At 42.5% G+C, this 243,793-nt stretch overlaps 2 protein-coding genes and 1 long non-coding RNA gene across 5 annotated transcripts; 2 read left to right on the top strand and 1 right to left on the bottom strand.

The window, feature by feature from the left end:
- The first annotated feature begins 5,994 nt into the window (after positions 1–5,994).
- Positions 5,995–46,814, top strand: MRPS31 (mitochondrial ribosomal protein S31). Of its 3 annotated transcripts, none has more exons than XM_074982590.1 (7): positions 5,995–6,165; positions 10,812–11,087; positions 12,396–12,554; positions 25,385–25,531; positions 30,649–30,725; positions 39,199–39,342; positions 46,419–46,814. In XM_074982590.1, the coding sequence occupies exons 1-7, from the start codon at positions 6,053–6,055 to the stop codon at positions 46,682–46,684; spliced, it is 1,182 nt and encodes a 393-aa protein (XP_074838691.1). In that variant the 5' UTR covers positions 5,995–6,052; the 3' UTR covers positions 46,685–46,814. The 3 variants fall into 3 exon arrangements, with proteins under 3 accessions (XP_074838691.1, XP_074838684.1, XP_074838676.1); XM_074982583.1 differs by lacking the exon at positions 5,995–6,165 and adding an exon at positions 6,278–6,593 and having other exon boundaries at positions 12,399–12,554; XM_074982575.1 differs by lacking the exon at positions 5,995–6,165 and adding an exon at positions 6,280–6,593.
- Positions 46,815–63,905: 17,091 nt separating this feature from the next.
- Positions 63,906–83,221, bottom strand: LOC142009278 (uncharacterized). Its single transcript, XR_012644409.1, has 3 exons — positions 83,105–83,221; positions 66,812–66,956; positions 63,906–64,545 (listed from the first exon to the last, which is right to left on the bottom strand). It is a non-coding gene; the product is annotated as an uncharacterized LOC142009278 (long non-coding RNA).
- A 128-nt stretch (positions 83,222–83,349) lies between these two features.
- On the top strand, positions 83,350–188,580 carry FOXO1 (forkhead box O1). Its single transcript, XM_074987070.1, has 3 exons — positions 83,350–84,226; positions 182,727–184,083; positions 184,704–188,580. The coding sequence occupies exons 1-2, from the start codon at positions 83,615–83,617 to the stop codon at positions 184,068–184,070; spliced, it is 1,956 nt and encodes a 651-aa protein (XP_074843171.1). The 5' UTR covers positions 83,350–83,614; the 3' UTR covers positions 184,071–184,083; positions 184,704–188,580.
- The last annotated feature ends 55,213 nt before the right edge of the window (positions 188,581–243,793 follow it).

Raw genomic sequence — 243,793 nt, 5'->3', positions numbered from 1 at the left:
TAGCACGGCAGAGAGAAAAATCAATCTCTTGCTATACTGGACAATTACTATGTCATCCTATGGTAAGATCATTTGTTCAAATGATTCACAGGTTACCTATAAATGTATTTACAGGTTACCTTTAAACTTATTAAGCAGGATTAAAGCAAATTTATAAACTGCAATCCAAATATCAGTGAGATGTAGTTTTAATTCATAGACGTATTAGTCAGAAAAGTACATATCCTTTGATAATAAATGACAATATGTACTTACAAATGGATCAAAACAGAACCTTAATGGCCTGATACTTCAATTATAACTATAGGAAGACGTGCTGAAATCAGTGGAACTGTGTGCAGACAACCACATGTGCTGATACAGTTGCACGATGGAGTTTAGAACCAAACACTTACCTTCATAACTTAATGGCAGTGAGGGATAGCTCAGTGGCTTGAGCATTGGCCTGATAAACCCAGCATTGTGAATTTAATCCTCGAGGGGGCCATATCGGGGTCTGGGGCAAATAGATTTAAAAAAATGCTGCTTGATCCTGCCAAGAGTGCAGGGAACTAGACACAATAATCCTCCCCACCAGGTCTTTTCCAGTTCTATGAGATGTATATCTCCATATATATTATTATAATATTTAACATAATCTCCTATGTGTCACTTTATGCAACCTAAGAAGGGAAAAATGGGTTTATGCCCATTTTTGCATATATAGGAGGCATCAAAAGGGCTGAAAGGTCTTTGACAAACAAAAATAATTTTTCTGCCTTTTAAAGTAAAAAATTGTCACTCTTGTTTTCCCAGTTTTTAATTAAATCCACCTTCAGATGACCAAATTATGTGGATTAAGAGCTGTTTTATACATCAGCTAGAGAGGCAAGGACATTGAATAAAATCTGATGCTTCTCCTTTGTTTACTAGACTTTGTGATGAATAACCAAATGTCAGATTAGGAAAAATAATGGATGTTACTTTCCCAAGCTCTGTCCACAACTCTAGTTCTATCAATAACCTATGGTGCACTCGCTCTTGACAACACTGAGATAGGAAAATCAGATGTCACTCTGGAGATTGTGCAAAAATTCATGATGTGATTCTTCTAATTACAAGTGAAATAATGAACATGTTTATACTGACACAATTAGGCTTCAGAATGAGTTTCACATGCTGATATACTATATACCTCGTAGAAAGATGGAAGAGTATCAGGTCAATGCTTGTGGGAGAAGCCATGTACCTGAAGCCTTTCCTAACCTGCCTATGTGTGTGCCCAAAAATAAAACTGATCCATGTTAATTTTGTTACCTAAGCTTTCTGAAGTGTAACAAGAAATAAGTATAATAAATGCCAGAAAGAAAAGTAGACATTTGACCTTCTGTATTAATCTATTCAAGAGCTTGCATAACATAGTTATAAATTAGATTGTTACCTTAACATTCCTTGAAAATAATTGTGAATAGTCCTCTAAATATCAATACTGTTAATGGAAAACAGAACAGAATATAAACAGTTCCATCAACACTTAAATGATTGAGCGATTTTAGTCTATGAACTGAAAATATTTTGCTGAGACAATGTTAAAATCTGGTTTCAGAGAGCTGCTAATTGTTCCAAAGTAGGAGTTAGTTTTCAGTCAGAAAGGCTGTGTCTACACTAGCCCCTTTCTTCGAAGGGAATATGGTAATTAGCCTAAGCAGAGAATATTAATGAAGTACTGTGATGAATATGCAGCACCTCATTAAGCTAACTCTCCCTGTGGCAACTTCAGAGTTGCAATTTTTGGGACTAAGGGCAGTCTGAAGTTGCGTGGGTACTTCAAAGTGCCTGCAGCTAATCAGCACACCAGCGCTTCAAAGTTTGCAACTTGAAGTTGCTGCAGGGAGAATTAGTCTAATGAGGTGCTGCATATTAATTGCAGCACTTCTTTAGTATTCTCCGCTCAGTCTGATTACCATGCCCCCTTCAAAGAAGGGGGCTAGTGTAGACATAGCCAAACTGCTTTCGACTGTTTCTGAGTTGCTGTAGGCTGGTGGTGCTGTTGGAAAAATAAATTGATTGGAAATTATCTAGTCTCTGATGCAAATGAACCTTGTGACTTAGAATTAAACTACAGACTATTGTCAACATGTATCTTGTGTCAAACATTAACACTATGCACTGATTACTGCAGGATAGACAAGGTGTGCTCTACAGACTCTTGGACTGTGGACAAAAAAAATTAGAAATCAAATACACTGTCCTTGAAACAGAATTGTTTGCTGTTAATATATTTGTGTAGTGCAATATTGTAACGTCAGTGCTGCTACTGTGTAGCTATTGACGTTACCTGCTTTCTCCTCCCTGCAATGGAAATCATGTATGTTAAAGGCAACCTGGAAGCTTTAAACAATCTGGAGTTTATGCCCTTTTAAAAAGAACGTAGGAATGCCTGAAATGTTTAGACCAGGGCTCAGCACCCAAAATAGCAAAATTGGTAAAAACTCAATAATTCCAGAGCTGCAATCATAGAATTCTTGGGCTGGAAAGGACCTCAGGAAGTCATTGAGCCCAGCCCCCTGCCTAAAGCAGGATTAATCCCAACTAAATCATCCCAGCCATGACTATGTCATGCTGGGACGTAAAAATTTCTAGGGATGGAGATTCAACCACCTGTCTCGGTGAATATGAGACAGTCCTTAATAAATAATGTCAAACCATACTTTTTGTAACCTCTATTTTAAGAATAGCGCACACAATGATTTGTAATGTGATGCATTTTTACTGCAGTACCTTCACAATTTTTTTACGTGTTCTATTTTCTCACACTTTACATGTTTGTTTGTACCACTGTTTTCACTCCTGAACCTACTTTAATTATGCTAATTTACCTCATGTTTAATTTCAGTTTTCTTTCTCAAACTGTGTGTTGCCCTTCACAGCACGAATGCTGCGAGCTTTCTTTTCCAAATCAAGATTTTCTTAGTAATGTAATCAAAACACAGACACAGTATCATATCCCACTGTGCACGGCGCGTATTAAAAGGGGAGTTATCCAACATTTCAAGATCACATACCATTTGCTATTTAGATATGGGTTGTTCATTGTTGGGCTTCTAGATGTTCACTGTTTATTGAAAATAATCAGGAAGGTTTTTTTTTTTAACTTTGCAATTACAGTGTCGAGCTACAAAGTCGCTAAAGAGCTGCATGTGTTTCTGGAGCTGCAGACTGCAGACTCCGGGTTTAGACAAAAGGTGTGGGATTCTACTTTTTTTGAAAAATATCAACTCAGTCTTCATTGGAAGTCTCCCTGAAAGGGTTCAGAGAAGTGAACAACCTCAGCCTTTAATTGAAAATGATCAATCTTTAACGAAGACAGATTTTTTTTCCAATTATTTGTAAGATGTTTGTAGTTTTTCTTAGCACATATTTAACTCAGGACAGGTCTACACTATAGGATTAAGTATCAGAGAGGTAGCTGTGTTAGTCTGTAGCTTCAAGAACAGAAAGAAGTCTTGTGGCACCTTATAGACTAACAGATATTTGGAGCATTTTGGATTAAGTGGATACAGGATTAAGTGGACCTAAATTACACAACCCCAGGTACGTGAATAACATAGCTGAAATTGATGTAGGTTAGGTTGACTTATTATGGCATCTGCACTGCACTGGGTCAACTTCCTCACCAATTTACATTAAGCTTGTTCCGCTGGAGCATTGGGCAAAGCTTATGCTACGTGAAAAAAAACAGTTTAAGACATGCAACTCCAGCTATATGAATTGTGTAGTTGGAGTCAGTGTAACCTAAACTGATTTTTCCTGCCATCCCCACAGTGGGAGGTTAATGGGAAAAACTCTCGGGTCGACTTCTCTTTACTCTTCACAACAGTGACGAGTAATGGGGTTGATTGTGGAGCCCTGATGGTTGAATTTAGTGTGACCCCATTAGGTGTGCTAAATCAAACCCTTCACAACTGATTGCCACCACATCAATCTTCCAGTAAGTGTAGATGTACTCCTGGAATAGGAGAGCAATTGGTAGTCAAGAGGCCTTCACTAGACCTGATAAATTGACTCCCAGTGGATCCATCACTTCAGCATTCGTCCATAGTAAATAGTAGACAAGTTCTCAGAGTGAAAAATATTTTGAACAAAAATATGCTTCCCCTCTTATGTTTCACGTTTTTGGTATCTGTGATACAAACTTGGTAGATCTCTAGTTCATGGAGCCTTCCAGCAAAACCAGGATAGACCGTCACGAATGGGTGGATAGTCTCTGTGTGCTCCCTTTACAACACTGGAGCTGTATCCCACCTTAGTTTCCCCAAGTGGGACAGCAATAGATTTCCATTCAACTGCCCTGGGACAAGAAGAATATGACACATACTAACAAAAATATAATTTACTTTTAATTAGTTTTCAGCAATCCTGCCAAAAAGGAGTGCTCTACTCCAATTTCTCTTCCTTTTTACATGGTCGAGACTTCAGATGGAGTGAGGCCCCCTTGATTATCCTCAGGCTTTAGGCTCCAGCCTGTCCCTTAAAAGAGACATCTTAGAATCTAGAACCATAGGGCTAGAAAAGACCACATTAGTCATCTAATCTAGCACTGTAATGCAAGATTTGTTGTGTCTAAACCACCTAAAACCAGCCTGTTTTTGCAACCTTCAGTGAAGAAGATTCCATAACTTCCAAGGCAGTCTGTTCCATTGTTCTACTGGTCATATGTTTAGGAAGGTTTTCCTGAAATTTAATTACATCTGCTGTAACTGAACCCATTCCTGCTTCTCCGGCTCTTTGTGCCACAGGAATATTTTTTCTCTGTCTTTCTAATGGCAATGTTTGAAGTATTTGGAGATTGCTAAAATGTTCCTCTGAAGTCCCTCTTTTCCACACTTAGTATACCCTGTTCTTTCAGCCTTTATCTATATGGTTTGCATTCCATCTCTTTGGTCATTTTATCATCCATCCTTGGGTCCCTTCCAGTTTCTTTACATTCTTTCCATACAGCAATACCCAACATTTCAGACAGCACTCCATCTGAGACCTAGTGCTGAGTACGGCAGTACCATCATGTCCCGTGACATGCATGCTATGCTTCTGTTAATGCAACCCAAACTGCATTTGCTTTTTCTTGCAACAGCAAGGCAGCATCCTTTCCCCATACATTTTTCTCGCAGAAGTTCTTAATTTATAGTGTAAAAATAGGGTCGGTCAATCTTTTGAGGAACACAAAATATACAACTCAAACCTTCCAATGCTTCTTTTTAGTAATTTAAAGCTGCCTGTCTCTGGATCAGCGCTGCACAGAAAGGTAACATTGCAAATACTTCATTTCTATCCCAGGATGGATCACGAGAAAGAACAATTGTACACTCATACACCACAAGGATTAAATGGAGTCCATAGAGGTTCTGGTGCATCAATATATTTCCATGTACATAGTTTGCACCCAGGATATGATACAGTTCTGTGAGTTTGTCTATGTTAAGTAACATTCATTAATACTATACTCCAGAATGCTGCTTTTCTCACATACACGTGCATGGGATGTGGCAAAGAGGTCAAAAATACGGATAAACCAAAATCTCTAACCACCACCTTCCCTCCCCTGCAAAAACCATCATGATTTTTGATCTCTTGAGGGTGCCACTACTGGGTAGAATGGCACGTCATCTGTACACTGGTACTTACATCATTGTTGTCTTTTACCAGTTGGCCAGCTAGATATGAACAAAGTGACTTGCCTAAGGCCACATAGGTCATGGAAGTGCTGACAATGGAAGCCAGGTCTCCCAAATCTCTGGCTATGGGACTATCCACCCGCTTCTTACATTAGGGAAGCTTCTGGCCAACAGTCCAAAACTCCGGGGGTGGGTATTTAAATACACACACCTGTAAATATGTCTGCTTCACTCTACCGCTGCAGACCCTGATACTCTCCCCTCGGGGGAATCAATCTCGGAACTAGTGTTCTTGGCTTCTGTTTCCAGACGGAGCGCTGAAGCCGGACGGACCTACGTGAAGAGGGGGGACGGTTGCAGCACTGCACAAGCTCGTTGCCGCTCTCTGGGCTGCTGGGATGTGGAGCCGCGTCTCTGCCTGGGGAGGCCGCAGCCGGCTGCTCTGCTTGCCCCAGGGCGCCCAGGAATGGGCTGCGGCGGCTGAGCGGCATCAGCAGCCGGGATCTGGCGGGTGAGGCGCGGGGTGGGCCCTGGGGCGTGCGGCGGCCAGGCCTCTCCGGTACCGAGGCGTCCCCCAGCCCTCACCGCTGGGGAGGGTGACCGGATGGGCGGTGATTTGTGGCTGCTGGCGGGACACCCCCGCCTGGCAACCGGGCCCGCTGCTTTGAACCGGACCACGGCGGAATTGTCCTGTTCTGCCCCCCGGGAACCGTGTCCCGTTTGCTCCGTGCAGGCCGCTCAGGGCGGGCGGGTCCTCATGCCCACGGCCACTCCCCTGTGGACTTGTGTGGCGCTCTGGGCAGAGCCGGCTCGCCAGGGTGGGGGCTTCGTGTGGCGCTGTCGCAGAGGGAGAGAAGCACGAACCAACACAAGGTGGTGTGACTGTAGAAACATGGAAGTGGAGGAGGCTCGGGGCAGGTGTGCTTTCTGCGACTACTTGTAAGGCATTTTTCTGGTCTGGATTTCAGATTAATAGAAAGTCTAATAATGGTCTCTGCCTATATTCCCCACGCTCTTCAATTTTATTAATTTACTTCTATATTGAGCGCAATATGTTGTGTGTGGCCAAAGCATTGCTTTGTGTGTGTCTTGAGGATCACAGAACCATAGGGCTTGAAGGGACCTCACAACGTCATCTAGTCCAGCCCCCTGCTTCAAGCAGGATCAACCCAACTAAGTTATCCTAACCAGGACCTTGTCAAGCTGGGACTTAAAAAACCTAAAGGGATGGAGAATCCACCCCCTCTCTAGGCAACGTATTCCAATGCTTCATCACCCTCCAGGTGAAGTAGTTTTTCCTAATGTCTAACCTACACCTCTCCCTCTGTAACTTCAGACCATCCCTCCTTGTTCTTCCATCTGACACCACTGAAGACAGTTTCTCACCCACCTCTTTGGAGCTCCCCTTCAGAAAGTTGAAGGCTGCTATTAAATCACCCCTAAGTCTTGTCTTCTATAAACTAAACAAGCCCAAATCCCTTAGCCTATCCTCATAGGTCTTGTGCTCCAGACCCTTAATCATTTTTGTTGCCCTCTGCTGAACCTGCTCCAGCACGTCCACATCCTTTTTATGCTGAGGAGCCCAAAACTGGATACAGTATTCCAGATGCAGCCTCACCAGTGCCAAATAGAGGGGAACAACTGCTTCTGTAGATTTGCTCAAAATGTTCCTCCTAATGCTTCCTAGTACGCCGTTAGCCTTCTTGGCTACAAGGGTACACTCTTTACTCATATCCAGCCTATAATCCATCATAACCCCTCGGTCCCTTTCCATTGCACTGCTGCTGAGCCGTTCGGTCCCCAGCCTATAACAGTGCTTGGGATTCTTCTGTTCCGGGTGCAGGACTCTAAACTTCTCCGTGTTGAACTGCATCAGATTTCTTTTGGCCCAGTCTTCCAATTTATCCAGGTCACTCTAGATTCTCTTTCTATCCTCCAGCGTATCTACCTCTTCCCCCTAGTTCTGTGTCATCCACAAACTTGCGGAGGGTGCAATCCAGTCCCTCATTTAGGTCATTAATAAAGATGTTGAACAACACCTGCCCCAGAACCGAGCCTTGTGGCACTCTGCTTGAAACTGACCGCCATCCAGATATCCAGCCACTGACCACTACCAGTTGGGCCTGACCGTCAAGCCAGCTTCCTCGTATAGTATAGTATAGTATAGTCCAAGGATCCAATCCATATTTCCTTAAGTTATGGAAAAGAATGTTGTGGGAGACCGTATCAAAAGCTGTGCTGAAGTCAAGGTGTGTCACTTCTACTGACTTCCCCATGTCCACAGAGCCTGTTAACCTCATCATAGAAGCTAATCAGATTGGTCAGGCAGGACTTGCCCCGGTGACTCCATGTTGGCTACTTTTCATCATTTTCCCCTCTTCAAGTGCTCCAAAATGGATTCCTTGAGGATTCCCTCCATTATTTTCCCAGGGATTGAAGTAGGGCTGAATGGTCTATAGTTGCCTGGATTGTCCTTCTTTCCATTTTTAAAGATGGGCATTATGTTTGCCTTTTCCCAGTCATCCAGGATCTCCCCCAATCTCCAAGAGTCTTTAAAGATAATGGCCAAAGATTCAGCAATTACATCTGCCAATTCCCTCATTACCCTAGGATACATTAAATCCAGATCCATGGATTAGTGCACATCTGATAGCTCAGAACTGGTTCCTTCCCCACAGATGGCTGCCCTCCACCTTCCGATACTGCATTGTCTAGGACTGTTGTGTGGGAATTGACTTTGTGAAGACTGAGGCAAAAAAAAGCATTGAGTACTTCAGCTTTTCTTACATCATCTCATAGGTTACCTCTCTCATCCGGTAACAGCCCCACATCATCTCTGATCACCCTTTTACTGTTAACATGCCTGTAGAAACCCTTCTTGTTACTCTTCACATCCCTTGTCAGCTGCAGTTCCAGTTGGGCTTTTGCTTTCCTGATTGCTGCCCGGCATTCTCCACCTGTATGTTTATACTCCTCCTTGGTCAGCTGTCCACATTTCCATTTCTTGTGTGCATCCTTTTTGAGTTTAAGGTGACTAAGGATTTTCCCGTTAAGCCAAGCTGGTTGCCTACCGTGTTTGCATTTCTCACTATGCAGCGGGATGGTTTGTTCCTGTGCCTTTAGTAAGACTTCTTTAAAATACTGCCAATTCTCTTGAACTCTTTTCCCCTTCATTTTCCTTTCCCAAGGGATCCTGCTTATCAGCTCTCTCGGGGAGTCGAAGTCTGCCCTTCTGAAATCAAGGGTCTGTATATTACTGCTCACCCTTCTTCCTTTTGTCTGGATCCTGAAATCTACTATCTCATGGTTGCTGCAGCCCAGGTTTCCACCCACTTCTATTTCTCCTACTAGTTCTTTCCTGTTTGTGAGCCGCAAGTCAAGTTGTGCATGGACCCTGATTGGTTCCTTCAGCACTTGTACCAAGAAGTTATTCCCAACATTCTCCAAAAATTTCCTGGATTGTCTGTGTACTGCTGTGTTGGTCTCCTAGCAAATGTCGGGATGATCTGTCCCAGAAAGGCATCCAGCCTTAGTTTTTGGAGACACCAGGAGATAAGTCACTTGTGTTGGTATTTTGTTGCAGTGGTCATTCATCCTCTATATTTTGTGTGTGCTTTATTTTCATTTTGAGTTTTATTATGCCTTTCTTCACTTAGTTTTTTTGAAGCCACTATTCTTCCCCTGTGAAGGTGCTTATGCATTCTAATGAAATCACTTCGCAATCTCCTCCTCTTTTTTTTTTTTTTTTAAGGTGAATAAACTGAACTCTATCTCACTGAAAGTCATGTAACTCACTTTTGTGGCTCTCTTCTTCACCCTCTCAGATTTTTTCAGCATTGTTTTAAAAATGTGAACACCACAATTGTGAATGGTATTTTAGCATCAGTATGTGCTACGTAGATTGGTTCTGCTCACTGCTTCCCTATTTCTACATTTGAAGACCATATTTGACTCTCTCTTTGATGCAGCATCACCATTGGAACTCATATGTGGTGTTGCTTCTCAACCATAAGCCCCAAAATTTTTAAGGTATTTTTTCTCAGAGTGGTGGGGAAAGTACTGTACATCCATTTTTCCAGATGGGGAACTGAGATAGAGAAAGACTAAAGGCTTATTCTAAACTAAAAGTTATACAGGTATAAAGAAGGGTATGAATTTATATCCCTATAGTTGTACCAGTGTAAGTCCCTGAGTAGACACTCCTAGTACTTTTTTCTTTGGTTTAGCGTTGATAGCTTTGGAAGCAGTTTATGGTTTTTAACACTACTTAAGTTCCAGCTATTACAAGGATTATGCTGCTAGAGATGTCATGAACTAATTTCAAGGGCAGCTGAGTCACTTCATGTCATTTTCTTCCCATCCCTCAGTGTCATTTGTTGTAGGTCTTCTCATCCAAGGCAGTAGACTATGAAATGAGCTGATAGTGTTCTCTGAGAACGGGGCTGAATGTTATTAGCATCCATCCACTGTTGGTGTCAGTGATGTAGATTATCATATACAAAAGTATTCTATCTCTTCTTCCAACTTGTAATACCAAGCTGCTATATATATATTTGTGTCTCATCAGCACTTAAAATGTGCATATAGGAGAAATAAAGCAATGTTGTCTATTGATGCAGATATATGCTCAAAGCATGGGATACAAATTAGCATAGTTTGGAAACTAGTATATTTTACAAGGCACTGGAAACGTAATTGCTTCCAATAAGAACTATATTAAACATTTTGCTACTTCAAAATAGCTTATTTTTGGCCTTGAATGAACTAGGTAGCCTATGAACATAAAGATATCTTCTTTTCATATTGTTTTAAATGTTTGGAGGGTATTTTGAAGAATTGGTAACTCAAAGTTTATAGTATAGTAGTTATTGTAAGTAGTTACAGATTTCCCATGTTGACTTCTAAACTCCTAATGATTCATGCTGGTAGAAAATAATTATTTCCAATAAGTAATGCAAAATGAGCTGATGGGGATGGGGAGTTGCTTTTCAGGGGAAAATTATGGAAGATTGAATTGTAAATGGTTTCAGAGTTGCCCTAAGAGTATGTTTTCAAGTTACCTCATTCAGTATGTGCAGAATTAGGACCAGTCAGTCGTTACGACTAACACAGCTGTTCTTTGTAACTTATACATTTTTTCTTTCCCATCTTATCTAGTAAAACACACAAGTGCTTTAGCACTAGCACGGGGCTCTACAAGGAAGACGAATCTGCAACTTCTACACAGAATAATGTTGAGAAGGACTCAGAGAAGGCAACAGAAGAAAATTCAAAGCAGAATTTGCTAAAAGTTATTAGTGAAATGAAAGTAGAATTAAGTTCAAAGAAGAAATTCCAGTTACTAAAAGCACTGAAAACCAAGGACCAGCCAGAAAGTATGGCAAGTGCAAGCAGCATGTTTCAAAAAGCTACAGCAGACAGTAAAGCTAAGAGGTAAAATGCAGTGTGCCCTGATCAACTGTTTCTTCCTTTAAATGGACTTTATTAATCTCTAGGGCAAATAGTAGCATAAAATATCATTTTCTTTGCATAGAAAAGAATCCTCTGTGTCTTTCGCTAATGGCACAACAGTACCTTGCAAAAAAGCAATAACAATGGGAATGGTTGCACTAACCAGGCCCACTGGTGGAGGGCAAAGAGGATGTTTTTTTCCCTGGGCTCAGCATTTCAAAGGGGCCTGGAGCTCCAGCCACCGCTGCTGTCAAAGTAGCAGTGGTGGTGGCTGGTGCTCTGGGCCCCTTTGAAATTCAACAGTAGATCTGTGCTGTTGTTCGGCATGTGGCTCTGAGGGAATGTGGTGGTAGTGGGGGTCCTCCAGTGATGACTACCCTACACCCTGCCCCTTCTGCTCTTGGCCCCACCCCATCTGGGACAGGGAGCTGGGGCCCCCTTCCACCTTTCCCCTGGGTCTGCAGTTGCTGTGGGCTCCTCTGGAACTAAGCATGCATACTTACAGAAAATCAATTTGAGAGAGTGAAGGAATTTAACCTTTGAAATGCCATTGCTCAGATATGAGAGAGTAAAATCTGGGTAAAGGAAAAACTCAATTTCTGCATGGTCTTTATTGCCTATTTTTGTCCACAGTTGATCATATACAACTAATTAATTAAAAATGTAAATATGCAGCAAAACTCACTTAATTACAGTCTGAGAAAATCCTCTGAATGAGCGCACACTCACAGAAATACGTTGTCACTATTGTGATAAAGCTTTTTCTTTGTGAAATATTACCCTCTAAACGTAGTGGTTAAAATCATGTTAAATTATTAAAGGAACAGTAGTCACAGTTAAAATCGTGCACAGTTATGATCTCATGAGATGAATGTGGGGGGAAAAACAGTTTTTTGTTAATGACTAAAAATCATATCTCAGTGCCAGTCTTTTATGTTTGGGGGAACAGTTGATTGGTAGCTGTGCCTGGGTGACTATTTTATTTTTTCAATTTATAGCTGACACTGTGTATAGGCCTTGGCATTCTAACTACTTTGCTTTGGAAGGGTTGGTGGTTCAGTGACATAGGGTATCTTTACCACAATTTAAGAACATCAACTCTGCAGTGTCCCCCAGGTTCTGGTGTTTTGTGTATCAAAAGACAAACTTGAGTCTCTCTCTGATGAGATATAATTACTACCTTTGAGTCACCAAGATGTAACATAATTATTTACAGTAAAAATGGCTTGTAAAATATTGATGCATAACATCGAGAGGATTTTTGTTTTTCACTTCTGTTGTCTCTTTCAGCAGGAAGCTTCTAAATCCAGAACTAGTGGAAGCTGCCTCTGCTGTTGCATCTTCTTTACCTTTTGACAGGAAACAGACAGTATCAGATTTACTTGCACTACTAAGGAAGCACGAAGAAGCCACTGATGCACAGAAAAGAGGAGAAGTGACTAACATAAGGTCTGTAGATTATTTATTTCCCACTAGTGCTGAAGCTTCTAATATTATACAGTCAAACTTAAGGTGGTTGAAGACTTATTTATATATTTATATATATATATATATATATATATATATATATATATATATAATAAAAAAAATCCTATTTCAAAAAAAGGTTTGATCTGCTTTGAAAAGCTGATAACTGAAGTACAGTTAGGAATTTAGTTAAAATAGACTTCTATAATTTTTGAGTCCTCCAGTTTGTACCCTTCCTCTAAAATAGCCTTTCAGACTTTGTTTCCTGTTCTCCCAAAGGTTTTTTGTTTGTGTGTTTGGGACAGGCTAATAAAATATATATTTTATAATCTTCATCAGTTGTCACAGAGATGCTGTTCCAGACTTCCTATGTGGACTGGTAGGTTTTAATTGCATTTTTTAAAAAGTGCACTAGGTAAAGCAACCTCTTTTTATAGTCCCACCTTACCCTTCAAAATTTTCCAGACAGCCCAATAAACTCATTCCTTGGTACAGTTTATTTGTTATGTGGCAAGGAACACTTTGGAAGCTGTGAAGGAATTGTGCATACTGTCCTTCTACCTCATGACCAAAGACAGGCTGCTGATTTCTTTTGTTTTCAGTGTAGCAACTTAGAAAACATATAAGTGAAAAATAAATAAATAAAACAAATAAATAAAAAGTTGAGTAAAATGCAGAAAACTAGATCTTCATCAACTGAGACTCTGGAAATTTGTGATTATGCATGTTGGCCCCAAGTGTCTTGGAGAGACTGATCAAAGAACTAAGAGAGATCTCTGCCGAGCATCAAGAGTGAGACCGATAGTTCGAAGGAGAAGGTAGAAAGAGCAGTGAAATGACTAAAGAACAACATGAGCCCAGGAAATAATAAGATCGCAGGAGAGGGAGTATGTTGCAGGAATTGTACCAACTATGTAATATAGCATGGCAAGAAGGGAAGGCACCTAAGGAATGGAGAAGAGCCATGCTAGTGACAATACACAAGAAGGAAAGTGCGTTGGAGTGCAAGAACTATAGAATGATTGCCCTAAAAGTCATCTAGGCAAGGTGCTGATGATGATACTGGCAGAGACTGAGATTGCAGATAGACTCTCTAGTGGATGTGCAAATGGGGTTCAGGAAAGATAGAAGTCCCATACAGCACATACTGCCACTAAGACTGAAAGCAGAGAAAGCTCAATAAAAGAACAAGGACATCTACACTTACTTTGTCTTTTTTTTTTTCAGAAGATACTTGACATTGTAGATCAGAAAGTGACTTGGGTGGTGTTGGAATTGTACACAGTAGATAGCAGACTGTTAAGGTTGTTGAAGCATATCAGTGACAATGCAGAGGCAGTGGTGAAAATGCGTGGAGAGTTGGGAAGTTAGTTCAGATTTAGAATGAGTAGAGGTATGAGACAAGATCCAATATTGCCAAGTATCTTCATCACGCATCTAGACAGAAGGATGGACAAGATCATGGAAGAGATGGAAGGGATATCGGTGCACAGAATGAGAATTAACTAGATCATTGGTGAACCTCAAGCTATTATAATTGAAGATGAGGCAAAGCTAGCAAGGACATTGCAGGTGCTAAACGAGGAAGAGGAGCTGTATGGACTGATTATGAACATTGATAAAATGAAAATAATGGTATTTGGAGACAAGGAAATAGGAAGAAAGATCAGTGTAGATGGGATCGAACTAGAAAATGTAGAGAAGTTCATATATCGGGGGAACAACATGACATGATCTAGATTGTAAGAAGGAAATAGCAACTAGAATAGCGAAAGCAAGAGCGAGTTTGGAAGCGATGGATAAGATCTAGACAAGCAGAGCAATTAGCTTAGGAATGAAGCTGCGCATCTTGAAAATGTGTATATTCAGCAGCATGTTGTATGGATGTGAGAGACGGTAATAACGAAAGATTTGCAGAGAAGAATACTGGCATTCAAAAGGAGTTGTTATAGAGAATAGGATGGATGCAGAAAGTCAACAATGAGGAATTATATAGGAAGATACAGTTGAAAGAGAACCCTATTGCAGAAAATTATACAACGGAGGTTACAGCTATTCGGGCATGCCTGCAGAATGAATGACGAACAAAAATTTAAGACCCTTGTATTCGGAATAAGGGATGGCTGAAATAGCAGAGGCAGATCCCAGAGAGAATGGGTAGATAATATCGTAAATAGGTGCAGAGCTAGTCTACAGGAACTAAGACACTCCACGCTGGACAGGGAAAAATGGAAGGAAATAGTGAGGGAGGCATTGGACACACACAGGCGCTGAGTCCATGGTGGTGGGATGATGATGATGCAGAATAACAAAATAGTTCATAAGTTTATTTTTAATATGTCACATGAAAATAACTCGATTTGGGGCAAATTCAGGTACAGGTTGAGCCTCTCTAATCTGGAATTTCCTAGTCCAGCAAACTCTGTAATCTGGCTTGATTTTAGTTAGTTGGATGACCACTTATCATGGGGTGTGGCCAAGTTTCCCATGGTCCCATTAAGTTTGTTTAGTCACCAGTTCTGCCTCTGTGTGTTCTGTGGTGGTATTTAGTTGTAATTTACCCCAAATTTCTTCTAAGAGCCCTGTAAGCAGTGGAAGTGTTGGTAATGTGCTAGAAAATATTGACTTCCTGTGATGCAGTCAAGTCCCAAGGGTGCTGGATGAAAGAGGTTCAACCTGTATTGACTTTAAGTGGCAGAAATGTGGATTCATAAGAATGAAAAGTTATTTGTGAGGTGTTTACACTGATGAGTAGCAGAGAATGTAGCCACTTAGTTATGGTTTGCTGCTGATACATACGTTTTCACTAATGGCCATCTAGATGGTGACAAATAAAATGTTGGGGAAGCACATTAGTACAAGTTGAACTTCTCTAGTCCAGCATCCTCAGGACCTGATTGATACGAGCAATGGGAGGTCAATAACATCTAGCAGCATTACCACACTTCCATTGCTTACTAGGCTCTTAAAAGACATTTGGGGTAAATTAGAATTAAATAACAGCACAGGACTGGTATCTGCAAACAAACTTTATAGGACACTGGGAAGCAAAGGCTGCTTCTACACTTGCCCCTTCTAGTTGGAGGTGGCATGATAGTGAGGTGATTTGAAGCAGGCTAATGAGGCATCAATGTGCATATTTAGTGCCTCATTAGCCTAATGGCGGCCGTGCAGTCTTTGAATTGCAGATTGAGAGCATAGATGTGGGCAGCTTCCAAATAAGTGCCTCACTTCAACATTTACTTACTTCCGCCTAGTTTTATGGGAGTAAGGGAATGTCAAAGTGGGGCACTTATTTTGAAGCTGCCGACATCTACGCTGTCAGTCTGCAATTTGAAGTCTGCGCTTTGAAATTTGTGTGGCTGCCATTGTGCTAATAAGGGGCTGATTATGCACATTAGCTCCTCATTAGCCTGCTTCGAATTGCCTTCTTACCATGCTACTTCCAGTGGGAGGGGGAGGGTACAGAAGCAGCCTTAGACAGATGTCCATTTATTGTAGATGTGGTTAACTAAAATCCTGTTGGATCAGAGAATGCCAGACTACAGAGGTTCAACCTGTAGATGTTAACTGTCTTAAATATAATGTAATACATATTTGTGAGAGTGTCCAAGGAAATGAGAAAAATTATGTAACCTTCCCATACTGGTGGATGAATATGTAACACAATCAAGAGAGCTAAGAGTTGTTGTAGACAGCTAAATTAAGTTATCTGTCAAGATAATTAGCAGCTTGGTTACATTTAGAAAAAAGTGGTGGTGGAAACTAAGACATTAGCTAAGGCACAATTGTGTGTGTTTTCCTGGAATGATGTATTCAGTTTTAGTCATCTTCTCTCAGCAGAAACGTAAAACATCCAGAGAGAGTTGGGAGAAATGCCTGGCGATGCTGTGGGTATTGCATACCTTGGTTTATTTAGGAGAGTGATTTTTTTTCAAACTTTTTTCATTTGAAAAAAAATTCCAATGCAGGTGTTGACCCCTTTAGATCTGCAGAGCCCCTGTGGGTCTATGGAATGCAGTTTGAAAACCATAAGTTTAAGCAAGGGAGTTAGAAGAGACGACTGAGTTGTGTAAAAATGGATAATTTTCGCTATTTAGTTCTTGTATTGTTTTAAGGAAGGACTAGAGGAGATACTTCAAGCTGAACGAACAAGGCAACACTTCTTCCTATTTTATGGAGTGAACATGTGGAATTCACTGTTGCTGGAGGTGGAGGGAAAGCTCATGGCTGTATTTGAATGGATTTTAATTGCTTGCAACTAAGGCTTGATTATATTTACCAGGCAGCAATGATTTGACCAGAGGCCCCACAAGTAAGATTTTTGGGAAGTGCCCTGGGGAGAAGCTAACCACTTCCTGCCACAAGCTGCTGGGAAGGATATTTGTTCTTTGGTCCCTGTTTGAGGTGAGAGGGGGCTCCATGTTCAACACAGAAGCTGCACTACCCTCCATCTGCTAGAAAGCAGAGGCAACTTTGGTCTTTACTCATCATTCAATGTGTCCTGATTTCTCTAAGGGTGTTTTGCTTGTCCTTCCAGAAGCTGTGAGAAGTAGTAGTTCTAGTCTACTGTGCCATTCCATTGTTTTTAGAATCTCTGTTGTTCCCAAGTCATAGTTCCAGAGCCTGCTCTTCTCCTACTCATAGCTTTTTGAAACAGCAGCGGCAACATGAATCTGACCATTTATCTCCATCGTAGAGTTCCAAGTAGAAGTAGTGAAAACTAACTAGAATATAGATAATTACATTCTGCTGCTGCTGCTGCTGCTTAAATTAAGCATAAGAAATAGCAGAGGCACTAGAACTGTCTCAGTAGACTTGGAAGAGGCTACTTTATTAGAGCATTTCATTCACATTTGTAAGATTAATTTCCAAATCGTTGTTATTGTCTTACTTCCTTAGCAGTGGCATCTAGAAAGATGTGCTAGATGCTATATACACAGGATAAAAGTCAGCTTCTAACACAGAGACTTCGCAGTTTAAGGAAAAGGGCTTGAAACTGTTGTTTTTTAAAATGAAAGTTGAAATCCTGGAAAAATTTAAGAACTGAGGTCTTCACACTTGCCAGCACAAGCTCCACATTCATTCACAAGTGGCTTTTTCAATTCCTGCTTGCCACTTTGTAAGAAAGAAAACACATCATTTGGTCTGTGTGGGTTCAGAAAACATGCCCCTGTTTGCACATACAGCATTGTACAGTTAGCCAGGTGCATTGAGGCTGGATTGTCATTCTTTGAAATATCAAGTACTGGTCGTTTGTGAGACAGGATATTAGACTAAACAAACCACTGGTCTGAGTCAGTAGACAGTTAATGTAAAACACTCAGATTAATTTAATTGAAATACCTACACAAGCATAAGAACCCTACAATGCAACATTATTATTATAAATCAGAATTTATTATTAAATTATAATAAAGATGTTATAATTATAGCCAACAGGTCTTAGCTTATATTGTGCTTTGCATACACTCTGCCCTCTGGATGTCACTGTTGTTCAGATCTTCTCCAATCAGTTTCTTTTGTAGACGTATTAAGGACAGCATGTTCACTAGAAGGGGAAAAAATTAATGGTGCAGGATTTTTGTGTGGGGCGGGGGGAAGAAGTTTTGCTCAATGGAAATTACAACATCACCATAGGAAAATAACTTTGGCAATATCAAAGGTTAGACCTAAATCAACAGAAGGAAAGGAATTCTGAGTTAAAGCTAAAATATATCCTGAATTCTCCTCTGTTTTTTTTTTTAAGAGCCATGTACCGCACATGATCATTCTTGTAAAGAGATATTTGCATTACTTACACACGGTGGATTGAATAGGGGATGGAATGTCAGTTAGAAATTTGACTAAAATTTCAGTTAGAAATCCCCCTTCCCTAGTGTGCGTATGTATGTGGCTGGGCTCCTCCCCTTCCCTCTGGGTTGTGTGTGTGGCTGAGCTCCCGGCTTCCCTTTGCGGGGAGGGGTGCATGTGGGGCTGGGCTCCCCCCTTCCCTCAGGAGCATGTGTGCACATGCCTGCTTTAAAACGTCTGCTAGTAACTGATAGGTCTGGTGCCATGGTGGCACACATCTGAACAAGAACACCATGACCTCAGTATTGGCGCACAAGACACAACTCACTCTACTCATGGATGAAAAATCTTAGAGGGTACAGTGCCTCTAAGGGCCCTGAAACACACCCCCCCCCACTCCATCCAACACTTACATTTCTTACAGGCACTGTTTTATTTCAGTGGCCCCCCTAAAGGGTCGGGGAGGAATAGGTTGTGATAGGACACTACCGGTAAGAAACTTCTTACTTTTACTCCTGGTTATGAAGAAATGCAAAGGTTTGGAAGGAAGTTCTAATCCTAGTGTTTCTCTAAGGATTTGAGGGTATAAACATCACCTCCGTGGCATTCCTTGAAATAGGATTGTGTCCGACTTTCAGAATGCTTATGTGGGACATGTGGTCCCCACTGGTAGCCCTGGCCGGTGGGGCAGGGGGACCCTGGCAGTCCCATGGCTGGGAGCCAGCTGGTGTGTAAAGCCTCACTGGCACCCCAGCCACAGGATCTCCTACCAGGGGTGGTGAAACCCTGGCAGCCCTGTGGCTGGGAGCCCTAACTGTGGGATCTTTGGCTGGAGGCAAGGGGACCTCAGCAGCCCCACAGGACATTTTTGGGTAAATGTGGGACTTCTCACTGAAATGTGGGACTGTCTCACAGATTGTGGAATATCTGACAACCCTACCCTGAAGTTACTCATGTTTGAGAGACTCTGCTACACTGAATCTTAGCAAAATGGTAAACAGGAGCTAATATTATTTACCAGTTGGAAGAGAAGGGTAGTGCAGAAGACACAGAGCTATAAAATGGCTGACTGATTAGGACAAGGATTTGTTGTTTCTGCACTGTAACCAGTAGCAAAGGTGTCCTGGAAAAAACGCCTTAGAATTCAAAAGTGCATTTGCTACTCTCCTGAGGAATCAGCATTTGTGTGGGCCGTACCTGGTCATCTGACCCAACCCATTGTACGGAGAAATTCTGTCGGACAAGGGCAAATTGAAACTAAATGGAAGAATAGATGCACCACCTTGGGATACCGTCTTTTTCCCCCAAGAATTGGAGAGATGGAAAAATAGGAAATTGCTTAAATTACACGTAAAAATGTTTGTGGTGTGACCCCATGTGTTTTTGTTGACAGGAGGGAATGATCCCAGCAGGTGGACATTTTTAGCTTGGCTTCTCTTACAGGGCTTGTCTGTGCTGGTTGTTTTGTTTTGTTTTTTTGAGGAGAAAAACTTTTTCTGGAAAATAAAACCCTTTTTGTCCCCACTGCAAAGCTTGTTGTTCTGGAATAAAAGGGCATTTAAGTCGAAATAGTAACCACCAAAATGAGGAGCCTAATTGAGGACATGTGTGGTTGCTCTATGAAGTGAAAAGGTCCAACTGGGGAAATTCCCCACTTTTGGAAGGCAGAGCGAAGGATGCCCACACAAATAGACCACTCATGAGTGAGACATTGGCAACTGGGGTGGTCCACCAGCTGGTTCTGGACACCCCGGAGATAAGACCACTCCTGGTGGATAGTGGACTATGGACAGGCCCAGAGCTTCTGAGCAGAGTGGGGAGGAGTGTGCACCCCTGACGGTTGATACAGTACGTGGTGGTGGTGGTGGTGGTGGTATCATCTATCAGGACTGCAACACAGCAGCACCAGAGATAAGTTAGGAAGGCTAGACAAATGAAGTGAACAGTCCAAAGCTCATGCACATTAATATGGAGAGAGAACTGTTACGTAGACCATATTGCCAGAGTGCTGAGTTCCCCAGATGGCTCCCCAGCAAAAAGCAGACACTTCTGTTACTAGAGACATAGTAGGTTGTGGGGCATGAGAAGGAATCCAACCTGCATGTTTTGGGGATATAGTCACCAGCGGACAGTGTCAGAAATATGTCAGGGCACCATGCTAACCTTATCCATGCTGTCCCAGCTGGGGTGATGCATCACTGATGCCAGCCATGCCTGGAGGGGGCAAAAGTGCAGCCTGACAAACGGGACCACATATTTGCATGCTGCTGCGTGGTCCAGCAGGCAGAGGTACGCCCTGACGGTGTGCGGACACATGGACAGGGAACCTAGAAATTAGGCAAGAACCTGGAAGCAATGATTGGGAAGAAATGCCCTTGCATCAGTGGCATCGAGAACCTCCCCAATGAACTTGTGTTGAGTTGGGATCAGTGAGGACTTTGATGGATTGAGCAAGAGTCTCAGCTGGTCCAGAGTTTCTCAGGTGAGAGCTACCTTAGCTTCCACCTGATGGAACGAATGACCTTGCAGGAGTCAATTGTCTGGGTATGGGTAAACCTGAACACTGTTGGGGTGAAGGAACCCCACCATCGCTGCTATGCATTTGGAAAACAGCTTGGGGGCAGTGAAGAACCCAAAAGGAAGGGCCGGACACTGAAGGTGCAGGTGTCCCACTGTAAAACGGTTATCTCCAATTTACAATTGCTTTTTAAAACTTAACTCTCAAAATGCTGTTTTGATCCATTTAATGTGTCCCATGTTTAATTTATATTTTAGTTTCTTAATCAAAATGTAATGCTGTATCAAGAAATCTAAGTATTTTATGTTGATGCCTTTTTCAAGCTTGTAATTTCTTATAAAAAACAAACAAACTAATTTGACGAGATCTATTTTCCATAAAACCCTGTTGACAAGTGTTATGTTTATTATATACCTTTAATTCTTGATTGATCAAGTCCCTTGTCTGTCATTCCGGTATTCTGTCCGGGATCTGTTTTAGGCTGACAGAAGTATAATTACCAAGTTGATCTCATTCAGTCTTTTTAAATACTGGCACAGTGTTCCCTCAGCTTTCTTCTAGAACTTTTCCAGTGACCCAAAACTGATGGAAAATTAACATTAGAAGAGCAGAGAGCTCTTCAGCTAGTTACTTTACTTTAAAATCTCTCTGATGCAAGTTATTTGAACTTGTTCTAAAAATCTCTAACTTTAGTAACTGTTGTTTAACCTTTTCTTGAGCTACTGTTTGAAATGGAAAGTGCTCCACCATCACAATATAACTATCATCTTGCTGCTGGGTTTTTTTTTTCTCCCCCACCCCTTCTCCAGTGTGGGATTTCTGCCTTATCTAGATTATCATTGGCAATCCTACCATTTCCATGTGATTCATATTTATGACGATCAGCTTCCCCATACTTATATTTGTAATAGCTGTGTCTTTTTTTTTTTTTTTTTTTTTTTTCATAGCGACTTTTATTTCTCCAGTAAGTCAGTTTGATGTTTTAACTGGTTTGGTCTATTTTCTCACATGTGTGATTGTGGCTTTCTTTTGGCATTTAGTAAAAGTGTTGAAGAAAGCCTAATTGCATTTTACACTTTTCTGTTTAAAATCTTGGTCCCCAATGTTAACTGTTTTCCGCTTTTGTGAAACTGGCCCTTTGAAAGCATCAAATATATACCGACTATTACTTGTATGGACTTTATTCTGTTTGTACATAAATGTCATCAGCTTATTATGGTCACTTTATTTAAGCTACCACCAGCTTTTAGTTCTGAAATCAGTTCCTGTGTGTTGAGGTCTGATATAGAATTCTCTTGTGTTGAATGCAACATTTGAGTTGAGAAATTGTCATCTGAAGTCTTCAGAAGTTCTGAGCATAAAATCTCCAGTATAAATTGTTCAGATTGAAGCCTCTCAGAATAGTGCAGTGTTTTTTCTAAACATTGTAAATAGGAACGTAAGCAGTTAGTGTGCAGAGGCTCTAGAAGAATTCCACAGAGACTTTAACAATCCACACCCCACCATCAACTTATGCCTCGATTACAACGTGCAAGAGATACATTTCCTGGACACTACAGTACTAATCAAGGATGGCCTGATCAGTACCACACTGTACCGAAAACCTACTGATCGCTATACTTATCTACACCCTTCTAGTTTCCATCCTGCACACGTGACTAGATCCATTGTTTACAGTCAAGCTCTTAGGTACAATCGCATTTGCTCTGATCCAACTGACAGAGACCAAAAACTACAGGAACTTTACCAAATATTCATAAACTTGAATTACCCACCAGGAGAAGTAAAAAAACAAATCGACAGGGCCAGACGCATACCCAGAGACCAGCTACTCCAAGATCGGCCCAAAAAAGCCAAGAACAGAACACCACCGGTCATCACCTACAGCCCCCAACTCAGACCACTGCAACAAATTATTGAAGACCTACAACCTATTCTTAATCAGGATGCTACACTCCAGAAGGCCCTGGGTGACATGCCTGTTCTCTCCTACAGACAACCTCCCAACCTCATGAGGATCCTCACTAACAGCCACAGCCTATACCCCAGGAACACCAGTCCTGGAACCTTTCCCTGCAACAAAGCCCGCTGCCAGCTTTGTCCACATATCTTCTCTGGAAATACCATCACTGGACCTAACCAGGTTACTCACAGAATCACGGGCACTTTCTCATGCTCCTCTACTAACATCATATATGCCATCATGTGCCAACAATGCCCAGGTGCTTTGTATATTGGACAGACTTCGAACTCCCTTAGACAAAGGGTCAACGGGCACAAAACAGACATCAAAACACTCCAGATCCACAAACCAGTTAGTCAACATTTTAATGGAATGGGGCATTCTGTCAATGACCTCAAGGTATGCGTGTTACTGAAGAGAAATTATCTCACCGTTTTAGAAAGAGAAGTGAACGAGCTGACATTTATATTCAAATGCGGCACATTAACACATGGTTTAAATCGTGATGGGAACTTTGAATCACTATAGGGGCTCGTCTGCATACTTGGCTCAATCTAATTCTTGATCTTCCCCACCCCACCCCTCCACTCTCTGATTTTCTCATCTTGATTATCTTTTTCTGATTTGTCCTCCTTGCTTACTGTTTTTGGTTCTCTGTGTCTTAAATATTGAGTCTGTTCTGGTCTGGCTATGGTCTGAAGAAGTGGGTCTGTCCCACGAAAGCTCACCTAATAAACTATTTTGCTAGTCTTTAAAGTGCTACTTGACTGCTTTTTGTTTTGATCCTGTTACCTGGTGTGATTTGATGGTCTGTAGCAGACACAAAGTAGTACTCCATCTAGTTTTTTTTATTTTTTTTTTTAAATCTATCAGTATATTGATCAAGATTTTCTTCCATCAGTGACTCAGAAACAGGTACTAGCAGGTTTGAGAGAGTGTCATCCTAAATAGGTTTTATGCAGTGATATTTTTTTCAAACATTCCAAAAGCACAGAGACACGAATACTCGATAGACTGAAGTTTTGCTTATACATGAACAATTCCTTTTGTTTGTTATCCTGGGAATACAGGCAATTGAAGAATTTCTTTTCTTCACATTCCTTCGTGCATTGGTTTATTGATTAATTTTGTTCCCAGTGTCTTGATACTCTAATTGAGTGCTCATTAGTTTCTGCTTTTCACCCTCTACTTTTGTTGATAGCTTAATGCCCTTCTGAATACTCTAGTCAAACTGTCATCTAGCACAATGGTTTCCCATCCGCCCTTCCCCAAACCGTTCAGACTGCCCCCCCATCAAAGCCAATTTTAGCCCCTTTGTATGCTTCATTTAAATGAAAAGGAAAACTGCAACATGGATTTTTCAGACAGCAATTAATAACATTATTGGAAGATAATTAATTTTGTAATAATTAATTGTAACTTCGCAATTTATTTAAAACTTTTTTTCTATGATCAATTTTATTTATCTTTTATTTTTTCATGGATCCCCCTGCAATACCGTCACAGACCCCAGGTTGGGAACCACAGTCCATGGCTATGTCTACACTAGCCAAAAACTTTGAAATGGCCATGCAAATGGCCATTTCGAAGTTTACTAATGAAGTGCTGAAATACATATTCAGCACCTCATTAGCATGTGGGCGGCCGCAGCACTTCGAAATTGACGCGGCTCGCCGCTGTGCAGTTCGTCCAGATGGGGCTCCTTTTCGAAAGGACCCTGCCTACTTCGAAGTCCCCTTATTCCTATGAGCAGATGGGAGTGAGGGGACTTCGAAGTAGGCAGGGTCCTTTCGAAAAGGAGCCCCATCTGGACGAACTGCACGGCGGCAAGCCGCGTCAATTTCGAAGTGCTGCGGCCGCCCACATGCTAATGAGGTGCTGAATATGTATTTCAGCGCTTCAGTAGTAAACTTTGAAATGGCCATTTGCATGGCAATTTCGAAGTTTTTGGCTAATGTAGACACAGCCCTTGAAAATAAGCTCCCTTTATGCGGAGGCAGAAGACGTTCAAACTGTATAGTCCCCTTTCCCCATAGAAGGTGAACCAGCGTTCCTCTTACCAAGTCCCTCTGACTCCAAGCACAGGATTTGCAGCTATGTCTTTTGAAACTCACACTTGCTGCAAGTGTTTATATTAACATCTAATGGATTTTCTGAACATAGTATATGGCTGTAAGAAATAAACTAAAACTGCAATTCAAGGAACATTTATCACTGCATTTTTCTCTTCAAGGAGTGTAGTAACTGGGATATATGTGCAAAGTTGGTTTTGGTTTTTTTGGTTTTGGTTTTTTTTTTTTTTAATTTAGCAAATAAAAAGTGGGATTTTTTATTTTTTAAAAATGAGACTTATTCCATCACTACAGAATGTTGACAGATGTTTTGTGGAGATGCCTAATTCTTTCATATAAGGTTGCACCAATTATGAGACTTATGAAACCAATTGGGTATAATTTGCCTTATTAAAACATGTAACTAAAGTCAGCATCTTTTCATACTGTGGAATTTTCATTGTTTTTCTTGTCTTTTTGATATCAGCAACATTATCTCAAACATGAAGATTGGGAAGCGCCGTCTCATCCGTGATGTGCCTGGACCATCCAGTCAGATTTCATTTGATGATGATGAGCAAGATGACAGGTTTCAAAGAGGTTCCCTGTCTGGGTTGGCACGAAGCCAAACAAGGTACTCTGCTTGTCTGTTTTCTCTTCATGCTCTTCCTCTATGGACCAGTTAAGTTTTTAAATTTTGGTGGCATCAGCTATTTCAAAGCAGAAGAAGTCTCAATGAGTTTTTCTATGTCCCGATTCCAGATAGATGCATTATACCAGAGGAGCCAAAAAGAAAATAATGTTAGAAAAACAGTTCCATGGACCTTTTTTGCAAACGTGGTATTAAAGTAGATTCATGTAAGAATATAGTTAAATTTAATAAGCTAATTGAAGTAAATGCAATTTTTTTAGTACTAAACATGAATATTGCAAATATTTAGCATTAGTATATAATCTATTTTTTGCCCTCACTGTTGGACTTGTTTTGAGTGCATCACTTTTGCAAAATACTTTTACATAACATTCTCGATCAGCTTATGGGGGTGAGGGAAAAGCTTTCATTTTTCTACTGTCCTTAAAAAAAAAAAAAAAAAATTTTGAAAAATGTGCTTCCTTACTTGAGTTTACTGCTGTCTCAGGTATCAAAATTGGTTACCCTTGAACTAGTTATTTAAAAGGCTGACTTGAGAGCTCTCTCTGAAAATGACAGTTTCTTTTTATTTTTTTCAGTATTTACCCAGGCTATTTTTACTCACTTAAGAGAGCACTTATACTTCGTAACACTGTATTTAATGGTCTCTCATCCTGCATTTTGTCCCTAAAACAGTCTATCTGCATCTTCACAACCATTTGTCTTAGAATATTCTCTCCACATTTCTATTTCCAATAAGATGAATTCATTTTAAAATTAACGAAATCTGAGTTTAAGTGGAGGGTAGTGGGTTAGAAGTTTGAGAGAATCATGTTGATTAGCATATATGGAAATTCAGAAGGTGGGATTTGCATAACTGGGAAATTAAACATTCTTGAATCAGGAGCTGTACAGTATCCCTGCATTTCTGTGCTGGAACAGATCTTTCACTATATCAGAAAATTAAGATTTTAAGTGAGGAACAAGCAGAAGCACATCGATTCTTAAGCCGTGTAGCTCATACTGTAAAAGCGCAAAGGAACAACACTCACAGATATGTCATCAGAAAACATATTTGTAGATGCTGAAATGTTTAAAAGTAATATGATTATTTTTCTGGTATTGGCAATATTGTCTTACATTGGAATTACAAAGGCATCTTGAAGGGAGAGTGTCACATAGATGGGAATAATACATAAGGGCTCCACCTCCCAGCCCCTAAAATGCAGCAAGTGAAGGAGAGGGGATAGACAAAATTGAGGCTAAAGAACAGAGAATTGTTCAATGAAGAGCATGAGTCCTCACTGACTTGCATGGAAACTCTTGCCCCAAGATTTTCACTGTTCTTGGGGTGCTCTAAATGATGTAGACGCATTCTGAGTTTTTGCCTGTATCAGCCTGCTAAATTTAGGCTTATGATTTTAATTTAGTCTGTATCAACCTAGGATGAAACTAACTTCATTATGATGCAGTGTAACCATGACACTCTCAATAGTCTTTTTGATTTTGTTTGGCAAAAATTGTTGCAACATGTAAATAATGTGGGCTGTTAATATAAACTAAAAGACTATGTCTACACTATGAGATAAATTCAACTTTATTAAAATTGATTTTTTTTTAACTGTGGGTTTTATACATTCGAATTTGAGCATCCTCACCTTCCCACAGGCTCCCCACAAATTTGACAATTTGCTACCACACACACACAAGTTGCCAAACATCGACTGTTGCAGCAGTGTGTTGTGGGAACCTATAGGGCTCCTTGAGCCCTGTAGCATTCTGGGTATTTTCACTGGTCCAGCATGGGGGAAAAAATGATCCGCAAGTGGCTGTGGGTATCTAATGACATCTTCCTACATTTAATTTCCCTCATTCCCCTGCCACGTTACACAAATGTCCTTTTGTCCAGGTGGAATCTTGCTTGTATAAATGATTTGCTTTTGATAAGGGAGGGGAGGGGAGGGGTAGCAAAGCAGTTAGAGTATTCACCTGCTGAACCCAGGGCTCAATGCTTCTCATAAGAAGGTCTTCTCACTCTAGATCAGTGATCTGGAATGGATTAACCCATAACTCTGAAAAGAAATTTCTGTATCACTTAAAGCTTGAGCCAAAGCCCGTTGAAATCAATGAAATTCTTTTATTTGACTTCAATGGTGTTTGGATCAAGCCCATGCTGAGGTAATTCTAGAGCTAATATATTGACTTCAATGACCTTTGTCCCAAGCCCATACCAAGGTATTGCTCAGTCATGTTTATTTCTTGATGCTCCATAATCTAGAGGTGAATTACACTGAATGTCTGCCTTCTCAACTTTCAGTGGCACTTCCCATGCCTATCATAGTGCAAGCCCCCAGATATCTTAGTTGCTGGGGGGGGACTTCCCTGTCCCTGGCAGCAGCAAGCACCCAAAAAATCTTTCCCACCCTTGGAGCCCTAACTTAACGCAATCCAGTACATGGTGCTGCCTGGCAGCATGGTCAGCACCGAATGGCAGGCACATCCTTTTATTGGTTTGCGGGCTAGTCATGTGATGCAGTTGAGTGCACAAATTTAACCACTGAGAAGAAGTTTTCTCGGCCTCTTATGCAAGCACGACCCCCACAACAGCCTTGCCCGCAATATGGTGCGGCAGGGCAGCAGCTAGTGCCAGGCAGAGCAGAAAAAATTACGAAGTGTAGAGACAGAACCACAAAATCCCTGCAGGGACTATTTGTAATGGGTAGATGGGCTTACAGTGCTAACAGCAAAGAAAGAAAGATGTTTCTCAGGCTCTCAGACACACATGACCCCACAGCCACAGGCTTCCTGGTGCCGATGTGAAATTCATGGTCTTCCTGTTACCTAATTCCTGTGCACCCGAGAGCAGCAGCCAGAGCAGAACACTGTGGGGCACTGTGGGTTACATGCGGGGCACATCAGGAGGCTAATAAAGTCAATTTTAAGACGTGGCGCTTCCACACTGGCCTTTAAGCAAACTTCTGAATTCAAGCTTGACACTGTACCCATCAGGTGCTGACCCTATTGTGATATCAATATTAGTGCTTCCTAAGTTGAGCTAATGGCGTTTAGAGTGAAGACAGTCACGTGATAATATCGAGGTAACTGCCTTAAATTCAAGTTTATCTCATAGTGTAGACGTAGCCAAAGAGACTTAGAATATAGACCGTGGTGAGCAAACTTTTTACATTGGGCACCACTTTTCATCCATGCGATTAGCAGGGCCCCCCAACCCGTCTAATGTAATAGAAACTTCAGTTATGTTCATATGGGAAAAAAACCAAAAGCTTTTGGCATGTGTAAGATAAGTTTGTAGAATGTAAAAACATGATTAATCATCATATAAATGTGAATACAGATACAAAAAAGTCACATATGTTTCAACATTTTTAATGAGGGATGAGCCTGAGACTCAGCAGCTGATTGTGCTGTGCCCCTTTACAAAATTTCACACCCCGCAGAGGGGGCCTGCCCCCCCCCCACTTTGCTCACTCTGATATAGACAGTCAATCAGCTGATGTGGAATTTGGTCAAACACTTTAAAATAGTTTTAATAAAAGGAAAGTAAAATATGTTTTGCAATGCATTTGAAAACATTCCTCCTATCACGAATTATATGAGAATTCTCTGATCCTCTTAAGTACTGAAGTTACGGTTAGTGTGAAACTCTTGGTGTAATCATGCAAACTGTTTATTATACAGATTTCAACTACCTTCCAATCTCAAAGTTCAAATTCTTCCCTGTGGCTTTTTCTGAGTGAAAAATACCCTGAGTTGGCTTTCCCAGGGAAGGTTAGGACAAAATGGCTAAATTGAGTTGGCAGATATCAACAAATGGGTGGTGCTGCTTTATAGTAACTTGACATAGTCACTTTATACGTAAGGGTTTTGCACTAAATCATACCCGCATCTGCTACTAACGTTATTGGCGCTTATGAATGGATAAGAATTTGTAATCCCCAAATCTGTATTAAATTCCACTTTTTTGACTGCGTAATTATATTAGTCTCTCTCTGAAATAAATCCAGGATAGTTACATCTGTAATATGGTAAGATCAAGTCTGCCATAGTAGTTCTGACTTTCAGAAATCTGGTGGAAAGTAGAGGGATGAAATGTATGGGCAGGAGAGGCAAATGTTGCATGGGCAACAGTGAATGTGTAATAACACAAAGAAAGAACACTGGCATTTCACTGGAAATGTACACAGACAGGAGAGGTCAAGAGAGAGAGCCATGTTAGTCTGTATTCTACCAAAACAAAAAGGCAGTCATGTGGCACTTTAACAAAATCACTTTATCAGGTGAAGAGCTTTCATGGGACCGTCTGTTCTGGTATGGCTATGATCTGAAGAAGTGGGTCTGTCCCATGAAAGCTCATCACCAAATAAATAATTTTGTTAGTCTTTAAAGTGCTACATGACTGCTTTTTTGTTTTTGTAGGAAAGGTTAAATGATTAAAGGAATCATTTGTTCTTAATTACAATGTACTCATTTCCTTGTTTATTTTGTATTTATCTGCCTTTTGGTTTTGGGGGAAAAAAGCAGCTGATTTTGAGTTTAACACATAACCCAAATATTAGTTTTAATTCTTATACAAGAGATACTTGCTCATTGAATAGCTTTCTTTTTAAACAGAGAATCCTATTAAATGTAAAATAGATGTTTTGCTAAAAATCAAAACATATTTTAATAGTCCAGAAGAGAGCTCTAATAAGAGTGACTATCACAACAGTTTCAGTGTTAGTCATGTGACAGAGGAAAGAGTAGATACATAATCTTCCAAAAAGGCTGTTTACTGCATAAATCAGGGTTAGTTTGATTTAGCTGTTGTCTTTTTTTCCTGAATTGTGAAATATTTTGTACAGTAGAACAAAACCATAAAAAAACAAGAAATGCATTTTCCAAGAACAATCTATTACTAAGGTACCGTGGACTGGGAGTCTGGCCCCTGTGCCTCATTAATAGAGCAATCACTCAAATGCAACATGACTCACCAAGTTTAAATATGTAGTGCAATGGTCAATATGTGGGCATGTTTTTGAGCATATTCTGTGTTTAAAATTAAGTTTACAAAGTGGACGTTTTGTGAAATGTAAAATATAATTTGGCTTCTTTATTTATAGGAGAGGGATTCACCTAAAATCGAGGCTTAACATTTTCCCTGATGCTCCCACTGCTACACAAAGGACACCAGAATCAGGTTAGTGGAAAAGCAACAACCAAAATCCAAATGGAAGATATTCTTCAAAAACAAAGCAAGTCACTGCCTCATGGAGAGAGAAGAGGGGTTAACTGCTAGCTTGCTGGTTTCAGAGCTGGTCATAAATTAATGTGTGGTCATATCTGGTTATTGGTAGGCAAGACTTCCACATGGAGGCTTTTATCAAGACTAAAGTACATTAACAGTTATGTGGTATTGCATTAGATCTTGCTCAGAAAAGGCTTGAGACTACAATCACAGGGGAAATTGGATAGGATTAAAGTTTTGTGGCAGAAAGGAAATGTCGAAGGGCGCGCTTATTTTGAAGATGCCTGCATCTACACTGTTGATCAATTCAAAATCTGCACTTTGAAATTTGTGTAGCTGCCATTATGCTAATGAGGCACTGAATATGCACATTAGTGCCTCATTAGCAAGCTTCAAATTGCCTTATTACCATGCCACCTCTGACAGGAGGGTGAGAGTGTAGAAGCAGCCTTACGCACTCCCTAACCTACTGTTTGTTCAGCTGAACAGCTTTTGAAACCCTTTAATTGTGTCATTAGATGACATGTTGTCTAATCTTTTAGTCCTGCTTGTGGCTATTCTCTGAACCCTCTCCAGTTCCTTAGCATCTTTATTGAATTGTGAACAGCAATATTCTAGCCATGACTGCACCAGTGCAAAAAAACAGAGGTAGAATAACCTCTGTGCCACTACTCAAGATCTTACTGTTTATGTACCCCAGGGCTGCAGTTGCTCTTTTGGTTCCCTCATTACACTAGAAAAGTGGTAGGCAGCCTGCAGCCCTCAGGCCACATGTGGCTCACTGGGGCTCCACCAGCGGCCTGTGGACGCCGCTGGCTTCCCCTCTGCCCCAATTGCCTCCTGTGCACCAGAGCTCCACACTTCCTATGCTTCCCCGCTCCCAGCACTTTTGGAGGAGGAGTGAATCCCCGTATTTGTGCTCTGTCCCTGCTACTCTCCTTCTGTCCTAGAGCTAAAAACCAGCTGCAAATAGCTGATTTACAGTGTTCAAGCTTTGGGAGGATGGGGGAGGAGTGGGAACAGCGTGCAAATCAACTGATTGTCAAATTCCAAAAGTGCAGGGAGGGAGGGGAAGAGCAGGTGAGAGCAGGGGTCCAGTGGCCCTGTGTGCAAGAGGTGTGTGGGGTCATGGGAGGAGGGAGCAGCCAGGGAGTCTACATGCTGAAGGTGGAGCCCCAAGTAGGCCATAAGCTGCCATGGCTCACTGAAGGAGGACTACTCGTGTCCCACCCACTATATGTGGTGCCCATCCCTGCACTAGGATGTCCTGTTCAACTGTTTATCCACCGTGATCCCCAAATCTTTTTGAGTGAGTGCTTCCCAGGAAGAGGTTCCATAGTGTCAAAACAAACCAGCAGACCTGTAGCACTTTAAAGCGTAACAAAATAATTTGAGTATCAGAGGGGTAGCCGTGTTAGTCTGGATCTGTAACAGCAACGAAGGGTCCTGTGGCTCCTTATAGACTAACAGAAAAGTTTTGAGCTTGAGCTTTCGTGAGCACAGACGCATTTCATCAGATGCACCTTCGTTGCTGTTAAAAATAATTTGAGGTGATGAGCTTTCGTGGGACAAACCCACTTCTTGGTCTGAAGAAGTGGGTCTGTCCCACAAAAGCTCATCACCTCATAAATAATTTTGTTACTCTTTTAAAGTGCTACATGACTGCTGGCTTGTTTTGTTAGAATACAGACTAACGTGGCTATCTCCTGTTACTATTCCATATTAGCAAGTAGCCGCTGATTTTATTGAATGTAGTCAGCTTCTGGGATGGAATGTGAACACTGTTTAACAAAATACTGCAATTACCTCCTTCTAAGAATCAGATTAGTGTGTGTGTGTGTGTGTGTGTGTGTGTGTGTGTATATATATATATATGTATATGTATATGTATATATATATATATATATATATATATGTATGTATATTATTAGGTTTTTTATTTTTTTTGAACAGCTTGTTTTTATGTATAAAATCCAGAATATGCAGAATAGTGCTCTTTTATACTACCCATCTGAAAAATACATATTCAGCTGGGTAAATTTTGGGTTGATTCAAGCATGTTCAGAAATAATTAGTGGTGGTGTTGATGGTTTTTTTTAATGAGTAACTTTTTGAACTAGCTTGTACACAGCCCTATAAAAAGCAGAACTGCAAAAGTTGTTCATTCTATTTTAAAGATCCATGTACTATTTATGCATACCCTAATTTCTAACTAGACTGCAGCACAAGAAAAATGTGAAGAAAGCAAGTGAACTTTACAAGATTTGTCATAAGATACCAAGAAGGATGCATCTTTCAATTTTTAATGGCATTTTCTTGTTTAATTCCCAGTAGCAGTGAGGTATGCTACAATAGATTTTAAGGCAGAAGCCTTTTTACCTAAGTGTACTGATCATGAGCCTTACTGTAAAACTGTTTTTCCATAATAGGAGGAAATTTTATTCCTTAACTTATGTCCCCTTGTTTTCTTGTTAGCGCATATTAGTGTATATATTGAATTGAGATGTTTAAACACACCATGAATTCAAGTTGAAATTTTGAAATCCTGAATATTTAATGAGAAATCCTGGGAAAATTGTTTTAAGACTGTTATAGGTGTTAATAAGGAAACATTCTGAACTATGCTGTTTTTCTGTTCCATAAATGTAAGGTTGTTTTGCATCCACCATGCTTGTGATCTTTAACTCTGGGCAGTCGTTTTAAAGAAGACTGTGTGGCAAATTATCAGAACATAATGCTTAAAGGATAAAGTAGAAGCAATGATTTCTTTATAATTAATGTTGTAATTCAGTTTTCATTAATTTTTTGTGGGGAGTATTCTTCTAACAACTCTAAACCAAAGAGTGTTTACATGAAAATGAGTAACTGATGAGTGTGGCTAAGGCAGAATTCATCTGCCACGTATGAATTAATTTGAACAAGATTTTTCTGATTTACTGATCTCAAAATAGAAAAGTTTCCCAGAGTGGAAAAGTCTGCATGTGTCTGCCTTTTTATAGCAAAAGAAAGGGAGAACTTAGTTTACTGGACTCAACTAGTTGATATGGTCAAGAAGAAAAAACATTCATTTTAAGCAATTAACATTTGAAATAATAAATGTCAGAATGGCTCTTACCCACTTCACTGTGTGACTTCTGAAAACTTAAGCTTTCATTTTAAGGAACTTCTTGCAGAGAGACAAACATAAAAATGTAAACACATCACAAAGGAGGCTTTTCAATGGAAAGGGATAATTTTTTTGCTAAAACCCACAGTTAACTAGACAAACTAAATTAGAATATTTAAAAAAAAAAAAAAACTAAGACTTGATAGTTAGAAAAGTCTTGTAAAGGCATTTCTGCCAGATCTCTGCTTCCAAATACCATGCATCATCTTGCTTTCATGGTCAACAATCGTTAGTTGTAGATTGCCAATGGCTTGCTTTCTGTGCTCAAGAATTAAAAGAAATGAAGCAGGAAGGAATGTGTAAATGAATAAAAATGCTGGGTGAGATGAGCACTGAATTGGCCTGCTAGAGGTTGTGTATAAATGTTAGATATGAAGCCAAGAGGTAATTAAATACTAGGACTCGTAATATGTAATGCTTTGGTCAAATTCCAAGGATGTTGGTGGGTTGGGTAAGCTATCAAGGGAATACTAGAATATTTGAGAAAGGACTGTTAATGGAAAACATGAAGGTTTTTTTTGGCAGTTCTGAAAGCAAAGTAAACTGAAGAAGTAACTGCCTCAAAATAAATCTTGTAAGAGTGATTGGAAAAAAATGCAGTTTTAGTTCTCACACACACACACACACACACACACGTGCGTGCGTGTGCACTATTTTACAACATTGTACAGTTCAGGTAGAAAGATATGGGCCTAATTTTTTCAAAAGTGACTAGTGATTTTAGGAATCATGTCTTTTGGGTGGATTGAGATCTCTGAGTCTCACCACTTGAAAGCCTGTCAAATTGGACACCCGGAAATTCTAGTTGCTTCCGAAAACTCTAGTTATAGTTCCAGTCTCGATGTTTGCAGTGTAGTCTTCCGTCGGGTGATGTGATGACTGGGGAACAAGAAACATAGAGGGAAACAGGGTGGACGACGAGCAGTACAGTGATATAGCAGTTACACAGAATAGTCATGCACATGTCTTTGAGGACAGCATTAAATTATTTTTTAAAATAGATTGTCATTTATTGCAGGCATAATAAAGAAGTGAATCTTGAGGAAATTATTAAATGTTATCCTTTTTCACAGATTGTACCTTAAAGGTAGTGAGATGAATGAGAACTAAAGATTTCTCAGTCTTTTGTATTCTAGATTTATTGACTTTGGAATTCAAAATCTTAACTGTCATTAAAAATGAGCAATCTGACGAACCGGGTAAGGTTCATGGTAAATAACTGGGAACATTTGCTGATGTGGGCTGCCTCAGTGAAGGAGAACATAATCATGAAATATCAGGAAAGTCCTTTTTTTTCCAAACTTGATGGATTATTGGTTCTTAGTGTCTGTAGATCCAGGGCTATATTTTCACCCGTCTTTTTATAGGTGAAGGTTTTAATATATTTAATGAACACTTTAAAATATGGGTTGTTGTTGTTGTTATTTATTTTTAAATTTTGATTTTTTTTCTTTAATTGGCATGACTGCAGACTGGCCCCAAAGACTAACCAGGAAAGGGGTCCCTGCCTGCAGCAGCTGGAGGCTGGGGATCCCTGGCAGCAGGGAGCCATGCTGGGGCCACTGACCCCCGCCACCAGCAGCCCCTCAGCAGCGGAAAGTAAGGCCAAGGGTGGGAAGCCCCACTAGACACCCTGTAGAAGGGAGTCAGGCGGGGGTGGGGAGCCCCACCAGAAGGCTTGTGGTATCGGGGAACTGGGCTGGGGAGTCCTGTGGGGAGCCCTGTTGGGGCACCCCACTGAGGCAGGAATCCCCCCAGAAGTCCCAGGGTGAAGGGCCTGGCTGGCCTGACCTCCCCTGGTTCAACAAATTCCCTTGTCCAGGACCATTGAGGTCCCAAGGCTGCCGCACCAGAGGGGTACAACCTGTAGGGCAAACACAAGGTTTTAACTGTACTACAGCGATAAAGGAAGAGGATTTAGCCATATATCGTCTAATCAAAAAAATTACTAATCATCTCATTTTGAAATACTTATTTCCAGTTCCCTGCCCTTTCAAGTTCTACCTTCCTCCACTTTCTTGAGTTTGGGGCAACTGCATTATACATGATGATCTTATCAACTACATTTTTACACACACACACACACACACACGATGATTATGTGAAATCTCATTGTTTACCTGTCATTTACCATCAAACTAGTATTCCTGCAGAAACAGTCTAAAATCTCAAGGTTCCTATTCATCCCTTGATGTGTCCCCCTTAAAATACGCCCATCACTGGCAAAAGCCAAGGCTGTAATGTTTTTTCGCTTGAACATTAAACCCCAAGCCCTCAAGGTTCAACTTAACCAGGAAAGGATCAATGGCTATATTAAATAGTATTGAACATAAGCGATCTTCTCACTTGACCCTACTTTTTATGTTAATGCTTTCAGTGCACTTATCACCTACTCACACCCTAGTGGTAAAAGTACCATGAAGATCCCTAACAATACCTATAAACCCCTCATTAATCCCACACCTCTAAAGGCCTGCCATGGTAGAGCCATAATTCCCATAAAATTCCTTCTGGTCAACACATGCCCTATTGAGTCAAGTGCTTTGTCCAAATATGGAAAATAAATAGCTAACTCCTGGCCATTTCATTTAGTCCCTTTAATTAAATTAGCTACAATCATTCTATCTTCCTCACAACCTCGAGCAGAAATTTCTTTTGTTTACTACATATCTTAGCCGTTGACATCAATCGGTTTGCTAACATTTTTGTACATAGCTTCACCCAAGCAGAGCCAGTTGTAATGGTCGCCAGGTAGCTAATTCCTTCTCTTTCTGTAGTTTAGGTATTAAAACAGTCCTATTCTCTTTAAATCTGTCTGGAATCTGTTTACTTATAAACGGTATATTAAAGTTTTTAACAAGTATATGAGACTTCCAATTAAAAATTTCCCATAGATCCTTAACAGCAACATTATCCTGGCCTGGGAACTATGTTTCAGAATCTCTTTCCTTATATCTCTCACCTCCTCCACCGAGATTGGACTCAGTAACATGAGATTATTCACTACCTTGGTGGCTGGGGGCCATCCTATCATATTTCCATGTCCAGCCTTCTCCAGTATCTCCAGTACAATACCTTTCACTCTCATTTCAGAGGAGTACTAAACCTAGCCCTGTCTGGTTCTCCCCTAATAATACATGGTAACGATCTCTGATCCTTTCCAAAAAGTTGCTGATAAAATATACAGCAAGGTCCCCACATTTGTGAACCTAACGTTCACAAAGTCAGTTATTCCTGGGTGACTGTCTCTCCGGGGCTTCGGGTCGTGGAGTACTGGCGGCTGCCGCTTCCTGGGGCTCTGGGGCAGGGAGTGCTAGCAGCGTTGCCCCACCGGGGTTCCAGGTGGGCAGCGCTGGCAGCTGCCATAATTTCAAAATTCAACATTTGCGAGGGTTCTCAATACCAACCCTCATGAATGTTGCGACTCTGCTGTTTAGCGAGGTTTCTTAGTGGCCTAATGTTCAACTGAAGATTGCCTCTTGCTACACACCTTTCCTACTTTTCTACACCTATTCTTAATCCCCTGATCTTCATCCATTTTACCCATCTCAGCTTCTGCCAATGTACAACAGATTTTCTGCATCATTGCCCATTATTTAGAGAAGGTAAGTGGAATAAAAATGCGGGATGAATTTTAGATAGTCTGGATGAGACTGAAGTGATGGTGAAAGATGGCCATCTTTCACCATCACTTCAGTCTCATCCAGACTATCTAAAATTTACCCTGCGTTTTTATTCCACTTACCTTCTCCATATAATACTCCAACCTCATCAACAAATGTATGCCTTTTTAATGGTTTAATATCCTCCCTTGAAGGGAGAATCTCTAAAATACCCTCCATCTATTGCCTCATCCCCCAGTTCATGGACAACATCTCTTTCCTCATCCTCTTCCTACCCAATTCATGTCTCTTAGCTGCAAATTGTTGGTTGGTCTTCATCCTTAACTCTCTTTCAGTACACATTTATATTCCTTTTCCCTACATATGTCTTCTGACTATGCCAATCAACTTCCTGCTCTGTCCAATTACAGGTCCTGTTAGACTCTTTATTCCCTGTCTTAACCCTTTGACCTTCCGCTCTCTGTTTATTACGAACTGCAGGGTGTCTGTGTGGAGTATGCTGATCCAATCCTGCTTTTGTACAGAAAATTAGCCCACAGAAAAACAGGCATGGCCCATTTTAGGACTCATACGTAAGGTAGTGGTAATCTATGCCATAGAATTGAGAGAATTTACTACGGTTTTTACAAATCGCCCTTAAAGCCATACTCTCATAACCCACGTTTATATGCTTTGCCCCCTTTCCAAATGAAGCTTAAAATTTTTGGGCAAAGGGAACAATTAAAGATTCAACAGGATATTCCAATCTTTCCAATCTTTCAATGAACGACTATTTGTGAAATTTATAAAATTAACCCTGTTATTAAAAGCAGTGTGAATTATATTAAAAATATAAATTAGTGTGAAAATGTTGAAAATATGGGTCCTCCAAGGTGTCTAATGATTTAGAATTTGAATTAAAATAATCTATTCTTAAATAATCAGAAATGCTATTGGTAAAAACCAAAGGTAAACATGATAAATCATTCATTTGGTCCTCTCCTAACACTTGACATACTTCAGCTCCCATATTTGATCTAATAAGGAGGCAATCCATGTTTTTTAGTCTCATGAGGTATCCACTCACTTAAAATCATTTTACTCGTAGGTTCAGTGACCCCAATTAAACCCCTGCATATTTAACAGTGTCTAGCTGAGGAGTGTTGTCCAGTGCCAGTCCAGTATGAAAATAAAAATTCGTTTCCTCCATAATTTAAAAATTATAACCCTTCTCAGGGGGAGGCTGAGAGTAAAGAACGTCATCTTGTCTTTATTAAAAACTGTGTAGACCAAGTTCAGAATTTGATGAGTTAAACATAAAAACTTGTAACAAAAAAGCAGCCAAAATATGTCAAAACCAGAAAAACTGTCACATGATGGAAAATTTAATTCCTATTCTTACCATTTGAAAAGGAGTTAAAATTACATATTCACAGTTTTGACAGATCAGTAGGCTAGTTTAAAAGTCAGTGGAGAATTAGGTGGACTTTCATTGCAACAGCATGCCATGAAATATGGTCTTAATAGCTAAAACTTAAAATATGTAAATTGGAAAGTATTAGTTTTTGTTAAATTTAATAATCTTAAACAAAATATTATTTAAGTCACTAGGTCTCTGGCAAACTGATAGATCTGCTTTTCTTTTTTCGTTATCTAGAGTCTTCACCTTCACTCTGGGATCTGGAACTTGCTAATGAGATTGCAGCAGTAAATCACAAGCCACCTAGGAATGGTTTTGAAGAGATGATCCAGTGGACAAAAGAGGGGAAACTTTGGGAGTTCCCTATTAATAATGAAGCGGGTAGGTGTACTATGGCTTTTGTGGTCTCTTTCTATTTGTATAGAATTAGAATATCAGCCTAATACTTGAGTTTTACTAATATATTTCGGGTATGTCTGAAACATATTTGCTTCCTAATACATTTGCACGCAACTTTAAACTGTCTTAAATTAGTGATGCTTCAGATGAAAACATCCTCAAAATTTTGGCATTAGACCCTAATCAAAACTTTAAGGAAAGCAGTTGAAAATTAGTTTGGGAAGATGCACAATGCATTGTGATCCACGAACAGATATAGGATGGTGGCTTTTCCAGGCCCTAAAGAAAAGCTCTGTGGAGCTCAAAAAGCATATGTCTCACCAATGGAATTTATTTGAATAAAAGATATCACCTCACCCATCTTGTCTCTCTCATGTTCTGGAATTGACACAACTGCAGTACGCTGCATTCAATAATTTACTGAATACTACAGTCAGATTTTTCCCTTAGGCTTGTCCATTTCATAAGCAAAATCAAAGTCACAACATTCAGCTGCTCCAAACTTCCTACTGGCTGGACATACATTAATGCACATCCTTCTTTCTAATAAAAATATTTATATGTGAAAACAACGAGGAGTCTTGTGGCACCTTAAAGACTAACATTTATTTGGGCATAAGCTTGTGTGGGTGAAAACCACTTTATCAGATGTAGGCATTAGTTTTTACCCACACAAGCTTATGCCCAAATAAACGTGTTCATCTGTAAGGTGCCACAGGACTCCGTATTGTTTTTGAAGATAGACTAATACAGCTATCCCTCTGAGGCTTTTATATAGTTAAACACCAGGAAACACATAAAGAAACATCATGGATAGAAGAGGAAATTCAGAAATACAAAGTGTATGAACATTTTTACATAGCTTTTTAATAACTGCACAAAGTTTGGCAGTGGCCTTAAATCATTAAAGATATATAACAGGTTGTTTTCTGGGGGTGGTACTCCTTGAAAATCTGCCAGTTGTGTAGAGTTGTAAATTGCATAATGTGGTTGAGCTGTTTCTTAATGTTTGTTCTCCTTCTGTTTTGGTGGTTTCTTAGAATTGAATCACTGCTTCCATGAGAATTGATCTATTCTGTTGTGCACTAATCAGAGTATATTCTAGTCATGGTTTTTGCAAGCTTATAATCACTGGCCAAAGGCATTTGTGATATAGTAATGTGGCGGAACCCTGCTGTCTGGAAGTAATTAATTTGTCAGCAGTTTTCACATATAATTAAGCAAGAATCTCGATTTGGCCACAAAAATTAGTCGTGAAAAATTTCAACAGAGACCTCCAAAATTTATCACAGCTCAGGTTGCAAAAATCAGGCCAATAAATTCCATCCTATCAAAGTACCATCTCAGTTTACAGGTCATTAATCGTTATCAGGGACATCAAAATGCTGTAGAAGGCTTGGGAACTCATTACAACAGATTTGTCACAAATTAAAATCTAACAGCCTTCCAGAAAAGTGGTATTAATTGGCTGTTCCAATCCTAGATATTGTGTCTCTGTCCTTTCAATAGCAGCACCTTCCATCACCTGGTTCTGTACCTAGAAAAAGAAGCTTCCTTTTATGTGCTACAAGTATGTGGTTATATAGTCCTAAGCAAAATTAAATGAATCTGTTCTGGGAACAGATGTGTTCAACTTAAAGCATAATAATTGTACCCAAGTTCTTAAACATTTCAATAAAATACAGATAGGAAAGAAAAACGATGTAGTTACTTTAGCAGATGTTGTCTTCAAGCATCTGTGTCCCCTTTAAGATGGCTTGAGCTGCACATCCATGCCTTAATTACATGATTTCTGAATAACTCATTGGATAAATAAGGCAAAATATGTCTTCACTCCCAAGCATAAGTGCCTCATTTTTAAAGAACCAGTACTACCATAAGTAGCGTCCTCAGCTGAAGTCTGTCCTCAATGAGTGTCACACAATAGCTCGCACACCACTACAGGCCTCAATGGGTGTGGCAGACACAGCTGCTTGAACAATGGCCACAGCTATGGTTATGAGGTAGTCATCCTGGCTACAGATTGCAGGGGTCTGAGGAGAACTGCAGTTCAAAGTGGAGGACCTTCTTTTTGATCAGAAGAAACTTTACTCGTCCAAAACAGGCAACATATTTCACAGAATGAGAGACTCTCAGGCCACGTTGTGCACACTAGGCGTATACACCCCACCTAATAATAACGCTATGCACTATATCAGAGACCATGAGACGCTTGTTACCACTGCCAATGGCTATGACACTTGAATCAAACAAAAACAACAATCCCAGAGACAACAGGATGCACAGAAGCAGGCCGTGTTCACCCAATCATCTATATCCAAGCCACAATTTTGAAGTGTTGGTGGAGGGTGTGGACGACCCAGGGGACACTACTGGATGTACCCGACAGGTTGGTACCCTAGAACCAGTTGCAAATTGATACCAAAGGAAGAGATTTTATTCCGTTTCCTTACCAACAGGAAAAGCAGTGGGTGGAAGACTTACCTTTTGATCTTCAGAAAATCAACAAATTTGTATGCAACCACATATTCACGTTATCATCTCGGCCAATATCATCCCACTGCTAGATGGGGAAACTGGTTTTTATTCCTTGTCCTTCAAGGTACCTATTTTCACATTATGATACATCCAGCCCACAAATGATTCCTGAAGGTCACAGTACGAAGCAACCATTATGAATATCAAGTTCTACCTTTCGGCCCATCTACTGCCCATGGAATCTTTTCAAAGACAGGCACGATAGTAGCAGTATATTTGTAACACAAAAGAGTAATAATCTTCCCTTACTTAGATGCCTACTTTCTAAAAGGTACCAGCTGGGAAGAAACACGCATGGTACAAACAACCATAGATCTGTTCCACCAGCCAAGTCTTCATATAAAAGAACAGAAATCCAATGTAAAACCAGCTCAGCATCATCAGAGGCTGTCATGACTCCATGCAAGACAAGGAAGCACTATCACTCATTTCCACAGTCACCATCCATCCTCAAACTTCAGTGAGAACTTGTCTTCAAATTCTAAGCCACACGGCACTTATGATAGGTATTATAAAATATGCAGGACTTCATACGTGCTGTCTTCAAAGCTGGGTGAGCATGGTCTGTACTCCCAGCAAACACAATCTAAGCCAGTGTTTCCCAACCTTTATTTTTTTATGGGCCACTTAAAAGTTGCTGTGGGTCTTAGTGGAGCAATTAGTCTTTCTAAATGGTTGTATCGCTAACTAACTATGATAAAGTGCTGTGGATAAAGCACTACATAAAAAAACCTGCGTAACGTTTTCTGTTGTACAAATGAAAGCATATAATTTGTTTTTAATATCAGTAGGTCTCTTTCCCTGCCACAGCAACCACAGAGTTGAGGCTGGGAAGGAGGGCTAGTTGCCTCTGTCTCTCTCTCCTCCCCTGCTCCCTTTCGTCCACAAGCAGCTGCAGCCCTGGAGCTATGGAAAGTTCTCCTTTTCTGAACACTTGAATATCCCATATTCCCCTACGTCATCTCACCCCACCAAGACCTATTTCCACACTGCATCCCACTGCCCACTCCCACCTATCTCCTATTCTCCCCCACCCCTCTCCCAAGGCCACAACCTCATCTTTCATATGAGGGTCTGAGGCCTAGGTGTTTAATTAGAGGAGCCATGCCTGTGAGCCACTAATTAAATGAGCAGCCCTTCATTCTCTTGTGTGCAGCTGCCCAGGTATGCACCTTAGAGGGAACTATGCATGAAACACTTGAATGGAGCTCATGGACCACTTTTTGGCCCCAGACCAGTTTGAGAACTTCTGGTCTACACAAGAGAATGATGCTCCCACCAAAGGTCAGCGTGTCCTTACACTGGTGGACAAAACTGGAGAACTTTCTCTTAGGAATGGCTTTTTAACAGGATCCTCCATCCATAATTATCATAGGTTGGAGCACTCATTTGGGTTACAATACCATACAGAGCAAGTGGTCTGTTACAGAAGATCGCTTGCACATCAGCCTTCTAGAACAAAGAGTAGTATGCAACACATGCCACCATTTCTTCCCACTCATACAAATCTATTTGCATTTCAACCAACAACATGGCACGTTCTTTGTCAACTGACAAGGAGGGACCTGTTCTCGCTAATTAGGCACGGAAGCCATAAACCGGTGGAACAGATGTATCTGCAACAACAGAAATGTCATAAACACTACAGCGGACATGACCATCAGGCACTTCTTAGAGGAACGTAAGTGGGAAATAGATGCCAGTGTCCTAAGACTGATATTTTGCAAATAGGTTGATTAGGTAGGTAGTCCTATGGTGCCTCTACTTATCATCTTAGACTCTCTGTTAGATCACAAGAAATTGGGCCTAACCATAAGTTCAGTCAAAAGTACATCTGATTTGTATTATGGCCTTTCTTGACCAAATAGAGGGCGCATCAGTTTTTATTCACACAATCATAAGACACTTCTTAACAATCATTCAGAACATCTGTGCCGAAATCCATCAACCCACACCACTATGGGACCTCGGTCACATACTCAGATGCCTTACAGGATTGCCTTTTGAACCATTAGTGACTTGCTGTTCCCTACATATGTTAATGAAGGTCACATTCATGGTGCCAATTGTGTGAGCTAAACAGGGTAGCAAAATATGGACTCTGATGGTCGAGCTTCCTTATATTGTATTCACCAAGAAGAAAATCATGCTACAGCCTCACCCAGTATTCTTGCCTGAAGTGGCCATACCCTTCCATATTAACCAAACTATCTATGTAACAGAAAGATCCTGCCTTGAGTGCAGAGACTGGACTTGATGGCCTCTTGAGAGCCCTTCCAGTTCTAGTATTCTATGATTCCTAGCATTCAAAAAGTGGATTCGGGTTTCCAAGCCCTGCAGAAGTATGCCTTTTAAAGCCAGTGTGTTTTGTCAACAAAATATTAGCTTCTGGGACGAGGGAAACATCTGGTTTCTTTTTCAAGGACAAGGGAGATAGATGGTGGGTAGCTGGTGCTGATAAATACTCACATTTTACTGATGATGCAGTGTAGGAAAATAGTTTCTTTTTGTGCTTCTTCAGGCATTGCAGGGTCCGAAGGAAAAAAAACAGGAAAACCATGGGTAACTTTGTTAATATGGTGTACAAGTTATGAGATACTTCCACACTGCAGTACTGTGCTGCTGGAAGACTGGAAGAAATTGACATGCCATTTATAGACATTGCAGTAGAAGGATAATATTACTTTCATTTTGATTGATGTTACACCAAATGTGTCATATCCTCGTTAGTATCAAGATAAGTTGCCCTCATTTTTGTGGTACAAACTTCCTGTGTTTTATGACCTGAAAGTGTTTAACTGTAATACAGTCAATTCTTTAAGCTAACACAGAGAGATTTTCCTTATTACAGTGTAAAAAGAGAATAAATGTAAGCCTATAAACAAATAGTGATAAAAATTTCAGTCTTCAATATTATGTTGTTCTACAGTGGCAAGCACCAGACTAATATGCTAATGTAAAGAGAGGTTCCTCCTCATAGGTTACTCTAGTGTGAAAGGTTTTGGATTAGGTGTATTGGAATTGCTTCAGTACTTCTACACACCCTTTTCTAAGAATTGTAGTGCTTACACACAACTATGTAGAGGACTAATAACACTCATAGGTGATATGCAGTCATCCACAAATAGCTCTGCCATTATGCCTGCTATTACCATACTGGTCATAAACAGTTTCAACTTAATTGTGCCAAATTATTGGGTTTGGGGTGTAGGCAAATACCCACTAGATTTTTAACTTAACATTACTGTGCTTGACTTCACTTTTTGTTGGTTTTTGAACTCTCTTGTTCATCTAAAAATAAAATATTACTGTTCTGCAGTCTTTACATGTTATAACTTATTTTATTATGATTGAATTAATTAGTGATAGGGTTTAGGTTTTTTTCTTTTTGTTTTTTTAATCATCTGAACATGGCAATTCTTCATATGACAGTCTGCAGTCTCTTGATATCTAGTTTGGGAATAGGGCCAAATCTCATAGTATTTCTGAGACAACCCCTTTTTTTCCTATATGTATTTGAGTCTCTATAGACCACAAGATCTTACACTTTTTTAATAGCTTGTGAATACTAGTGTCAAAATACACTGTAAAACCAGTGAAATGAACTGGAAAGAGGACTTAAATCACTCCTTGATCTGAGGTATTTTGGTGAAAGTTCTATAACAAACCACTGTGTCACGTAACTCTGAATTGGAATACTTTTTAATGTAATATTTTTTGCATTCATCACTATTAAAGGTAACATCTGACAAAACTTGCAAAATCTTAGTTGTGTGTACTTTGATCTGTTTGTATTTTTATGATAGCAAAAGTTTGGAAAATGTTACAAGACACTTTTAGAAGCGTTCCTTGTTTCAGAATTGTGAAATATAATGAACTCAAGCCTGGAACTTGTTCATGTAACAAATATTTTCAAAGGTAGCCTTGTTCAGTTTGAACTACCTTGGTTTATTTTTTTAAACATTTTGCAAGAGTATGCAAGCAGTGTATTTCTTGTTACAAGTAAAGGCTCAATTCAGTCTTTAAAAATATTGCTAGCAGCCCTGCTTTCATAGGCCTTAAAAATGACTGTTTGGATGGAATGGAAGAATAGGTTTTTTTGGTAATTATATGGGTTTTAGAGTCAAGCTTCAGGATCATTACCAAATATGAATACAGGTGAAAATTTCCCTATTGAAGAAATTCAAAAAATGAAAACAAACTGTGGATGTTGGCTTGACATATTGTGCAAATTTCTCCTAGTTGTGGAGGGTGGGCATTGAAGTGTGTAGTGTTTGGATCTCACCATAATCCTCTTTTGTTTCAATGCAGTTTTTTTTTTTTTTGTATGCAGTACTGAAGTATTAATTTGACCTAGTGAAAGAATTTACACAAAAGACTACTTAAATATACTCAGGACAAACTATCAAATTAGACAAAAGTCTGTCAGGGATGATCTAGATGGTCCTTGGTCACTTACAGTAGTCTATGATTCTATGAAATTATGGTGATTTCACAGTATTTTGCAATTCATGTTCTAGGTATTGAAGATGATGTTGAATTTCATGAACATATCTTTCTGGATAAATACCTAGAGGATTTTCCTAAGCAAGGACATATTCGTCACTTCATGGAACTAGTGACCTGTGGACTTTCGAAGAATCCATATCTGAGTGTTAAAGAAAAAGCTGAGTATATTGAATGGTTCCGGAATTACTTCCAGGAAAAGGAGGAACTTCTAAGGGAACTCATTGATCATAAGAAAGAAACAGACCTTAATCTTGAAATGAGGAATCTGTCAAAGTAACAAGTGATAACTTTAAAAACACCCAAACTGCTATGCATTTTGTTATGCATAGTAAAACATTTGTCTAAAGCCTGATTTGAAAACTGTAATTGTATGAACTTAAAAAAAAAAATAAAAGCAGCTAAAATTTGCCACTTTGTTCATTTACATACATAAGATGGAGGGAATAGACTGTACATAGCAAGATCATTAATTCTGCAGTACAAATTCCAAAATTGACCAGTTAATTCATTTTAAACCTATTCAAAATAACAAGTAAGTAGATTTCTCAGAATGGTCTTTATTTTACTTATTTCTGGTGTATGCATTTTGGAATCTGATACGGTCTCAGAATATAGAGATGAGAAAACATTAGCATGGTTGTCTATTCCAGCTGTCTGTCAATTCAAGATTGTTCTTTTGCATATAAATGTTTTAATTTTGTTTATTTTTAAATTTGCTAATTGCTGAAGGGTGATTACTTTGTTTCCCTGGGGAAACAATTCCATGACCTAACCTGGTTACCATCAAGAAGTGGTTTGATTTTTTTTTTTTTTTTTAAATCGTTTTTTCCTCTCCAGAGGCTATGGACACCAAGGGGGGAAAATACCAGCTTTGTCATTGTGCAAATCAGATTGACTTACTTGACTTAAACCCTTGTATTCCAAGTGGAGCATAGGTCATTACAAGTCTTTTCTACTTCACTCTGTCTTGAGAGAGAACTTCTAGCTGCCTTCAGGAATATCCTACATGTTTCTTGTGGCAATTTTTTTTTTTTCTTTGTCAGAAAAGTACAAAGGAGTCTGTTCACATCTACCTTTTGAATTGAGAATTTTGACACCCTGTAATAAGAATCTTGTAGGGTATAGATAAATCTGTTTTTTTCCCTCTTCTCTTCAAAGGAGAGGCAGTGTGCAGAAAATATGTGGCTTTTAAATAAGAGCAGTGAGAGAAGCAAATTTATGCAGAAATCTGAGAGTTTCTGCTCACACAGCAAAACCAAGTACTTTTGGTATAGATTTGTTTTAATTTTCAGCTCTGTGTCTAGGCATGTTTCAGATTTATAACTACTCTACTTCAGACTTTCACCCAGCTAGTGATGCTTGGAGTTAATATATATGAGGCCAGAAAGAAAACCTACTGCCCCTTAAAAAATTTCTTATAGGAATGTCCTCCAAAAAACTAGTGACAGTATGACTGCAATTACAGTAGCTTCTGTTTCACTTAAAATTTATTTTTCTCTCTACAGTGTATCCTGACTTGCCTTTTGATATGGAAGACAGGACATTTTCATAGTCAATTTTAATTCTGAAGGGGTAGATGGTTTAGCTGTGTATGAAAGTACTGGTTCAATAGATGTTATGCTGTGGGAACTGAATAAGTATTATCTCTTAGTAAAGATCTAATTGGAGCTCAGTGCTTTGACAAACTCTCAGTGGGGTCTGCAGGTGTTCAGCACCTTTTGAAAATAGAGCTACTTTTGGTTAAGAGGTTTAAATATAGATTTGGACTCCCACACAAGGCAACTAGGATGGAAAACACTGGTCTAAGTCTGTGTGTATCTAAGCCTGACTAAGACTGCTCAAAGCAAATCAGTGTAGTGCCAGTCATGATACTTTTTAAGTGATATCAGTATCTTTATGTGAGTTACCCTCACACAGAGTGGAGTGTTCAACATTGATGCTCCCTAATTCTTAACTTGCAGACATAACTCTCCCTTTTTTTTTTTTGCCACCTAAAATGGAGTTGGAAATGTTAGTCATTGTGTGAAAGTACTGATTCAACAGGTGTTATGCATTTGTAAGCCATAGTACTTGGAATAAAACCATCTTTTTTTATACTAACTTTATTGGTCTCACCATGGCAATAATCTTAAATCAGGGTACCGTGTTAGTTTGTGAATGTGACATGGTCATGATATTTTTTCAGTGATTAGGTGGCATATAGATCTGTTTTTGAATGTGTTGAAAATAGAACACCATTATTTATTTACCATAGTGTTAGCTTTTCTTTTTCATGCATAAAATTGATGTTTTGTTAATGGATGATTAACATTCTACCTTTTAGTCATATGCTACCATCAGAAGCCTGAGAAATATGGCACTGGTGCATCTGCCTATTCTATTTGGTGTGTAGACTGTACTTGTCACTTAAAAAAAACATTAGTATTGTAGCAAACTGACCTGGAGCAAGGACATCAGTGATTTACTTTTTAAAATGGGGAAAGCTAGGTGACCAGGCAACAAAACAGCAGATGAACGTTAGTGTTAAATAAAATGTAATGCACACTGGAAAACATAATCCCAAATTGTATTTATATATAATATATAAAAATAAAAAAGACGATTCATTTAGGTGTTCCAGCTCTTGAAGTCATTGTGGATAGTCCTTTGAAAAATCCACTTAATATGTGGCGCAGTCCAAAAAAAAAAAAAAGCAAACAATGTTAGGAATTATTTTTAAAAGGGTTAGAGAATAAAATAATATCTTACTGCCTCTATAGCAGTAGTTCCCAACCTTTTTGAGATTGCAACCCATTTTGACAATTCAGTAAGACTTTGGTGACCCAAGGCAATTCAAAACTGGGCTGTGGGGAGTTTCTCCCCAGGAATTTTTTTTTTTTTTTTTTTTTTGTAAATCTTGATTCCCTCCCCCTACCCCCAGGCTTAAATCCCTTGCAGCCCCAAAATGCTCCCCCACCAATCTCTCACAAGTGCCACTGCTTCTTCACTGGGCTGCTGCTGCCTCCTCCACACAACTCCCCCCCAGCCCTCCTACTCCCTTCCTCCACCTGTAGCATAGGCAGTTCCCTTCCCTGCCCTGCTGAAATGAGCCTCAGTTGGTTTAACAGCTGGATCTGTCCTGCTGACCATTAAACCAATTAAATTGAGTTCCATTTCAGTGCAGCAGGGTAGGCACTGGGAGCTGGAGGAGTGAGTGGCAGGAGCTGCACATGGTTCCTTCGGAGCCACCCTGCTGGTGACCCCTAAAAACTCTAATGGCAACCCCTGTCTGAGTCCCGACCAACAGGTTGGGAATCCCTGCACTATATAAATCCATGGTACCCCAACATCTTGAATGCTGCATACATATCTGAGTCACCTTACCTCAAAAATGGTATCTTGGCATGAGAAGAAGTTAAGAAAAGGGCAGAAAAATGATTAGGGGTATTGAATGGGTGCCATATGAGGAGAGATTAATAAGACTGGAACTTTACAGCTCAGAAAAAAGACTAAGGAGGTGAGAAATATGAGGCCTATAAAGTGATGCTGGTATGGAAAAAGTAAATAAGGAGGTTATTTAGTTGTTGACAGCACAAGAGCTAGGGTTTCTCAAATGAAATTAAATAGGTAACAGGTTTAAAACAAACAAAAGGAAGTACTACTTCACACAACACACAGTCAACCTGTGGAACTCCTTTCCAGAGGATTTTGTGAAGACCAGGACTTTAACAGGATTCAAAAAGAGCTAGATAAATTCCTGGAGGGCTAGGTCCATCAATGGCTATTAGTCAGGATGGGAAAGAATGGTGTCCCTAGCTTCTGTCTGAAGCTGGGAATGGGCAACAGGATGAATCACTTGAGGCACGTCAACACTAGGAACTCACTTCAAAGTTAACACTTGGGGTGTATCAACACTAGGAACTCACTTCAGCAGAGAGTCTACGCACATTTTCCCTTATTTCAAAGTTAACTTCAAAGTAGGGAGCCCAACTTGGAAGTCCTTACTCTATTCCTGGGAATGGAGTAGTGCCCTACTTCAAAGTAGGGGGTGTGTAGATGCTCAGCTTCTAAGTTGCTTACCTCAAAGTTATTTTTGTAATGTACACACAGCGTTGGTGATTACCTGTTCTGTTCATTCCCTCTGGGGGCAGCTGGCATTGGCCGCTGTGTGGAGACAGAATTCTGGGTTAGATGGTTAGTCTGACTCAGGATGACTTGTTCTGTTTCATCTGAAAATTCAAAGTTGAGATTCTTGCCTCTGGGCTGTCAGATGGGACATGCAATGGAGGACGACGTACTTTAAAACCTCTGGAGATATAAGCCACAGAGCAGGGTTGTAATTGTCCATCGCTAGTGGGCTCCATTAATGCCTACCTAAGGGATGGTATTAGAGAGTTAGCCATGTTAGTCTGTAGCTTTGAGAACAAGAAGTCTTGTGGCACCTTATGGACTATCAGATATTTTGCAGCCTAAGTTTTCATGGGCGAAGACCTGCTTCAGTAGACGCATCTGCTGAAGCGGGTCTTTGCCCACGAAAGCTTAGGCTCCAAAGTATATAGTCTACAAGGTGCCACAAGACTTCTTGTTCTGTAAGGGATAGTGAGGAATCTTGTAAAATGTGAAAAGCTCTGTTCAACAATGGCATTTTGTGAAAATCCTCTCATTTTCTTTTTTCCTCCAGGCCTACACCAGATCAGCACAGAACACCAGATTTAATAATAGCTTGTCTACAAAAGTATTCTTTACACCAGCAAATAACCCCAAAGAATGACATTTTGGGTGTGTCTTAGCACTGTACACTGTTTGATTAGGTATTAATTGTAATCAATCATTTGACTTATTACACTTTTACTTACAGCTTTGACATTCTACATGGATTTTCACATTTCAAGATGTGGCAACAGGGAAGCCAAAAATTCTGATCAGCTGGAGGAGTATTATGAATCTGAGCTCTTGCATGACTCCCTCTACTTCATCTTACAGTTCCTCACATCCTCCCATTTGTTGTGTTCTCCTCACACCTCATAGTGTGTAAATTACCTCTGCTTCAAGGGCTGTGAAACCATCATCTTTGAATCTGACCATGTGCCTGGTCTGGCATTTCAGACCCATCACATGGAAGAATTCTGAGGAATGATCCCTAGTTATAATGAAAGGATTACAGCAAATGTGATTAAAATCCCACAAATGGATTAACTATCTACTGTGTCAGCAAGTGATAGCACACGAGCAGTCTGTAAATGTGTGAATTGTGCCAGGGTAGTGCACTCATTTTAGTTTCTGAGCGCTAGTGGTGGGGAGCCATCCTCAGTTTTGAAAGTTCATTTGATGCTCCAGGAAACAAAACTGATGATTTACTTGAAACTAAACTTGAACAAAGAGTGATTTGTTTTATTGTTTGAGGAAACCAGACATCGATCTCTTGTCCAGCACTAATAGAGAAATTGAGGAGCAATTGTGTTTGATCTTAGGCCTTGCCTACACTGGGATTTCGGACACGAGTGCAAACCCTAATATAGGCATAATTTACATGAAGCATCTCTGAGGTGCTCAGATATTACCAAGATGAGTATGGTGTAAGAATCTATATAGAACAGAATACCACGGTGCACTGGAGTGGATTGTGTCTTTGCCAGGGGCTTGCATCAGTGTTCTCTGTAAGCTGTGCACTTGGGCAGTGACCCAGGAGAGAGTCACCCAGCAGATTAACAGAGTGCCCACTACCAGCAGCCTGTTTCTATTGGTGCCTTGGTGCACAGAACAAAATTTATTCTGCACATGGATGGAAAACATTAGAAGATTGGCTTGCACAAAGGTTTTTATCCTGATGTCAGCAATGGCTTCATGCTGTATTTTCCAACAGGCTTCTAAGTAAGCACTGAAAAAGAGATGATGGCTTGTTGTATTTCTTCTGAACAATAGGAGGAGCTGAAATTATTGGGAAAGAGGGAGGAAAAAATGCTGAATGCTTTCTCAAACTGAAGAGTTAATGATACAATTTCAGATGAAGAGGAGTGGGGATCTGGAGTGCTATTGATGTCTCTCTTGCTTTACTGATTGCAGAGATGGTGAAGTCCCAATATGAAAATAGCTCTTCATTTAAAGCTTTTTCTTTGATGATTAGAAACTTTAAAGTATCATGAAATTTGCAAATGGTAGATCATGACACTTTCAATGACGATGCCAAAGTTGAAAGTCCAGATTTATGTACTTGGACTAAAATTATCTAAAATCTTTCCAGCCATTTTTCAGGTACAGTGTGAGATTTAAAGGACTGATGTTCATAGTTGCTGCAGTTCTCACTGATGTCAACTGTAATTGTGGGTCTTTAGTCTTGAAAATCTGGCCTTTGCAGTTTTTCCCTCCTTCTCCAACCCCATAAGTGTTGTATTTTTGTGAGCGGGTACATAATGAGAAAATATGATATACTCTTGCAAGTGACTTTTGGGCTCTTAAATCTCATAAATCAGTTCACCACAAGATGTCAGTATAGATTTATCTTATCATATGTAAGGTAGGTGTATTGTTCCCCCTACAGATTAAAACAAAAAACTATTAGGAACAATAGGTTTGATTGTGCTCTGGGATTTATTTTCTGTGGAGGAAGGGCATATCAAGAAATAGGCTAATGGAAGAGATATGAAATCATTCTCTAAAATGTGAGCAGTAACTCTGCTCTGTAACTGCTGGTACAGTTTAACTCGTGGGACAAATGCATCTTGTACAATTCAGTTAACACTGAAATTGAGGGTGAATTTTGATCTCATCTTCTCTGAAACAAACTGTGAAAATATTGCACTCAGAAGAAGCTAACAAAGAGGCTCCCATTTTATATTGTGGTAGGGCCTAGAGGTTCCCACTCCATCATTGGATTTCTGTTCACGATTACACAGCTGGGAGGTTCATAAGCATGACAGTTTGGAATCCGAGGCACAACCTGGCAAAACTGTCAAGATTTTAGGAATTTCCATTCTGCTGTATAAAACTGGGGCAATAAAGGAAGAAAAATGACTGGGCCAAATTGTCTTCCTTTTGTTTTTTCTCTCAGAATCATGTGAACAAAAGGCAAACTCCAGTGCACCTCAGGATTGCAGGAAGTCCTTTAGTTGGCATATTAGAAATTTACAGTGCTCATTTGATACAGTAAAAATTATATCTCTACAGTCAGGATGCTGTAGCAGGATTGTTCAGGAAAAAACATAACAAAAGCTAAACACCTACATTGACATATCAGCTCCCTCCCATGGTTTGAGCTTCCTTTTCCAAAGCAGGGGGCCCCTTCCTGTGGGTCTTGCAGACTGCTGCATGACTGAGGGTTTGCAAGAATGATGACTAGGTATATACAACTGTTATTAAAATCCACAGTCTTTGGTCATTTGAAGACAGCGGGTCTCATCTTCTCATAGGGCACAGCTGCTTTACATTGTACTGGTAGCCTGAAAAGCCAGACTAGGGAAAATCGTCTGGTGCAAGGCTAATTCTTAAAGATGTGGAGCCGGTCTAGGGGCTCTTACCAGACCATTCTCCCTCTCTCTTACTAGCATCACAACAGGAAAACAAAAAGTGGCTTGAGGGAAGGGGGCCTGTTCCGATCATGCAGAACACTGTTGGCATTTTCCGTTTCCTGTGACTTGACTCAAGAAGTCAGGCCTTTAGACACCAGCATCAGGGGCATGCAAAGCAGAGCTCTGTCCTGCGTTGTTCTTTGTATTCTGGCTGTAGCCAATCCTTTGGCTCAGTATATTTCCCTGGTAATAGAAATATCTCGCCCTCCTTTGGCTACAATTTCCAAATACTGCTATATCTACATTACAACAAAAAGCTGCCATAAGCTACGCAACTGGTATTCATGTAGCTGGAGCTGAGGTACCCCCCTGGGCTCGACGCTGCAGGAAATCAGTGGGAGAAAGTCTCCCATCAACTTTCTTTACACATCTCAGCTACAGAGTAGCAGACCTGCTTAATCAACTGCCAGCAGATTGATCTCAGAGCCTGGGTCTGGTCTGTAGTGTAGACAAAGCCTACAGGTCATGCTGAATCCAGTCACTGCTGGGCTGGAGCGGGATGGAAAATGCAAGAATCCTATCTCTTTTCTTGCCTCTTCCTTACCCACTTAGTGCAGTGCAAGTTTGCACATCACTGCTTAGTGGTGTGTAGGAACAGATGATAGACCCTTTGTGATGCAGTAGGCACTATCCCCCTGCACACCCAGAAGCTCTGGCAGGCTTGTGGAGGCACAATGCCTTTTATGTCCACCTCTGCAGAGGAAGGGCTGCATTTTAACAGTATGATCAGGTTTTGTATCTTAGGGAAGAGGCAAAGTACTTCTCCACCTTACCAGCATTCCATTCCCTCCCCTCCTATCTTTTATGGCTGTATTTTAATAAAAGTGAAATAAAGTATATACACTTCCCCACCCCCTTCTCCGGCTGTTTCTCCAGCACCTGCCTTGCTGAGCTGTCAACCACAGATCTGAGCGTCTTACAGTGTGTGGGTGGACTGAGACGTTCAGTGCTGCAGTGCGCAACTGACCTCAGTATTTGAAAGCCGCGGGAACGAGAGAAAAAGATGATTCATTTAATGTAGTTAACATTCTAGACCTGTGTGTCACAAAAAGGGGGAAGGGAGGAAATCACATTTTTGGTAAGTTGTACCACATATAGTAGTGGTTCAGGCAGGGGGGAGAGAAAGATTAACATTAAACATTTTCTACTCCACCACGGCTCATAAACTTACTTTAGGACAGTTATGGCAAAAAGATGCCCCATTTTCCTTGATGGTTCTAACTAATTAATGCGGAATTATCCAAGTTACAAATGTCAAGGAAAATGGGGCATCTTTTTGTTGTGAATGTCCTAAAGTAAATTTATTTACAATCTCCTTGTGGTTTTCTAACCTTCACCCCCTCCTGTTTTTGTTTTGTTTTTTCCCTATAGGTCACTTTGTAAAAGAAGGATCCCCTTATGTGGACTGTATCTTCTCTCAGTCCTCCTCCTCCTGGTATCAGTTTATTCTGTGGGCAACCAAGAGCTTTTGGGGGCTAGAAGTTGCCAGACCACAGCTTGACACACTTGGAGTTGGTATTCTTTGCTTCTTGTCATGCAGTATAGCTTTTGCCCTGTTATATGACTGTCTTGTTCCACCCAAGTGGGGACTGGGCTTCATCATTATTATTTTGCAAAGAAACTCTTTGTATAAAGGGCTAAATTCTGCTCTTGGATCCATGTGCTTGTCTCTTAGTACAGTTACAAAATACTTTGGTCAGAGGGACAGCCTAAAACAGTGTTAATGCTTTCTTTTAGCCAGTGAATAAATAGGATTTTTTTTCTTGTAGAAACATGACAATAGTCCTATGGTTAAAGGCTAGATTGTAATTCTCACCAACATGAGGAATATGTTCAGTTACACACTGAAGTCAGTGGGACAATGCAGGTGAATAACTGCTCACCAAGTGTAACAACTAGTGCTAAGTAAGCACCTGTAAAAGTGGATATTTCTGTACTCTCTTCCAAGAAGAAAAATGAACATTTTAGGTATTTATCAGGAGTGAAAAGAGGTATTAAAATATCCAACCACTATCTAGACAGACAGTGCTTGATACCACATGGTTAAATGGCATCATGAGAGTGTTTGTTTTTTAAAAGGGTCAGGGGAGGGCAGGGAGGAAGGGTTAGTCCCAAGACCTAGAAACCTAGTCTGGCTTTACAAAAATCAGATTGACAATGGTGTGGATCAGTGAATATCCAGCCCCTGATTGTGGTACTATCTCTGTCCACTTGTGTGAACTAGTTGAGAACTTTCTGTTGCTCCAAAAGCAGACAGAGCTGCCAGAGCATGAATGGATTGTTTGGATTAAGCAGCAGAGGGGCCCCTGTTTAATCAATTGTTCTGTCATGACGGTCCATATGATATCCCCAAATAATTTTAGGGGATCAAGCATCTTCAACCAAATTCAAAACAAACTAATTGCATGTGTTTTGCTAGTTGATGGAAGACTGGAGTTCTATGGTATGTACAATTGGGCTGTTCTGTATTCAGTAAAAGTTGTTAACTTTGCTGGGATGTTACAGAGATCAGAAGGGTTTTCCTGCAGCTCCATAAAAGGCAGTGATCCTACTGAAGTTCAATTTTATATTTCTCTCTCATCTCTGCGAACCTGTTTTGCTCTTCAAAAAGCAACTTGGGTGGGTGTCAAAAGCAGCTTCCATACATGTTCTACTTTGAAGACTACATAGGGAGACCCTTTGGTAACTTGTCCTTACTTAGGAGTACAGTCCAAAAAGGGGGACACCACTGAGAGGGAGTGGATGTATATCAGTATCTACCAACTCACGTTGTATTAATGTACTAGATGTGCTACATCACATTAATACAGCGTGAGCTGGTAGATACTGATACACATCCACTCCCTCTCAGGGGTGTCCTCTTTTATATATGGTATCCCAACTTAGGAGAAACCTTGCCTGAACAATGTATTTCTTGTGCGTACTGAGGTTTTCAGGATTGTATCTAATCTAAAACAGAAACAATCAAAATGTGTTTTGTTTATTTTGTTATTTGTATTTATTTATTTTTTTATTTGCCAAAACCACCCTCTTGGCTTCCTAGAGTCTCTGATTTGTGCACATCTTGGACCTCAGTACATCTTGGACCTCAGACTGTGCAGTCTCACACAGGTGAGTGCTCCTACTGAAGGGCTTAAGTTCCTCTGCATTAGTGAAATCAATGATGTTCCCCTGATGTCACTTGGCCCCAGGATGAAGCCTTATTTGAGTAAGGATAAATCACACAGGTAAAGGATTGCAGAATTGGGCCTTTAGGTGGTGAAGGTTCCTGCAGCAGAGGACTATTTTCTTTCACATCTTGTACAATGTTAAGTTCACCCTTGACGATAAAAAAGTAATAATAAAGGTATCTTTCAAGGAACTCATCCCCACAGCATATGCTTTGGCCTGCTTGTCTGTGACAATATGAAGCTGTAGATCTGACAAAAAATATGCTGAGGAGAGGAATACTGGTTTCCAAAGTGCAACTAGTTTTCTTTGCAATTACAATGTGCTGGTTTAGTTTCAGCATAACTGTCAGTTGAGCCAGTTTTTCTGTAGTGTGACTGATAATAGCACGTATTAAAACTGAAGCGCAAATACCTAGATTAGCATTTTGGCAGCATGAAATGAGATGTTTTAAAGTTTGGAGCATTTTAAAGTACATGTCTAGACTGATTTTTTTTCATTTCCTACTCCAAAGATTAAAGGTAAGAAGACAGGATGGAAAGCACAAATGAAACCTTCAGGACAAATGAAATTCAGATGCCAAACCCAATGAGTTTAGAATTGTTGCAAAAGTAAATGCACTTATCTGTAGCCTAACTTGTGTATGGCTGATAGCAGCAAAAACTTTTGTCTTTTAAAGGAACAGAGAAGTCGTTCAAGACAAATTTGAATTCCTTGCTAGACTTCAAAATACTTTCCAGCAGGATGACTAGCTAGTGTTGTGGCGTAGGGAGTAGACCTTTCGCTGCTGGAATGGCATGTTTAAATTTGGCACAGGGGAGCCAACAAAATGGGGTTTGATAGTTGAAGCTTAGCCCACAGTTAACAGTAGCCTGCATCATTAAACCACATGCATGCATATTGACACATACACAATTTTGGCTCTGCTTGCAGCATTACAGAAAGAAGCTTGTGAATGACTGAGTACTAAGTCTCAGTTACCCGCCTGGTCCCCAGGGGCTGATCACTTCAGGTCAGGCATGCAGTTTGCTTTTGGAATGTCATAAGGAAGCTTGCCTTGAGCTTCTCTGCTCTGCTTTCCAACACTGTGAATAAACAGAGAGCTTCAGTCAGCTTCCACTGTCACACCAGTCTACTCAAGCTGCTGCATGCAGCTTCTAAATGCCTGAGCCTGAATTTTAACAAAATAAAGATTTGTTTTCAAGTTTAAATGTAGACTGTTAATGTTATCTTGGGGGTTAAAATTTGCCCATTCTCATTTCTCAATGAGTTAATTTTGGTAACAATTCATTTTCTCTTACCCTCCCCCAGAATGCTTCCCCAAAGCAGATCTTGGTTTATTCAGTTCAAACAGAAAGAGCACAGACGACAGAGCTTTGCCCCACGTTTCCACCACTGCTTTGGTATTTTAAAATTATTTCCTTATGAAAAAACAAAACACCAACCAGCCTTTCTGCAATCTGTGGGCCTTCTCCTGCTCCCATTACAGTTAATTACAGAAGCCCCACCATTTTAATAGGAGCAGGATTGGGCCTTATGGTAATATGCTGTTCTGCACTCCAGTTCTTGCAATTTCTCTCTTTATTAAGTATATTTGTTCCTCCTGCTTAGTCCTCCTCTGAGAGTCACACCCCACTGTGACATCCCAAGTGGTTGCTGTGCGAATGATTAGATGACAGAGATTTATGATACCAAATGAGGAATAAACACCAAAAGCAGATAAGCTCTTAAGAAACAAAGGTCTAGCGTGTCTGCAAAGAAAGATGGGAATGAAAATAAATTATAACTGAGAGCTGCCTGTTTAGAAACAAATTCTGTGTTTTCCATGAAACAGAAGCAAAGCCAGCTTTTGTGATCCACTAAATTCAGGAAGCATATGGAAGTGATTATGGGACAAGCCCAACTGTAACATATGACTTTGCAATCTGCTTCTGGGCTGAGACCCTGATTCAGCCAGGCACATCAGCATGCGCCTAACTTTTAAGCAAGTAAGTAGTCAAAGGAGTTATCCATGGAGGTTTACTTTAGTAGATACTTCAGTAGCTGACTGAATCGGGGTTGAGAACTTTAACACCCCTGTGACTGAGCCTCATTTTAGGTGCAGTTGGCAGAGTGAAGCCCAGTATTATTTTTACTGTCCTACTTGGGGAAAAGAGACCTGTTTGTAAATAAGCCTCCTCTTTCCTCCCAGGTGCCCGGAGTGAAAGGGAAGGGAAAATCTGGTACTCTACTTTTCCAGGGATGGTGGAAAGGGAACTACAATTCACTTTCCACTTTTTCACAACCAAAATCAGGAAAGCAAAGAGGATGTGGGGAGAGGAGAAAGGAGAAGCTGAGGGAATGATATCCTCATTTACAGTCCTCTTGGGGTCTATTGCAACCATAACAGTCGCCAAGGCCATGGTTGATTGCAACATAGCACTCATGGTTGTAAGGATGGTGTTTGCATCATTATACAGTAAATATTCTGGGTTTAGCCAAGGGCAACTGAGAGAAATAATGCCCATTGGTTGTTATAAAAGGATATTGTCGAATGTGATATATATACATATAACTATTCATTACTTTCCTAGGACCATATTCAATGCACCATCCTCCCTCATTACAAAGGCACAGCTCCCAATGAGTAAAGAAAGCTACATCCATCTTGGAAAATGGAGGGGTTTAGCCCCCTTACCAATTTTGGCTTTCTCCATTTAGCAAATCCTGGTATTTCCCCTCCCTCTAACCCTCCTTTGCATGGCGTGAAAGGCAGCCACATCGATGTCCACACCATTACAAACATCTGGGGAGGGAGGAAGGATTAATGTATGACAAATGGAGAATGTCAGAATTGAAAGGAGGAAACAATTATACTCCTATAGCTATGCCAATACAATTACTCTCCTATAGCTGTGTCAGTGTGAGCTATGATGCCAGTGGGCAGATCGTGGGATAATGAATATTAGCTAGCTACCTGATGGAAATCACACCAACAAGGGAAGTTCACGTGTTGATTTTTCACGGCTATTTATTTTGTATGTTTTTCGTGGTAAGAGTCTGCTGGGGAACAAAGGTCTCTCCTAGCCAGAGCTGGTGTCAGCTTTTGGGACACATGGGTAGTAGAGTAAAACACTTCCAGCAGAAGGTCTAAAACAAAACAAAACAAAAAACAAAACGAACAAAAAAAAAACACTTGATGACACATGAGTCAAATGTATTGAGCGTACAAACAGGGAGAATATACTCACGTGAGAGCCAACCCTAGAGTGAGGACTGGCCTGTGGCATGAGTGGGACAAAGGAGTTGGGTTTTGAATTTGACAAGTGTGTGCCACTTTCATGTGCCTGTGTCCATTTCACAGTTACCATCTGTAAACACAGACTCTTTGGCTGAGGCAGGGGGACTTTTGACTATCGGTCAGAGAAGCACTGCTGTGGCAAAGTGACGTTCCTTCTGGGCACAGCCTGACAATTGCAGTGGCTAACTGATTCCAGCACTGCTATGTTCATGCCAGATGTGCCCCTTCTGGCAGCGGCACTCTGAGGAATGACACTAAATAAGATGGGAATAGCTATTAGTGCAAGGTAGAGAAAATACCTGGCTTCTCTAGGGTGCTCAGATCTAGTTACCAGTTTTGGTTGGACATATTCTTTGCAGGGCATAATCTTTACTTAAAGATTAACCTTTAATTTCTGGAGACACCAGGCTAATCTTGGCGAGCTGGCAACCTTTGGTGCTGAATGCTGAAAAGCATGGAGCTCACTGCTTGAAACCGAGCCTTTCTGCTTTGTTTCAGGTGTTAGTGTTACATTTGACAGCATCTGCTAATGTTACATAACTCTACATTCACTGCAGGTAGCAAAAAGCTGGTGGATTCCAGAGGCCTAGATTATCAAATTTATGTGACCTTCATCCCTATGGTGTCATGCTTTGCCCCCTGCTAGCTGGGGGCGGGGAGGGGGCTGGAGAATCAAGATAAGCTGATTCTCTTCTGACAGTTTTCCGTCTTTTGGTTCAGGAGGTAGAGGCTCAGAGACCCCAAAATTTCAGCCTCAGCTGACAATTCACTGAAAGGAAAGGAATTATGCTTACACACAACTGCAACTGAGGTGAGGTGTACATTCCTACCCGCTCTTTGGGAGCCATTATGTTCTTCATGGAGACCTGACAGAACTTATTTGTTCCCTGCTTTAAACACTGCTGCCCTTGAGATTAGTGTCACTGTCACCTTTCTTCCAGGTGAGGAAGAGTAGAAGGGATTCCTTTCAAGGCCAATCAAGGCTGCTTCCCAACTGGGGGTGGGGATCATAAATGAAAGATACAAGGCATATCTACCTTCTCCCTCAGTTGTCAGTGCAGAACACGAACACTAAGCTGGCCAAACTGATCACATTTCCATTAATGCTAATAGCCTATTAACTGCATGTTTTCAACTGAATCACTAACTGGTAATGCTCTTTCATTTACAACTCAGTATCAGTCTGTTTCTACAATGCACGTGATCTCACCCCTTCATTTGCCTCTAATTCACATTTTGAAAATACAGGGTCTGATTTACTGTTGTCTTGCTTGCACCTTAGTAGCGATTTGCAATAACATGAGGAAAAGGCTCACATTCTGCTTTTGTAGCATCTGATCTCCACGCTGCACTGGGAATAATGGATATGTAAGTTGTGCAGATAATCAAAGAAAGCCTAGCGCTCAGGCTTAGCACACGTCTCTGTTTGATAATAGGCGATACATTTAAATTGTTTCTGTGGCTCTTCTCAGACAGGCTTGCTGCAGAGGCTATGTCTAAGTACAGCGATTTGTTGGTAGAAGTTTGTGTTGGAAGATATCTTGCGACAAAACTTCTGTCAACAGATTGTGTCCGGGCTGCAAGGTGGATCAAACGAGCAATCTGCTCTGTTGACAGAGTGCAGCTGGACTGCTCAGCCACTCTATCTAACGGCCACCCAGAACCATGGCGGTCAGGGTCACAGTTCACCAGTTCTTTCTGGGGAGCCCTGGCAAGATGTGCCCTTAAAGGGACAGCCCCCACCCCACAGACACCTGTTTCCTGCCTCTGCTGCAGGCGTGCCCATCTCCTTGAGGAACAGCACAGCTAGTGCAGGGCTTTGTGCATGACACAGCCGGTTCCAGGGACCCATGCCACTGGAGTTGCCTCCGGGCTTGCAGTGGCCCCACACAGAGATGCTACAGCAGTTGCTGAACTTTCTGCCAGCTGTCCCTTCTCTTCCTCACAGAGTCCAAGACCACCTGCAAGGACCTCGTCCCAGCTGCAGGACATTCACACCTGTACTCACCCTGCCTTCCTGCTGCACAGGCAGCTCCGGAGGCACCACACCGGTTCTGCGGGGTGGGATCGTCTGGTCACAGAGCAGTGGGACAACCAGCAGTAGCTCCAGAGCGTTTGAATGCTGAAGGCCACATTCCTGGAGCTTTGAACATGGCTCGCCCCCACCCTCTGGAGACAGGACACCCGGCTGTGGCCTGCCATCCCTGTGGAGAAGTGGATCGCAATCACCCTCTGGACACTCACCACCCCCAACAGCTACCTCTCAGTGGGCAACCAGTTTGGCATGGGGAAGTTCACCATGGGGAAACCTCCTCCTGGTGGTAAGGCACTCAGGCTGCCATCTCTGCGCAGGGAGGGAGGGAGGGGGTGTCCCACCAAAGGGGGAACCTCAGGAAGTGGGTTTGGGGGTGCAAGGTGGAAGCCCATCCCTGGAGGACTGTGCCAGCTCACCCTTACACAGCCCTGCTCGTGGTGTGGGGGGGGGGGGCAGCCTCACAAGGGGGCTCCCGGAGAGGTCTGGGGGGAAGTGGACAGGAGGGGGCCACAGACTGCCCGAGGGGCCAGGAACCCCATCCTTCAGTCCCTGACATTTGGTTGGTCACCTCCCTCTGCAGGTCATGATGGCCGTCAACATGATCCTGCTGTGGAGGGTCATCCATCTTGGAGATGTTGACTAAGTCATGCCAGATTCACCGTCCTGGGGTTCCCGAACTGTGTTGGGGTCATCTTTGGGACCCACATCCCGATACGTGCCCTGGGGCACAGCATGGCCAAGTACATTGATCTCAAGGGCTACTTCTTGAGGGTACTGCTGGTCAACCACCATGGACAGTTCATGGACATTTACACTGGGTGGTCAGGACGGGTACACGACACCCATGTGTTCTGCAACTGCGGCCTGTGCTGGAGGCGGACACATTCGTCCCTTGCCATGAGCTGGCAGTGGGGGACATTCAGATGCCACTCAGCATCGTGGAGGACATGGCCTATCCCCTCATGACCTGGTTGATGAAACCCTACACCTGCCAGCTGGACGCTAGCTGAGAATTGTTCAACGTCCACCTCAGCCAGGCCAAGATGCAGGCCGAGTGCACCTTCGGCCACCTCAAGGCACTCTTCAGGTGCCAGCTCATTCAGCTGGATGTGGGGAAGCATAACATCCACAAAACTGTGGTGACGTGTTGTGCCCTGCACAACATTGTGGAGGGGAAGACCCTTCTCCCTCAGTGGTGGGTAGCTGCCATCCGTGAGGGGCATGCTTATAAACAGCCAGGCCCAGCTACCACCCACCAGGTCCATCAGGGTGGGGTGTAGATCCATGAGGCCTTGAGGGACAGTTTCTCCCATGGCCCCCAGCAGCCCTCTCCAGGGCACCCCCCCCCAGCGGGGGGCGGGCCTCAGGCCTGCAGCCCTACCCCGTCCCCTCCATGACCCCTTCCTTCGCCCCCTCACTCCTCCCCAACCCCTGCATAATGAAAAGGGATGCAAGTGTGTGAACGAATAACTGTTTTAATAAAACAAGGAAAAAAACATACAAACAAAACTGTGTCATACAATACTATTGACAAGAAAGCAAAATGCAAACATCTTTGAACCATTTACAGTGTTGGGGGAGGCTTGAGACAGGGCTTGTGGGGCCTCAGAACACAGAGGGGGTTGGGGACCAGGAACCTTGGGGAAAGCAGGACCCAAGTGGCATCGATCTTGAAATCCCCTCCTGACACGGGTTTGTGGCCCCTGTCGAGGCTCGGCTGGGGCCAGGAGCAGAGGGAGGTATGGGCAGGGAGGGGCTGCAGTGGGGTCTGGGTGGGCAGGGGGAGCAGATGGGCCCTGGGAACTGGGGGGGCCGCCATGGCCATCAGCCACTGGCGCAGGTCCAGGATGGCCTGTGGGAAGGCTGGCGGTGGCAGGGCAGCAGGGGCAGGGGGCAGATGTCTGTGCCATCATGTCCTGCCAGATGCTGGTGTCACAGTACCACTCCCTGTGAGCGCTGAGCTGCCAATCCATTATCCCTGTCATGGCCCACACAGTGGCATTGTGGTCCTGCTGGAGGTCCTCACAGATCCTTCAACTGCCTCGCTGGCTGCGGGCTTGGCCTGGTGGTGAGGTGGGGGGTGGCTCAGCTGTTGGTCAGTGCATGTCTAGCTGTAGGGACGATGAGGAGAGACAGTGAGTTCATTCATGAAATGCAGCCCCGTGGCCATGACCCCCACCACCCAACACCTGGGCCGAAGGACGAGGATGGCCCAGGAGCAGAGCCATGTGTGGCCTGCATAGTGGGCCCTGACACATGGGGCTCTACAGTGCCTCCAGGACTGTGCTGACAGCTGTGCACCACCCCCTCCCCCGCCGGCTCGCTGGGCTAGCAGGGGTACAGCCAGCCATGGAGGGGTCCCCTTATGGGTGACAGGTGAGCTGTGAGCAGCCTCGCCCTTCTCAGGGCCCCCACATAACCCTGCAGCTTGTGATGCTGTCTGTAGGAGCGAGTGCTGCCTCCTGCCTAAAGTCATGCCCATGTGCCAGGTGCTGTACTTGGTATGTCTGGGGTCAGGCTGGCACCCTTGTGGCTGGGCCACTTCCAACCATGACAGGTGCTGGGAGGGCCTCCCCAGGGTCCGGGGCTCGTCTGGCCTCCCGTGAGGCTGGCAGCAGAATGCCGCCCATCTGCAGGGGGCCGGCCTGCTGGGTCTGGGTGCCGCACACTCCCGCTACACGTGGTTCCATGTGCTGGGGCCGCAGCTCGAGGTCCTTCCTGGGCCGGCCAAAGGACATGTGCAGCACACCCTGTCTACGCCTGCCCACCACAGCCTGGGGTGCGTAACGCATGGGGTGCTCATCAGAGAGACCCTCACCCTGCTCCAAAGATGCCTGGGACCTGGCCTGGCTGCTGGGGACATGGTCCTGGATAAGGATGAGGCTGGCCTTGTAATCTTGCTCTGGCAGGGAATGGGGCTGGGCTGCCACCTCCTCCTCCTCCTCCTCCTCCTCCTGTGGGGGCTCCTGCTGCGGTGGGTGGTTGGGGGCTCAAGCACTGTGTCGATGCTGCGGCATGTGGGGGGATGTGTCTCCCCCCCCCGATGCTGTGGAGCTCCCGATAACGGGGGCAAGTGGCTGGTCCTGCCCCAAGGGTTGGGCAGCATCCCGGACCTGGACATGGCCCTGCCTCAGCTCCTTGACCTTCACCTAGCCCTGGCTCCATGATGCAGTGGGGGTGACCCTGTTCGGCCAGGGCAGTGGCCATCCTGCTGTATGTTTTGGTGTTCCTTGGGGTCCTGGAGGATTTCCTCCTCCCGCCACAGGTCCAAAAGGGCCTTGACAATCTGGACACGCCCCTGTGTTTTGTGAACAAAACAGCCATTTTGTCAACAAAACCTGGTAGTCCAGACACAGCCATAGTGACAAGATTTACACCTTATTTTAATGGGGATGTGGAAAGACATGAATTACCTTTATGGAATTTGACTGTGTTTAACTATGAAACTGAATTGTACATGTAAAATAAAATGGCACAGCCTCTGCTTTTAAGTAGTAGAAGTAGAATTGAAGAAATGAATCCTCTCTACGAGAAATTCTGCTTCATGTAATTGCAGTGTAACTCCACCGATGAAGTCACTGAGTTCTCAATTAACAGAGTGCCTGGAAATTTGATATCTTTACTGGAAAAAGGTAGCACCTCTGAGACTTTGCATTCTTCTTTAAATAAAATTGTTCTGTAAAAGATGTGAAAATAAAAGAATCTCTCTTTTTTGGGGTATTAATTTACCTCAATTAGGCTATCAGAATAGTGTTACCTAATACAAACTGCACACAAATTTAGGACAATTAACGGAACTTAATTTGTACATAACTATGTATACTACTTTTAAATATATCTTATGTTTACTAGATAACATTTTTATCAGTTATCTTCCAAGCTGCTAGTACGAACACCAGTTACCCATGAAATGAGTCAGCTAACTTTTCTTTTAACCGTTTGTTTCTGCTCTCTAAAGGTGTTATGAAAGTTACATGATGACAAGCTGATGGAGGGTTATTCTTTAAAGCTTATGTAGCAACTTTATTATTGTGGTAGCTGCTTAAAAATGGGTCAGAATTGTTCAGCAAATGGGTGATTAACATTTACCATTCAAATCTGATGACCTGTTTAAAAACGGTTATAAACAAAATGCAAAGAAATTATCTCTACAATATTTTGAAGTGAGCATATTTTGCTTTTTTGTTTGTTTATTAAAAAATCTCACTGATATTAAAATTACCAGGAAACAGTCAAGGTAGATGTACACTTAAACTAAGACAGACTATGGAAAAATACAATAAATCTATTAATTTGAATGAAAACAAATCTGAATCATTAAAGGGCTGTCATCATTCCTTAAGGACATTGAATTCCAAAGGCTGTTACAATTCTCACTTCAGTTCCACCAAACAAGTAAGAATTTGGAGCTGTGAACCAAGTACAGATTTCTTCTCTCATGTCAGCACAACCGATTTCTGCTTTGGAGAGTTCTCTCTCACTTCCTGGGTGAAACTGCTATAGATGCCAATGGGACTTTCACCTATGAAGAGAGAACACAATAGCGCAGGCTTAAAAGCTAATCTGTGCATTCCATGGCACTTTCTAAAACAGAATGTTAACCCCCTAGTGTCTGGTCAAATTCCAACTCAGCTAAAACTACATCCTGGCTACCTAATTTACCTCTTATATTTTCAAATGTTTGTGGTATTCTTCTTTACTTCCTGTACTTAACCGTTGGGTAGTAGTATTGCTATGCACTGTTGAACAGTTATTGCATTTCATACAGTAGCCCCTTCACACACCCTGTGAGGCATGAACAGGAGATTTTATATATACTATATTCACCCTACGTCCCAAAGGTATTTTTGCTTTGGTGTTTACAGTGTGCTTGTGGATCCTTGGAAGAAAAGTGATATTAAAGTGGAAAGTATTGTTATTTTTTCTAGGGTGCTGTGAGGCATTCCCCATTTGTAACTTGGCAACCAATTCTTTATTAATAAGTCTATCAGCTTTTACTCCTGGGAAAATACTGTACCAAAAATCAAAAATTCAGTGCCAAGTATTTCAGTTCTTAAAATAATGCAACATAATCATGCTGGTTTCAAGTATTTTGCTCATTTTATTTAAACTACAGTACAGTGGGTGGGACTGGAGAGCAATGGAGGAAATCCCCAAGCCCCTCTGTCTAGGAGTAATGGAGCTAGTATTGACCTTTTACTTCCAGTTACTGGTCAACAAATAAACACCGCCATATGTTCCATGTTATATCACAGGCGACTGAAGAGCACGTGAGGGCTGGGGACTCAAATGTGATGTATATCGACTGCTGGCCATCTACAGAAATATCACTAGCAAACAGGTCATGGACTACATAGTGACACAAATTTTTCTCAGTTCAAAAATGTAGACCTGTTCTAATCACCAAAGTACCATAAAAATGTATAAGGCCAAACTCTCCCGTATAATATGGCTTCTTTACATCACTCTGGCAATGTAAAGGAGCCTTCAAATTTTTCACAACTGTATTATAATCCTGGGGGAATTCACTAAGAACAATGGGAAGAATTCACTAAGCAAGCAGGCTGCTACATTTTGCTCTGCCTGAGCGGACTGAGCCTTTCCCACATCTCTCTCTTCAGAAGCACCCAAAGCTCTGTCCTTCCATGTTGAGTGTGCCGCAAGTACAGCATGTGTGTGTGTCTCTCTCTCACACACGACTGCCCAGCCTCCATGCCTGCAGTGATTTTATATCTCTACCAGTAGCTCCGAGTGCCCAAACTGACTTGCCTTCTCTGTTGGGGAGGGACTCATGACTGCTCTTCTGACTTCCCTTTACTTCCCCATCAGAAGTAATTTTCTGTGGGAAAGCAAAGGAATTTGTGAGGGCCATGAATTCTGTGCATGCAGAGCGACACTGCATTCCCTCAGGAGCACTGTATCATTATCAGAGGGCATTTGGGCTGGCACCTTGGGACTTCTGCTTCGCTGGTAAGTAAGGAATCAGAAACAGAATGAAATCTTCCAGGGAAGCATAATGACTACTGAAGGATGCCCCAAAACAGACCATATATTAATCTGCTCAGGTGCGTTAAAGAGGCTGTCACACCTCATGGGACAAACAGGAATACGAGTAAATTAAAAGAGGCATCAAATAAATGCCTACGGTTGGCTACTCCACTGCAATAGAGGGAACTGCATCTACTTACGCTAGTGGTGATCTTGGCTCATGAAACAGACACAGCATGCCCAGTATCAGTGGAAGCATGTTGGGTTAGCATTATGTACCTGATCCGAAGCCTTGTAAAGTTGATGAAAAGATTCCAGTTGACTTTAGTGGACTCTGGATCAGGTCCCAAGCTCTCTTCTTACAAATTAGACCCAGATTATACATTTTCTAATATTTTTCTTTTCGTTGTAAACAGCTTCTTTAAAGGCTGTTCATCCACAGTGGAATTATTTAGGGCTGTATGTGGGTTTGTTACCCTCTGGGATTCTTCATTTGGCTACAGCAGAATCACCACAAAGTTCTTATAGGCTAGATTGTCCCTTGCCTCAGAGAGATCAGTAAGGGGATGGGGAAAGTGTTCAGGAAACCATGAAATTATCTGGTGCACTTTCAGGGCAATTATCTCCTGGGGTGGGAAGAGTCATCCATGCAGCTTTGCTGGCTCCACCCACTCAGCTGGTGTAGCCTCGCTCCTCCAGCAAAAGCACTGCAATTAGCTGGGGTCTCCTTCACAGCATTAGCATCAACTCCCATTTGAATCTCCTCAGAGAAATCCCAGGGGCCAATAGAAGACAATACTGGCAACAGCAGTTTGTCCCCTACCCAATCTTGTCTCAGCTCTCAACTGCAGACTCTTGCTGTACGCCGCCTCTGCATTCAGAGGCAGATTAAGATTTATTGGGGCCCTGAGCACCATGGGGGGGGGGCACCAGAACTGGGAGGGCCAGTTTTGGAAGTACCCACTCATTTCTAACATGGCCATAGTAGCCTTGGATAGGTACATAGTGGTGGCAGCATGAGCACAGTTGGGGGGAGGGAGAACTGCCCCCCAAAATGCAAGCCTTGGGCCAGAGGCAACAGGACAAGACGTGCCACATGTGGGTGCTGCGTTGGGCACAAAGCCCAAGTGGCAAAGGGGATAGCCTGTCACCAGAAGCAGGGCATCCTGGCAGTGGGAGCCAGAGGCAGGCACAGAGTGAGCCCTGGTGGAGTGTGACAGCTGCTGAGGCCTGGGCAGTAACAGTGGGAGCTGCAGCAGAGAAGTCTTCCACGCCCAGCTCCTCATTGCCTGTAACCTTCCTGGGGCTTCCTACCACCTCACAGCCAGGGCAGAACCTGCTCTGCTGCAGGCCCTGGCCTCTGTGTGTGTGTGGTGGGGGGATGGGACCAGAGCCCTTGCCCCCAGGTCCCACCAGCAGTGGCATGCCCCAGGGTGTGGGGACATGGTTAGGGGTTGCTCTTAGTCCCCACCTAGGGCAGGTGGAGAATCTGGGTCTCCCTAGTGCAGCTCTGGCTTCTGGCCTGGCCAGGGGGCAGGCCTCCAGGGGTAAGCAGAGGTGCCAAAGTCCCAGAGAAGGTGGAAAAGCTGCCATTGGTATGAAATATGGATGGTTTGACAAGCGGGCACTCCTCACATCCTGCCATAGCTGCAGCTACCTCTTTTCCATCCATTTTCTCTTTCCTTTTTCCGTCTGTTCTTCTTCCCCTCCTTGGCATCTGTTCCTTTATGTGATTTCTCTTAATCATCTTTCACCTCTTCATCTTTTCCTCACTTTTCCCCCTTCCTTCCTGTTTCTCCTTCTCTGCTAGCTCTGATGCATCCTATCCTGCCACTCACCAGAAGGCTACAGATGAAGGGAGTCCATTAGTGCAACAGATAGCTGAACTGAGGGCCCTTGGAGAACAGAAAAGAAACTTGAGTAGGCAGGCTGCTGCCCCAGCCTTCAACCTAGGATATATATGCTGCTTTGATAGACAGCTCTGTTAGTTACAGCCCCGGCAGCAAAGAGAGAAGGTGGGTGACTTTTTTTAAAGAATCACCAGCTGCTTTATCTCAGATCCTGCAGCACTTTTGCAACGTGCTTGCTTGAATGGTTCTGCAACATTCTCCATTAACACTCATCCCTTCATTTCCTCCAGGCCCTGCCCCCCGACATCCAGTTTTGTGATGCTTAACTCCCTCCCACAAGCTTGGAAACACCACAACACTTCTGCTTTTATTTCATCCCATGAAAGACACAAAACTTTAAGTCAATATTTTCTTTATAGGGACGCTGTTAATTTTTCTTTAATATAATTTTAAAAAATACAGTCCAACAATAATCTCTTGAAGAATTTAAACCTATGTTCCTTTTTCATGGACTTGGGCCCTATCTACATGGAGAAAGGGTGAGTGTCAACCTGGGATGTACATTTACAGCATATTAGCTTGCCATGCACTAACCAGCAGGGTCAAGTCTCCTACTATACACTAAATGTTTTGCAGCGCACTCTGATGTACTGCTGCTGGAAATTTTAGTGCACAGGAGCAGGGTCCTAACCAGCTAGCATTCTATAACTTACATCCAGCTGGCCACACACTAAGTTTCCACATACCCAAGCCATTATATGGGATGTATCCCCCATGCCAATCAGTGGCAAATCTTGATGCAGTCCTAACTGTCACCACGCTACAGATGTGTAACTCAGTGGAGAGGTACTCAGGGCTAGATTCACAAGTGAAACTTAGGTGCCTAAATCCCTCTTTAGGCACCAAAGGCCAACATTTAGGTGCCACTGGCACGCACAAAACTACTGCTCAGCTGCCACCTACTCCCCCAGGTGCTTAAGATTCTACTGAAGAAGTCCTCTAAATATCTGCTGCTGGGCACGCATGTATCTGCCTAGGTCCTGACGTGACAGAACAGTGGGGTGCCTAACTCAGGCTTAAGTCCTGGAGGTCTGCACAAACTTGGTGTCTCCCTGGGTATTCCACCTGCAGGCTGCCTAAACATAGCCCAAGGAAGGGGGTGGTCTGCATTCCTCTTTGCCCAACAGCTCAGTGTTAAGAGCACTCAGACCAGGATGTGGGAGACCTGATGGAACATCCCCATTTTGCCTGATGTGGAGGAGCAAGGACTCAAACCAGGACTGGGCAATAATTTTTGATGGGTGGGGTGCCAAGAATTTGGTAAGTGGCCAAAAGTGACACTCTTCTATGATACTAATGGAGGAGGTGCAGGGTTTGAAATGGAGGTTGAGTGCAGAAAGGGGTGCAGGGGCAGGTGTTGGGTCTGGCAGGGAGTTTGGGTAAAGGAAAGGATTGTGACCAGGGCAAAGGATTGGAGTGTAGGAGGACATGCAGGATCCGTGAGGGGGTTTGGATGCATGAGAGGATTCTGACCTAGGGGAGATGTGTAGGAGCGTGTGCAGTGTTTAGGAAGGAGTTGTGACCTGGGGCAGGGGTAAAGGAGAGGGTTCAGAACATTTGGGTTGTGACTTGTAGCAAGATGGGGCTGTGACCTTATGAAGGAGTTTGGGTGTGGGAAAGAGTGGGGTACCAGGTCCAGGCTCTGGGTGGGAAGCACATACCCTGGGTTTCTCTCAGCCAGGAGCCCATGGGATCCTCAGGCAGCCTCCATGGCTGCTGCACCCCCGCACACCACTAGAAATGGCCAGCTGCCAGGGCCAGTGCTTGCGTCTCTACATGGTGCACATCCTATGAGAAGGGGGCTTCATGAGCTGCTTGCGACCACAAGCACAGCCCAGGCAGCTCCTATTGGCCAGTTTCTGGTCAATGGGAACAGCAAGGATTGTACTGGGGGTGGGGGCAGTGCTGCAATGGGGTTTGTTGCAAGGGTTCGTTCCTCGGTTAGTGTTTGTGTCGTGGGGTGTATGGATTGTGGGGAGTACCTGTTTCTGTTTGCGGAGCTGCTGTAAGCCAGGAACGACCTGCTTCCAGAGGTCCAGAGGATGATGATGTCATCGGTGTAGAACAAGTAGAGGAGGGGCACTTGGGGGTGAGAGCTAAGGAAGCCTTGTCCTAAGTCAACCATAAAAATGTTGTCATATTGGGGGGCATCAGTATGGGTCTGAACAGGGACTGGAAATAGCTCTCTGGTTACAGTGAACAATTTCCCACTTTAGGTATTCTCACCTCTGTATCCACATCCAACCTGACTGAATTAGCTCTGTACCACTGCTCTCCATTTCTTCTTCTTTTCCTTCATGCAGCTGGTTAAGTGAGCGGCAATTCACAAAAGCCTGTGCCATAATAAAACTGTCAGCCTTTAAGGGGCTACCAGACTCCTTGATGTTTTTGCAGAACCAGATTAACGTGGCTTCTCCTCCGAAACTAGGCAGCAGGACATATCAACGTTAGGTGCTGCAGTGCTCTGTGTTGTCCTATCCAGGCCTCCCTGGTGAATCTAGCCTCACAGCAAAGGTGCTGGAACAGGGGTGTAGACAAAGGGCCGCATCCTCCCACTTTTTTGAAAATGGGTGGGCCTGTTCTGCTCACTGTTCAACCAAGCCCAGACTTGGACCCCTCTGTTTCCTCACAAGGCCCTGCCCCTCAACCAGGCTGGAAGCCACAGCCTGGCCAGTGTGTGAGCAGCCAGGGGAGACTGGGTTGCTATTGAGAGCTGCAGATGCCCCCCTCCCGCCTCCTTGCCCAAAGCAAGGGAGCCTGACAGCTGCCCTAGTCCACGACTGTTCCTCTGGCCCTCTGCCCAGGGCAGGAGAGTGTTCTGCAGCTCCCCACAGCTGCCCAGGCAGCAATTTAGTTCTCGAAGTCCTACTGCAGACCAGGCAGGAAGCTGAAGCCAAGTCAGAGAAAGAGTTGTGCAGGCAGCTGTGGGCAGCTGAGGATGCTCCACCTGCCCTGGGTAGGGGGCACAGAGGCAGGGATGTGGCTTGGGGGCTGCTCTCAGGACCTCCCCCAATTTCTGGGTAGGTGGAGGGCCCAGGTTCCACTACCTGGCTCTATCCTCTGGCTTTGCAAGGGGGTGTGACCTCAGCAGAAAGAGCAGCGGTACAGGCAGGTCCACACACAGCAAGGTCTTGTGTCCCCACTTTTAGACAGAATCTGTCCCCCCTGCATCACTGATTCCTGTAAAGGGGCATCATAAACAGACACTACTGTGCATGTCAGTGGGTTCTTTTTATATTAATTTCATTATTTTAAAATTAGATGTAGAACAATCCCCACAAACAATTCACACGAATGAAAACTGCCCTAGGGTTGCACTGGGCTGCTGGCCAGGAGCCACCATGGGTACGCGCCTCCCACCTGCTCCAGAAAACAATTAAGCCTACAGGTCAAATTCAGTGGGGCTACAAGCAGAGTGAGCACTGCTAAAACAAAGACCTGGCCCAAAGCTACATCACTCAGGGCTATGAAAAATCCACACCTTTGAGTAGTGTAATCAAGGTGGCCTAATCCTGGTCAGCTTTTTGAAAAGAGAATCTGATTTACCTCTCAGGCCTCCCTAGTGACTTTCGCTATAAAATAATTCTCTTGAAACAAACATGTAGAAAACACATTTTCTCGATGAAGTAAAGAGAAAAAGTAACTATCAAGTGTTGTACTGGATTTAATCACAAAGCCTCCTCATTATGAAAGCAACAAGAACCACTGGATTATAGTATAGTTGTCAAATGTTCTGTTTTCGGTTTAATGCTTAAACATAAAATTATTGAATATACAAATACTATCATGTGATGCAAGTCACTTTTTCCTCCAGCAATACACCAGGGAAAAAAACAAATGATGAATTCACTTAAAATGTTGAATGTAATATGTGGGAGAATATTATAATGGTTCATATATTCAACAAAACAGAAACACGATACCCAGGAAAATACACACACTATTCATAGTATGTTTACTCCTGGACAGATAGGCCTTTGAATATGGGTGGACCCTATGATTGAGTCAAAACTGAAACCTGATAAACTCCTGCTTTTACACTGAGTCAATGATTGCATGACACATTAAAAAGGGATATAACTATGCAAGCATTACTTCTGTTGTTTATTTTATTGGTCCACAGTAAATAACATGTAATGGCTATGTATTTTTAGCATTTTTCCTTCAATTTCTGAAATATTTTTAAATGTTTGAAATAAAGTTCAGGTTGCATTGGTTTATAATAGAGCTGAGAAAATAATTTGTGGCAATTTCTTTGATTGATTTAGCTTATTTTTCTGCTCATGACATACATATGAGCAGATTGTGATTTCCTCAAATGTATTCATCATATGAGTTCATTCAGTGAATATCCTTTTCGTTATTTTATCCAAAAATTGTTTATGTATAGTAGAAATTTGAGTCGCGTTAGTCACAATTGGTCATGTTACTGTTTCTCGTCTCTAACTGGCATGAATACCTATGTGTGAATTTAACATTTGGTTCCCATGGGTATTCAAAGTGCAAGCTTGAAATTTTGTTCCTATATATTTTTTTTGCCCATAAAACTTATTTGTTTGAATTATTTGCAGAAGCAGAATACAAATGAGTTATGAACATTACTGAGATAAATTCATCAATAAATATTTACCAAAGATTTTTTTTGGCATTATTTTCCTAGCTCTAGTTTACAGTAATACTTGTCTCCAAATATTCCAAGATTATTCGTCAGTTAGAACTCATATAGTGGTCAGGAAATGTCAGTAGACCAAGTAATTTTGATGGCAGTTATACTGGTATAAATCCAGGATGGCATCACTAGCTTTAACAGAATCACTTAGGATTTACACCAGTGTAATGGAGAGCATATTTTTTGTCCATCTTGTTCAAGTTGTATGCTTCTTGGTGCACAGACTGTTGTTTCCTGTGTATTTGTACAGAGTCTAGTGCAGTGATTTCATCTTAGCTGGGACTTCTAGATGTTACTGTAAATAGTAAATACATTTTTAAAAAAAATAAATCAAATATTAATGAGCCAAATTCTGCTAGTTTTATTTACACATTATCCCACAAGTCAAATTTCAATGTTCAGACCAACACTATTGCATAACTTACTCCTAAGCCACATCACAATCTTGTGGAGGAGAGAAGGAGATAAGTAATGTAAAATGCTGTGCTTGGTGTGCTGTGCTTCTATTCATGTACTGGACATAAAGGGCTGATTTCAGTCCTGGATTACACTGGTAGTATAACACAGCACACAGTCAACCTATGGAACTCCTTGCCCGAGGAGGCTGTGAAGGCTAGGACTACAACAGAGTTCAAAGAAGAGCTAAATAAGTTCATGGCGTGTAGGTCCATAAAAGGCTATTAGCCAGGGGGTAGGAATGGCGTCCCTGGCCTCTGTTTGTTGAAGGCTGGAGAAGGATGGGAGGAGACAAGTTGCTTGATCATTGTCTTTGGTCCACCCCTTCCGGGGCACCTGGCACTGGCCACTGTTGGCAGACAGGAAGCTGGGCTAGATGGACCTTTGGTCTGACCCAGTAATGGCTATTCTTATGTTCTTCTGTAAAACCCAGGGCCCTGAATGTGAAAAGATAATATAAATGGAGGCTGTAGTGACAGAAGATCATGGATCACCACCTTGTAATGGTGGAGAGGCTTCCATGTTACAATGATCCCGAGAGCACTGCTGCCTGGAGACACGTACTCCCAGAGGGTCACCCATGGCAGAATGGTCAAGGGTGAGATTACAGATAAAAGTATGATCCATGAAGTCCTCCACATTAAAGCAGACAAAAGACAACCGCACAGTGGAAGTGAAACTGTTGTGTAATGTTACAACAGCTATGAAGGCAGATGAAGGCTGCAGATGACAGAGGATAGTTGTGGTATTCATGTCACTGGTTTCCAGTCCTTTATCTGTTAAGGACAGTGTGGTGACTGTTGTGTGCCAGTCTCCCCACTCTAAAAGAAGTTCCACACAGGCATCTTCCAGGTTTGGGAAAACAACACTTGCACAAGTAAAATATCCGGTGGTGAATGGTGACAGGAACAGGACAAGAATCAGGAGAGTTAGCCGCGTTGGTCTGTAGCTTCAAGGACAACAAGAAGTCTTGTGGCACCTTATAGACTAAGAGATATTTTGGAGCATAAGCTTTCGTGGGCAAAGACCTGCTTCATCAGATGCATGAGCGGGGGTGGTGGTGGTTTCAGAGGGGTATTTAAAGAGTGGGGTCCCAGTAAGAGGGAGGGCCAGAGCTGACAAGGTCTTTTCAGCAAGGTGGAAATGGCTCAGTATCAACAGTACTTATCAAAAGAGGAAACAAGTCAGATCAGAGAGGGGGATGTGAGAGTCAGAGTCTAATGGGGAGATATTAGCACCCAAAGCAGAGAAACTGCCTTTGTAAGCTGCCAGCCACTCCCAGTCTCTGTTTAATCCATGGTTAATGGAGTCAAATTTGCAAATAAATTGCAGCTCAGAGATTTCTCTCTCCATTTGATTTTTAAAATTTTTTTGTTTCTGAACTGTCACCCTTAAATCTGGCACTAAGTGTCCAGAGAGATTGCAGTGTTCCCCCACAGGCTTCTGTACATTACCGTTCCTGATGTCTGATTTATGTCCATTTATTCTTTTACGTAGAGACTGTCCAGTTTGGACAATGTAAATTGCAGTGGGGCACTGCTGGCACATGATGGCATATATTATATTAGTAGATGTGCAGGTAAAGGCGCCCCTGATGGTACAATTGGTGTTAGATCCTGTGATGATGTCACTGGTGTAGATAAGTGAGCAGAGTTGGCAGCGAGGACTGTTGCACTTCAATCTCCCTGGATGCACAGTGGCAGATTTAAGGGTGACAGTTCTGAAACAAAAAAATGTTTAAAATCAAATGGAGAGAGAAATCTCTGAGCTGCAATTTATTTGCAAATTTGACTCCATTAACCATGGATTAAACAGAGACTGGGAGTGGCTGGCAGCTTACAAAGGCAGTTTCCCTGCTCTGGGTGCTAATGTCTCCCCATTAGACTCTGACAAAGGCTCACATCCCCCTCTCTGATCGGACTTGTTTTTTTCTCTTTTGGTAAGTGCTGTTGATACTGGGCCATTTCCACCTTGCTGAATAGACCTTGTCAGCTCTGGTCCTCCCTCCTACTGTGACCCACTCTTAAATACTCCTGTGAAACCATCCCCCACTCATGCATCTGATGAAGAGGGTCTTTGCCCACGGAAGCTTATGCTCCAAAATATCTGTTAGTCTATAAGGAACAGGACAGTGAGAGCTGGAAGTTCCTAGTCACAGATCAGTACACAGGTCCATCTATTAAAATGGAGAAGTACTGGAGAATGTCGACCATTTCCTCTACCTTGAAAGTCACTTCTCATCCAAGACATGCTAATGAAGAAATCCAACACTGTCTAAGCTATGCCATTGCAGCCTTTGCTCATTTGCAGCTCAGGGTTTTTGAAGATCACAACATTTGAACAGACATCAAGATTCTTGTTTTTCAGGCCATTTTTATCCCAACGTTGTTGTATGGGTCTGAAACCTGGACAAGCTACAGGCACCACTTGAAAATCCTTGAGAGGCATCACCAATCTCTTGAAGATCAAACTGGAAGACAGAGGTACCAAGATTTGTGTTTTGGAAGAGGCCAAGACCGTTGGTATCAAGGCAATGATCATCAGTCAGCAACTTCGTTGGACTGGTCACATTGTCTGGATCCCAGACCATCTTCTCCCAAAACAGGTCATGTTCTCTCAGCTGAAAGAAGGGTACTATAATGTGGAAGGACAATGGAAGCACCCGAAAGACTTGCTGAAGGATAATTTAAAGAAGTGCAACATTTACGTTGGCATTTCAGAGACATTCACCCAGGATCGCTCAAAATGGAGGGAAGTACTATGTGATAGTCCTCTGCATTTTAAACTTGCCCACTGACAAACTGAGGAGGACAAGAAGTGCAGGGGGAAGAAGAGACTGGTTTCCAGTCATGGTCAATATCCTCCTGCCTCACCTAGAAACAGTTACTGTAAAAGAATTTGTTGTTCAAAGATGGGTGACTAATTAAGCCTGAGGATCCACAACTCCCATGGAAGATCACACTGGGCAATGAGTGATCACCATCAATGACAGAAGATAATGGGTATCTACACCTTCCATTGTTAAGAGGTCTTTAGTCAAGGGAGATGCCAAAATGGATGGCAGGGGCTGGGTGGCATTCACACAGCCAGGGAAGCATTGAATATGCATCCCAGCTGCCTGGGGTCCCATTGCATACTTGATCACAAATTGAAGCTATGCTCCTCCAACAGAAAGTTGTACAGGCGTGGATAGTGATGGGGCAGGAATCAAAGCAAATTGCACCTGGGCCTCCTCCAGAAATGAATCCCTGCTGAAACCCTACACCACTTACGATACCTGGCATTATTTCTATTTTCTTCTATTAAAATAACGTTTTCAAAAATACATAAACAAAAAGGAGATATGTACTGAATACTGTGCTTTCCATTGAATATAATCATCATTTCACCTAATGAAAACTCCAGAAACTGAAATATACATGCTGTATTAAAAAGAAAACTTTTTCAACCCCTAATTGTGGTTGCCTCAAACAGTTATTGGATTATACAATATTCAGTATGTGAACAGGAAACTATGCTTTCCATGTGAGCCCCTGCAAATGACAATACAAAACAATCTTCAGCCATTTATTCTGGGAGAAATATGAGACGAAGCCGTACATGATGAGGGAGAATGGTTGAGGATGAATGTGTAAAGCCAATGCACTTGGGTTGTAGGCAGGAGAGACGGAACCTGTGACCTAGGGGCTAAAGCCCTGTGATCTACCACATGAGCTAAAAGCCATCTGACTCTCAGCCAAGGCTGGTGAGCAGAGACTACACTTTCCCTTATCCGTGGTATCAGTGCCACTAGGGTTACATAGGTGTAGGAGTAGAAAATGACCTGTGTTGCCCCTCACCATTTAGGGCATCCTAGGAGATGGAATAAACCTGATGATGTCTCACACCATGCAGTCTTTGTATTAAACTGTACTTGGACAAATAAAAAGGTTGCACCTTTAGTAGATCCAAAAGAGGCTGTTTAGAAGTTGCGAGAATTTTCCTGAAAGTATTCAGTAACATTGAAAGTTTGGGGTTAGAAGCTCACATCATTAATTATTTTGTGTCACCCTGGTACTTTGATTCTTAAATTGATTGATGGGAAGGGGCCATACCCTCCATTTATTAAAAAGGCTGTGATTCAGGAAGCACTTCTATTTAGGAAAGTACTCATGCACATGCACAGGTGTGTTTCTAAACTGGGGCATCCTAAGTAATTCTGATGGAGAAAGCTCACTCTCCCAAAGCCACCAGGACTACTTGCATAAATAAGGACTACTCAAGTTGAGTAAAATATGCAGAATTGGCCCATAGGCCTTTCTTCTCTCACTAAAGATCTATGGGGATGGAGTGGAATTTACAGCATATAATATGTCTAACACTCATTGGTTTTAAATGATGTAGTATTGAATCCTATCTATTCCTTGCATCTTCTCCCTGAATTGTCAATAAAATGCAGAATTTTTGAAATTTTGAATTTGTTTCCTGATACCTGCTTTGGACATACCTCAACAATCCCACTAACCCATTGTTTTATAGAGGTTAAACCTCTCTCCTTTGACACCCTTAAGACCTGACCTGTGCCAGAGGAGAGAATTTGCCAGACCACGGGAGGTCAATATTGTCTAGCACATTACCAGTGTTGCCGAGTAGATACAATCCATCAGAGAGCATCCAGTCATAGGCAACAAATAAGATGTTCTGGCTCAAATGGCAAGATTAGGTACGGCAGTCCTAGCTTACCACGGCACTGCTACCTAGTCGTGAGAGTTGTTGGGGCTGCCCTTACTCTTGGGCAAGTGTGGCTTAATAGCAAATATCCTTGAGCAGTTTCCACACTCCGCAGGAGGTATGGGGCGGGACAGGGGTCCTGATCCCATCCTTCACTGGCTCCCAAACCAGGGGCCTGTGAAACTAATTTTCCAGAGCTGAACTCAGTTTCCAGTTTTAACAGTCACTTTCCTTGGGTCACTTCCCAGTCTGGGTTCCCTCTTCATCAGTTCTTCTGGTTCACTCTTGTCCTCAACAATTTGCAGGGTTTTACCATCAATAACACTAGCTTGGCCTCCACAGTCTGGTGTGCCAGCCACTCCCAAAGAGAAGCCAGTGACCTGAATCTAGGATTTTTAACCTGTTATTTTTAACCAGCAAAATCAATAAATTACAACAAAGGCCACTAGCTCACACTCTTTAAACATATAAAAATAGAAATAAAATTGTGAGAATTAAGGATGAACTGTCATCTACTACTGTTGAATGTTGTGATTTATTAGTCCATCTCAAAAGCACATTTATTATATGTACCACTGCTAGTAAGGACAAATGGTATCTTTTACAATTTGGAGTTGCCAATTTGTGCGCAGTGTTGTAATACAGTCATGAATCATCCATTGTGATCTTTTCTGTATAAGAAAACATCTTTCTTTTAATTTCAAACAGAACTTAAACTGCTGTGTTCCTTGGAACATACTGCCCTTTGTACGCATAGCCCAGAAATGATGCCTCATTGGGAAGGAGAAAAAAAGCCCTATTAAGTATGTGGCCTTGTAGTTTGCTGAGAAAAGCAATATTAAATGTACTGTTAATTTAAAAATCTAATTGTCTCAAGGTCATGCACTGACACACAATATTGAATATATTTCTGCAAAAACAGAGGCAATTTGAGCCAATGTTCGCATCTCTTGGCAATGTGCAGCGGCCAATAGTGAAGATGACAAAGTTACGCCAATAATCACTTTGATCCTCACTCCCCCTAGGATGCTTTTGTTATTAAGCAACAGTCAGTTGTCAAGAAGAACAGAAAGTCTAATTGTGTTGGAAGAATTGTCTTTTAATTTATCCCATAGGTCAATGGTGGCCAAGCCACAGCTCTTGAGCCACATGCAGTTCTTTGAGAAATGAAATGTGGCTCCTGCTTGGAGCCGCACGCTGGGAATACCATCCGCCACTCTGTGCATGTGCCCCACAGCTTGGAAGGAGAACCACATGGTTTCAAGCAGCTATGGTGAGTTGTCAACACTGGGTTAAGTTGGGGGGTGGAATGCTAGGGGTGCTTGGCTCTGGGAGAGAGAGAAGGCTTTGGGTTAGAGCACGGAGGCTGGGGGTACCTGGCTCTCGAGGAGTGGAATGGGATTGGACTAGAGTGGAAGGCTGGGGGGTCTCTCGTTCTGGAGGAGAGGGAGGGCATTGAGCCACATATTATACATTTATTTCTATCTATCAAGACATATATATTTATATTACATATAGAGAGAAACAAATATATAATACATATGCAGGAAAAAAAGGATACTAAATCATGCTGTTGTATGTTCTAAATCAAGGGCTCGCTCAGGCCGATGAAACTGCGAAGAGTCTCTTCTACAAGTGTTGACAGTTTTGTCAGGTGGGTGGAGTAAGTAGCTCAGTGGCCTTGCTGCTGCTTACAGTCCTCAGTCCGCAACAGCAAACAGTCTGGCTCTCCACGCAGCCAGGGAGAAATCCAAAGCCACAACAGACTGTGGCAACAACAGAACTGTCTGCAGGCATCAGCTCAGACATTGCACAGTCCAACACTGCTGGCAGGAATTCTCCCTTTGAGAGGGTTGAAGCTTGGGTCTTACCACCCCTACAACCAACTGACCATTAATGAGCTCTCAAGGAAAACTTCCCCTTTCAAAATAAAACCAGACAACAAAGCCCCTTGTATGCTAAGAGATAGTAGGGGCTACCCCAGCAGACTGTTGATTTTGATAGATGGGAGAGAGGACATGCCTACCTGTCTCTACCTGTCTCATTATCTACCATAGGTGCTGTGTAGCTTCCTTGACCACAGTCTTTGAATACTTCACCTCCATTGAACAGACAAGATGGACTTTTAAAAATATTGTATCATGAGTTTCCGCTGCTAGGTGCTTTGGGTTCCCTACAGAATTTCTAGGTAGGCTTCCTATCTTTTTCTTCCAGTAGGTGGGCTCAGAAGATGCTTCCTCGTCTGCGATGGCACATTTTGATGTACACGAGGGGCAAGAACGGTTCTGCAGGATTGCCACCCAAACTGCCTCTTTAATAACCCGGCACCAACACAGCCACTCAATGTGTGATTCCTCCCAACGAGGCTCTGAGGCAGGGAAGCACCACTACGTCCACTGGGCAGCATGACCCGGGAGTGCTGGAACAGTGTGTACGGTAGGGGCGCAAAGAGCCACCGAGCCAAACTGGGTATGAGGGAAACTCCTTCCAGCCAGGGGGCGCGGCAGCACCCCTACCCCCCGCGCTACGGAGAACCCAGGCACGGCCAGACAAGCATAGGGCAGCCGCTCCAGGTCTGGAACAGAGCGGGGAACCAAACCCAAGCGCGGCGAGCCCTGCTGGAGCACCTGCCCCCCCCCACACTCGCTTTTATTACCCGAGTGATAAGGCCTCACACCCAGAGCACCCATTACACACAATAAAGGCGGCGATAATTGCCACCTCGTGCACGCAGGGCGGCAGCGCGGGAAGTCCACCCGGGAGCAGCGCAACGTGCCTGCGGAGCAGCAACCAAACTGCGGCCGGCAGGCGGGTCCCGCCGCTGCAAAACCCTGGAGAGAGCAAACTCCAAAGCCACTGACCGGCTCTTCGGTAGTAAACAAGCCCTGCTCCGCGCCGCGCCGGGCTCCCGCCAACGCTCTCCCGGCGGTGACTTACCAGCAGCCACACACCCGAAACCCTCATGGAAAGTTGGCCTCCGACTAACGCGACGGCAGAGCGCTTCCTCAGAGGCGAGGGGCGCCCATTGGCTCGGGCGGGCCTGTCAATCACGCGGCGGAGGCGGGCTGCGGCTGCGGGGCGGGCGGGAGTTCCAGTAAGTCAGCGCCGGGCCGCCTGAGTCGCTGCTGCCGCCGCGTCCCGCACACTCCAGAGGGAGCTGCCAGGCTGCAGCCGCGCTGAGCCCTGCGGACCCCACGGCCGCGCTGGCGGCTGTCCCGGCCGGGCAGCGCCGTCCCGACCCGGCAACTTGGATATGAAGTGGCGGAGTTAAGTGTCCTTCTCCCTCCCACGCTGCGGGCTCGCCTCCTGCCCCGGGGCTCCCGCCCCCTCCTCGCCGCTCGTCCCAGGAGCTCCAGCCCCGCTCCCGCTCCTGCCTCGGGGCTCTCCGCCTGCCGCCGCCCGGCGCGCTCTCCCTTCCCCGCAGCCCGTCCCCGGTCCGCCGCCACCATGGCCGAGGCGCCCCAGCTGGTGGACATCGACCCCGACTTCGAGCCGCTGCCCCGGCCCCGCTCCTGCACCTGGCCCCTGCCCAGACCGGAGTTCAACCCCTCCAGCTCGGCCACTTCCAGCCCGGCGCCGTCCTGCGGGGGGCAGCCCGACGGGGCCGCCTCTGCCTCGGCGGTCAGCGTCGATTTCATCGGTAACCTGAGCCTGCTGGAGGAGAGCGAGGACTTCGAGCCGCCACCGCTGCCCCCCGCGGGGGCCGCAGAAGGGGCCGCTGCAGCAGCTGGCGGCTGCCTTTGCGGCGACTTCCCGTGCCAGGAAGCCGGCTGCCTCCACCAGCAGCAGCCGCCGCCGCCGCCCGGGCCGCCGCTGCAGCCGCAGCAGCACCCGCCGGTGCCTGCCCTGTCCTCGGGTCCCATCCCCGGCCAGCCCCGCAAGAGCAGCTCGGCGCGCCGCAACGCGTGGGGCAACCTGTCCTACGCCGACCTGATCACCAAGGCCATCGAGAGCGCCCCGGAGAAGCGGCTCACCCTGTCCCAGATCTACGAGTGGATGGTCAAGAGCGTCCCCTACTTCAAGGATAAGGGGGACAGCAACAGTTCGGCCGGCTGGAAGGTGAGGCGGGGGCAGGGGTGCGTGGGGCGAGCTGGCCGGCCTGGGACCCCAGCCGGAGCGGGGACTCTTGGCGCTTCCCGGATCCCTTCTTGCAGGGGAGGTAGGAAGCCCCTTCCAGGGAGGGGCAGCACGCACCGGTCCCCTTGCAGCCGCCCCGCTCCCGTGTGCGGGGGGGCGGGTGCCCGGGGATGGCAGAGCATTGCAGCCCTCTAGGGATCGGGGAGCTGAAGGGGAAGCAGGGTCCGTCCCTCCGCTGCAGGAAGCGAGGGGGCACGCAGGTAGGGGGCAGCGTCGCGCTTCGCAGGCTGCCCTTTGCCCTCGCTGGTGGCTGCTCGCTGCCCCGGGGAGGGCCGGTCGGAGCAGGCAGGCTGGGTGTGCAAAGCGGCGGAATACTGCAAAAAGGAGCCACCCCCGAGGCAGGGCGGGACGGGGGGAGAGCAGGAGGACGCGCGCGGGCGAAGGGGGAGATGCAATTGGCACGTAGGTGTGGGTGTCCTGGTGCCCGGGAGCGCAGCCGAAGTTGCGTGTGCCGGGCTTGTAACTTAGCAGCCAGCCGGCTGGGAGCGGGCCCCGTGGAGACTCGCTGTGTCATTTCCCTTTGCAGGCTTGGGTCGCATTTAAAGTGACAGTGATTCGAGAGCGGCGGCAGCGCAGTGGGAGGGGGCACGTACTTGGGGGCGGCTGGGCGCCAGACACTGGCTCATTTTGCCTGTCCCGTACCTGGCGTGAAGCTAAAGTTCAAGCCTGTCAATGTGTACCATGCATTTAAAGGCCGAAGCCTCCTGTTTCGTGGGCAACGGGTCTGTTCCTAAGGCACACGGCAACACATGGTGAGACCTTCCCCAGTGGGGAGCACAGTCTTGTTCAACACAGACTTTAATTACAGTTAATCTTATGCAGGGAGTTTGCCTTTTTAAAATGGCCCTTAGTGCTAGTGCTATTTCAGGTCCAGGATACAAAATCACTCTTTCATCACATCCTTCATTTTGTAGTCAAGCATGTGAGATATGCTTCACAGAAGCAAATAGACAAGGAATTTACAATCTGACCCAGCAGATGGGGGGAGGGGGACAGTTATAGTAACAGGGCATGTTTACCCCCTGAGCTGTGTATTCATTACAATGCCTTTGTTAAACTTAGTTCACAGGGTTGTTGTTTTTGTAAACCTAATAGGACATTGTTTCCTTCCCAATGAGGTCTGTAGGTCTAGAAGTAGCAGACTGGAAGGTAACCTGTTGATCATAGGATTTGCTGCTCTGCCTTGCACATAGGAATGAGATAGCAAGCACACTGGAACTCTGCATGAAATCCTGATTGCAGCCTCAGGACAGGGGTGAAGATAATAACAAAGAGTAAAGAGTACTGCTCTTTGAGACATGTAAAGCTATTTAACAGTGGTTATGTTCTCTTTAGCAAGTGTCTTGACCTTTCAGTCACTTCGCACATCATCAGCAACTCTAATATAGCAGGTTGTGCAGCCATCATTAGAGCTGATGGCTGACTTTTAATCAGTGTGATCTCTTCTAACATCTCTTTAAATACCCCTCTGAAACCTCCCCCTCCCCCACTCATGCATCTGATGAAGTGGGTCTTTGCCCACCAAAGCTTATGCTCCAAAATATGTTAGTCTATAAAGTGCCACAGGACTTCTTGTTGCTCTCTTCTAAAACTAGCTATTAGAATGAGATTGTAAAGTGCCACTTGCCTGAATACATTGATTATTAATGCACTACCTTTTCCTCACAGTCTTCATTAGGGGACAATATCGGAAAAGTTAACTTCTTCGAAGTAAATGTAACCTTTGGTCTGATGTTGTATAAAGCATGCTTTATACAGCTATTTTCGTGACAGAGGTCTACAGGGCTTTGTCCCTACCTACTGGATTATTTCTAGAAGAGGCCTTCTGGTTTTTTTTTTGTTATTTTTACAGAGGCAAAAAGACACCCCCCCCCTCCACCCACATGGAGGATTACATCGCAGTAATTAATTTGATACTTCCATCGTATTTGACAGTTTTTAGTGTTTTCCCCTGGCTGGGTCATAATGTAATTCAATTAGTATTAGTTAAATTTTGCAGTGCTGTAGGTAGATTTATCAGTTTTTCCAAATACGTTGCACTTGGGTTTCTGGTTTAGGTAATATTAAGGCTTTTTAAAATATTGGGGTAGATATCTCTCCAACCATGTCTTTTAATTTTTTTTCCTTTCTAACATGGAATTCTGTTTTTTAAGGTGGCCAGCATCCCTCAGAATTCTTGCACTATAAAGACACAACATCTAGCTAAATTTACGGGTAGGAGCTAAGGAGCCTAAAGGATGACGCATACAAATCAATTTGAATGATAAAGTTTCACAGAGGTGAAATGGCTTATATTAAATCTGCCAAATCTGTAAATGGGGTAGACAAGCATTTAAAAATCTTTCAGGTGATTGTGCAGTGTGTTAGTACAGTCTGAGATTATCAGCTGCTTTTTCAGTCTGAGTTCAGGAGTATTTAAAAACTAAAATCTAAAAGGAATGTCACTAATTGCTTTCTGTTCTGTTACTTAGTTTTTCGAGGTGCATTGTTTTGACAAACAGTACTATGTTTCAGCTCTGAAATCCAAGAATTTCCAATCCAAACATTTGTTTATGGATCCCAGAATTGCTACTGTTACTTTTGTTGGATGTGGAACATGTTTATTTTTTTCTGTTATAGTACTCTAATGTACAGACTTAGATGATTAATACACATTTATTGTTTAACAAGTTAACTGTTTAGGAATGGCCTTTTAATGTTTATTGTACTGTCCCCTTGGGCATAAGTCACTGTGATTGCTTTATCCCTCCATCCTGTACATGTTGTCGATAGGGTACTAGGAATGTTGTCAAACTGTTGTAGACGTAGTCATTCCTAATTGCTGTCTTAGGTGGAGGCATTTTTTTAGAAAAACAAGAAAACAAAATCTTACACTTCAGGGTTAGTTATCTAAGTCCCATTGAACTGGAAACCCTGATACAATAACTGTTGTCTTTCTATTGCTCCAGTATAGTATGTTCTGAGAAGTTCTGCTTTTAACCAGTTTTATAGCTAAGTTGAATGAGGCACAAGCGTTCAAGTCACTTGGCTCATTTAACATGATGAATCAATGGCTCAGCTTAAATGAGGGCCTGGTTGGCTGGGGATCTGTTATTTTAGTAATACATTTAGTGGACTTCTTTAGGTCTAATGATTAAAACATTCTAAATTTTAGTCAGTTATGGGTACTGAAAAAGGAGTGTTACTTGGAAGGTTGCATACAGATTAGAGGGTAAAGTTTTGCTGACAAAATTTGTAATGTGTCTTGGATAAATGTATTTAAGGCCTGAAATACACAGTGTAATAAGAGTTGCTTCCTTTTCACTTAGATTATATGTCTAAGTTGGGTAAAATGTCTGAAAAAACTCTTCCCCATATTGTCATAATTAGAGTTTAGATGCTTTTTTTAGTTATATACATAATCTAGTGAGCTGTCAAATTACACACCTTTGTTTTGAGTAGAAATTCAGAATGGAGTGTTTATGGACCTAATTTCCAGTGTCTTTAAGCTTAGTTATATTTTGCTTTGACAACTCATTGTTTAGGTGACTGAATATGTCTCTGCAGTTTTGAGTGTGTATGATTCTATAACTACCAAATTGTAACTTCAGTTGTTAAACGTTTTTTTGTTGGAAAAAGTCAGTCTAACTGCATCATCTTAATCAGAGATTGGATACGGGCTCTGTTGATTTCCAATCTAGCACATTTCTTCTTTGTTAAAGCTTCATTTCCATATTGTAAATAAAATGACAGTGAAAGCCAAAGGCAATATAATTTCACATTACAGAGAAATTGATACCAGACTTCAGTAACGTTTACTAAAATAGGTGAAATTGTTCTCATTTATATATGTGCATAGTCTGCTTTGGAGTTCCTGAGAATATCTAGTCTGAAATGTAAACTGTGCCAACCCTCTCAAAGACCAATACCCCCATGCTCATCAACTCTTTTGAATGAATCATGCAACAAAGGGAGAGCCTAAGCATTATTTACCAAATCCTTTTGTACTATTGAACGCTAACAAACAGTGTTGATAACCGTATTTGCTTAAAAAGAATTGTAGAAAGAGCTAGATCTGTTGTAGTGATAATGTGAAACTTAGTGAGTGTGCTGTGTAGAAGCACAAAGATTTATGGTACTATTCCAGTCAAAACAATGTCTTACCCAAGTTATGTGGATAAGGGTAGAATGTGGTTAAGAAATGGAATCTGTTGTGGTGGTAGTAGACTTAAACTCTGAGGGAAATAACTATGAGTAATTTTCCCCTTTATATAAGTCTGATTTTTTTGGCTAGATATCCCATATGAACTCACACCTGATGTACATAGGGTGGTCATCTTTGCTTTACTTCAGAAAAGTTGTGAGATTAAGTATAAAGAATATCTATCAGATCTCCCCCTTGAGCACTTGCTGCTCTAGCCCTTTTTATTCAGCCTTTGAAAATGGGATAAATCCAAAGGTTGACATTACCAATATTCAAATATCTTGAGAGCAACTCTTCAGACAGAATGCTCCACTGAAACAGAAGATATTACCAGTTGTTAGCCCGGATGGACACAGATGGTGTCAGCCTCTGTTTTCCAGAAGCAGGGAATGGGCAACAAGGGGTGGATCACTTAATGATTACCTTTTCTGTTCACTTCCTCTGGGGCCTCTGGAGTTGTCTGTGATTGAGACACAGGATACTGGAGTAGGTGGACCATTGGTCTGACTCAATGTGGCTGTTCATACGTTCTTAAGTCTTTGGAGGTAAAAATGGGAGTCAAGGAAGGCTGCATCATTGCCTCATCGCTGTTCTACATCTTCACCTCCATGACCCTTCACCTCATTGATGGCAAGCTTCCAGATGTTGTGAAGATTGTCTATAGAATGAACGGGAAGCTTTTCAATCTCAGACTGAATGCTAAAAGAAAGAACCCCCACAACCTTGATCAGGGAGCTCCAATACACGGATGACAATATGGTTCTTGCTCTTTCTCTCACAGCCCTTCAGACCATCTTAAGTGCCTTTGCTGAAGCAAACAAGAATCTTGGCCTCACATTGACCATCAAAAAGACTAAGGTGCTCCACCAACCTTCACCAACGGGACAATCTCATGCACCTTCTATTGAAATCAGTGGAGAACTGCTGGAAAATGTGAAGTACTTCCCACACTTTGGAAGTCATCTTTCCACTTAAGTCAATATTGATGCGGAAATCCGGCATCATCTGAGCTATGCAAGCTCTGCTTTCGCCTGCCTGAGACAAAGGATCTTTGAGAACTGGGACATCAATCCCAAGACGAAGCTCCTTGTATACCGTGCAGTGTTTGTTCCAATGCTGCTGCACACAAGTGAAACCTGGACAATAATACAAGCATCATTTGAAGGCACTTGAACAATATCATCAACACTGCCTCAGGAGAATCCTAATATATCTTGGGAGGATAGATGCACAAACACTAGTGTTCTGGAAGAATCGAACATGACTAGCATTGAAGCCATTATCATTCATCAACAACTGCAATGGACTGGTCATGAACTGGGGTGGTTCGGTTGTCTGATCAGCGCCTCCCACAACAGATTCTGTTTTTGGGATTGGAGGAAAGATGGAGGAGCTTTATGGGGCAGCGGAAGTGATATAAAGATGTGCTGAAGGCACACATGAAAAAGTGCAGCATCCGTGTCAACACTTCTAGGAGAATCTTGCCCAAGACCGGCCTCAGTGGAGAACAGTAATCCATGAGGGGGTAGTGCAGTTTGAGAGGTCCCGCTGCAGGGCAGAAGGGGAGATGCAGAGAAGAAGAAAAAAGCATCAAAAACTGCCTCATGCCCCTCTAACAGCTACTGACACCTGCCTCTTCTGTGATAAGATCTACATCTCCAGAAGTGGGCTGATCAGCCGTCAACGAACTCACAGATAGGAGGGTGACATGAGGATGTCCTACTCGAGTGACTGTCGAGAGAGAGAAGTTTTACAGGGATTATTAAGATCATAAAACTGGGCATACCTTCTTGACTTTTGGCTTAGTGAAGGCTCAATCACCTTGATTTACTCATAGTCCTGGCTATAGGAATGAGACTGGATGATGGTAAATTAAAGTATGAATGGAAGTATGACCGATAGGGTGAGCCCAAAGCAGATTCTGAGTTGAAATTACTTGTCCATAACAGTTGTTGTAGTCCTCATGGCTAACTCATCAGTGGGTCTGTACAAAGGAGATTCTCAGATGTGGTATTGATTAAAAAGCCACCTAACGCTATCGTAAATATTTCAGAACCCTTTTGCAAATAGAGTATAGAGCAATTTACCAAACTAAAGTTTTTCAAATTTTTGTATCTGAAGTACTGAAATAATAAATATGTTTTGTTCTGATATATTTATAATAGGTTTTGTCAAATGTAGAGTTTTCAATATGGAAGGTAGTAGGCCAGTAATAAGCAGTGAAATTGCAGAAATGCTATATGCTCAAACATTCACAATAAATGGAGCATAGGGTCTCCAATTTTATGCCATTATGATATAAATTAATACTTTCATAACTGATTTATGGACTGATAAAATCATATTGCTATATGTTCTTAACTTTCAGTGACAGGGACTCTAACTTAAAACAACGTAAACATATTTGGTCTGAAATCAGGAAAAAATCTTTCATTGCCATAAATGTCTATCCGTTGCCACCTCATTTCATAGGGGCCACTAATTAGTTCACAGTAATAAGTTTCAGACACTTTTTTAAAGGCAAGAGTCAAACCATTGACTCAAGTGAGAAGCTTTGTATAGAAGAGTGCCTGCATTCTTATTTACATGCTGAGATCCTGTGATTAGAAAAATAAAACAAATTTTGAGAATTAATACTTGTAGCACACTTGTGGTAAATAGCATACTTGTTTTAAAGGGATGTGTGTATATATTAGACATAGATTAGTTTAAGGTAATGTTAAAATGATTCTAGCAACACTAAAGGTGGTCAGACTGATTTAGAAAAATAAGGATTGAGTGATTTGAGACTCAGGGTAAGTATAGTTTCTCCCTGTCAACTTTTGTGGATTTATAAGCTTGTTTTTCTATTCTGTGTCAGACAACAAAAGAATACAGCATTTGTAAATACTCGCACAAATAGGTGTGAAACTGACTGTTAGGATAACAGTGAAATTGGTGGACAGAACATACTGTCCAATGCACATTCCTCATGGGGAGGAATTCAGCCCCCAAAATTAAAATTCTGCATGTAATATGCAGAATTTCACTGAATTTTAAGATACTTCAAAATAATACAATATAATCATGTTGTTTCAATTATTTTGGTACTTTATTTAAATTAGAGTGCAATAGATGGATGGGATTGGGGAGCATGGGTGGAAATCTACCAAGCCCCTCTAATACTAATAAAGTATTGCTATTGAAAAGCTAGTATTTACTAATAACCAGAAGTCAAAAAATACATGCAGCCATATGCCCATCATTACGCGTAGACAACTGAAGAGCAGGTGAGTGCTGAGGATTCAAACTCTGAACTTACATTGACTACTGTTCATCTCCAGAAGGGTCAATACCAAACTGATCACAGACCATGTTTTGACAGGAATTATTTTCAGTCCAAATATAAGACCAGTTATAATGACTAAAATACCATAAGGAATTATAAATCCTTGCTGTTCACACTGCTGTGGCAAGGCAAAGGAGCCTGACCATTTTTACATCTCACAAAACAAAAGATTTGAAAGTTTCCAGATCTGAAGAAGTGGTGCTGCCCCACGGAAGCTAATAAATTATTTGTCTTTGAAGTGCTACATTACTCCTTTTTTGTTTTGTGAAGATACAGACTTAACTGGTCCCATTTTATGCCTGTTTCATACTCCTGTGGGAAATCACTAAGAACAATGGGAACAATTCACTTGGCAGGCAGGCTGCTACATTCTGCTCTGCTTGAGGGGACAGAGCCTGCTCCACACCTACCTACCTCAGAAACACCCCAAAACCCTGCCCCTCTGCACCAAGCATGTTGCAAGCATGGTGTATGTTTCTCTCATGCATGACTGCTTAGCTCCTTCCCCCAAACTTAACAGTGATTTTACATCTCCTTCAGCTGTTCTGACCTGCCCGCACTGCTGAACTTGTGACCACTTTTGTGGCTTCCCTTTACTTTCCCATCAGAAGTCATTATTTTTTTCTGAGAGGAAGCAAAGAAATCCGTGGGGGCCGTGGGTCCAACACATGCACAGTGATGCAGAATTCCTCTGGGAATAACACAAAAAGATCTTTTCCATTTTTTTAGTTATATCGGTTTTAAAAGTAGATTTTTTAAAAGCCGTCACTTTTGTATGGCTTTAAAAAAATTGATCTGGCTTTTTTTTGTAGGTTACACAATTTTAAAAAATTGTATACGTAAAAATGTGAGTGTCTGAGCCAGGGATATGCATCTGTCTGAAGTCAGGAGGAAACCTCAGGTGAAGTCATTCATGCACGCAGTTAACTGGGACTTTCTTAGCATTTGCTAGTTTACTCTAGAATATTGATGAGTTATGTAGATTTTTTTTATTTACAAATTAAAATGCAGGGTAATTGAATTTGGTGTGGTAGGTACCCTTTACTACACTAGCCTGAACTTAAATCTAAAATGTACAAGTGAAAAATCATGCATGCACTGGAGAGCTACATTTGTAGTTCCACATACAGAAATGTGCTGTTTGGACTGTATTTAAATATAGTTTCCTGCATTTTACTTACTACTGTGAATATATTTGAGTTTTTTATTCTAATATCTTTTTCTGTGTAGCTGTGTTTAGGCTTGTAATGAGCAACTATCATATGTTAGCCTTGGTGCAAAGTAACATGACTGCTCTTGCACTAGCTTTCAATTAATCATAAGTGAATGAAATCAGATGTTATGATTGCAGTTGAAACTACTTTAAAGTTTTGGTTTAACTAATCTTGATGTTTTGTTTTTGTTTCTTCAGTATTCATGTATAGATTTATCTACAGGTCATGAAGTCATTTAAAAAGTGCTGAGAGTGGCTAAAGGGGCAGGTTTGGAACATTGTTGCAATAGTTGGTAAAGATTTTGAGGTACCTGACCCACTGAGGATATGTCAGGTGACAAGGTACTCAGTTTGAATGATGTTCGCTGAAAATTTACAGGAACTATGTGCATCACTGGGGGGGCGGGAGAGATAATGGAATAGTCCTAGAATTTTGATGTTCAGAGGAAAACAGTTAAGGCTTATTGCTGAGTACTATGGGAGGGGAAAAATTAGATTGAACAGCAGTAATGAGACCTTTTTTATCTTTTAGTATTCAAACTTGTGTTGGTTCTGGACTTGGAATTTACAAAGAGAGCTATCAGTTAAAAGCCATATCAAAGCTTAGTGGTTGTTGGCATCTCATACCTATGCTGTTGCTTTGAACTGAGATTTCCTTTCCTGAGCCTAAGGCTGGTCACATTTAGGAGTGAAATGTCTCTGAAATCCTTCTGAAATATTTGTTCTTGGCCGAGAAATGAGGCTTTGGGAAAACTGGAAAATTAATTCAGCTGTATGGTTTGCAGCAGCGTGGAGTAAGTAAAGTTTTCAGTGCTTAGTGCTGTTGTCTTATACTGCTTGAATTATGTGAGCACAAGTTCCGAATTTTATGTATTATGTTTGTGTTCCGTGGAATACATTTTCCTTACCAGGGTACTTATCTAGAACTATAATTTGAGCACTCCAAAATCTTCCTTAAACGAAGATGGTCCCTTTCCTACTGAGTATAAATACTAAATGATACCTGCATGCTTCAGTACATAGGCGCGCTTGCTTAACTGCTTAGACACTGAAATTCGTGAAGAGGGTATATTTTTCAGAAATCTTCCTGTATAGACCTGCCTGGTGCTGATGCTGAAATGTGAAAAATCTGTGTAAATCCCACTCTGGCTGCCTTTTTATTTCTCTTTTGAAAGATATTAAAAGCTCAAAAATTCTCTGTTGCTGCAGAGCAAAAATTGAGGTTTCAGTAGGGGAGGGAAATTGAAAGCTGCTGTTCACACAACCACCAGAGCTCTGTCATAATGCATGTAGAAAGTACCGAGGATATACAGTAAAGAAATCTTTGTGTGTGTGCAAGTAGCCATTTTATTCTTCAGGGAACCTATAACTTTTTTCACAGAGTTAGAACTTTTTTTAAGGGGGTCCAGATGGCATAGTGCAGCTACTTTGCTTCATATGTCTTAAAAGAGATGGTGTGGGGAAGGACACTCCAGTATACGGCTGATCCTCTGCTGCCATAAGCGATGTGCGGCTCTGAAGGCATTGCCTCTCCCTTTTGCCCCATTTTGTCTGCTACAGAAATATGCATGAGGGAAGATAAAATGTGTGGAAAGTAAATATAGCCTGTTATTTCTCAGTTGTATTTTCTGCCCCATGCAGCTGGTCTAAATTATATCGCTCCTTCTGCTGTTCTAACCCAGCACACAAGCTCTTTTACAAAGTGGCAGCTGGATCAGGGAAGTGCGGTATGATCTCTAAGAAGCCTTTTTATTTTTCCCACACTCTGCTGATCAGCTGGACCCCTGGTTCTAGCCTCATCTCAGTCTTAGCATTGCATTAATACAGGTTTTATGGAGCACATAATTTGATTTTTAAGAAAACTTTATAGAGAATTCAGCAGGGTTTTATTTAGACTGCCTTACTGCTAGACCACTCATTGAGGGTCCGTGTTTAATATCATGTAAATAAACTTTTTCCATAGTTGTATGTTCTTGGTTTTGAGTGTGTCTTAGGAATGCTAGGGGTTCAAGCACTGATGATTTAAGAGTAGTTAAAATACAGATTATATCAACTTTTCAAATAGGTAAGAAAACTACATAGGTCTGATTAGATTTTGGGGTTACCACTGACAGTGGCTGAGAAGTATTAAATTCCACATTATAACAAAAGTTAGCAAATGTTTTAAGTTTCTCATGCTTGACTCCAGAAATTATCACATGGGTAGAGTTTCACTTACCCAGCACCGTTTAAACTATGCAGTTAGATAAGACTGAAGCAACTTGTTCTCAGTGTGGTGACTTGTTAGACTACATTTATTGTGCAAATGAGCTTACATCCTGCGAGATCAGCAGAAATGTTAAGGTTTACTGAAAGGGAAGTGGATTAAATTCAGTGACTTTAATTACGTGAACTGCATACCTCTTAGTAATAAGATTAAGGTATTGGATTTGTTACCTGTCATGCTATAGAAAACTATCTTTCTATGTTCATAAAGTGAATAAGATAAATGAAAGTGCTGGCTGAACTTAAGCCACCCCAAGTTTCATTTGCTAGTTGGTACAGTGTCACTGCAGCTGAAGAATGGTTTGATTCAGAGTTCTCAGCTAGTTCAGAAAGCGAATATTAGCCTATTTGCAGCAGCTGAAGGGAGGAAGAGAATAATTTACAATCTGAAAACATACAGCCGGAATTAAATGATGATGTTCCTTCCAAATAAAACTAGAGTAATGCAGAAATTAATCAGGCTGGAGATTTTTACTGGGTGCAATTTGTGTCTCTGAGATTAAATCAATCCTTTAAATATGTTTTTAGCAAAGTCAGCGAATTAATTTTTAAAAACTTCTCTACTGTTAGGGACCCAGTTTCACTACTCTTAGGGTTTGTTTACACTACCACCTTCCTTCAAAGGAAGGATGGTAATTAGGGTGTTGGCAGTTTACTAATGAAGTGCTGCCGTGCATAGGCAGCACTACACTAAGCAAATTCCGCCCCGCGGCAACTTAAAATTTTAAACTTCAAAGTACTGGCACACGTCTAGCTGCGGCTCACCCGCTGGTGAGGAGTAAGGGGACTTCAAAGATGCCCCGGCACTTGGAAGTACCAGCGGGTGAGCCGCAGCTAGACGTGTGCCAGTATTTCGAAGTTTAAAACATTAGAGTTGCCGTGGGGGGAAATTTGCATAACGTAGTGCTGCCTATGCACGGCAGCACTTCATTAGTAAACTGCCAACACCCTAATTACCATCCTTCCTTCAAAGGAAGGTGGTAGTGTAGACGAGCCCTTTGAGGGATTGCTTTAGCGTCATTGTTACAGAATTATTGTAAGTTCTGTAGTTCAGTAAATTAGTGCTTTCAGTTTCCAGTCAACATACTGATTTTTGGGTTAAGAGGAGCTATTCATTCTTTTATAAAAATCAATAGCTGCAAGAGGGAGCACTTTGATTTAATCAGAAGAGTTTGGCTGCTAATAGTCTTGCAACATTCCAAGCTCTGATTTGTAGAATATAGTTTGGAGCAGTCATCAATAACCCTCCCCTTTAATCGTACTCAGATTAAAACTTTGGAAGAAGGAAAAACAATTGGGGTGCTTGTGTTACGGTGAACCCAAATATTGTCACTTGAAGGAGACCTGAGATTGGCCACCAGAATGTTAGTTCATTGAGTAGCAACAGGCCAGTTCATTAATTCCTTTTCATTAAGAGTTTGAATGATAGGCTAATAGACATTCTATGTTAGGATTTCAGTCTGGTTGGAATCTTCTTAACAAAAGACTTACTTACTTTTAACTCTTAGACTAGCTTGTAGATTTTTCTTACTCAGGCAGTTCATGTGTATCTGATGCTGTTATACTGTAGGTAACAGGAAGGAATCAGACTTCCTGTTATGTATTACAGGGAGTATGGTAATCATTTAAGTGATACATCTACACCAATTAAGACTATTTAAAGTAGAATATTTATGATGACCAGTCCTAAAATTTTGTGTTTTTGGTTGAATCTTGTTTCAATGGTTGAATCTCTGCTTGTTCTTCCAATAAGGCATTTGGCTTTTTTCTGGTTCATTGAGCAGGAAAGTGAATAGGTAAGCTAGATTCAAGACCAAGAAACCTCTCTGAGCTGTTCTAGGTTCTTAAGGTGAAGTCTCCAATTGGTTGACAGTCCTGATAACAGAATGCTTCTTTAAAACTTTTATAAATCGGTGCCTATATAACATAAAAAAAACTGGCTTTGTATTGATTGCAAGAAGTTGTTGCTAATGAACAACTGGTTTGCTAGAGACAGGTGTGGTGCAAAGCCATTGCAATCGAGGTCAGAAGTGTATAAATGTTATTACCGAGGTTATGGCTACATTAGAGCTCTTACAGCGGCACAGTTGCATCACTGTAAGCTCTCAATCTTACAGCCAGTCTGAGCTGATGGCAGCAAGCTGTACTGTTGGCTCAGTTACTCCAGCTCCTGCATGTAGTGGTAGCTATGTCCATGGGAGAAGCACTCCTGCCATCATAGCTCTGTTTACACCAACACTTAAATTGGCATAAGAAATGTCACTCGGGGTGACTAATTCACACTCCTAAGCAACATTACAACTTAAGTCAACATAAGTTAAGTAGCCAGAGTTATAAGAAATTACTATTTTTCAAATATGGACATATTTCTGTGTTTGCTCTAGTAAGATGGAAGGCCTAAGCCCATACAGTTTGAGGCCTAAGGCCTACTAATGGTGGACAAAACATGGCTACAAGCAAAGCTAAGCTGTGAGCAAGAGACAGGGCTCTGCTGACGGAACTTGGCACAGACAGGCTAAGAGTACAAAACACTAACTGGTAATTGGTCCAGGTACAGAATGATAATTGGTACAGTTCATAAGTTGAAATCACAAGCTAGCACCATCTCATTAAAAAAGACCTTGATACCTACTCGTCACAGATCTAGGTTTAGAAAAGCGTCTAAAATGACAGCATGATCTAACCAAACCACAAGGTGATTGGTGGTATTTAAGTAGTGTCAGAGGGTGGCAACCTGATATGTCAGCTGTGAGGTGTGCTTTGTTTGTGCTTGTATATAATGTGATGTCTTGGGGGGGCTGTCTTTGTGTGACCTAACGGTGGCAGTGGAATTCCCACTGTCAGTCCATTGCTGCAGGTACATCTGTATGATATATCCGTATACTTGACAACTGTTATTTGTACTTTGCTTGGCAATAAACCCTGTCTGGGTGCCTTCGATCCTTATCTGGTCTGTGGTGTTTGGGGAATGTTGCGGGATCTGCTGTGATCAGTGGGACCATATGATTGAACACACATGCAAGCAGTCTTCTGGTTATCATGAAGGGAGCCAGAGACCCACGAGGCCCCAACGGCAGTAAATCCACCAAACTACGTTCGACTTTATCACTTTCAGGCTGAGATGATCACCTTTGGAGCCCTAGTTTGAAATTCAGACATCTTCCCCCTTCATCCCCACCACTCCTTTTTCCTAGAACCTGTACTTCCATATTTAACACTCTAATAGACCTGTACGCACATTTCTATAATTAAGAAATTATTTATGCTACAAGAACTGAACAATCCTGTGCCAAAATTAAGGGTATTTATATTTTAACAGATATGAGTTGCTTCCAGTGATTGCACAATAGTTTTCTATTAGCCTGATTACATAATAGTAGTACACACACATGCATAGAAATAACATTTTTTGTGGGGAAAATATTTATCAAAGAGCTCTAACACATTCTTTGCAACTTGCATAGCAATTTTTACTGGCTTTGGCTTTTGATCAGACAGACTCCAAAGGCAGAGAATGTAAGAAAAGACAGTTGTTACTTTAGCAACAACAAATGCAAAAATAAGTTCTTCAAGCCTGGCCCTCTGGGAGGAATTTTAGTCTGAGGTATAGTGCCTACCAAGGCTGTTAACATTATAATTAGTCATCTGCCTAAAGAAAATGTCCTGAGGTGTTGCAATTATTACTATAAGAAAAGAAAAAACCAAAGAAGCATTGCATAGGCAATTTTTTAATAAATGACCATTTCAGTTGAATGGACTCTGTGCTAGCCTATCAGATCAGTGTAGGGAGAGTCAACATTCTGTTCAACTTGCAACTTAATTTGTTACTTCCTACATTGTCTTGTATTTTTCTGAAAGACGTCTCACAGCACTGCTAATTCTCTTTCCCCTTTGTGGTTAGGAAAGCACAGCTTTATTGCTTTTTTCTTTTGGACAGGTAGATAGGTTTGATGAGGAAGGTGTTCATAAAATTTATATGATGCAGACTATCAACTTTTTTGCTTTTTCTAACTTTGAAGCTCTGCTTTAAAACAGCAGCAGCAGAGATGTTTCTGATCAGAAGTGTATCTCAGAATATGCATGTTATGATGTTGAATGGTGAATACTGTTTGGAAGTATGAAAAGAATCTGTTTGTATATTCAAATTAGGTCTTCTGCTGTGGCTTAAGCCTGTTGAAATCCCTCTATGGTCAACCTGAGAAATTTAAGGCTTGGTCTAAACTAGGACAACAAGTCAATTTCAGATACCATTGCTGTAGCTAGAATTGTGTATAGCTAGAATAGACTTACCTGAAATTGACTTACTTGGTCGTCCATACTGAGGAAAGTCAACGGAAGAGTTGACCTCGCTTATTCCTTAGGACATGGGTTGGCAGTTGACTTCTGTACTCCTTGCTATCGCTGACCCCGACATGTCCATTTTGTGTGTCCCTACCAGGCATGTGAAATAGAACCCTGAGTGGGTCAATCTTTCAGGTAATCCGTACATGGCCAAAGAGAACAAAATCCCTAACAGACTTCTGATTTGTAAATAATATCATTGTCACTAAAAGTGATCTGGAGCAAGCCTTCTTCCCTTTTATGCCTTATGGTAAACTACTTAATAGGAGTAATAGCTAAGGATACGGGCGTAGCTCGTGTCCCTTAGTAAACCAGCAGCAAGAAAACTTATGATTGTTTTTGCGAAGTTTAGAGATGACCTGTTTGATGTAGCTGTACAGTATCTCAAATGCTTTTTCCATGTCTTTACTTTTGGAGGTGTTAGAAACAGAGGCTGTAAAAAAACTGAAGGCTTTTCTTGCACATGCATCACACAGTCATTAAAAAGTGAAGCTTGGCTGCAGCTATCCAGTATTGCCAGGGTCTTGGTACTTAGGGTTTTCCCCTGGTAGTATTAGTCCAGTTAAAGAGCATCACTATAAAGCCAATGGAATTTGTTTTTTCTGAGAGTATAGCTAGATTTTGAAAATCTTCTTTCAGACTTGGGAGAGCTACAGAAGGAATAAACTTGTTTGTAGAGTGAGCTGGAGTGTAAGCCACTGTCCTTCTTACAACAGAATACTGTGTTCTGCTCTAGTGTGTTTTTTTTTTTTTTTTCCCCTGAGTCAACTAATGGAATTGTTTCTTTTACTTGTGTATTTGAAAATTGTTCAGCCTGTTCAGCATGCCTCTTGCTATGGTGTGAGATGCTCTTGATTAAGAGGGGATATGAATGAAAATAAACAGTGGGTGCGGGGGTGTTTAATTAAACATAGAGGTTCAGCAAATAGAGTGAAGAACAGTCAAAATTCAGAACAAAAGAGCAGTGCCATTTTCACATCTGTAGTCCTGAGCTTGCAGAACTAAGAGTGTGATTTTTGTCTCTATTACAAAATAGTCACATTTATTAAAAAGTTGACTTTGTAACAGTGGATTTTATAAAGTAGAAGTTGAGTATCCTTACTCCCCACAAAGTCAGCTTAATGTGTCCCCACTAAATCACCAATGTTTGACTGTTTGAAGCAGTGCATTGTGGGATCCTGTCCCACAGTTCCTGCAGCCCCAGTGCATTCTGGGTTTTTATGCTGGTGCATTATGGCGAAAAAAATGCTCCGCAGCGGTTGTGGGTGTGTGATGTCATCTTCCCACACTGCATTGCTCTCATTTCCCTCCCTTTGAAACAAACAGCCATTTTTCAGAAGTCCCTTTCCCTGATGAAACTGTTTGAGTCATCCCCATTATGGAACTTTTAACCAAATGTGTTCCGAGAGCATCCACTGTCGTTTACATTGCCCTCACATTGAAAGCCACTGGCCATTTTTCAAATGGAAAGAAGGAAAAGTAGGACATCCCAGGGGAAAGCAAACTATGACTGAACCAAGACAACAGGTTGCTCAACTCGTTTTCCCCTGGTGAAAGAACACCAAATGGTGGAATAATTTTGATCCATAGGAAGAGAGAAAGACTTACTATTATTCACAGAGCAGGAAAGTAGGGAATCCCAAGGGAAAGAAAGCCAAACAGGTGATGGGCTTCAGAAGCTGAAGCACTCTTTGCAAATGTGCTCTGGGAGCATCCAGTTGACTGTGCCATGTCAACAGGTACTTCAGCTAGTTTTACCCCGGTGAAAGAACACCTTTCATAAGGCAGTGTATCAGGGAACATACTACAATGTTGTTTGATAACAGTGGATTAAAATCAGATCACATGCAGAAAAGTAGGGAGGGAATCATGTGGACAGGTCACTCAGCTCCTTTTGCCCTAGTGAAAATACAGCAAACCGGCCATTGCTGAAACTGTAGCTCCCCCAGTCCACATGCTTTGGGAAGGGAGAGTACTGCAGTGATGTGCCTAGACAGGGGAGGGGGAGTCATGAAAATAGGTGCAGCTGGGGGCCAGCCCCCCAACTAAGGCCATCTGGAAGGGGTCAGCTGAGCCTCCTGTTGACATGATGCAGTCACCTGGCTTCTTCTTAGGCAGCGGGGGTGGGGGGGGCAGCATAGAAAATTCACTCTCTCTCTCTCTCTCTCTGTGGGGCTGGCTCCTCTGTAATCTGTTGACATTGCTCTATTACTTGTGTACCTAAGTGGGGGTTGGGTCATCCCCAGAAATAGGTGTGGCCTCCAACTAAGCTCAGCTGAGCCTCTTGTTAACATGGTGCTGTCACCTCAATTCTTATTAACCCTCCCTTACCCTGCCCAGCATGTGTTGCCTCACAGGGGCCAGCCAGCCTCTGAAAATACTTACTGTGGGGAGAACCACCCCCCCAGTGCTTGTTGAGCCCCTGGAAAATGTGAAGTACAGAAGCCTTCACCCCATGCAGGCCAGGACATGCTTCTGTCTGGAAGCTTGGTCTGCACTGCACAGCTGACACATGGTGTGCTGGGGTGAGGGCTAGCCCACCAGCCGAACTGAGTCCCTGACTCTCCTGATGGTTCTGTGCTGGGGTTCCTTTTCATGGTTAGCTGCAATCGCCATGGTGGTCATAAAAAAATTAATTCAAAATGCTGGTCTTCCTGTTTCCTACTTCCTGCACACCTAGGCCGTGTCTACATGTGCACGCTACTTCGAAGTAGCGGCACTAACTTCGAAATAGCGCCCGTCATGGCTACACGTGTCGGGCGCTATTTCGAAGTTAACATCGACGTTAGGCGGCGAGATGTCGAAGCCGCTAACCCCATGAGGGGATGGGAATAGCTCCCTACTTCGATGTTCAACGTCGAAGTAGGGACCGTGTAGTCGTTGCGCGTCCCGCAACATCGAAATTGCGGGGTCCGCCATGGCAGCCATCAGCTGAGGGGTTGAGAGACGCTGTCTCTCCAGCCCCTGCGGGGCTCTATGGTCATCGTGTGCAGCAGGGGGATCCCTTAGCCCAGGGCTTCTGGCTGCTGCTGCCGCAGCTGGGGATCCATACTGCATGCACAGGGTCTGCAACCAGTTGTCAGCTCTGTGGATCTTGTGGTGTTTAGTGCAAGTGTGTCTGGGAGGGGCCCTTTAAGGGAGCGGCTTGCTGTTGAGTCCGCCCTGTGACCCTGTCTGCAGCTGTGCCTGGCACCCTTATTTCGATGTGTGCTACTTTGGCGTGTAGACGTTCCCTCGCTGCGCCTATTTCGATGTGGTGCTGCGCAACGTTGAAGTTGAACATCGACGTTGCCAGCCCTGGAGGACGTGTAGATGTTATTCATCGAAATAGGCTATTTTGATGTCGCTACATCGAAATAAGCTACTTCAAAGTAGGCTTCACGTGTAGACGTAGCCCTAGAGAGCAGGGGAGATGAAAGCGGACACAGGTATACATTCTTGGCATTGTGAGATACCTCTGGAAGCCAATAAAATCGATTAAAAGAAATGCTGTTTCCACACTAGTGGTAATCCAACTTCTTAAATTTGAACTTGGCATGACACTGCATCAGATGATCAATGCAAGAATGTCAACCTTAGTGCTCCTTAAATTTGACCTACTGGTATTTGTAGTGAAGATGGTCACATTGTAAAATTGACTTCATGCTGTAGTGTAGATGTAACCTATGTTTGTACAAGTCCTGGAGGACTGTGTGTAATTTCTTAGCTTTTAAATTTAAGCTATATATATAATTTGAAATTCATAACCTCAAAACTGATACAATTCTCAGATTACTTTATCTCCATTACCAGACTAACAGAGCCACCCCGCTCCAAAAAAACCCCACACGCATACCACCAAAACTTATCCTCTGCCACAGAATTGCGAAATGCTCATTTAATCGTGTGTTCATGCTTTGTATGGACATTGACCACCCAGGCATTTGTTTGAATCCAGCTGTCAGTCACAAATTTTCCTGTTCTCAGAACAGTTGTGAGGACTGAACCTAACAGTAAATTATTTGGTGCTAGTTAGAAAGCCTTTAGTGCCAAACATCTTGAGTATTAGAACAAAGGAACTAAGAGTGCTGTCTTCTGGAAATCTAAAAATTTTCACTGGCAAAAGCCCCCCCCTTCCACGCACAGTGGGAGGTGTGGTTTTTAAAATGAAAGCAAATATTTTTTTTTCTTGGCACATGTAGTAGATAGAGGAAGTGAAAAATAATTTTGAAATATGTTTAGCTGAAAGTGATGGGCATGTTCTACCATGCATAGACAGGCAGAACATAAGGCATATGACGTTGGGGGCTTTTTTGATCAGGTTTGGCTTAGTCAGACCACATTCTGTCATTGTAAGCAAGAAAGTAAAACTTCCTTAAAAAACAACGGTGTGTCAGGAGGAACACTTCAGATATATAATTTGTTACATAATGGAAGGAGTTTTGGGAAAGAAACTGTTAGCGTGCAGTGTATAGGATTTTCCTCTATTTTTAAAGAAGACAGTTGTAGCTAGAGACTGTTATATATTTGTTTTAAAATACAGTTAATACAGGCTGAACCTCTCTGGTCTGGCAACATCTGTGGTCCAGCATGACTTCAGTTAGTTACTATGAGTGTGACTAAGTTTTCTGTGGTCCCATAAAGTTTGTTTGCAGCCACCAGCTCTCAATGTTCTGTACTGTTATTTAGCTCTAATTTGTCCCTCAAAGTCTTCCAAGAGCCCAGTAAGCAGTGAAAGCGTTGGTAATGTGCCAAACAATATTGACCTCCCGTGTTTCAGCACTGCTCAGGTCCTGAGAATAGCAGATGGGAGAGGTTCAACCTAATATAGCTAACAGGAGTAAGAGGTAGTAGAAGTTATTTATTTTATGAGAGCTGTACCTATCACTAAAAATAAACAAAAGAAGCAAATGCTGTGAGTGAGGTACCATTTTCACAAAGTCAACCTAATGTTCCACAGAATTTGTGTATTGATAGGTTTTTCTCTGTCAGTCACTATTTTCACTTATTTTGGTATGTACTTAGTGTATGAATAGAGATACTTTGAATATCTCAACTTCTCTTGTACATTACTAAAATTAGTTTGTTCTGAACACTCCTCTAAGTTACTAGTCCTATCCCCACTTCACAGATGGGGAACTGAGACACAGAGATTGAGAAAATGTCCCAGGTCATATCGGGGTTTGTGGTAGAGCCAAGAAGAAAATTTAAAAGGCTGTGACTTTACAGTATACAACCATCTTTCCTTCTCAATGCGTACATTAGAATTAATAGAGTTACTACATAAGTAGAGAGCGCGCACCAGAACTCTTAATTATTTTTTAAGCTAAAAGGCAGCAGGGGGTAGGAAACCAAATTCTAGTTACTTGTCAACAAACTATGGCACAGGTAGGTAGGTGGGGTGTGTGTGTGTGTGTGTGTGTGTGTGAGAGAGAGAGAAGCAGCCCTGAGGTAATTGTAGCCCTGTCTTTATCATTGTGACTCAAAAGATCTTGTGGCTTCAAACTCATGATAAATTTGAGCTCTTATTAGGGGAAAAAAATGCGTAAAGAACTGAATGATGCCTTTCAGCAGCTTTAAGGATGTCATTTTAGAGGCTGCTTGTGGCCAAGAGGAGCTGCAGAACTTCAAAAGGAAAGCCAGAGACTGTCTTACAATTGCATCTGTATTTTGCATGAAGTAGTGTACATAGTTCTTAAATACCTTATTTGGTAGTTATGGAGTAAATGCTCGCCTCTCTTGTGCATACAAAATTTATTGCAGTCTGAATGGAAGGTGCGTTCTATAGCTGGGGTGAGCAAACTGGGGCGGGGGGGCATGAAATTTCATAAAGGGGGGTGCAGCATGATTGGCTGCTACATTTCTGGCTTGCCCATCTCATTAAAAATGTTGGAATTTGTTAGTTTTTATGTATGTGTATTCACCTTAATATACCAATTGATAAAGTTTTTACATTCTACGTACTTATTTTCTTACACACACTGAAAGGGATTGTTTCCTTCTGAACATAACCAAACTTTCGATCATTTTGTATTACATTAGGTGGGTTTGGGGGGCCCTGCTAATTGCAGGGACAAAAAGTGGGGCCACCCTATCCTGTACCACTAAATTTTGCTGACATAGCTTTGTTGGCTGGAAATGTGGAAAAAGTCATGCCCCTAACTGGTGTAGGTATGCTGAGAGTGGGTGTTATGTAATGTTACAAACTGCAGACTGTCAGAATTTGTGCTTTGCTGGTATTGAGCATGCTTAGTAACTTGTGCCGAAGCTGCTGCCCTGACTCTGTCCTTCCTGGGGACTCCAGTGTGCTCCCTACTGATCACAGGAGTTGCAGGGACCAAAAATGAATTGCACCATGGGACTCAGGGGAAGGAGAGGGGAAGGGTCAAATCAGAGCTAGGGGTGGGATGTTGGAAGCTGGGGTTGAAGTAGTTGACTGCAGAAGGGGACTCCCAGAGATGGTGGGAGAGGCAGAGGGTGTTATAACAGATGGGATGCACCATTTAGTACACCTAGAAAAAATTGGGTTTTGGTGGGAGCAGAAGGACACTTTTTTCCCCTCTGAAGGATGATTTATTTCATAACATGCTGCCCAGGGCTGTGATCTTAAAGGTACCATTCATTCCCATGAAGAGTGGCCTTGTCTAATCCGATATAATTAAGCTACTAAAAGAGACCTAAGTTAGTGAAATGTTCATATTCCACCCTCCAAATACTGATTGTCACTGTTTAGGAATCACTTGATCACATCATCACTTGTGTGCTGAACTTGGTTCTCTTATAGTCTCTACTGGTCACATTGTTAAAGGTTGAAAGCATCAAGATGCTTCTGAAAATCCCACCAGTCACCTAAATTTCTTTCAAAATCTGGCCCTTAAGCCACTATGCCTTTGAGAAAGATTGACGGCCACAAGTATTCAAAAAGCATGAGTTACAAACTTAAAATTAATAAAATAAATACAAATTGGGTTCTTTTCATTTGTTTTTTGTTTCTGAAGTTTTAGTGCATGCTAACTTTGATACTTGTTACCTCTCCCAAAGAATCCATATACCTGAACTGATTCTATATTTCTGTAATGTTCAGTACCATTCTGGACTTTCAGCTACATATTTCCCAATCCTTCTGTAATTGAAAATTTGTTAACAATCCTTATTTCTGTAAAGATTTAGTCATCCTAAAACCATTGAAGTGCACATTTTACTTTTCTATTGCTTTATTTGTGGCATACATTAATCTTGTTTTTTTCACTGAATTGTATGTACTTCTAGGTACATATTTTAATTTAATATTTTATGTCTGCTACATATTTTGTTATGATAGTTTTCAGTCATGTTATTTATTCTGACCAGGCTTACAGTTTTGTACTACAAAAATCAATTTTTTAAAAGATGAGTTAACCTGTTATTCCTTTGTATTGTTTGCCTTTGGAAAAAGTGCCTTGTCTGCATTGTTTTTTTTTACATGGCTAATGCATAGAAAGTGGTGTTGCTCTTGTCCCTGTAGAAATAATCAGTCAATCTATGTTTTTGATGCTTAAACAGAAAAGATTCCTTTTTGATCTCAGATAACCTATTTGCTAACCACACCTGACGTAAACCTTATCTTGTACAAAGTATGTGTTCCCAGGAAAATGTAACTTGCAAACACAGCATTTGTTGTGTATACGGCTTTCTTACCTTACAAGGGTAATATTAATGACTCTATTATTGTGTATCCATAAATGTGTGAGGACAAAGTGTGACAGGCTGCAACAAAAATATATTCAGATAATTTGAAACATGATTTTGTGTCTCTGTGTTTGACACACATCACCTGACCCAGAAACATCTGTAAATGTGTCAGTTACTAGACATGATCTGTCTTTGTTTCTGAAGCTGTATAGGTGGCTTCCAATGGTAGGCAAGCTCTTTGCAGGTCACTCCTGTGTTCGCTGACCTAATAGCTGAGATAATTAGAGCTCAAGAGGGGAAAATGGTACAAATATGTCTGCTCAGGGGCAACAGGGAAAGGCTGGCCCCTAGCTCTGCCTCTTCGGTCCATGGGTCTCCAGTCCCCCGCAGCTGGAGCCACGAGACCTCCTGCCCTTCTCTCTGGCCTCCCAAATGTCTCCCACTTGGCTAGGGAAGTCCCGGCCAAGCCAAAGCCCTGAGCCTTGCCCATTTCTCAGAGTCTAAGCTGGGGAGAACACCCACTCCTGTTCAGAGGAATTCCAGGCCAGCTACAGCTCTGCTGTGCCTCCCTTCCACAGATGATAATCGGCTGCAGGGAAAAGACTTGTCTGAAGCAGGTTTTTCTGTGCTCCATGCAGGTTCTGGGGTGGCTGAAGAAATGATGTTTGTTACTCAGCTTCATACGTAATCTCTCTAGATTGCAGGGAGATTAGATGAGCCCAGGAAGATGAATAGCACATACTGCCTCTTAAGCTGCCCCAGAACCTGCATGAGGCCTGATAAAGCAAAAACTTCCCCTTCCCCCACAAAACTCTGCAACTGGGTGTTTGCGAGCTGCATCAGCACCAGGGTGGGCAGAGCCTCCCCTGCCCCATCACACCTGCTACCCATGTTTCTGCTGAAGATTGCCCTGTGCTGATCATGGCTAGGGTGACCATACCTCCCTGTCCCAAATACGGGACAGGGAGATGTGGGTGGGAGGAGTGCCTCCTCGCAGCTCCACCAAGCCCCAGGGAGCCAGGAAGGAGGCAGCAGCCGCTCGGTGCTCACCAGGAGCCCCAGGGATGTGGCAGCCGTCCACGCTCCCCTGCTTCCCCGAGGCTCGGGGAAGTGACTCCTGCCAGTCAGCGGCGGGGTCAAGAGGGGGGGCCCGAATATGGGACAGTAAGTCACTTTTAAAAAGTAAGTCAGGATGCCTTTTTTGCATCCCAAATATGAGACTGTCCTGTCCAATACGGGATGGATGGGCTCCCTAATCATGGCAATAGCATACACAATGTATGGCTGTAAGGCTCTTTGAGAAGTGATCAAATCCAGCCCACTGGGTTTAAGTGGGATCAAATAACCTGGATTAGACTATCACTGGTGTTTTGTTTCAACTGGTCTTAAAATCTTCCAGTGGTGGGTATTCCACAGTTTCCCCTGCAAGCCTATTCCAAAGGCCAGCCACCCTTATGGTTAGGTTTTTCCAAACAGCGACCTGCCAAGTGCTAACCTAAATATCCCTTGTGAAGTTGAAGCCCATTATTTCTTGTCTTATTTTAAGTGCACATGGAGAACAACTAATTACTGTCTTCTTCATAACAACCCTTAACATGAAGGGCATTAACAGGTCTCCCCAATACATTTTTTTTTCAAGACTAAACGTCCAGTTTTTTAATCTTTCCCCATGGGTCACATTTCTAAACTCTTGATTGTTTTTGTTGCTCTCTTTTGGACTCCCTCTCCAGTGTGTCCATATCTTTCCAAAGCCCTGATTGATTCAGCACTCCAGCTGTAAGCCTCACTGATGCAAGCAGAACAGGACAGTAACTTCTGGTGTCTCACATAGAGCACTCCTGCTTATACTGCCCAGAGTGGTATTAACTTTTCTCACAGTTGCCTCATGTAGTTAACTCTTGTTCAAACTGTGGTCCATAAGTCCTGGTCCATTTCAGTATGACTGCCTGTAAGGCCCTGGCCTATGGCAGCGCCCCCTCTGGGTGGTGCAGGCCAACACAGCTCGCCCTTCGGGTCTAGCTGGCCTAGGGTTTTGTCCCCTTTAAGGGCCGGCTGGCGGTCAGTCAGCAGCTGGAGAGCCCCACCTGCAGTCTGGGGCAGGGCCGCCGTCAGCCAAACAGTTAGAGGCCCCACCCCTTCGCTCAGGGCAGGGCAGCAGTCACACAAGCTGTTTTGGGAAGCCCAGCCCTCAGTCCAGGCCCAGGCAGCAGCCAAACAGTGGCTTACAGACCCCGGCCCTCAGCTTGGGGCGGGGCAGTGGTTTCACAAAAAGTTTGGAGGCCCAGCCCTTGCTTCAGGGTGGGGCTGCAGGTAAGTGCACAGTTCGGGAGCCCAGCCCTCAGTTAGATTCAGCTGCACAGTTTGAAAGCCCAGCCCTCAGTTCAGGGCGGGGCAGCAGTCAAGCAGCGGCTTGGCGGCATAGCCCTCAGTTCAGGGCGGGGCAGCAGTTAAACACACAGTTTGGGATGCCCAGGCCTTAGTTCAGGGCGGGGCAGCAGTCACAATGCTTTCCCCTAACTGGGGCTGGCTTTAGAGAGCTGAGGGGTTCCCCCTCCCTGGTGAGGTTAGGGGGTCGCAGGCCCTCCCACTCCACTGCGACCTGGCCTGGGCCCTGTGGATCGCTCACACCTGAGCTTGGCTGTGGGGATCCAGACCGCAACATGCTGCCATTGGCTCAGGGGGAGCATCCCCCGGGTCGCTTCCTACCTCTAACTCCATAGGCGCAGTGTCCCAGTTGGCCTGGTCTGCTGGTCCCAGCTGATAGGTCTCGTCTGGGTAGTCTGCCCTCGGTGGCTCTGGCAAGTTGGACATCTTGATGTCATTGGGGTAGTCCGGCGGCGGCAGGACTTTGGGCTCTAGGTGGTTGGAGGCCTCCATGCTGCGGGCGTCTGGATGAACTCCAGGATCTTGTGCCTCTGGGGCCCCCGGGTAGCCACCCCCAGGCAGTCTCTCTGGTCCTGGCTGGGCCTTGGGGGAGGGAGCCCTCCACCGGCGTGAGGACCCTGGTAGTTCCGGGAAGTCTGGGTAGTATCCCTGTGGCATCCTTATCTGTGGCTGCCCAGGCTGGTCTGGGCAGCTGCGGGGGTAGCTCTTGCCAACAGGCTGGGCGGCGGCGGGTCCCCCACCCCTGGCGCCCAGGAATCTGGTCAGCGGCCTCCTCCTGGCATGACAGCCCATCACTTAATGGGCCTCAAGTCCCGCTTCTGGCCCTAGGCGCCGCCCTCTGAGGGCGGGGCACTGGTGTCCCGGTTCAGGGCCCTCCCGCCAGGGCCTCTGAACAGCCTCCTCTGCCTCTGAGCCTGGGGGAGGCCATGGCACCTCGCTACACTGCCCTAGACAGTTATTCTCCATTTTGTAGTTAAGCATTTGAAATTAATTACTTTGCTGTGATCTTTATTGAATTTCATCTTGTTGAATTCAGACTAATGCACCTGTTTGTCAAGGTTATTTGAATTCTAGTCCTGCCTACAAACCCTTTCCAGATTTGGTATCATCTGCAGATTTTAGAAGCACAGTATCTAATTCACTGATGAAAATATTAACTGTTAGTAGACCCAGAACTGAGCTGTGCAGGATCACACTAGAAATACCCTCCAAGTTTGACAGCAAACTATTGATAACTCTTTGAGCACACATTCTTTGAGCAGTCTATCATCCAGCTGTGCACCCACCTTACAATAATTTCATCTAGACCTCATTTTTCTAGTTTGCTTTATGAAACAATTATGTGGCACTGTGGCAAACTGTGCTGAACTTTTAGGCACCTAAACTCACTGGGTGCCTATATTTTAAGTGTAGCTTTCTTAGGTGCCTAAGTTCTGCCTTTGAGCACAAGTACTGTTTCCTTACTCTAGGCAACTCCATGCCCGTATCCTGCCTAAGCCTCAGAGTAGTTTACTAACCAGGAAGATGTGGGGAGGGAGGATTGACAATGGTTATCTTGCACCTAGGGGCCAGCATCCAGTGAGCATGCTCAGAAGCTGTTTACCGGATCATGTCATAGTCAACATCTGGCTGGAGAAGGAGGACATGGTATCATACTCTGTTGTATAACTTCTAGGTTAAAGGTTAGTAAACTTATCTGGGGTGTGGGAAACCCAAGTTCAATTCTCCTGTCTGGCAGAGGGGATTTGAATGGCGGTCTCCTATATCCCAGGTTAGTTGCAAGGTATTTGCTGAATCTTCGTGCAGCTCTCTTGTGTGTGGTTAGACACCTGCTTAGCTCATTCTTTCCCACAACTTTGGCACTTAAGCCATCTGACTCCAGGAAAGGGCTCCCTGTAATGGTGACTTAGACACTCAGATCTGTGTGAATGTGGGCAGGGAGATCAGGTTTAGCACAGAGCTCTCTGGATGGCCTATCCCATAGGCTCTCTTAGTCAGCTCCCTGTGTAGGGCAAATGGTGTTTGTGGCTCTTGCTCTTTTCCCATTCTCTTGTATGTGGACCTTAGGGATCTAACTCCATCATCATCATCATCATCAACAACAACCACCCTGGGCTCAGAGCGCATTGGAAGGAAATAGTGAGAGAGTTATCAGACACCATCTTTGCCTGTCCAGCATGGAGTGGCTTAGTTTCTGTAGACTAGCTCTGCACTAATCTACTATATCATCTCCCCATTCTCTGTACGGTCTGTCTCTCCTATTTGAACTGTCTGTTTTGCTGAATACCAGCGTCTTGATTTTTTTTTTTCATTTGTCCTTCATTCTGCAAATATGCCCAAATAGCTGTAACTTGCGTCGTATAACCTTCTCTTTCAGCTGTATCTTCCTTTATAATTCCTAATTGGTGACCGTCTGCATCCATCTTATTCTCAGGCTCTAACTCGGGGTTTGTCGATTGCAGTGGTGTTCTCTGACTTTTTGATGCCTAATAACCAGGTGGTGTGATACTAAACCTCAAAATGCCTCAGTCCCTTTCAGAATCTAGCATTTAGGCCCTTTCGTCACATCTAAGAGAAGGTGATTTTTACTTCTGGTTAACTAAGGCGTGGGAGCTATTTTGAGGTTAAAAGAAAAAAACACACAAACAGTAAGGACAAGGCACTTAAGTTTTAACTATGAGGAGAAGCTCTGAGGAAAAAGTCTGTCCAGAATAAGATCAGACGACAACATACTCATCTTTGTTCCAAAGTACAGAGGTGCAATTTTATTGAGAAAACTTGATCTATAGGTGTACCAGTGACAATGGTCATGGGCCTAGGAGGAGGGGAAGTTTGTGTATTGTAAGTGTTTCTCCCTGATGGCAGAGTGGCCTAGTGGCTGGGCCCCTTGTGGAGCATAGAGGCCCTGGGTGTAGGTCTGCAGCCCACCCCTAAGTGCTGTGGTCTTAGTTTGGGGCATGGCCCCAGGAATCTAGCTTGCCCTTTGCAGAGCGGATTCTCTGGGGTTCTTCCCCCTCTCTGGCTGGGGAAGGGTTCGGAGGCTCCTTTCTCTGATGGCTGACCTGGTGGCAGCTCCGACTCAGGGCCTGCATGTGCTAGAGCCAGCTTCTGCCCCTTGTCTGGTCAGTCCCGACCTGGCCTAGCTTCTCCTCTTTTATACTGCCTCCAAACCTGACACTGGCTGCAGGTGAACTGGGGTGAGGCTAGTTGGGCAAGCAGGCCCTGTTTAACCCCTGCCTTGTACAGCCTTCCTCGCGCTCCCTTACGTACGTACATGTGTGTGTGTGTGTGTGTGTGTGTGTGTATAGATATATATATATAAGAAAAAGGAAAATCAGTAGATAATCTGCTTCAGAGCTAGTGTTTAGAATCTATTCATAAGTATTTAAAAACTGTAATTTCAGTGCTCTGTGTACATTAAATGTTTGTTTGCTGTAGGCTAAACGAGAGGTTTGCTGTAGGCCATGTGGTTTCTAATCTACAGTGGAAAGAGACTGAAAGAGAAAATAACCTTCACTCAGGGTTTTACATACAACAGCTCTGTGATTTAACCCTTATGTAAAATGCTTTTCCAAATTACAAAAATCCCTTTTTCAGTGTCCAAATTTAAAATTGTGAAATTTCACAATGGTAGTGAATGGTGATGGAAGCATGCCCCCAACCACCAGAGATTACCACCATCTGCATCTGGAAATGGGGAAGGATGAGAGCTAGCAAATTGTGACAGGCATACACCTCCATTCAGCACAGCATGCTACCCTGGACCAGAGGGGATGGGGAAAAGTAGATGTAGCAAGTTATGACAAGTTTACCCCTAATCAATCACATTTTACTACCCCTGGACTAGGAGATTAGAAAAGGCAGAAGCAGCTAATATTATAGGGTAGAAGGGGGGAAAAAAAAACCACCTGATGATAGTTACTGCTACTCGTAGCAAATTTTAATGGTACAGTTTGTAATGTTACGTTGCCGTTGCCAGCGTATGCTGAGTCACCAGTGGAGTCTTTTGCTGACATAGTGACCCTAGCAAAGGCTCAGTAGTGTAGCCTAGCCCTAAGATGTTTCTCAAGGATCATTGTAAAAGTAAATGCAATATGGTGTGTAGATTCTACAGTCATAGGTACTGCATATGGCAGTTCAATGCTGGATTACTGATTATTGAACACTTGTGTTTAGGCCAGTGTATTTTAAGTATGCAGAGCTATGGAGTTCTCCTGCAGCCCAGATTTTACTTCCCTGTTCCCTTTCATATTGTTGCTGGTATTTATTCAGTACATCTTTTCCCTATGCTAAATATTTCCACTCCATTTATATGCACACTTTATACACTTCTCGACTTAAAATGTTTGGTATTCACTGTAAAAGTGCATTAAGTGTGACAAATAAAAGATGGCCCCATTCCAAGCAAGGGTCTTCCACTCAGATTCTGAGACAAAAAACATGAGTGAGGTATGACCATACATATAGAGGAGTTGGAGGATGAGGGGTGTAAAAATAAAATGAGGTGGTCAGAAATATTGGTGCTTATGTCTTGATATATAACCTATGGGACTGTTCTTTGTAGACCTGGGCCCCAACCCTCATTTGCAGTTTAAGTGGGGTGTGTTTTACTTACTCTGTGTAGTCTTTATTCATGTCATCCCTTAAACATTGTTTTTTCTTGTTTTTTTTGTTTTTTTTTTCTCTGAGCTCCCTCCAACTTGTCTTAGTGAGAGAGTATCCAAGACTAAACATGGTGTTCCAGTCGCAGTTGCAGTAGATCAATGTGCAGTGGGATGAATACGTCTAGAATGGGATGCTCGAATATAAGCAGCCTAAAATTCCATTGGTCCATCTTTTATAGTCCACAGTCTACTGCAAAGTTTCCCTCTCCACCTTCTCTATCTCAAACAGATGTTGTTTGCTCATATCTTTTTCCCCAAACATGAACATCTTTTCATTTTCTCTCCATTTCTAGTCTCTGCATCTCTTAGTAATGGAATATCTGGCTTACTCAGAATTCCTCCCAGTTATCCATGATGTTTCATTAGTAGCCTATTTATTTTGTCACTAGCAGAGACAGGACTTAACTGATACTTACTGTACCCTACTAAGTGCCTCTGCCTTCCATTTGAGAACTTCCAGTTTACCAATCAACTTCCAAAACTCTGTCGGCCTATAAAATAGAGACAAGCCTTTTTTTAGGGTTCCCCAAGTGCTTTCCACACTAGTGTGTTGTAATCCACCTTCCAGGTGGAAGTAGTTTAAATAATTATTTAAATAATCAAATGGAAAATCTCATGTTTAAATAATTTATTTTTCAAGTTTTCCATTTGTTCTTTGGTAGTTTTTTAAAGAGAGACGCCTTTTCGTTATCTTTTATAAATATTGAATGAAACATTGATTTACAGCTAAACTGAGCCTTTTTACACTAGATTTGGTATGTTTTGCTGGTGTAGAGGTAATACTACAACTGTGTGCTTTTATTGAAGCAATTGCGCATCTTAATATTTTCAGAGTCTTCAATGTACTTTGTTAGAAAATTGTGAATGATATATTGCCTATTTACTAGGTAATTTTACTTTTTGTTTGATTTGTGTCAAAGGTGCATTAGAGTGGTAAGTGGAATTTAATTAAACTTACAAAACAGCATATAAAATTATTTTATTAAATAAAACAAACCCTTAATATAGTACATAACCTATTGTATCACGTTTATGAAGCTTGACCTCAAAAGTTAGACTCTGGGGGAAAGTATTTTTTCATTATCTAGAAAAGCAGACTTCAACTCAGTTTTTGATAGAGATTCATGGAGTCAACATAATTTATTTCTTATTTAAATGTTTTAAGAGATTATAATAGTTTAGGTCATAACGTATTTTATACTAAATTCAAATTTCATTTTAAAAAGAAAAAGCAAACCCAATTTAATTTAAAAATCTAATTATTTCTGAACAATCCTGCCATCAGACTTCATTTACTAGCTTTTAAAACTCATAATTTTTATTTCTCCTTGACTGTAGATTTATGTGCAAACAATTGAGTTGAGAGAACTGAGGAAAAGCAGCTATTGAAATATTAGACGTTGAAATAAAATTACATGATCCTTTAAATGCAGCATGAGATGAAGCTAGTACATTTTTATATCCTCACATGAGTGTTATATTTTTGCAAAGGAATAAAATCAGCTGTGTATTGTGGGTTTTGAAAAAGTTATATATTGCAGGTAATTGTACCATGAGTTTCTAGTTAAAAAAAATAGTCATGATATGAAAGGGAAGGGTGATTATGAACCTAAAAACAGCCATACTGGAGTAGACTAATTGTCCATTTAGCTCAGTATGTGGTCTCTGACATTGCCTTATTACAGAGCTTTAGTGGGCGTGTATAGAACAGGGCAGCTGAAGTGATACACCCCATTCTTCCTCTGGCAATCAGAGGTTTAGGGTCTCCCAGCTTATTGGGTTACATCCTTAGCCATTGATGAACCTGTCCTCAATGAATTCATCTATTTCTTTTTAGAATTCAATTATACTTTTAGGTATCGCAACATCCCAATGCAATTCGTTCCACAAGTGAACTGTATGTTGTGTGAAGAAGTTCAGGTTGTGGCACCCTCAGGATCTGGCCTGTGCTGAATGAGATAATTTGCCAAATTCAGTCAGTGTTGTCTAACGTCATTACCAACATTTCCACTGCTCGCTGGGCTCTTGGAAGACATTTAGGGGTAAATCAGACCTAAGTAACAACAGAGAACTCTGAAAGCCAGGACTGCTGGCTGTAAACAAACGTTATGGGATCATGTGAAATTTGGCCACACCCATGATAAGAGGACATCTGGCTCATTAAAATCATGCTGGACCATGGTTGTGGCCTGATGACAGAGTGCCAGACTAGAGGTTCAATCTATACTTCCTCCATGCTTATATTAAGCATGCTGTTAATTAATACCATCAAATAACCCATGGTGGTTGTGTTGAGGGAAAAGATAAGTAACACTTCTATTCATTGTTTCTCCACCATTAATGATTTTATAGACCTCTATCGTATCCTCCTCTAGTTGTCTCTTTTCTAAGCTAAACAGCCTTGTGTGTTTCTCCTCACACAGAAGTTGTTCTACACCCTTGGTCATCTTTGTTGTCCTTCTACGAACCTCATCCAGTTTCACTATAACCTTTTTGAGATGCTTTGACCAGAACTGGACACAATAATCCTCATTTTGGCAAATGAAAGCTATATAGTGACATGATATTTTACATTTTTATTTCTATCCCTTTCCTCTTAATAGTTCCTTACACTCTTTTTTAACCTTTTTCATCTGTTTCTACACATCGAGCTGAAGTTTATAGAGAATTTTGACTTTTCACTTCCTTTTCTAGACAGCTATGTTGAACAGCTCATGTAAGTCTCTGTACAGATCCTTGAGTGACCCTACTGATTACTTCTCCATTTTGAAAACTAACCATTTATTCCTGTGGTTTTTGTTTCCTGTCTTTTAACCAGTAATTCCTGTGAATTATTGATCTTATCCCATGATTATTTACTTTGCTTACAAACCTTTGATGAAGGAACTTGTCAGAAGTTATCTGAAATCAAGTGCACTCTATCAACTGGATCACCTTGATTCACATGTTTTATTCCGCCCCTCAGAGAATTGTAATAGAATGATGAGACATGACTTCCCTTTAGAAAAGCCATGTTGACTCTCTTCCCCCAACAAATTGCATTGATGTATCAGTAATGATGTTTACCATAGTTTCTAGCAGTTTTCTGATACTGATGTTAGGCTCACTAAACTGTAATTCCCTGGATTGTCTCTAAAACCCTCTTAAATTCTGGTGTTACATTACCTACATCCCAATCATCTGGTACAGAGGCTAGTTGCAGTGGTAGGCTAAATACTGCAGTTAAGTACTTCTGCAGGTTCAAATGTGAGTTTTTCGGAACTCTTGGGCCAATATCATCTGGCCCTGACGACTTCTTACTGTTAAATTTACCAATTTACTCTGAAAACTCTCTTCTCATCTAAATTCAGATCATGACATCAATGTGTTCCTATTTGATCTTGAGTAAGTGAGCTAATATCTGTGCCTTAGTTCTCCATTTGTAAAATGAGGATGTTTACTTTTTCCTTCTCCTTGTCTGTAATCTACTTAGACTGTGAAGACTTTGGGGCAGGCACTGTCAGCTCCTTGCACAATCCTTTCTATTTTAATTGAAGGCTATAGGTACAATTATGCTACTGTAACCACCACAGGCAGAGTTGAACCTGCGACCTCTGAAGATTAGAGCCTCTACAGTTTGAGCTGAAAGCCAGCTGTAGAAGAGACTCATTTGTCTCTGTGTAAGTGATCTAAGTGCCACTACATGGGACAGTGGACCACACTTCTAGGTGTATGGGTTATGCTACTACTACTAATATATATCTTAGCTATATGTACTTCTATAATCAATATATATGTTTGGTTTCCCCTGTGTATGTGAGAAAATCTCAGTAAATGTCTCTAGGAATCACTGCACGAGGAGCTGTTGCTGATCATTACACGTTGCAGGTAGTACCCGAAGGTCCCATTGAGGATTAGGGTTACTTTTTGCTGACCGCTACAGGCATGTCTTGCCCTGAAGAACTCACAGTTATGGTTCCTGATTTTGCAAATATTTAACTGAGTAACTTTTTAGAATTTATGTGCCATATGAAGGTCTAGGAAAGAAAGCAAGGAAGGAAGAAAGAAAGAAACTGACTCCTTGGGGTAAGAGTTTTCAGGATCATGTCTTAGTTTTCACTTCAGATGAAATAGTCAGTTGTTCACATTGATTGACTAGTTTAGTTATTTTGGCAGACAAGAGTGTTTATCACAAACTTAAAATTCTTGATTGTTTATGCCATTTGCTCCTGTACATTTTTTTCTTAGGTATTGTTTTTGTAGAACACACTGAAAACGTGCGTTTTTCTATTCTAGTTTGATTGTAGTAGGGGCTTTGTTAATCAAAAATAAGAACAGTAAAGCAGAATGACTTGGTTATTTTTACATTTTCCTGTAAAAACAGCCTCTGTAAGTGAGCCACAATGAGCCGTGATGTATTTCCTCCATCAGGATGGAAAATAAGCCACTTATTATTTCAGCTCTGACTCATGGTGAACCTGCTGACACTGAGACATTTTAAAATCATAATCATAAGGAACAGGTTATGGCAGAGTCTTGGACGCCAGGCTGGGATTACCTACTTATTATGGTGTTTTACAACCTGAATGTTTTAGGTTTTCTGCCAAAATGTCCTAAACCTCAGAGTAAACACTACTTTGTGATTGTACAATTACTCTTTGCAAGATTTACTGTAGGTGATGCCAGGTAGAAAGTTGCTTTCATTACTGTTCTTTTTGTAAACTATATGAAAAGATTTCATTCCTTTAATCCATATGAATTTTACTGCACTTGAAAGTGACATCAGTAGGTGTACTTCCAGCTGTACTAACTTGTGCTGTGTTCTTAAACAAATCTGGGCTGGGCATGATCAGTATGTAAAAGGGAGGATTCCAAGGAAAACTTGGAATCTATAGGAACTAGGACTGATAATTCAGTAGATGGCACCCAGTGGTCACTGTAAGAGCCCTTGGCTCTTTTGTAAGAACAGCAATGTTAATTCTGATATCCTGGCTGAATTCCCATTGCAAATTACATTCTTCTGACCTAGAATTCCCCCTGTAGCTTCAATTGATGAAGTTAAGTTTCATTTCCATTCTTATAAAAGGTTATGTGGTATCAGTGCAGAATGACTACTACCTTACACCTTATAGAGAGCTATATTTTAGTAGTAGGCAAGTAATTGGATCAGTTTATAAATATAACATATAAAGTACTTTGGGGTATTTCTGGACAATAGGTGGTGTATGTACTTCACGTATAAGTATCTGTCCACTTTTAGGTAACCTTAAAATATACGTACTAAGGATAAAAATACTTAAAACATGAGTATGTGACAGGCCAAATCACTCCTACCCTTCCCTTCTTAAATACGTAAGGTGCATCACTGTGCAATCTCTTGCCTAATTACCTCATATATTCTTATTTCACCCTAACAATCACCTAAGGCTATTGGTGATTCTCAGGCTGTCTAGTAGGTTCAGCAAGTGAAGGGTCTATTGGAAAGAGGGTGTGGGAATTGAGAAAGGGACTGAGCTCCATGTTGGAGGATGTTACAGAACGCTCTTTCCAGGTTACTGTGGCAAAAGCACCATCCCTGGTCTACCGTTTTGACATCATGCAAATATGGAGATGTATGGAGTCTATGCCTTGTAATGGACTCACACACCAAACAGGAGATGTACCTAGAGAGAACTTTGTAGTATCCCTCATGAGAAAGTCTTCAAGGCAACTAAGTCTAACTCAAAGTGCACTCAGACGGGAATGTGGTTGCTCAGGTAACTTCATCTTTCTCTTTTGGATGCTGATAAGTACTGACTATATTGAAATACAGTGCAGAAAGGTACTATACCAGCTTTTGCAGGTAGAGTGCCTCTGCCAGTATTTCCTTATTCCTTCCTGCAACAGCACTGCAATTCCAAGTGTTGCATTGCTCTAAGAGGATATGGCTAACTCGATCTGATTGCTTGGTCCAGGTGATCTCCTTTAACTCGCCACCCATTTTAATTTGTCCCGTTTTCCACAGCTAAAGGGCTATTGGGCCATGAGGTGGTTTTTTTTTTTGTTTTTTGTTTTATGATTTTGTTAGATGACAAATGGAGCTTGATTCATATGCAGTTGTGTACTTTTTAAAACAAAAGATTAAAGCTACTTACAGGAAATAGACTGAAGATAAAGGAATCGAGTGACACTTCTGAAGGCTATAGACACTTTAATGATGGAATAGTAACAGAGAGGAAGCCGTGCTAGTCTAAGACCTACAACCTATCCTTAATCAGGATGCCACACTCCAGAAGGCCCTGGGTGACATGCCCGTTCTCTCCTACAGACAACCTCCCAACCTCATGAGGATCCTCACTAACAGCCACAGTCTGTACCCCGGGAATACCAGTCCTGGAACCTTTCCCTGCAACAAAGCCTGCTGCCAGCTTTGTCCACATATCTTCTCTGGAAATACCATCACTGGTCCTAACCAGGTTACTCACAGAATCACGGGCACTTTCTCATGCTCCTCTACTAACATCATATATGCCATCATGTGCCAACAATGCCCAGATGCTTTGTATATTGGACAGACATCTAACTCCCTTAGACAAAGGGTCAATGGGCACAAAACAGACATCAAAACACTCCAGATCCACAAACCAGTTAGTCAACATTTTAGTGGAATGGGGCATTCTGTCAATGACCTAAAGGTACATGTGTTATTGAAAAGGAATTATTGCACCATTCTGGAAAGGGAAACAGCCGAGCTGGCTTTTATATTCAAATTCGGCACATTTAACACATGGTTTAAATCACGATGGGAACTTGCTGAGTCACTACAGGGGCTCGTCTGCATACTTGGCTCAATCTAATTCTTGACCTTCCCCCCCCACCCCTCCACTCTCTGATTTGCTCACCTTGATTATCTTTTTCTGATTTGTCCTCCTTGCTTCCTGTTTTTGGTTCTCTGTGCCTTAAATATTGAGTCTGTTCTGGTCTGGCTATGGTCTGAAGAAGTGGGTCTGTCCCATGAAAGCTCACTTAATAAACTATTTTGCTAGTCTTTAAAGTGCTACTTGACTGCTTTTTGTTTTAATGATAGAGTTTGTATTCACAGGATGCAGGAGTGCCTGTGTGAGAGAGATTGCACAGGGCCAGGTTATCATTTTCATGAGAATTAAAACTTGCTCTCAGATTTGTGTGGGGGAAATAAATACAGTTCGTTCTTATGGATATTGAATAGTATAAACTGGATCTCACGGTGACTTGCCAGTTGGCATTCTGCATTGAAATGGAAAACACTACCCTTAGGTTCAATAAGACATTATGTGCATAATACAGCTATGCCTTGTCATCCACAGGTTAGGCCTTGTAGAATGAACTTGTTCTAAACCCTTTGCTTTCATGGACGCTGCACAACCGCTGTTTGCTTCACTAGAGGACTGAGGAGGTTTTTTTTTGTGTGTGTATATCCATATAGCACTATTTTTTAAATTAACTTATATAGTCCACTGTTAATTGGTGTAACTTGCTTTTTTTCTTTCTCTCTGCTCCTGTCTAGGTGAGTTCAGAGCACTGATGTTATAGCATTCCTTATGCCTGCCAATGTTGCAGCCAAAGTAAATGATTCTTTAATCAAATGCAGATTTCCCGTTAAGCCATTTAGAGTAACATAGTTAAACTAGCCAAAAAAGTTGTTCACTAGGTCTGTGTTGCAAATTCTGTATGTTTGACATCTTTGTTTGAAAGTCTGTGTTATAGGGGTAGGTGGCGATCAGTACTTTCTTTGCTGTGTTTTAATTTGCATACCTTTTAGAATTTGTTTTAATAATCTCAGAGAAAAAGAAAATATGAGTATGAGCATGCTGTCAGAACAGCACCCTCTAAAGATATATATTGTTAAGCTGCAGTTTGTGGGTCAGCTTCTTTTGTTCTTCATATTGAGTGGCACTATTTCCTTCGCCTTCTCTTTTTGTACCCACTTTCTCTTGGGTCATCTATGATACTACTTCAGTCATGGTGTGTGCAAAGGTAAATAATCTGTCTCTACAGATTTGATTATATGTCATTGTCACAGGTCTTCTGTGGAGCAACCTTGTAGGTCACACACCAGATTGCAGTGAGGTGAATCCAGGCCTCTGGATCCTAGGGTGTCTTAAGCCTCCGGGGTCTAAATGACAGCAGCCACTGTCCCAATCTTGGGGATGCAGACTCTTTGGCACCCCCTTCTGAGAGCTGGAACCCCTAGGCATACGGCTGACTCTTCAAATGCTCCCTTATGTAAACCTACCATATCCCAGAACTCCACCCTAAAGGTGTGAAGCTTCTGATTCACTTTCCCTGGAGCCATTCACTAGTTGTGAAGCATTTGACATAGGGAGAAACTTTGTTCAAGTTAACATGTTCTTACTTTTTTTTTTACTCTATCATAGAAAGCACGAGAGAGCACAGATCAAACAGAACATAAACACCCTTTTGTTTAAATATGAAGTTCCCCAGGTCCCTTGTAATAAAAACAATTCTTCTCAAGTCCCCAAAGCAAAACAAGGTTATAACACAGCTGCTCTTCAGTCACTCTCCAAAGTCGCCATTCCCAGGCCAAGTTATTAACCTCTCTATCTCAATTCTTTCAGCCCACTTTCCTGGACGCCTCCCTGAAAGATCCCAAATGTAATAGTCTCCTGCAGCCTCAGGTCGGATGTCTCAGGCCAGCACTCCCACTGTGCTCCACTCAGCCAGGCTTCCTGACTGTGAGTCCTATCCCTGCTTATGAGGCTTTTTTTTCCTGGGGCCCTCCATTCACCTGCTGCAAGGGGAACCCTTAAGTGTTCCACACACCCTGGACTTCCCTGCCTGAGAGTTCTCCCCCTGCTCTTTGGACGCATCTTTCAGCATCACCCCTCTTCTTGTGAGTTCAGCTGCTCCTAACCAGGATAGCTTTCCCCTTTTGTCCTAGAGGCTTCTGCATGAGCTCTCCCTTCCCCTCATCAGGAGGTTTCTCACTGTCAACTTTTTGTTCTTCTCAATCTCTGTCTCTATACCAGGTCTTCTCTGATACGCCTGTTTCTTCCTGGGTCACCAGCAGCTCTCACATGCCATTCTTTCTCTTTCCGTCCATACTCAGGCAGCATGGACTCACCAGGCTTCTCTTCCCACAAGGGCCCAGGTGCCCTCTATTAAGCCCACGTAGGAGACAGCTGACCTGTCATTTGCACTAGCCTTTTCTTTCTTCACAGGAATGTTACATGTTTTTGTAAGCTACTTAAATAGTATAGTATTTTGCCATTTAAGTTGGTGTGTGTTCATGTTGGAGCCCTGGCACTTGAGCTACATCACTTTCCCTGCCCCGAGGGGGTGGTTATAGGATCATGCCCTAGGAAGGCATGTGGATAGGTATTTGATTCTGCCTGGGGTTGGTGGTGGAAGAGCAAGCCACAATGACCTTTACCCTGTAAGAATGTGTGATGCCTGTCTGGCTCCCTGTTCTGACCTTTTGGCTCTTGGCAGAGGCCTTGCAGATAAGGCCCTCCCCAGTAATACACCATCCCGCCTCCTTCCTGGTCTTGGGTTGGTTTTGTGTGCATGTAGTAAGGAGTGGGGAGATGGGGCTCCCCTGAGAGGGGCCCTGTGCAAGTGCAGCAAGAGCATATCAGTTAATCCAGACCTGCATGGAGTGGCAGTTGAAAGATGTGAGTTTTGAGAATTGATTTGAAGGTGGGTTGCATAGTGTTCAGGGCCTGGGAGTTTATGTGGAAGAGTTTTATATGGGAGAGTTGTTAGTCACTTGTTTGAGGTTACAAAGGGAGCATGAGCGGAAGTGGAGTTCTAAGCAGCAAAGGGATTTTGAGGACCTGAATAGATGCACTTTATATGACAACAACATGATATAACAGCAAGGGTTATGTTTTTAAATCAACTGAGTGCTACCTAGCTGTTTACAAATTGCATCCATTCCTTCTGTATTTTACAGATTTGTTTGTAAACGCAGTTTTTTTTTATTATTTAAAGTTTTCTTCGTTGTAAAGTCTGCCTTTAATGTTACTTAACATTTTCTTACTAAGTTGTTTTGGTGGTGATATCAAAAAGTCTTGACTCACTGAGGCTAAGTCTATGCTGGGGAAATAAGTCTATTTCAGATACGCAGTTCTAGTTACGGCATTTGGGTAGCTAGAATCGATTTTTTTTTTTTTTTTTTTTTTTTTTCCCCACTCATGAAGACCTAGCCTCAATACTCTTGTGCCAACCTCCCTTATGCCATGTGATAGCACGGAGTACAGGGGTCAGCTGGTGATCCCAGAAAGATCAATTTTTGCCTCATTTTCACCAGACGCGCAAGTTGAACTCCAGAAGATTAACCCTGACCGGGTCAATCTCCCACTTAGTGTAGACAAGCCCTACGTGTCAATTATGGAGCTTGAGGTCCAGGGCTGAAATATGCTGAGGTAATTAATTTTTTCAGAGTTACGCAAAGTAAAATTCTAGAAATATAAGTAATAGTGGCTTTCTTCTAGTGTATGTTTAAAATAGGAGTGCAAATAATTGACTATCAAACAAAAGTTAAGATACTGATTTGATACGTTGCTTGTGTGTAAAATTTTGGCATATATATATTAAAACTGGGACAACCTAGTGTTGCAGAACCCAAATTCAAGATATATAAAGAACCTAGTTATATTACTAAAACCCAATTATGTATAAACAATTTGCCATATGTAACCCTTCTATTAATGCCAGGTGCCTGCCAGAAGGGCCGGGTTCAACTCCTGTGGGGTTTTCCTGTCAAGGATACAACCAGCCGGCTTGAGCCCCCACCCAGTGGCCTGGGACAATTTCACCGCCGTGCTGGGTGCCTGTAAGGCGGTTCTCCCCCTACCTTGCAAGCACAGAGTCTGAGATAGAAATGGCTTGTTTGATGACCATAACCTACCCCAAGGTTACAGTGACAGATGCAGTATATCTAAGCAAAGAAGAGACAAACCCCTTTACCAAGATACCATCCCCATATGCAGTAGAACCAAGTCTCTTGCTTGGGCTCTTGGCCCTTTACCCCACACACAGTTACAGGGTGTACCTTCTGCAGTGCAGTCCCAAACCCAAAGCCCACAGATATATCACCAGGGCAGTACTAGCTGTCCACTTGTCTGCAGCCTCCCCTTGCTGCCACTGGCCGCCCGCCAGTCGTGGTTGTCCGCCGCTCCTCCTACCGGCCACCCACCGGTCCACCGCTGCTCCTCCTACGAGCTGCCCGCCGGTTGCCATCGTCCACCGCCTCTCCTACTGGCCGACCACCGGTCCGCCACCACTCCCAACCCCACTGCTTGGGATCACCCTGAGGCAGAACCTGATTTCAGCTCTGCATGGCCCCAGCTGCCACTCTGTAATTTCAACTCTTGATATCTGTAGTGGGGTTTCACCAACACCCTAGTATCCAGCTCTTTCAACAGGTGGGGAGGGTTAGTCGAGCTAGTCTTATAGCTATATGGCCAAGGCATAGGCAGGGCCAAGGCACTCAGCAAGCTGGCTCAACCAGTACCCCTCCCCTCCTACTTTACAATGCTTTAAACCAGGGAGCCCTGTGTAATCAATGTCTTATGCAGCTATGGCGACTGCCCTGTCCCCCACAACAACGCAGAGCATTGGTGAGACCTCACAACTCCCCCACTAAGTGTCAGCTTAAATTGATTTTTACAACTACATGTTTACAATAGACCAAATCTCATGGGTTACTTGCTACCCATTAGGCTTTGCCTGAAAAGGTATCGCACATGCACACCTTTGCATTCTTATGCAAATGATCTCTGGGAGACACGTTCCTCCCAGCCTCAGTATCACACCTGCAGCCCTTTGCATTCTCATGCAGATGACCTCTGGGAGACACATTCCTCCCAGCCTTCAGCATCATTGCGTTCTTGCTGCCACATTCTCTACACATATATTAAACAGAATTTGCTTGTAAAATCATATGAGTGGAAGGAACTTCAATAACTACTCCAGTTGCGTGCATTCACGGCAGCACAAAATATGCCAGGTGTTCTCAAGCTTCATTGCACTGTGACACTCTTCTAATAGAAGTTACTACATGGCTTTGCGGTCGGGAAGACTTCCAATCTTCTCTTTGCAGACTAAACAAACTCTAGTTCTTTCAGTCTTCACTCATTGGTCATGTTTGCTAAACCTTTAATAATTTTTGTTGCTCTTTTCCACACTTATTCCAATTTGTCAATAGCATTCCTGAAATATGGTACCCAGAACTGGACACAGTACTCCAGTTGAGGATTAGTCAGTGTGAAGTAGAGCAGAAGAATTACTTCTCATGACTTGCTTTCAAGACTCCTGTTAATACATTCCAGAACAATGTGTGCATGTTTGGCAGTGGTCACACCATTGATTCATATTTACCTTTGTAGATCTCTCTTTGCAGTATCTCTTCCTAGGCCACCATTTCCCATTTTGTATGCATGCAACTGATTGTTCCTTCCTGAGTGTAGTACTTTGCATTTGCCCTACTGAATTTCATCCTATTTACTTCAGAACAATTCTCCAGTTTCTCCAGATAATTTTGAATTAAAATCCTATCCTACAGAATACTTTGAACCCCTCTCAACTTAGTACATCCTCAAACTTTGAAAGCGTACGCTCTATGCCCTTATCTAAATAATTGATGATGATAATGAATAACACCATACCCAGAACTGATTCCTGTGGGACCCCACTTGTTATGCCCTTCAGGTATGACTGTGAACCATTGATAACCATTCTCTTGGAATGGTTTTTCCAGCCAGTTATGGACTCACTCACAGTAGCTCCATCTAGGTTGTATTTCTCTAATGTGTTTATGGGAAGGTTATGAGATGATATGAAATGCCTCACTAAAGTCAAGAGAGACTGCCTCTGCCAATTCTTCCCATCCACAAGGCTTTTAGCCCCATCAAAGAAAACTATTGAATTCATTTCACACAATTTTGTTGTTGATAAATCTGTGTTGAGTGTTTATCACTTTATTATCTTCTGGATGTTTGCAAATTGATTGCTAGTTATTTGCTCAATTATCTCTCTGGGTGCAGAGGTTAGGCTGACTGGTCTGTTGTTCCCCTGGTTTTCCTTCTTTCTCTTTTTATAGATTGACACTATTTTGCCTTTTTCCAGTCTTGTGAAATCTCTCCCATCTTCCATGACTCTTCAAAAGATAATCGCTAATGTCTCAGATATCTCCTCAGTCAATTCCTTGAGTATTCTAGGATGCATTCCATCATACCTATGTAACTTCAAGACATCTATCTTGTTTAAGTAATTTTTAACTTGTCTGTTCCTGTTTTAAGCCTCTGACCCTGCCTCATTTTCACTGGCATTTGCTATGATAGATCTCCAGGCACCACCAACCTTCTAGGAAAAAACTGAAATAAAAGTCACTAAGCACCCTTCCTATTTCCACATTTTCTATTGCTACTCCCCCGCCGCACATCCCTATTGAGTGAAGGTTCTACCCTGTCCATGGTCTTCCTTTTGCTTCTAACATAACTGTACAGCATTTTTGTTACCCTTTGTCTCTAGTTAGATTGAGCTTGTTTTGTGCCTTGGGCTTTCTAATTTTGTCGCTACTTACTTATTTGCTTATATTTTTCCTTTGTAATTTGACCTAGTTTCCACTTTTTGTAGGACTTTTTATTTTATTTTTTTGCTCATTGACAATCTCTTGGTCTCATGCCATACTTCCGATCTTTCCTGTGCAGTGGAATAGTTTGCTCTTGTGCCCTTAAAAATGTCTCTTCAAAAACTGCCAACCGTCTTTAATTGTTTTCTATCTTAGGCTTGCTTCCCATGGGATTTTACATACCAACTCACTGAATTTGCTAAAATCTGCCTTCTTGAAATCCATTGTCTTTATTTTGGTGTTTTCCCTTTTACCCCATTCCTTAGAATCACGAGCTCTGCCATTTCATGATCACTTTCAGCCAAGCTGCCTTATATTTTCAAATTCTCAACCAGTTCTTCACTGTCTGTCAAAATCAAATCTAGAACAGCCTTTCTCCTAGTAGGTTTCTCCACTTTCTGAAATAAATGTGTCTTCAGTGCTTTCCAAGAACTTACTGGATAATCTGTACCCTGCTGTGTTATCTTCCCAAACAATGTCTGAGTAGTTCAAGTCGTCCCCTCCCCCGCATCACCAAGTCGTAGGCTTTGGATGATTTTGTTAGGTGTTCAAAAAAAGGTGTCATCTACTTCTTCTTCCTGGTTAGGGGGTCTGTAGCAAAAAAGCCGACATCACCCTGGGGTTTTCACTCTTTTTATCCTTACCCAGAGACTCTCAGTCCCAGTGTTCTACATTTTAAATATATAAGGTAACACCACCTCCTCCCTTTTTCCCCCCCTTTCTGTCCTTCCTCTGCAAGCTGTATACTTCTGTAGCAATATTCCAGTCATGTATTATCCAGTGGTGTGATGCCAACTGTCTCACATTTGTGTTTGTTTATTAGCATTTTATGTTCTTCCTGCTAATTCTACATACTTCACATTGGTATTTGCTTCCCTCCCCCATTTTGTCTCATCTCTCCCTTACCACAGCCCATGCTCCTCCCAGATTCCAACCTTTCTCCCAGATCTTTTTTTTTTTAAACTTACCTGTGGGATTTGATCACCTGCTCCCTTTGAACCTCGTTTAAAGCCCTCCTCGCTAGGTTAGCCAGTCTATATCCAAATATACTCTTCCCCATCCTCAATAGACCTCGCCTCTGCTTAGCAGTCATTCCTGAAACAGTGTCCCTGTGTTCAAGGGCGTCAAAGTCTTTCATATAAGACTCTATCCTTGCAGTCAGGTATGTATCTCCAGCATGTGCCTGCCTCTGTCTGAGTCCATACCCCTGAGCAGAAGGTTTGAAGAGAACATTTCCTGTGCTCCAAACTCCTTCGGCTGTAATCCCAGAACCTTGCAGTCACTTCTAATTTGCTGAGGGGCATGCCTCTCAGTATCCTTAGTGCCCATGTGGATGAGTAGCATGGGGTAGTAGTCAGAGGTCAGATGATCCTTGTTAAACCTTCCATAACTTTTCGGATATGGGTCCTTCGCAGGAGGGACCCATATCAAGGGAACAGATTGATGTGTCTGTTCTGAGGGGGATGGAGGCTCCCAACACCGCTACCCTCGGTTTTGTTCTAGGAGTGGTGCCTGAGATCCTCCAGGCCTTGCGGTATATGGCTTCTTTTCCATCTTTTGGGAGTGATTCCTCTCGCGCCCATTGTGGATGGATTGGGAGTAGAGGTGCAGCATTGTTTGCTGCCGGAAGTAACTGGTAAGTGTCCTCATGTGACAGAGCTGTTCCCTCTTCCTCTGGTAGTGTGACAGAAGTCCCCAGAAGCTTCCTCAGCCTTGGATCTCTCTCTGACTTTTCTGCAGGAATTCTTCATTGACATGGATGCATATCAGCCTAGCACCTCCTCCTGCAGCTCTCGCACTTGCTTCCTCAGAGGTTTCACCTGCAGGCACCCTTCACACCGGATGTCCCTCCCCACTGCAACCCAAACCTCTGAGAGTGAGAAAGGCAGTCTGTGCAAACCCACCCCACTGATATAGTTAGGTTTTTTTACAATATAAATGTTATTGTATTATAATGCTTTAATGACTTCTTGAATTCTAAATGTGGTTTTACGCTAGATTTTATGGACGTTTTAAGGCATGATTTTTATCTGTTGTAAGCTATTTGCTTTGAGTTATAAGTTTCTGAAAAGTAGCAGACTTTGTGGATACATTCAGATTAGTGCCACTGTTTGTTCTCCCACAAATTGATGGCTTTTACATTTAGGCAGTTTGCAATTACACAACAAGAGAGAACTTCTATAATGTAGGCTTTTTTTAAAAGAGAAGACTACGTGTGCCTCATGAATTTTGTAATAGTACTTTGTAGAGCCGTTCAAAAAGTCTCTGTTTTTAGGATCATAATTAGTGGAAAAACTAAAGGAAAATGTCTCTTGACTTAATTAAATGACTTGAATAAATTATTCTTCAGAGTGTTTACTGTGTGCATTCCCACTTGGATACAGGCCATGCTCCACATGGACCTGGAGCGTATCTGGATCAGTGGGTGATGTCAGACTGTTAGTGTGAAAAAGAAGCAATCTTTTTCCTAAATTATAGAAATGTGGGTTGTGTGCCATGCCTTCTGTTACGTCAGGTAACTGATCTTGCTAGTTTTTATGGTTTTCAAGGCTTTGGCCTCTATTGTATATGTCAGCAGGAAAGTGATACCAGGCCAAAACTTCTGAAAGAGGCAGTTGTTTTGCTAGAGTGAATGAAAACCACCTTCCCCGTCTCTGGCTGGAGTAAGCTAGTGGGTCAGCCATAAAACATCAAGAAGTTACAATGAAAACATATGATAACATACTCTTCTAGGGCAGTGTTGCCTGAAGTATGGTATGCATACTACCAATGGTACATGGAAGGATTTCAAGGGTATGCAGCAGAAAATAAATTAGTAAAAATCAAGAGATTAGCACTGGGAGATGGGGTATACCAATAAGGCCAAAGTCCCAAAAGGGGTATGCAAATGTTTTAAGTTTGGGAAACACTGCTGTCGAGCTATGGTATTACACGTAGGGAAGAAGGGGAAGAGGAGCAAAAGAGGGCAGTGACTGAAATACTGTAGAGAAACTTATGAGAGTGTAATTTGTATCTGACTCTTCTAGTTTTTGTGGATTTTAACTGAATCAGAAGTTATAAATATACATAAACAATTAAAAAGAGAAGGTGAAGTTACAAATATAGATAACAGAGTAAACCAATGAATGTTGTGTATTTGTGACTATCTAATTTTTTTCTCCACCCAGTCAGTACCATGCCATAATTACTACTTCATCCCTCCAAGCAATGAGGAGGAGAGGGGAAATTTTGCTTTGGTATAGTCTACAAGAACGTCAAACCTGGAGTTTCTAAACTGTACCACTTAATAGCCTGAAACATCCAAAAAAACCCACCCTGTTTCAAGATTTCCTTTCGAGTGGATTTACTGTGAATAGCTGTAAGCCAGAGCTAACATTTGTAGAACCATGGACCAAATTGTTTCCATGAGTAGTGGATTTCAGGGCTATGTCTACACGTGCCCCAAACTTCGAAATGGCCATGCAAATGGCCATTTTGAAGTTTACTAATGAAGCGCTGAAATGCATATTCAGCGCTTCATTAGCATGCGGGCGGCAGCCGCGCTTCGAAATTGACGCTCCTTGCCGCCGCGCGTCGCGTCCAGACGGGGCTCCTTTTTGAAAGGATGCCGCCTACTTCGAAGTCCCCTTATTCCAATGAGCTCATTGGAATAAGGGGACTTCGAAGTAGGCGGCATCCTTTCAAAAAGGAGCCCCGTCTGGACGCGCCGCGCGGCGGCAAGGAGCGTCAATTTCGAAGCGCGGCTGCCGCCCGCATGCTAATGAAGCGCTGAATATGCATTTCAGCGCTTCATTAGTAAACTTCAAAATGGCCATTTGCATGGCCATTTCGAAGTTTGGGGCACGTGTAGACACAGCCCAGGTTTGATATAGTCTGCATTCTTTGTTTCCAGATGCGTTACCTTTCATTTGGCTGTATCTTAAGAACATAAGAATGGTCTGACCCAGCATAGCCGACGATCTGTCTAGTCCAGTGTCTTGTCTTCTGACAGTAGCCAAAGCCAGGCGCTTCAGATGGAACGTACATAACAGGTTATCATCAAGTGATCTGATCCCTATTGCTTATTCTGAGAGGCTGGGGTACTATCCCTGCACATCCTGGCTAAGAGCCATCAGTGGACCTATCCTCCATGAATTTATCAAGTTCTTTTTTGAACCCTGTTCGAGTCTAGCCTTCACAATATCCTCTGGCAAGTAGTTCCATGAGTTGAGTGTGTTGTGTGCAGAAATACTTCCTTTTGTTTATTTTTAAACCTTCTGCCTGTTAATTTCATTTGGTAATTTGTTTAATGTTTTATAAGAAGAAATAAAGAATATTTTCTTATTTACTTTCTCCACACCAGTCATGATTTTATAGATCTTCATCATATCCCCTTTTAGTTGGGACTTTTCTAAGCTAAGACGTCCCAGTCTTATTAATCTCTTCTCATAAGGAAGTTGTTTCATAACCCAAATAACTTTTGTTGCCCTTTTCTGAACATTTTCAAGTTCCAGGTACAGAGTGTCTTTTTTTTTTTTTTTTTTTTTTTTTTTGACATGGGGTGACTACGTCTGCATACAGTATTCAAGAAATGAGCATATCATGGATTTATAGAGCGACAATGATATTTTCTGCCTTATCGATCCCTTTCTTATTGATTCACAATGTAGATCACTTTTTTTTCACTGCCACAGCACATTGAGTGGATATTTTCAAAGATCTACAATGACACCAAGCTGTCTTTCTTGAGTGGCAACAGCCAATGTAGCTCCCATCATTTTATATGTATAGTTGAGATTCTGTTTTTCAGTGTGCATTACTTTGTATTTTAACTACAATAAATTTCATCTGCTGTTTTTGTTGCCCAGTCACCCGGTTTTGTGACATCTTTATGTAACTCTCCGTAGTTTGCTTTAGATTTGAATAGTTTTGCATCCTGTGTAAATTTTGTTGCCTACGGTATATCCTTTTTTCCAGATCGTCTATGAATATGTTGAACAGCACTAGTCCCATTATGGATCCTGGGGAGGGAGACACTGTGTACCTCTCTGTTTTGAACACTGAGGAGGGATAGCTCAGTTGTTTGAGCATTGGTCAGCTAAATGCAGGGTTGTGAGTTCAGACCTTGAGGAGGGCATTTAGGCATCTGGGGTGAATAGATTTAAAAAAAAATGTTTGGCCCTGCCAAAAGAATAGGGGACTAGACTTGATGACCTCCCGAGGTCCTTCCACCTCTGTGACATGTATATCTCCATATATATATATATATTAAAAAAAAAACCAACAACACACTTTTCCCCATATTTAACTACTAACCAGTCCACGAGATGACCTCTTTTATCACATGACAACTTACTTTGCTTAAGAGCTTTGGGTGAAGAACGTAGAGATTGGCTTTCTGCAGATCTAAGTACACTATATTCACTGGATTTTCCCTCCGTTCATAAGCTTGTTGACCCCCTCAAAGAAGTCTAATAGTTTAGTGAAGCATGACTTCCCTTTACAAAATATGTTTACTTTTCCCCAACAGACTATATTCTACTAGGTGTCTGACCAAGTTATTTATAGTAGTTTCAGTCAGTTTGCCTGTTAATGAAGTTAGGCTTACTGGCCTGTAGTTGCCGGGATCACCTTTGGAGCCCTTTTTTGAAAAATTGGCATCGTGTTGATTAGCTGCCAGTCATTTGGTACAGAAGCTGCTTTAAATGATGAGTGACAGACTACTGTGAGTACTTCTGCAATGTCACATTTGAGTTCCTTCAAGAACTCTTGGGTGTATACTGGGAATCAGCAACCTTTCTGAGGTGGTGTGCCAGAATTTGACCTTTTGACCTCTGTGTACGGCCTGAGTGCCAGTGATACTTTTCACTGTGGATGAAGCAAAATGGTACTACTGTGTAGACATTCACATTCTTAACGCTCTGCAGCAGCTGTTGCCAGTATTGTCGTGGCACTGCTGCAGCGAAGCTCGCACCAGAATCATATTGCTTCTTTTCTGAGCTGAACAAAGGCAGCAGTATTAGAAAGCCACCTGAGGGCTTTCTGGGCAGAACCTGCTTGGGTGTCATGGGCGGAGAATGAAAGAAGGCCCAAAGGAAGTCATTAGCTGTTTAATTAACAGCCACAAACACGAATTTGGCCCAGCCTCAAACAAGAAGATAAATGAGACACAGCAGCTGCTTTTGAAGCAATCTGCCCAGTAGGCAGTTAGACTGCTGCCAGGGTCTCCAGAAGGGATTTGATTCAGAGTCTGATGTTTATGGGCTCAGAAAATGATGCTTATAAATAAAGCTGGACAAGGCTGGAGACAATGAAGTCATAAATAAAGCCCTATGTTAGATTTCCCATTGGAATTTAAGCTGTGGTGTTCTGAAGGAAATAGCTGAACATGCTGAGAAAGCGACAGCGCTCCCACATCTTATTTCTGATCATTCCAGCTTTAATTGCTTCCCCATGATACAAATATTTTGCCTTTATCCCTCTCCAAGGCCAGGTTCCACAAACAAGAATTGCCTTCACCACCACGACAGAATGCAGCCTTTGGGGTGGAACGCTGCAGTAATTGAGCAACACACACATGAAGGGCACACAAAATTTTGCGGAGGGAAGTGAAGAATACCACTTCCAGCTGAAGTTGTTGGCAAGCTTTTAGGGTGGTGGTTGCTCAAATTGGAATTGAGCCAGGGCATGGAGCCTGTGCATGGACACTCCCTCTCCCTCTGCTGCAGCCTCCAACTTCTCACAGCTGCTGTGGGGCTGGTGAGATGGAGCCTCACACCCCTCGCATCCCCAGAGCTGAGCTGCCTGTTGCAGATCACACCCCAGCCTGGGCTCAGGCCCATCCCCCAAACCCGGGCTTCCACCCGCCCCACCAAGAGACCACATGCTACGCCCTCATCCCGGGAAATCAGCCCCCGACATCAAGCAGGCAGCCCTAACTATTTTGCACTGCTGCAGGGTCCCAGTCCCCCAGCTGTATCCCCTGCCTGGCTCCCCGAGTGCTCCGGGATGGGCAGGGAGAAGGAGGGGAAGCAAGGCTGGCTCCCTCCTTCCTTCACACATGCCGTGCCTTCCACTCCTCCCATTGGCTCTACAGCCTCCAGCCCTCTCCTGGGAGGGGGGAAAGCATGGAAGAGAGAGCACTTGGATGTGGGGGGAAGAGAGGCAGGGCTGAGCTCCCTGCGTACTAGGGAAAATTGGATCACTTGGCACGTGGACTGGGGTAGCTGACCCCTGGTGTGTACCATGTGGTCCTGGTGACTTACTACTATTTAGTTTGATTTATTCGGTGATGAGCTTTCGTGGGACAGACCCACTTGATCAGATCAATCTCATATCCAATGCAGACTGACATTTATAAGTACAGGGGACAAACAAAAATTGCAAGAAAAGCTGACAAATCAAATACATAGGACTGAAGGAGGAGAATAAGGGGTGGGAGAATATTAATTGTCCTGCCTGAGATAATTACAAGCATCAAAGGAAGGGAAGGAGTCCTTGTAACCCATGAGGTAATTGATATCTCTGTTCGTACCACGTGTTAGTGTTTGGAATTTGAGTATGAATTCCAACTCACAAATTTCTCACTGTAATTTGTTTTTAAATTCTTTTTGCTCTAGGATACTTCCATATAATACAAGTTTTGACACATTAACGTAGTATGAACAGAGACATCAGTTACCTGGTGCGTTAGTAGGACCACTTCCCTTCCTTTGATGCTCTTAATTATTTCAGGCAGGACAGTTAACATTCCCCCGCCCCTCATCCCCCTCTTTAGTCCTATGTATTTGATTTGTCAGTCTTTATTGCAAATTTTTTTTTTGTCCTCTTATAAATGTCAGTCTGTATTGGAAATGAACTTGATCTGATGAAGCGGGTCTGTCCAATGAAAGTTTTACTGAATAAATCATTTTGTTAGTCTTTAAAGTGCTACATTTCTGCTGTTTCATCTTGTTGGAATACAGACTAACACAGCTACCTCTCTGTTACTATTCAGGTTATTGCTTTGTTCCATAACCACCTCTAATGACACCTGAATCTAGGACAGCTATGCAAATTTGTCACCAGAAGAGAGTGGCTCGAGTTTGGGGATCTCGCTCACATCCTCTGTCATGAAGTTCTATGCAATTACCTATTTGTCCTTGAGTGCTCCTACAGCATCTCGGTCGACTTGCAGCTCTACTGCTTGTTTAGCTTCTGATGTACTTATATTTATATTACCTATTATGACCAGCTGTTCCTCAAATTCTTTTTTGCCCTTTCTAATTATATTTTTACACTTCATTTGCCAATGTTTATTCTCCTTTCTGTTTTTCTCACTTAATTTTTACTTTTTAAAAAATGCCTTGTGTCTCATTGCTGCTTTTCCTATGTTTAGCCATGGTGGGACTTTTCTGATTTATTATTATTATTATTATTATTATTATTATTATTATTTTATTATTATTTTAAATTGGGTATTAGTTGAGTCTCTATTATGGTATCTTTGGAAAAGTTTCTCCCATGTAGCTATTTCACTTTTGGTACTGTACTTTTTAGATTTCTGTTTAATTAATCTAATTTGTTATAGTTCCCTTTCTGAAATTAAATGCTACAGTGTTGAACTGTTGTGGTGTTTTCCCCACCATAGAGATGTTAAATTTAATTATATTATGGTCACTATTACGAAGCGGATCCAGCTATACTCACCATTTGTACCAGATCCTGTGCTTCACTTAGGACTAAATCAAGAATTGCCTCTCCTCTTGTTAGCTGCAGGACTAGATGCTCCAAGAAGCAGTCATTTAAGGTGCCAAGAAACTTTATCTCTGCATCCCATGCTGAGATGACCTGGAGATAGTTGAGGTGGGAAGTATTAGGGGAAAAAAAAATCTGGGTCTTGTTCACAAACATCCCACTGGATGCCCCCAAAGCTATGATTTCAAAACCATGAAAATGTTACTCTGATTTAAAAAACAAACAAAAAAATCCTTGCTAAAAGATGATATGAAAGAAGAAATAAAGCATTAAAATCATTGTATAAAGAATGGAAAAAAAAGAGAGGTTAATGGCAATGAGTGTTACAGTTTTGGAACTGAATATGTGACTAACTGGACTAGCTAAATGGTACTGCAGTTAATAATCTCCTCTAGTTGATTAGTCCGAAAAAGGCAATTTCCATTAGCAAAATTCTTGCCATCAGAGCATAAGTTTCTATATGGGGTATCTCTCATTTAATATACAGTGTAATTATGACATACAGAAGATAACCTGGCCAACTTTTTCCATAAACATAATTGTGTTCTGTGCACAGAAGGGTGAAGTGTAAATCCTTTTTGACAACTACTTCTGGTGTGATCTCCTGCAAGACATCTTTGTTTAATGGCTGGGCTGAGGAGCAGTTGTGGGGAGGGTCAACGGGAACTTCGTGTTTATTGTGTCTGTTTATATAGAAAATCGGTATATTTGGTAGAATCATCCCATTCTTCATATAGTGCTTGGGTCATTAGAGCACAAGCTTCTTTTTTACAGCATGGTAACCCTATGTAATTCAGTGCCTAGCACAAGAAGGTCCCTTTCCTGATCAATGCCTATAGTTGTTGCTTCAATATAAATATTTAATAATAAAATATTCATAGCGGCCTTATTGGGATATTGTTTAATTGCTCAGCCAGATGCCAAGTATTTTAGATTAACATGCATCCCAACTGACTGTTACTCAAAATGTGGAGACTTCCGTGAAAGAACCAGGTGGTTGTATTGACCATCTAATAGTATGTAGGTACTGCCTGACTTTTTCAGTAACAAAATTTGTGTGACTTTATTTGTCTTTTGAAAAATCATGCAAGCTTTTGCATTTATGCAGAGCTCTTATATGTTTCCATTAATGATTCTTGATGATAATACATAATCTGAGTGGAATATTGTTGAAGTCATATAACTAACTAAAATGTCCATTGAATACGTGATCATTTTATCTTTTTTTGTCATCACCTAATCACAGTTTGTATTCTTGTGTTGGTTCATAATAATTCGGAAGTGAAAACATAAATATATGAAATGGCTATAGAGTGTCAGTAGTTCTAAAAACTGATTTTTTTCCTCACATCTGAAGTAGTATCTACTCTGTGAGGAAAAATGAAAAATTGAGTTAATCACATTATGATTTTCCCCCCCTAAACTTCAGTGATGGTGTTGATCATATGCTCATGTGAAAATATGAGTTGCTGCTGTTTTCCATGTTGAATAGTTTTTCTCACTCAAATGTGTGCCTGCTAGAAAATGAATTCATAGAGGATGCATTTATAATTGCTACTTGCCCTTTCTTCATGACCGACTATATTCGGTTGTCAGATCCCATTGTAGCTAGTGAGAATCTCTCTATACTTTCCTGAGGGTAGAATGTGTGGGGATGGAAATACTGTTTCCTCTGTCTAGCAACATCAGCAAATAAATTTGAGTACATCAAGGAAAAAATAAATTTAAAAATAGATTTCTGACCTTCTAATATCAAATTTTGAATCATTCTTTTTTAGGTAGAGACATTAGAATGGATTATGCTACCCTGATATGCATCAGATTGTCATGCTTGTCTTTAGCCAGTGGTGGTCATTTCTGTTGTGCTGTTACATATCTATCAGTATAATTGGAAAAGATTTTTTTTTTTTTTTCAATTTTCATCTCATTTTTTAGATTCCAGGTACACCGGTTTTCTCAACAGCATCCATGCAGTTTTATAGTTGCTTCTCTCTCATTGGAACAATCACAAGATTTGCCTACTGCTTTAATATTTTTCTGACAATTAAACATTTTTTTTCTGTTGCACTCTTCTGTGCTTGTGTAAGGTTTGTGTTTTGTTTTCATTTTTCTGTCAAAGAGCCTGGATCTGGGACCAACAAGTTGTCCTGAAGCCACAGGTTAATAGGAACAGTATAAGTGTACTCAGCAGGCAGTCTCTTCTTAGCATGTTCCTTTCAGGCTGGAGATTGAGGAACTAGACATTCTGATGATCAATATACCTCCAATCTCCTTCAAAACACTTTTAGATGGTGGAATTTTCTGTGGGCAGTGAGAGAGAAGACCTCTTACGTTTCTGAACTGAGAACCCCAGTTACAGATCCATAGATGTTTGGGTCTTCTAAGATAACTTGTCTTGTTCACACAATAGTTGAAATAGTGGAAACTGTGCTATAACAGTACCAACAACAATCATCTGTTTTCTCAGTTTCAGACCTCATATGCATAAGAACCTAAATTACTTGGCCTTGGGAGGCTGAGAGAATTGTGAATCAATAATTAAAGAATGGTTCAGATGCCCTATCTTGGAGCCTGTTTGGTTCTATTTCTGTTCAAATAATTGGAAGCCTTGTTCCAAGTAATAAGGAAATTGTGAGATTCCAGTTTCTGCAGCATCTTGTCCCATGGCCATTCCAGCAGGGATGCAGAGGATGCTCAGGCCAAGTTGTCATTTAAAACAGCAATATAAATGTGTCCATTCCTGAAGAGCTTTGGCTACCATAATTGCCAAGACCTTCCTGGTGACCAAGAGAACAGATGTCAAACTGAAGGAGACAAGACCACGTGGTTATGCTGATATGATAAGGTAAAGAAAGGAAAGTGCCAGTGGCCCAGGTGGATGGAGACACGAAGGTCTATATCCCGTAGTTCAGTTAAGCAAAGGAAAGTCCCTGGAAAAAGAATGTGAACCTAGACTTAGAGGTGTTTCCATTTGAAATTTGCATTAGCATAAATCAGAGGACACAAGACCCCACTCATTTTCATCCTTCTCTCTAGCCATGATAAATGTAACCTTGCCCTGCTCCTAGTAGTAGTAGCATCCTTCAGTCTACGTAGAGTATGGATCGCGCCCTTCGTAATTCCATTTGGGATCATCATTTGCAGTGTCGACTGTGACTGTGAAGGCCTACAAGAGAGTGACAGTCCTTGATGCATCTGTTGCATGTGTAATGGGTGTCTGGCAGGTCCTTACTGTGCTTTCTGTGGGCTCGCTTCTCCTGTGCTAGCTGTCTGATCCTCATCTCACCCTTCTGAAGGCCCCTGTGTAGTTCCCGCCTCCATCTGCTGCAATCGTCTGCCAGCTCCTCCCAGCTGTCCGGCTCGATGTCTACCTCCCTGAGGTCCCTCTTGCAAACATCTTTGTAGCGCAACTGGGGGCATCCGGGAGGTCTTTTGCCAGAGGCTAGGTCGCCATACACGATGTCTTTTGGGATCCTTCCATCATTCATCTTGTGGACGTGGCCAAGCCAGCGGAGCTGCTGCTGTCTGAGGAGGGTGTGCATGGCTGGGATTCCAACTTGCTCAAGGACGGCAGTGTTGGATACTCTGTCCTTCCACTTGCACTGCCTCAGGCGCATCCTTGGAATATCGTGGAAGACGTTCAGCCTCTTTTCCTGGCAGTCATACAGGGTCCAAGACTCACTGCCGTACAGGAGGGTGCTGAGGATGCAGGCTCTGTAGACTTGCATTTTGGTGTGGGTGTACAACTTGATGTTGTTTCACACACTCTCACTGAGTCTGGACAGAGTTGTGGCTGCTTTTCCGATCCTCCTATTTAGCTCAGACTCCAATGACAGGGTGTCAGTGATGGTGGACCCAAGGTAAATGAACTCGTGGATGACCTTTAACGAATAGTTGTCAGTGTTGATTGGTAGAGGCTCAGCAACATCCTGAGCAAGTACATTTTCTTCTTTTAGGCTGATGGAAAGCCTGAAGTCCTTGCATGCTTTGGAGAACCGATCCAGCAGTTTCTGAAGCTGGTCTTCTGTGTGTGACATGACAGGAGCATCATCTGTGAACAGCATATCTCTGATGAGGACTTCCGGCACCTTGGATTTAGCTTTCAGCCTTGCAAGATTAAACAGTTTCCCATCAGATCTTGTGTGCAAAAAGATGCCCTCTGTTGAAGATCCAAAGGCGTGCTTCAGGAGGAGCGTGAAGAAGATCCTGAACAATGTCGGAGCAAGGATGCATCCTTGTTTGATGCCGCTCCTGATGCTGAAAACATCTGATAATGTGCCGTCATATTGGATGGTTCCTCTCATGTCTTCATGGAAAGACTGGATCATCTTGAGTAACTGTGGTGGACAGCCTATCTTGTGGAGCAGTTTGAACAGTCCATCCCTGCTGACCAAGTCGAAGGCCTTGGTCAGGTCGATGAAGGCAATACAGAGTGGCTTCCTCTGCTCCCTGCATTTTTCCTGCAGCTGCCTCAGAGAGAAGACCATGTTGACGGTAGATCTCTCTGTGTGGAATCCGCACTGTGATTTGGGATACACCCTCTCAGCAATCTTCTGGAGTCTGCCAAGGATGACGCTAGTGAACAGTTTACCAGTGATGCTTAGGAGGGAGATTCCACGGTAATTGTTGCAGTCGCTTCTGTCTCCTTTGTTCTTGTACAAGGTTATGATGTTAGCGTCGCGCATATCCTGTGGAACCTCTCCCTCTCTCCAGCACAGGCACAGTAGCTCATGTAGGGGTTCCAGGAGAGTGTCTGTGGCACACTTGAGTACCTCTGGTGGTATACCATCCTGGCCTGGGGCCTTTCCTGCTGCAATGCTGTCGATGGCTTTCTTCAGTTCATCCACAGTTGATTCCTGGTCCAGTTCGTCCATTACTGGTAGGAGCTCGACGGCATCGAGGGCTGTATCAGCCACAATGTTCTTGCGTGAGTACAGCTCGGAGTAGTGCTCGACCCAGCGCTCCATCTGTTTGGCTTTGTCAGCCATGACTTCACCAGCCCTGCTCATATTAGTTCAGAATATTGTTGTTGCAAAAATTATTTCCCTAGCCTTTTGCTTTGACCCTATCACTCCTCTTTGCTTTTCTCTAGTCTACTGGGTCTCCATTTCATCTCAAACATAAGCTACTTGTCCTCACTTCAAAAGCCCTTTAATTCCTACCTCTGTTCTACTAACAACTCTCATTCACTATTAGATATCAATTCCCACCTTAGATCAACCCAAGATGCCAGCAAACCCACTAATCTTCTTGCATGCTGTGAACATGGTCTGTCAGGCTGACGAATCTTGTCTCTTGTTTCTTTGTATTCCCCATTTGTTTGTGTCAATCCTTTGCTTTAGTTTACAATAGGAGGATCTCTGGGTGGGACAAGAACAGTCTGTGTTTGTACAGCCCATAGTACTATGGCTCTGGTTTGTGGCTAGGACTAAAAGACAATGATAATACAGACAAATAATAATATAGACACTACTAACTAATGGTAAATCCTTGTCTGCTCTCACCTTTGGGATGAGGTAATGGGCCAAAGTGCTCCCTTGTCCAGAAGGTCCTGAAATTGAGTGTAAATACTAGTGTTAAGGGGCAAGATGAAAGTGCTTGGATTGACGGCCCAGGAGGAATTTGGTGTAGTAGCCCTGTTTTGCAACCATTCTACAGCTGGGCTCACTTTGGAGGAGAGGACAGTGACTGGTGTTGCTTGATTTCAATATGGCTGATTTAAATTACAATTTTTATGAATTGTTTGCCATGTTCAGTAGGGACATCAAACAAATATTGAGGGTGAGGAGAAAAAATAGTTTATTTTCAATATATGTTAGAATAGTTCTGTTATGTATTCTGTCCTGCTTTCAGTCTAATTATATTCTACAATGGAAAAGAAAGCTCCAGCGTACTGCCAATCTAATACTGGATCTAGCAGTAGTAAAAGTTATAGAAGCTTTTTTCCTTTGCATTAATTTCATTGTGTGCAACATCACTGTGAATCTACAAATGAGATACAATGGTATGTATATGACAGTGATTATTATACATAGTTATGTAAGCCAAACTATAAATACTAGCAGACATTCTTCTTACACTGTCCTCATAAACTTATCTTCTTGTTGCAAGCTTAAAGCAGAAATACACATATATTGTCTCGTATTTGTGAGGACTGATGCATCCAAAAGGTTAACAGAATTGATAGTGATGGCAAATGTGTTAATTTTTTGCAAGCAGGTGTTGCATGTGAAAGCAAAAAGATTCTCCATTACCACTGCATGATAGCGATAAACCACATTTAGTGCTACTTTAGTGATCTGATACAAGATGCAGTTTTCCTTTGAAACATTGCTTTTGCACACAAATTATTTCTGACTAACCATTTCAAACCCTGTTATGTTACAATACAGTTCTGATTTAACTGTCATAGGCCTCCTAGATTACTAATGGCTCTTCATCATCATGTCTGTTGGAACTGTTTTGGCTGTTGATGTGTTTTCAGAAGGCTTAGAAATGCCTGTTTTTATATTCTCAAGATTCTTAAAAGATTGAGAATTATAAAGAAAAAAATAGTTGATATTGGTTTTTCTAAGTGTGCTTTACAAGAGTAAAATCGAGAGATTAAATAAATAGAAGTGACCTTCTACTCCTATTTAATTTACAGCTATGACTATAAGGATGGCTACACTGAGTCAGACCAATGGTCCATCTAGTCCAGTAGTCTGTCTTCCAGGAGCAACCAATGCCAGATGCTTCAGAACAGGACCCATTCCAGCTTCTGGCAATCAAAAGCTAGTGAAACTCAAAGCCTAGGCTTGCATCGCTGACTATCTTGGCTAATAGCTATTGATGGACCTATGAATGGACCTAGTTTTTTTTTTAACTCCATTTATAATTTTTACTTCACAGCATCGCGTATTGACTGAGCAGTGTGTGGAGCACTTCCCTCCTCGTTGTAATCCTCTTTGAGGTAGTTGAAAATCGCTATCATGTCCCCTCTAATTCTTCTCTTTTCTAGACTAAACAAGCCCAGTTCTTTCAGTCTTCCCTCATAGCTCATGTTCTCTAGACCTTCAGTCATTCTTGTTACTCCTTTCTGGACCTTTTGCACTTTCTCCACATCTTTCTTGAAGTGTGGTGCCCAGAAGTGGACACAATACTTCAATTATCTGTTAGTCTATAAGGTGCCACAGGACTTCGTGTTGTGTTTGAAGATACAGACTAACACAGCTACCTTTCTGATACAATGTTCCAACTGAGGCCTAATGAACACTGAGCAGACTGAAAGAATGACTTCTCATGACTTGACCACAACACTCCTGTTAATACATCCCAGAATCATGTTTGCTTTTTTGGCAACAGCATCATACTGTTGACTCATATTTAATTTGTTGTCCACTATGACCCCTAACTCCCTTTCGGCAGTACTCCTTCCTAGACAGTCGTTTCCCATTCTACATATGTGAAGCTGATTTGTTTCTTCCTAAGTGGTGTACTTTGCATTTCTCCTTCTTAAACTTCATCTTGTTTACCTCAGACCATTTCTCCAGTTTGTCCAGATCATTCTGAATTATGAGCCTATCCTTCACACACACACCCAACCCCTGTGTCGCTCCAACCTGATCCCTTCTCAATGAGTTCCTGCCCTGGTGCACCTCCTGTTAACTCCTGCCCTGCCTGGCTCAGTTCCCCCACAGCCCCAGCTCACCACCCCCCATGCATGTGGCTCCAACTTCAGCCCGTGCATGGGGCTCCAGCTCCCAGCACCTGGTGGGGCTCCAGTTCTCCTCCACTCAACCACCCTACCCCTGCTGCACCTGTTTCCCCCCGCTGTTCAACCTCCCACCTGGCTCAACCCCTCCCTCCCGCAGCACCAGTTCACCCCCCACACCCCCCTGTGCTTGGGGCTCCAGCTGTCAGCTGCCACCAGCATGCTCAGGGGCTCTATCCCCCCTGCCAGCTCAACCCACCCCACCTTGGTTCACCCCTGTTCAATCCGCCCTCTGCCCAGCTCAACCCTTTCCCCCCATCCCCAGCTGACCCCCCACCCCCGGCACATGCTGGGCTGTCAGCCACCAGTGCGCATGGGGCTCCAGCTGTCAGCTGCTGCAGGTGCATGAGACTCTCCCCTGCCCCCCGCAATCCCCCATGTCCCCAGCTCACACTTTCTCTGGCACGCAGGGCTCTGGCTTCAACCTGTGCCCGGGGTTCTAGCTCCAACCCCCCTACCCACCAGCCCCACAACCCTGGCTCCAACCCTGTGGTTGGGCTCACTCCCTGCCTCCATCCCCTGCTTCCCAGCTCCAACCACCTGCAAACCCCAGCTCAACTGCACCCTCCCACCACCCCTGCTGCCCTAACCCACCACAGGCTTAACTCCCCTGCCCTCTCCTAGGCCCCAGCCCAAGCCCTCCCCGACTTACGTGAAATTCAAGGTACACGAGGGCTGCGTGGAACACAACCCTCACGTGCCTCGAGGCATAAGGGTATTTCCGACTAGCCACCAAATCAAGTTACAAACAGGTGTTTGGAATGTAACCCATTTGTAAGTCGGGGACTATCTGCATTGTTTCTCCCTCCTCACTGAGTAGTGGGTCTATCCTGTCCTTGGTCTTTCTCTTGCTTCTAATATATTTATAGAATGACTTCTTGTTACCCTTCATGTCTCTAGCTAATCTGAGCTCATTCTCTGCCTTGGCCTTTCTAATCTTGCCCCTGCAGACACGCATTGTTTGGTTTATATACATTTTTTGTAATTTCTACTAATTTCCACTTTTTATACGACTCCTTTTTGATTGAGATCATGCAAGATCTCCTGGCTAAGCTAAGGCAGTCTTTTACCATAGTGGTAGTAGTAGGCATCCTTCAGTCTGCATAGACTATGGATCGCGCCCTTTAAAGTTTCAATTGAGGACTTCATTTACAGCGTCTATTGTGACTATAAAAACCCACACGAGAGTGACAGTCCTTGCTCCATCTCTTGCAGATGTAGTGGGTGTCTGGCAAGTCCTTATTGTGCTTTCTGTGCGCTCACTTCTCCTCTGCTAGCTGTCTGATCCTCATCTCGCCCTTCTGAAGGCCCTTGTGTAACCCCTGCCTCCATCTGCTGTGGTCGTCTGCTAGTTCTTCCCAGTTGTCCAGCTCGATGTCTACCTCTCCAAGGTGTCTCTTGCAGACATCTTTGTAACGCAACTGGGGGCGTCCGGGAGGTCTTTTGCCAGAGGCTAGCTCACCATACAGGATGTCTTTTGGAATCCTTCCATTGTTCATCCTGTGGACGTGGCCAAGCCAGCGGAGTCGATGCTGCCTGAGGAGGGTGTGCATGGTGGTATAGTTTGCTTTTGGGCCCTTAATAATATCCCTTTGAAAAAACTGTCAACTCTCCTCAGTTGTTTTTTTTCCTTAATCTTGCTTCCCATTGGACCTTACCTACCAGCTCTCTGAGTTTTCCCAAATTTGCTTTTCTGAAATGCATTGTCTTTATTTTGCTGTTCTCCCTTTCACTATTGCTTGGAATCATGAACTCTATGATGTCATTGTCACTTTCTCCCAAGCTACCTTCCACTTCCAAATTCTCAATGAGTTCCTCCCTATTTGTTAAAATCAAATCTAGAACTGCTTCTCCCCAGTAGCTTTTTCCACCTTCTGAAATAAAAAATTGTCATCCATGCAGTCCAGGAAGTTTTGGATATTCTGTGCCTCGCTGTCTTCCCAACGTCTGGGTAGTTCAAGTCCCCCATCACTACTAAGTCCTGTGTTTTGGATAATTTTGTTAATTGTTTAGAGAGAGTCTCATCCACCTCTTCTACCTGGCTAGGTGGTCTGTAGTAGACCCCTATCATGACATCACCCTTGGGTTTTTTTTGTTTTTTTTTTTAACCCCTTTTAACTTAACCCAGAGACTCTCAACATGCCTGTCTCCTGCATCCATCTCCACCTCCAGTCCAGGTGTGCACATTTTTGATATATAAGGTAACATCTCCTCCCCGTTTACCCGGCCTATCCTTCCTGAGTAAGTTGTACCCTTCTATACCAGTATTCCAATCGTGTATTATCCCACCAAGTTTCTGTGATACCAATAATGTCATAGTTGTGTTTTGTTTATTAGGATTTCAAGATTTTCCTGCTTATAACCCATGGTTTTTGCATTGTATATAGGCATCCAAGGTACTGATTTGGTTTTGCCCCCCAGTTCTGCCTAGTCCCTCTTTTTTCTCTGCTATTACAGCCCATGATCCCTCCAATTTCCAACCCAACTCCCAGGTCTCCAGGTTTTTTAACTCACCTGTGGGATTTAGTCACCTGTCTTCCTCAAACCTAGTTTAACGCCCTCCTCACTTAGGTTAGCCAGTCTCAATCCAAATACATCCTTCCCTTTCCTCAAAAGGTGAATTCCATCCCTGCTTAGCGGTCCTTCACGGAACAGCATCTTGTGATTAAGGAAGTCGAAGCACTCCTGGCAACACCATCTGTGCAGCCAGGCATTCACCTCCAGAATGCACCTGTCTCTGCCTGGGCTCCTACACTGGACAGGAAGGATTGAGGAGAACACCACCTGTGCTCCCAGCTCCTTCACTCATACTCCTAGAGCCCTGTATTAATGCTTGATCTGCTCAAGGTTACACCTTGCAGTATTATTTGTGCCCACGTGGGTGAGTAGCATAGAGTAGTAGTCAGTAGACTGGATAATCCTCAACAATGCCTCCATAATGTCTTGGATGTGGGCTCCTGGCAGGCAGCATACCTCCCGGGATGACGTGTCAGGGCAACAGATGGGTTCTTCCGTCCCCCTCCAGAAAACTCTCCTATCACCACTACCCTATGTTTCTTTCTTAGACGGTGGCAGCAGACCTTGGAGGTACAAGGCTTCTCTGATTCACCTGTAGGGGGTGATTCCTTATATCCTGTATTTCCCATATCCAGAATGGCATAACAGTTTCCCTGTACCACAGTGGGAGGACTGGGAGCAGCAGTAGAGCAGTGCCTGCTTCGGGAAGTGACCAGCTGCCAGTGTCCCCTCTGAGCCATCTCCACCTCCACTGATGGTGTGTCAGTACTCCTTTGTGGTGGGACAGTTATCTTAACCTCAGCTGTCTCCACATGGATAGTGTCCAGGAATTGCTTGTGTAGTCTAATACGCCTAAGTTTAGCTACCTCTTCCTGTAGCTCCACTACCTGCTTTCTGAAAACTTTTATCAGAAGACACCTTCCACATTGGATGGTCTCCCCAGCCTGGACTTCAGTAAGTGAGAATTGCAAATCATAGTCCCTGCAAAACGACACCAGGGTCTGGGTAGAGGCATCCCTGGTCAGGCGGTTGGTCTGACTGCAGGCGCAGGTGGAGGAGACAGAAGCAGTGCTAACACATGTGTTGCGGGTCTTCCTAACCATAGTGGAACCCCTCTGTCAAACTCCCTCTTGAAACTGACCTGTCTGCAGCCCTCTGCCCACTTCGCTTCCCTGATCGGTCCAACTCGGGCTCTTAAAGCCTGGAAACCTCAGTCAGGCTTTCCCCTCATTAGTCACACACGGGAAGGCTGATCCTGAGGCTGATCAAAGGCAATCAAGGGAACAAAGGATCAAAAAGCTTCCAACCTTGCCAGGCACACAATCCTAACTGCCACAGTAACTGAAACTGAAATCACCTGCAATCAAAATGTAAGCAGTCGGGTAAACTCAACGTTGTAGTTTGGGATATAGTTTTTTTTGTATAAAAGTTCTAGACAATGCAAAAATGGAACTAGCTCCCCTTCCAACTCCTCTAAACTCCCTGTTTGCAATCACCTGGTGGCAAGCTCCCCTGGTCACTTATTGGCAGGCTTTATAGGCACTGGCCTTCCTGAACGAATAGCCCTGCCCCCTGGCTACAGCTCAACCACTGAACAGAAGGTTCTAGATTTCAAGCCCTAACTGGTAGCCTCAGCACACAGTCTTTCAAACAAACAGCTCAGAACATGGATCTCCAAGCACGCGCACACACAGACAAACAAGCCCAGTACGCAGTCACAAGTAAACCCCAAGCACAAACACACACACTCCAGACAGCCACTTACCCTGAGGTCCTGTGATCTGCTTCTCCTTCACCTGGAGAGAACCCTCTGCAAAACTCCCTGCTGTTTGCAATCACCTGTTTGCAGTACCCTTAATAATTTTTGTTTCCATTCTCTATACCTTTTCCAATTGCAAAAATGTCTTTTTTTTGATTATATGGTGACCAGAGCTTCATGGGAGTACTGTGGATTTTTAGAGTGGCAGTATATTTTCTGTTCGATTATCTATCTTTTTCCTAAAGACTCCCAACCTTGTGTTTGCATTTTTAACTGTTGCTGCACACTGGGCAGCTGTTTTCAGAGAACTGTTCACAATGACCCCAAGAATGAGTGGTAACAATTAGTGTGGACCTCATCAATTTGTGTGTATAGTAGGAGTTATGTTTTCCGGTGTGGATTAATCTGCATTGTCAGTGTTGAATTTCATCTGCAATTTTGTTGCCCAGTTTGACTAGTTTTGTGAGATCCCTTCGTAATTTTAGTGTCTGCTTTAGATTTAACTCTTGAGTAAGTTTGCATCATCTGCAAATTTTGTCACCTCGCTGTTTACCTCTTTTTCCCAGTCATTAACAAATTCGTTGAACAGCACTGGTCCCAGTACATATCACTTGGGGGCACTGCTGGTTACCAGTTTCTATTCTGAAATCTGCCCATTTATTTCTACTTTTTTAACCAGTATCAGGGGGGTAGTCGAGTTAGTCTGTATCTTCAAAAACAACAAGAAGTCCTGTGGCACCTTACAGACTAACGGATATTTTGGAGCACAAGCTTTCGTGGGCAAAGACCCGCTTTGTCAGATGCACGATCTTCCCTCTAACCTCATGACCACTTCGGAGTGGTGAAATTTGACCTTTTGGTCTCTGTGTGTGGCCCGACTTCTGATGATACATCTTAGAGTCACCAATAGCCCTGCTTACAACAGGTTCATTAATAAATAAATGAAGATGCAGAGCTTTAACATTTAGGTGGTGGTTGATAACATTAGTTGGTCTTTTTGTTACTCCACAGGCAGCATGGCTTTGAGCAAGCTCCCAGCTGCATGGGGGAGGAGGGGGAGGGCTGAGCACCCACCTAGCACGCTGATGAAAATTGGCTCATGTGCTGCTCTTGGCACCTGTGCCAGTGGTTGCTGACCCCTGCCTTAGAGCTTTCAGTGAGGAACCTTGACTGAGGCTTTCTGAAACTCCAGTTACACAATATCCACTGGGTCACTCTTGTCCACGTTTCACCCAACAGCAAAAGGAAAAAAACGAAACAGAACAAAAACCCCTCTCCTTTTAAAATCCTGAGGTCTGTGTTCTTGGCTCAAAAATGATCCCACCGCTCTACTGCCACGTCGGGGCTCCTCCCCACCCCACACTCTGAGTGCAGAAAGTGGGACCCCAAAGAGACTTAAAAACACCTTGCCTGTAAACAGTCTTTACCTTGCAACTTCCTGGGATCACAGATTCCCTGGCCCTGTGGGTAGTTGGCTGCAACCACCGAGTGTGAAAAGACCCCCCCACACCTCAGAAAGACACATCTGGACATCTTCCTGTGGGGGTAACCCAAGCTCTTAATTCCCCTTCAGGAGAGAGCTTGGACACAAAAACCTGTAATTCAGTAGGTGGCCATTTGGTCTGAAGTACAGACTCTTCTTAGGACACAGAAATCAGATCAGTTGCTTACAACAGTGATTTATTAAAACAAGAGGAAAGTAAATCATGAGTTATACGCAGAGAAAAATATTTCCCTGGGATTCAACTTAAAAGCTACAGGGGGAAAATCTCAAGTCAAACACCACCACAAACAAGAAAAAAGAGCAGCCAACAACAAAACAAGGTAATAAGCCATCAGTCCATCCAAATTTAAAACAGCCAGAAACCTGAATGCATCTAACTATACATTTCCCTTGTACCTACGCTTCTATGGTTGATTTTGTGATGGTTAGGGTATTTTTGATTCGTATTCCAATTGCCTAGGAGGCATTTCCCTCTGGGTCTTTCTCCCTGCTGTCTGCAAAGGAGAAAGCCCCGCGCCCCGAAATGCAGTTGTTCTCAGTTTAAACAGAATTACTTCACTCCCATTGGCTCACCTGGGATTCAGGTGAACTCAGGAAGATTAACCCCTTCCCCTTCAAAGAAAACAGTTGACAATATGTAGATGGTGAGGACTGCATAGTGTGATAGGTTTTGGGTTGTTTTTTTTTTGTAATGTTGCCAAATGAAGATGCCAATTTTTTTTGGAATGTTGCCAAATTCCTCGTCAAAGGCTGTGTTTATATTGTAGGGGGGGTGTCTTTGTGTGTGTTCTGCAAGCTCTGTTACCTAAGGAAATAAGATGCAAGTTAGCATTTATAATTAAGCACACTGTGCCCAGCTGAATTGAGATTATAGGTGATGATAAAAGAGGGAAGTAGCATAGAGAATTGCCTTATGCTTAATTATCCTTAAAGTTACCTTATGGCGATTGCCCTCATATTGCATATTCTTCTCTGTCCATTTGACAGCAACCTTCACTTAACTACCCATCCCGAGTTTCTGCGCCAATCATTTTTGTACGAGGAAGTGTAGGATTTAGTTATGTAAGAGACTTTCAGAACTATGTAATTTTCTTTGAACTTATCATACTTCTCATTGATTCCTTTTTGCAGTAACCTTTTGATAGGTGGAGCTCAGGTTGTTTTTATTTAAGATTTAAGGTTGTTCCATAACTTGTGCTCCTTTTGTAGCCTCTCTTCCATAACTGAAATCACTGCATAACACTGGTGTAATTTTAGTATTGCCTGATGTGTAGGAGTTGCAAAAGAGACTGAATATAATATATACTTTGGCTGAACTACTGCTCTCCTCTTGGCTGTATTTCTTGTCCTTTCACTAGTTTATAGAAAGGGAGTATCCTAGGGAGGTAAATGCTCTGTGCCTGGGAGTTCCATCCAGTACCTGAAGACTGGAGAAATTCACGTGGATTGGGTTTTAAAAAAGGCACTTATTTCCAGTTAATTATAAATGTATTAGACCAGTCTAAATCTACAATGAAAAATTTAGGCTAACTTTATTTTTTTGCTGGTGGGGGGGGGGGAGAGGAGTTCACGAGTCTGAAGGGAATCCATGCAATAGCTTGTAGTTGTTGATGTCTTTTTCACATGTAAGGAATTATGGTTACCATATAAAAAAAAGAGGACCCCCTTGGGAGGGAGTCCATCTGTATCAGTATCTACTAACTCACCATGTATTAATGTTTTATATCGAGTATGTTAATACAAGGTGAGTTGGTAGATACTGATGCAGGTGCTTGTCCTCTTTTTGGAAACATCAAAAAGGGTAACTCTAGATAGCCCATATAGGTGATTTCTTTGCTTTACTAGCTCAATTACTTTTGTTTTCCAAATCTTCAAATTTGGTATGTTGGTTTGTTCTGAATGAGCAAATTAATTTTAAATAGTTATGAATGCTGATTTTTAAAATGGACATAAATGTTCACAGCATTTAACTGTCCTTACTAATGTAGGTATGTTCACATGTGCGAGTGATTACAGTATCTTTGACCTGTTTTATGCTTCAAACAACTTATTTTTGTCATAGGACAGGCTTTCCTATAGAACACTAAATTTCATTTTGACAGCAATTCAGCTTGTCATGTCTGTGATAATGTTGTATACTTAATGTAAAAAATATTAATATTGCACTTACATATCTCAGAGGAAAGAACACCCTGTAATAGGATGGATTTGAAGGGAAGCCTGCTGAGTGTATGAAAACAGATGTCAGATTTTTAGAAGCTAAGCAGAGGCATAGAAATCCAAAGACACTTACTGATGTTTGGGCCTGTAGGTCTAATGCATCTGATGAAGTGGATCTTTGCCCACAAAAGCTTATGCTTCCATACATCTGTTAGTCTATAAGGTACCACAGGATTTCTCCATTATTATATCATTTTGGGTGAAATTTGGAGAATCCTTAGTGTTTTGAGTGTTTTGTTTCTGTGGTAAGGAATGGGTGGTGTCAGTATTTTTATATAAACTTTAAAACTTAAGTTTGACAAATTTTAATTTCTCAAATAAGAGTAAAATATATTAAATGTTACACTATAGATGTATTGCAGGACTAGATTTGATTTTGTTGTAGTTGTTGTTCCTGTTATTTCTTTCCCATGGGCTCTGTTGAATGCAACCAAATCTTTAGCCTGTGAGCAGATAGTCTGTGATCATCTCATAGGCTAAACAAAGTTTGATACTGGACAGAAGCTGCAAGGAAAAACAGTAGATAGTTCACATCTGTGCATCAGGGTGTAATGTTTTTCCTATCAAGAAATCTCATTGGGCAGTTCTTGTTTCACTTCTCCTTCCATTGTATCCATATTTAATTTTAAAAAGTCTGTATGCAAAATGTAACATGAGTTAGTTAGGTGTGCAACTGAAAATGTTGGGTTTAAGTGCCAAGCTTGAAAATTTCATCCATATATTTTTCATAAAATCTTAAAATGGGAAAATTCCTGTAAGTATTGTCTATGCCTTTTTGGAAATAACACACTCAAAAGATGGCTGCTGTCAAGCTTGTCTGTTTGCTGGCATATGATGTATTTAAGGCATGTATTTAATATGTTTTCATTTTACAATGTAATTGTCTGCTTCTTGCTATTTGTTTCAACATGTTTTGGAATCCCTTCCTGTTCAGTAGCTTTGAAAACAAAAGTTGGGATTAGGCATGGTTGGTTTATTGCATATGTAAACTTGAGTAGCTTTTTTAAAATAAAACTACCAAAACAGAGCCAGTCTATGAACCAAGAAGCATAATTCTAGATTAATGATGCAATGACTCTCCACTGTATTTTAAATAAGATCTTAAAAGCTTATCTGGAAAAGTCTCTGTTAACCTTGACTCCCTGAAAACGTTATGCAAGAACCCACTTAAACATCTGGGTTTAGTCTTCTTCAGTCACGCTCTGGTGGTCAGCCCTAGAACTGTGACATGTTTTCATGCCACTGATCATATCATCCACTCTTGATGCAAAATAATATGTTAATGAAACAGAAAGATTTTACATATACGGTAAACTCTTTCATATCCGGCATTCTGTCATCCAGAGCTCTCAGATAACCAGCATTTCACAATAAGTAAATTTTAGTTAGTTTCCGTAAGTACAGTATAGTGAAAGTAAACACAAATACAGTAAATAGTGTATGTTTACAGTGTACAGTACTGTTGGTAAAGTACTCTGCGTACGTTTTTGTTTGCTGCTTAATATCTAATCTTGTTTCTCTTTAGTGTTATGCATTGCGAGGTATACCTCTTTATTATCCAGAATATTTGAATATCCAGCAACCTCCACATCCTGGGGCTGCCAGATATGGAAGAGTTTACTGCGTTTATGAAAACTCATCCTTAGCACTTGCTTCCCTGTGGCTGCTTATCTGCAGAGTAGTTGTATGCTGGAATGGATTCCTGAAGTTGAAAGCTCAATGAGTACTACCAGCACAAACTGTTTTCTGTTGCTCTCCTTGTCCGCCCACATATTCAGGAGATGTCCTGTGTTGTGCTTGTTGTGGCCAATTTCTGTCACCAATGTTATGTTTGTGTGAAATCACTCTGACAATTTATTTGGTAGCATGATGTTTGTGATGGTGGTACCTTATTCAAGCAAATGATGTGTCAAGATCAGGAATGAGTGAGGTTTTTAGGATTTTCATGTCGTCTGGCGGAGGTTGCAAGGAGAAATAACTGCCTGATATTTAGAGTAGGCTTGTTTGTTCTTTCGTGTTTTTTGTTTTTGGTGGGTGGATTAGCTTCCTTTGTCTCGTATTTAGCTTTAATTTAAGAGGTTGGAGGCTTGCAGTTAGCAAGGGTACTGTGCATTTGGAGGGAAGGTTCTGAAGGGGAGTTCATAGCATCATTTTAAGTGAACATGTCAGTTTGTTTGGATTAAATATTTATATTTGAAACTGTGAGTGGGTTATTCTTGGATGATCATTTTTTCACAAATCCATCTGTATGGTATGTTGCCAGAATTTCTGGTACAAATATTTTGTCATATGCTCTTGAGGCAATCTGGTATTTCATCCTGGGTGAGGTTTTGCGAAGTGGTGCTTGAAAAGTCATGGAAATATCTTTAGTTATAATCACTAAGTAGTACTTCTAGTAGAAAACTAAATAATTGTCTTTATATCTTAGCAATAAACAAAAAGTAAACATTTCATTTAATCATTCTGTAATTCCTGAGTTTTTCTCATTGTGCTGCAACAATTTAAATAATTAAATATAGGTTCTTCTACCTATTTTTATGGGGAGTACTCCAAAGCTCAAACATTTGGTATTGTTCCTCCACCCTGTCTTGTTTCTTTCTGTTCTTGTTAACATTGTGATCAGAGAGCTTTTCTCCATCATCAGTCTTCATTCTGCTTCATGCTCTCAAGGTACGGCTACCTTAGTGAGTTTTGCCTGGTTTTGTTGACAAAACTGGTTGGACATCCACACACAAAATGCGTTTTGTCAACAGTATGTCAACAAAAATCAGTGCTTCCTCCAACAACCTTCTGCCTCTCCCAGATAAGGAAGAGCACCTTTTGTTGAAAGGTTCTGTTGACAAAAAAGGCTGTGTGGACACAGGGGTGGGGCTGGGGGGTGTCTTCTCTTGACAGACAGGGTGTCCAGGACAATGGGCAGCACTGTCTGCTGTGCTTCCAGATGCCTGTTTTTTGTCTAGAGAGCAGCTGGGCAGTCCACCCACTCTTTCAACAGAGCAGAACGCTCTTCCAATTGGCTTTTGTATGTGGCCGCACTATGACAGAAGTTTTGTTGGGAAATCTCTTCCGACAGTGACTTCTGTCAACAGATCGCTGTAGCCACAGAGAATGGGCAAAGGTGGCAAAAGCACAGAATCTATCAGGCAATGATGTTGCAATATATATCTTGATATAGCTGCTTTGTGTATAATCCTTTGGATTTATAAAAGCATATAAATTTATGTTTTAAGTCATAACTCGTGGGTTGTAAACCTTGTTTTGCGGGTGACTTTGCTTCAGTTTCCTATATCACATGTAGAAAATATCTGTCAGATTGGTGGTTGTGCAGCTTAACTGTGAATTGCTGTGAAACTATTGAATGATTTGCTCTAATTAGAGGTCTGAACTTGTGTGCACTCAAGCTCTGCTGTATACAGTTTGTCATTCACATCTAGTTTTGTGTTAGCAACTCTGTGGCTGTCTCATTGACGAAGTGTGTGCAGTAATAAATGCTAGTCATAACCCCACCAGTGTCAAGTTGTTCCTGTTAGTGCTGAAGTTCTACTGGACTGTTTTTGTGGAGGCATTTCTTTCTTGAAGGTTTATGGTTCTGCGGAAGCCTCTTACTTTAACCCAGGTATCCCACCCTAGTTTATGGTAAAGGTGGTATGTGTGTTCACTTAAAAGTGAAGTTTGCATTATTTTGATTAATTGAAATACATCTCTATTGTTTGATATGCTCTTACAATTACGATAGGTATGTAAAATATAGAAATCCAGAGTACAGGCATAAAAATAAACTAAGTTTTTGTGCATCTCCAACTGAGCAATGTGAAACAAGATAGCCCCCTAACTGAAGTTATGACAGGAAAACTGTTGTTCGTGATTAGTGAAAATAAACACACTCTTCTTGGCTAGTATATAGTAAATTTAAATGTTTACCTGTTCTTTTGGTTCTTCTGTTTAACTGACAGGGTCCAAAAATCCACTCCCAAGTTGGAGGGTGAGGGAGGGTAAAGCCATCAATATGTGCAGAATTTAAGCTTTCAGTTAAGTGAAACATTCATAACTTTTCACGGGAACGTTCCAGCTGTTAACTTAAGCAGTTGCATCTTCCTGAATCTGTAGACATACCAATGCCTGTCACTGTTCACAGCTTTTCCTCGCACAGCTTGAAATTTAAGAAAGCTTTGGTTAGTTTCTCTGTCCGGGAAAGCTATGAACAGCGGCCATAGAAAGCCAGTTGAGCTACTAATGGAAAAGAGGCAACAGGTAAAAAAAACAAAAAACAAAAAACCATGGAACCAGAGTAAAATATCATCACGACTTATATACAGAGAACCCTTTCCTGAAGCCAGACTGTGTTCAGGTATGCCAAGGAGGACTTCAAATGTTCTATTCACATCTGTTAACCAGAAATTAAGATAGAATTTGGAGCATTTGTAAATGTCTCATTGAGAGAACCCTACAAGAAATGTCTCCCCTTCTCCTTTCCAGAAGCTGGGCCTGATAGCTGGGCAGCTGAGCTTCTCACCAGGTTATTGCCTAAGGTCCCGATTGGTGCTCTTCAGTCTGTTCCTTGGTTTTTGTCTCTCAATATCTCTTATACCCCCTTAGTCTTCTTTCAAGTCTAAATAGTCCTTTTGTTTCTCTCCTCACATGGAAGCTATTCCATACCTCTCATCATTTTTGTTACCCTTCTCAGTACTTTTTCCAGTTCTAATATACCTCTTTTGAGTAGGGTTGACCAAAACTGCATGTAGTGTTCCTGGTTTGGATTTCTGTAATGGCATTAATATCTTCTGTTTTCTTATCTATCTCATTCCTAATGGATTCTAACATTGTTAGTATTTTATTCATGTTTGCACCTTGGGCTGATATGTTTAGAGAACTATCTATGACGACTTTAAGATCTTTCTCTGCGCTGTGGTAGACCTCATGATTTTATGCATATAGGGATGGAATTATATTTTCCATTGTGCATTACTTTGCATTTATCAACAATGAGTATTGAGTGCCATTTTGTTGCCCAGTCAGCCAGTTCAGTGAGATCTTTTTGTAACCTCTTTGCAGTCAATTTTGGATTTAACCATCTCAAGTAATGTACTATCTTATGTAAATTGTCACTTTGTTGTTTCTGATCATTTAAGAATATGTAGAATGGCACTTGCGCTCAGTACAGCTCATTGGGGGACCATGTTTTTTACCTCTCCCCACTGTGGAAAACCAACGATTTATTCTTGACTTATGTTTCCCATCTTTTAACTAGTTACCAATCTCACGACTGCATGCTTTGGTTAAGAGTCTTTGGTGAGGGACCTTGTCAGAGGCTTTCTGAAAGTCCTAGTATACTATATTGATTGGATCATCTTTGTCCACGTGTTTGCTGACACCTGCAGAGTCTTAATGGTTAGGTCAGGAATTACTGCCCTTTACAAAAGCTGGGTTGATTCTTCCCCCACATTTCATCCCCCTCTGATAAATTCCGTTCTTTACTACAGTTTCAACTGGTTTGCCTGGTAGTTAAGTGAGGCTTACTGGCCTATAATTGCCAGGGTTACCTCTTGAGCCTTTTAAAAATAATTATACTTTAACAATCTGTGCATCACCTGGTACAGAGGGTGAAGTATGCAGTAGGTTACATACCACAGTTAGTAGTACTTCTTTGTCATCCATGAGTTCCTTCAGAACTCTTGAGTGCACATCAGCTGGTTCTGGTAACTTACTACTGTTTAATTTATCACTGTGTTCTAGGGTTGCCAATTTTGGTTGGACATCTTCCTGAAGATCTCCTCATGTAAAATGATATAACTTCTAATTAAAAGATTCATCTGTAATTCTTGGAGATTTCACTAGAGGGTTGACAGGTCTCCTTTTTTCAAACCCATCTACTGACACCTTAGTGTTGGTCAGTTCCTCGATTTATTACCTGAAAAGAATGGCTCAGGTGTGGGAATTTCATTTGCAGTGAAGGAAAAAAAAATCTTTGTCTTCCTGGAATGCCCCTTTAGTATCTTGATTGTCTAAAGGCCTCAAAGATTGGTGGCAGTCTTCCTGCTTCTCATAAATTTAACATTTTTCTGTTAGTTGTCTTTTACTAGTTGCTTTTCAAACTTTTTGACCTTCCTAGTGATACTTCTACACCTGATTTGTTTTATGTTCCTTTTTTCCTCCCTAGTATTTGACTTTCAGTTTTTAAGATGTCTTTGTCCTTCTTGACTGTATTGCTCTTTATATTTTTAAAAGACATGGCAGCAATTTTTTGGGTTCTCTGATTTATTCTTTTTTATTCAGGGTATACATATAGTTTGAGCCTCTGTCATGGTATATTTAAAAATTTTCCATACAGGCATTTCGTTCTTCTGACTGTTTCTTTTAATTACCATTTAGTTTGCTTCCTTATTTTTGTGTAGATCAGGGGTCTCAAACTCTGAACCCCTGGATTGCAATTTTAAGATTGCCTCAAGGCAGGAATATTGAAGTTGGTTATACGTGCTGTAGAGCTGAAAGGCATAATCTCAGATGTTAATTCTTTTTTTTTTTTTTTTTTTTTTTTTTTTTTTGTAAAGTCCCTCTTTCACAGTTGCCTCTCTTCTCCATGGAGTGGGATTGTGGCACAACTGAGCTTTTCTTCTCTCAGGCCTGGTCTACGCTGGGGAACAAAGGTGAACATCTTTGGTGGCATTCTCTGAAATGCTTCCAGTTCCACGCGCAGGGTCAGATAGACAGGCAGAACTTCAGAGTCTCAATGCGTGGATGAGACGATGGTGTAGGGAAGAGGGGTTTAGATTTATTAGGAACTGGGGACACTTTTGGGGTAGGGGGAGCCTATACAGGAATGATGGGCTCCACCTAAATCAAGGTGGATCCAGACTGCTGGCATTAAACATTAAAAAGGTCATAGAGCAGTTTTTAAACTAAGAGGTGGGGGAAAGCCGATTGGTGCGGGGGAGCACCTGGATCGGACGGAGACTTCTCTTACACGAGGCTCCATAGACAGGGATTCCCTAGAAGTTAGTCAGATAGGGAAGGTGGGAAATAATATATGGGCAAGATCAGATGTGAAACAATCATGCATAAAAAAATCCAACGCGTCTGTGAAAGGCGGACATATAAATAGTGGTAGTTTTCTAACATGCTTTTACACTAATGCTAGGAGTCTGTCTAATAAGATGGGTGAACTGGAGTACCTCATATCAAAGGAGGAAGTTGCCATAATAGGCATCTCAGAAACATGGTGGAATGAGGAAAATCAGTGGGACACTATCATACCGGGATATAAATTATATCGGAAAGACAGAACAGGTCGTGCGGGTGGCGGAGTGGTACTATATGTGAAGAATAATATAGAATCAAATGAAGTAAAAATCCTAAAGGAATCAAAATGTTCCATAGAATCATTATGGATAACAATTCATTCCTCTAATATGAATATGGCATTAGGAATATATTACCGACCACCTAACCAGGACAGTGATAGTGATGCTGAAATGATGAGGGATGAGGGAGATTAGATGATGAGGGAGATTAGAGACGCTATCAAGATGAAAAACACAGTAATAATAGGAGATTTCAATTATCCCCATATTGATTGGGTGCATGTCACCTCAGGACGGGATTCAGAGATTAAATTTCTTGATGCCTTAAATGACTGCTTCTTGGAGCAGCTAGTACAGGAACCCACAAGGGGAGAGTCGATTCTCGATCTAGTCTTGACTGGAACGCAGGATCTGGTCCAAGAGGTAACTGTTACTGGACCGCTTGGAAATAGTGACCACAATATAATAACTTTTAATATTCCTGTGTTGGGAAGAACACCGCAGCGGTCAAACACTCTGGCATTTAATTTCAAAAAGGGGAATTACACTAAAATGAGGAAGCTAGTTAAACAGAAACTAAAAGGTAGAGTAATTAAACTAAAATCCCTGGAAGCTGCATGGAAACTGTTTAAAGACACCATACTAGAGGCCCAACTTAAATGTATACCCCAAATAAAAAAACACAGTAAGAGACCTAACAAAGAACCACCATGGCTAAACAGCCATGTTAAAAAGGCAGTGAGAGAGAAAAGGGCAGCTTTTAAAAAGTGGAAGTCAAATCCTAGTGAGGAAAATAGAAAGGAACATAAACACTCCCAAATTAACTGTCATAATGTAGTAAGAAAAGCCAAAAAAGAGTTTGAGGAACAGCTAGCCAAAAATTCAAAAAACAATAGTAAAATGTTTTTTAAATACATTAGAAGCAGGAAGCCTGCTAAAAAAGCAGTGGGGCCGTTGGATGATAAAGATATAAAAGGAGCGATCAAGGAAGACAGTGCCATTGCGGAGCGATTAAATGATTTCTTTGCTTCGGTCTTCACGGCTGAAGATGTTACAGAGGTTCCTAAATCTGAGCCAGCCTTTTTAGGCAACAAATCTGAGGAACTCACTCAGATTGAAGTGACATTAGAGGAGGTTTTGGAATTAATTGATAAGCTGAATAGTAACAAGTCTCCAGGACCAGACGGCATTCACCCAAGGGTTCTGAAAGAACTCAAATGTGAAATTGCGGAGTTATTAACAGTTATTAACAGTGGTTTGTAACCTATCCTTTAAATCCACTTTGGTACCAAATGACTGGAAGACGGCCAATATAACACCAATATTTAAAAAAGGCTCTAGAGGAGATCCTGGCAATTATAGACCGATAAGTTTAACATCAGTACCAGGCAAATTAGTAGAAACACTAGTAAAGAGTAAAATTGCAAGGCACATAGAAGAGCACGAATTGTTGGGCAAAAGTCAGCATGGTTTCTGCAGAGGGAAGTCGTGTCTGTCTAATCTATTAGAATTCTTTGAAGGGGTTAATAAACATGCGGACAAGGGGCACCCAGTGGACATAATATACCTAGATTTCCAGAAAGCCTTTGACACGGTCCCACACCAAAGGCTTTTATGTAAATTAGGTGGTCATGGGATAGGAGGAAAGGTCCTTTCATGGATCGGGAATTGGTTAAAAGACAGAAAACAAAGGGTTGGAATAAATGGTAAATTTTCACAATGGAGGGGGGTAACTAGTGGTGTTCCCCAGGGCTCAGTCCTGGGACCGATCCTGTTCAACTTGTTCATCAATGATCTAGAAAATGAGGTAAGCAGTGAGGTGGCAAAGTTTGCAGATGACACCAAGTTGTTCAGGACAGTCAAAAGCAAAAGGGATTGTGAAGAACTACAAAAAGATCTCAGCAAACTGAGTGATTGGGCAGCAAAATGGCAAATGAAATTTAATGTGGGTAAGTGTAAGGTAATGCATGTTGGAAAAAATAACCCAAATTACACGTACAACATGATGGGGTCAAATTTAGCTACGACAGATCAGGAAAGGGATCTTGGAGTTATAGTGGATAGTTCTCTGAAGACATCCACGCAGTGTGCAGCGGCAGTTAGTAAGGCAAATAGGATGTTAGGAATTATTAAAAAAGGGATAGATAATAAGACAAAAGATATCATACTTCCCCTATATAAAACTATGGTACGCCCACATCTCGAGTACTGCGTGCAGATGTGGTCTCCTCACCTCAAAAAAGATATATTGGCATTAGAAAAGGTTCAGAAAAGGACGACTAAGATGATTAGGGGCTTGGAAAGGGTCCCATATGGGGAGAGGCTAGAGAGACTGGGACTTTTCAGTTTGGAAAAAAGGCGATTGAGGGGCGATATGATAGAGGTATATAGAATCATGAATGGTGTGGAGAAAGTGAATATAGAAAAATTATTTACCTTTTCCCATAATACAAGAACTAGGGGACACCAAGTGAAATTGATGGGTAGTAGGTTCAAAACTAATAAAAGGAAATTTTTCTTCACACAGCGCACGGTCGGCCTGTGGAACTCCTTGCCCGAGGAGGCTGTGAAGGCCAGGACTCTATTAGGGTTTAAAAAAGAGCTTGATAAATTTTTGCAGGTTAGGTCCATAAATGGCTATTAGCCAGGGATAAAGTATGGTGCCCTAGCCTTCATAACAAAGGCAGGAGATGTATGGCAGGAGATAAATCACTTGATCATTGTCTTCTGTTCTCCTTCTCTGGGGCACCTGGCATTGGCCACCGTCGGCAGATGGGATGCTGGGCTTGATGGACCTTTGGTCTGACCCAGTATGGCCATTCTTATGTTCTTATGTTCTTATCCCAGAAACACAATTCCAGTTATGCCATTAGCATATTTAGAATTGATGTTGACTTTGTTCCCTGGTGTACGCTGCACCTCTTTGGGCTTGTGCCGACTTCCTTTATTCCATGTGATAGTGTGGAGTACCAGGTTCAGTGGCTGAGCCCAGAGAGATCAATTTTGCCATTTCTTCACGCACAGCAAAATCAGTCACAGTGCTCCGAACCCCCTGTAAATATAGACATACCCTAAGATGGGGTCAGGTAAGTCAGTGACTATTACATGTAGCTTTTCATTAGAAACAATTGGAATATTCAGGAGTGAGAGATTAAAGTTTCAGGAATATTTCCTATTTTAGAATCTGCTTTTGTCTGCTCAAGTATCAGTGGATAGGCTGACGAAGGTTGGTCTTTGCCCACAAAGATGCATCTGGCGAAGTGGGTTTTTGCCCATGAAATCTTATGCTCCAAAAATATGTTAGTTTGTAAGGTGCCACAGGACTTCTCATTGCTTTTGTCTGCTGTGACACTTTACAATATCTAATAGCTTGGAGTCTATCAAGAGTGTCTGTAGAAACAACTCTGGCTATAGACTTACCTGACCAGTGGGGAATGACGCCTATCAGAAGAGGGAGCAGAGTTTAGGAAAATGGGTCAATGCCCCTTATGTGTCTTTTCCCCTACAAAAGCAACGTTGTATTTGCTAATTGGTGCTGTGTTCTCTCAAAGTGTTTACACCTCAGATTTTGAATGGTTTCATCCTGAGACAGCTGTAACAAGGATCCTGCCCTGCAGACTAGATCACAGGGAACAGCAGTAGGAGGAGGGGAACAAAAATGTGTAAGAATTTGGGAGAAAAGGTGGAGAAAGGGGAAATTTGTTCTCTCTTCCTCCCTAGGAAAACAGTGTTTCATTTGGAGATAGCTGGGTGCCTTTGCTTTTAAGCCAAGTCTGTGGGTCCCAGTCACTGCTTCATTCCGTATCCAGAACTCCTGATTGTTCCTCAACAAGCTCAGGCACTGCATCACTTCTGCAGCTCCCATGCTTTCCTGTGTGCATCTGTAGCAAACAAACATTCACAAGCTGGAAAGCTTTTGTGTTCAATTTTTTAGTAAAACTTTTTGTAGGGCAAATGGTCGTGTACACATATTTTTGTGAAATTCATGATAACCATAAAGCCAGTATGGCTTTTAATTAAAGTTAAATATCCTCAAAAACCCAGACACAGCAATTATTCCTCAAATGCATATTTGACATCACTGGTATAGGTTCTGTGGGGCTGGACTGAGCCCGTGCATCTTTTGAAGCTCACGTTGGGATGATCCAAAGGCAAGTATTTTTAAAACAGGATCTTTACCTCCTGTTTTCTTAACCAGCAAAAGCAGGTAGAGTACCGTGGATGTACACTAATGTTTAGATTTCCTTTGGCTGGGTGGTTATATTTTTAATTGTTGTTATAGAAATTACTGTCTTGAGTTTCAGAAAAATTTTACTTTTCGCAAAACTGACTTAAGCCGAAGCATATAATGAAGTTTGGAGGCTTCTTCCACATTATTCTGGTTTCTCACAACTGTCCCAACAAGGTCTTCCTGGGTGTGTGAGTGGAACTCTCATGTGTTTTAATGAGTTTGTGAATTGGACACTGTCTTTAGAATGGAAAGTTGTCTTTTTAAGATTTGTGAATCTTTATGACTGCCTTGTTGCATAATCAAATGAAGAAAAAAAGTGGAAACCTGTCAGCATGTCGCTGTCTTAAACAGTTCACAGAAAGTCAGACACATGGGGTGTGTCTATGCTAGCCGGCTACTTCAGAGTAGCTGGCACAACATTGAAATAGCACGCGTTGCATCTACACACGCCATGCGCTATTTCAATGTTGAAATTGACATTAGGCAGCGAGACGTCGAAATTGCTATTCCTATCCAAAGATAGGAATAGCTCCCTACTTCGATGTTCAACATTGAAATAGGGTGTGTGTAGATGATATGCACCCCGATATGTCGAAATAGCGTGGTCCTCCATGGCGGCCATCAGCTGAGGGGTTGAGAGACTCTCTGCTCTGTGGTCGCCGTGTGAGACAGCCCTTAGCCCAGGGTTTCTGGCTGCTGCTGGTGCTGCTGCTGCTGCAGCAGGGGGTTCATGCTGTGTGTGTGGGGTCTGCAACCAGTTGTCAGCTCTGCGGACCTCGTGCTGTGCAGGCTGTGTGTGTCTGGGAGGGGCCATTTAAGGGAACAACTTGCTGTTGCCCCAGAAGGGCTAGTCCGCTCTGTGACCCTGTCCACAGGCTTTCCTAGCCCCCTTATTCCATTCAGGGCTGCTTTTATGTGTAGACACTCCCCTGCAGGGCCCATTTCGATGTAGCACTTTGCTATCTCGACGTTGAACATTGACTGCACCAGCCCTGGAGGATGTGTGGATGCTATGCGTCAAAATAGCTTATTTTGATGTCTCTACGTTGAAATAAGCTATTTGGATGTAGCGTACCAGTATAGACGTAGCCATGGAGTTTTTAGACTGACGTCATGGTGGCCTGTTTAGCTGGACTTGCCTGCACAGGTGATTTTGAGTATCTGTCCTTATAAATAGTAACTAAATTTGCAGAGCTCTTTACTCTGCAAATGCATGTGGAACCGGTCTTTTTGCCCTAAAACTTAACCTACTGAATTCCTGTATTTCGAACAAAAATTTAGCAGCATTGGAAATGAGCATTGTAACTTTAGGAATAGTCTACCGATAGGCATACCTGTCAACTCCAACTTGACCAATAAGACACAGGTTTCCCATAATATCAAAGCACAATTTACTTAGCTGTATCCAGTTCATTATTTTGTACTATTCCTTGAGATTTTTAAAAACAAATCTAAAGCACATAGTTATTTTGCTCTTCAGTTTTAATAAAAACAGCGCTCTATTAAACCAGTGATATCACTATGTAGGTGCATGCATACATATGTTGTGTGTTCTCTGTATTAAGGTACTTTTTAGAACTCTACCCTCGTAGTGTTATTTTCTGGTTAATATTTCTATCTTCAGCCCTGTTCCTGTTGAGTAGGCATTGTATTGCAGCTTAGAGGCAAGGTTATATTCCACTGTAAAAACATTCATGTATTGCTTATTTCCTTTTTTGCTGCTCAAAACAACATGAGAGATGTTATGACCAGTCCTAAACAATAACCTAAAGGAACAAAAATAAGCAACTTAAAACAGAAAAGGTATGGCCTGCCAAATACTGTGAATAATTTATGAATGTATGAATGAACAACAAACAAAGTGTTTGAAAACACTCTGCTTTCCTTGGAGGGAGCTTTTCTTTTTTGTATTATTTTAAAAGCAAAACAAATTTGGAAACCATTTTCCAAACCTTTGAAACCACAAATAATAAAAGCATGGACCATCATCTGTGGCCCTTTTTCTGCCAGCTGTTCAATGAATGCTTGGATATGAACTTGTTCGTAAATATTGTGGATCGGTAATGATACAGTAGTGGAAAATTGATAACGGTAACTCTGTAACAGCAGTTTACCTTTGATATGATTGTATAAATAATTTTAATAACAAAACATACAGAAAAGTGGGCTTCCTCTTTTTCTTTCAAGTTTATTGTTGAGACACTTCATGCTTTAGAACATTGTCCAATATCTTGGAAGCTGTTGCTAATGGTAGTTCTTACAGATAAAATTCTGATAATCTGACATTCTGAATTTTAAAAATGAGTGTGTTCCTTTCCAAATAAATCATTGTGCAAATTTTCTCTTCGAAGAAATCTTTCTTGTTACTCTTTGGCTATTTTTTAAACTTTCTGTTAAATATTTAGTTTGTCTTCAGTATACTCAAGAGAAAATCAACATTGGAATCCTTAGACAAAGTAGCGGTTAGAAGGAGATGAACAGATGTAAGGCCTTGACACTTGTGTCTTTATTTAAAACTACTAGCCTTTTGGGTTGTTAAGATATCTTTTAATAGTTTGTCTGTACTTCCATCTTAACGGTTTCAAAAACATAAAATTTGCTGGTATAAATGTTAAGTGAAATATTTTGCCCAAGGTTGAAACATGGCAATTGGAATATGAGTCTTAGAGCAAAGTGTGAAATTTGTTTTAAAAATTAGAATGTAGTAATTTATAAATGTTAATTATGTTATCGGAAAAAGGTATAGATTTAACAGCTGGGAACTTTGTGCTGGTGGAACTGAAACAGGTTTGCGTCCATACTACCTTGGGACCGGGTCTAGCTACTAACTTTATGGGAGGGCCCGATCAAATTCATGGTCTATTTGGGACACACTCACAATCTCAAGATTACAAAAATAATAAATTTCTTTATTTCAGCCTTTGAAATCTGAAATTTCAAGGTGCTATTATTTTCAGGATCCGGACCCATAAAGGAGATACGTTGATGGCGTCACCAGGTTATCATGGAGGGTTGCAGTATTGTCACTGTTCTGTACTGCTGCTGTGGAAGCAGCACTGTCTTCAGAGCTAGACAGCTGGAGTGTGGTGGCCATAGGCCAACAGCCCATCTCTGAAGACAGAGCCTCTGTCAGCAGCAGTGCAGAAGAAAGGATGACTGGGTAGGGGATTGGCATCCTTACTTCTGTGCTGCTCTTGGTGGGACACCGCTTTTGGAGCTGGATGCCCAGCTAACAGCTGCAGTTCTCTAGCCACCCAGATATGAAGGCAATGCAGAAGTAAAGGTGGCAATATTGAGACCCACCCCTAAAATGACTTTGCAACCCCCCCGCAATCACTTTTGGGTCAGGACTGCCAATTTGAGAAATGCCAGTGTCCCATGTGAAATCTGTATAATAGAGCAGACGCACACACAAGACCAGATTTCAGAGTCCATAACTAATGTTTCATGGCTGTGAATTTGGTAGTGCCCTAGTTATGGGAGATTTTCAGAAGAAATGCACAGTGCTGCAGGTTGCATTGCTGGTAATTTGAGTAAGATGCTGGCCTTTGCTGGAGATGCTTTCTTGTAAATGAAATTGAAGAATGATATCCTGACCACCTCCGGATATTAACATGCAGTGGTGGCTTTTGCAAGAGTGGGGTGTAGGCCCGTGTCCTAGTTATATACCTGTTGCTGTTAAGTCTGTTTCCTCTTGCACAAGCATGTCAAACTCAAAGCCTATTGAGGGCTGAACAAACGAAAACTGATAGCTTTCACGGCCACCAAAGAAAATGTACTTTTATCGGAAAGTCGTCATAATTTATTATGTTTTAGGTATATTACGTAATATTTTCAGGTAGTGTTTGAATATAATATCAGTTAAATTAACAATTTAACACTGAATATGAATTTTATTGTTTTATCAGTAGCTCATAACATTTGAGAAAAGATACACTTAGCAGTGAGGGAAGAACAAGATAGAAAACACAGATGATAAAAGCAGACCAGAGAAAAAAGCCAAAACCTCTCAAAGGAAGATGGTGTGGATGGGTTCGCATCTGACGAAGTGGGTCTTTCCCGCAAAAGCTTATACTGCAAAAAAATCTGTTAGTTTATAAGGTGCCAAAGGACTTCTTGCTGTTTTAGGAGATATTATTTCTTCTCCCTATCCCAGTAAGAGATGTTAACTGGCCTCTGCCCCTTTAACTTCACTAGCAACCAGATATGCGGGGCCAGAGCAGCAGGACTCCATGGCCATAGTGGGGCTGAGTGATGGGATGGAGGTTAAAACAGTTAACTGCTATCATGTAACCAGTAAGCCATTTAAACCTCCCTAATCCCAGTTATGGAGGTGGAATCTCATGGCTTTAAGTCCCAGCTTGACAAAGCCCCAGCTGAGATGATATAATTAGAATTGGTCCTGCTTTTAGCAAGGTGTTGGATATGTTGACCCCCAAGGATCTCTTCCAATCCTATGTTTCCATGCTTACATTAATATAATCTATCCAGCACACATTAAATAAGAAACAAATTCACTGTTTTAACTGCAATTCCACTTTCACACAGAAGTTCCTTTGCAAGCAGAAGTCACTTTTAAATTTAGTTTTTAGTTTTATTTCCCCTCCTTCCCTCACCTGGTACCCATCACAAAAAAATCACTTTAAATTCTCACAGTAACAGGTTTTTTTTTAACACAAAAAAGAAAATCAAGCATTTCACAAAGTTAATTATCAGAGGGCTAGCCAAGTTAGTCTGTATCTTCAAAAACTAACAAGAAGTCCTGTGGCACCTTATCAACTGACAGATATTTTGGAGCACAAGCTATCGTGGGCAAAGACCCGCTTTGTCAGATGCATGAGTTGGGGGGTGGGGGAGGTTTCCAGAGGTGGGTTTAAATACATGAGCTTATGAAAATGAGGGTGTCCCAGTCAAGAGGAGGGCCATAGTTGACAGGTCTGTTTGGTCACAGAGGCCCATTATCAGCAATTAATGTGGAGTTGTGAACATAAAGAGAGGAGAAACAAGGTCAGTTCAGTCAGGGGGGATGTGGCCCATTATCAGTAGCTAATGTGGAGGTGTGAACATCAAGAGCGGAGAAAGTGCTTTTGTAATTGGCCAACCACTCCCAGTCTCTGTTCAATCCTTAGTGTCAAATTTGCAAGTGAATTGCAGCTCTGCAGTTTCTCTTTGGAGTCTGTTTTTGAAGTTTGTTGTTGTAGGATGGCTACTTTTAAATCTGTTACTGAGTGTCCAGGGAAATGCAAGTGTTCTTCAGGTTCTTGTGTGTTACCATTCCTGATGTCTGATTTGCACCCATTTATTCTTTTACATAGAGACTGTCCAGTTTGGCCAATGTATATTGCAGTGGGGCATTGGTGGCACATGATGGCATATATTATATTAGTAGATGTGCAGGTGAAAGAGGCCCTGATGGTGTGGTTCATTTGGTTGGGTCCTGTGATGATATCACTGGTGTAGATATGTGAGCAGAATTGGCACCAAGATTTGTTGCAGGGATTGGTTCCAGGTTTAGAGTTACTGTGTTGTGGTCTATAGTTGCTGGTGAGAATTTGTTTAAGGTTGGCTGACTGTCTATAGGTGAGGACTGGCCTGCCTCCCAAGGTCTGTCAGAGCGAAGGATCGTTATCCAGGATGGGTTGTAGATCACTGATGATGCACTGAAGAGGTTTGAGCTAGGGGCTGTAGGTGATGGCCAGTGGTGTTAATGAAAATGCAGCTCGACTGACAAAAGTATTAATTAATTCAAACGGTTACATAAATATTACCTGTGCTCAAGCTGGACAAAGTTCATGTGGCCTGGGGTCCTTTACTTGTGTCTTTCTTGACTATGTGCCCTCAAGTGTAAAATAAAGCACATGCATACACATGTCACATGCAGAGAAATCACTTTACCCATTGGTGGTATGAAAAACAACTACGGCAGCTCTTGGAACATCCTATAGCAACACCAAGGCTCCTAAAAATATCTGAAAAATCTGGGAGCACTGCTTTTCATACTGACCAGGGTTGTCTCATTTCCTTGTGCTCCCCTTGTCCATTTGTTTTATCCATTTGTTGTCTTTTGACCTTATACTTAGATGATAAGGGATGTCCACTAGCCTCACCCCCCCCCGCCAACCACCCCAAAGAAAGTAGAATACAGTACTGTAAATGGCGACTCACCAGAGAGGCCACCTGTCCTCCCCGCAGCAGAGACCGCTGCAGTTGCTGGGTCCCTGGCCATGGATGGAACCTGTGGAGGGACACAGTAGCAGCTCAGAGCCAGAGGAACCCCTGCGCTCTGCCCTGAGCACGGGTGGCTTGGAGGCTAAGGAGCCACTGCGCTCAGGGCGAAGTGTGAGCGGCTGGGAGCTGGAGGAGGAAACCTTTGGAGTAAACCCTCTGATATAACGGACTTTCTGTTTTAACGGACACCCTATCCTCCCCTATTGGTCTATTATGTCGAGGGTTTACTGTTTTGTAAGAGTCCTCTGTAGTGAAATAGAATTGATGTGTTTAATTCATATGAGAAGTTCTGCATGTTACTTGGAGCTAAAACACTTTAACTAAGCTGCCTTTTATTTTAAAAAAAGGGAAAAGGTTTCCTATAAACACTACCCAGCTCCATCTGTGATGACTTGGGTGTGACTGGAGAGAGTGGCATATGTGAAATAGGCTGTCTGTTGAGCAGGAAATTAGTGATTAACATTTTTGTCCTAGTGATTGTAATCATTCCTGCTGTCTGGAAAAACAGAATGGCCACACCCCGTATTCTCCCATAATAGTGCTGGGGTAGTATTTTAAAATGATTTCTAGGGATTCTGGCATTGGCTCTGTAGGGGTTTTTGTTTTGTTTTGCAGTGTTGTGGGGTTTTTTGTTTTTTGTTTTGGAGGGACTGCTTTTATCTCACAAATGTTTTTAACAATCATTACTGTACTTAACGGCCACGACTGTGCAGTTCACTGCAAATAATTCTGATTGTCCTGTATTTCATTACCTCCAACACAATCTTATTAGAAGTAAAACAATATATTGACAACTATTTATGGGCACAGTATACAGTAGAGTCATATTTATTCTGCATGAGCTGGGCATCCTTTTTTATGCAAATAGTAGTTAAAAAGGTTTAATTGGCATTCATTTGAATGATCTACACCAGGGGTTCCCAAACTTCATTGCACTGCAAGCCATTCTGACAAAAAAAAAAAATTACTACATGAACCTAGCAGAAGGGCCTGAAGCCTGAGCTCCCTTGAACCCAACTGCCCTAGGGTGTGCAGAGCAAAATTCAAGCCCAAGGGCTGCAGCCTCAGGTCTGGGGCCTGTAACTCTGAACCCTGTCACGAGGGACTGAAGCCCTTAGGTTTTGCCTTCTGCCCTCAGAGGGGGGACTCAGACCTCAAATGGCTGGACTGAGGCTTTGGGGTTGGGCTTCGGCCTCCAGCAAATTTAACTTTAGCCCTAGTGACCCCATTAAAACAGAGTTGCAACCTACTTTGTGGTACTGACACAATTTGAGAGCTACTGTTCTCCATAAATTGCTAGTTTCTTTGTCTCTATTAGAAATAGAAAATACAGAAGTGTGACATAATTGGCGGTTTATAGCAACCTGAGTTTGCAATGAATGCATTACTATTCCTTCGTCTGCATGTGCAGCTAAGTACATTCTGTATCATTACTGTTACATGTAACATTTATATGTCTTACATTTCTAGAGTGTATGCATTGATCTTTTTGTCACCCCCTGTGAGGCAAATGTTATCAATGCAGGAGTTTTATGAATTGGAAAACTAGTGAGAGAGGTTTCTGTCTTACCCACCCAGTACCCCTAGTGAATGAGTGGCAGAGGTGGAATTAGAAATCTGAAGCTTTTCATAGCATATTTCTCTATGCGGCCATGCGGATCCAACTGTAGGTACGTGTGCTTGTGAGATTAGTCTTTTTTGAAAAGCATTGCTTGTGGGAGGTGTTCATGCACTTTGTCTCCTGGTCTTTCTGCGTGAGGGCCTAAAGGGCAGGGCAGCTATGATCCACAGTTTCTTCTTACTAACCATGGCAGCAATACAGAAGCCAGGAAGTGTGTGGTGTGTGCTCATTTGTAACCTCAATTAGATCTTTCCAGACTTCTTCAACTCTTTTCTTTTTATTGGTGAAGAATTGCTGTGAATGAATTTGACCTTTTTGGACTAAAAATAGGTGATCAGGGCTCCCCCACTCTCTCATAAGACTTTGTGTGTATGTGACCCACACACCTATGTGTGATTCACTATCCCATGTAGTAGCACCCAAACCACTTCACAGAGAGAGAATGAGTATCATAGAATTCTAGGGCTGGAGGGGACTTCAGGAGGTCATCCTGTCCTCTATGGCCTAAGCTGAGAGCCTGTTGCCTTTTAGCTCAAACTGTAGAGGTGACTGAATGAAGATCCAGAGGTCCCAAGTTCTAGTCTGCTTATAGGCAGTTACATATAGGACACTTCAGCATGGGAAATAGTATGACTATGAGCTCCGAGCCCTGCCCCTGACGTTCATCTAATGGATTAATTCCATGGAAAAATGATCTCAGCCAGTACTCGTTTGTCTGGAAGAGTCCTGTAGAAGGAGTAGATGCACAGTATACCTTCCTGTTCTTGGTGAGAATGTGTAAGTCACAAGGTGGGGAAGTTGAAACCATGTTGCTAGAACTAGGGGTGATGGGGTGCCGCTGCACCCATGACTTAAAGTGGTTTCCATCTTATCCAGGGTTTACATTTTATTTAATGGCCTTAGTGTAGTCACCATAAAAAATGTTCCAATGCCACCGAAAGCCTCATTTACTGGAACAATTGATGATGTTTCTTCAGATAGAAAAAAGACAAGTGCCAGAGGCCTGGTAGTGGACAAATCAGCTTCGTCCACTTTCCTCTCTGGCAGATGTCACCCAAGACAACATTCGCCCTGATACCAGCATCAACGCAGAATCCACTGGCTGAGCAGACAACACCAGCACCAAAGCAGATGCTGACAGCTCCGATAGTGAAGTCCAAAGCCAGGGGAGGCAACTGTAAACACAGAGGTAGAGAAGCCAGGTGCTGCTCAGTGTCTTCATGCAGTTAGCTGTCTTGTCATTAGGCCTCAGAAGAGAGACCTGCTAAGCCCCAGGAGGCATAGTGATCTGGTGATAGAGTGGTTTTGGGGACGCCAAGCCCAGTACCAATGATCTAGCAGTGCCGTGTCAACACCTACACCAGAACCAAAGCTACTTGATGTGCCCCTACAAGAACTGGGTTTATTTTGGTGCAGAGACACTTACTTGTACCAATGCAGACTGATATTGAAAGCACCATGTTATCTTACTGCCTGCTCAAGAGGAAATATGCTCTTTCCTTCCATCATCTGGGTATATGTACTTGCCTCCTTTAAGCAAAGAACCCTCTCATCTGAGGTCCATAGGGGACACTACTGAAAGGCTAGTGAGCTCTCCATATAGGGCTCAACTCATTCTCCGTCAAGAATGGCACCGACTGGTGAGTATCAAACAAATGTGCCATACCTGAGTGGCAAATTGCCAGGGACCAACGGGCTGTATTGGGTTTGCCCCTCATTTCTCTAGCATCCAACCTCCATTGCATGCTGAGAACAGGTAGAGCGCACGCTCTCCAGTGGCATTCCTGGACAGGCTGTTGACAGTTGTGAGGGAGATGAGAAAGGATTGTGGCTGACTCATCCTTATAGACTTGTAGGATGTCCCAGGGTGGCACAGGGGTGCATGCATGAGTCTTATGTGTAATCTTAACTCAAAATTCTTCAGTCTTATGCATGTGGGATGCATGTTGGCCCTATGGTGGGATGCATACTGACAACTTCTTCAAGAGCTATTTCCAGATCTGAAGAAGTGGGTCTGCCCCACAAAAGCTCATTGCCTAATAAATTGTGGTGTTAGTCCTTAAAGTGCTACAGGACTGCTTTTTTGTTTTGTGAAGATGCAGACTAACATGGCTACCTCTCCTGTAACCGAAGAACCATAGTTATTGGATAGTAACAGAGAGAGAGTCATGCTAGTCTATGTAATAGCAAAACAAAAAAACAGTCAAGTAGCACTTTAAAGACTAACAAAATAATTTATTAGGTGAGCTTTTGTGGGACAGACCTACTTCTTCAGAACATAGCCATACCAGAACAGACTCAATATTTAAGGCACAGAGAACCAAAAACAGTAATCATGGTGGACAAATCAGAAAAAAAATTATCAGGGTGAACAAATCAGAGAGTAGAGGGGCAGAAGGGGGTGGGGGTCAAGAATTAGATTAAGCCAACTATGCAAAAGAGCCCGTATAGTGACTCAGAAAATTCCAATCTCGGTTCAAACCACATGTCAATGTGTTGAATTTGAATATGAAAGAGAGTCCAGCAGCCTCTCTTTGAATGGTGTGGTGAAGATTTCTCTTCAGTAACATGCAGACTCTTAAGCCATTAACAGAATGGCCCACTCCCTTAAAATGCTGACTAACAGGTTTGTGGATCAGGAGTGTTTTTATGTCTGTTTTGTGCCCATTAACTCTTTGTCTAAGAGTTTGAAGTCTGTCCAATATACAAAGCATCTGGGCATTGTTGGCACATGATGGCATATATGATGATAGTTGAGGAACATGAGAATGTGCCCGTGATTCTGTGAATAACCTGGTTAGGTCCAGTGATGGTATCTCCAGAAAAGATATGTGGATAAAGCTGGCAGCGGGCTTTGTTGCAAGGAAAAGTCCCAGGACTGGTGTTCCTGCGGTATAGACTGTGGCTGTTGGTGAGTATCCTCATAAGGTTGGGAGGTTGTCTGTAGGAGAGAACAGGCCTGTCACCTAGCGCCTTCTGGAGTGTGGCATCCTGAGTAAGGCTAGATTGTAGGTCTTTAATAATACGTTGCAGTGGTTTAAGTTGGGGGCTGTAGGTAATGACAAGTGGTGTTCTGTTCTTGGCTTTTTTGAGCCTATCTTGGAGTATCTGGGCTTTGGGTATTCGTCTGGCCCTGTCAATTTGTTTTTTTATTTCTCATGGTAGGTAATTCAGGTTTATGAATATTTGGTATACATCTTGTAGTTTTTGGTCTCTGTCAGTAGGATCAGAGCAAATGCGACTGTATCTGAGGGCTTGACTGTAGACAATGGATCTAGTTATGATCTAGAAGGGTGCGGGTAAGTGTAGCGATCAGTGAGTTTCCAGTACATTGTGGTCCCCATCAGGCCATCCTTGATTTGTACTGTAGTGTCCAGGAATTGTATCTCTCGTGTGGAGTAATGGAGGCATAAGTTGATGGTGGGGTACAGATTGTTAAAGTCTCTGTGGAATTCTTCTAGAGTCTCTATACCATGGGCCCAAATCGTAAAGATGTCATCAATGTATCTTAAGTTGAGGAGGGATAATAGGGGACGAGAGCTGAGGAATCGTTGTTCCAGGTCAGCCATAAATATATTAGCATATTGTGGGGCCATGTGGGTGCCCATAGCAGTTCCGCTAATCTGGAGATATGAATTGTTTGTTTTTATAGTTATTGGAGAGTAAGTTATCTATCTTTCTTACTTCAAACCCATGTTTGCATTGTCTTTCTGTACGTAGAAAATAAATCCAGCCTAACTGTACATATTTCTCTTCGGATTGAAGACTTGTCCATGGTTAGTAATCCAGATATACTGCCATGGAAATATTCTCATAAAAGTCCCCCCTTTCACACAGCTAACCAAAAAAAGAGGACTTCAGAGAACAATTTACTCTGTAAACAATTTGAAATCTACCCCCACTCTCCCAAATGTTCCCTTTAGAGAAGTTTGGAAAATGAAGGAAAGTATAGTTTTCAGGCATATGCCAGTTAGTTTTGGATTGCTTTCTTGTTTTTAAGACGTTTACATATCGTTGCCTTAAATTCATTATACTGTATTAGTTGCTGAGCAAAGTGTGGCACAGGGAAAAGGGGAGAGTGAGGGTTTTTTCACACTTAACTTTCAAATTAGGTAAGCTAAATTACAAATGAAAAATTTGTGCATTGATAGAGACAAATAGCTTCCAGGAGCTCTCCTATACCTTATTAGCTATTTGCTAATTATGAAGTCAGTACTCTATCTGTTAGTTATAGCTGTACATTTTGACTCTCAGATTGGTAAACAAGGGTAAGCATGATCTTAAAAATGATCTCTAGACTGAAAAATAGCAGAGCCCCCTTTTTTTTTTTTCCCCCAAAGATTGGATAGAATTGGAGGCGTCATTAACTTTCTTTTAGGATCACAAATGTAGAATCAATCCCAAGGCGCACCCCACAGGTGGCAGCAGTTTGACCATATTCTTAATTAGCTATTGATAAAATTCTAGTTCGTGTGCTTTGAAATTGAGCTGGCATACATAGGTTGTGCACGTAAAAAACGAGTTTAAATAGAATTTGCATTTCGTGTCTTTCAAATCGAGTGTAAAGGCTTTACTGCAAAATAAATCTTAACAAAAGCAGTTTGTCATCTGCAGCAAAAAAACCTATACAGAGGAGGTTGGCTGGTGGTTCAGAAACAAATGCCTCATGACAGCCACACTTGCTCATCTTGCTGCCAAGTTCCATTGGTGAAACTATACTTTTATCAGTCATGTTTGTGTCTGGCAAAGGCCTGTAGACACAACATCGTTAACAGCAGTGCATATTTTCACAAGATTTACCTCTTCAACACTTTTTCCAAGTTAGTAAATCGTAGCTTCTTTAATGTCCTGCTGGCTACGAAAAACAGGAATTTATATAACAAGCTCTGTGCTGCAAACTTTTTCCTGTTAGGAAAATTTTTTTTATTGTTGGCAAAGTTAGGAGACAGCTCTCTTACTCAAAGAGTGACCTCAGATGTCCTCAGTAAAATAATATCAGTTTATAACATTTTTGATGACTAAGGAATTGCTGTAATTTCTTAAATATTTAACTCTTTGTATTTTAGGGAGAGAGGAGTTAAATGTTGCTGCGTTTGTATGGCCTAATGTTTTGTTTGTTTGATGCATTTGTTTGATAGTAAACAATCAGTCTGTGCCAAGATGGAATAAGTTTACAAAACACAATCAAAATTAACAAGTGCTGGAGGCTTTTAATCAACAGCCTTACAGAAAAACTTACTTTTAACATTTTGAAATCTATAATTTTATTAGTCTTTAATTGAGCTACATCTTAAAAGTGGGAAAGTCATAAAGGACTGGCTTTGTCTGGGTTTTTGGGGAAATCCAGATACTTGAAACGATTGCTTCTGTTGCCACATGGGAAACCAGTCGTTCAGTATTTTGATCTATGCTATTGATAATGGGACGTTGCCACTCGAGTGCTTCAGATGCAGTGAGTTCAGCTTGTAGAATGTTGAACTTTATGGTCATCTCATGGCTGATATTTTGGACCTCCAAAGGAGTTGTGTTTGGCTCCCACTCACTTATAGTTAGTAGTTATGATGCCAAGTGTGGTGGAGAGAATGTATTTGATCTGGGACTGGCAAGATACTGAGAACCCTTAACTCCCAGTAAAGATGATTGTGGTTCAGAGATACACAGTATCCAGAAGCAGCATTACCACCTAGCAGGATTGGTCCCTATGTGAGGATTAGAAATGGTGTTTGCCGCTGTTCTAACTAGAGTACAAATCCTTGGTTTGGGGATGAGAGCTGTAGCATGCCAAAGAGGGACACATCCTCATGTGAACTCTTTCAGGTTCAAGAGCTTGATTTAAAATGGAGGGGAAAAAATCCCCTTCACAATGGAGGATGGAAATTCTGGCATTAATATTAACGGTATATTAAATTTGACCACTTCTTACCTTTTAAAAAACAATGCAAACTTTTTGTTTCTAATTTTTTTTCTAGATTTTCTGCAGCCATGTGGTGTCTCTCATTTCCAGCCATGTTTTTGGCATCTTATTCTTGTTAGGCTTCTCAAGACTTCAAAACGAAGCTAATTGATCCTGAAGGCCTCTTCAGCAGCTAGAATGGGAAAGGAGCCTGTCACTGTTGACTCACTGGCAATATTTTATACCTCTGCCTGGGTGTAGGCCTGCCATTGCATGGAGGAAGAGGGACAGGCTGACATTTGAGATGCCCGGAGTTGCTAGAGCCATTGCCAGGAAGATATTGTGGCCCTTACTGGTTTCTGTCTTTCTATTTCAGACAGACCAGGAGAACAGCCCACTCTCCTGAAGCTGTTTTCTTTTGGCCCAGGAGCTGGAATATGAGATTTGAGTCAGAGTTGGGAAATCAATGTTTGTTCCTCTCCACATGTGACAGAGCCTCTCCCATAAAGTATCAGAGGGTAGCCGAGTTAGTCTGTGTCTTCAAAAACAGCAAGAGTCCTGTGGCACCTTATAGACTGACAGGTTATTTTGGATCATAAGCTTCCGTGGGCAAAGGCCCGTAAAGAGACTCCTCTGACAGGTCTCATAGCAGCTATAGACTTCAATTGGTTTAGCAGCAGTAATCTAATTGTCTCCTCTGTTCTCAGCCTAGTCAGGGAGTTAACATTTTTCATGTGGATGTAGCAACAGGTAGTGAGATTTTTGTCATTAGTTGAGTGACGGTAGCATTGAGTAAAGGGTGGACTGTATTAATTTCAGTGGAATAAGTGGACCCAGAATGTCAAAGGTACCAAAATGACCCTGTCAGTGTGTAACACTAAACAGTTTAAATTGCCTTGGGGTTTTGAGTACACAGACCTCAGCCACCTTAGTTCCATGGCAAACGTGTTGTAATGTCTCACCAGAATTTGGGAATGTAGTGATTAGGATACGTGAAAGTGAGAATCAAAAGAGAAACAAAGTATTTTGGAAGTGAGGTTGTTTGGCAGAACCGCTCAGTGTGAGTCGTTGTGATTAGAAGTCCCTTTTTGAGAGAGAAGATACTGGTTAGTCTTTTCGTGAGGTGGTCTGTTGTGGGTTCTGCTGTAAAATGTTAAGGTGTCTTTGTGACAGGTGCTTGCTTTTCCTCCCCTTGACGAAACAGAAGCAAAGGGGAAAGAAGAGACAGTAAAGGGAGAGGAGCGCTGCGGGTTTTTATCGACCTTCCTCATGCATTGGTCACTCACAGGAAGATGCTTTTAGCTGCCACACTGCTAACAACTGCTCTTGCTCTAGACCCTGGCATGCTTCCCTGTGTGGCATGTCATGTGGCTGCCCCAGTCAGATTTAGGGTTTCCTACTTTCCCAGTTTTGCTGGGAGGTTTCTGTACAGCAAGGCTAAGCAAGCTCCCTACCTGGAAGCAGCCAGCATGTCCCTGGGGGCCCCTGCGGGGATGAAAAGGGGTGGTGTCTCTACCCACTCCTTCTGTCCCTAGTACTGACTCCACAGCTCCCATTGTCTGGAAATCACAGCCAATGGGAACTGCAGGAACAGTGCCTGTGGGTGTGGGCAGCTCACAGGGCCATGTCCCCCCCAGCATAAGAGGTGGACACACCAACCACTTCCAGTAGCAATGTGCGGCTTAGACAGGCAGGGGAACTTACCACTACCCAAGGTAAAAACTGCCTGGTTAGAGCCTTCACCAGCAGCCCAGCCTCCAACCTGGAGCCCCCTCCTGCAAACCAACCCTTGCCCCAGCCCAGGGAACATGAAGTGTGGGCAGGGGGAAGCAACCAATGGCAGGGGTGGGGAAGTGGGTGAAGAAGGATAGTGGCAGGGGTGTGATTAGACAATTGGCAACCTTAGTTAGGTGGTTCTTTCGCCAGTCCTCCTCAGGCTGGATGGGTTGTCTTGCTCTGTTGCACTGGTGCCAGTGGTCTTAGAATCAGAAGAAAAGCTGACGGGGGGAGAGGTTAGCAGGACAGAAAGGAACACACAAGGGAAGGAAGGACAGAACAGAATCTCTCACGTATCAGTCCATGGTTCTCAGTGATCCAGCAGCGTTGGTCAGGTGTCCTGAGTTGAGGGTGTCAGGATGACCCCTGTGGCTCACCAGTGAAAGGTGACAGGGTCGCAGGTAAAACAGAGGCCTTCCAGCCTTTCCTCAGGCATCCTTAAGGCATCCATTTTGATTCTGAAAGTCTTTTAAAGAATCTAAGAAGGGGTAATGAGCAGAATAAGCCATCGTCTCATACCTTATTTTGACTACCCATTGGGCCTAATATCCAGTGCACCAATTGTAACCCATCTTTCAGCTGTTGGCAAGTCATGACAGCCCTTGGATCTAATTGATAAGCCCTCTGATCTGCACTAGTTCAGGCTTTCTGCATCCTTTGTCACCTTTTCTGTCGGTATTCACTGTTGTAGATGGTGTAAGATTTTGACCATTCACCCAGTTTCTGACAGATGAGCTCACAGCTGGGGAAGGTCAACTAGACCATAGTAATAAAAACATGGTTGGGGTCCTTCAGCAGTCTATGGAGAAGATAAAGCTCACTGGGTCAGTCAGGACCAGAGAGACTGCAGCCAGAGTCTTGTCTGTCCTCCACCCATTATTGTCCAGCAGCTGGATGGCCTTAGCGTGAGCATGTTTTTTGGAGATGCTGTCCCCTCCCTTGTTCCTATTGTGGAGTGCAAAATTATTGGGTTCATACCTGCTGCTTCATTTCCCCTTTGATCTTGGCTCATGTACTTGAGGAATAATACTTGGAAAGCTTGCTAATATTTTTTTGGATCCTCTGAGGAATCATGTTTTCCATTAGACTAGCAATGCCTTCAGCTCCTTAAGGAACATTTCAGTAGATTCACTGCTCTTTTCTGGCCTTCAGTAGGAATGACGGGCTTTGGTCAAGGCTAAGACAAATTTCAGTGCGTCTCCCCTCTGAATGGCTGGGGATCTCCTGGGTCAGTGATTTTTCTGAAGCCATTCATGTCTCCAGTGGTTCTGGTGAAGGTATTCACCTTGCAGAAATACAGTCATCTTCAATTCTTTTGCCTTTGTATATTGGAATGGTTAATTTCATACACTAAAATGTTCATGGAGAAAAAGGTGGTTAGAAGGATGAAGTTTAACTCTAAAGTCAGGTTTCCTCTCTGCTGTTTGCCTTCCCTCTTTCCTTATTGTTTGGCAACTATGATATTTATATGTTTAATGTGGGACTAGATCCTGAAATTACTTATGTATGTGAATAGTCTCTCTGAGTTTAACAGGGACTGCTTATGTAGGTTTGCAGGCTTGGAGTACACATGATTATATTGTTGGAGTCTGGGTTTTGCTTTAGCTTAAAGTGCTATCCACAACATTGAGGCTGCTGCTATATTATCACTCTCCCGTTGGAAGTGCCATGATAATGAGGCAATTTGAAGCAGGCTAATGAGGCACTAACGTGCATATTCAGTGCCTCATTAGCATAATGACGGCTGCTCGAACAGACTTCTAGTTGCACATTGACAGTGAAGATGGTGGCATCTTCGAAATAAGCGTCCCTCTTTGACATTCCTTTACTCCCACAGAACTGGATTGGAGAAAGGGAATATTGAAGTGGGGTGCTTATTTTGAAGCCGCCCCCATCTACACTGTTAATCTGCAATTCAAAATCTTCACTTTCAAATTCACGTGTCCACTGTTATGCTAATGATGTACTGAATATGCATGTTAGTGCCTCATTAGCCTGCTTCAAATTGCATTATTACCACGTCACCTCTGATGGTAGAGTTGTAGTGTAGAAGCAGCCAGATATTAATAAACTCTGAATTTTGTTGTCATTTCTGTCTTACAGCAACCCCATGGTTTAGCCAAATTTTTGAGTTTTGTTCAAAATAAAAGAGAAATTGTATAGAAAAATAGGTTTTGCTTGTAATGAATCCAATCTCATATGAGGCCCTGCATTTAGGTATTTTTGTAAAGGATCATTATTAATCTGGTGAATAAAGGGTTGTGTTAATAAATATTTTGTCATAAAAGTATAAATATTCAGATGTGCTTTGTTCAGAAGTAACCATCCTGAAGTAGTGATATAATTACTGCAGGATATAATGTGTGATGGTATAGATAGATAGATAGAAATGAATCTGTTGATCATGTTAGTTAAACCCGTGAACCCCAAGTGCGGCATAGGTCATCCACAGGGCTCCTCCACCTGTTTCTGTCTTGGGCAATGGCTTCAGTCTGGCCCCATGAATATCCCAGTTCTTGTGCTTCTGTGACTGTAGATCTCCTCCATGTTGTTTGGGGTCTTCCTCGGCTACGTTTCCCCTGAGGATTCCATTTTAGGGCATGCCGAACATGATCATGTACTGGGTTAAAAAAATTCCCATTTGTTTAATTAAATTGTCTAAATGCAGGCTGCACATTAGCAGAGACTCATACAATCAAGTTGAGAAACAGTTCTTCAGTAAATTCTTCTGGTTTTGGTGTCCTCTTATCGTGCCTCTGGCTTGTGCCATTTTTTCTTTTTATCATGTCAAGTGCAATTGAACCATACAAGTTATATGACTAAGCATGGCTACCTCATTTAAGCCAGCTTTGAACCAATACCTGTGTTTCTAAACTAGCACCTTTTCAAACTTATTACACTTATGTTTCCAAACTAAATGAAACACTGAAGGGGTTTTTCTTTTTTCCTGTAAGGGAGTTAAAATCACTAAATAAGGCTTTCTAGCAGAACCAGCTAGCAGTTCCACTGGTTGTGTTTATAAGGAGATTTGATGCACAAAATGTTTTGAAATGTAGGTGAATTTAACAGTGTTAAGGAAAGTCTTCCTTTTCAGAAAAGATACTGGGTACAACAGTTAAAAGTTCTGTGGTTTTGGAAACTAAGTTTTGCACAGTAATTCGTACAGAAATCTTTTGATAGCAGCTTTCACTCAAGTAGCATCAGGATGACTTGCTCATTTAAATGTTGCATGTTGAGAGGGAGAGAGCACTATCCCTTTCTTATTCTCTCTCTCTATTTTTCAGAATTCCATTCGTCATAACTTGTCACTGCATAGCAAGTTTATCAGGGTGCAGAATGAGGGAACAGGAAAAAGTTCTTGGTGGATGCTTAACCCAGAAGGAGGAAAGAGTGGAAAGTCGCCAAGGAGAAGAGCTGCATCCATGGACAACAACAGCAAGTTTGCAAAAAGCAGAGGAAGAGCTGCCAAGAAAAAGGCAGCCCTTCAGCCAGGCCAAGAAGGAAATAGTGACAGCCCAGGATCACAGTTTTCAAAGTGGCCTGCAAGCCCCAACTCTCACAGTAATGATGACTTTGATAACTGGAGTACCTTTAGACCCAGAACGAGCTCTAATGCTAGTACGATTAGTGGAAGACTTTCTCCAATCTTGCCAGAACAAGATGACCTTGGAGATGGAGATGTGCACTCTATGGTATACCCTTCATCAGCAACCAAAATGGCTTCTACTCTACCCAGCCTGTCGGAGATGAGCAGTTCTGAAAATATGGAGAATCTTTTGGATAATCTCAACCTCTTGTCACCTAGCACATCAATGACTGTATCAACCCAGTCTTCACCAGCTACACTGATGAAGCAAACACCTGGATATTCGTTTGCGTCATCAACCACCAGTATTGGTTCACCAAATCCAGACTATCGAAAATTTACATATGTTCAAGCTAGCATGAACTCTTTGTCCCAGATGCCTATGCAAACTCTTCAAGAAAGTAAATCAAGCTATGGAACGATCAGCCAATATAACTGTCCTGTAGGACTCCTGAAGGAGTTACTAACTTCTGATTCTCCTCCGCACAATGATATCTTGGCATCAGTAGACACTGGTGTTTCTCAACCTAGTGGTAGAGTGTTGGGCCAAAGTGCACTGATGGTCACAAATTCAGTGATGTCTGCATATGGTAATCAACCACCCCACAACAAAATGATGACTCCCAATGCCCACCCGCACCAAGGACGTAATCAGCCAACAGTGGCAGTTAATGGCCGTGCCTTGTCACATACAGCAAATGTCATGTCACATAGTTCAGGTTTAAATCGGTTGTCCACAGTGAAAACTTCATTACAAGTGCCTATGAGTCACTCAATGCATATGAATGCAATGAACCCTTATGCTGCTGTTAACAGTTGCAATGGCTATGGAAGAGTGGGGATTGTTTCTCTCCATCAGGAGAAGCTTCCCAGTGACTTAGATGACATGTTAATTGAACGATTGGACTGTGATATGGAGTCAATTATTCGTAATGACCTTATGGATGGAGAAACATTAGATTTTAATTTTGACAGTGTGTTGCCTAACCAAAGTTTTCCACACAGTGTAAAGACCACCACACATAGCTGGGTGTCAGGCTAGGAGTCGGTATAAGGTAAGTACTTACACTATTTAAAAAAAAAAACAAACTATGAAAATAGTTTAAAGGAATAGTGTAGTTTATAACAGATTTGGAATTGCTTAAAGTTTTCACGTCATGTACCTACATCTACTGTCACTTAAAAAAGTTAGCAATTTATGCAACATAATTAGTTGTAAATTTATGTTAGACTTATGCATATGCAATGAGAATGCATAATGTCAGTGCTTTTTTTCTGTTGGTATTTGCCGGTACTGAGTAGCGGCACCTAGGCAGCCCCAGCCGTGGGATTTGTGGGGAGGGGCAGGGAGCTAGCTGAGTACCCACTCCTCTATATGCACAAAAAGAGACCACTTAATGTGGATTCCTAATAGCTATTTAGCCAGAGTAGTAGTTTTAGTTATCTAGCCATTTCACATATGTGCATAAATAGTTATGTGCACATGCACATGTATGTGTATATATAATTTCCACTTTTTGATATAAAAAGTGGAAGTTTTTGCTTTTCATCTCACTTAGAGCTATTTGCTGGAGTACATATTTTATATAGTTTTTTTGTGAACGTTAATTTTGGGTTTTTGTTTCATTGTTGGTTTACTTTTGTGTGTTTTTTTTTTTTTCTCTCCCACCTCCAGGCTACAATTTAAAACTCTTCAGACTTGTCTGACAACAGGAACTGAGAAAAGTAGTCCAAAGATGTCCTTCACCATCCTTTAAATTTTCTTGATAAAACTGTTTTCATTTTTTCCTTTCGTCAGAGTTGGCAGCAAACAGAGTTTTCCTGTACAGGATGTTTGCCCAGTGTTTGCAGGTTATGTGCTGCTGTAGATAAGAACTGTGCCATTGGAAATTTCATTACTCTGAAGTGCCAAATTCACTACACCATATAATCACAGAAAATACTTTTGCATCATGTTGTGCTTTCGGTTTTTGTACAGTATGAGCTGTAGATGGAGAATTGTTTTTTAAGAATATCTGTTTGGTCCAAGAAAAATGATAATTTTTTTGTAATACTGTGGTGGTCTCATGCCCTAAGTCAGTTTAACTTTTTATAAATGTTATCTGTGTTCTGCTGAACTGATGAAGTGAGATTACCCGGGACTTTGTTTTGTAGCTATATGAACTGCCTTGCATTTGTTAAAATTGCTAAACATTTCATATGAAAAAAGAGAGGCCTGGTAAATAAGAACCTTCTAAGATCTTTGAGCAGTCCAATGTTCAGAACAAAAACAAAATAAAAGGTAGATTAAATGCCAATTTATGTTACCAATGTTTTCAGTATGTAAAATGTATATGCAAAAATATATGTGGGTCTGATTTCCAGATTAATGAATGTTATTGTTGGACTTGAAAAAATATTTGGCATGGTTATAAAGGTAGTTTGTTCTTATCAGTAAAGTCTACTTTGTTATATAATGTACCTAAAAATTTGAGGAATCTAAAATCTGGCAGCATTCATGTATACAGTATTTTAACTGGATGAAGAGAACATTTTTACCTATTTGTTTAGCACTTTAGAGTGCTAATAAAGAAAAAAGCTTAATGAGTACTTTGAATATAAAACATTTCTGTCCCATATTTTTTGGCAGAACAGTGATACATAGATACTTTCCATTTTGTGTTAAGGAAATATTTAATGGGTTTTATATATGCATTTTTTAGAAGTTTCATCAGTTTCTATTACCATTTTAACTCTGACTACCACAAAGTGTTAAGTATTCATTATTAGATGCTTGTGCAATGCTCCATGTTGTATTTATTTCATGGAGGTCTCATAATGTTTGTGGATTCAAAAGGTAGGACCTATGTTTTGAGAACATTCACATTTTTAAGAAAGTGAATGACAGAATGTCCATTTGTATTTAGCATTAATTTTAGGGCTGGTCAGCATTTTGTATCATGCCTTATTTTAGGGGGTTAAAATTGCTACTTTAAAACTACATGGGGGGTAAAATTTTCATTATACAATATTTTCAGGCCAAGGACTTACTTGTCCTCCATTTCGGGTGGGGAGGGTTTGTAATTGGTGAAGCAGCAAAGATACAAACACACAAAATAGCTTCAGTTACTAAGGCTGCAAACTTTCACTTTCAGGTGATTTAGGTCCACTGACAACTATTTGAGGCTTTACAGGACTGGGATTTTACTTAGTCAATATTTGCTGTATTTACATAGTTAAATTGTGTTTTTATGGATGAGGAGAGGAAGCCTCACCGCCAGCCCCTGATTACCGCACATTCTCTATATTAAAACATGAACAAACAGGAAAAAAAAAAAGGAGTTTTATACTTCACTTACAATATTTCCAATGTTTACAATAGGCCCACAGAATGTAAATAAATTTTGTTTTCAAATGACCCATAACTGGAAAGTGGTTGTAATACCAATAGACCTCCCATCTTCTCAGTTGTGATTCTCCATGTTTATTTCTAGGATGTGGCAGGAGCGGGAATATTAACCAAAAAAATTAGTCTGTGATATTAATTAGTGTGCACTCAGTGCTGGCAGATCACTGAAACAATCTAGATTTGGTTGATATATACCCTATCAAATTAATGATAGCTAAATGTGGTCATAGCTCTTCACCATGGCACAAGCAGAAGACGCTGTGGGACCAGTTGCCAAAGAGCCTCCTTTCTGGTTCACATGCATAATTTTTGCTCTCCAATGGACCTTGGCTAGAATAAGCAAACTTCTGAGTCACACAAGCTTTTGACCTTCTTATGTGTCAATTTTACGTGCAAAAAGACCCTCTAGCGCAGGAGCTGAACATGCCACATTTAGCAATTTACTACTTATTTTATTGCTACTGTATAACTTCTGTGTATGCAAACGTATTTTTTTTTCTATAGCTATGGTAAGTTTGAGTTCAACAGTTCCTTAATTAAAAGAGGCTTCAGGAAGTCCTGTTGAATCATTATCAGAATGGATAGTTATAAATGATGGGAATTTTTGGTTCTACATTTTCTTTGTATTCTGTTTTTTTAATATTTTTGCTTGTAACTGTAGCATACTGTGAAATCTAATGAAGGGTATGTTGTCTGTCTTGAAAGCAAACATTATGTGACCTCTGGTAATAAATTCTTTTCAGTAAAAGTGTCGAATGTTTGGAGTAAACTAGTTTGTCAGAATTATTGTAAATGATTGCTTTGTGAATTGTGCAAATGATCTTACCTATGCAGCTTTGGTTTTGACTTTTCTCTGGTTTGTACTGTTATTAAAAGTATATTGTATTATAAAGCTGTTCAGATATTTTAAATATAAAGATATATTATTTCCATAATATAGCTATTTGATATATGTTTAGGTAGTAGATGTATTAATTGGAAAGCTCTGCTTTGATAAACTGACAAATTGTCTGCATTTATAAGAAAAAGTTGTATTGCTTGTTGTTGGCTTAGGTCAACAGAGCATCCCTAGGAAGAAGAGAACATGAAATTGGACCAATGATAAAATAGTATAAAATTTGCACTTGTTAAACCACTGGATATATGCTATACTTTTTTTTTTTTTTTTTTTTACTGATTTGAAGTTCAGAGTTCCATGATGAAATTGTTAGGAAGCTTAATTTATAACTGATTTTAGATAAAATGTCATGGTTTTTGTAATCATTACATAAAAATGCAGGGTGGTTTATGCAAACAAACAGGAAAACTTGACATTAAAGCTAGCCTCTTTTTTGAGGGTGTTCCACAAACCAGCAATATCATGAGAGAATGGCTTGTAAATATGGCTTATTTTATTTGTGGGTAGTGTAACAGTTCTCCTGTGTTTCACTGCTCTTATTCAGTAACATCGCAGATTTAAGGCTTGTATTTGGATATTTTCAGAGAAGTGCCTGATGTACCTGCAGACACAAGAACAATCCTTTACTGTTTGTATAAAGCCATAAATGTATATAAATTATGTTAAAAAGCCTTTTTGTCCTTTATTGTACACTGAGAATGAGATTTGTACCAGGATTCTACTTGTGATTAGTGGTTATCATATTCAGGCACTGTAATAATTACATTCCTTACTGCCTAATATTTTTAATAATCCCAGTTTGGCAATCTTGTTGGCATTAGCAGTTTTATGTGGAAAAATACCTCATGGTACCAAGTCTTGTAGTTCAGCAAGATACCATATTAATAAGCAAACACTAACTGCAAAATAGGTAACAAATTTTCCAGTACTTCATGTAAGGGGAATTATCTCTTGGAATTCCTTCTAGAATTGGAAGTGTATCAGGTACAGTAACTTAATAAGGCTGTGTTAGACGTATTTTATCACAACATACTGTGATAAAACTAACTTGTTTACAAGTCTATGAGACTAAACACAAGAAGAATCCATGTCTGAGTTGACAAGATATGTTGTGTAGAAATACTTTGTTGCTGGAAGCTGTTTTTACACAGCTCAAACATTTTTGCCATTGGTTCAATAAGCCTAGTTCAGAGAAAATTTCAAAAATTCCTGAAATCCCATCAGAATGCATATTTGTAAGTATAAGCTTTTAATAAAATTGCTATGACATGAGATGGTGATTAGTGTATTAGAACATTGTGTGATACATTTTAGAAAATGTGAAACAAAATCTTACCATAAAACCACAGGAAGGGATTACTCTTAAATTATCACATGCTACAGAGAAGATCCTAAAGTCATTAGCGGTAATATTGGAAACAGGTTTTGGGAGGAGCAGAGGTGGATTGACTGCAGAATCCTTATATAAAAAAAAAAAGAGAGAGAGCAGATTATTATAAATTGAGGCTGTTTACTCCCAGAAATAACCAACGTGGCTGAATAAATTCTGAAATAGAAGAGGAAGCGATATAGCAATTTTCTGAAGCCAGAGATCTGAAGTTTATTAGCCTGGGGCATGGTGGTTCCAAGTGAACAGCTTGAAGTTTCTGCTGTGCTTAACTTCTTAATTATTCAAATTACCCTGTTGAAGAATTGTTCTTTTTAAAAAAAAAAAAAGAAATCATGTTAACCTAATATTTCCCTACTCCTATCTCTCCCTACTCTTCTTCACTTCTATCTTCTTCATTCCTCTGTCTTTTCACACCCCTACTGGTCAACAATGTTTTTCCTCCCATAATAACTGCAATTTATAGGCCAAGTTGTGGTTGGTTTACTATGCAAATAGTCATGTCATAATTAATTGCAGCAATGCCCATGAATGAGGAGAGCAACATATGGCCCTTTTTGTTATTTAGGTTGTGTTTCCAAACTGGTCTGAGGGGCTGATTCCCAGATTTATTAGGTAACTAATAACTTTTCTCTGTACAAACCAAGCAACAAGTTTCTCAGAGCTCTGCAAAGGGAGGGGAAGGGAGAAGGATTATAGAAACAGTTGAATTCAACTTTTATTCAGATCACTGTAAAAATATCTGTTGATCTTAAAATGAGCAGGATTGAAGAAGAGGACATGTTTACCCTTTCCTTCATTTTGCCGTTCCATATTTCTACTTTCCCTATGTCCCTCTTGCACTTTTCAAGTCAATGATTGGGAGGAATGTTGTTCTGTTTTAGCTAGATAATCAATTGTCTAAAAACAATTAGAACTTCAAGAGCTCATCAATTCCAGTCCCTTGCCCTCTGGAGAGGACCAATAACCATCTAAACCACCCTAGATGTATTCGTCTAAGCTAATCTTAAGGTCTCCAGTGATGGAGATTCCACAAGCTCCCTATGCAGTTTATTCCAGTTCTTAATACTGGAAGAGTTAATAGTTCTTAAGACAGGAAGTTTTTCCTAATGGCCAATCTAAACCTTCCTTGCTGCAATTTAAGCCCATTGCTTCTTGTCTTATCAAAGGTTCAGAATAGTTTTTCTCTCTCCTCCATGTTAGACACTCAAAATGTGGTATTGTGTCCCCAAACAGTTTTTTCCAGACTAAACAAACCCAGTTCTTTCAGTCTTCCCTGATAGATCATGTTTTCTAAACCTCAAATCATTTTTGTTGCTCTTATGTCAGATATGTTTCCAGTTAGTCTACATCTTTCCTGAACCATGGTGCCCAGAAATGGACACAATATTCCAAACAACAAGCACAAAACAGGGTAGAAAGAATTACTTCTAGTACATGTTCAACTGATCGTTCCTTCCTAAGTGGGTTACTTTGTATTTGCCCCTATTGAATTTCACCCTATTTACCTCAAATCAGTTTCCCAGTTTGTCCAGATGATTTTGAACTTTAATTCTATCCTCCAAAGCACTTGCAACCCCTCCCAGTTTGGTATCATCCACAAACTTTATAAGTGTACACTCTATGCCATCTAAACCATCACAGAACATATTGGACAGAACTGGTCCCATAACAGATCCCTGTGGAATCCCACGTGGTATGCCCTTCCAGCATGAGTGTGAATCATTGGTAACTACTCTCCTTGAATGTTTAATCAACCAATCATACATTCACCTTAGGGTAGTTCCATCCAGATTGTATTGCCCTAGTTGGTTAATGAAAAGGTCATGTGAAATTGCCTCAAAAAACCTTTCTAAAATCTTGATATGCCACATCTACAAGGCTAGTTTATTCTGTCAAAGAATGCTGTTAGGTTGGTTTGACATGATTTGTTCTTTACAAATACATGCTCACTGTTACCAGTCATCTTGTCTCCCAGATGTTTGCACATGGATTCCTCAGTTATTTGCTCCACTGCGTTTCCTGGTACGGAATTTAAGATGAGTAGTCTATAATTCCTTGGATTGTCCTTTATTTCGAGATTGGAAAAGGGGCTCATACAGTGCTAGTCTTCTAGAATCTGCCTTCCATGACCTTTCAAAGAAAGCAGCTAATGGCTGTGATATCTTGTCAGTGAGCTTCATTATTCTACGATGCAATTTGTCAGATCCTAGTGACTTGAAGACATCTAACTTGTCTAAGTAATTTTAACCTGTTCATTTCCTATTTTAGCTTCTGAACCTACTGCATTTTCACTGGCATTCCCCAAGTTAGGCATGCAGTCACCACCAGTCGTCTTGGTGAAAATCAAAACAAAGAAATCATTTAGCATCTCTGCTACTTCCACACTTTCTGCTAATGTTTTTCCCTCTTCGCTGAGCAATGGGTCCACCCTGTCCTTGATCTTCCTCTTCTGTCTGTTATGTTTGTAGAATGTTTTCCACCTTTCCTTTATGACTCTAGCTCTTTTGAACTCATTTTGTGAATTGACCTTTCTAATTTTACCCCTTTATTCTCATATTTGCTTGCAATCATCTTTTGTAACTTGACCTGGTTTTCACTGTTTGCAGAACTCCTTTTTGATGTTTAGATAATTCTCAATCTCCTGGTTAACATTTCGTGCCATTCTTCCCATCTTTCATACATAGTGGAATAGTTTGCTCTTGAGCCCTTAATGATGTGTTTTTGAAAAACAGCTGAATGCATAAATATCTCATTTTAATAGCTTGGAAATGCTGACTTCTGGAGCAGAAGGATCTCTGTAACCAGTCGGTCAAGTGATTTGCATATTATTCATAAGAACAGCCATGCTGGGTCAGATCAAAGGTCCATCCAGCCCAGTATCCTGTCTGCTGACAGTGGCCAATGCCAGGTGCCCCAAAGGGAGTGAACCAAACAGGTAACAATCTCTCTCATGCCATCCATCTCTAGCCGCTGACAAACAGAGGTTAGGGACACCATTCCTTACCCATCCTGGCTAATAGCCATTAATGGACCTCACCTGCATGAAGTTATCTAGCTCTTTTTTTTTTAAACCCTGCTATAGTCCTAGCCATAACTGTGTTGGAAAGAATTGTGCAGCGTTCATGCAAATTATTGACTAGTTATAGCTGCAGCCAATTGCAGTGGACAGGTAGTTACAAACTATGTTACTGAGAAATAAGTCAATAGTGATTATGCATATCTGATAGCAAGGCCACTCAGCATACAGGGACTAGACTAACCAGGGATAAAAAACCCTAGTGTATAGGTCAGAAGCTCTGCAGCATCCCAGTTGGTTACTGGCTAAGGCAATTCTATATAAGTTCAATACATTTTGCCAAAATGCTGGCTACCTCTTTACATTAAAATATTCTAATTGCCAAGTACAAATAACAGCAACATTCATTGACGGTGGGGAAACAATATAGCATTTACAGTATTTGCATACAGCAGTTGCCTTCTGCTACAGCACCGTGTCTAAGCTGTGCAGGAGCTGTATACTATTCAGGGGGCCTATCACTGGAAGGTAGCTCCTAGGCCTTGCAGAAATTGAATCAGGTTAAGGGCTGAAATAAGTTATCACCTCCTGCTCCCCCTTTCAAAATAGAGTAGATGCCTTTTCAGAGATGGCCTGATTGGACGATTTACAGTACTTGGTAAGCTGAAGCATAAAATAGCCTCTCGTTGTCCTCTGTGCTCTTCTTAACTGTAGGAATTGATAAGCCACCAAACTTCTTGTGGCACACGGAAAAAGAGACAGGAAAAGGGAAGCCCAAATCCTGAGCAGATAAGCTGGAAGAGAGCAAGTAAACGGCCATTTTTGTAGAGCAAGGTGACACAGATGTAGAGACAAAAGATAAATATTGGAAGCAGTCACACGGCTCCTTAGTTATGTTTACACACAGGATTCTGCTTCCTAATAATGAGCCAGGTCTGGGAGAAAGAAAGCTTTAATCAGCAGCTGGTTGAAAGCATGCCAGATTCTTTTAAGGCCTTAAGCAGGACAATGATAATTAAAGGTTTTCCCCCTCTCATGGGGTGAGCTATTAATCAATAAGAGTATAAGCCAGGAACCCCTCTGTCTTTCCTTTCTAAAGAGGAGCCCAATTGAACCTCTTTGAGGTGAGAAGGGGTACAGTGGTCCTTTCCATGTCAGTCGCTATACAGTATCTCCCATCTGAGAACCTGTTTAAAAAAAAAAAAACCAAAAAAAACCCCTCCAAACTGTTGCTAAAGCTAGGCAGACCATTGGTGAAGTGGGAGTAGTAACTGAAGGTGTTAGACCTCTCTTGAACATTCCTTTTCAAAATATTGCCCTTGTTAATCTTTGCAGTCTTCCATTCAAGTGACATCTACCCTAATGTATTCAGAAAGTGTTTAATGCAGCCGCCTCCCTTCATTATGCAGTCATGGTAAAAATTTATCCAGTGTGGGTTGATAGTTTCTGGGGTGGATGCAAGTAAGAGTTATTGCTCTGTAATCTTTAGAATCCTCAAGCATCTGTCTGTCTTTAAGTGATTCTAGAGTGTGGATAATCAGACAAATTGGCAGCTGTACTTCAGTTCATTTGTTATAGGGTGTGGAATGGGCATAACCAGGGCTGTATGCCACAAGTCTCTTGGGACAAGGTGATAGAACCTTAAGTCTTCTCCCCCATTTACAGGCAATGATGAACTCTCATTGTTTGTTTGTATTTTACTTGCTGTTAGAAGCACCACTTGAGATCAGAACCTCATTGGTCGAGGTGGTTGTAGAATCTCCATCACCGGAGATGTTTAAGGTTGGAAAAAATTGAATTAAAATGAAGGTTGGATAAAATTCTATCAGGGATGATGAGATGGTGCTTGGTCCTGCCATGAGGGCAGGAGACCAGATTTGATGATGTCTTGAGAGCCCTTCTAGTTCTACTGTGCTATTGTGGTAGAAAGCATTTAAAAGACCATAGAGTGAAAGCCAATCCCTGTCCCTTCCCAAATGTATCCTTTATGTGTCTTGCCTGTTTAAGAGAAAGGAAGTATTTATTTCCCCAATTAGCTGTAACAAAAACTACAACGGGTATAATTAGGAGATGGATTCCACATTTCACATATTGAAAAATCTGGGGCAGAGAATGAGGCTCTGGGATCTTGTGGGATGTTAACGTTGCTGTCTCAGACATATTGGAGCCCTGCAGAGCATGTGATCCAAGCTGCTGTGTAGTTAGCCCATGAGAGACATTATAGAGTCAATTGCATGTCTGTGGTGGCAGTTCCCAGAGCTCTGATAGCCCAGCTCAACCAGCACAGTGTCTTCAGGATAATACACTGTGCCCTTTAGCTCTTCCTACACGTTTCAGTGATATGGCTGCAGGAAGGATGGAATCAAGTTTTGATTTCTTTGGATCCTTAGTTCAAGCTCTTCTTGTGTCTTCACAAGATCATGTGGGAGGGGATGAAACGCACCAGATGGTTGAGAAATAATGGAAATAACACAATAGGGAAAAATTCTAATCTGATGAGGTTCAAAAAGGGCAAGTGCAGACTCCTGCACTTAAAAGGGAGGAATTGATTATTCCCCTTTCTGCAACACTGGTGAGCCACATCTGGAATAGTGTCCAAATCTGCCCCACAACCCTTACCCATTACATAAAGGATGTGGACGCATTGGAGAGAGCCCAGAGGAGGACAACAAAATGATTAGAGGGCGAGAACACTTGACTTTTGAGGAGAGGCTGAGGGATTTAGGCTTATTTAGTCTACAGAAGAGAAGTGTCATAGAGAATTTGATAGTAGCCTTCAACTACTTGAAAGGTGATTACAAAGAGTATGGAGAAAGGCTGTTAACAGTGGTGACAGATAACAGAACAAGGAGTAATAGTCCAAAGTTGCAAAGGGAGAAGTCTAGGTTGGATATTTAGAAACAACTATTTCACCAGGAGGGTGATGAAGCGCTGGAATGGGTTATCTGGAGGTGGCGGAATTTCCACCTGACTGGCATGATTTAGTGGGGATTTGCCCTGCTGAAGTAGGGGGTTTTGGACTCAATGACCTGCTCCTAAGGTCTCTTCCATCCTATGATTCTAAAAGCCCATTCAGCTAGTCCTTAGCCTGTTATGAAATTCAAAGTAAGAGGAACTACTGAGGAAAGAAAGACATGACTCTTGAGGGCTATTAATACTGCTGAGAATCAGCCTGCGTATTCACTCACCAGCCCAATGCATAGGATGGAAATTCCTAGACCTCACTAAAAGGGTGAAAATATGAATTGAATGAACTCCACATACATAGCAAACTTGTGTTAGATGTCCACAGAGGCATTTCCACTGCTCTGAAGCGTAATATCTGATCAGTGCTAGCTCTCGCTTAAAAATGCAGAAAGGATTTTTATGTTTTTAAATATAGTCAGTCCATTCTGTATAACCCCCAAGGCAATATGCTTGCAAAAGGTACTTTTCTTTGGACTGAGCTTTCTTTATTACCATGGGTGGAAAGTTAGAGTCTCATGCTAAGTTTAGAACCTCCAATATTCTTTACTAGTTTCTAGGAGTGTCTTCATTGTTCTTGACACTTTCCAAACATAATAGAAAATAATTTCCTTGCCCTTAATCAAAGAAGTCTAAAAAGATTTATAGTCTACAATGTTGTGTATCCCTTTTAAAGTTTGGAAGCATGGTATATCTCTTTCCTCACAGCTTTACAGAACTTGCATATGGACCTCTTTTCAGGTGCATCAGGAATCTAGAAGTGCTTTTAGTCTAGGCAAATACTGAGCTGGAAACCAGGTGCTAATGTGCAACACTTCATTCACTGCTATTTCTGTTTTTGTGCATTCCCTAGTCCTTATTGAGCTAAGCCTCTTATACCCTCACTTAAGAAACAATTAAGTATCAACTGTCTTCAACCTTTTACAAGTAAGTTACCTGAGAGGTTGTACAAAGTCGTTTGAGAGAGATGTGATTAGAATCCCTGGCTCTAAGTCCCCATCACATGGCCTTTCAGCATGAGTGTACCATAGTGTCAGGCTTGACAATGGTTACTGTAAGCACTACAATATAACTCCTCCCTGTCCCAGAAAAAAGGCAATAGAAAGGTCCTCCAAGCAGGCTAGAGTGGCTACTGGGAAAACAGCCAATAGGGCCAGGAAGGCCATATAAAATTAACCGGAGCTCAAGGAGTAAAGGCTGGCCAGCTGGATGAGAAATGTCGTGGACAGCTCAGTGTGGAGAGTGCACCGCAAACAAAACAGAAACCTGAGGTAAGGGCAAAGATGGTACAGGGCTATGGGGAAGTGACCCATAAAATTAGAGCAGCAATGGTATGGATATAGCAGAGGGTTTCTATTTCTTACAGAGTCCCTAAGCAGGGACCTGAAAAAGAGCGTTGGATTGGGTCTCCCTCAACTGCCCATTAGACATTGGGAGAAGTGGCCTCGATCATGAGGTATCCAGAGGGAAGTGGGGGTGGGTGGGAACTGGATCATCATGACTCAGCCAAAGGGCTGGAATCAGATGGGCCTGAAAGGGCAAAGATGTTGCCTCCAAGTAGGAAGCCATTGGGCTTTGTTTTATTCCAGAGAGAGAACAAAATGAGACACATTAAAGAGGTCCCAACAGAAGCCCTGTTGGACTTGCACCCCAGAATGGGTTTGTTTTATTTGCCACAAACTGTGTGTGACTCAGCAGGAGGGCTGAGTCACCAATACCTATCTCATAGAACTGGAAGGGACCTCGGGGTCATCGAGTCCAGTCCCCTGTGCTCATAGCAGGACATATCGCCATCTCTGACAGATTGCTTTTATTTATTTATTTAAATCTAACCTGCCCCAGACCTTTGAAAGGCCCCCTCAAGGATGGAACTCACCACTGTGGGGGGGCGTGTGTGTCTACACTAGCTCCCTCCGTTGTAGGGGGCATGCCAACCAGGCAGGTTGGATGAAGCTAATGAGCTGTTGTGATGCATATGCAGCACCTCATTAGCATAATGGCCGCTGCAGGAACTTTGAAGTTGCTCACTTTGAAGCACTGACAGGCAGTGTAGCTGCGGATGCTTCGATGTGCATTTTGGGAGTAAGAGAAGGTTGAAGTCTGGTGCGAACTTTGAAGCACCCACAGCTACGCTGCCTGTCAGCTCTTCGAGGTTAGCAGCTTCAAAGTTCCTGCAGCGGCCATTATGCTAATGAGGTGCTGCATATGCATCGCAGCTGCTCATTAGCTTCCTGCGATCTGCCTGCTTAGCAAGCCCCTTAAAAGGAGGGGGTTAGTGTAGACATACCCTGGGTGTATAAGGCCAATACTCTAACCACTGAGCTAGCCAAAGAGCCACCGTAAACAAAGAGTGCAGGCACATACACTTGGCTCGAGGGAGGTAAGTGCAAGCCCATTACACTCCTGTCTGACACACAGTGATATAACCCATGATCCAAGAGTTTGCCATGTCCACCTCTAATGGCAGCACCACAAAAGCTAATAGTTACTCCTGTTCGATTGACAGTGGTCTGTGGTCAGATCTTGTCTAGTTTTCTTTAAGAAATATTTGACTAACCCAGAGGTAAAGTATCTTTTAAAACACATTAGTTTTAAAACTTCGCAGATGGTGAGAGATGAGTGACCCACAACAGTGCAGGTGGCTCACATTTCAGTCACTTCTATTGCACTTGGTGACTGGTTGTTACTCATAAGCAGACTTGCAAGCTAAGTGGTATGATGGGAATAGCTAGATTCACGCAAGGATTTAGGCATCTAAGTGCCTCTTTAGACACCTACGTCCAACATTTAGATCACTCTTTTGCTGGGGTAAGGCTATATAAACAAGTTTTCCACATCCCAGGTGAGTGCTCCATCCTTTTGCATTTTGGGTATAATGAGGTAGCAGCACTCTGTGGTTTTTGATGAGAGAGAGCAGCCAGCTTCCCACTTTTTCATGTTCTCAGCCCTGCGTGCCACTAGCCATTTGTCCTGTGTCTTGTCCCCTGCTTTCTGGTCCTTGGAAAGTGTTTGATCAGACTGACTATGTCCATCAACAGTGGTGAGCAGTTTCTGGCTGCCAGACACATTCAGCAACTGCAAGGCTAGCCCCTGGGCCTCATCGTCCTTAACTTCTTCATTCACAATTTCATCCTTTGGGTTAGGTCGACCTTGTACAGCCTCCAGCCCCACCAAAATATCCAGGGGGCTCTTGGTGATGGAGGTGGAGTCTCCAGCAAGGCTAGCATCCGGCTCCTTATAGGCATGGCAGGTCTTTGGTGAGGCATCAGACTGTTGGTTCACTTCATGGGGCTTATAATAGGCTTGTCTCAGTTATTTGATCTTTGCACTGGAGCTTGTCTCATACACATCCCTTTTTTCCCCCAAAGATCCAGAAATGTGCCCAGTTCCTATAGGTCACTTGTGGCTAGGACTAGGAGTTTTCCTCTCCCAGTAATCAGATCCAACAGCTCCCCAGCAGTCCAAGTAGAGGAGTGTTTGGTGTGGTGGCCAGGCATGAGCACTTGGGAAGGTACCATAAGACCACTGTACACTGTGCCAGTCTCCTGTGCGTGTGTCATCTAAGTGCCCAGGCTGCAGGAACTGGGATTTAACTTGTATAGGACTTGCAAGAGGTGGGTAGGGTGGATGGCTGATCACCCGACAGCAAAACAGTGGGATAGCAGCTGCTTGGGAATTGCGGGCCACTTCCTGGAGGCTGGAATCAGCGACAAAATGCCCGGAGGTGTCTATGCTGCATGTTTGTCGACAATGCAGGGAGGGGAAAAGACAAGTCTCTGGCGGAGCTGGAAGGTTTTGGCTGACAAAAATGGCCGGTTTCCACGTTGCAGCGTGGGTGCTCACGGTTTTGCCAACAAAAGGCACTTCTTCTTGACAAAACTTGCCAGTACAAGACAGCACCCCCACCCCGCCTTTTTTTTTAAAGATCATCCTAATTTCCTTTGTTAGAGGCTCTTTAGGTAGGAGAGGTGCCAGTGTTCTCTCTCAGAATGTGCTTGCTTGGAGAGCACCAGCTTTCAGCACAACAGTCAAGGGGTAAGTGACCAGGTGCAACCAGTTATAGCCTCCCACTTTATGACCCATTGAATTATAGTTTGGGGGGTAAGGCATAATCATGGCCTCAACACATGATGCTTATACTAGGTCACTGTAGGGATATTTTGCTGTGTTTTATTAAACTGCCTAATGCCCTCGTTTTGAACTGGCTGGTTACAGCAATAAAACTCAGCAGCTGGGAGAGGTATATCAGATAGGGAGAGGACCTTTGTGCTTAGGTTAAGCCTGATATCTTAGGTCTGGAATCTACAGCCTTGGTAAGCGTAAGCTATAATACTGCACTTGTTGGAAAAATTCAAGCTGCTAAATCCATTAGCGCTCCAGTTGTAAGGTATCAAATTCAGCATTTATTTTGTTTCCAGCCAATTCATTTCCAACAGAAATATTTTTAAAGAATCCAAGGAGTTTTTCTATAGAGACTGTGGCTGTAATACCTACTTCGCAGAAAGGTTTAGAAGCTTCATTAATTTGTTTGTTATCCATTTGTAAGGAGCTTTGAGAATTTTGGATGAAAGGCACAATGAACATGCAAATTTCTATTACAAAAGCCCTCTTATTTAAAACACCAATATTTTTCCCTCATTTTGGTGACGAGAGTGGGGGAAAAGGTCTGTTTGGTACAAGTTTTTCAGATAGGAGAACCGAAAGAGAACCAATCTGAGATTATATTGGCAAACATAGCATGCGTTTGCCGTGCAGAAGTTTTGGGTCCTGCCTGACCAATGAAGAGCCAAAGGAAAATACTGGCTGAAAACATCACGTAATGACTTTGTAGCCTGTGATGAACTGAGCTATTTTCTGTCACCAGGGGGTACAGAAAGTAGCCAGAAGTCTTGTGTTCCTAGCAAACTTTCATAATAGTATCCTATACCTGTGGCACTTGGATGTGGGAAGTTCAGCTGCTTGTTAGTGGATGGGATGCGTGGCTGCCCTCGTGGTGTAATGGTAATACAAGTTCTTTGAGTTGTGTGTTGTATTGCAAAATTATATTTCCTATGGTAGCTTGAAAAAATCGTGTAATCTCTTGAGGGTACTTCTATTTTTTTCATATATTTTAAACTACATCTTCATTCATTGGAACTTTTAGGCTGTGTCTACACTAGCTCCCAACTTCGAAGGGATCATGGTAAGTAGGGTGTTGGGAGATTACTAATGAAGTGCCGCGGTGCATATACAGCACTTCATTAAGCTAATTCTCCCCAGCAGTAACTTCGAAGCGGCAAACTTTGAAGGGCTGGCTTCAAATGTAGCCATGGCTAACCTGCTGGTACTTTGAAGTCCCCTTACTCCTCAGAATTTTACACGCAAGCCAGCACTTCGAAGTTTGCCTGTTTGAAGTTGCCTTGGGGGAGAATTAGCTTAATGAAGTGCTGTATATGCACCATGGCACTTCATTAGTAATCTACCGACACCCTACTTACCATGCTCCCTTCGAAGTTGGGAGCTAGTGTAGACACAGCCTTACTGTTTCAGTATTCCTAAAGAATTTTGTACAGGTTAAGCTGATATTTGTCTTTTGATCAGCCATGGAACTTGAATAGCCTTTGGACTAGTTTTAAAAAGCTGAAGTGCAGTTCTGTGGCATTTCAAGAAAGACAAAACAATCGGATTGTGACTACTGTAAATGAGGGAGAACAATGAGTATTTCCTGTCATAGAGTCACAATTAGACAAATAAATTAGCCTACATAACTTCTGCTTCTTCTTGTTTCTCACCATGATGGACTCTTGAGAGCTGAGAAGTAGGTAACCTGAGTGAATGTTGTTTGTACCGATTAAAAAAATTGCATCTTTAAAATAGGTATCATCTTTAAAATCTCAGTTTTTTGGGGGCAAATTTCTTAGAAACACTGGCAAGAGTTTAACCCCCTCTGCTTGTGCCTTTTCTAACTAGGAAGTGTGGAAAATCATTGTTTTTGAGCTTTCTGAATAGTTTCCCAAAGATGCTTCTTAATATCACCCTGTGAAGCTCATCAAGCTCTATTGTGAGGCATTTCATAGACAAGACAGCCACTGTAGACCCCAAGGCAGGGTGGGAGGGAGGCCCACTGCCATGCCCTAGAAGGGGTGGGGCCTCGGGCATTGGAACCTCAGCACTTCCTGGACTGCGACGCTGCCCCCCTCACATCCTGTGCTCCCTCACGGCTGCACTGCTGCAGCAATTCAAAGCGCCCCAGAGCTCCAGCTACCTCCACTGCTGAAGTAGCAGTGCCAGGGAGAGCTCCAGGCCCCGTTGAAGCACGGGGCTGTGGGGCAGTAGCCCCCCACCATCAGCAGGCCTGAGACAATAGTAAATAAATAGTAAAGAATAATAAATAGATACTAAATGAAAAGTAAATAGTGTGCTGTCATTTCACAGGAGAGAGTGTAAATCAATCGTGAATTCCCTAGTGTAGATAAAATCCATCTTCTCCTCTTGAACTCTAAGTCAAGAAACTCAAAAGTGTTTGCGGGTGCAGATCTATTGCTGGAGCATTGGAGCACTTGCTCCAGCCGAACTAGTTTATCAGGCAGGCCAAGAACTTGTTTCCAAATGTACAGCGTTGGGACAGTCACACAGTGCAGGATCTGGAGTCGTGCCCTCACCTTGCCCAGGGCATGGCAAAGGCTGTCAGCCGCCCTTTTTCATTACCTGTATGTCCAGAGTTAGAGATCCATTGTCAGAATCCCAGCCAAGTGCATTGAGGCAGTTCTGCTTTCAATATCTTTAAGAGCTGCTTTTTTTCCCCTCAGAACTAGTGAAGTTCATACATGAAGCCCAATTAAAGGAGAAAAGCAAATCTGGGGGCATCAGTTTTCAGACTGTAGCTACTCTATATATGGCAGCCTATGGAGCTTGTAAACTTCAGCATCTGTTGGAACATCTTAGGCTAAACCTATGTCATTTCCCATCTCTCTCAGAATTGCCTCTTAGAATGTAAAATATGTTGGCTGAAGACTAAACAATTGACTCCCAAACCCACTGGAAAGGCTTGTACTCCTCTGAGAACTGGGACTCTCACGTTGACCAAACATTGTTCACCTGGCTGGCTATGAGGGTAAGTAAATTTGGCAAAAACTTAACATTTATGTGGCTTCTTTGTTATCATTAACCCTGGGAACTAAAATTGCTTTAAAGTGTTTGCTTTGGACTGCCCTGAGGCTTAGCCAAAGAGCTGTGAGGAGGAAGGAGTAAAGTTTCCTTCGCAGCCTGCAGCAGGTGGACAGTCCACAATTCAAGCTTGCTTATCTGAGGTGAGCCATGAGAGGCATCAGGCAGGGCAAAGTTTTTGAAGGCTGCTGCTGTCTGTGGTAAGAAATGAGGCAGACCCAGGCATGTTGTTAAATATTTGGAGAAGTAAGGAAGATGGCATCTAAAATTTCAGTGATCCTTTCAGCCAGGCACAACCATGTTCATAGGCCAAATAGCAAGGGCAGAGGGACTCAGTGAATGAATGAAGCTGACAAGCTGTCTTACAGTAAAAGATGACTAACACTGTATGAATATTGGAATATCACTTGCAAGTCTTCACCATTAGAGTATACCAGGACACAGTACATTCGGGGACAAAGGCAGAAGGCTAAGGCCTATCTGATGGACTGATTGTGAAGGCAGAATAGCTACCTAAATGAAAATATCCTTCTAAGGCTATTTCATGCTGGAAGTGAAGTTCTTGTGTGGGAGGAAATGGATATTATCCGGTGGACGCGATTGCCAAGATCCTTCCATTATTCACAGGATCAACAACTCTGAGCTCTAGGGAGAGGCACTCCAGCAAACAGGATTGTAGTCCAGGAGTTTTCACTATCAACCTCTGGCACAATGGGTCATTCAGAAGAGTTTGGGAGCCCATGAATGGAATGTTCACTGGCCAGTATTACGTTGTGAACTCATGGGGCATTCTACAAAAGCAGTTCAATGCCTGCGAGACCAGAAGCCAGGACTCATGTCTGGAATGCCCTCCCTTCTGCAACAGGTTGCTTTATAAATAGGGGGCTTGAAATATGGGGCCTCAAGGAGGTATCTGTTGAAAGTGCTTATTAGTCCCATGCCTGAACTTAGCAGCATAATAGCCCTGTGTGGGGCCCTGAGAAGAGAAACAATTAATAAATTTGAAGAGTGCAAATGCTAGCAAGGGAAGGCCATGCTGTACTCTCATGATGAACTTAACAAAAGAGGACTCCCACCCCAGCCTCCATTCCATCAATGGGCAAGTCAGTGTGTCCAAGAACTGAGCAAAATCAGGAGAGTCCTAGGCAAAAGTTTAGAAAGAGGCTAACTAACACAGAAGACTACTGGTTGGTTAGAGTGTGATAGGTCTGAGTAGATTTAGTGGACCAAAGAATTTGGTTCATAAACAGAGGCTGCTTCTACACATGCCACCTCCTGTTGGAAGTGGCATGGTAATGAGGCAATTAGAAGCAGGCTAATAAGGTGCTAACATGCATATTCATCCATATTAGCATAATGGCAGCCACGCAAACTGGGAAGTGCAGACTTTGAATTGCAGATTGACAGCGTAGATGGGGGTGGCTTTGCAATAAGTGTCCCACTTCGATGTTACCTTACTTCGGTCTAGTTTTGTGTGAGTAAAGGTATGTTGAAGTGGGGCGCTTATTTCAAAGCTGCCCCCGTCTTCACGGTCAATCTACAATTAGAAGGCTGCACGTTGAAATTTGTGTGGCCGCTATTATGCAAATGAGGCACTGAATATGCATGTTAGCTACTCATTAGCAAGCTTCGAATTGCCCCATTAGCACGCCACCGGAGGTGGCATGTGTAGAAGCAGCCAGAATCAGCATTTGACAGCTAGTACGAGGGAGCCCCTGGAGGTGGAAAAACAAGGATGTCTGTAAGATTTATTCTTCTTTAAAGAGTCTGGGAATCAATGTGATTTTTGGAGAGACAGAGTGAAAAGAGTCCCTTTCATGTACTAAAAATCCAGGGCTAGTTGAATTGTGTGAGGCTGTGTTGTGTGCCTGTCTACAGAGAAGTTGTTACAGGAAGCAAGGCTTTTAGAGCTTCTGCCAGAAAAACCTCAAAGCTTTTGATGGCATTTTAAATGTCAAGTATATTTAACAAAAATGAGGAAAGTAGCAGACTTTGTTCCAGAGAAGACAATAGAGACTTGATGGTATTACAGGAAGTCATATGTGAAAATTGCTTAGAAGTTTGTGGTATAATACCCTGTAAAAGAGCAAGTTCCAACCCATTTAACTCGCACCTCTTTAGGTGTGTTTTCCAAAGCACATAATAAAGAGTGTAACAGCAACGAAGGGTCCTGTGGCACCTTATAGACTAACAGAAAAGTTTTGAGCATGAGCTTTCGTGAGCACAGACTCACTTCATCAGATGCTGGTCTTGGAAATCTTGGAAAGCTCATGCTCAAAACTTTTCTGTTAGTCTATAAGGTGCCACAGGACCCTTCGTTGCTGTTACAGATCCAGACTAACATGGCTACCCCTCCGATACTTGACACCAATAAAGAGTGTGTCATTCTGGTTAAACTGCAGAGTTCAGAGCACTGCTGTTTAAAAAGCACTGAAAGAGAGTACTTCCCTGAAAGCCAATGGTAGGATCCTCCATGTGGCAAGGCTAAAGAAAGGAAAACTTTGTTCTAACTTGTGTGCACTTCACTTTGATTTACAGCAAAATCAAGAATGCTGGTAGGAAGAGACTATCCTATCTAGTCTGGAAGACAGTCATTGGAGAACTAGTGAATGTGGAATAGCTATAGGTCCTGTGCAGCAGGTGTCTCAACGATTTCTAATCTGTTCACCTTTTGTGACCTTAGATATACTTCAAAATAAGCAGGAAAATAGGAATTCCTGCAGTGACCACTGTGTCATGGCAGTATTCTTGCAATGGTAAAAGCTTAGACTGGACATACTGTAGGACATTTAGAATTCAAATGACCCTGAAAAATTCTGCTTCAACAAGCAGCCACTCCTTAGCTGTTGGCCTTAAACCAAGAGATGATGATTCTTTCTTGGCTGCATTCAAGCAGAACTTATTACAATCCACCCAAGACTAAATTGCATTTGGATAGTTGGACAAGAGAGAGACTGAATTAAAAGGTATAACTGTAGCCCTGCTAGAGCATAAAAAAATGTATTTAGGCGTCTTGAACCAGTGCCCCTACATATTTTAATCCATACCCTTTCAAGTATATTTTTTGTATTTGCATAAAAGTTTGAGGAGACAGTTTGAAGTAATAGTTGACCTGCTCTAAAGTTCTGTATTTAATTTTTTCTTTAAAAATTTGATTTTTTTTCTTAAGCATTGGAACAATGCATCACTTTTTCATCCCCCTTAGTGTTCTGAAGTTGGCCAGGGAATTCAAAGCATGTAATTTTCATAATATGCTATTGTCCTTCTAAACAAAAAGAGAGAATAAAAAGCTATCTTCAGTACAAAAGCCCACTGGGAATGGAGTCTTTGTTTTGTTGCTGGGAAATATCTGTCCTGCTCAAGATTTATGAGTCAGTAAATGGAGAAGGCATCCTGTGAACTTGAGGCATGTCTTGCCCTTCTGGTAGTGTCCCATTTTATGAGTTGGAGAAAGAGAGGAAGGAAACATTAAAATCACCTTTTCGTAAGTGCTCTCTTTTCCTCATTGAAATGGCTGGAACATGTGAAGCCTCAGGAGTTGTCAATCTTTGAGAACTTTTTAATACACAAGAAAGATGAAATTGCCTTCGGTGCAAAGGGCCAATGCAAAGGCTGATGCATCCCATCTCCTGCACGGCAGCAGAATTCACCCAGAGAGCTGACTCTTATGGAGCATCTTTAAAACCCATGAGGTTTATTAGGAAATTAAGGTGGTTGGCAGCTCTGAGGCACTGAACTTTTCCTGACTACTTTCTCCAAACTGGCTTAGTCCTTAAATATTTTTTCTTTAAAGGACTTGATTTGAACCTACAAAGGCCAGGAGGCACCATTCTGACTTCCCGTATAACACAGGCCAGAAAATGTCTTGCAATCATTTTAGAAAACCACCACCATCAATTTAAAAATTCAGTGATAGTGAATCCACCACAACCTTTATCCAGTTTTTGACGGTGGTGGTAACTAACCGATAGAACAATGAATGCCATTTCAAAGTTCACTGAAATCAACATGAAGATCCCAGTGACAACACTGGTCTAATGTCTTGATCCTGCAAACACTTCCATATATGTTCAGCTTACTGGATGTGGGGAGTCAATGATCTGTTGAAAAAGTCAGTTGAAGTCAATGGGACAACTCCTGGGCCTAAAGCTAAGCAAATACATAAGTGCTTACAGGACAGGATGTTCAGTACCTAATGTAAGATGCAAACAGAAATATCAGAGGGAGCAACTGTGGATCAGGAAGGCGAGAACTTTTCTGCTCACTAAGGGGGTGATTTAGGAGGAGAAACTCAGGCCCCAGCTCAGGAAAGCTTGTAAGCACATGCTCACGGTGTGCTGGAGTATTTCCCTGAATTTGAGCCTTTGTGTTTGCAGAGAATGGAGAGGAACAGGAAAGAATGAGGGATGGGGAGAAGAATAATTTTCAGTGCTTTTTTTTTTTTTTTGCTGGTATGGGCTGGTACTTGCATCTCCATCCCCCAAACCCAACTGGGGCAGCCTTGGGGCTGGGAGCCCTGCCAGGCAGCTCCAGCCCCAGGGAACCACTGAGGGGTGGGGGTGGCAGGCGTGTCTGGCAGCCCTGCAGAGGGGAACCAGCTGGGATGTGGAGCCCCACTGGCAGCCCCAGACTGGGGAAGAGCTGTCTGAGTACCAGCTCCTTTTTTTCCCCCACAAAAAAAAAAAAGCACTGAGAATTTTTAAAAGCATTTCTGAGGTATTAAAAAGGCTCATCTTAATTTAACTTCGCCATGGAAATTATAGCCTCATTATCATGACTTGCATTTGTGTATTAAAGTTTCAATGTGTTATAACTAGGGCTGTCAATTAATTACGGCTAACTCATGAGAATAACTCAAATCACAATGGAAAAATTAATGGTGATTTAATATCATTGTTAAACCACAGTATGCCAATTGATGTTTATTAACTATTCTAGATGCTTTTCTACATTTTCAAATATATTGATTTCAGTTACCATATGGAATCATAGAACACTAGGACTGAAAGGGACCTCGAGAGGACATCGAGTCCAGCCCTCTGCCCCAATGGCAGGACCAAGTACTGTCTAAACCATCCCTGACAGACGTCTATCTAACCTGTTCTTAAATACCTCCAGCGATGGAGATTCCACAGCCTCCCTTGGCAATTTATTGCACTGTTTGACTGACCTGACAGTTAGGAACTTTTTCCTAATGTCCAACCTAAACCTCCCTTGCTGCAGTTTAAGTCCATTGCCTCTTGTTCTCTCCTCAGAGGCCAAAAAGAACAAGTTTTCTCCCTCCTCCTTATGACACCCTTTTAGATACCTGAAAACCACTATCATGTCCCCCCTCAATCTTCTCTTTTCCAAACTAAACAAGCCCAATTCTTTCAGCCTTTCTTCACAGGTCACATTCTCTAGATTTTAATCATTCTTGTTGCTCTTTTCTGGACCCTCTCTAATTTCTCCACATCTTTCTTGAACTGCAGAACTGGACACAATACTCCAGCTGAGGCCTAACCCGCGCAGAGTAGAGCGGAAGAATGACTTCTCATGTGTGGTTCGCAAAACACCTGTTAATGAATCCCAGAATCATGTTTGCTTTTTTTGCAACAGCATCACACTGTTGACTCATATTTAGCTTGTGGTCCATTATAACCCCTAGATCCCTTTCTGCTGTAGTCGTTCCTAGACAGTCTTTCCCCATTCTGAATACGAAGTAGTGTGTACAGTGTTCACTTTATATTTTTATTGCAAACATTTGCACTGTAAGAAATAAAAGAAATAGCATTTTCAATTCACCTCACACAAGTACTGCAGCGCAATCTCTTTATCATGAAAGTGTAGCTTACAAAGGTAGATTTTTGTATGTAACTACACTCACAAACAAAACAATATAAGTTTTAGAGCCTATAAGCCCACTCAGTCCTACTTCTTTTTCAGTCATTCGCTAACATGAACAAGTTTATTTACGTTTATGCGAGATAATACTGCCTACTTATTTACAGTGTCGTCTGAAAGTGAGAACAGGCACTTTTTGTAGCTGGTCTTTGCCAGGTATGCTAAACATTCATGTGCCCATTCATGCTTTGGCTACCATTGCAGAGGATATGTTTCCATGCAGATGATGCTTGTTAAAAATGTGTTCATTACATTTGTGACTGAACTCCTTAGGGGAGAACTGGATGTCTCCCATTCTGTTTTACTGGTGTTCTTCCATATATTTCATGTTTATAGCAGTTGTGTATAATGACCTAGCACATGTTCTTTTTAAGAACACTTTCACAGCAGATATGACAAAACACAAAAAAGCCACCAGTGCGAGACTTCTAAAGGTAGCTCTGGCACTCAATGCAAGGTCCAAGAAACTGATGAGCCTTCCAAAATTTGAGAGGGATGAGGTGTGGAGCAGGCTTTCAGAAGTCAAAAAAGAGCAATACTCTGATTTAGAAACTACAGAACCCAAACCAGCAGAAAAGAAAATCAATCTTTTGTCAGTGGCATCTGCTCTGATGGTGAAATTGAGTGTGCATTGTTCTGATCGGCTTTGGATCACTGTTGAGCAGAACCCGTCATCAGCAGGGATACATGCCTAATGGAAGTGAGGGTCAAGCATGAAAAGACACTTGAATCTTTAGCTCAGGCGTGTCCAACCCACGGCCCGCGGGCCGCATGTGGCCCTGGACAGCTAGTAATGCGGCCCCACAAGATCGTAAACTTTTAACATTATTATGTGATTTATATACATTAACTATGTTATATATTTTATATGCGGCCCAAGACAATTCCTCTTCACTCAATGCGGCCCAGGCAAGCCAAAAGGTTGGACACCCATGCTTTAGCTCATCTCGCACATAAATATTTTGTGGTGCTGGCTACAACAGTGCAATGCAAATGTCTGCTCTGCCCTTCAGCTGGCACTGTAAACAAGAAGAAGGCACCAATACCTCCTGCAAATTGTAACCATACTGTACTTGTTTGTCCATACAATTGGTCAAAGAAGTAGTAAGACTGAGTGGACTTATAGTCGCTAAAGTTTTACGCACTTTTTTGAATGCAGTTATTTTTTGTACGTAGTCTACATTTGCAAATTCAACTTTCATGATAAAGAGATTATTCTGCAGTACTGGTATTAGGTGAATTGGAAGACTATATTTCTTTTGTTTTTTTACAATGCAAGCGTTTGTAATCAAATATAAATGTAAAGTGAGCACTTAGTATTCTTTGTTGTAATTGAAATCAATATATTTGAAAATGTAGAAAACATCCAAAATATTTAAATAAATGGCATTCTATTGCTGTTTGACAGCACGATTAATCACATAATTAACTTTTAAATGCTTGACAGTCTTAGTTTTCTTATTTATTGGGCCAAATTTTGACATATTTGCTCTTTTTTTCCTGGTGTGTAACTTAAGCAAAATTCCTGACTGAAATGGGAGTGGGTCTATTTTAGGAGGTAGGATTTTAAGATTTAACTTACTTTTATCATTATTAGTTTGTTTTCATTTACAGAGTTTTGAAGGCCATAAGAACCATTTGATTAGAGATAGTCGAATCCTGATGACATTTTCCCACATGTTGGGGAAAAAAGCTTAAGGTGTTTTTGTTCCAGAGCAGAAAACTTGCAGAAAGTGCATTTCCCTTTCTCAAAATAAAGATAGATAATTATCTGGGATTTATAAATTGCTCAGTCCTTATTATGGGCCAGATTCTCAGCTGGTGTAAGTCAGCATAGCTCTCATGTTTGCACTGTCTTTGAAAATGCTAAATTGTACCTAGAAATCCAGCCATTTTCATGAGTTAAAGGAACATAAACATTGTCTTTCAGACATGGCATTTTCAAAGAGGAATTTAATTGGTCTGCTTTCGTCGTGAGAAAACAAGCTCACTGAACCAGCTCACAAGCAAAACAGAAGCACCAAAAAGACAATATACCTTCCTTCCTCAGGGAGATATTTCAGGGAGTGGGGAAACACAGTTTCCTGTGTTCTCACATGGATTTAGATAAACTGTTGGGCTGTTTAAGAAAGAATAGAACACTAAATAACAGTTGAGAGGAATGCAGTGTTACTCTGCAATGTGCAGTAGCATGAAACTACCAGCTGTAGTGGAAAGTACCGAGTATGTATCATAGAAAACAAACTTACACAGAATCCAGTTTGTCTTCTGCCTTTTAGTAATATGATAGGACAGAGAGAGAAGAGGCTGGGAAGAGAGTGCTGGAAGGAAAGAGATTTGTAGCAAGAATGATTACGAATGGGCTTGACATTTTTAGGCTGTTTCCAGTCTTTAAAAGATATTATTGGCTGGGCCTATATATTTGCATTATTAAAGTTCTCTCACACGCCTCTCGATTTCAGTTGCATGTAATTTTTGTCAGATTTTAACCATTTGAGCTGAAATTTTCAATGCCTAAAGTCTGGCTCAGGCTGGGTTTGCTCCCTCTCCCGGAAAACATCAGTTGAAATGGTTTTGTCGTTTCCAAGAATGCAGCGAGGGAAAAATACATATTTTCACACCTTAAAATATTCAGATGACTTTTCCTTTGAAGTTCTCTGGTGCCTCCAGTGCTTGGAGAAGGGACTTGAACTTTGGCAGGTGTGCAGCCTTTGTGTCAAGGATAGGACTTGGGCTAGCCCCGTAAAATTCCATCTTTATCTGGTCAAGTCTAGGAAAGGAGTTTGCACATGCTCATGAAAAACTTGCTAGAGTTGAAAAGCTAAAGTCTCCAAAAACTGCATCTTCAACGAGCGTGCTTCTGTGCACACACCATCCTCACAGAGCAGCTGAGCATGTCCCATACCAAGACTATGATGGCTCAGAAGTACTTCCTGGTACTTGTCCTCCAGCCATGGGGCTGGGCACTGGAAAGAAAGCAGTGAATCTATCTTACCTATGCTCTTGATCATCTCCCTGCTGGCTCTCTGGCGGTGTGGAGGAGGAAGCCACCTGAATTAAATTCTGAGAGGAGGAAAATAAAGAGATTGGGAAAAGAAGTCGCATCTGATTGTACCTGAAAGTGAGGAGAGAAATTGGGAGGAGGAGTGGGGAGAGTGGGACTGATGGGTAAAGAAACCAAAACCAAGAGATGAGCAAGGAGGCTGGGGCTACTCAGTCAAGGAGACCAGCAAAAGAGACCTGGTATGGATTGGCTGTGGAAGAAAGTGAGAGGAGAGACAAATCTGGCAAGATTTGGGCTATGGAGGCAGAACTGAACCTGGCTAGGCAGGGAACCTGGATCCAGGAGCCTGAGTGTGGGTGGGGGCTGACTGAGGTTGGATGAGGAGCTCTGGCCCACACAGGAAACTTAAAAATAATGTTCAGGAGGTGTGCTAGAAGGGTTAAAAAAAAGTTCATTGAAAAAGAAGGAAAACTAGTTTGTGGCCCCAATACTGCCCTGAGATTCTATAATATACATGTGTGTAGTGCGGGTGTGTGTCTCCCGCTCTGCCTTTAGTTGGGTTTTCTATGAGTGCTGGCCCTTTGTTTGAATTTTCCCCCCTTTCCTCTTTCTCATTTAAACTGCATTAGAACTCATGTGGAAAGTGCTCATATTACCAGGAACAACAGTAGGAAACCCTTTGTTAACCTTAATTTCCCATCTAATATTTCTCTGCAGCGTAAGCCAGTCTCCATGGAGATAGGGTTGTTGACAATAACCCCAAATTGCTATATAAGGGTCATACTGTGCTGTTCATGAAGATCAAATTATTAAATCATCTGCCTGAGTTTTCCCAGATTTGCTGCTCCTGTTCATTTGGTTTACTTCCTATAGGTACTATAATACCTCAGAACCTCTCATGTATGTTATTAAATTACAGACCTGTGTCCCTGACTTTTGTAGCCATGAAACTGCGACTTTAGATTTCTTTCAAGTGCTCAGTCCTGCATCCTATGGGTCTCCTCCTCTGTGGTTTTCAGCATCTTTCCCCTCCTATGAAGCCAATAGGAGTTGAGGACACTCAGCATGTTGTAGGATCAGGAATTATATTTTCTCTAAGGCCTGGTCTACACTAGGGATCAAAGTCAATCCCAGATATGCAATTCTAGCCATGCCATTAGCATAGCTAGAATCGATGTATCAGGATCTACTTTATTCCCTGGGGTAGATTAGGGCTCTTCAGGCTTGTGCTGACGTCCCTTCCTCCATATGGCAGCAGTCTTCACTGATGCGGCAAAACTGAACTCTGGTGGATCGATTGCAGTGCGTCAAACCCACAGTTAAGTATAGACATACTCTAAATCTAGACTGCAGCACTTGGGGCAAAATCAAGACAAATGCAGAGCCCATGAAACTCAGTGAAATCAGCAACCCCAGGATAGTTGTCTCTGGAATGGATTGGTTTGAGTAATTTTGGCATCTTAGTAGCTATTCGCTGTTTAAACGGTAGATTTGTGCAGTTTTGAAAGATCTTAAGGGGGAAGATATAGTAACATAGTCTTGACAGTGGAAAATGAACTCTCACATCAACCTAAAAGAAACAAAGCAGAGTTGGTGTATTCCTCTGCTGTAGAGAGAAACACAGTGCAGTTCAAACCTATAGTGACTCACCACAGTAGTGACCAGTGAAAGAAATAGTTTATGATAAGGCTTTTCCTGGGGTTTGGTAAAGTACATTGTTCTTACAAATGTTGAGCGGACATTTATCACATCCTCTGTCATAATTATTAGTGACAAGGTGTCTGAATGAAAACAAATGGAAGATCTAAGTGTTCTCTTAGATGTGAATTCTTTCTGATATGCGTCTTGAGGCTTTTTCCATCTGCTGCTTACAGGAACTGAAAGAGGATTTTGGCTGTGGACATATCAGGCGTGTTACAATTGGCTTCACTGGGACTCAGTGCTCCATATAAGCTGAATGCTTGGGCAGCCATCCAGGAGAGATTCAAGTGCTGCCCAGCCATAGGTGATGTGTGGGGAGTGTACAGGGGGCCATATGCACCCTCTCTGCATCACTTTCCCCACACTCATTCTTGGTGCCATGCCACATCTGATGAGTGCGGGGACCCCCTCTGGAGTGGCACAGCCTGAAAGCAGCTGGGAAGCTCGCACTATTCCTAAGATGTGCTGCTCCAGGGGAGGGTGGGGAGGGGACTGCCCCGCACATACCAGAAGTGATGGGTGTGGGGAGGAGCCAGGGCAAAGCCTGGGCAGAGCAGGGGTAGGGCATGGGTGGGGAGGGAACAGGGCAGGGGCAGGTGGCCAGTGTTCCCCTCTGGAATCCCCACATCGGTCGCCTCTGCACCCAGCTGCTTAGTAAAGTGCCTGCAGCAGTTTCTATTGGTGGTGCATGTCCACACGTACCTCAGTGCACAGAACAAAAATTATTTCGCACATGGATGGGAGAAGTAAGAGTGAATATTGCTTGCAGTGAGCTCTTTAACATATTGAAGCCAAGAAAGAATAGGCTGGTTTTATCCCAAGTGGTTGTTTGGTACCATGGACTTCATCACACCTCTTAAGACAATAACATTAATCCTGGCTGTAGGTTCTCATCCAAGTTCCCCTTGGTGAGTCCCTTTGCATGCTATATATATATATATTTTTTAAAAAGTGATGAAGTGTCATTGAGTATAGGTTGTTTTGTTTGACTTTAGTAGACCAACACCAGCGATGAATTTAATTGACGTTTCCCTACTTCTAAAGAGCTCTCTGCAACCAATGTGCTTTCATTATTATATTTTTCTGCGAATCAGAGTAGCTAGGGACTGCAATATGTACTAGTGGGTGAAACAAATAAGCTGGCAATCCAGAAACGGGTATAGACCCTTGATGCTTATTTGTTGTTCACTGTTTATGGAAGAAAGGGGTCTCCAAAAATTCTTAAAAAAATAGATTAAGTCCTGGAGGAATCACTATAATAATCTAGTCAGACCTCCTGTATAACACAGGCCAGAGAACTTCCCTGAAAACAAGCCCTAGAACTTTTTCTTTAGAAAAACATTCACTTATATTCACTTATAAAACATTCATTTATAAACTGTTCCATGGCTCCCTGTTGGTTGCTAAATATCACCTAGGAAGTACCGGTTAGCTTTTAGGCATGTTTGGTCTAAATTTTTGTAGGAGGGTCATTTGGTATGTTTTGTAATGTGTCTGTTTTTGGTGAGCTATATGGTTTTAAATCCTCTATAATGATATAGGTTAAACTCACTCTTACAGCTAATTTTTTAAAAAAGATTAATGGTATGCACCAGGATATGTTTTCTGTCCCTGTTAGTGAAGGGGTTTCATGCCATTTTCTTGCATATTCATATTTTTTTTGTAAAAAAAAAAAAATTGGAGCTTTTCATCCTGTAACCCTTGGGTTGGTCAAGACATGCCAGGGTGTGTGTGTGTCTACACAGCAATCTATGCTTCCACTGTGTTTTGGAAACAATAGGAAAGATGCCCTGTTGCTAGTTAACACCCTAAATATTTGCCTAGCGGTGAGGCAAGGACACTGTGGGCTAGGAGAAAAAAATGGTGCCTTTTAAGTGCTAAGGCTATGGCTATGTTGTAGCCAAAATGCCAAATAACTTACACAATCTCACAATGCCAGTTGCTGAAGTTATTTCAAGTTAACTTATTTTGAACTCTGTGCTGCCATCCAAATGGCACCAAAGTTCAAAATAAGTGGCTATTTCAACATTTCCGATACTCCTTTCATGAAAAGGGGTAGCAGAAATGGGATACTACACTTGAAGTAGCACTGCAAAGGTATCCCAAAATACCAACCACTGTGTAGCCATGGCCTAAATGCAGTCAGTGCTGGTCTTGGTGGTGGCATGGATATTTTTAGTCTTAGTAGTGTTTATACTCTGTGGGCTATCTCTTCAAAATTGGCTGTCCAAATTGCTTCTTCAAAATTTGGACCTCATCTTTAAGGAGGCCTCAGATTAAGCTGAAGAATCACAATTGTCCCATAAAGTCTAATTTTCAGGAAGACTTTTTGGCTACTGCATATAGATCTTGGTATGAACTAGGGAACGTGTTTTTGTTGATTATAGTCTATATTTCATTATGTAGTTGAAAAGAAAGTATTTTAGTAGGAAACTAGTTATAGTAACACATTCTTTGCTATGAGTCATTAGTGTTGTTAAAACGGTCGCGTAGAACTACATTTGTATTGTTTAGCTTCCCGTCTGACATACAGTGCTCAAAACACCCTCTATGTCATGTGCAGGGTGCCACAAGAGCAGGTGTTTTTCGCTTGACAGGAAATTCCCCAACACATATGGCTCAGATTCCGCACCAGTGGCTATTAAGAGCTTGGTCTAGAGAGGCCTGATGTCTTTGCACCATTCAGACAGTTGATATCATGCAAGGGGAGTCAGACAGGCATATCTGCAGCTGTGAATGAATCACAGACCTAATGGGACCTACTGACTGCTAAGCACTCAGTCATTGTTGCTGTAAAGAAATGGTACTCCCCTCCCCCACTTTACAAACAACGGATGTTGAGAAATTTGGCTTGCGACCATTCAGTCCAGCTATAACATCTGATTGTGGAAGTACGAGATGTGGATATTAAAACAAAAGCTAAAACATGAAATAGTGAGTGGAGACTAATGATGCAAGACAAAGTATTGAAGTGGTGTCAGGAAACAACCCAGGGAAACTGGTGCTCAAATCCCTCTGGGAAAACTGGGGAACTGAGCCCACTCATCTAGAAATGAGCTCACTTACTAGTTGAGAAAACTTAGAGGGGCACTGGGCCAAGGGGTTCAAGAGGTTTGCTCTGGTTCTCGTGTGGGAAGCCAGGCAGCCCTTATTTATCCATGTTGGTTCCTTGCAGCTGGTGCTGGCTAATGGGGCCAGCATGGTACATGAGAAGCAGAGCCAGCCATCCATAGGCTAAATCATGGTGGCCAGCCCATGCCCGTGCTTTTGGGGGCCTGACAGAGGCAGCCCTAGCCATCCCATGGATGAGAGGGACCCAGGGGATTATGGGAGCCTGGCATGGTGGCAGCAGCAGGGCTTGCCTCCCCTGCACGCTCACCGTGGGGGTGGCAGGAGTTGGCGACCCATCCTTCTATGCTGCCCTCCCAGCTGGCATAGAAAGTAGAGTGTTACAGCCCCAGCATGCTCCATTTGCTGCTGCCACAGAGAAGTGAGGTGCAACAGGCGGGGAGGGTGATGCAGTGCTCCTAGCACTGTCTGGTCCGGAGGGTGTGAGCTGTGCCGCTGCTGCACTAGACCCTGTAATTCCCTGGGCTGCGTTGCTCAGGAGATGGTGAAAGAGGGCTGGAGTCAGGGGCGGGGAGGAGCAAAGGCGGAGGTTGGGGAAGGGGCAGGGCCTGCAGTGGGGGAATTGTTCTGTGCCCCCCTTGGGATGGCTCTGATGAGAAGTAGGTTGCTGTGAGGCAATGAAAAGGTTTAAACTGGATCTGGATCTCTGGAACGTGACGCTCTCCCTGAGCGGTCTGGACTCTAGCAGCCTGCATCAATGTCCGTGTAAGCGGCCGGTGCTTGGCCTCTTTTGGGATTCGCTTCTGTGTGTAGCAGACTGAAAGGAAAAAACTGTGGAATGGTGCATTTACTGCAGGAGAGCTGCGAAGAAAAGCTGGATGACACTGATGGATGGCCATAGAGGGCTAGATCCTCACACCAGTCATAGTCCACGACAGTTATGCTAGGCTGATTTACACCAGCTTGTGAGATTTCTGAGATTAATGTTTTAAGGGGAAGCAGGCCACCTGAGTTACAAACAAGCCTATTTGCATCCATCACTTCAGTGAGGTCAAAGAAGTGTTCAACTATTCACTTCAAAATAAATGAAATTGTTACTTGGATAGAGCTTTAATTGTTTGTGATTGCATGACTAGAAGAACACTCAAAGAAAATCATGGGTTGGTCATTTTTGACATGACTCACCACTAGGTTTATCATTTAGATGATCTGTCAAAGCAGAGACTTCCAAATGTTGGATATCACTCTTCAGCATGGTTTTGTGTGTCTGTAGTGCTGCTGGTTTTTTGGTTTTAAAATTATAGAACAAATGTTCTTTCATGACTGATGTCATAAAGCCTTACAAAATAGGGGGAGGGATAGCTCTAGTGGTTTGAGCATTCCCCTGCTAAACGCAGGGTTGTGAGCTCCATCCTTGAGGAGGCCATTTAGAGGCTGGGGCAAATAAATGTCAGGGATGGTGCTTGGCCCTGCTACAAGGGCAGGGGACTGGACTAGACAACTTCCCAAGGTCCCTTCCAGTTCTAGGAGATGTGTATCTCCAATTATAAAAATAGCAATTAAAATATGATGGTACAGTAAAGTGCTATTCTAGAGCTCAGTCCTGTGACCTTTCTTCACAGTATTAGTGCAGGCTCATTTGAGAAGTTCATTGAAGCCAATAATTGTAAGTAATTTCAATAGGACTTCTTGCTGAAGGACTTTCTAGATCAGGCCCTGAAACTCAAAAGGCCTTACAACAGTGTGAGAGTTTTCCTGCACTGATATGATTACAGGTTCAAGGCTTTCTACAGTCTCTGCCTAAAGATGATGTAGTCTTAATTGTGTCATGTGCAACACTGAGTTGTTGGCACTTACAAAATATTCAGCTCCAAAATGACATCTCTATAATAACCCTCAAATTTAAAAGGGAGGAAATGAATCACATGCAATTTCTATGCAGTTTAAAACAGCTTATTTTTTTGCTTCCACAACTGATTTCACATGAGAAGTGCTCTGACAGTTTGATGTGGGTCTATCTCAGTCTCCCCTGGTGATGTTAGTCATCATCCTCCACTTTAGTTAAATAATTGAATGATTAAATATGGCTTTGTTCAGAGAAAAATTAAAACTTGTTTTATGGCCAGTGATTGGGGCAGATCCCTGTTCAAATCACTTTTCAGCAGGCAGATTGAGGGCTTGACCTGGGGAGTTCCCCACCTCCCAGGTAAATACCCTAGCCAGGGGCTAAAAATCATAAAGGAGAACCCCCTTCTCCTCCAGCTATTTGATGTGGAGTTGTGGCCCCTAAGCATGCCTCGGGGATCAGGCCCTGCATGGGACAGGGCTTGGGCATACCGCTCTCATTGGCTTCCCCACTGGCTGGCTGAATCAGTCCCGCACCTACTGTGGTGGGTTTTGTGGATCACATTGTAAGGCACCTATCTCTCCCTGCTGTATTTGTATGAACAGCCTGGGCACCTACCTCAGGCTTTGTGGATCATGGTGCTGTTCCTGTGATCTTTCTAGATACTTAAGTTATATGTGGCAACCCTGCCCTAATTGTGAATCTGGGCTGTAGGAAGTGAAGCTGGAACAAAGTGCTGTGAAGATAAATTTTCCTCCAAACACCTTATTGGAAACATAATGTTATCTCTTCAGGTTTCAGTTAGTGATCTCACAATAGTGAATATGACTAAATGTTTTGTGCTCCCATTTCCATACAGAAAGTAACTGGCACAGAACTCAGAACACAGAATTGCCATATGGTAATTACAGACACAGTAGATATATTAGACACGCCTAGCAATTTTTGCATTATGTGGGATGCAATCTAATGCCAGCTGAAGTCAGTGGGATTCCTTCTGTTGACTTTGGTGGACAGTGGCTCCTCCCACAGCATGTGGGCTGGATGGCTTTGAGCTACAAAATATTCAATTTAAGACACTAGAGTGAATCCACCCCCATATTGGTAGTGACAAGTCTGAAGTGATCTGAAGGCTGATTGACAGCCTCTTTCAAATGATTTAGCAGTTTCAGTCTATGTAAAAAGACATCCAAGATAATTGCTGCCCTTCCTGGCACTCTTTTAGGTCAGATTTTTGCGGTTACTGCCCATGATATAGATTTTCTGTGGATAAAAGTTTTCTCTCTCTATGGATGATAATCAGGTATCTTTACTGTACCATACTGAGCTATTAGAGTCAATCAGCAATTAATTAGTTCATGCTCAAAGCAGACTTTGCAGCTGCCTAAAAAAAGATAGTTTTAAAACTAACAGCCAATATTATGTTAGCTACAAGGACATTTTTAATCATTAGTTACTAGGGAAAATTAACAAATACATTGTCAGTTATCTCCTCTGATTGTCATACATCACAATCAGTCTCTTTGCTTTAAATGAGTGTTTTGAATGGGTCCCTTGGCTGTATTATTTTCCATAGTTATTGTGCAAGCTGCTTTTTTTAATCCTTGTGGAAAATTCAGTTCTGCCTTTTAGAAGTAGAGCTGTCCCTAGATTAGAATGTAGTGGTTACACACAATTTCTCTGTGGGCAGTGAGCATGTCAGTGTGGTAGAACAGGAGGATTTGCAATCTTTGGGAGAGTTTCTGAATATTTATAAACATCCTGAGAATTCCATTCATAGTTTCATGCATTTCCCATGAGAATGAGATGGTCCCAAGGATATCTTGTAGTTCTTAGGAATGCACAGAAATTGTACCAATGCATACGCTAATATTTTGACTTGCCAACCTTCTGGCATGTATGTTCCCAGCATTTCAATTAATCAGCAACTGATTTTGATGAAGATGCACCTGAAAACAGAAAGCTTTCCATAAGGAACAGTTTTAAGGATTTACTGAATATGCTACAGAGGTAGCTTTCAAACTTGGCCATTTAGGCCAGTGGTTCCCAACTTTTTCAAGACAGTGACCCATTTGGACAATTCAGTAAGACTTTGTGACCCAAGGCAATTCAAAACTGGAGGGTGGAGAAGATTCTCCCTTTGGGGGGAAAAAAAAAGAGAAATCTTGATTGTTCATCCCCACTCCCAGGCTTAAAACCCTCGACCTCCATCTACCTCACGGGAGCTCTGCTGCTGCCAGCCCCCCGTTGCTCCTTTGCTGGGCTGCCACTGCCATCTCCTCCAAGTGGCTCCCTGCTGCCCTCCTACTCTCTTCAGCCACCTGTAGCGTCGGCAGTTCCCTGCCCTTCCTGCTGAAATGGGACTCAACTGGTTTAATGGCCGGATCCCTCCTGCTGGCTGTTAAACTAATTAAATTGAGTTCCGCTTCGGGGCAGCAGGGCAGGGACTGGGAGTCGGAGAAATGAGCAGTGGCAGGAGCTGTAAATGGCTCCTTAAGGAGCCACATGTGTCTCGGAGCCTCTCACCCACTGACCCTTAGAAAATCTAATGGTGACCCATGTTTGGATCTCAACCCATAGGTTGAGAATCCCTGATTTTAGGCCCTGAGTCTGCAACCGCCTGCCGGCAGACTGTGCCGCACTGTCACACGTCCGTGCAGGTGACCACATGCACAGAGAGAGTTGCAAAAACAGGACATAAAGGTGAGATTTTTCAATGGCACTCAGCACTGGCCTACATCTGCTCCCATTGAAATCATCAGTAGCCTGCCTGCACTTTAGGAGTTCCCACTGACTACAACAGAAGCAGAGTCAGGCCAGTGCTGCAAGCTATTGAAAATCCCACTGTGTTTTTTCATGAAAATGCTAAAAGAACCGTCTACTGTAGGTGGGAGCCATCAACAAAGTGTATATTTTCTTTTGTCTGCTGCTGTCAAGGAAGTCTGGAAAGGGACATGAGGTCCAAATTACAGCGTGTGTTTCTCTCTCTTTTACAATATAACACAATGGATTCAATAGCGTTCAGTTAAAACTTGCTTCAGCTGCTTCTGAGCTGCAGACGTGTACACAGAGTTAATTGATGGGCTGTGGCTAAATTGAAATCCCATAGGTCTGAAATCCTGTTCACATTTGTGTGCAGTGCAAGGAAAATTAGAGAGGGATTGCTGTATGCTTTCATGTTGAGACATTTTTGAAGAGATCCCATTCCCCAGCAAAGGTAAGAAGTAATGAAGTAATTTTAAACTGAACATGAATGCTGTTCTTGTGAGAGATGGTTGCCCCACAGCATGTAGTCCTCTTTGGGACAGAATGTCAAAAGTATGCAGGCACTTAAAGAATCAGATAAGGCTTGCAAGGAGGAAACAGGGGCCTAGATCTAACATCGAGATGCTTCTGTCATTCACAGAAAACCTGCTCACTTGCCTAATGTGGTAAGTGCAGCTTCCACCATTAAAACCCTCTACATTTTTGCCACTGGGCATGTGCAAAGCCAAAGAGCTAGGCACCCAGCTCATGCAGGATTCATATACTAGGTATTCACAGACTACCCTCAGCACATCTATATCTTCACAAAAGGTGGCCAGAGTAGGAGGTGCCCATTTTCCACAGCCCATAGCTCAGTGGTTAGAGTACTCAGTGCTCCCATATGCCAGCTCTGTGCCCTAGCAATGGGACTATGGAATATCCTGAAGAGGAAGTTCTCCTGGTGAAGCTGTTCCACTTTGTATAAACCTCCCAATATCCATTGGACCAGGGCCAGAAATCTTGGTCCGCACCCTTCCACCCCCCGACTCGGTATTTACAGCGGTGGAACAGCTGCAGGAGCACAGATGGCCAGTGTAGCCTGGTATTGACCAAGCATGTGGGAGAGGTGTCATCAACTCTGCTCCTCAGCAGGTGGAGGAGGGATTTGAGGGTGGGCCTCCCACATCCCAGGTAAGGTGGAGTAGTTGGTAAAGGACATGGGAACAGTGGCAACTCCTCAATTTTTCTTGAGAAAAATTTTACCTCTACAGAGTTCATGGCTGTGAATCCTGACTGGAACCAGGCCCTTCCCTTTGGCCTAGATATAGATACTTAGGCTACACTCTTCCCCTCAGCATTTCTTAGGGGCTAGCTTAGAAGTACACAGTAGGTCTTCACTACTGGCAAAATTGACCCAGTCAGTGTCTATCTTCTGGGGTTTGATTTTGCAACCCCTGTACTCCTCAATCTCGCGAGGAGAAAGGGAGGTTGACAGGAGCATTTCTTCTGTCAACCTCCCTCAGTGAGGCCAGCCAGGCAAGTTGATTCCAGCTATACAATTGCTGTGGCGGGAATTGCATGTCTACAATCAGCTTTAAGATCTTGTGTAGACCTGGCCTCAGTGTGCTGGATTTTAACTTCATAAGGGAGACTCTGCACCTTTCAAAGCACTTAACTGTCCATAGACACCCATAACCCTTCTTATATGGGGGACCTCGCAGCCTGACTCAGGGCTATGAATTCTAATGGGCAGCATGGTGCTTTAAACTTAGGCACAGTCATGCTCAGTATTACAAAAGCTATGTCTGGCCATATGAATCTAGCCCTTGCAGGGCTTTTGATAAATGTCTGCCCAACTTCTAATGGGGAAATCTCACTAGCTGCCTATTTGCTTCTGCCTAAATACCTAATTACAGCATCAGTACAAGCAATGCCAGCTTCCTCAGACTGCCTTGTCCATGGGTCTTAAATCAACCCAAGGTTGTGAGGTTTTGAAGTATTCTTCATTCTGCTGTCAGTTGAAACTTGGGCTAACACAGGTGCCAATATGCTTCATTGTGATTCGTCCACGTGGGTGCCAATATCCTTCCTTGTGACTGGTCCACTTGAAGACTTTACCTGCTAACTGAAGGGTCTGTGCTGTGACTCCTGTTCACTTTGAATGTTATTTATGAGAACAATCCAATTGAGTTATCCATATTCTTGTAAGTCGATGAATGAGGTTAGCAGAATTGGTCCAAAACAGTGTTCCCTCTTCCCAGCCGTGTCTGAATTTTTTTTTTCCCCAGCCAAATTGGGAATACATTTCTGTACATGCACTGAGGCATGTGTGATTGTGTATCACCAGTTGAGACAACAAAACTACCTGTCAGTGCTCTGCTAATCCACTGGGTGGATTCTGACTCTCTCCTGAGCGGCCATACAAGTGCACAGCTGACAGGGAACACTGGTTCAGAACCAGCTATTCCCATGCCTGCAGAATCCTTAGTCCTAAAAATAGTTCTAACTAAAGTAAGCTTTGTCTTTAGTGTACTTGCATATGTAAGTAAGTCCCATAGCTGGGGGATAACAGTTGTTTTGTGTGGTGCCCACTTTGTCACATCCTTCTTAACCTCGCTGTGCATTAGCTGTTCGTTGCCTAAGAACGTAACACAATTCAAATTTTAAATAATCAATCTCAGCAGGCATGTGATGAGGCCCGAGGCTGATAAATTCTGCCTGTGCATTGCTTTGCTCCGAACTATTACTTCATTGCAGTGGTTCCAGGGAAAAATAAATTATTTAGAATTTATAACAAGGCCCCTCAGTTATTTAGTCATTGTAATGACTCACTTTTATTCCCTTCCACACCCCTACCTCCACGGCACCTGCTATATGAGCATCTGTATTTCACAGAGACTTAATTAATGATATACTGTACACACATTTATATAGTGAGGCTAATGATAAATCTGCCCATGCGGGCAGACCTCTGTTGGCTTCAGTGAGTGTACACTCAACTAGCTGTGCAGAACCTGTATTTTCCAGTACCTACCTGTTGATATGAGACAATTTTCTCCTGCACATGCTCTGTATGTAATTGTCAAACCATCATGCCTTTGTTAAATCCAGACCCATCTTTTTAAACCAAGCAGAACACTTAGCCTTTAATTAAGGGATTATGATGGAAACTGTTTTGTTATTACCTATTAACACGGCATGACCAGCTATAATTTCACTGACCCAAATTTGAAATGGCATGTGCTGTTTTCTGCCGATGACATTCAGTTTTTTTTTTCTTTTTCTTTCTAGGATTTGAAACAGATTTGCCTCCATCTCATGTCATCTGGTTAAGTGCAATTTTCAATTAGGACTATTTTGCTGACTGAAAGAAACCATATTCCCTTTTCATACTGATCTTGGTCTCCGATTGCTGATGGACAAATCAGTGTGTTCCTGGTGCCTGTTGTGAAATGCCACTCTCCTACTCACTCAACCCAAAAGTACTGAGACCCATTACTTTGGTAGCACGGTTTCCTACGTAGATCTCAGAGGAAGGTCAGCAGTTCCCTTTATGTAAGAGAGGGTAGATAGAGACTACACAGACCAAATGACTTTTGCAAGCAAGTGCAGTGGTTGGCTGGCAGAACTTGGACCAGAGCCCACTTCTCCTGACTTACAGGTCTGTGTCTGCTCCACTGGACTACGCCGCCTTTATGCCAGTTCCTTTTGGAGCCCAGAAAGCAGAAGGGAGGGGTTTTGCCAACAGCAGCACCCTGCTTTCTATGGGGAAGAAGATCTCTTTCAGAAAAAGGTGTGGGTGGCCAGGAGGGAGGGTTTTCTTTCACAAGAAGGGGCCTCCAGGAAATAACACAGGTTCCCTGGTGGACACCCTATCCAAACTAATCATGGTGCTATAGCTCCTTGTGGCAGGAAGCTGGCCTGGGAGAAGCACCTGACTACAAGGCCCCCAGGATCTCCCTCGCCTTCACAGGGAGCAGCACCAGGGATCCCAGGGCCCACCCAGGTGGACTAAGAGGCAGGCAACTTCCTGGTCTGGAGCAGAGATCCTGTCCTTCCTCAAGCTCTGGGACATGGAGGAGACATTGCAGGATCTCCGCTCCAAGTGCCGCAATGCTGACATCTATGGGTGCATGGTCAAGTGCCTGGTGACGCATGGACACCCACCCTGGATCTTGGAACAGGTCCGGAGTAAGGTAAAGAAACTCCACCAGGGACATGTCCAGGCCAGGGGCAGGACCCCCTCCCTGCTCCTACTTCCAGTAGCTGCGCAAACCCCTGGGGGTGGGGAAACATCTTCCCCACCTGTCATGGTGGACTCTGGGCTGACGACCCCTGTTGTCACCCAGCTGGAGGTCATCCTGGAGGAGGAGGACATCCCGGGGAAGCAGCAGAGGAGCTGGGTACTGTCATCCTGTCCCTGGAGCCTGTGCCTGTCAGCCAGGACGTGTCCCAGGCGTCGTCTGACACCAGGGCGGGATCTTCAGCTGAGCACTGTCTGTCACACTGGATCGGGGAGGTGGGCACAGAGGATGCAGGGTGTGAGCTTAGCTTGGCTGCATGGGCTGGACATTATGCTGCAGTCCTTGCACATGGACCCACGTGCAACATTAGCGTGCACCCTGTGGACTCAGCAGGCCGTCCCTGAGCACAGGTGGCATCCTGCTGCCCGACCCACGGGAGGCCACACACATCTCTGGCCCTGTGGTGCGGGGGGCTCCCAGCACCTGCCCCAGCTGGAAGGAGGCTAGCCACGAGGGTGCTGGCATGACCCCAGATGCACCAAGGAGTGCCGCCCACAGCACACAGACGTGCCTGCTCGTGTGAGGCAGCACCTGCTCCTGCAGGCAGTGCTTGAGCTGCAGGTGAGTGACTGGGCCCCGGGGAGGACCAGGCTGCTCCCAGTTCCTTCGCTGCCCAAGAGGGCATCCCACTGTGGCCAGACACTTCCCTTCCTTGCTTGTCCATCATCCGGGGTGGCGGGGAAGTCAGTTGTGGGCACCGTATGTCCCATAGGCACTTTGGGACTCCTCTGAAGCAGGACCCACTGTGCGGGTCCACACGTGATTTTGCTCCCAAGACATCCCCTACCCCTGCCCCAAGGTTTGTCGGTCACTGCTCACAGAGGAAGTCACAGCCTCAGGGACAGCGTCTGCATGGATGACTGACCATCTCTCCCTCCTTGTATTTTGCACATCCAGACCAGTTGGGGCTGAGGGGTGAACCACACCCCAGGCACCAGCTGCCAGAGCCTGGGGGACCTGAAAGCATGCTGGGGTCCAGGAAGACCTCATGCACCAGCACGTCAGTGTTCTGCATGACCTGCAGCAAAGCCTGGCACAGAAAGTCTGCGAAGACTCAGAGTGGTGGAACTGGCCATGGGACCGGCACAGGCAGCGGTGCGATAGTATCTGTGACACGAGGGCACACCTGCCCGCTGTTGGTCCTCCTGCCCGTCACCCTCCTGCCCCCTCTGCTATGCCCCCCAAAACAATGCCGATACCCCTCCCCCAGCCATTCCTGACCCCACTCCAGCCCCCTTCCTGCCATCCCTGGACCAACACAACCCCAATGAGGTCCCTGCACCAGAGAGGGCACATCCAGCCAGCCCTAATGCCACTCCGAGCCCCCATCCCTTCCATGTTCTGAGCACCCCTTCTGCTGCCCAGCTATCGTTAATGAAACAAAGACAGATGTCAGAGAGGTAGCCGTGTTAGTCTGTAGCTTTGAGAACAAGAAGGAGAAGAATGAGAAGTCTTGTGGCACAAGACTTCTTGTTGTTCATAAAGACAGAGTTCATTTTGTTGAAAACCAAACAGGCATCTTTATTGTGAGGTTAGGGAAGGAGCAAAAAAAGGGGTTGTGGTGCAGAAGGGATGGGTTGCAAGCCAGACGCCCCTACTGGGGAGGCTCTGGGGAGAGTTATTGGGGTCCCTGAGAGAACCTCTCCCTCAGGGCCTCCCAGATGCACACCTTGGCCTGATGGGCCTGGCGGATGGCAGCTGTCCTTGACTGCTCAAGCTCTTGCCCCTTGCTGCCAGCATTTGCTCCCCAAGTTGGGAGGAAGGCCCCCCTCTTCCTTTCCACAGGGTTGTGGAGGACGCAACATGCCACAACCACCTCAGGGATGTTCTGCTCCTCCCATTTCAAGGTGGGTCAGCAGGCACCAGAAACATGCCTTGCGGTGGCCAAAGGTCCACTCAACCTGCATTTTTGTGTGGTTCAGGTGGGCATTAAATTGGTCCCTGGTAGGGTCCAGGTGTCTAGTAAAAGGCTTCATAAGCCATGGCATGAGGGGGTAGACCGTGTTCTCTATGATGCACATCCCCAACTGCTAATTCACAGTGAGGGAATGAATATGCCCCTCTTGAGCTTTCCTTTACAGGCTGGAATTACAAGTATTTTAATTAGAAAAATAAAAGTGTTGGATTTGCTTGACTCTTGAGAATAGGGAGATTCAGGGAAAGATGCATCCCTTGCAATGCATAGCATTGTTTTCTTATCTTGATGTTTGGGACTTTAATTGGCATGTTTCACATTAGTGTTAATGAGATGTTATGGCAGAGTCAGTCTCATTCCTGGCCCCCAGATCCTCTGTTTAGTCTGCTGGCCCTGCCATATGAACCCCATTACACTTGCTGGAGCAGGGGGTAGTCTGGTGGGGGGGGACTCAGTCCCCACCCACTCATTCCAGGTTGTGGCCCAGGGACCCTGGATGGCTGCTACTTGGGAGGGCTGACTCCCTTTGCCCTGGCCCCTGCAGCTTCTCTCCCTGGGCTACTTCCCCCAGTACCTCCTTCCTCTTGTGGTAGCTGCGGCAGCAAGTCCCCTCCTTTGTTTGGCTCTTCCAGCTGAGCGGTTCCTCAAAGTCTCTGGTGGAGCTCCAGGCCCCCCTGGGTTGGGGCAGTCCAGCCCTCTGGGTTGCTGAGGCTCCTCTCAACTTTTGTGGTCCCTGGTATTCCTCTAAGTCTCCTTACTTCTCTGCACTCACCTCCCAAACTCTCCTTACCCACACCATCCCCCTTGCCCTGTGTGGAGAAGGGCTTATAAGGGTAGTCCTGAGTAGGATCAGCTGGCCCTAATTGATTTAGGGCCACCTACTCCTCAGCTGCTCCCACTTTGTCAGCTCTGTCTATACTGTTTTTCTCCTGCCTCCCCTCTCCTGGCCCCACCCTGCTGCAGATATGTGCTCCAAAATGCTGCACTTTCATATGAGAATCCAAACCACTGTGCCAAAACATGTTTTGTTTCCGTTAAATTACAACTTCCATAAATATTTACGGTACCAACACAAATTAGGCCCTCTGACTTTGCCTCAAAACATGGTATTAGGAGGGGGTGGAGGTCGGAAGAAGATTAGTGGTTGAAAATAAAGACTTAGCTCAATAATAAATCAACTGAATCCATCTGAAGTGCTTGTAAGAGTTACATGATTCTACATTAGGCCTATGGTGTGTTACTCTCAACTCTAGACTCATTAATGCTAATGGGAGTTACACAGGGGGAGCCCTGCATGCTTTCCCAGTGTGGGTGTGAAATATGGTATGTATTTAACTCAATGAAGAATGTATTAACCAAGAGGGCAAAGCTACCCAGTTTCATGTAGAGCAAAATGTATTTATTTCTGCATTCATCGTAATATGTTTGATGTTTTGCAGCCCAGGATGTAAAAAAGACATAACATTCTTGAAATTTGTTTGGCTCATGCCTCTTTAAGGGGGCAGGCAAGAAAAACCTATTGGAGGGTATAGCTGTGGGTTGAAACACCAGCGAGCAGGATTCTACTTCTGCACCTCAGTCAAGTCCCTTTACCTTCCTGGTCTCCAGGGAACAATAGCGCTTAGCTCAGTCAATGAAATTGCTCTATACAAGAGAAAGTTATTGTTCATCTCACCAGGAAACCATGAGTTTCTTGAAGGCTGGTTGAATTGGGTCCAGCCCCTTTGTGTGGTTTCACGCTGATTAGGCAGTGGTCAGGGCAGCTGGGGTTCTATTGGAAGATAGAAGATGTTCCCTGCTTATATTGGCTGTGGAAAGCTCCCCCTCCCTCAAATGTGTAACGTGAGCAACAACACGCTTGAGAGCCATAGATGTTGGTGTTCTGCTAAGGAGTTATAATTAGAATTGAGCAGTTGTTTAAAACAGTGGCCACTATGAAATAGCACAGAAATTCTTAGAAGTGGAGCATTGTGGAAGTTAGGAAACCACTTTGATTTGCCCCCATTAACTAAGGTGAGGTTGTTTTAAAGGACGTTGGGCCAGATACTGCAGGGAACAGCATGGGGTTGTTTCCCAATGCAGCTCATATAGCTGTTGCTTTATGGCCAGAATGAGCCCCATTCACTTTAACCTCTGTAAAGTACTGACTTGAAGCTGGTTTTGAATAGGCCCTGCCTAGTCTATGGTACTTTTTCTATTGCCACTTTCTTGTGTCTTCTCCCAGCCCACACAAAAACAAACAAACCCGCTTCGTTTATGTTGCTTGAAAATTTACCCCACGAACACAGACCCTAAAAAGCAAGGAAGCAAACCATGGTAAGTCACCTGAATTACGCTTCCAAAGTCAGTTCCCATCTCTCAACTTCAACTACTCTGCTTCCACCACCCACAGACCAGGTAGCAACACCCTCATTCTGAGTAACCAACACAAGTCTTAACTCTGACCATGTGGGCTGATTCTGTGTTTTGAAGAGCAGTATACATTTGGTGTAGTTTCCATAAACTATGTTGTATGCGGTTTTGTGTTGGTGAGTGTGCATATGAGTGACATCTGGTGTCAGAATGTAAATGGTGGATGTGGGATCCATCTTTCGGTGAAGTTTAAGTTTCCATTAGAGGGGTAAGCAGCCTTAGGCTAGGTCTACATTAGACCAAAAAGTCTTTCTAAGATGCACAATTTCAGCTACAATTACGTAGCTGGACTTGACGTATCGTAGATTGATTTTTCTGGCCGTCTGCACAGTGTGATGTCCATGGGAGAAACTCTCCCATCAAACCTCCCTTACTCCTCATGACAATGAGGCCTGATGGTTTGATTTAGCGGGTCCCAACTAGGCATGCTAAATCAAACCCCGACAGATGGACTCTGAAGGAGTTAATCTTTTGGTAAGTGTAGACATATCCTAATAAACTTAACTCTAAGGCTTAATCTACACTACCATGGAAGATTGACCCACTCAGAGTTGGTCTTCCAGGGTTTGATTTTATGCACGCACAAGATCAAGCTCTCAGGGGTCAAAGATGACTCCTGTGTTCCTTGCAAGAGGTGAGGAGTAAGGAAGGTCGAAGGGAGAAACACTTATGTCAACCTTCCCCTGTTAAAACAGACAAATTAGACAAGCATAGATATGTCAATTTTTAGCTACCCAGTTGGTGTAGCTAAAATTACGTATCTACAGTTGACTTCCATGTCTACTATAGACATAACCTAAGCTACCTCAGTTTTGGTATGGTAATTTCCCATAAGAGTCTATAGCTACACTAATAGATATTAACATAAATGGGTGGTTTACAGAAGCAGATCCTTCATCAGCCACATGCTCCTCTGTAACATGCTGATTCCTACTCCTCCTCCCTAGTGCTGAGTTGCTTTTTCATATCCATTTTTTCACCTCATGCCTTCCTGGGACTGGCCCTTTACATTTAGAGGACTCAAGTCATGTAGAAGGCCTACAGTGGCTACTTTGTAACTTGTTGCTGGAATCTCCCTCTGATCCAGCTAGTGAGCATTTTGGACCTGTTAGGTTTTTTTCTGGGGGAGAGGGTCTATTCTTAACAGTAGCTATGGGTTGATTCTGATGAATTTTGTAGATGCAAATATGCATGTGAATTTGTCTTTTAAATGCCCCCAGGGACCTTCACCATCCACTTCTATTTCCTCCTCCTTAATGCTGTAACAGCTTCTGTACAAGCAGAGTTAGTGTCTCAGGCAGATTTATCCCTCAGTTGCCTACACACTTGTGGAAGCTTAGACCCCTGGGGGGGGAGGGTATGTAGGCTGGTAGCCTGAATGCAGGGTGGACGCTAGGAACACTCATTATATTGTTGGTAATGTCAGAGACAGATGAAACGATAAAAATGAATCAGGAGAGTGAGCCCAGCTTAGAAAAAAACACAGTGTGCAGAATGCTCTGGCAAAAATTCTGTTTGAAAAAATTTGTCTCCGGGGACTTTCTCATTACAGCAAGTGTTGGTCTGTTTGGCTCTGCTCCCATGGGCCCCTCCCAGCCTTGTGGCTTGAGGTTTATCAGGTTTGCTGGCAGCTTGTAGAGGAAATGCACTTGCTGCTAAAGCTGACACTCTGGAGTTTGCACACCGTCTCCTCTTCAGATGTGAAATGCACATGCCACAGGCACTGCGTTGGGGGCCTGATCTGGCAAGCACCTGCGCAAGTAGCCCCCCGTGATTACTTCTGTCTGTAAGAACCTGCAGGATCTGGCCCTTCGTGTGCTCAGCTCAGAGTGTAGTGATTTTAGAGGAAGCATGTGCAGGTTGCTAGTTCACAGTGATGAGAAGGGGAGAGGTTTTTAAACTGTTGACCTTTGACTGCTCTGTGCTTGGCTGGCAGGATATCCTTTCTATCAATCAAAACACACAGATAGGTGTGGCACACCCTTTGTTGTAGGGACTAGAAGCCTGCTTCTGCTCTCTTGGGGCCAGACTGGGAGGTGACAAAAGAGGCGCAGTTTGCTTTGAGGAGCATCTGCCATGCTTGGCTCTTGTCTTCATGGGAAAAGGAGGCTCATGCACCTCTGTGGTATCAATCCCCTTCCTCCCCTTGGCCCCACAGTCCAGATGCTGCAGAGTATGGGTCGAGGGGACGTTTATCTTTTCCCTTCCCAGTGTGGGATGCTCTTACTTTATTCATGTATCGGAGGGGTAGCCGTGTTAGTCTGGATCTGTAACAGCAACGAAGGGTCCTGCGGCACCTTATAGACTAACAGAAAAGTTTTGAGCACGAGCTTTCGTGAGCACAGACTCACTTCATCAGATGCTGGTGATGCTTCATCAGCATCTGATGAAGTGAGTCTGTGCTCACGAAAGCTCATGCTCAAAACTTTTCTGTTAGTCTATAAGGTGCCACAGGACCCTTCGTTGCTGTTACTTTATTCATGGAGCTCTTTGAGGGACACAAGGCCAACTGCAACCAGAGCAGAGTCCTTGGCAGCACAGTTTTATTGGAGCTGTAAGGTCAGGTTGCTGAGAGGCCTACAACACTCCCTGGCTTGTTCAGAGGCTCAGGGCCATTAGGCAGATGGCTCTAGCTACCTTAAAAGTCCCAGGGGATTAAGGGTGGGCTCAAAAACCTTAGCTATGGGGAGGCAAACCCTTCCCTCTCCCTTGCATAGCATACTATGGAGCAGTGGTTCTGATGGAATCCTCACAGTGATTTCCATGGGAAAAGTCCCCTTTCTCAGTGCTTCACATGCAGGACAAGCAGTGTGTGTGTGTGTGGTGGGGGGGATCCTTTGAAATCAACTGGGATTTTTCTGTTACCAGCGATTGCTGAAGGATCTAGTCCTAAATCCTATTCTGTCAGAGAGCACAAAGTGAGTGTCTAATTTACAAGCACTTCCCTTACAAAAGAAAAGCTGAAGAGAGGAAAGTTATCACTCTGATTGTTGGCTGCTACCTACTGGGAGGAGAAGGGGGGCTACTTGTCTGTTGGAAGCACAAGCGTTGCTGCTAATTAAAAAAAAAAAAGGGGTTTTTCTGCGAAACTACTAATGTGAGGGGGAAGTCATATGTACTCTCTACATGCTGATCTTATTGAGAACTTACGCTTGCAACGGATGATTAAAAAAAAAAAAGGAAAAGCCTCATTTTAACTAGCATAGGTGCTGACTCTGTTGGCCGTCTGGGGTTGGAGCACCCAGGGGGAAAAATGGTTGCCTCCTCCCTAGCCAATCTCTCTCAGGCATCTGCAGAGCTGTGACTCAGAGGGACCAGTGTTAGAAGTGGCTCCCCCTGTTCACGCTTTGGGTCCTGCCACCAAGGTGAGTAGCAGGACATGAGAGTTTGGACAGGCATGTTGGGGGTCAAAGTGCTCGCCTTGAAGGTACCATGGGGCAGGGAGAGGCCAGGATTGGGTGCAGGGGGGGAAGTCACCAGTTTACTATCATAACATGTTGCATAGGATGGGCTGTTTCACTGGATATATTATTTTGTTACGACTTTCCCATTGAGATTTGCCAGACCCTTGATGTGGGAATGAATGGGCATGTGTATGAAAAGATACTTAATGTATCATAGCAGCATTTTATAAAGACTGTTTTTTCATAATTAAGTAAGCATACCTAGCTGTTGCATTAAAATTTGCTACAAATGGAGCTAGGAACGGAGAGGAAGATAATACAGACATCAGCTCATTAGATTAATTTGCCTAATAGGACAGCTAGCCATGGCCACTTGAAACTGTAGGTCTTCAGCTCAGAAACTGAATAGCATTCTAAAACATTTAGTCTTGTTGTTTGTTTCAATATTCTCATTGTAGCCAAGTGTTTTCAGGACTGAGTCTGAGCATATAAAAACCTTAGAATCATAGAATAGTAGGACTGAAAGGGACCTCGAGAGGCCATTGAGTTCAGCCCCCGCCCCAATGGCAGGACCAAGTACTGTCTAAACCCTCCCTGACAGACATCTCTCTAACCTGTTCTTAAATATCTCCAGCGATGGAGATTCCACAACCTCCCTTGGCAATTTATTTCACTGTTTGACCACCCTGACAGTTAGGAACTTTTTCCTAATGTCCAACCTAAACCTCTCTTGCTGCAGTTTAAGTCCATTGCCTCTTGTTCCATCCTCAGAGGCCAAAAAGAACAAGTTTTCTCCCTCCTCCTTATGACTCCCTTTTAGATACCTGAAAACCACTATCATGTCCACCCTCAATCTTCTCTTTTCCAAACTAAACAAGCCCAATTCTTTCAGCCTTTCTTCATAGGTGACATTCTCTAGATCTTTAATCATTCTTGTAGCTTTTTTCTGGACCCTCTCTAATTTTGCCACATCTTTCTTGAACTGCGGTGCCCAGAACTGTACACCATAATCCAGCTGAGGCCTAACCAGAGCAGAGTAGAGCGAAAGAATGACTTTTCGTGTCTTGTTCACCACACACCTGTTAATGCATCCCAGAATCTTGTTTGCTTTTTTTGCAACAGCATCACACTATTGACTCATATTTAGCTTGTGGTCCACTATAACACCTAGATCCCTTTCTGCTGTAGTCATTCCTAGACAGTCTCTTCCCATTCCGTATGTGTGAAACTGATTGTTCTTTCCCAAGTGGAGCACTTTGCATTTGTCCTTATTAAACTTCATCCTGTTTACCTCAGACCATTTCTCCAATTTATCCAGATCATTTTGAATTATGACCCTATCCTCCAAAGCAGTTTCAATCCCTCCCAGCTTGGTATCATCTGCAAACATACTAATCGTACTTTCTATGCCAATATCTAAATCCTTGATGAAGATATTGAACAGAACTGGTCCTAAAACAGACCCCTGCGGAACCCCACTTGTTATACTTTTCCGGCAGAATTGAGAACCATTAAGAACTACTCTCTGAGTACGGTTATCCAGCCAGTTATGCACCCACCTTATAGTAGCCTCATCTAAATTGTATTTGCCTAGTTTTTTGATAAGAATATTATGGACATTTCTAGAAATAATGGATCCAATTCCATCCTTACCCGTTGAGTAATTCCTGTTGAAATCCATGAATATTGCATCCATTCCTTTGAGGGCAGATTTGTTCCCATTCCAGTTTAGAACAGTTGAACAAGGAATAGAGAAACATCAGAAGCAATCTGTAATTTTCAGAAGCTTTTATTGGTGATTTTGAGACCTTTTGCTAATGATTGGTCCTGTAGGTGGGACCAGATTTCCCCACACTTTTTAGGTGTACGTTTTCCTGCACGTTGCTGTCGAGTACTTGTGCACACACACAAATGTGGCTGCATAAGTATTTGTGTGTGAAGTCAGTGTATGCAGTGCGTACCTCCTAACTGGTGGAATTCACACTGTGCAGTAGGGGTAGGCACGGCTGAAATTTTTCTAAGACAAATGCTCTAGTTCAACTGTCAATTGCTTGGGTTGATGCAGGAGTTACTGGGTGTTATGAAGTAGACCAGACTAGATAGTTATACTGTAATGGTCTTTTAAAATATGAATCCCAAAGAAAACTTTAGTGGCACCCAGACTTTGTAGCTACCCCTCTGAACAGGGATGATGAATTTCATCCAAATTGTGAGGACATTTGGCCTGCAAACAGCAAAATGAGTGTATAAATGTCATTTTGGTGCTCATTACATATTTCTAGCCCTTGATATGCATATGAAATTCACTCATTTCTCAAGTATCGGAGGGGTAGCCATGTTAGTCTGGATCTGTAACAGCAATGAAGGGTCCTGCGGCACCTTATAGACTAACAGAAAAGTTTTGAGCATGAGCTTTCGTGAGCACAGACTCACTTCATCAGATGCTGAAGGACTGTCTGGTTATGTGGACTCAGTCCTCAGACGCAGCATCTGATGAAGTGAGTCTGTGCTCACGAAAGCTCATGCTCAAAATTTTTCTGTTAGTCTATAAGGTGCCACAGGACACTTCGTTGCTGTTACTCATTTCTCAGGTTCTCCAAGTGTTTATTTTTGACAAGCCTGCATGTGTGGCTGCCCTGTATTGGGTTTTAAGGGGTTAACACAGCCCACAGTAGTTTTCACAGGAGGCATCCAATCAGAGTAGGGCTGAAAGGAGCAGCCAGTCAGAGCTTGGCAGGCACATACAAGAAGAGCTGCTGGGCTGAGCAGGTTCAGTAGCTGCCTGGAGCTTGAGAAGGGAAGATCAGGCTCCTAGCAGGAGGAAGAAGTGCCAGAACCCTGGGCAGAGCAGTGGTGCTAGTAGGGACGAGGGAAGCTAGAGAGAACTCCTGGCTAGCTGCTGAAACTGGCAGGCTGAAGCCCTGAGGTTAGGGTGCAGAAGGTGTTGGTTAGTGACTCAGGGAAATGGACTGTGCTGTTGGGGGAGATGCAGTGCATGGCTGCCATCTGCAAGGTTCCTAGGCTGGGACCAGGAGTGGTGGACAGGCCTGGGTCCCCCCATAATTGCCACCGTGGAAGTAGCTGGACCATCAGACTTGCAGTACATTCCCCCTGGAAGCAAGGGATTGGGAGAGCAGGATGTATCTAGAGAGCTGAGTCGTATTGTGGTCCTGGGAGTAACATGGGTTGTAGAGCAGAAGTAATTGGGATGAGACATCACCAGAAGAAGGTGCACTGACAAACTGAGCTCATCCTTGGGACAATCAGCAGTAGGCAACGGAGTGGTGACTCCGTCCCATCACACTGCTCTACAAACTCAGCCTGGCCTCTGGAAATTGAGCAGAGGTGTGTGTGTGTGTGTGTGTGTGTGTGTGTGTGTTTTCTTCCTCCTACTTTGTAAATTGGCACTAGCACTGGTGCTTCTGGAATTAGGAATTGGCTGGTTGTTTTATTGTTAATGAAAGAAACAGGAGAGTCTACATTTTTTTTCCTTCTTTCTTTAGCCATACTGTCTCTGCAGAGCTAACAGTTTAAAAAAATGTAGGGCCATGCAGTTCTCTCCTGGCGTGATGAAGTGTTGACTAAATCATCATTCCTTTGCTCAGGCTCCTCTAATGGAGCTTCCTCACTCTGAGGTATTTGGCGAGTCCATTGTGGTTGGGGCCTAAGGCTGAACCATGTAGTGGACTCTCTGTAGTCATGTGGTTCTTCGTAGATCTAGGGGTTGTGAGCAAACATATGGAGAACAGGATAAATGCCATGGTGACATTTTAATAAATTCTCCCTTCATCATCACAACCACCTCTGGACTATGTGCCTTTTGGCACTGTGGGGTGGTGGGCCTGGCAAACATGAAACAAGTTGATAAAGGAAGCTACAGAATGTTTGTTTTTTTTTTCCAGCAGTGATTTTTATGGATTAGGTGTGGCTGTTGGAGCAGGTACAGCACTGACTGCCAGGCCCAAAGCCCTCTTCTTTTGGAGTGGCTGCAGCCTGTTATGGAAATGATCAAGAACACTCAAAGTACTGAACAAATTAGCAACATGGGTGAGGTAGTGACATACCCAAGAATGTCCAGTTGTACTAAAGTCACTGTTGCTCTGGTGGATTGATTATCCTCCTTCATACGACAGATCACAGCAATGCTGTTAGGTTAATTATCCTTGTTTTAAAATACACCAAGTGCATATTTCCAACATTAGCATTTAAAATATTCATAAAAACATATTTACTGATGAAGGGAAATGGCATAATTTTGACTTTTATAAGAGACTTTCTGCCTTTTCCTGCATCTAGTGAGACATTTGAAATATTTCTTGGTTTGCATCTCCATTTATTTCAGGCAAAAACATCTTTGGGAGTTCTGCCTTGCAGTCATTCTGCATCGAACTCCCAGTACAGGGTCTGGCACTGCCAGTCACTCAGTACCCTTGCTTCTCATTGAAGACAGCAGGAGCCGTGGCTCTGGGAGGGCAGATAGCAGTTAGTGGAAGTTTAGAGTCCAGTTTGACTGCCATATTGTGACTCAAACTTTTAATCGAGGCATAAATCATGAGTGTCCACACTCTCCCTAGCTGTATGCCACCCCCACTCTGACTTCGGAGGGGTTAGTCTTGATTTATGCTGAAGTCAGGCCCAGCCTTTGGGCAAGTGAAGCAAGGTGGTTGCCTTGGGCCCCATGCTCCAATTGACTACAGCATCCTCTACCCATGGGCAGTGTGCCTCCTTGGGCCCTGCCCCCAGGCCAGGCCCCACTGGTATGGCTCTGACTGAGGTAAAGGAGAGGAGAATCGGAGCCCTACTCTGTTAGACAGACTTTGAGCAGGTGCTGCAATCAGTGTGGCTTTCTTCAGTTTTAAGAACATCAAGAATCTTTCTTTCTTTCTTTCTATGCCCCAAACTTAAAATATTGTGCCACCAGAGCATTTGGGGCCCATGTGATTGCTGGCCATGTGGTGACATTGCTTGGTACATGCTCTTCAGAATTCATTCATCTTTCTTTCTTAAAATAGGTCATTACCAAGAAAGGTCCGAAACCAAACTAGCGCTGATTGAGGTGGTTGCTGGCTTTGGCTTCACATATCTGGATTTCCGAACACATCTTGCGACTTGATACGGAGGTGCTGACAAGAGTGGGAAATGTCAGAGCATCAGCCCTCAGCCTTCCTGACCACCCACATTTCACTTCTGTACGTTAGAGCTGGTATACCTGTGAGTTCCATAGACTCCAAGATTAATATCCCAAAGTCCCCACAAGGGTCACTGAAAGACCTGAAACGTGGCCTCAGCTGCTGTTATATTGGCATCCTTCTTTTTGAGCATTCTCTGGTGCACTCTAGCATGCTGCCCCAATATGTGACAGCTGCCACCTGCTCAGTGTTGCATCTGGGCAGATTAATATTGAGCTGATTGTAGTCTGGAGCTGGACCAATGTACACTGCTTTGAGGCTTACCAGGCTGACCATCAGCCGTAGCCATTTATCACATTGAGCTAATAAGCCAAAGTCAGTGATCTATTTGGGATCTCAAAACTGAACAGTGTCCAGTGACACCAACAGTTACCACCTCCAGTTTATCCATCAGCCAAGCTATCTTTACTCGGCTGAAGGAAGATGGCGTTACCGGAACTTCCTGCCTCCTCTTGACGGGGAGCAGGAATTCCAGATGACAGACAGTTGAGGAGGCTCGTCACATTGATGGAATTCATCCTGCAGCCTCAGGCTAGTGCTGCCATGGAATTTTATTTCAGGAAAGCACAGATCTTGGGTCTGCAGGTAGAAGCTGGAAGTCAAATAGACGTGAAAATTTTTATTAAAAACTTATTCACATTTCAATTTAATACTAAGCAAAATAGAGACATAACTTGTTAGTATATCCTATAAAATTACCATTTAGTTTTGAGGGACAAAAATATTAGTCAATCAGACAGCCTATAATTTGATTTTTTTTTTTTTTTAAAGATAAACCTTTTTATAATAGCTGTCAACTAATCTTAATGGATGTGTGTGTTTGAAAATATTCCTGTCAGGAATCAGCTGGCCTTTTAAAGAGCACAGCGAACATGCTGGAAAATTCCTGGGAATCAAAGTATGGCATTTTTAATTTACTGATGACATACTCAGTTTGCCAGGTAAGCCCACTGTGTTTTTTTTTAATTGGGCCCACAGAGAAGAGTGGGCCCTCATTTGTCTGGTGTGTATATGTGGTGCAGGCCAACTCAGATCACAGAATCACAGGGCTGGAAGGGACCTCCGGAGGTCATCTAGTCCAGCCGCCTGCTTCAAGCAGGATCAACCCCCACTAAGTCATCCCAGCCAGGACCTTGTCCAGCTGGGACTTAAAGACCTCAAGGGATGGAGAATCCACCCCCTCTCTAGGCAACGCATTCCAATACTTCACCACCCTCCTGGTGAAGTAGTTTTTCCTAATATCTAACCTACACCTCTCCCTCTTCAACTTCTCACCATTACTCCTTGTTCTTCCATCCGACACCACTGAGAACAGTATCTCACCCTCCTTTTTAGAGCTCCCCTTCAGGAAGTTGAAGGCTGCTATTAAATCACCTCTAAGTCTTCTCTTCTGTAAACTAAACAAGCCCAAATCCCTCAGCCTATCCTCATAGGTCTTGTGCTCCAGACCCTTAATCATTTTTGTTGCCCTTCGCTGAACCTGCTCCAGCAAATCCACATCCTTTTTATGCTGGGGGGCCCAAAACTGGACACAGTATTCCAGATGTGGCCTCACCAGTGCCAAATAAAGAGGAATAACTACTTCTCTAGATCTGCTCGAAATGCTCCTCCTAATGCACCCTAGTATGCCATTAGCCTTCTTGGCTACAAGGGTACGCTGTTTACTCATATCCAGCCTTTCATCCACCATAACCCCTAGGTCCCTTTCCATCATACTGCTGCTGAGCCAGTTGGTCCCCAGCCTGTAACAATGTTTGGGATTCTTCTGCCCAAGGTGCAGGACTCTACACTTCTCCACTCCACCTAAATCGAGGTGGATCCAGACTGCTGGCATTAAACATTAAAAAGGTTGTAGAGCAGTTTTTAAACTAAGAGGTGGGGGAAAGCCGATTGGTGCGGGGGAGCACCTGGATCGGACGGAGACTTCTCTTACACGAGGCTCCATAGATAGGGATTCCCTAGAAGTTAGTCAGATAGGGAACGTGGGAAATAATATGGGCAAGATCAGATGTGAAACAATCGCATATAAAAAAATCCAACGCGTCTGTGAAAGGTGGACATATAAATTGTGGTAGTTTTTTAAAGTGCTTTTACACAAATGCTAGCAGTCTGTCTAATAAGATGGGTGAACTGGAGTACCTCTCATCAAAGGAGGAAGTTGCCATAATAGACATCACAGAAACATGGTGGAATGAGGACAATCAGTGGGACACTATCATACCGGGATATAAATTATATCGGAAAGACAGAACAGGTCGTGCGGGTGGCGGAGTGGTACTATATGTGAAGGATAACATAGAATCAAATGAAGCAAAAATCCTAAAGGAATCAAAATGTTCCATAGAATCATTATGGATAACAATTCATTCCTCTAATATGAATATGGCATTAGGAATATATTACCGACCACCTAACCAGGACAGTGATAGTGATGCTGAAATGTTAAGGGAGATTAGAGAGGCTATCAAAATAAAAAACACAGTAATAATAGGAGATTTCAATTATCCCCATATTGATTGGGTACATGTCACCTCAGGACAGGATTCAGAGATTAAATTTCTTGATGCCTTAAATGACTGCTTCTTGGAGCAGCTAGTACAGGAACCCACAAGGGGAGAGTCAATTCTCGATCTAGTCCTGACTGGAACGCAGGATCTGGTCCAAGAGGTAACTGTTACTGGACCGCTTGGAAATAGTGACCACAATATAATAACTTTTAATATTCCTGTGTTGGGAAGAACACCGCAGCGGTCAAACACTCCGGCATTTAATTTCAAAAAGGGGAATTACACTAAAATGAGGAAGCTAGTTAACAGAAACTAAAAGGTAGAGTAACTAAACTAAAATCCCTGGAAGCTGCATAGAAACTGTTTAAAGACACCATACTAGAGGCCCAACTTAAATGTATACCCCAAATAAAAAAACACAGACCTAACAAAGAACCACCATGGCTTAACAGCCATGTTAAAAAGGCAGCGACAGAGAAAAGGGCAGCTTTTAAAAAGTGGAAGTCAAATCCTAGTGAGGAAAATAGAAAGGAACACAAACATTCCCAAATTAAGTGTCATAATGTAGTAAGAAAAGCCAAAAAAGATTTTGAGGAACAGCTAGCCAAAAATTCAAAAAATGATAGTAAAATGTTTTTTAAATACATTAGAAGCAGGAAGCCCGCTAAAAAAGCAGTGGGGCCCTTGGACGATAAAGATATAAAAGGAGCCATCAAGGAAGACAGTGCCATTGCGGAGCGATTAAATGATTTCTTTGCTTCAGTCTTCACGGCTGAGGATGTTACAGAGGTTCCTAAATCTGAGCCAGCCTTTTTAGGTGACAAATCTGAGGAACTGTCCGAGATTGAAGTGACATTAGAGGAGGTTTTGGAGTTAATTGATAAGCTGAATAGTAACAAGTCTCCAGGACCAGATGGTATTCACCCAAGGGTTCTGAAAGAACTCAAATGTGAAATTGTGGAGTTATTAACAGTGGTTTGTAACCTATCCTTTAAATCCGCTTCGGTACCCAATGACTGGAAGACGGCCAATATAACGCCAATATTTAAAAAAGGCTCCAGAGGAGACCCTGGCAATTATAGACTGATAAGTCTAACATCAGTACCAGGCAAATTAGTAGAAACAATAGTAAAGAATAAAATTGCAAGGCACATAGAAGAGCACGAATTGTTGGGCAAAAGTCAGCATGGTTTCTGCAGAGGGAAGTCGTGTCTAACTAATCTATTAGAATTCTTTGAAGGGGTTAATAAACATGCGGACAAGGGGCACCCAATGGACATAATATACCTAGATTTCCAGAAAGCCTTTGACACGGTCCCACACTAAAGGCTTTTATGTAAATTAGGCGGTCATGGGATAGGAGGAAAGATCTTTTCATGGATTGGGAATTGGTTAAAAGACAGAAAACAAACGGTTGGAATAAACGGTAAATTTTCACAATGGATGCGGGTAACTAGTGGTGTTCCCCAGGGGTCAGTCCTGGGACCGATCCTGTTCAACTTGTTCATCAATGATCTAGAAAATGAGGTAAGCAGTGAGGTAGCAAAGTTTGCAGATGACACCAAGTTGTTCAGGACAGTCAAAACCAAAAGGGATTGTGAAGAACTACAAAAAGATTTCAGCAAACTGAGTGATTGGGCAGCAAAATGGCAAATTAAATTTAATGTGGGTAAGTGTAAGGTAATGCACATTGGAAAAAATAACCCAAATTACACGTACAACATGATGGGGTCAAATTTAGCTACGACAGATCAGGAAAGGGATCTTGGAGTTACAGTGGATAGTTCTCTGAAGACATCCACGCAGTGTGCAGCGACAGTTAGTAAAGCAAATAGGATGTTAGGAATTATTAAAAAAGGGATAGATAATAAGACAAAAGATATCATACTTCCCCTATATAAAACTATGGTATGCCCACATCTTGAGTACTGCGTGCAGATGTGGTCTCCTCACCTCAAAAAAGATACATTGGCATTAGAAAAGGTTCAGAAAAGGGCGACTAAGATGATTAGGGGTTTGGAACGGGTCCCATATGGGGAGAGGCTAGAGAGACTGGGACCTTTCAGTCTGGAAAAGAGGTGATTGAGGGGCGATGTGATAGAGGTATATAAAATCATGAATGGTGTGGAGAAAGTGAATATAGAAAAATTATTTACCTTTTCCCATAATACAAGAACTAGGGGACACCAAATGAAATTGATGGGTAGTAGGTTCAAAACTAATAAAAGGAAATTTTTCTTCACACAGCGCACACTCAACCTGTGGAACTCCTTGCCGGAGGAGGCTGTGAAGGCCAGGACTCTATTAGGGTCTGAAAAAGAGCTCGATAAATTTTTGCAGGTTAGGTCCATAAATGGCTATTAGCTGGGGGTAAAGTATGGTGCCCTAGCCTTCAGTACAAGGGCAGGAGATAAATCACTTGATCATTGTCTTCTGTTCTTCTCTGGGGCACCTGGCATTGGCCACTGTTGGCAGACGGGATACTGGGCTGGATGGACCTTTGGTCTGACCCAGTATGGCCATTCTTATGTTCTTATGTTCCTTATTGTACCGCATCAGATTTCTTTTGGCCCAGTCCTCCAATTTATCCAGGTCCCTTTGGATTCTCTCTCTACCCTCCAACGTATCTACTTCTCCCCCTAGTTTTGTGTCATCCACTAACTTGCTGAGGGTTCAATCCAGTCCCTCATCCAGGTCATTAATAAAGATGTTGAATAACCCCGGCCCCAGAACCGAGCCTTGAGGCACTCCGCTTGAAACCGACTGCCATCCAGATATTGAGCCATTGACCACTACCCGTTGGGCCTGCCCATCAAGCCAGCTTTCTATCCATCTTATAGTCCAAGGATCCAATCCATATTTCCTTAACTTATGGACAAGAATGTTGTGGGAGACCGTATCAAAAGCCTTGCTGAAGTCAAGGTATATCACATCCACTGATCACTAATTCAGGGCAGGTTTACACTTATAATACTACAATGTTGCAGCTGCACCTGTGCTGTTGTAGCTCTTTCATGAAGACACTTCTCTACCTGTGGTCGAGTCTCTCTTGTGGGCATAGTCAATCCAACTCCATGAGAGCCCGTAGCTATGACAATGGCAGAAGCCCATCATCTGACATAGTGCTGTCTAGACTGGGAGTTAGATTGATTATTTTCATGCCCCAAATGGTATAGTTACACCAATGTAAGTTTAGAGCAGGGGTGGGCCAGATATGGCCCCTGGGCCAAATAAGCCCACCTAACACTTGGATCTGGCCCACGGGCCATATCTGGCCTGCATACTATTTATACCCCACTACAGAAGTGGCAGTGGGGGATGGGAGCTACAAGCTTTTTAAATAGCCCCAGGAACCCCAGGTCATGGCCAGGTGACATGGTAGTGACAGGGGGCTAGGAGGCCTTTAAATAGCAGCAATTTAAAGGGCTCTAGGCTCACGGCTTCCAGCCCCCCACTGCTACCCTAGCAGTCGGATAGAAATACTGTAATTTGCAGGCCAGATGCAGCCTGTGGGCAGGCTCTAACCTGTGGGTCACATCTGACCTGCCCCTGCAACAAATAGTGAATAATTTTAATAATAAGAACGGTGCCATCCCTGACACCCTTTCAAAATTTATGGCATGTCCTCCCAGCAAAAATTATTGCCCAGCCCTGGTTTAGAGCCATTGGCAAGAAACCTCCTGCATCTCCCAGCAGTATGGGACAGTGCACTTCTGTTCAAATTGAGGGGAAAAGTAGCTTTGAGTGGGATGGCTCAATCCAGCCGGTTTTCAGCGAGGGCTCAGTGAAAAGAGAGAAATGAAGGTGGTTTTCTGTACAGAATTGGTGTGGCTGGGTGGTAGCCACAAGGAGTAGAACAGTCAGGCTAGCAAAGCAATGCAAAAGAAACAGAAGAGATTAGACCACAGAGGCATGCATTGGTGCCCATCGTTTAAACTTTGACCCTTACTCAATTCTGGTGAGGTGCTGACTGGCTTCCACTCC

This window comes from Carettochelys insculpta, chromosome 1, assembly GCF_033958435.1.
Source record: "Carettochelys insculpta isolate YL-2023 chromosome 1, ASM3395843v1, whole genome shotgun sequence".
NCBI lineage: Eukaryota > Metazoa > Chordata > Testudines > Carettochelyidae > Carettochelys > Carettochelys insculpta.
Note: the sequence above shows the minus strand (reverse complement) of the source record. Positions and strands in the feature narration are given on the sequence as shown.

Bases quoted from the DNA above. Each gene is read 5' to 3' on its own strand.
- MRPS31 (XM_074982575.1), top strand. From the start codon at position 6,412: ATGCCCACGGCCACTCCCCTGTGGACTTGTGTGGCGCTCTGGGCAGAG. The intron at 6,594-10,811 runs GTAAGGCATTTT...CATCTTATCTAG, and splicing joins TGTGCTTTCTGCGACTACTT to TAAAACACACAAGTGCTTTA. The intron at 25,532-30,648 runs GTACTCTGCTTG...CTTTATTTATAG, and splicing joins TTGGCACGAAGCCAAACAAG to GAGAGGGATTCACCTAAAAT.
- FOXO1 (XM_074987070.1), top strand. From the start codon at position 83,615: ATGGCCGAGGCGCCCCAGCTGGTGGACATCGACCCCGACTTCGAGCCG. The intron at 84,227-182,726 runs GTGAGGCGGGGG...TCTATTTTTCAG, and splicing joins ACAGTTCGGCCGGCTGGAAG to AATTCCATTCGTCATAACTT.